This window comes from Macrotis lagotis, chromosome 1, assembly GCF_037893015.1.
Source record: "Macrotis lagotis isolate mMagLag1 chromosome 1, bilby.v1.9.chrom.fasta, whole genome shotgun sequence".
In the NCBI taxonomy this organism is placed as follows: Eukaryota; Metazoa; Chordata; class Mammalia; order Peramelemorphia; family Peramelidae; genus Macrotis; species Macrotis lagotis.
In genome coordinates this window covers 365,912,284-366,200,641 of record NC_133658.1, presented here as the reverse complement: position 1 = coordinate 366,200,641, position 288,358 = coordinate 365,912,284, and the positions used below count along the sequence as shown (strand labels likewise).

The following is a 288,358-nucleotide window of genomic DNA, read 5'->3' as shown; positions in this document are numbered from 1 at the left end:
AAGGCTGAAGAGAAGGAACCCCAAAGGGAAATAACCTAGGTCTTACAGAATGTTACACTTTGCATCTTAATGGTTCACATTTATTATGTTTCTAGTTAATGAAACATACACAATCCTATGAAGTAGGTTGTCTAAATATTATCTCCATTTTCCTGATGAGTAAACTGAGGCCCAAGGCATAAACCCAGGATTTTGTGTTGCTCAGACTTGAACACCTCACTCTTGCCAGAAAAAAGTGTAGTGGGGTTCAATGGTGGAAGAGAATATAAACATACATAGCAAAGTTTTTCTCGATATGCCTCTGTTTTGCTGGAACTATTGGTAGCAACTCAGACAAAGTGAAAGATTGTTGCATTTGTTTTAGGATTATAGGCAGTTAGATATATATTACCAGGGAGCCTGATGACTCCACAGTACAGATGTTAGAATGGTTGACCTCTGGTGTTAATATAGCTCTTGGGAGAGAGTGGCAATGAGCCTGGAGGGGTGGGACTGCTACATCTGGAGCTTTTTGCATTTTCCTGGCCTAGCTGTCAAACCTATGGAGGAACCCAGAAAGGATGTCTGGTGCATTTCCCACTCCCTCACCACCACCACCACCACCACCTAGAGATATTTGCATTAGAATCTTCATTGGGGTCTGTAACACATCAGAACCGGGACACAGACCTCCTCTAAGGATGAGACCAATGATCAGACTGTAAGTGCTATATACCCTAGGCTGCGGCATTCAGAGACAGCTGAGAGTGACTGTGCCAAAGAGCCTGGGGCCTGGAATCTAACCTGAGGTCCTGAATCCAAACTTTGGTTCTGGTATTTACAGTATGACCTTGGACAAGTCTTTGCAAATCCCTGAAACTATTTCAACTGTAAAATGGGAATTACAGTCTTTGTTCTACTCACTTCAGTGTGATAGAAGAAAAGACGAAACTTTGCAAATATAAATCAACATGTAAATTAAAGATGCTATTACTTCCCTGTGGAGAAACACTTTTTTGGGGGAAAAAGCTATATAGTATATGTTAGAGTATTTTTAGGGGTGGGAGGAGAGGCTGAATAATGAACAGAGGCTTGTTATGTCTCAAGTCAAATAAAACTAGAATGATGGAAACTAAAGACCTAGGTTCGGTCTTGTCTGATATTAGCTATATGACCTTGGTCAAATGAATTCACACCTCTGATCCTCAAAATGTGTCATTATTGGAAGGACTGGAAGAAAGGAAGGAAGGAAGGAAGGAAGGAAGGAAGGAAGGAAGGAAGGAAGGAAGGAAGGAAGGAAGGAAGGAAGGAAGGAAGGTAAGAAGGGAGGGAGGGAGTTAGTATCATTTGATATTTCACAGAAGCCTCATGAGGCAAGTGGAATTGGAGGTTATTATCCAAATTTTTAAAATGAGAGAACTGAGGTTCTGAAAGTAGAAATTATTTGTCCCAGGTCACACAACTGGGTGAATTAAGCCAACTGGATTTGGAGTCAAATTCTGGGTTCAAATTTTAGCTCTATTTAGTCAATTGTATTAAATTGAGCAATCATTTGGTCTCTCTGTGTCTCAATTTTGTCTTCTGTAAAATGAGTACTTATTCTAAGGCACCTTGCATCTCTGAAGTCTATGTTTCTATAATTCCAAGGCCTTTCTATCACACCCCTCTGCCATCTTAAAAGTATCCCTGTGTTTGGAAGCCCCTAAGGGGTCAAGGACTGATAATAAAAACCATGAGGAAGCAAGAGAAAGATATGGTTCCAATAACAGTCATGCCAACTGCTCTCCCCACTTGCAAACTGGGCAAGTGGAATAAGTAAGTGTAGGTGTTGATAGAGGCCTTGCTAATCTTCCAAGTAAGGAAGTCTTTAGGCTTTCAGAGAATGTCTTCAACTCAAACTTTTAGAGCCTAGAATTGTTTATTAGTGTTCCTCCCAGGTTCATGGAACAGAAGACCTTCCTCCTCCAAGAAGCAAGAAGGAGAACCCTAAGATCTGCTCTTCAATACTACTTGTCTGACTTCAAAGGCATCATTAAGAGACCATATCCTTCTCCCGCTGCTAGATCCCTACACAGCCTACTCAGAAAGTGTAAACAGTAATTAGTTACATAAAATAGTGACAAAGAAGTTACACACACAAATTAGCAAAGGAGGTTGCAGCCACAAGAGCAAGCAGCCTACCTACAAACTTAAACATTGGGAGAGAAGTCAAAAGGCCAATCACTATAAGGAGAGAGATTGTGCTGCAAGCTGACACAGCAATAGCCCTAGTATATAATGATGGAGTGGCCTTGTAGTCAACCTGCATCTTTCCATCTTGGAAAGGAAAATCAGATTCCTTGCTGAAATCTAGATGGTCTATGTTTTTGGTATTCCCCTGAACTCCACCCCCCCCAACTCCCAGTCCACCATCTTGACTAAGAAGGAAGGAAATGAGTTTGTTCTAAGATGATTTATTCTTGTCAAGTGATCCCATCTTGGTTCCTGATGTTCACTGCTTCTTTTTCTATTCTGACCACAGAGTTACAGGAATCACAGAATTGTGGCTGTAAAAAGGATCTCAAATTGCATTTAGTGCAATTTTCATGGGAGTAAATGATTTAAACAGAGTCACACAATTAACTAAAAGCAGAGTTGAAAGCTTGACTTCAAGGCCAGTTATTTGTCCATAATACCAGGACAACTCTTGGAACAAAAGACACTATAAAGAAATGTAAAGTGGGGGAATAAATTTCCCCATCCCAAAGGTGTTTTTAACAGAATCCATATGATCACATATGAGGAATACTGGAGAGGAGAATCCCGCCAAGGAATAAGCTGGACTAGTTGCCAAGACCCTATTTGTCTTCCAGGTATCATGAGTCTAAGAAATATGTGATAGTCTCAAGATTCTGGTCTAAGTTGTACTGAGAATAGAAGCCACTACCTTCTCCCCCTACCAGCTCCTGCCTTGAATTTTTTGAGAAATGGAAACTTTTCCTGTTTTCTAGACTGTTCTTTATTGGCAAAGAAGGAGGAGGAGGAGGATAAAGATGTCATCACTTGAGTAGCCATTAGGCAGGTTCTGATTTTTTAAAAGCCCGGGCTCTATATAAACGGAGGGTAGAGCCCAGACTCTACATAAATGGAGGGTAGACAGAATCTGTACTCAACCCCAAGTATTGAGTACATTTAGCTATGCAGGCAGAGGAAAACAAATGATGATGATAATGATAATAATAATAGGATATATTTTATATATACATATGCATATATATGTATATATAAAACATTTTTTGTCGTATTCAATGGCGTCTCTAATCTGCTGCCTTTCCAATCACCTTTCATGTTGAATTGAGTTGACCCAGTCTTGAATCCATGGTCAGTCTTCTGCTCCAAGTCCTTATATGGCTCCCTATTGTCTAATAAGTAAAGTTCAAACTCTTTTATCCGCAACTCTAAGTCCTATTATCTACAATTCAAAATCCTATAGCATCTGGTGTCAGTCTGACTCTTCAGTCTTATATCACTCACCTTCACATACTCTATATTGAAGGGGAAAAAAAAGACAATTTCATCTTTGCCCCCTGATCATTCCCTGGGATTTTCTACCTCTGAGTCTTTGATCCCATTGTTCCTTGTACCTGGAATTCCCTCTTGGAATTCCCTGGAAATTCTAGTGCTTTCAATTCGTCCTTTTTTGTTTGTTTGTTTTTTTATTTTTGCAAGGCAATGGGGGTTAAGTGACTTGCCCGAGGTCACACAGCTAGGTAATTATTATGTGTCTGAGGTTAGATTTGAACTCAGGGTTAGGGTTAGGGCCATTGCTCTATCCACTGTGCCACTTAGCTGTCCCTCAATCCACCCTTTAACTTTCCACTCAGATTCTACCATCTCTAGGTAACTCCTGATAACCCCTCTCTCGGGACCTCATACAGCTCTTTACACCACTCCAATGCACTAAACATTATATGCTGCATATTGTGTTTGTCACATGTCAAACTCAGTGAGAATGGGCACTATGTCTCCTCCAAACTTTGCACCTCTCTCAGTCTCTAGCATACGATTAATGAATATGGACTGAATGATTGAATAAAGATAATACTTTTAGGTGTATTCTATTATACAGTTTTAGGACCAGGGAACTATCTATTTAAAGCTCAAAGGACCTTAGAGGTCATCTAGTAAAGCCCCCTTCATTTTGAAGATGAGGGGGGTGGAGTGATTTGTTTAACATCAACAGGTAGCAATGCTTCCAAGATCTCACACATACTGTGCTCATACTGAATGATCGCCTGCATCACTGTCACAAGGACCCAGTTTTCTAACCCTGATCCTTGTTTTAAGCATTGTTTTTATTTCATCCCAAGTCTCTGAGTCTTTGATCACTACATCCTTGCTCTCTCCAGCTGCTTTTAAGGCTATTATGTGGCAAGCAGGCATATCCATTGTTTGCCTTTGAAGTTTTATTTTGGGTTCCATTTCTCTAGTTCATGTCTTTCCCTTCATTCTATTGCCTTCTGTTGCTGTGTTATACTTCTAAAAAGCACAAAGCATATTTTAGTTACCAAGTCTTTTCTTATCTTCCAAAAACTTTTGCTTACTTAGCTATACAACTGTTGGGCAGTAGAATTGCATAGGTCTCTATGGTATCTGATTCGGGGGGTGGGGGTGGGCAATACTTTCTCCCTTTGGTCCTCAACTTCGAGGGGTTTGAACTCTAAGGTTCCTTTTCATATCTCATATTCCATGTTCAATTTACCAGAGACTCTTCCAACTCTGGCATTCAATCACTCTGAGCATACCCTTCCCCTTCTCAAAAAACTCATGGCTCCCTATTGCTTAATATATCTTCTTAGTCTCACCGCCATCTGGTCTCACTCCAGCTTTCCAATCTTAGCATACCCCAGTTTGGTTTACTATGAAAGTTTTTCACTTTTTGAAAAAAATCATTTATTTATTTTGAATGATACAATTTTCCCCCTAATCTCGCTTCCCTTCCCCACCCCCCACCCCCCACAGAAGGCAGTCTGTTAGTCTTTACATTGTTTCAGTGGTATACATTGAGCTAAGTTGAATGTGATGAGAGAGAAATCATATCCTTAAGGAAAAAAAAATAAAGTATCAGAGACAGCAAAATCACTTAATAAGATAACTTTTTTTAAAAAATTAAAGGTAATAGTCTTTGGTTTTTGTTCAAACTCCACAATTCTTTCTCTTGATACAGATGGTATTCTCCATTGCAAATATCCCAAAATTGTGGCTGATTGTTACACTGATGGAATGAGCAAGTCCATTAAGGTTGATCATCACCCCCATGTTGCTGTTAGGATGTATAATGTTCTTCTGTTTCTGCTCATCTCACTTAGCATCAGTTCATGCAACTCCTAACAGGCTTCCTTGAATTCCCATCCCTCCTGGTTTCTAATAGAACAATAGTGTTCCATCACATACATATACCACAGTATATTAAGCCATTCCCCAATTGATGGACATTCACTCAATTTCCAGTTCTTTGCCACCACAAACAGGGCTGCTATGAATAAGTTTTTCACTTTTTGTCAAATACATCTCCCCTTTGTATTCTTCAAAAGTGAAGAATGTTATATAAACTCAGTATCCTGCGCATTTGCTGTGCACATTTTATTTGTATCTCTGTCTCATTGACTTTAATAGATTATAAATTCTAAACTTCCTGAAGGGACTCTGTCATTTTTCATTTTCGTTTCCCTCTTTTCCAGTGTAGTATACTGGGCCTGACATAATCTCTTGAATGAAGGTAATTGATTTGCCAGTGTCAGTTATAACACACCTCTGACTTTTCAATCTTTTAAATTCTGAAGCATACCATTCCACAACTTCTCCATAGAGCATCAACCCAATTTACCAAAAGCCTTCCTATCAGTCTTTAAATATTTCATGGATGCCAGGGAAATGTTTGACAAGATCAGCCCATACTCTTCTCTAATCATTTATGCTCTCAAGTAATGACTTTTAAACCACTTATTCCTTGCAAGATGTTGTGGTAATTGTTGCAGACTAGCTATACCCATCATGAGACTTTTCATTACTCTCTAAGGTCATTTGCAATTTAGATTCTTCAGAGACCACAGTGACCCATGATTTTTAGCCATATAGATAGCATCATCAGGAAAATATGGATATTAAAAAGATAATTTTTTGCAGCATGGAGAAACTTGTGATTATTGAAAACACCATGCATTCCTCAAGTGTAATAGAATTCTCTCTACATTTCTGAGATTTGTTCATTATCAACAGGGCTCAAACAATTTGTAGTTACTGATAGACTAACCCATCTAACTACTGGTCATAATCTGGACAATACCAACTCTTCATCTATTTGGATTTTCCATTGTAGATTTCTAAGCTGCTTTTCTTTCAATAACTGTGGAATTTATCAAGAATACTCATAAAAATTCCAGGATGGACATAGTTAGCACCAAGACATATGCAAATAGGAATGTCTGGAGAACTTTTCCAAAATGTATTCTCCATATCAGAAGTAATCATCTTTGGAAAACATATGCCCCTTTCACTTGATAGTGACAATCAGAAGATTGTTGAACAAAATTCTGGTTGTATCTATCAAGAAACATTATATATTCTTAATATATGCATGGGAATACTTTGAGAAGATCTTTTAGGGATATATTTTGCTCTATCATGTGGAATACTTTTTGGGAAGAAAGGTTAATCAAGGGACAATAAATATAGTAAGATTTTCTATTCCCTACACTTCTTTTTTTTTTCCAAAATTCAAGAAATCTTTTATTGGTTATTTTTTAAGTCATTTATGCCATGAATTCATAGGGGATTGGTTCCAACAGGTCAGGTTCCTTGCCATTGGTTCTCACAAAGTGTGCTTCTCTGGTGGAGCAGGCTGATGTTTTAGTTGAACCCAAGTGCCTTTTTCTTTGGCTTCTTTCTTCTGATCATTTTCCTTTACTTGCTTCAGGAAGCTATCTCTGCTCTTAGAATGCTTAATATGCTCAATACGCACATGAATTCTCTTGGCTAGAATCTTGCCCTTAACCTGTTTGTTTACAACAATGCCTGCAGCATGCTGTGTAACATTATAAACTTATCCAGTCTTGCCATGGTAGCATTTGTGGGGCATTCCTTGCTGAACTGTGCCCATACCCTTGATATCTACAATATCACCTTTCTTGTATATGAGCATATATGTAGCCAGAAGGACAACACCATGTTTTCAAAAGGGCCTAGAAAACATGTATCGAGTCCCTCTCCTTTTTCCTTTTGTGTTTGTCATTTTGGCAACTCACTGGAATATGGCGGAGCCAGTGGGAAAGCTATTCCCTACACTTCTTAGACAATTTTATGCCGTAAACAAAAATTAGTAAAAAAACAAAACAAAAAACTTGCCCATTCTCTTTTCATATTTTCATCAAGGTTGCCCTTAGACATGTGTATAGACCATTTTTATTAAAATTTTATAAAGATGAGAATGAGACATGGCTTGGTAAACTGTTAATATCTTGCCATTTTTATTTTTTGGTAATAATACCATCTGTGATCTTCTTTATTCTTTTGATATCACCTTGCTTTTAAAAAAGGACCTATATGTACAAAACTATTTATAGCAACTTTTTATTATAGCAAAGGTCCACAGGGAAAAAGAATGCCCATCATTTGAGGAATACAGAACAAGTTATGATATATTGTTGTAAAGTTTATTGTATAATATAAATATGTCATAAGAAGTAATGAAAGGGATAGTTCCAGAGAAACTTCATCAGCATGAGCTAATATAGAGTGAAGGTAGCAGAATAATGAAAGCAATTAAGAATACTGATCAATGCAAAGACCAAACTTGACTCCAGAAGACCAAAGATAGAACATACTGCCCACCTACTGACAGAGAGGTAATCAAAGTGAAATACAGAAAGACAAACAGATGGATAGAATGTATATAAGGAAATATATACAATATATACAATATGTAAAATTTGGTTTTTTTATTAGGCTTAAAAGTTACAAAGATTAGGTTTTTCTTTTTTACAAGGGGGACTTAGTAAGAAAGGGAAGTTAGTGATAGAAAAGAATAGCATTGAGGCATTTTTAAAAAATGAACAGAAGGAAATATAGACAAACAGCAATTTTGAAATTGTTGAATTTAAAATGTTGAATTCCTTTTATATTTTTTAGAAAGAAAGCTATATATTTAATAATTACATATAATAATCTTTTTATCCTATTTTGTGTATGGGAAAATGTTTGTGTTTGGGGCATTTGTAAAATTCATAGTAAAATAAATAACATAGATGAAATCTCCCTCTTTTAGATTATTTGAAAATTGATCCCTTACTGTCCCTAAAATTGTATCGCCTCCAATATGGATTTCTTCCATGTGCATTTGATCAGATAGAACCAGCTGCTCTTCCCAACTTCATCTTCTTAAATGCCAATTCCATGTACTCATATAGCACATTAGATACTGAGCTATTTAGAATCCAAATGTGGTATATCTACTGTTTCTTTTATCATAAGAATACATCACTATCTAAACACTGGTCAATCTGTTCCATTTCATATCTATACACAGTCCTCATCCTAGAATCATCCATAAATGATTTGGATGCTGTGACTTAGCAGATTCTCAGACAAACTTTCTGAGGATACATTTTTCTCTCTACTGCTTTTCATTGCATAATCTGTCATTCTCCATTGTAATATTTTGCAAAAGAGCACCTATATTCTTGTCAATAACTGTAATGTCTTTCCACTTTGCAAGGAGATCAAGTGTCATCTGACTTAGAAAGCTTCTGGATTTTTTTGGCCTCCTTATTGGGACAGTTACTTATCCTAATAGAATATGAGCTTGCTGAAGGAAAGGACTATTTCATTTTTTCTTTGTATTTTAAATATCTAGCATGGTATCTTGAGTTAATGACTTTTTTAATTAAGTTAAATTAAAATAGTTCAAGTTGGAGTTTATGGAATTTCATGTAATCTCATGTCTCATCTTCATGTCTCATTTTTATCATCTTTTTTTCCTACATTAATGTTTATTACTCTAAAAAGGCAGTAATCTGACCTCCCATGCACTCAGAACTGCATATCATGTTGATAGCCATTCATTTCTTATCTGTTTGAAAATAATCACTTTCTCTTCCTTTTTTTGCTTTAATGTCTTAAATTTTGTGTAAACCTTATCGATCAGTTTTACCTCTCCTGTTGAAGAAACTATTCATGACTATGAATAGTCTATTCAATTTACCTCCTTTACTTCATTCTGAAGAGTATTTTCCAGGCTACCCTATACCTCTTTGCAGATTGAGATCATTGAAGTTCAGAATATATTTTGCCATTATTTCAAAGGTCTTATTAAAATTTAATTTTCTGTAACAGATGCAAGCACATAAGCTGCATTTTTTTCATCATAACAGTCTTTTTACTTATGTTTATAATGAGCCTGGCAAGGAAAGATAGCCAAGTGATACATCAAATGATGTTTCTATTTGTCATTGGACACCTGGATGAAGCTGTCTCCACTTACTTTATTTTTCTCTTTAAGGAAAACCTGTGAGCCATACTTTCATTTAGTTGCAATCTGTATTCAATCTAATTTTATTTATAGTCAGAATGTCCATATGGATGTTCAGTTCCACCAGTAGTTTATTAACTCATTGTTTGTTGGGCAAATATAGCCTATCTATAGTACTAAAATTTTAAATAATGTTTGCATATTATATAAAAACTTGTTTTTAATACCTTATGTTTCGTTTTTATCTATCCCATACCATTGCTATGGAATCCAAAGTAGACTACACAGGACCATGGGCTAGTTTGCATTTTAACCTGTTTCAATGCTAGTGATAGTTGAATCTCCAAAAAGAAAAGGTAGAAAAGAGTAACCCTGAAGTGTTTTTAACAAACAGAAGAAAAATCAGAAGAAAATGAAGACAAGCTGGGTAGTTTTGAAAGCACAATATTGTTCTTTAAAAAGGGTCATAATCTAAAGCTGAGCCTCTGAGCATTTAGCTAGACTGGTCCTTGGACTGTAGACCAACATGTTCACTGGAATCTTAGCTGAGGGTTTTTTCAGTGGTGAAATGGTTAGAATTCTGAACCTTGGGTCAGGAAAACGTTAATTCAAATCCAGCCTCAAATAATAGCAGAATGTCCCTGAGCAAGTCACTTAATCTCCTTTTGTTACAGTTTCCTCATCTATAAAATGGATATAATAACAGCCCCCATCTCCTAGTGTTATTGTGAAGATCAAATAAGGCTGTAAAGCACAGTGACTATCACATAATAGTTTCTATATAAACACTATGAGTATTATTAATTAGGATTATTGATATAATAATAATTATTAATATAATTATTATTATAAGGAGAATTTTTATGGTCTTTGAAAATCCATACCTGCCTCCATGTTGTAAACAATAAAAGAATTTTGAATTAAATTGAATTTGCCGGTTATTCTTAGAAAACAAGTGTTCTCTGTTGAAGGTTATTGCCCCTTTCTCCTTACATGAAATTTTGATATTAAGAAGTGCTGACTAGGTATGAGATTATAATTGGACCTTCTCCTTTTGTTGTTAGTGATAAGAGGAGTTCTAAAAGGAGGTCCAAAATATGAGAAGTCATTTGAGGAGTATAGCAAACATGTTACCTCAACATTTCAATAGGAAAAACAGAGGGATTGCAGAGAATACGATGAGGTTTAATAGAGATAAAGGTAAAGTCTAACACTTTGGTTAAAAAGATCAACAGCACAAGTCCAAGATAGGAGAGATGTGCCTAGATGTGCTACCCTAAGTAGACCATATGTGATATCTAGTGTATCATGTGCTGTTCTAGGTGCTGCATCTTATGAAAGATATTGACAACTTGTAACAAACACAAAAGAAAGAAATCTATATGAGAAAAAGACTAGAAACTAAGACCTCTGAGATTCACCCAAGCTGGGACTAGTTTTTTTTAATTGATATTTTATTTTTACAAATACATGTTATGAAAATTTTTCAACCTTCATCCATATCCATATGTATATATATTTAAGTTACAAAATTTCCTTCCACCCTCCCTTCCCATCCCCTCTCCTCAGCGGCGAGCAGTCAGGTTAATATTGTGTATACACATTTGTGATAAACATGTTTACAGAGTAGTCATTTTTTGGTATGAGGAATTGGGATTGGGGAAAGAGACATATAACAGATATTTGTTAGAAAGTGTTCTTCATATTATGAATGGGACTTTTATTTTTTATTTTTTGGTTTTGTTTTGTTTTTCTTCCTCTGGATGGGATAGCAGTGTCCATAACTGGTCTAATATGGCTGTCCTAGCTCTCTGAACTGCTGAAAGGAGCTGCTTCCATCAAGGTTGATCATCTCACGATGTTGTTGTTAAATGTGTACATTGTTCTCTTGGTTCTGCTCCCTTCACTCAGCATCAGATCCTATAACTCATTCCATGCTTCTCTAGAGTCCAACCATTTATGGTTTCTTATAGAACTATAATATTCCACCATATTCATGTACCATAACTTGTTTAGCTATTCCCTAATTGATAGGTAACCTCCCAATTTCCAATCTTAGCCACTACAAAAAGAGCTTCTATGAATATTTTGGAACATGTGGGACTTTTCTCACCTTTTTATGATTTCTTCTGGAGTTGCTGGGTCAAAGGGAAGGAACAGCTATGCTCTTTGGGCATAACGCCATATTGCTCTCCAGAATGGTTGGATCACTTTACAATTCCTCCAGCAATGCATTAATGTTCCAATCCTCCTACAACCTCTCCAGCATTGATCATTTCCTCCTCTTTTTCTCATCTTAACCAATCTGATAGGTATGAGGTGATACCTCAGAGTTGTTTTAATTTGCATTTCTCTAATCAATAATGATTTGGAGCATTTTTTAATATGATTGTATTTAGCTTAAATTTCTTTATTTTAAAACTGTCTATTCATATTCTTTGCCTACTTATCAATTAGGGAATGACTTGTAACCTTATAAATTTGATGCAATTCTCTATATATTTTAGAAATGAGATCTTTATCAGAACTCCTAGCTGTAAAGATTGTTTCCCAGCTTTCTGTTTTCCTTCTGATTTTGGCAGCATTGATTTTATTAGTGTAAAACCTTTTTAATTTAATATACTCAAAATAATTCATTTTGCAATTTATAATGTACTCTGATCATAAATCTGTCCCCTTTTCATGTATCTGATAGACTATTTCTTGGTCTATTAATTTATCTTTGGTGTCCTAAATCCTTTATGTTTAAATCTTGTACCCATTTTGACCTTATTTTGGTAGAAGGTGTGAGATGTGGGTCTATGCCTAGTTTTTTCCATACTATTTTCCAGTTTTCCCCAACAATTTTTGTCAAATACTGAGTTCTTATTCCAGAAGCTGATATCTTTGGATTTGTCAAACAGTAGATTACTGTAGTAATTTACTACTGTTTCTTTTGAACCTGTCCTGATCCATTATTCTATTTCTTAGTCCCAGGAAGCTTTGAAGACTGCTGCTTTATAATATAGTTTTAGATCTGGTAGAGCTAGGGCACCTTCCTTTACATTTTTTTCATCAGTTCCCTTGTTATTCTAGACCTTTTGTTGCTCCCAATGAATTTTGTTACTATTTTTTTTTCTAGCTTGATGAAATAGCTATTTGATAGTTTGATTGGTAGGGTGCTGAATAAGTAATTTAATTTAGGAAGAATTATTTTTATTATATTAACTTGACCTAACCACAAGCAATTGACATTTTCCCAATTATTTAGACCCGAATTTATTTAGGTGAAACTCGCTTTATGATTGTGTTCACATAGTTTCTGGGTTTGTCTTGGGAGGTAGATTGCCAAATATTTAATGTTGTCTATAATTATTTTAAATGGAATTTCTCTATCTCTTGCTCTTGGACTTTGTTGCAGAATTGCTGATAATTTATATGGGTTTATTTTATATCCTGCTACTTTGCTGAATTATTTCATTGTAAAGAGTTTTTAAAGATAATTTTCTCAGGTTCTCTAAGTATACCATCACATCATCTGCAAGGAGTGAAAGCTTTGCTTCCTCATTGCCAAGTCTTATTCCTTCAATTTCTTTTTCTTCTCTTATTGCTAAAGGTAGCCTTTCTAATACTATATTGAAGGGTAATGGTGATAATGGGCATCCTTATTTCACCCCTGATTTTATTGGAAATGCTCTGAGTTTATCCCCATTACATATAATATGTGTCAATGGTTTAGTTATATACTATTTATTATTTTATGGAAAACTCCATTTATTCCTAAATTTTCTAGTTTTTTTTAAAGGAATGAATGTTGTAATTGATCAAAGATTTTCTAGTATTTATTGACTTAATCATATTATTTCTGTTGGTTTTGTTATTGATATGTTCAATTAAATCGAGTGTTTTCCTCATATTGAATCATCCCTGCCTGCCTGGTATAAATCCTACCTGATCATGGTATATTATCCTAGTAATAATTTGTTGTAGTCTTATTGCTAAAATTTTATTTAAAATTTATTTAAAATTTTATTTAAAATTTTTGCATCAATATTCATTAGGGAGATTGGTCTATAATTTTCTTTGTCTGTTTTGGTTTTTCCTGGTTTAGACATCAGCACCATGTTGGTGTCATAAAAGGAATTTGACAAAACTCCTCCTATATTTTAAAATTGTTTATGTAGAATAGGAATTAATTGTTCCTTAAATGTTTGGTAGAATTCAATTGTAAATCCATCTGGACCTGGAGACTTTTTAAGGGAGTTTATGATGGTTTCTTCAGTTTCTTTTTCTGAAATGGGGTTATTTAAGTTTTTTATTTCCTCTTCTGTTAATCTGGGCAGTTTGTATTTTTGTAAATATTCATTCATTTCAATCAGGTTATACAATTTATTGGTATACAATTTGGCAAAGTAGCTCTGCATTATCTCTTTAATTTCCTCCTCATTGGTGATTAGTTCACCTTTTTTTGTTTTTGATACTGGTAGGAACTAGTTTTCTCAAAGAAACCAATAAAAATGTTGGACTTGATCTGTGTTCAAGTCCTCAGAAGATTGGTCATACTTTTTCTATTTGACTCTGGGAGGGCAGAATGTGCAATATTAGCAAAAATTGACAAAAGCCAGATTTTTACTTGCCTTTTAAAAGCAATAACGTCCACCTTTACATGTAGGGAACTCTGTCATTGAAAGTATTTCAGGTATATTATGGATAGGTATTTTGGTAGAATCTTGTCAAATATTAACACTCAGGATTAGGCTTCTGGACCCCTAGTAGTCCCATCCAAATCTAATGTCCTCCAAGTCCATTTCTGCCTGGGATGTTCTGAAAAAAAGCTCTGAATTTGGAATCAGTCCAGTCCTGTCTTTCCTCTGGGACTCTCATTTTATGCAGTTAGTGTTCTAGACTTGGAGTCAGGAAGACCTGGGTTCAAATTTCACTGTAGACATTTACCAGTTATGTGACTTTATACACATCATTTAACTTCTCTGAACCTAGATTCCTCATCTAAGGAGGTGGATCCAATGACTTCTAAGGTGCTTCCCCTCCTTCCACTTCTAAATCTATTATTCTATGACTTCTAAATGATTTAATCCACAACAATAAAAAAATTCAGCTAAGGAAGAAATTCCAAGGAAAGCAAAGCTCTTTAACTAAAGGAAAAGTCTAATATAGCAATTGACAACATTCCCCAAGAGGCCAGGAGGTTTGCCAAAGGGCTTTGCTTTGTTTCTGGATGCACAGTTGCTCTTCTGCCTTAATTATCTCCGTTGCACTTGTGTTCAGTTCGATAGACAGATCTGCTTAATTAATGAGTTCTTCCTATGAGGAAATTTTACCAGTCTCTCAGGGTTCTGAGTTTTGCTATTTCTAGCTCCTAATTGACGTCTCCCAAATGAACCTTGAAATTGAACTCTGACCCCCTGTATTTGAAATAAGCACATTCAAGCATTGAAGACATTATTGCCTAAAAGAGTCCAAGGCAGTTCTCTCCTTATTTTGAAGACAGCGAGAAAATAAGTCTGTTCATACATAAGGTGCTGCTGAAGATGTCTGAGATTCCCACTGAGAATTATAGGAGTCTCCTCCTCCAGGCCTCCTTTAGTATGTCAATGTGCACCTTGAAAGTCTTGCCAAAATCAGGGAAGAAGAGAAGCAGAAATGGAGGTGTAGAGAGGGAGCAGCTGCTGCCAGAAGTCCTGATGAGGCTCTCTCCCACATTAGGGCTATCAAAGGTCAATAAATAAAACTAATGAGTAGCGGGGTTTTTTGGTTGGTATTCTAGGTTGGTCTTATTCTATGGTGACTGCAAACCTAATTACCTTGATAGGAAGAAGTGTTAGAAATACAGGTGAGACTTTCACCACTGAGGAAATGTGGCCCCAAATCTGCTGCCTATTCCTGGGTTGTTTCCCCTGTGTGTCTCTTCCATTTCATTATTATTAGTGATAATGGCACATTGATGTAGTGGTTTATTGATAACAAATCTTTTTCATTATCCCATTTGACTCTTACAACCCTTTATAGGATGAAAAAATAAGAAATGCTTGTGTCTAGTAGATGCAAATGTTGTAACTTAATTAAGATCATTAACTTTTTATTAAGTTCATCTTATGGAACTTCACAACTGGAATATAAGTCCACTACTCTTATCATTACATCTATCAATTTAGGAACTTAGGAGAGAGTGTTTACTGTTGAACAAAACAGGACCAAGGACCAATATCCTTGTCCAATCCAGGACATAAGAAAGTTAACTCCATCTGTGTCTTCCTTTCCATGCCTGGGAATATTTACAATCATAGAACATAGAATATCAAAGCCAAACAGTACCACAGAATATAGGATATCAGAGTATAGAACATATTGGAGTAAAAAATACAGAATGCTAGATCTAGAATGGAGCTCAGAATGAAAAACTGAAAATGTCTGAAAGGTCCTTAAGAAAATAAAAAGGTTCTTAGGATTGAGAAGTTTAGAATATAGAGCACTGGACTTGGAATGGGCCTGAGAACATGTAATATAGAATGTGACAACTAGAAGAATCCTTAGAACATAAAACTTAGATGGCTGGTTTTAAAGATCATTTGGTCTCAATCCTTCCTTTTTGAGAGGGAAAAACCTGAAAATCATAGAGGGTGAATGGTTTGCCCCCCAAGTCTTACTGCAAGTTGGAGCCAGGACCAGAACTAGAGGAAGGGGAAGGGAATAAGCATTTATAGAGTACTACTTGTATCAGAGGAGTCTAACCTTTTAGCACTTCTGGGGCTGACCTATACCATTTGCCAGGTCAGCAAGGTGGTGTGGTAGAGAGAACACTGAGTATGAAGTCCAGAAGACCTGAGTTCAAATTTGGGCAACTCAATCTTTTTTGTCTCACTTTGTAAAAAGAGCTGAAGAAGGAAATTACTTGAATCAATCATTACTGTATCTTTGCCAAGAAAACCCCAAATGGGGTCACAAAAATCAGGCATGACTAAACAACAACCACTATCTCATTTGATACTCACAACATTCTTTCAATCATCATTATTATTATTATTATTTATTAATATTAAAATATTGGCATTAATAAATCATCTCACTTTATAGTTGAAGAAACTAAGACAAATTGAGGTTAAATGACTTGCCCAGGGTCACAAAGCTAATTAATGTCTAAGGCTGAATTTGAACAATTGGAGTTGTTTCTGCCTCCGGGTCCAGTGCTCTCTCCACTGCCCCTAACTACCACCTTAGAGATAGCACTCAGTTCTTCTGGTTCTAATTCAGGTCTGTTAGTGTTGTTCCATAAGTATTCCTTGAGACAAATCCTCCATTTCCTCATACTTGGGCTACTGGAACAGCCTTCTTAGCTGTATCCTTCTTTCCAGTCTCTCCCCTTGCTTTCCCTGTAAATCATATTCTTAATGAACAGCTCTGATCATGTCAATCCCCTGCTCAAAAACCTTTACCAGCTCTGATATTCTACCATAGTACAGATTCCTTGTTTTGTTGTTCAAGGCCCTCTGCAGTCTAGTGCTAAGCCTGTGCCACCTTTTCTCCCATTATATCTCTCCATAAATGACTCTCTTCCAAGAAAATGTGTTTATGCAGTCTCATGAGAAACCACAAACTTTCCCACCTTCAATCTTTATTCACTCATTCCTTCCTCCCCACTAGAAAACTTTATACACTACAACAAGGCCTGCCTCATCTTAGAAATTTTCCTGGGAATATCATCTCTATCCCAGTTCACAGAACTTGCTTTCTCCTTACCTATTGTACTTTTCATCTAGTCCTTTGCAAAGACTTTCTGGTAATGCAAATATTTTCTTTATGTGTGTAGCTTATCTGACCAATAGACTATAAGTTCCTTAAGGGCAAATACCTTGCTTTTACCTCTTTATTATCCCTAGTACATATCCTGAGAACTGACATACTGTGGCTTTATGTTAAGTATATATTGGAAATGATTATGAAATAACAGATCTCAAGGTGGAAAGGAAACTTGGTGGAGTCCATCAAATCCACCCCATGGCTAAAGCAGATCTTTCTCTCCATACCTGAAAATTGGTCATCCAGCCTATCCTTTCTTGTGGGTGATATGGAGGGTACTGAGGAACTTGTTACCTCCTGAGCCAGCCTATTACAATTTGGAATAGATTTCATTCTTAGGGTTTTCTCTCTCATGCTGAGTGACTACGTACCTTTTCAAGACTCTGGGTTCAGCTTTTTATAGCCAGTCAGAACAAATTTAATCATTTTTCCACCTGGTAGCTGTTCAGATACCTAGCCCCATTGGTCTTCTCTTCCACAGCCTAAATATCCCCAATTCCTTAACCAATCCTATAGTGAAATTTTCCATGTTACTAGGACAATATGGTTCTGAATTTACTATAAGAACATTGACCTCTAAAAAATCGGATGATAATATGGATTACTCTCTATAAATAATGTCTACTGAATGGTTTTGGTAACATGTTATGATTCAGAACTCAATGAGTTATCAGGAAGGTTATCTCTGACCTTCAAAATGGTGCATAGTTTGAATCTTGCAAAACTTAAACTTTATAAATGACCAAGTCTCAAACTGAAAATTTTAAATTTCAGATACCTTGACTTTTTAAAAAGCAGTGTTATGCACAAAGCTTTAATTACCCAGTTTTGAAACCAATGACTTGTAAACACACTAACATCAACAAGAAAAAAGAGACCCCTGCTGCAGAACAGACATAAAAGTTTTTTAAGTAGATAAAATTGTGATATTTTACAGTCATAGGAAATTCTAAGATATTTTAAAATACCATTGTTGTTTTCAAAAAAATAACCCAACACGTAAATAAAATATACATGTATAATTTATACATATGTAAGAAAGGATTATTACCACCAGAATTTTAAAGATATTATGATGAAGAAAATGATGATGATAGTGATAATGGTAATAATGTTAGCAATAATGATGTCAATGGTTATAGTCATGATTATGATATTAATGGAAATGATCTTGATGACCAATGAGAGTAATAATGATGGTAATGATGGTGGTGGTGGCGGTTGAAAATAGGGGTGATGGTAATGGTTATGGTGCCAGTAGTGAAGATGATAATGAAGGTAATTTCACACAAATTGAAAATGAAGATATATGGTCAATATCCCCTTTCTCCTTTCTCTGGTCTGCAGTTCTGGGGAGGGTTTCAGGTATGCAGAGAAGATTGGACTGCTCATCTTTCTTTCTGCAGTCATACTAATGGCCATACTGGGGAATCTACTGGTGATGGTGGCTGTGTGCAGGGACAGACAACTCAGGTGAGTTTTCTTAGGTATTTTGTTTCAAATAATCTTCTGTTAAGGAGGTAATGACTTTGGTTTGAAGTTCAGAGACCATGTTTTTATAGAACCATTGATTCATAGGATGATTGAAATAGAAGGTACATTGAAATATAGATTATCAAAGTAAAGTTCATGAACTATCAGACATGGAAGGAATCTTAAAACATAGAACATGGATTTTAGAACTAGAAAAGAATTTTAGAATGCAAAATGTCAGAATATACCTTGCAGTAGATTTGATTTTTCCCCCCTACTTGAAATCAAAACTGGAAGTACTATAGATCGAAATCAGGAATACAGCCTATTCCAAGTTGGGATAGATTTATATAAAATATAAAAACTTTAGGGAAATTTCTAGCATAATGAGTTAAAGTCTTAGCATATGCTAACTCTCCTCTTCCAATTCTTTGACTTTGGTATCCTTCAACTCAGTACCCCATGTCAAATTCAGTAAATGGAGAAAAGAAACTGTTAGAATTAGATGGACCTCTAAGACGTCAAACATAAAACCTTAAAGCTGAAAGAGACCTTTGTTATTACATAGCCAAGTACCTCATTTCACAGATGAGAAAAGTGAATGTCACAGTGATTCAGTGACAGAATTGTGTTCTCCTGTTTCCAGGGATTTTCCATCTACTCTTTTCTTCTGCTGTCTCCAGCAGAATTTAAATATGGAGCGGGTCCCTGTGGCTCTGCCAGCTCCCAAATTTTGTCTTATCTTCTTATCAGATTGTTACCTCCCATGAAGAAAAGCAATATGTTCTTTTCATTTCTGTATCTCTTTATGCCTAGAAGGCATTAAATACTTGTTGAAATGAATTGGATTGAATTGAATTGGATTGAATTGATGGAAAACTCATTTTCTTTTCTGGAAGTTGGATAGATAGTCTCAGCAAAGTCTCTCCCAGCTCTGACATACTGTGAGCCTATGAATTGACAGGAATACAGGAATTCCCTTGAACCTGTAACAACTTTATTGGTGCCTTGGTTTCTAAATTGAATCATAAAACATAGTATTCTTCCTTTTGTTCCCCATTACAGGAAAATCAAAACAAATTATTTCATTGTCTCCCTGGCCTTTGCGGATTTGCTTGTTTCTGTGCTGGTCATGCCTTTCGGTGCCATTGACCTGGTCGAAGATGTCTGGATTTATGGTGAGATGTTTTGCCTTGTCCGAACATCTCTAGATGTTCTGCTCACGACAGCTTCAATTTTCCACCTGTGCTGCATTTCACTAGACAGGTAAGAATAGAACTGTGCACCAAGATACCTTCTGAGCCTGTATCTGCTCTAAGGATTCAATTAGAATTCCTTGATTCCTTTAATTCAGATGTCTTGACTCTTAAGATATCAGTATGCATACCTCGAGCAATATTTTGACATTGTGTGGAGAAGACACTAGGATCTCAGAAGTCATATCACTGTACCTACCAAATTCTGGCAAATCTTCCTGGACTCAGAAAGCTTGGAGTTGGTACCCATTGACCCACTATGGCTCTGTCCATCCTACAAGTTAGTTAAGTTTAGATGTTCATCTCCAGAGGACTCATCAATAAGTGATACTATTTTTTTTGGTCATAAAAACTCACCAAAAGCCCTCTACTCATACTTGATATGACTATCATTTGTACTGCAAAAGACATATAAAATTGTCATACTATTAAATGTAATAGCATAATCAAAAATAAAATTCTGAAATCTTGTTCCTTTAGCTGTTGCCTGGCTCCTCCCTAAATAAGAAGGAGGCATTCAGGTATAGTGGAAAGAGCAATGGAGTAAGGTCAGAGAAACTGTTCGAATCCTGTATCTGTCATTCATTTATTTATTGAGTAAACATGAAAAAAGTGATTTCTCCCTTTCTGAAACTCAGTTTTCTTATCTGTAAATTTAATGGGCTGGAATAGCTCTCTAAAATCTAGTTATACAAACAAGGAATGCTTAAGATCCTAGTAGGGAGAATCTCTAAAGTCTATGATCGTATCTTATGCATTTTAATGTTGGGAGAGGAATGACACTGTTAATTTGGACAATGTATTTTAGGAAAAAATGTTGAAAAGCTACAATGGTGACTATGATGAGAAAGGATCAAGATGGTGAAGAATAAAAATCATGAAGGAGATGGAGATATTTAATTTGTAGAAAAGTAGGCATAGAGATGAAAATATTGACATGTTGAAGGAAAAACACCAATATGATCTTTGCAAAGTGTCCAGTGATGATGGCAAGTGATAGGTGGCTAGGATGTAACGAAGATAGAGTACTTGACTTAGAATTAGGAGGACATAGGGTTCAAACCCTGTCTCAAACACTTAACTATGTGACCTGGGATAAGTTAATATCTCTGTGCCTCAGGTTCCTCATTTGTAAAATAAGAGGGTTGAACTCAGTGACTCTTAAGATCTCTTTTAGACCATGTTCTTATAAGACCTAAATTCAATCCCTGCTTCAGTCACTTACTAGCTGTATGACCTAAAATGAATCACTTAACATCTCTGAACCTTAGTGCTTACCTCAATGTATTATTGAGGGAACCAGCAAAATTATAGATTCAAATTACAGATTTAAAGCTATACATAAATATTAACTATTATTATAGTTCTGTTATCCTCTGTCCTTTCACAGGGAGGAAATTGAGGCATAGAGGGGGAAGAGAGCTTGTCTCTAGTTATGCAGAGAATGAGAAAATAGTTTTGAATTGGTGTTTTTAGTTTTTAATTTTTAATTTTATTATTATTTTTAAGTTTTTGCAAGGCAAATGGGGTTAAATGGCTTGCCCAAGGCCACACAGCTAGGTAATTATTAAATGTCTGAAGTCGGATTTGAACTCAGGTACTCCTGACTCCAGGGACGGTGCTCTATCCACTGCACCACCTAGCCGCCCCAAATTGGTGTGTTTTTAAATATGATTTTGAACAGGATAGTCAGAAGTAGTTAATGTCAAAGTGAATATATCATGGGATCTGGAGAAAGAAATCCTGAGTTCATTTACTAGCTATATAATCCAAAATAAGCCACTTAATCTCTGCCTCAATTTCCTTGATTATAAAACAGGGATGATAATTGGACATTTTAGGTTAATGTAAAGATCAAGCAAGAAATATTTATTTAAAATTACTTAGCAGTGTCTGAGAGCATGTAGCAGACATAGAAACGCTTCATCATTTCTCCATTTAAGTTTAACCTCCAAGTGGGTATTGTATACAGTTTTGTACACACATTTCAAGAGGGATGTTGACAAGTTGAACAGTATCCAGAGGGGGTGACCACAAGGGAAAGGAATTTAATATCATGCCTTATAAGGATTAGCTGAAGAAGCAGGGTAATTCTCATGATCAGAACATTAATACACAGATATATCACATTAGCTTATTTTTAACCTGCAATATCATAACACTGATGCATATTAACCTTGTGGTCAACTAAGAACCCCAGGTTCTTTCCACCTGACATTGTCTAACATGTCTCCCTTTTTATACTTGAAAGGCTGACTTTTTAAGATCCATCCTTTATTACTTCCCACATTAGAAGAGAGTGTATGGAAAATAGATACTAATAATAGTTTTCACTTAAGAATGCTTTGAAATTATCTAATTTTCTCCCCATAAAACCCCTATGAGAAAGAAGTAGAACAAGTGATGTCACCCTGGGATTGCAGATGTAGAGACTGAAATTCTGAGAGTCTTAAAGGCTCCCCCAATTTAGCACATTTAGTATATAACAGAACCAGGACTTTAGAACATCAGACTTAGGGACAGAAGAACTCCAAGATGAACATCACCTTCTAACCTGTCAAGTCAGGTGTCTCAGAAAACTAATGCTTTTCCATTGCAGCATGTCAACTTCTCAGATCCTCTAAATCCAGAGTATCTTGGTTCAAGGACAAAGTACACTGGGAGTGCCTCATACCAAGAAGCAGACATTCGATTTTTCTATGCAGTTCTTCAGTGTCTGGCACAGAGTTGGATCTTTATTAAACGTTTGTTGACTGACTGAAGAACTGACTATCCTGATGATTCACTTCTCTTTGGAAATGTAATGGCTAAGAAGTCAAATTGAATGGAGTTAAGACCAGATGTCCTAGACAAGATGAATAGTAGCTGGCATTTCTCTAGCACTACTATTACAGCATTTCTGAGTTGGAAGGGACCTTAGTTCTCGTGCCTAAAAAGAACACTGAATTTAGAGTCAGAATGCTATGATGCATATAGAACTTTCCTCCCAGTGTTTCTGTGAGAGAAGTGTAGGCACTATTATCCACATTTTACAGATGGGGAGACTGAGGATCCTGAGGCAAAGGGTAGTAGAGTCAGAGTTAGTCACAGAACATCCTGAGCTGGAAGGGACCTCCAGGGCCATCTAGCTCAACCCATACCTAAGCATGAATTCCCTCTAAAGTATCCTGGACAAGTGGTCATCAAGCATTCAGTGAAAGCTCTCTATAAAGGGAAATTAAAATAGCAGTAAGCAGCATTCTATGTGAATGCTAAATGGGACCAACCCTATTCTACCATTTTTCTCTCACTGACTATACCATTATTTACCCATCCTACCCCCTGACATATACGCAAGTCAAAATCATCCCTTTAGGCTTTGAGCTTCCTTGAATCCCCTTTGAGGTTATTCTGATCAGACTCACACATAAATAAATCTTTTTTTTTACTTATTGCAGATCAAGGGATAAGTCTCTTCCAATTTCTGGAACTTAATTTTCTTCCCTGTAAGATTAAAGGATTTCATTAGATGATTTCTAAGGTCGCTTTCAACTCAGACATTTTATTCTGTATGTACTAAAATCACTTTCAGTTCTAATGGCATAGATTTACAAGATTCCATGCATCATAATAATAGAACAAATCTCCTGCCTTCATCAACTGATGCTAGAAACAGAAATCTCATGGAGGTTAGATGATCCCCTCCAGGCGATCATATAGAAAGGGTTCCTAGTCAGGAAAGGGTTGGGTTATGCATAAATGATCAATGTAAAGCACTTCACAAACCATAAAAAACTTCATAATTCTTATTATAATCTTGTTCTTCTCATCATTGATGATAAAATCCTTAAAGGTCCTTCATTCCCAATTCTGAACATTTATGATTTTGATTCTAAGTACACTGAAATATTATACAATAGCACTTACTTAAAATGAAGAGTTGTAGAGATGTAGTACAGTGTAGAAGAAATAACACCAAATTTAGAGTCACAATGCTAGAAGTCTACTACCAGATCTGCTATTCTTTTCCACTCCAACAATTCAATAAATATTTATTAAGCATCTACTATATGCTAGGCACCGTGTCAAGAGTTGGGATTACAATAAGTAAAAAAGACAATTCCTGTTCTCAAGGAGCTTAAAATCTAAAGGTATACTTGGTAGTAGTAGAATCTTACACTCTTTCATGAAAATCTGCCCCCCTAAGACTCCCATCATTGCTTTTAGGCATGATCTCTGGGGCAAACAAAACAAATCCAACTTATCTGCCATCTGTTATCCTTTCAAAGACTTAAAAACAATGATTGTCAGTTTCCTTCTTTTCTTTTCTCCCAAACTCAAAATCTGCAATTCATTGATCTAGTCCTTTCATGCCAAGGTTACAAATCCCCTTGCTGTCCTAAATACCTTCCTCTGGACCCATGCCAGCTTTTCAATGTTTGTTTTAAAAGAGATAAATCTAAAATGTCATCCAGCCTTCAGATGTGGCTTGTTGAGGGCAGAGGTAGAGAGAATTATCACTTCCCTTATTCTGCCCACTGCACTCTCATTTATGCCTTTGAAGGTTTTTTGAATACCTTGCTTCATTTCTGATTTAATTGAACTTGCAGTTACTGAAACCTCCATTTTTAGGTCAATATTCTCCTCTCTCAGTTTTATAGACAGGGAGGATGGATGTTGTCCACTGAGCTGAAAGAGTATTATTACCAAACCCATACAGATAGACATCACAGGGTTAGTTTCACCTAGCTATTTATTGAGCTCTGACATCCTGCATTCTAATTTTTTCCAATTCTAATTTTTTTTTCATGTTCTAAGATTTCTTTCCTGCCCTGGTATTCTACTTTCTTAAGGTTTATCACTCCAGATCTGACATTACATGGTCTATATTATATAATTCTTCCTATCATCGATGGTCTGTATTCTATGTACAGTCACAAAAACCTTGAAATATACCATCTCTAAAGCTAAATGTGATTATTTGGTCAAGGTCTTCCATTCAGGCATGTCCAGCACAATGGACATGCCTCTAGAAAAGGTGTAGGAGATTGAGTTGAACAAAGGGCAGAAGGAAATCTATAAGGAGGGATTTAAAATCTACCTGTCTTTCCCTGAATTTGAACATATGACCCAGCTAGTTACCTAAGAGACTTAGCCTTTACTTAACTGGGATAATTATACCCCTGCTCCCCTGACCTGATCTCAGCCTCTTTTTTTTCCTAATTAAGGACAGAAATTAAAATTGTGGTTCTCTAAGATGCCAGTTCTCTCCCTTTCCTTGTACTGAATGGTTGAAACACCTTTTCTATACCCAGCTAATGAAGAATACATGCCAAGTGAACCCTGTTCTTCTTTCTTCCAGATCATCCTTTTCCTTGAGCAGTTTTCAAAGATTAATTTATCCCATCAGAAATTCACCTCAATGGGGCAGTTAGGTTGTGCAGTGGATAGAGCACCGGCCCTGGAATCAGGAGGAACTGAGTTCAAATTCGGCCTCAAGACACTTAGTAATTACCTAGCTGTGTGACCTTGGGCAAGTCACTTAACTCCATTGCCTTGCCAAAAAAAAACTCACCTCGAAGGTTGACTGTAGTTTTTATTCCTTCTGTCCCCCACAAAAGAGAATGTTGACTTTGTAATGTTAGATTCTGAGAAAAGGGAAAAAGGAAGAGTTGGCAAAAAAAACTGAGGTGAGTCACTAAAGGTGAAAATTTTTACATGACATGAGATAATAAAGAATAGGATCATTTAATATTTCCTTGCATCCATTTCTAAAATTTTCATAGAAAACTACTTGATCGGGCAGGATATTTATTACCTGTTAGAGAAAAAGAATAAACTAGCTAGTTGCAATGAGCTGTTGGACCAAGTTCATTGTCTATTCCAGAGTGAGAAAGATGATTGCTCTCAATGTCCTCAACCCAACCATAGTCCAAACCACATTGGGAGGACTGAGTTCAGTTCAGGTCACTGTATTTTAAGAAGAAACAGACTAGACAATACAGTAGAGTGGTCTATGGATTTGGCTCAGTTACTGTTATCTATGTGACCTTGACTTTGAGAGTCACTTGTTTGGGCCTTGTTTTTTTCATATATATAAAATGAGGAGTTCTTAAGAACAGGAGTTCTTAGCCTTTTTTGTGCCTGGATCCCTGATAAAGTCTATGGACTCCTCAGAATAATGTTGTTAAATGGATAACTCAAGATATATAGATTTGAAAAGAAAAAACAATTAAATTGCAACATGGTTATCAAAATATTTTTAAAAGTCAAGAATCTTGAACCAGTTGATCTCTAAAGGCTTTAGATTTTCTCCCCAAATTGGAGCTCATTCCAAGAAGTATGACCAGAAAACTGAGAAGTTGAAAGTTGAAAGTTGAAAGAAGTAGGGATGTTTTGCTTAAAGAATAAGGAGACACAATGACTGATTTTCAGTAATTGAAGGACTGCTGAGTGAAGAGGGATTAAATAAAACTTGCTTCCACTTGACCTCAAAGGATTGAATTAAGGGTAATGGAGGTGGGGAGATATAGAAGGAAATATCCCAATTCAAGACAAAAAGGAACTTCCTAATAGTCAGTTGTACAGAAATAGAATGAGATGTGCCATTAGGAATGTCCTCATTGTTGGAGGACTTCAAGCAAAGACTGGTTGCCCAGTTCCTAAGGATACTGTACAAGAAATTCTCATTTAGGTGCTGATTAAATCAGAGATCCTTTAAGTTCCAGTTCTAAGATTTCGTGAGACTTTGAATAAACATTCCATGTCCCTCAGTTCCCATTTTTCATTTTTTAAATGTATTTAGCATTTTATTTTCCATCAATTACATGTAAAAGGGATTTTTAACACTAGTTTCTAAGATATTGAGTTCCAAATTCTCTCCCTTCCTCCCTTCCCACTCTTCTCATTGAAAAAGCAAACAACCCTAATAAATTATACATATAGTCATGCAAAACATATTACCATATTAATAATGTTGTGAAAGAAAATGTAGATTAAAAGAAACTTCAAGAAAAATAAAGTAAAAAATGCTTCCATCTGTAATTCAGGAATCATCACTTCTTTTTCAGGGGATATATAATATTCATTGTCATAAGTCCTTCAGAGTTGTCTTGCATCAAAATTTTGCTGAAAATAGCTAAGTCATTCACAGATGATCATCTGACAATACTGCTACTACTTTGTACACAGTACATTTCACTTTGCATCAGCTCATCTGAGTCTTTTTAGGTTTTTCTGAGAGCATCCTGCTCATCATTTTTAGAGTACATTCATATTCCATCATAGTCACATAGCATAATTTTTTCAACCATTTTTTTATCTCTTTTTGGATACAGATCTAGTGGCACTGCTAGGTCAAAGGATATGTCTGGTTTTATAACTCTTGGGGCATAGTTCCTAATTTCTCTAAAGAATAGTTGAATCAGTTCAAAACTCCAATAGTAAGGCATTAATGTCTCATTTTTACCATATCCCCTGCAACGTTTGTCATTCTTCTTTTCTATCTTAATAACCATTATAATGGGTATGAGGTTGTGCCTCAGAATTGTTTCAATTTACATTCCTCCAATCAAAAGCAATTTGGAGTACCTTCTCATATATCTAAAGATAGTTTTGATTACTTCATTTAAAAATGTTCATATCTCTTGATAATTTATCAGTTGGGGAATGGCTCCTATTTTTCTAAATTTGACAGTTCTCTATATATCAGTTTTCATTTTTAATAAAATAATGGAATTAGACTCAGTGATTTCTAGTGTCCTTCCTGACTTTCAAGTACTTTCCAAAGTACCTTCTTTCTCTAAAATCCTACAACTATGATCCTTTTCAAGAACAAAGGACAAACAACAACAATGATTATCCTAAGATAATCTCTCTGTTTTCTTTTTTCCTTCTTTTTTATCTTTTCATCTCTTTTATTTATATTTCCCTGTCTTTTCTTTTCTTTACCTCCCATTGTGCCAATCCCTTTCCCCTACCTTCATTACCTCCCTCCAGGTACTATGCCATCTGCTGCCAGCCTTTGGTCTATAGGAACAAGATGACTCCACTACGCATCACCCTGATGCTCGGAGGCTGTTGGGTAATCCCCATGTTTATTTCTTTCCTCCCCATAATGCAACGCTGGAATAACATTGGCATAATAGACTTGGTGAGTACCATTCAGTCTCTAGCAGCTTGATGTGCAATGAACTTTGTGCCAGACTATGATTGAAAGCCAATTAGTTGAAATGATCTATGAGACATTCTCAGGTTTGTGCTAATGTAAATTCAGAAAATCTGATGCGTATTTCTGAGTTGGTTTCATCATTATCCATAAACATTCATTTACTTGAAGTATTATTATAAATCCAATGTATCCAGGAATTCAGTGTTATTTGCCCTATAAGATCTTTGCATATTTTACCTTATCTGTCCACATTCCCTGACATGAATCAATCAAAGAATCCTGAATTCAGAACTAGAAGGGAATATGAAGGCCATCTGGTTGAATCTCTTCATTTAACAAATGAAGAAATAGAGGCCTCGAAGGTCTGATTTTGCCCAAATGTCTGTGAATAATTGGTAGATATGGGAGGAAACATAAGAATCAGGAGTTTGGGGTTCTAGAACTGTTGTCACTTTCCCAATTCCCATGTTTTGTTTTTCAGTTGTGTCTGGCTCTTTGTGATCCTGTGGACCATAGTACATTAGGTCCTTTTATGCTCCACTATCTCTTGAAGTCTGTCCAAATTCATTTTCATTGTTGCCATGATACTGTCTATCCATCTCCTCCTTTGCCATTATTTTTTTCTTCAATCTTTTCCAACATCAGGATCTTTTTTCAATGAGTCCCATCTTTTCATTATATGACTTTCCCAGAGTCACATAACTAGGGCTGGATTTGAACTCAGGTCCTTTTTATTCCAGAGTTAGACTCTATCCACTGTTCCCTCTAGCTTCCCTCCCAATCTTCATCCTTGATCTATGACTACTAAGATCATTTTCTTCTCTAATTTTTTTTATTAAATGCTTTAAAAATCCATTTCAGTTTTGGTTTGATCTATTTGAAAATCTCGTCCAGCTTTGACATTCTGCATTCTATATTCTAGGATCATAAAAGTCTGATGTTTTAGGGATTTTGAGATATACTGATTTTGGTGCTCAGAATCCATGAATACAGTCCCTTTGGTTAAGACAAATGATCACATATCAGTTGTAGATTGGTAGCGTTGAGCTCATTCCAAAGAAGACTTTTCAAGTCAAGTCAGAAAACATTTATTTAGTGCCCACTATGTTCCAAGTACTAAACAAAGTATTGGAGCTATGAGGAAAGGCAAACAAACAAAAACAGGATAACAAACCCATCACCTATTAACCCCCCCAAATGATGCTTAGACTCTAATCCTTTCATCTCCATACTCTCACCTCTACCTCTTGAGGCATCCAAAAAAAGCCCAAAATAAATCATAGGGATTCAGAACATTGAGTCCAACTCATTATCCAACAAGAATACTCAGTGACATCCTTCATAAGGGGTAATCTTACAAAATTTATTAAATCTAGAGGCAGCCTGTTCTATTGTTCAAATGTTCAATTTGTTCAAATGATAAGGTTTACTTAATATGAAGTGAAAAATCTGTTTTTAATCCTAGTTCTTCCCTCTAAGGCCAAATAGAATGAGTCTAATTCCTCTTTTATATGACACCCCTTTATATATTGAAAGACAGTGATCAAATGCCATCAAAATGTTCCCTTCTCTAGATTAAATATCCTTGGTTCTTTCAAATGATGCACATATGGCTGAGTTGTCCAGTGTTTCCTTCTACTGGTCCTTCATAAAAAAAAGAGTATCAATAAGTGGAACTCAGGGCTCCATACCTATGACAATCACTTCCTTCATTCTGGTCATCAATTCATTGCAGCTGGAGATTACTTAAACACTTATGGTTGCCATATCATGCTAGTGACTCATTTTTATATTGTGTAGTCTACAAAGACTTTCAAGTTCTTTTTCACAGAAATTGGTGTCTAGTCATATTGTTCCCCAATCCTGTCCTAGTGATAATTAATTGGTTTTTTAAATCAATAGGCATGGTTTCATACTCATATGTATTAAATTTAATCTTAATGAATTTGACTCATAGCCTATCACCATCTATTTGCATCTTGACTCTTTTCTACATGGAAGTTAAAATGAAAAGAAAGAAAATGACTTCCCTACATGTGACTTATTATATAGGTGCTTAATGGCCATTTCTCAATTACAAGATTTTAACCTTTTGTCTTGGGAGACACTCATATAGGACCACCCAATATGGCATGCCCACATTGGAGAGGGTGCTGAGTAAGGGACCAGCCCAGATATTCACATGGACAATTTGTGCCAGACCTTGGTAGAGCATTCCAACTTTGTATTGGTCTAATAATTCAATCAGACACACCATAACTCTTCTCTGATATACTAATGTCATTTTGGTTTTCTTCAATAATATAGGAAAAGAACCAACCAACCAACCAACCAACACAATTTTGACCTCATTGCACAATTTTGACTTCATTACACAAAATGACCTCATTCCATAATTTTGAAGAAAATATTAATGCTTTAATACTTTCAAGGAGCTCTGATTTCACTAGTGTGAGCACTCCTACAAATGCACATTCCAGTCCCTCCTACCTTATACATTTTTCATGAATTATTGTGTATTTGTCACTGGTAACCAACTTTCTATTTTTAAGTCTTTCTATACTCTGGTTAGTCTTCAAATGATCATCATTCATCCCTTTGTCAGGCCTAAGTTTAAAATCTTCTAGAGCAAGGCATTCCAGGGATTGTGCTCTACTGACTAGGACTTCAAGAGCCAAAGGTTACTGCCATGCCAATATGAGGCCTCTGAGGAAAATAGTGGACATCTGACAATAATGGCATCAATAATAACAACTCACATTTACCAAGTTGTTTATGGTTAGCCAACAATTTTCATCCATTTTCTTATTTGATTTTCATACTCCTTTGAGTATGTGTCAGGCACAAAATATTATCTTATTTGATCCTCGCAACAATTCTGTTAGGTGCTATTATTAACCCCATTTTTATAATTGAGGAACCTGAGGCAAACAGCAGTTAAGTGACTTGCCCAGGAACACACAGATAGTAAGTATCTGAGGCCATATTTAACCTCAGGTCTTCTTAATTCCAGGCTCACTATTCTAGGTACTGTGTCACCAGTTACCTTTGAAGTAAGAATTCTAATGCATTTTTATTCCCATTTTATGCACTGGAAAACAGATTTAGAGGGGGAAACCAGCTGCTCAAGGTCACAGAGAAATGATGGTCTAGCAGAAAAAGAGTCTCTTGGTTCTTAACCCAGGGCTCTTTCTGAGATACCTTGAAGCTTTCTTCAGTGTTGTGATGATATCAAATAGAAGCCTAAGTCTCCATGAAATCTCTTGGGACACTCATTGCCTCTTCCAACCATAGAAGCCAAGGAATAGCAATCACAAGATCATAGAATTTAGAGGTATAGAGGACTTGAAATGTCCCCTAGTCCAAACTGCTCATTGTATGGATGAGGCCCAGGGAGATGGAATTTCTAACCCTGGTCAAATATCTGTTAAGTGTCAGAGCTAGGAGTTAAACCAAGTATGCTGACTCAAAATTCAATGTTACCATTCTCCATTCTGAATCTATAATCAAATTCCCAGGCAGAAAATGTTATTCTCTTCCCAAAGTTGTAAAGACAAACTCTTCTTTTCTTTTCCCTTCTTCCAGATAGAGAAGAGACAGTTTGACCAAGACTCAAATTCCACTTACTGTATCTTCATGGTCAACAAGCCCTACGCTATTACATGCTCTGTGGTGGCCTTCTATATTCCTTTTATTCTGATGGTCTTGGCTTACTACCGCATCTACATCACTGCCAAGGAGCATGCCCGTCAGATCCGGCTCTTACAGAGGGCTGGAGCTCCTGCAGAAGGTCGTCGGGAACCCCCCGATCAACACAACACCCATCATCGCATGAAGACAGAGACTAAGGCTGCCAAGACCCTCTGTATCATCATGGGCTGCTTCTGCCTCTGCTGGGCCCCATTCTTTGTCACAAACATCATTGACCCATTTGTGGGCTATAGCGTCCCTACCCAGCTTTGGACTACCTTCCTCTGGCTTGGCTACATTAACTCAGGCCTCAACCCTTTTCTCTATGCTTTCCTGAATAAGGCATTTCGTCGAGCTTTCCTTATCATTCTGTGCTGTGATGAGGAACGTTATCGGAGACCTTCTATCCTAGGTCAGACAGTCCCATGTTCTACCACTACTGTCAATGGGTCCACACATGTGCTAAGGTGAGTGATGGAGGGACAGTTTACTCAGAAAATCAGCTTGATACAGTAGAGAAATCATAGAATTTGGAATCAAAACATCTAGGTTTGACTACTGGCTCGCTACTTTTGCCTGTGTGATTGTGTGATCTTGGGTAAGATACTTCCTTTCTATAGGTTTCAGTTTTCTCATTACACACACACACACACACACACACACACACATATATATATATATACACAAATATAAATATATGGAGAGTTGAACCATATGAACTATAATGTTTCTTTGAGCCTGCAAGTTTTCATAGGATCATAGAATCATAGAATTAAATATTAAAGGGACCTAAGACATGATCAAGTCCCAGCTCCCATTATTTACAGATGAGAAAATTGAGGTTTAGAGAGGTTGTGATTTGTGCTAGACCATACAACTATTGACTCTAGAAAGAGGAACTTGAATCCAGGTCTTTCTGACTCAAATCTAACACCCTATCCACTAAACCACAGAATCCTATGAAAGGGAGGAATATCTCACAACTTTTTCCACAAAGGAACATTTCTGATAATGAAATATAGAGTTCCTGGATGGAATTGTGGTAGGAAGTTGAAAATATCATTTCTTCCTTCCCAGAGACAGAAGGGTCACAACTTCATTCTAGGATAAATCCATCAGACCACAGTATAATGGCTGTGAACCTGTAAGGTATAATGAACATCTCCCTTGAAGCCATTTTGACTAACTTACCTCTTCCCAACTAAATTTGACTCGGTTATATTTTTCTAATGCCAATTTTTCATCAACTTCATTTAGCAATCCAAGCTTAAAGGGCTATCTCAGGGGTGAGAAGAAAGAAAAACAAACAGAAAAGGGATTACAAGACAGACACTGTCTCTAGAAGTCAGGGGAGCTGAACTTGAGTTTCAATTCTATCATTAATATGCTATATAAACTTGGATAATTTACTTTCCATCTGGACCTTGGTTTCCCCATGTGAACACTAAGGGGGGTTAGATTTGCTAGATTTTAAGGTCAATAATCTATGGTTTTATGAATGACTAGTGTTCTCTAGGAATGAGGTAGTATCTTCCAGTGTTTTGTAAGACATCTTTTTCTAGGTTCTGGACTTCATCTGGGAGGTTTCAGGAAAGATTTCATGAATTGAACCTCTCTCTCTCCTTATTGGACTGAAAGTCAAAAGACTTGAATTCTTGTTCTAGTTCTGTGCCAGATTGCACACAGATGTAACTTTCTTCTTCACCATCTATAAAATGCAGGGGCTGGGGTAGATGTTCTCAAAGTTCCTTACTAGGTCTGACTTCAAATACCACCTACTGTGTCTAAATCTAAAGTAGTCACTAAGGTGGTGGTGGTGGTGTTAGAGACAGGAGGAAAATGGACACAAGAGAAGTACAAAGCTCAGCCTCTCCCCTGGAGAATATAGTATTATTAGGAACCTACACCTATGAAACAAATATGTGGTTCCACAGTATACATTCTTGGTGCCAAAAGAATTCATAAAGGGAAGTAATCACATTGGAGGATTCTTAGAGAAGACAGAATCAAGATAGTCCAAAAGTTACAAAATCATCAAATCAAAACTGGCAGGACCTCAGGGGGCAGCTGGGACATCCAATCCAGCCTGTACCTGAATAGAATTCTCTCAATAATATTCTGGACAGGAAGTAATCCAACCTTGTGATGAGAAGCATTCTGATTATTAGAGAGGAGGAGGAACTGCATCCCAGCTAGCCAAAAGCAGCATGAACTGAGGCTAAGTAAAAGCAGGAAAAGCAAGGGAAGGCAGGAGTCAGGCATATTAAAGAAGAATGGTTTAAAGAATTCTCACTAGGAAGTCCTAAGCAATAAATTCAAATAATTTAAGCAGGAGTAGATTAGGAAGGATTTGAATGATAGACAGGAATGAAAGCATGACATAGTAACTGATACAAGGGCCATTATGTGTTCTTGTTTAAAGGTATAAGAGAAAAATATTAAAGGAAGCTTGGTCCAGAGAAGTCATATGCAGGATGGATTTGAGAGGGGGAAAGACTAAAGGCAGGGAGATGACTTGAGCAGGAGTTTTTAACCCAGGGTCTGTGATCTTTTGTTAAAAAAAATAATAGTAATAACTATATTTTAACAAATAATTTCTTTAGTAATATCAAATTGTTTACTTTATGCAATTAGACATTATCCTGAGAAATCATTCAGAGGCTTCACCAGACTGGAACTCAAGCCACCTAAAAAGTTAATTACCTCTGGACCAGAGGTTATTACAGTTGTCTAGTCAGGAGGTGTTGAGAAGTGGCTTAGGTTATTTACAAGATTAGAAGGGGTGAATCCTCAAAGCATTTCAAAGGAAATATAGAAGCTGACTTGGGAGAGAAAATTTTTAGATTTTTCCCTAATAATAATTCAATATATTGAATTAGTAATGATGGCAAGATATCCAAATGGAGATGTAGACAGATGGAATTGAAGGGTTAGAGTTTGGCTAGATTGTTTTGTTCAATTGTTTTCAATCATATCTAAATCTTCATGAACCATTTTGGGATTTTCTTGGCAAAGATACTAGAGTGATTTGACATTTCCTATTCTAGAATATTTTATAGATGAGGAAACTGAGACAAACATGATTAAATGGCTTGTCCAAGGTCACACAGCTAGAATGTGTTGGAGGCCAGATTTGTACACATGTCTTCCTGACTCCAGGCCCAGAATTCTATCCACTGTGCCACCTTGCTGTCCTTTACGTTACCTAGTTGCACCTTTGGCTAGATGCCTAGGCAGTTTAGCATATTGGCTAATTCAAATCATGCCTCTGAAACTTATTCACTTAATGGTCTGGACAAGTATCAAATTCTTTAGTTCCAGTTTTTCGGTTGTAAAATGGAGATAATAATCATATATATGTATATATATATATATATATTTATATATGTATTTATATATAAATATATGTATCTATATAAATGTTACAAACATTAACATATTAAGTAAATGCAAATTATTATAATTATTATGGTGGCTTGGAACCATGAGTTATTGGCAACTGAAGTCACAAGAGTGGAAGAACATGCCAAAAAGAATAGTGGAAGAACCATGATCCCAAGAGGTGATAGCCATATTTAGTCTATTATGTCCAATTCTAGATACCACATTCCAGGAGAGAATGTGACAAAATGGAGCTTGTCAGGACAACTGGGATGGAAGTGAAAAGAATCAGGTTATTGGGGCTTTTTATTTGGAGGATAACACGACAACAACTACAGTTTTTCAAGAAGTTTCTGTGAGCAAAGGGTTTGTTTTGTTTGATCTCAAAGAATAAAGGAGAGAAACTCCAAAGAAGCAGAGTTCAGTTTTAATGAGAAAACTCTTCAAAATGATCAATCTGAGCTGTCCAAAAATGGAATGAGCAGCTTCTTGTAGAAAGTCATTTTCTTATCATTGAGCATCTTAAAGAAAAGACTGGATGACCATATGAAGGGAAGTACAACTTAAAGATAATTTGGCATAGTATAAAGCAGAATGAGAAGTTCTAAACTTGAATCCTGTCTCCAATACCTGTGTGACCCTGAACAAATTGTTTTGTTTCTCTGATGCAAAGACAAAGATGACCTAGTCATTCTTTGTCCATTGTGTTGCTCCTTGTCATTCTTTGTTCACAGTTGAGTCTTCATTTTTAGGGAGACCATGTGGTTGCTGAGGTTTAGAATCCTCCAAGTCTTACCAGGATCCTGTGTCCCATGATATCTCTATCAGTTGGCCAGTCTCCAGTATTACATGGTAGTTCTTGCTTGTTTTAATTTTCAGACATAATATTTAATTGAATCTAGTTCCAAGTGGGCCGTGGCATAACAAAAACCTAGATTTCAAATTCTGATCTTGACACATACTGACATTCTCTAGGCCATTTGTGTCAAACTCAAATCAGAATTAATCCCTGATGACTACATGTTGACTTAGAAAACCACAAGTTTATATTATCCATATATTATTATATTTTTATTTCTTTCATAAACTATTTACCAATTACATTTTAATCTTCTTTAAGCTGCATGCTGCCCACCTTGTGTTTGAAATTTCTTCCTCTTAGCAACTCTCTAAGAATATAAGTTACACAAAAGGTGATAACCTGCAAGGGCAAAGATATTTCCCTCATCAGGGAGTTCTCTATATCAATAAAATCATATGACCAAAAAAAAGTCACTCTCTTACTTTGGTCCTCAGTTTCCTCATTTGAAAGATCCAAATCATAATATCTATAGTACCTACCTCACAGGGAGTAATGCCAAGACCCCATAATATTCTTGGGTGTCCAGTCTTTTAGCTCTTTTGGGTCATATTTCCCAACAAAAACTTGTCAAGGGCTACATATAGAATTGAATATCTATTTATGATTATACTGTAACCCATATTACTGATGAGTATAATAATAAAATGTAAAAATTCCACTTGAATGGATTTTGAGGTTGCATGTAGCCCATGCTACAATAGATGAAGTACTTTGTAGCCATATAGTGCCATATCCAAAAGAACTTTCCAAAAGTAGATGGGCTGCCTTAAGAAATGGCAAGGTCTCCTCCATCCACAAAGAGTTTTCTATAGAATTAGGATGACTACTTGTTGGGAATGTTTTAAAGAGGTTTCCTGTTCAGGTGTAAATTGTCAAAGACCACTACTCCTTTATTCCACCTAACCAGTTTAAAATGTCATTGGGAAATATTTGACAAAATAAATACAAATACAATAAAACATAGATAATAATTCATTTTAAAACTAAGCCATTGCACAGTCTTTATGGATTCTTATGTACAGATTAATGACCACTACTTCTGTTTGAGCTTGACACCATTATCAAGACCTATCCTTCAAGGTCTAAGATTCTGTGACTCCCATTTAGCTTAAAGATTGTAAGATACAATGGAAGCTATTTTACATATGAATTCAATCTTCAAAATCCCCTTAATAGACATTGGGATATAGGCATGTCCCAATACATGAGCTAAAGGCCCTTCTGATTAAATTAGGAACCTAAAGATATAAGATCTGAGTAGTGATAGACTAGACAGAATAGCTTTGGAAAGAATCATTAATTCATTCCACAATTGACCACTCTTCTTTGATCCCACTCTCTCCATTAATTATGAGCAATTGACCCAAGGGAGGAGAACAGGAATGTTGGATGATGCATTTGAATATCTGGCTTTTTCTTTCCTAGTTCATGCCTGAGGGACAGGGGATCATAGGAAGAGGAGAAAAACATTAAAGAAGAGGGGGTACCAGCCCCAGGTGTGGTGGAGTTAGGTTCCACTTCCAAGAATGAGTTAGTAAGAGTGAACAATTAATAGGAGAAGTCTATGTATAGTCCACTTTAGAAAATTGGACTAGATGATCTAAAAGATCACTTCCAGGCCTAATATCTATGCCTAAGGTCTTTTCCAACTCTACAATTCTGATTCCAGGAAGTAGATACCATTTTGTGTGCTTTATACAAAAGTCAAACAACATTTCAAAAAGCCTCAAAGGTGGGTATTTATTCTTCATCAGTCTCAATATGGGTACATGCAAAAAATGCTGGATCAGTCATGGTCTGAGCCATGACCCCACCCCTTTGGTAGTGGTGCAGTGTGACCTTCAACTAGTCACCTCCCTTCCTAGTGTGTCCTCATTTAGCAAAGAAGAGATAAGAATCCCTATACTATCTCTGTACAGCACTAGCAGGCTTTTGATGAGCTATAGAAATCCTTGGTTAACTAATTGTAAGGTGCCATGTGACCTAGGTCAAGACTCTCTGAGTCTTAGTTTACTGTTTTGAATAATGCAGATAATACTTGTACTAGCTACCTTAAAGGGCTATGAAAATGAGAATTATTAGAACTGGGAATGCTTGCATAATCATCATGAAGCTTTCATTATTATACAAATGGGATGGGATTGTTATTATGCTTGTAATAGCTTTTCTTTTTCTGGTAGAAAGAGAGAGCCCTTTACTTTCCTTAAAAATTGTTTTTGACATTTTTTAAGGGAAGAGAGAGAGAGAGAACATCATCGCTCTAGTGAAACAATGCATCTGGCAACCAGCCATCCCCCAGAGTCAATCAAGGCTCCCCACTGTTCTGAGAGTCATAGCCGATGACCAAGAAGCAGGAGCCCCCAAAACTGTTGGGGGAATCCTGGGGGTTGGACACTTGCCTATTGAAGAGGCGACGTGGCATGAATGCACAGGCAGCCCAGGACATCGGAAAGGAATCTAAACTCCCTGTGGTCTCATAGATACCAGGAAAGGGCTCTGTTCTTTCTTTGCTTCCTGCGGCAAAAAGCACCTGCTGACTAAACATCCCCTTGAGGCCTCATTTGTTTGTGTGTGAGGCCAGCAAAACCAAAGGATGGTTCGGGTTGCTGGTTACTTCTTCAGAGGAAGATATGATCAGAGTCCATTTCACAAGAATGGCATGCACTAGTTCTTCCTTCAGAGAATGATTTGGGCTGGGTCCATCTTCAGTGACTGCTTATTTCATTTGAGAAAGACTTAGGCTGACTCCATCTCCAAGGAAAAAATTCTGAGAAGCAGTTCTGGCTAGAACTGTGAATAGACAAAGTGAACTCAGTTTTGAAGAGCAGCCACAGGAGAACATGAGAGACCAACCAAATGTTATGCATGATTTTTGGCTCTGTGATGTTCTGTGATGTCCATGCAAGTGACCTATTGTCTCTCTTCTCTCAGGTCTTCTACATTAGTGTTTTCTGGCTTTTAGATTTGGGGGGATTTGTTGTTGTTGTTTTTTGCTTCTCTGGTTCTTGTGACTGTTTTAAATATGTCTCTCTCCTGTAGCTCTAAAAGGCAAAAATAAAGCAACTAGGAGAGAGTGTCTCTCTTTCAGCTTACTTTTGCTATGGGTAGGGAATTGATATGCCTCAGATCTCCTTATCCTGAGACTTTGGGTTGGGAAGTCCATGACTTTTCTGGTCTTTGATCTTAAAATGTTCAATGTTATGGACACGGTTTCTTTTTCTGACCAGAGAGGGAGAAAGAGTATGCCAAATGCATATGGGGGCTACCCTTCAAAGGACTATAAACCTAAAACTGGAAAGATCCTCAGAGACTATCTAATCCAACAGAGGAGAAAAATGAGGCCTAGGTACATCATCTAAAGTTGCACAGATAGGAAGTGTCACAGGTGACCTCTGACTCTAGAGCCAGGACTCTTTACACTGTACCATGATTCCCCCTTCTTTTACTTATTATTGTATTTGATTGTAGAGGCAGAAAGTGGGAAGTGGAGGTGGGTGGGTGAGAGAACCAAAGCTTGGTTAGTGTAAGACAAGTGAGATGGTGAGAAGAACCAAATCAGGTCAAATGAGAATCAGGGGAAGGAACTGGAGATTTCTCTCCAGGAAAAGAGAAGATATAAGGAGGAAACACCTCAAAAAAATTCCCTAAATAATGAAACACTGAAGCTGGAAGGGATCACAAGGATTAAGTCTAACCCCTTTCTTTCCCTCCTTTTCTTCTTCATCTTTTTTCTTTCTTTCCCTGTTCTCTGTCTCTGTGTCTTTCTTTCTCTGTTTCTCTCTCTCTCTGCCTCTCCCTTTCTCTGTATCTGTGTCTATATATATCTGTCTCTCTCTATTTCTCTCTCTCTCTCTCTCTCTCTCTCTCTCTCTCTCTCTCTCTCTTTCAGCTTCTCTCTCTCTGTCTTTGCAGCTAAATAAAATGAAGCTCGGGAGGCCAAGGACCAAGGACCTTGGCAAAGGGTCACTCCGCTACTAAGATTTTGAAGGCCAATTTGTTGGCCTTCAAGTTCAGAGCTCTTTCTTCTGCCTCTGAAGGATGGTCTTATGAAAGGTATTTTAGATTTGTGATTTGTTTGAAGGCAGAACTAGAAGTCAAATTTTGGCTTAATGTAAAGAAAACCTTCCCATCAGAAAAGTTAATTAATTTCAAAAGATTTCCTGCTATGTAATAGACTCTGAGAAAAATAAAACAACTTGACTTCAAAAAAGCTTTCATACAACTGGGGAGAAAAAGGGTTTTCATAGAAAACTATTTATATACATATATACACACATACACACAAATATATATATACAAATATATCTATAAATGTGTACATATATACATAAATGTATATGTCTATATACACATGTTTATATGTGTGCATGTGACACAAAGGAAGAGGTTACATGTAGTGGTTGATGAAGAGATGACTTCAAAATAAGAAGACCCGGAGTAAAGTCCTTTCTTTGTTGAATATAGGCTATTATCCTTTTCATCTTGGTCCTATAGACAAATCTGTAAGATTCCAAGTTGCAGAGAAAATCCTAATTTTCATTAGTAGAAGGAATTTCCTCACTTTCTATATAGTATTATGATCACAGGTCTGCTTAGTACACACACACACACACACACACACACACACACACACACATAGTAATTTCTAGGTGAATAATAATAACTAATATTTTTAAAGTGTGTAAGGTTTGCAAAGCACTTTACAATTTTCATCTCATTTAATCATCACAATAGCCCAGAGAGGTAGATGTAAAAATGAGCTTCATTTTACAGAGGAGGAAAATTAGCCAAAACAGGCTAGGGGACTTGTTCCAAATCACACAACTAGTAAATATGTGAATTCAGGTCAAGTCCAGCTGTTTATCCACTGAGCTAACTGACTGACTCTCTTTGTGTTAAGGTATGGGACACTTAAAGGAAATTATAGCATGTGCTGAGCTTAAAGGAACTTAGGGATTCCATGAGGTGGAGATAAGAAAAGACCCATTCTAGGCATGGTGGTTAGCATGTAAAAAATACAGGAGATGAAACACCATGTATGAAGATCAGCACACAGTTCAGTGTGGCATCCATGAAAAAGAATATGTAGCATTACTTGGAAGGTAGCCTGGTACCATATGGTAAAGGACTTTAAAAGTCAGAGAAGACTTGGTATTTTATCCCATAAGTAAGAGAGGACATAGTCAGATAAATGCTTTAAGAGTCAGTTTGGCAAACTTGTCAAGGAGAAAGAAAAGGTAAATTAGGAGGCCAAATAGAAAGCTATCAGAACAGTCTGACAGAGAGATAATAAGTGAATTAGGGTGTTGACCTTGTGAAAAGAGAGAAAGAGATGGATGAGAGATATACTGTAGAGATAGAATTGACAAACCTTGGCAACTAGTTGGATGTGGGAGGTAGGGGAGAAAGAAGAGTCAGGAATGACTCCAAGTTTATGAAACTGAGTGAGACTGGTGGTATCCTTAATGGAAAAGGAAAAATTAAGATAAGAGATAAGTTTAGGGAAAAGACAATGAATTCTATAGAAATATGGTGGCATCCTTATCTGAAAAAGAAAAATTAGGAAGAGGGATAAAATTGGAGGGGAAAAATAATGAACTCTATTTTGGACACACTGAGATTAAGAAATCTCTGGGAAGTCCAGATTATGTAGGATTGATGTTTAAGAGAAAGATTGGATATATATATATATATATATGTATATACATGTTGTAAGTCATATGTATAGAAGAGATCATTGAACCTGTGCAAATTGATGGAACTATCAAAAAAAGAGTATATAGGGTATGTGTGTATGGATATACATATGTAGATATAGATATAGATATAGATGAAGAAAGACAGAGAGAGACAAAGAGACATGTACAGGGGCAGAGAAATAGAAACAGAATGAGAATGAAAGAGAGATATACAGAGACACAGATGCAGAGACAGACTGAGACAAAGGCAAAAGGAGATAGAGAGGCAGAGAGACAGAGACAGATTGATAGAGGGACACAGCAAAAGAGAGGCAGACACAGACAGAGAGAGGCAGAGAGACAGAGACTGAGAGAAAAAAGAAGATGGAGAAATAGAAACAGAGACAGAAACAGAGAGAGCCAAAGAGAGAGAGCTAAACAGAAGAGACAGAGACAGAAAAAGACAAAGAGAGACAAAGACTGAGAATGAAAGAGAGACAGAAAGAGAGACAAACATAGGTACAGAGAAAGAAACAGAGGAAAACAGAGACAGAGACTGAGAGAGAGACAGAAACAGAGAAAGATAGCCAGAGACTGAGAAAGACAAAAACAAAGAAAGAGAGACAGAGAGAGAGACACACACACACAGAAACAGAGTCAGAAACAGAGAAAGAGACAGGCACAAGGACAGTAAGATAGACACAGAGGGACAGAGAGAGAGAGAGAGAGAGAGAGAGAGACAGACAGACAGACAGACAGACAGAGAGACAGAGAGACAGAGAGACAGAGAGACAGACAGACAGACAGACAGAGAGACAGAGAGACAGAGAGAGACAGAGAAAGGCAGACAGAAGAGAGAACATTCATGTAAAGAAGGTGGGGCAAGGATCATGATCCTAGAAAAAGAACTGAGAAGAAGCATCAAAAGTCAAGAATGGAACCAAAGACCATGAAAACCAAGGGAGTTTAGGAGGAGGATATGGGCAATAGTATTAAATGCTGCAGAGGTCAGGATGAATGACAATTGAGAAAAGGTCACAGGATTTGGCTATTTAGAGCTCATTGGTAGTCTTGGAGAGAGAAATTTCAATAGACTGATGAAGTCATAAGGTAGGTTGCAATGGTTTAAGAAGAGACTGAGTTGCGAAAAGTTAAGGCAGGTAGTGTTGATAAATGTGAAAGGAAGAAGAAATACAGTATTATAATTTCAGGGACCAATAGAATCAAGTGAAGGTGTTTTTAAGAGTGGAAAAATATGGGTGTGTCTATAAGTAGTAGGTAAGGAGTTAATAGAAAAGGAGAGATTGAATATAGAGAGAGAGGGAATGATAGTCACAAGGTGAAAGATCACCTCTTCATAAGATTGCAATAGAGGAGGTAATGATGAGGTGATCTGAAAAATGAAGTTGGGGAGAAGAGGAACCTCATAACAAATTATCTTTTATTTTTTCAGTGAAGTATTTGGTAAGGTCATCTGCTGAGAGGAAGGAGGGTGGTGTCTTTAAAGATAAAAGCTATGGAGGAAGCATTAAAGGAAAGAGTCTTGCTGGTCCAAACCTGGGTCTCTGGGCATGCTAGGAAGGCAACTGGAGGAAGCAACAAATGCCATAATACTCAAATGCTTCTCCTTTGAAGGTGATTGTCAATTTGCCTCCTGGAAAGGTAGTTGGCATCTCCCCAGAGGGCTGCACTAAGAATTGTAATAGACTTTTAAATACTTTGAGCCCCTTAGGAGCCCTTACCTGCCAAGTGATTCAAGTAGGATGAATAGAAGAAAAAGTATTAATTATGTACTTCCCATGGGTCAAGAACTGTGCTAAGCACTGGGGATACAAATGAAAAATCAACATAGTTTTTCCGTCTCAAGGAGATCACACACTAATTAGGGAAGACAGCACAAATTACAAGAGTTAGCAACATGGGCTTTGGTTTTCCCTGTTCTATGATTCTTCCAAGTGATATTTCAGGAAGTTGGCATAGAGAAGGCCCTGGGAACCCCTGTGATGTAGTTACCAAGGAACAGGTAATAGAGGGTCATAGTCAACTTCTCCTCTGTCAAGCACCCTGACAAAGTGCTTGTTTTTCTGTCTGCATGGGCGTGTCTTTTTTATTTGGGGGAGGGAAAGTGGTACTGGTATGAAGGCTTTTGATTTCATCAGAATGGATGAACTTCCCTGTGTGGAAACTTTCCATACTAATGCCAAAGAATAGCTCATATTTAACTTCTTGTCTCAGAAAAGCTAAATTGTTATCTAAATTCATATAACTGGCATATTTCAGAGGCAGGACTTGGGTCCATGACTCTCTGACTTCAAGGCTGGACATCTCTGGAGGGTTAGCTTAGTTAACTAGATATCCAACAGGACTAAATATGGGCTAAATATGACACTCATCAGAATACCAGATGGGCATCTATAACTTCTCCAAAAAGATTAGTCACAAGTGAATAAGGAAATGCTGGGATTAGAAAGGATCTTAGAACAAAGAACTTTAGGCAACCAGGGCTTAGAATATGAACCATCACAGGTAGAGAGGACCTTAGAAAATATGAATTGGAAGAGACTCCAAAATATAGAATATATTTTATCAAATTAGGAAGGGACCTTGGAACTTAGAATGTCAGAGCGAGAAGGGAACTCTAGAAAAGCTAGGATGACCAAGACCAATAACTTTATTTTACAGAGAAAAGTGAGTATGAGATAAGGGAAAGAATTTGCCAAACTGAATTGCTTTCTGAGATCATTTATGAAACTTTCCTAAGAAATTGTCCTATAGTCATCTCTTATTCATCTCTCTGGTTCCTGTTGTCCCTGTCTCTCTATCAGGAATATAAAGCCCCCCCCCCCCGAGGAACTGCTGAGATTAAATGAACTGCTGTAAATTAATTACAGTTTATAAATAATTCTTTAATTAATATGAGGCCATTTATGTTTCCTGAGCATGCCATGTTAGATAATTAAGATGAATATTTTGAATGGGTCTTATAGTTTTTAAAATGTGTATGGGCAGTTCTCACATTGAAACTCTTCAGTTGCTGTCAATTCCAATATTACTAAGAATTTTTTATGATTATTACTAAGAATTTTAAAGAGAATAAGTTGAAAAATGTCTTTCTAGCTTTGGGAGCCATTTGATTCCAGAGAAGCATCTATTTATTTATTTGTTTGTTTGTTTGTTTATATTCCTGCATTTGTTTATTTATTTGTTCATCCAACTAGCTATTAATTAATTAATATTTTTAGTGGTTCCCCTATCTCTTTCTTGTCAGCCTGCAGGCCAGTCTTTCCTGATGTCTAAGCAATAATCCATCAAACACCTCTAAAAAAACTTAGTTTGGGAACTTACGAGTAAGAGAGAGAAGCTATAGAATAGTGAAAAGAATCTATGTTTGAGACTCAAGAGAACCAAGTTCCAGTTTAATCTCTGCTGCTGATTCTCTGGGTGACCTTGGATAAATTACTGAACTTTTCTGTGCCTCAGTTTTTCACAATAACAAAATAAATTAGACACTGAATTCTAAAGTCATTAAAGAAAAGACGTAGAAGAACCTGACCAATGTCTCCTAATATTTGAAGGGTTGCCCTATAGATGGTGAAATATACCTGCATGGTTCCAGGAAAAACCCAGTAACAGTGAAGGGAGAAGAATTACAGGGATATAGATTTTGTACCCAATACACACAATTACAACAGAATTAGCAATTAGAAGACCTGACACTTCTTGTGTAAATGTGGCCAAGTCTTTTCTTTTCATTCAGCCTCAAATTCCATAACTCTCAGTTTGAGAAAGTATTACTTATTCTCTTCCTCCAACCCCCCATTATTCAGAAAATACTTTGCAAAGTCTAAAGTACTATTGAAATGTGGCCTATTAATCCAGAGATTTATTGGTAAATATTTAACAACTGGTTCTCTGAAAAAAAACCAAAAAAGTATTCAGGTCACATTGTAGTAACATTTCCTTTATCATTTTCTTAAGTATAGACAGTCAACAAAATAATAAATCAAGTCTCAATTTGTAGCATTTGTCAATTTCCAGGGTGTAAATGCTCAGAAAGAAATTTTAACAATTGGCTCTTTGGAGTCTGTTCAAATTGGCATACCTCTAGTCATAATCCACATTTTCAGAATAATTTATTAAAGTTGGTTTTCTATTTGTGTAAGTGAATGAGTGAGTATGTGTGTGTGTGTATGCATGTTTGTATATGTGTGTGCGTGTATGTGTATATCTTCACCTGGATCAATGAGTATTTCTGGCACTGGTTCAAAGGCGGTAGTTCCTACTTTGGAATCTGTAAGAGAGCAAGGATTTGCACTGGAGTCCCATTAATTTGCACTGATTTGCTAGTGACAGGAGAAAAACATGGTAGACATGGGTAATATAAGATGCTCACTGTATCAATTACTAATAAAAATTGTCTGCTTAGACTGAAAGGAATACTCTTCCTCATTCAAAGACATTTGAGGTTCCATCTTCTTCTAATAGGACTAATCTGGAGGAAAGAAAATTGGATTTTCAGTCAAAATTTTGTTAAATTTTGTCTCCATTATGTGAATAACTTTGGGAAGTCATTGTTCTTTTTAGAACCTTAACTTCTTCATGTATCCACTCTAAGGGTTAGATTGAACAATCTCTGGAGTTCCTTCCAGCTTGAAATTCTATGAATTTCCCTGAGTCCACATATGAAATCATCTCCCTCTTCCAGATATTTCTCTCTAGTGATATTGACAGGCCTCCATTGACTCCCAACTAGTATGCCTTGTGGCTGTGGAAGACTGTGCCTATGAAGGAGTATTTGGGCCTTCTGAGCTGGGAAAACTTCAAGATGAGTGGCAGACTCATTGCTCAAGTAGTCGTAGTCTAACTTAAGTGTGGAGTTGCTCAACACCAAAGGATGACTACCCTTTAATTATCTTATTGACTTAACTTAAAGAGACTGTCCCCTAAGACCTAGAGGGAGTTACAATAATACATCAGTGAATGGAGTGCTACCACTGATATGGTTCCAAGATCTGTAGCATGTACAGTTGCCACACTCTGGTAAAACTATCTTGGCAGGCAGGCTAAACCAGATTAAGGATAACTGACAGATCTCAAATGTATAGGTGAGCTAGGTGGGTTATGTCCCTCAAACATGTGAAGATCTCCTGGAAGAATGGGTGGATGAAAAACAAATTGTTTCAATGGTCCTGAAGGTGAAGCTTAGAGCTTGGTTAGGCATTGAAGATGATACGGTCATCTGCTGCATCCTAGGCCATTGTCAGTCATCTTGACTTTTGTCCTTCCACTGGACTTCAATGACTCAAGAAGAGAGAACTAATGACTTTGTACAACTCTGCCTCACTTATATCCAATTCATGCTCAAGTCAAGGTATCACCAATGACATCATTAGTCCTCTTCAAAAATGAAGGACAAACAACACCCACTGATGAAATCATTCTTGAAATTTTGAAATAAAATTCACCTCCCAGCAAAGAAGGCACAGCCTGTAAGTAGAACAAGTGGAAATAGAGACTTTCTAATAGAAGATCTCACTCAACATTAAACCTGGGATGAGGAAAACCATAGATACTTACTACCTGTGTGATCGTGGGTAAGTCACTTAATATAAAATGAAGATAATGATAGTACCTCCCAGGGTTATGACAAAAAAATAGAATAATAATAGTAAAGTACTTAGCACAGTGCCTTGTACCTGGAAGCTCTATTAAATATTAACTACTTTTATTATTTATTATTATTGTTAGTATAAATATGAAAATTTTATTTCTTATTCTCTCTTTGACATTTATAAGTTCATTTTTAAGATGTTCTGAAGGAATTGTTTACTGATAAATTTGTTCTAAAGAAGGTTTTTATGCTTTCAGGCATTCATTCTACCTTGGAATAAATATAGTACTACAGAGGATAACAAGGACGCTACCCTTAACTTCTAGTCAAAAGTTCAATTCATAACTCTGGCACTTTCTAAGTTTGACCATATTGGGCCTCTGAGCATATTTTCCACTTGAAATGAAGATAGATGATGTTAAAAGTTCCTTATAATTCCAATACGTTCTAAGGTCCCTTCTGGATCTCTCATCCTAGGTTCTGTATTTTAAGGATCCTTCCAAGTCAATTATTTTCTATACTAAAACTAATAATCTTTGTTCTAAGACTTTTTCCAGTTCTCTGTCTCTCTCAATTTTACATCACTTTTCTAACTCTACTATATTAATCCTTCATCTCTCTTAGAGGTAAGATATTTTTATTTGAATAAAATAACTTCTTGATCCTCTCTTTCCTTCACTAAAAAGAATCTCTGTTTAAATAATAGCTGGGGGTCACATGCTCCTAATCTGATTTTTATAAGAAGTCATGTTCTAACATCATTTCTCTCCATAACTAGTGCATGGAGAAAATAATGTTTCTTATCTGATTTTCTTTCCTGTAATTGTGAATTCTCATTTTCATGATTTATCACCAAGTCTTCTCACATTTTCTCTTCTATAGGTACTTATGAACCAACCTGTTTCTTAGGGAATAAACCTTTCAGAACTCATTTGAATATGTGAAGCAAAACAACAGGCTATGGTAAAAATAGCATTGAACTAGGAGCAAGAAGACCCTCTTTTTAAGCCCTAGTTCTGTCACTCACTTGCTGTGCGACCTTAAGTAAGTCTCTTCCTTGCCTCAAAAGCCTCCTTACTACAAAAGGGATGATATATTCAATCAGTCAATCAGTTTATTAAGGGCCTTCAATGTCCACTTATATGTCCAAAAGCTATTCTAAAGAACTAATGAGATGAGTGGGAAAGCACTATCAGATTAAAAGGTATTCCTATCTCTGTAAAGAAGTAGTAATTAAAAAAAAGAATAAAAATAAAAAACTCAGTTTAAGAAATAGAGAATTTTTCATCCACTATTTCCATAATCTGATGGAACCACAAAAATCATAATCCAACCTCTTCATTTTACAGATGAGGAAACTCTGACCTAGAGACATTACCACAAGCAAGTAGAGTCTAATTTTGAATCCACATCTTCTGACTCCAAACCCATTGCTCTTTCATTATCAACCCACTGCTTTCTAAACGATTCTGCCTGTCAGTTTCTTGGAGTGGCTGTGCCAATATTTGTGATCAAGCATATGTTCTCGAAAAGACAGTTGTGATCTCACTGCATTTTAAGTTTTGGCATCTCCACCCCCTTTATCTCCCACCCCACCCCCACCCAAGTATAATTAACAGCTTTGCGATGTGATTTCACAGATATGGAAATCCTTAAAGTTTTCTAATATGCATCTACAATGCAAAAGTGTTTTCAACCAAAAAACAAAAAAAGCTATAACATCTTAGAATGGGAAGAGAATTAGAATTCCAATCATTAGACACCTGTGCTCTAGTTTGAGCTCAGAGACAACGAAGTTATATGACTTTAAGTAAGTCAGTCATGTCTTTTCTAAGAGCTTCATCAGGGTTGGAGGCTAGAAAAATCTTCAAGAGCTAGAAATAGTTTAAGTTTTATGTTCTCAAATTTCTACTGTGGTTTTCTGTATTCTAAGGACTCTTCCAGGCCTGATTTTCTTCTTCCAGCTCCTGCATTCAAGATTCATTGTTTTAAAGTCCTCTATGGTCTTATATTCTACAATTTTCTGATCCTTATGAAATGTAATTTCAAAATTCCTTTACGTTTTTGGAAAATCTTTTCCCTTACTGTTTGTGTAGGCTGAGTCCCAGCTGATGAGAGAAGCAGGTCTGATGGGGGACTCTTTGCATCTATTCTTGTGGAACACTATGATGACTTATCCGCCTCCACACTGGCTGGAGCAGGTGCTATCTCTTTGGCTATTGAAAATCCTATCTTCCTATTATATTGAAGCAGCAAGTTCATCTGCCTTTAGCTTTGCCCTGTAATTCACAAACAACTTCTTTTGGTTATGAGGAAGGGAGGAGAAGCAATGGTTGGAGGAAGTAAATTTTCCACCCATTACAAGATCACTGGGAATGAATGCTGAACCAGGTGATATTAGTGGCACTTGTTTTGGACGTTATAGGATCAGAGAATGTCAGAGTTGGGTGGCACCTTAGAATACAGACTATAGAAACTGGAAGGGAATATATATATATATATATATATATATATATATATATATATATACATAATATATGCATATATATGCATATGTGTGTTTATAATTTATCTATTTTTAAAAAGTTTTCTTGATGCTTTTTTTTTTGTTTTACAACACGTTTCTTTCCAATGCCTTACATGTAAATAAATACTTATTGGTATATTGTCTGGCACTGTATCTATATCATATAACTGTATCATATATATCATAATATATCTATATCGTAATCTGTATCATATATCATATAACTCCTTACTAAGGCTAAACCTTCTAACTTCAAATGAATCCATTCCATCCTATCACCTCCAACAGATTGCCCTGTCAACCCTATGCTATTGCTTATTTTCAATTTCTCCCTCTCTGCTAGCTCATTCCTTACTGTCTACAACCATGCTCAAGTTTATGGCTCCTTTTGGCTTTGAGGGAAGAAGTAACAATGATTGGAGGAACTGATTTTCTACCTTTTGCTGAATAGTCTAAGGTTACTGGGAATGAATGTTGAATCAAGTAATATTAGTAATATGTGTTTCATAGGTAATAGGATCAGAGAATTTCAGATTTGGATAGGATCTTAGAATGCAGAATGAAAAAACTGTTTTTCCCATCTTGAGAAAAACACTCACATGATCCTTCTTTTCCCAATTACTATTGTCCACTATTCCTTGTGCTTAGTGAGGACTAAAACTCCTTGAAAATAGTGCCTCTTCTTTCTCTCTCCTTTCACTCTCTTTTTAACCTTGTTACTATCTAGCTTCTGACTTTTTATTTTAGTCTTAGCTGCCAAATTCAATGACCTTTTCCTATACTCTTTCACTTTGACCTCTCTGTAGCCTTTGACACTAGTAATCATTCTCTCCTCCTTGATACTCTCTTCTCTCTAGGTTTTTTAGGACAACACTCTCTTTTGATTCTCATCCTACCTATCTAACCATTCTTTCTATGGGTCCTTTGCTGAATCCTCATCCAGACCACACCTTCTAACCATAAGATGTGTGCCAATAGGGTCCTGGATCTTCTATATTGCTTCACTTGATGATCTCAGTAGCTTCCATGGCTTTAGTTATTATCTCTATTCTGATGGCTCTCAGATCTACCTAGCCTGCCTCAACTTTTCTGTTGACCTACAGTCCCATTTAAAAATCCCATCTTTTACCAGAAAACTTTCCCAACCCCTCTTAATTCTAGTGTTTTCTTTTATTTAATTATTTCCTATTTATCCTGTGCATAAGCTTGTTTGTTTATATTTGTTTGTTGTCTTTGTCATTAGATTGTGAACTCCTTGAGAGCAGGAACTGATTTTGGTCTCTTTTGGAATTTTCAGAGCATAATGCAGCCAAGGAGTGCTGACGCATAATAGGTGTTTAATAAATTTTTACTGGTTGATTGTTTGGAACATAGTAATTGACTAATTGATTGAATTGGTTTAAATTGTAGCCCCCTCCTCCTCCCTTTGGATCCTCCCTTAAAAAAAGAATCAAGGAAAACCACCAACAAATCAACCACATCTGAGAGTATATATGTAGCACTGATCATGTGTTGTCTCCCATCTCTCTATTAATTGGAAGGATTTTCCCTCTACTATTCTTCTAGTCCAAGATTCAATAGTCTCATTTATAATAGTGGTGCTAACTAGAATTTTATAGCACTCTATGGTTTGAAAGACTTCATTTATCAAAGGAGGAAACCAAGGTCCAGGTGGAAAAGTAGTACTTCTTTTGTTTATGTATCTATCTGGATCAGCCTCTACAGTACTAATGGAGAGGCACGTCCTGTTCTGGTGTCCCAGGAGAACCAGTTCAGTGCCACTTCTCTGGATAAATCCTGCCTAAGAAATGGAAGAAACTAGAGAAGTGGATTCCAAGTTAGATAAACAACTCTGTTGTCTGAATGTTGCCCTTGAGGCTACTTGTCTGTTTACTCTACAGGGAGGACACCTAAGGAAAAAAAAAAACCTGCTCTCTCCTTCAGTGTCAGTTTTCATGCACAAAGTCCTAAAGAGGATGGTGTTACTATTATTATTGCCAATAGACCAGAGATGGGATTTCATCAGGAAATAGCATTACCTGTAAGAAATTTACTCTCCCTATGTATATCTATACTTTTTCTGTGACTTAGGAGTCTTAGGCAGTTGTCTGCTTTACTGAGACATTAAATAACTTGCTCAGGGGCACTCAGACCATATATGTTAAAAGAAAGTTTTGAAGTGGGGTCAACCTGACTCCAAGCCCAGTTCACTATTTGCTATGTCACCTGATCTCTCATTGACAACAATAACAATACAATACTTCTAAAGATACATTATTTCATTGGTGTAGATACTTTTTCCATTCCTATCATTATAACCCCTTCATGCGTTGGTTTTGCTTTGGGATTTTGTTTTCTGAGTTGCTGGGGTCATTTATCAACCACTAGCCAGCGTCTTGGGATGAAGCTTTCAGTAATTTTCCAGGCTGATTCTCAGTCTTCATGTGTATGCACTGTTCGACTGAACCCATATTCAATCTTTCCAACTTTAGTAGAACATGCCAGCTTGTGTTCATTTGACTTAGTCTTTAAGCATCCAGGGACATGCAATATTAGCATTATAAAGAGTAATATAGTTGATGTTAATACATTATTTAAATTGCCTTTAGAGTGCTTAAATTCCATTATGTCATTCATAACAATAATCTTGCAAAGCTGGTAGTACAGGTGTTATTATCCCCATTTCACTCTTAAGAAAACAAAGTCTTAAAGAAGGGAAATGATTTGCCCATGGTCACACAGTGGTAAAGGCAGGACTCAAAATTGGGTGTCTGGATTCTAAAGCCCACTGGTTCTCTATGAAGAACCCAACAGAGCCTCAGGACACCAGTCTGCAGAGAAAAGCCTGCTAGAATGGAGAGGATATTCCCCAAACCACGTGTATGTTCTTGAAAGACAGCCTAGAAAAGCAGATTAAGAGAGATCCTTTTCATTGATCTGGAATCTTGGGATAAAAAAGCAGACACAATCAGGATAGCTTCCTTGGGATGCTATAATCCAATCTGAGTGAGCCTTAACTCATGGTGAATGTATTAGTGGGGCTGACTAATTGCATTCTAACCCCTGGCCCCTGGATTAGTCTAGGAATCATTAAAGCATATTGTCTTTTATCAAAAATGCCCATTGGATGGTTGCTGAGGAGAGAATACCAGCCAAAACTCACATACTCACTTAGACTTCTCCTTGCCTCATTGCCTTCATTTCCTTGAGTAGAACAGAAACTCACAGCTGTCCTTCCCTCACATGTTTTAGGGGGAGTGTGAATCATTCCCTCCTAATGCTGTTGAAAGAGCTTTCTGGTTCCCAGTAAAAGAACTACTACAGGAAGACCAAAATTCCCCACAGCAGCTGTGGAAAGAGCAATAAAAGACCCCTATGGGGTCTAAAACCATAATTTTAAGATGTGGTTCCATCACTTGCTTTGTTATGCCATCTCTTTAAGACACAGCTTTCCACCATCCAGGAAAGAATGTAATTAACCTATCTCATTGCACAGCTATTGTATCAAAATAGGTCATATAGGCAAAATGCATAAAATAATTCGTTTCCTCTTTGTTAAATGAGGTTAAAATATAAAGAACCACTAAAACCCTGAAACTGAACTCTAATTGTAATGACCAAGCATTATAAAATGGCCTTGATGAAGAAAGGAGAAAACGTACTTTCCTACCTTTTTTGAAGATATAGAGGACTATGGGCACGAAATATTGTATATCAGTCTAAATTATGTTCATGTTTGAATTTTTTTCTCTTTCTTTCTTACAAGGATGAATCACTTGAGGAAGAAGGGGAAAGATACATTTGGAAATAAAGATGTAAAAAAGCAAAAAATGTCAATAATCAAAAATGAATAAATAAATGATGAAGTTGGAGTAAATGATATCAAAAGTCCCTTCCGGCGCTAATGGTGTATGCTTCTAGTATGCTCTTGCTAAATATTTGTTGAATGAATTATAGGACCACAGGATATCAAAGTCATAGTTTGCCTTAGAGATCACTGATCTGTAAAGATGAAGAAATTAGTGCACAGAGAAGTGATTTGCCCAAGGACATACAATGAGTTGTACAACTCTTTTCTGGGTTTCTATAGATTTTCTAGAATGATATTATTGGGCCAGATGTTTTCTTAGATCTTCTAGTACTAAAATTCAGTCTTCTATATTCTGAAGAATCTCTGGTATCCCTGATATGTTATGACCTGAGGTCCTTCCCAATGATAATATTCTGCTTTCTATGTTCTAATTCCTCTGCTAAATCTAGCATTCAATCTTTTGTGTTTTAAAGTCCCTTCCAAGTATGACATTCTATATTATAAGATCCCATGTCTCTCCTCTGCCACCCTTCTCACCTCCAAAACCCTGAGACATCTGAGGCCCTCCACGGAGACTGGTACTTTACTTCTGAATTAAAGATAACAGAAAGAGAACTTCACTGGAGAATTCTGCCACCACCTGGGCCCTGGCAGATGGTGAAGAAGGCAGCTTGGCTGACCAGAAGATGGATGAGTCCCCTAACTGAGGTCACAGCCAGAAGCATAAATGGTTCATTGTGCCACTATGGTAAGGTGCCAAGTGGGCATCTGGTCAATGGCATAGGAAACTGGATCAGCAGTCACATCTGGAGAATTTGAAATAAGTACAGGCAGCCTAGATACTTTCATCTTAGGCCCATTCCTTCACACTGGTTGTGATATGAATATCAAAACTTTAACACTTCTAGGTGGAACAGTGTCTTGGGACAAAGTCAATGTTTATCTATTATGAAATCATAATATCTCTTTGACCACCTTGACTGGTGGGTGGATCATCATTGTGAAAGTCATAAATGAAGGCCCCAGGACTTTTGGTAAAAAGGCTGAATCATAAGAAAAATAATAAAAGGTTCATATTTCCATAATATTTGACAATGACAAAGATCTTCTCTCGCATTACCTCATTTGAACCCTATAACCACCCTATGAGATAGGTAGTGCAGGTATGATTTTTTTCAGAGGAGGAAACTGAGGATCTGAGAAGCAAAAGGACTTAATCACAGTCATATAGGCAGCAGGTGTCAGAGCTAAAAAACAAACCCATCCCTTCTGACTCCCAAGTCCAAGACTTTTTTTCAACTCTTAACTTTCACCATCCTTCCTTTCTATAGTTGTAATAGAAATTAACTCAACATAGTTTCATAGCCTCAGAGAACATAAAGACCAAGTACACCACCAAATACACCACCACCCTCATTTTAACAGGTGAGGAAATTGAGACCCAGGAAGATTGGGCAGTTTGTTCAAGGTCACTGAAGAGGTGGAGACAGGATTTAATCCAAACTATACATGAATGAATAAATGAATAAATAACCCACTATGTAGGTGATAGAGATACAAACATTTTCAATTGCTTCAATACAACTCACATTTCTTTTGTTTTTTATAATAGACAAAGCATCCTCTTCAAAACAAGTAAGGCAAGTATTAGGATCATATCCATTTTACAACTGAGAAGAAAACTGAAGCTCAAGAAGGTAATAGAGTAGATCAGAAAGATCTCTGAATTGGGAGTCAGAGAGCCTCAGTGTAAATTCTGGTTCAACTATTCACTGCCTTCAGCCCTTCCTGACTCAGTTTCCTCATTCTAAAATGGGGATTATAGTAGTGACAATTCACAGAATTTTTTTAAGGAACAAAGGAAAAATATATGTGTTTATATATTTATGTATATATTTATATGCATGTATATGTACATATATACATATATAGCTTTATAAACTTCAGAGAGCTATGTAAATGATATTATTTTTAATATCACAGTTAAATATGTTGTTGGTTGGTATTCGAGTGTTTCAGTGATGTCTGACTCTTCACGACCCCATTGTGGGTTTTCTTGGCAAAGATACTGGAGTTTTGTTGTCATTTTCTTCTCCAACTCATTTTACAGATGATGAAATTGAGATAAACAAGATTAAGTGACTCTCCCAGAGTCACACAGCTAGAAAATGTCTAAGGCCAGATTCAAACTCAAATCTTCCTGATTTTAAGACTGTTGCTCTATCCATTGTGTGTCCTAACTGCTCTATTATTTCTAATGTTATTTTATTACCTGGGGGAAGTTAATTCCCTTCTCCAGATCTAAATTTCCTCATCAGTAATATTAGGGATTTGAATTTATTGATTTTTAAAGTTCCTTCCTACTTTCAATAGTATGATTATAGAGTAACTTATTCAGGATTATGTAGTAGGAGACAAAGATGAAATTGAAACCCAAGCCCTTAGCCTCAAATCTGTGGTCATGCCATTTATACCTTTGTTTATCTCTCCCTGTGTGATCCTAAATCCCTTTCCAGTTCTGAAAGGTTTGTATAACATCATTTCTAAATGTAATGCTCCAGATGTACTAACATCTGTGTGTGTATTTTTCTCCCTTTCTTCCTTTCATCCCTCTGGGACTGTTCCTGCTCCTCCTTGGCTGTTTTTCTGTTCTTCTTGCTAACCTCTAAGTGGTTGCCCCTCTGTCTCAACATTCTTCTTGCTCCTCTGCAGCAGACCTACTCCTGTTTAATTCACATCCTTCTCTGTAAGTGTTTCTTTAATTACCTGTTGCTTCCTGTGTCTGTCCATGTGCCAACTGTCTTTCTGTGTACCTTTGGCTTCTGAGATCTGTGCTGCTCATCCTCATTGAGCTTAAAAGTATAAGGGAGAAATGTCAGAAATATTTGAGGAAGAGCTTCTTACTCTTTTGAGTAAGGGTAGGGACCTTAGAAATCATTTAGTCTAACCACTTTTATTTTACATATGAGAGATGCAAAGCCCAGAGAATTCAAATGATTTTAGAGCAGGTTATAGAACATTGGACCTGGAGATAGGAAGGCCTGAGTTCAAATCCAGCTTCAGACATTTATTAGCTTTGTGATCCTGGAGATGTCACTTAACCTCTGTTGTTTCCTAATTGGTAAAATGGGGATAATAATAGTACTTCCCTTCCAGAACTGTTGTGAAGATCAAAGACAAAGATAATATATTTTCTTAAAAGTGTCACTTCCTAACATATCATATTTGAGGAGGGGAGTGTCAATTAGTCATGTCTAATTCTTTGTGACCCCATTTGGGATTTTCTTAGCAAAGACACTGCAGTGGTTTGCCATTTTCTTCTCCAGTTCATTTTACAGGTGAGGAAACTGAGGTAAACAGGGTTAAATGATTTAATCAGTCACATAGCTAATCAGAAAGGTCACATTTGAACTCAGGTCTTCCTGACTCCTGTATCTGCTGTGCCATCCAGCTGCGCTGACACAAAGTAAATTCTATATAAATGTTTATTCCTTCTCTTCCTTCTCTCCTTTCTCCTTTCCTGAGGTCACATAGCTAGTTAGTAGAAGAACTGGGACATGAATTGGGTTAGGAACTCTTAGGATTCAAAATTTTGTATTTTTCCTATTATAACATAGCGTAGGCAATCATAAGGGCAGCAGGTTGGTACCATGGGTCTGGAGTCAGAAAAACTCATCTTCTGTGTTCAAATCTGGCCTAAGACACTTATTAGATGTGTGAGCCTGGGCAAGTCATATGGGTAATGAGTTATAGACTTGGGATTTGACTTGAGTTATAGACTTGGGATTTCTGATTCCCAATTCATTGTTCTTTTCCCCACCAAATTATTTCAGTTTTGTATAGTTTATGTAGGGAGTGTCAAGATGGGGGGAGGAAAGGGAAGGGGAATAGTGGGAATATGGAGCCCTCCTTACCCTGCTTGCCACCTAATTGATGTGATCAATTAATCAATAAAAAATGTTTAAATACATTTATTTATTTTTCCAACTACATATAAAGGTAGTTTCCAACAATCATTTTTTGGTGAGGATTTGAGTTCCACATTTTTAGCCCTCCCTACTTTTCCGTCTCTCTCTCTCCCCTAGACAGAGAGTAATCCAATATAGGTTATACCTGTATAACAGTAGGTGTCCATCAACAGTAAATCCAGTAGTCATTCAGAAAGCAGAGATTGAGCAACTCAGGCCAGGGACTATGGACCCATGCCCTACAGATGGACCCAGAGAAGCAGTGTACTTCAAGGCAACAAACTGCTGTAAGGAGCAAGGTCTCTGGTAGCAAAGAAGCAAGCTAAATTTTTATTTAAAAGAGAATTTGTCTTGGAAGTTGATTTGAATTGCAAAGAAGGGCAGACCCAAGGAACACAGCTGAGTGACCTGTATAATGAGTCCCTGAGGGGCATAGCATGAGGACACCATGAGATGGGAAAGAACATTCAAACCTTGCAATACTGGAGACATGAGATGCCTTGGTCCCAAGTGCTAGGCAGCCCATGTGACTGAACAAGTCACTTAACTCTCAGTCTCAGTTTTCTCATCTGTAAAATGGAATTAATAATGGCACCTCCCTCTCAGGGTTATTGTAGGTTAATATGGGATAACATTCGTATAATATAGATAAAATAATAAGATAAATGAGATATTTGTGAAGTGCTTTGCAAATATTAAAGCACCATATAATTTTTTTATTATTATTGCTAGTTATCTTTTCAAGTATGGCAATACTGGTATACTGTATGCAACTAATTTTCTCATAAATGTTAGAAATATTTGCATGCAAAGATACTCCTATTCTATAAGAAAGAATGTTTTGTAGCTATTGACCTTATATTGTCATCTTTGTAAAAGTCTTGGACTTTGAGCCAAGAAAGAAATGTTAATAGCTATAGTTTTAGGAGTGCAAATCCTCAGAGAACCTTTGGAATCTGTGAGCAGTTGTCCCCCAGGGCCCAAACATGCACACCTGTGAGTGCCAAGTTGGAAAGGTAGGCCAGAGATGGTGCTCAATTAACTATATTAATTAGACTGAAAAAAAATCAATTTATACTACTACTCCTGCTGCTGTTACAAGCTTCCATTTGTTTAGATCTGCAAAATCTACAAATAGCACTGCAAAATAAGATAAATATTTTATTTCATTTTCAACACTCCAAAGATCTATAATTCAATTGAAACTACTTATCCTTCCACCAACACAGGTGATGGCTCCTCTACTCTTCAGTAAATGTTCCCATGAAGTGGTTTGGCTTAAAATGTTCATCCTTGATGGTTGACTATCAGGTGATGAGCCTCTCCATTCCTGGTTTTATATTGGGCAATATTTGCCTGGGTTAATATTTGCTTTTATGATATGGTAGGACTTGATAGTGTTTACATTCTTTTGGCACAGTCTTTGAGAGTTCAGGGTCATCCCTATTAGATATGGAGGAATTGGAGGAAGACTTCAATGGAAATATGCAGGGACTTAAAGTAAAAGAAGACATACAAATGTTAGTTACTTTATTCTCCTGACCTTTGAAGTCTATCAGTGACAAACATCCTTATTTAAGAGGATTTGGCTTTAGATTTGCGGTGAAACTAGATAGGCTTGGAGATCCTTCCCTTCTCTGAGCATCTACAATTCATACTGAAAAGATAGGAGATCCTAGAGTAATGCGAAGTTTACTTCTCTTCATTTTGACTTCCTTGGCATATGGCAAAAACCCTGTGTAGACATCAAAGAAAAATGTGCACAGAGAGTCTTTCAATTCAAACATAAATAAATGCATCAAGAAAGCACATCAATGTGCAAGCATCACAGAAAGAATTTCCATATCATTTTCTCTTTAGAAAGCTTCCATACTGTTTAATTAATGAACTAATAAATATAGAAAAAAACTTATACTTTATAAAATGAGTAGAGGAAAAATGGGAAAGAGCCCTAACAAAGCCTAACAAAGAATATCAGAAAAGAATTGGCATTCATTCATTCAATCATTCATTCATTCATGCATGCATTCACTTATTCATTCTTATTTATTTGCTCAATTAATAAACCTGTATGAGTACCTATCCTAATTGCTCTGGGGATACAAAGAGACAAAAACAGTCATTACTCTCATAAATTTTAAGTCTAATGAAGAAGACAACAGGCAAACAAATATATGCAAAAATGCTATATATGTAGGATAAATAAGAAACATACACATATCCTCATTTATTTGTTCTCATTCTTTTACTCCTCTCATTCAGGAAAGTCTGAAAAATCATTATCAAAGATCCATAACTTTAATAGCTAAATTCAATAATGTTTTTTCAGAGCTCCTCTCATTCTCTGCATATTTCAATATTATTGGCTGCCCTACCTCTTTCTGAATTCTCTTTCCCTTCCTTGGCTTCTCTGACATTTCTTTCTTCTGGTTCTCTCCTAACTTCTGATTGTTCCTTTTTTTTTTTTTCATTTTTTATCTTCTCCTCTTCTTGCTATCTTCTCCTAAAATGTCCTCCACTTTTCTGTCCATTCTGGATTCTTAGAGATCCCAACAACTCTTGCAACTTCATCTATCTGCAACCAAGAAAAATGCCTATTCTAAAGCAACAGCATGTACATTTCTTTTCTAGGTTCAGCCTTACATTTTCAACTGGTCAAAACTAACTAATTCTCTGCATGACTGAGAACACATTATTTTACCTTTATTGGTTTCATTTTCTTTATTAATTCAAAAATATAAATATTTATACTGTTCTCACTTCTCAATAATCCCATCTTCCTTAACCCCTGTAAAAACTCCCATAAATGCAAATCATTACTAAGTAAAATAAACTGAGACAATAGGTATATTTGATAACATAAATTTTTCTCTGCTTCTGTAGCACCTCTGTGTCAGGAGGAAGGGGACATACCTCATTGAACATCCTCTGAAATCAAAACTGGTGTGGCATCTTTTATTCAAATGATTGTGGTTATTAAGCAATATTATTTTGCTTCATACTATTTGTTGGTGCTGTTTACTTCATTCTGCATTAATTTATATTCAAGTCTTCCTAATTCACTGAATTTTTCATAGTCATCAGTTAATTTTTCTCATCTAAAAATTAGAGAATTAAGCTAGATGCCTTCTAATAATCTAAAGTAAGTCCTGTTCAGGTCTAATATTCTATATTGTGTGAGCCCTGAGTGATATATGTATATGTAAATTGTATACTGCTGTGAAAATAATTCTGAGAACCAAAGTTCTGAGCATGATCCATTTATTAGCAAGGCTAGTAATTGTCAACAAATGGAATCAATGACCTCTCAATGACCAAGGACCCTGAGTGACAGCTGACAGTGCCATTTATAGGGATCAGCAAAGTTATAGAATAAAGTTTTGAGCAGCATAGGCATGTCTTCTGATTGACTAGAACAAATATCTCTCACGTTAAATTGATATTACAATAGCTGAACCACCCTTTCTGAAACCTCTTTAACGGTAAACAAAACATTTCATCCGAATCTCAGATAAAGCTACTAGGGTAGAGGTACAAATCAAAAGATAAGGGAGGGAGATACAAATCCCTAGACTAGACTCATGATCCAAGTAGCCTGCAGTTACCTGAGTAAATCTAGAAGGATAAGAAACAGCAAGGGGGGGATATTAAATCTAGCTTGATTAAATCTTAACCAAGATAGAATTAAAAATCAATTTCACAATAATATATATATACACATATGTACAGTGTCCATATATGTACACACAAATATGTGCATAAGTGTTTACAAAAACATTCCTCTATGTGCTTGTATGAATATCCATATAAATGCATCTGTATTCATGGAGCTATGAAATATGTGTGTACCCCTGTGCATATGTGTGTTTGTACATAGGTATACATAGAAACATATTTATATGTGTGAAAATATATATACATATTCACATAATTGTGTGTGGAGAGAGAGGGGGAAGGGAGAGAGAGAGAGAGAGAGAGAGAGAGAGGTGTTATTCTCTGATTATTAAAGTTATGGTCATCACCTGGGTGATAAGTCATGGGAGAGGTTAAAAGTCATAGTTTTAGAAGTATGACTCCATAGAGAATCTTTATATGAATGCATACATGTGTACGTAGACACATGCATACTTAGACATACATACACACATCCCTGCTAAACTCACTCTTCTAATTCCCACTAGCAGTGGCATACTGGACCCCCAAAGGGCTCCTGAATATTTATCCTCTGTTCTAAGGACTGAGACATTCGAATTGGTTTTGTAACACCCATCCTGAGTGCTCCCCCAAATTGGCCAACCAGTTAATATCAATTAGCTTTTACAAAGTTATATTTACTAGGGTATAGTAAGAACATTATTACAAAACCTTTCTTTAAAAAAGTCTGTCCTCTGATTCGGGGTGAGGAGAAAGAGGGGGGGGAAGGTGAATTTAACAGTCCCTCTAAGTTCACTCCCAAGCCTTCTGGTACAAGTACAAGAGATCTGCCTTCTCAAGATGCTCCTGAAACTTGAATCCTGCTTGAATCCCTTTTTTGATTTACATAGACCTTATGGTGTGTCCAATTCTTCCTGTAGTCAAATCAAAGAAGCATTTTCATCTGACCAGGGTGTTAGGGCATAGAGCATCATGTTAATTAATTAGAGTTGGGAGTTGTGGGGCAACCCCCATTTTCACTCTATACTTTGCATCCCATTTTCTGTCCTCAACAAATCGACTGAAGTGCTTCCTGAAAAGTCTATAGTCCCTAATCCTGTCTAGTTTCCTAATGAGCTAGTATCTTATGACTTCAGTGCCTTGTACTAAAGATTCTTGGGAAAATTTTGTGGCACAATTCATAATTATATATAAAAAATAACATTCTTCCCTATTCCCAAATATGTAGCAAAACAACTTAACAAGTTTTATTTTACAAAATTCTCAAAGGTGACAGAGAACTTTTATGAACTATTAATATGTGCTGAAGGCAATCATCAGCATTTTAAGGATGTAAAAATATATGATTCAAAATTCTTTCAAATCTTAGTAGCTGCAATGAATGTGTGACTGAGCAGTTGGATAGTCTTGATATAAATGATTAAAGCTATACCATTGATATTAGTACTTGACCTTTAAAATAAGTAAAACTTCATGAAGAAACTCATCTGAGTCATAAACAAACTTGTTGGAAAGCTGACCATACAACTATAATCTTAAACAGAAAAGAAAAAATTGTTAATTTTTCTTTAGTGTATTCCAAATTCTTGGGAAGTCTTGGAGAGAATATCTCTCCAGTGGGTTTTCTAACAAGAAAGGGACCCAAAATTTCTCTTAGATAAAGTCCCCAAAGTGACTCTGACATCTAGGTTTACTGTCCAAATCCCTATTGCCATTGGCAATTGGGGTGTAGGATATGTTCAAGTAAGATTAGTACCTTGGTGTGAGGGCTGCCAGGCCCTCTTCAAGGCTGTTTTCCACCTTTGATGTCCACCTGAGCCACCTAATTCTCACCCACAGCTCCAAGAATCTATATCATGCACAATGACCTCACCCTAGAGGGAGTCTCAAACTCATTGGTGAGTAGTGAGGGTTGTCTACCCCAAGTATGTGAAACCTTCCACTGGTGGAAGGGGCGGAGGAGAACAATTGGTTCCAAGGACCATGAAAACAGCTGAAGCAGGTGTTGTGGAGTCTACTCAGATTTCCAGACATGGTAGGGAGTCCTTGGGAGGAATGGAGTTGGAAACAGCAACAGCAGTGGTAACCTTCTACTGAAGACTTGTGCATCTCATGCCCTTCTCATTACAAACACTGTCTTCCATTTACCTAAATGCAATTAAATTTCCTGGATGCACCCTCATAGCAAACACTGGCATCTCTTAGACTATGTGATTGTTAGGAGAAAAGAAAGACAGGATGTGAGAATAACAAAGGGAATATGTGGTGCAGAGTGTTGGACTGATCACAGACTCATTCTCTCTAAGCTAAATACTCATATTCAACCAAAGCAGTAGCCCCAAGGCAAAATGAATATTAGAAGAATTAATATCAAGAGATAGTGTCTCTCTGAGCAGGAACAATTTGTTGTTAACTTGGAGGGAAACTTAGCCAACACACATTTGGCAACAGTGGAACAGAAAAGGAGTGGTCAGCTTTCAGAGATCTGGCACATCTGGGCCAGAACACTTGCAAACATTAAGACTGGTTTGATAGGGGGCAACTAGGTGGTGCAGTGGATAGAGCACTGGCTCTTGGAGTCAGGAGGACCTGGGTTCAAATGTGACCTCATACTTAATAATAATTGCTTAGCTATATGACCTTGGGCAAGTCACTCAACCATTGGCTTAAACAAAAAAATTTTTTTTTAAAATTATGGGGACATACAGAAACTACTAAATGAAAAACAAGAACTCCACAGAGTTTACCAGCAGAATAGTTCATCCATTTCTAAGAAGGCAGCATTAATTCCATTAAAAGTGAAGTCCAAGCAAAGTTTAGAGAGATGCAGGATTCTTGACTCAGTAAGAAGGCAAATGAAATTCTATTTTATGCAGACAGTAACACACTAAAATGCTTTTATGATGCCCTGAAAGCTATTTATGGGTTAATACAATTTGGTGCATCTCAACTACTCAGTGCTGATGGATCCACATTGATTAATTATAGGGACTTGATCCTGGAGGGATGGACTGAACACTTTCATAATGTTCTTAACAGACCATCATCAATCAATGCAGAAGTCATTGACCATTTACCTCAAGTTGAAGTCAATCAGTCCCTAGTTGAAGTTCCAGCTGAAGAACAGATTGTGAATGCCATTAGCCTCCTTTCAAGTGGCAAAGTACCTGGTGCTGATTCTGTTCCAGCCAAGCTTATCCAAAAACTGACTGAAATTATCCAGGTTATATGGCATGAAGTGGTTATCCCTCCAAAATTCAAGGATGCCTCAACCATCCAGCTCTATAAAGGTAAAGGGAATAGATTGTCCTGTGACAATCACAGGGGTATGTCTCTTTTAGTCATGGCTGGTAAGATTCTTGCCAGAATCCTTCCCAATAGACTGATCCTTCACCTGGAGAACTTCCTGAAAGCTAGTCTGGTTTCAGACTAGAAGAAGAGTCAATATAGTGTTTGTTGCCCAAAATCTCCAGGAAAAAATGTCAGGAACAGAACAGAGGTCTGCATAAAACATTTATAGATCTGACCAAGACCTTTGATAGTGTCAGTCAAGAGGGTTTATGAAAAATAATGTCAAATTTGGTTGCCCAGAAAAGTTCATCAGTCAATTTCATAATGGAGTGTTTGCCTGGGTTCTGGAGAGAGGACAATGCTCACGAGATTTCTCAAGATTTTTCGAGATGGAGTGAAACAAGGTTGTGTCCTTGCTCCCATACTTTTTAGTATGATTTTTTTCAGCCATGTTATTCAGTGCGTTCACTGAGAATGAACATGGCCTCAAGGTCAGCTACTGCACTGATGGTAATTCGTTCATTTGAAAAGGCTACAAACCAAGACCAAAGTGGAGGGAGAATTGGTGCATGATCTTCTGTTTGCAGATGATTGTGTACTCAATGCAGCCTGTGAGGCTGAGATGCAACAAAGTATGGATCGATGTTCTGCTGCTTGTGCTAATTTTGATCTAACAATTAGCACCAAGAAAACACAGGTGCTCCATCAGCCAGCATCACACCTTCCATATGTGGAACCATCAATTACAGCAAATGGAGAAATTCTGAGTACTGTGGACAAGTTCACTTACCTTGGCAGTGTCCTTTCCAAGGAGGTACACATTGACAGTTAGGTTGACATTTGCATTGCCAGAGCTAGCTCAGTATTTGGGAGGCTCCAAAAGAAAGTGTGGGAGAGAAGAGGTTTTGGATTGACTACCATGCTGAAGGTCTACAGAGCCATTGTGCCAACCCCATTGCTTTATGCCTGTGAAACCTGGACAGTCTACCAGTGCCATGTTAGGAAACTGAATTGCTTCCATTTAAATTGTCTCAGGAAGATTCTAAAGATCACCTGGCAGGAGAATATACCAGACATTGAGGTTCTTTCTCTAGCTAAACTGCCTAGCATTCCAACTTTACTACAGAGGGCACAGCTACGGCTGGACATGTTGTTAGAATGTAAAACATTTGCTTGCCAAAAAGAGTATTCTATGGAGAACTTACACATGACAAGCATTCACAAGGGGGTCAGAAGAAGTGATACCGAGACACCCTAAAGGTCTCATTAAAGAACTTGAGAATTGACTATACAGCTTGGGAAACACAGGCACAAGTCTACCCAGCATGGCATGCCTTCATCAGTGAGAATGCTGCCGTCTATGAGGAAGGCAGAATTGAAGCAGCTCAAAGGAAACATGACATACATTCATTTAGAGTACCCACCCCAGGTGTTCATATGGACTATTTGTGCCCAACTCGTGGTAGAGCATTCCGAGATCTTATTGTTCTGATCTGTCACAGTCAGACACACTGTAATTTTTCTCAAACAAATAGTGATGTCTTTTTGTCTTCTTTGAAAACAAAGGACAAGAACCAATGGCAGGTTGAGTCTCTAGAGAGCAATTACTATCTCTCCTCTCCAGATTTTAAGGATAACTCGATGTACATTCAGGTGTTGTAAGTGTAACTAACAAGCCTCCAATCAGTGCCAATGGATTATCAATTTTTGTTGTTGTTAAGCTGTGTTCAACTCTACCTCATTTTCCATGAAGTTTTCTTAGCAAAGAAAGTGGTTTGCCATTTCCTTCTCCAACATGTCCCTATTTTGTTGATGAAAACTTGAGGCGATAAGGGTTAAACTTACTCAGGGTCACACAGGTAGGAAGTATCTGAGATCATATTTGGAACTCAGATCTTCTTGACTTGAGGTCTGGTGCTTGAACCACTGCACCACCTGGCAGACTATGATTGGTTAACTTTAAGATGGATATTTACAAAGTCCAATTGCAAGGAAAAGTTGTTTCTAACAAATACCATTCTTCCTGTCAATTGTACATCCAAGAGATTTTGGCCTCTGCTGGGTACAGCAGTTGTAAGGCAGGAACTCTGGAAGTTTTTTTCCTCCTCATCTGCTTTGCAGATTCTTTACATTCAGAAAGATCAAAGAAATATTGTGGAGTCTTGGAGAGAAGATTTATTGTACAGCTTTGGCAGCAGAAGGCTGCAGGGTCAGCTCCACACATACATCAATCTGCATATCCTAAGTTTGCTTATAAGTCCCCCAAGTTCCTGTTCACTTCTACTTTTCCTGTTTGTCCACTCATATAGCAAGTTCATTTACCTTCACTTCCCCCTGATGCCTAATTCATGTCTGCCAGGTCTGTTCTCTAGACTGAATCTTTATAGGGATATAGATCAAAGCCAACATCATGCCAAATCTGAGACTTAGATAAGTATATTAAGTGTAAACAAGGTATGTAACTGGCTTTATCCAAATTCCATATAAGGAATTGACCTCTGGTCAAGCTGGACAAATGTGATTAAGGGAAATTCAACCTGGGTCAAATATTATTTGCTTTGCAGGTAGTATAATAAGAACAGGTGACTAATAATAATTGCCCCAAAGTGGGGATGCACCTTCCCACAAATGCATACAGACTAGGGGGAAGTGGGATCAAGCTTAGTGAGCTCATGTGGCCAAAGACTAAATTCACAGCTTTGAATTATTAAACAGAAGTTCTTTAGTCCCTTTATGAAGCCCTTATGAAGTTCCCTTAAAATAGAGCTCTCTGCTAAGCTAGGATAAATGCTTTTTAAGAATACTGAAGCTGCCTTTCCCCATGTATCTAGTTTGCCCTTGGCATGTCCTTTAGCTCACAATACTAATAATGGCATGAATTATTGCTGCACAGGGAACACTCCTACCAATATAGATGAAAGTCCAAATCTCTTGACCTTTAGAAGTTCAAAAGGGAGTGCTATGATCCAAGGGAAAAAGAGGTAAATGTAACAGTATTTCTAGGCTAAATGTCCCTCCCTACCAATACATTTGATGCAAGGGTCTGCCTCCTCAAACTACTTCCAAAGCTTGATTACTTGATTTCTGCTCAAATCCTTTCTCTGATATAAATGAATGTCTATATGTATTTTCATATACATGCATACATATACATACACACACATACACATACACATTACCCTGACACATGTCTAATTCTTTCAGTCAATCCCCTGACATTTCTTGTGAAACATCACTTGATTTCATTTGATATCTTAAACACTTCACTCTTCCTAATTTAAGAACTTATTAACACCTACTTTACAGCTTTAATTAATTGGTATAATGCAAACAAAGCAGTATTCTCACTCAACAGAGTATCAGAGCATAAAATATCTTGTTATTTATATTACTTGGGATTATGGGGGGATATTCCTCATACATATAATAAAGTCATTTACAAGTTTTACAATCTATGACTTTGCGGCTCTTTGTTTTAATATACTTTTCACTTCTAAAATTCCATGTCCTATGTCCCTTCCAAACCTGAGATTCTATCTACTGTTTACTATGGTTCTTTTTATTTATTTGTTTGTTTTGTTTTGAGACAGGGTCTCTCTGCCTTGCCCAGACTGAAAGTACATTTATCACTTCTGCACAGAAACTTTGACTGGATCTCCACAGAAGCTTTGAACAGCTCCATTTCTGACTAGTTCAGTTCACTCCTCCTTAGGCTGCCTAACCTGGTGGCCCATGCTATCATATTGGTGCAAGACTTACCATGGATAGCAAAACAGTTTTAGCTTTACTACAGCTCAAACTTCCAGTAGCTGAGATTATAGGTATGTACCACCAAGTTCAGCTACTAAGGCCATTTTTTAGCTTTAGTATTTGATGTTCAACATTCTAAGTTCCCTTTTAGCAATAAGATCACATGATATACAGTTCCATCCAATGCTGAGGCTAAAGTTCTTTCCAGCACCAAATTCTAAAATTAATTCCACGTCTGACAGTCTATTTTCTATCTTCCATTCATTACCATGAGTGTCCTATATTCTAAAGCATGAAATTTTACATATAAACTAAAGTTAGAAAGGACCACTAAAATAATATCATCTAATCCCTTCATTGTACAAAGAAGATAATTGAGGTCCAGATGGGAAGTGACCTGCCTTATGTTATAGCTGTAATAAGAAGAAAAACTGGAATTGGAACCTGTGTCATCTGTGCTTCTTCCACTCTCACATAGCTCCTTTTCTAAAGTCCCTTCCAGCTTTGACATTCTAAGGTCTCTTTCAGTTCTAACATTCTATTATACTAATTGATCCAGCTTATATTTTAATAATTAAAACATCTTATGATACTAAGCATCCTATTGTGATCACTCCTTGTGGGGGGTGATGAGGAGGGGATGAATTTTAGGAAGAGGGAATGAGGGCAGGGTCATGTGTAATAAATTCTAATTATTTCTTCTTAATAGCCTTACTGTATATTTGCACAGCAAGCTGAGCAACTCCAAGAGATTATTATAATGCATCTAATTATCAGCATCAGGCTGCTCTAAGTGCTATGCTAATGACTCAGTGAATGAATTGTAGACTCAGGTAATTACAGAACTTAATGTAACTCTAAACTCCCTGTTAATACCAGGAAAATGGAAACAGAGCAAGCTGAGAATTAGAGAAGCTTACTGCAATGCAACAGGGAGACAAGGACTAGATTTTGAAAACTCTATGGCTCACCTGTTGGTTCAACCACCTACTGGTCTTTGTTCTCCAACAATTTGAGGGTGGGATCCTCCAAGCCAGAAAGTGGGAACAGTCTATGAGAAAGAGCCTCTGGTCTTGAAATCAACAGTATTAGTTTCTAGACCCCCTCTTCCACTGACCACTCTTCCACTGACTTGTCTTGTGACTTTGAGTGTGTTACTGCCTCCTCTGAGTCTCCAGTTCCCCATCTGTAAAAAAAGGGGGGGGGATTTGTTTAGATTCCTTCCAGCTCCAAGTCTATGTTCTAGAACAGAAGGGATCCAATAACAGAAAATGATAGAAGCTAGATCATAGAATCCTCAAGCTAAGAGAAAGCTCAGGTATTCTTCAGATCAGTGCCTAACTGAGGTAATAATTTCCCTTTATACAAATATCCCTCATAAATGACCACGATACCATGACCCTCTGAAACAAACAGAAACAAACAGAACATCTCAGAGACTCGAAACAAATCACAGATCTTTTTTGCTCATCTACTAATAGGGGTTCTTAATCTATAATCTAATCCATAAACTTATTTTAATAATATAATTATATGATTAATATAATGACTTTCCTTTATATGCCTGTCTATATATTTTATTTTGTGCATTTAAAAACACTATTCTGAGAAAGGATCCATAGGCTTAACCAGAATGCCAGAGATGTCCATGATACATTATTAAAAAGGTTAAGAATTAATGACTGAGTCCTACTTCCTCATTTTTCAGAGAAGGAAACAGGTCCAGAGAGAGGGACTAGAATCCAAAGTTACACAGAAAGTTAGATGTGAAGATAATGACAAGACCCTACTTAAACTTAAAAATGCAGAGACAGTACATTTCCTGAAACCAAAATTGTTAGATACCTGGCCAAAAACAAAAGGAATCTTGAAGAGATATTTATTTCTTGGTTATTTGTACTCAAATACAATCACAAAACACAATTTTGTGATTGTTGAAGGTCTGTTACTGCCTATCTTTTGCCACCTCTGTTCTTTTCAGGATGCATTTGAGCAATCAAGTCCTATGTGCCAACCATTCCTATTCCCAGTCCCAGAAGGATACTAGACACTCCAACAAACTCAGATGAGCAAAGAGAGTAGCAAATACACACACACACACACACACACACACACACACACACAGACACACAGACACGCACACACACACACACGCACACACACACACACACACACACACACAAACGCACGCACGCACAATCTCCCTACCATTCTCCTTATTCCTTAACAGCTCTCCCATTAACACATGGAATATAAACAGTCAGACATGTGGAACGAAGTGTGAACAGGAGCTTTTGAAGATAGGCTTGCCACCATAGCAACGACTTTTCTAAGAGAAATCAAAACAGAAACTCTCATCCTTAATGTGAATTCCTTGGTAGTGGAAACTCAGTGTTGATAAGTGTGGCCATCCTTAGCATGACCAGGAAGGAGGAAAGAACAGAGACTGATACAAGGGACAGCCTGGAAACTCTTCTGACAATAGCTCGCCTCTCTATAGCCTAGCTTTAATTATTAAGTTTTTCCTTATATTTTGCTGAAATCTGTCTCTTTGGCTTTTACCTATTGCTTCTAATTCTGCTACCTAGGATCAGACAGGGCAAGTCTATTCCCCTTTTCCCACTGGCTGTTTTTCGGATACACATATAATCAAGGTCTCTCAGAGTTAGAGGTCATCTAGTATAAACCATATAGGACTAAAAATCCCCTCTATGACTTACCAGGAGGCAGTTATTAGTCTTTTCTTACAAACCCTCAGATGGGGGAACTTAACACCATCCATAGAAACCCAACTCCCTTTAAGGCAGTTTTAACTGCTAGGGAAAGGCAGCATGACTTAATAGATATAGAGACAGTCATAAAGTCACAAAGATCTGGATTTAAACTCTAAATTACGTACTAGCTATGGGACCATAGGTAAATCACTTAACCTTTAGTATCTTATTCCACTCCCTAGAGTTTTCAATTTGTCAGATTACTTCTCACTTTTCCTTTGTTGGTTCTTCATTCATGTTATGTCCTTAAATCATAAGATTCCATCCTGGACCATCTCTTTTTCCTTTATGTTATCTTTTTTAGATCCTCCAAGCCAGAAATTGGGAACAGTCTATGAGAAAGAGCCTCTGGTCTTGAAATCAGCAGTATTAGTTTCTAGACCTCCTCTTCCACTGACCACTCTTCCACTGACTTGTCTTGTGACTTTGAGTGTGTTACTGCCTCCTCTGAGTCTCCAGTTCCCCATCTGTAAAAAAAGGGGGGGGGATTTGTTTAGATTCCTTCCAGCTCCAAGGGTTCAGTTATTCAGGTGATCCATAAATCAGTATAACCAGTCCTAATCTCTTTGCTGAGAGATTCATCTGTCTCTTGGACATTTCTAGTTGAATGTCTCCTAGGCATATCAAACTCATCAAGTCCCAGAGAGAATACAGTATCTTTCCATTCAAGTCCACTTCCAAACTCTTCTATTAATATCAAGGCCCCCATCATCCTTCTAGCACCTCAGGTCTGCAAACTTGATGTCATACTTGACTCCTTTCACTAAGCCTTTATTGCCCAATCTTGCTGTTTCTACCTTCTAAACATCTCTTGTATATCTCTCCTCTCCATTTAAAAAGCTACAATTACAATCTAGGCCCTCATTAACTCTCTCTCTCTCTCTCTCTCTCTCTCTCTCTCTCTCTTTTTCTTTTTTCTTTTTTAGTTTTTGCAAGGCAATGGGTTTAAGTGGCTTGCCCAAGGCCACACAGCTAAGTAATTATTAAGTATCTGAGGCCGGATTTGAATTCAGGTACTCCTGATTCCAGGGGCCGGTGCTCTATCTATCCTCTGCACCACCTAGCTGCCCCCTCATCAACTCTTGTGTGGACTTTTGCAAAAGCCTTCTAACTAGTCTCTCAGACCCTATCACTCCACATACACAATCAACTCAATGAGCTCTAGTGACTCCCTGTTACTACATTCAATATAAAATAGAAACTCCTTTGACTGGTATTTGAAGTTCTTTATAACTTGGCCCCCTTCCTACCTTGCTAGTCTTCTTATATCTCCTCTCCACCCTCTTTACAGTCCAGTATCAGAGACCTACCTGAAGTTCCTTGAACAACACTCTTGATTTGCCATTTCCTTTTCTTGGACTCACTATTCTACATGGCTAGAATGCTTACCCTTCTCTCTTTCACCTTTTAGTTTCCCTAGTTTCCTTCATGACTCAGCTCAAGTATCACCTTCTATAAGTTTCTTCCATTTTCTTTGCTGCTCATGTCTATCCCTTTTCAATTGCCATCATCTGCTCTGCATATATATCTTCCATGTACCAAGTTATTTACAAACTGTCTTTCCCATTAGAATGAATGCTTCTTAAAGTCAGGGGCTGGTTCTGATTTTTTTGCTTTTCTTTGTATTCCCAGCACCTGATTTGTTGACTGACTGACTGACTAAATTAGTGGAGGGAATTTCCATATACATATATTCCCATATGGATGAAATCACAGGTCTAGAACAACCTAAAAATTACTTGGAAGACTTTCCTTTCATTAAGCCTAAATATGCTTCTGTGCAATATTAATCCATTGTTCTTAGTTGTGCCTTTCAAGCCAAGCAGAGCAAATCTAAAGCTTTCTACTTGGAAGCCCTTTAAATACTTGAAGACAGTTATATCACTCCTGAGTTTTATCTCTTTCAGGATAAACATTCCCAGTTGCTTCAAATGATCTCCACTGGTATGATTCTAAGACTCTCCAAAATTCTGGTTGTTCTCCTGTGGATTCTATCTTGCCAATACTTTAATGAAATCATGATACTCAGAATGAACACAGCCCTCTGGATGAGGTTTGACCAGAGTAGGGTACAGTAGGACTCTCCACTCCTTCATTCTGGATATTAATCTCTCTTAATGAAGCCTGGGGTCACATTTGATTTTTTTGGCTGCTATATGACATTGTTGACCCATATGGGGCTAGCTGTCCACAGAAATTCTCAAATCCTTTACTAACTCATGTTTTCTCCTCTTAAACTTGAGAAATGATTTTTTGATGCCAATTATAGGGCTTTCTATCTATTCCTCATAAATTTAATCATTAGATTTGGACAACTAGTTTAATCTCTATGGTTTTTGTTCATATTATAGCCCATTTATTGAGATTCTTCCCTCCCTTTAAGGCCACACTCAGATGCCATATTTTTGTTTTAATTGATATCAGTTTGTTTTTGTGAGGCAATGGGTTAAAGGACTTGCCCAAGGTCACATTGCTAATAAATATTAAGTGTCGAAGTCTGAATTTGAGTTTAGACCTCCTCACTCCAGGATCAGTGCTCTATCTACTGCCCTACCGAGCTGGCCCTAGATATTACCTTTTAATGAAAAACTGACATCCTCTCTTCCCCCCATTCAACAAGGGAAAGAAATCCCCCCCCTCAGATTTCTCTTGATAGTTTGTCTGGATATCTCCTTTATACTTATACACTTTTCAGTTATGGTGAGTTGTCACAATCCCATAAAATTATAAACTACTTGAGAGCAAGGTCTATGTCAAAACTAGCTTTATTTATCTCTGTCACAATAGTTTAGCAAAAAGGAGGGGAGGGAAGAGGAAAAAAAAAACAGGCATCACTCTTGCCAAGCCCCATGCTAAGCACTTTACAAATTTTATTGTATTTAATGTAATTTAATTTAAGCACAAAACCTTATATAGAGAGAGTTACTTCTTCAGTATTGTATTTAGCTGAACCTCAATGTTGGGAGGAATTGGAAGTCATCTATTCAACCTCTGTGTCAGGTATGATTTCTACTATGGCAGCCTGGGCAAGAGGTGAACCAATCTCTTTTTGGTAAGCAACAAAAATGGAAAACTCATTGTCTATTTAGATAAATCATTCTGATTTTAAAAGGTTCAAATATTAGGAAATTCCTCCTTATATTAAACTGGAAGCTGACTCTATTCAACTTCCATCCAGTGCTCTAAATTCTATTAACTAAGCAGGGCAAGTCTAATCCCTAACCCCAGTGATAGCTCTTCAAATATCTGAAGACAGGGAACATTTGCCCTCTAAGTCTCAAGAAGTTAGTGATAGCCCCAAGAACTGGGTTTCTATAGTGTTTCAAATATGGTTCTTTTCACCACCCCAGGTTCAGAAGATCAGCCCCTTTAGCAGAGGCCATCTTTAATCAATGCAAAAGAATAATAGAAATGTATAAATTCAACCAAACAATTATTTTTCTACACAGGTCAAACAATAGGTTTGATTGATATGTTCACTGAATTCACTACAAGCTTTGGTTCCATGAAGACACTGATTGAAGCCAAATTTGTGTGTATAGGGAGCGGGAGGGGGGAGTTGAGTTCTAAGCTCTAAGGAAAGCTCATCAAAGTGATGAGTAAGATGCAGCCAAAGAGATAAGTGATAACAAAATGTACATGAAATTGAGCTTGATTTAAAGGCAATTAACTTATTGAGTGCACCTGGGCTAGAAGGAGAAGAATCCGTGGCTGTCAAAATCTGAAAAGTTTTATTGAAATTTCACTATGGGTTTTAAAGTGAACAAGATTGTTGAATTGTCTGTGTCATTTGTGGTTGTTCATACAGGGATGGTAATAAATAATGGGAGAGAACACAGAACAAGGTATGTCAGAAATGGAAGAAATTTTAGAGCCATCGTGTCCCCTCCATGTTTCCCTTTTTCCAGACTAAATTTTGCCATTTCCTTCAATCAAAGACAAAGCCTCAAATTCTTACTACATTGGTTGTCCTTTACAGAATGTTACAATCAGAATCATAGACTTTCAAAAATGAGAGAGGCCACAAGAGCTAGAAAAACAACATGCTATGATACTTGTTAGTCTTGGATTCTGAGACAGAAGGATTTGGGATCACATTGCAACCCAGACATTACTAGCTCTGTGACCCTTGGCAAGTCACAAACTCTCTGGGTCTCAGATATCTCATCTGTTTGATAAAAGGGTTGGATTCAGTGACCTCAAAGACCCTTCCAGCTCTAAATGGATGCTCCACTGACTGAAGGAGGTAGGTCCCCTTGGTCCTCTCAGCAGGAGTCTGTACTTTGTGTCAAAGATAAGAGGTGAGACTGAAAGCAAAGGAATTTATTGGCTTGCTAAGAAATACTTTTCTTAATTATTCCTATGGCACAGATTTAGTTTTTATTATCTTTCAGACCAGCTTAGGAAATACAGAAATTTGTGGCAATTTGGAATAGTTAAGTAAGATTTTCCACAGGAAAAGGAAGGGTAGAGAAAGAAGGGGAATCTACCAAGGGGGAAAAGAGGAGTATTTGAAATGCAACTTTTAGGATTTACAGTTATGATGATGATGATGATGATAATAATCGATAAGGTTTATATAGGGTTTTATCATTTGCAGAGAAATTTATGAATATTTCATTATATCCTCACAATAACTTTTTGAAGAAGTGCAATTAATATTCTCATTTTGGGGGTGGCTAGGTGGTGCAGTGGAAAAGAGCACCAGCCGTGGAGTCAAGACTACCTGAGTTCAAATCCTACCTCAGACACTTAATAATTACCTGTGTGGCCTTAGGCAAGCCACTTAACCCCATTTGCCTTTCAAAAAAACCCTAAAAATAATTCTCATTTTACAGATGAGAAAGGCTGACAAATTAAGTCATTTTTTCTGGATCAAATAGTTACGAAGTATCTGAGACAAGATTTGAACTTAGATATTGTTGACTCAAGGTCCAATGCTTTCTTCACTGTACCTCCTAGCTGTCTGTAAGTATAGGAGACAAAGGAAAATAAATATTTTTTTACAATTGTGAAAGACGTTCTAGACAAAACTGCAGAATCTCTTATCTATTAAAGTAGGAGATCATCTACTTTACTGCATCCTTATATAGTTTAATATATTTTATTTCTCCTCCAATACTAATTTCTAATTTTAGCTTATATGATTGTTTGGATTAATATATCCAGTTCAGAAACATGGTTCCCATATCATGCCTTTAGTAAAACAGAGCAAAGTAGAGTGGCTGGAAAAGGAAATTTTCATCACAGTGTGTTCTAATTAATAATAATGTTTGTTCTTCATTCTTGAAGAAGACTGTAGCATCAGGAAAGTGATACCATACAAGCACTTGAATTGGAGTTGAGTGAGTGGTTATAAAATTAGTCCATCAAGATGTTGCAAAATATTGGCTCCTGAATTTTTCCCACACTGTCCTGGAACTCTCCAAATGGAACTCACTCAAATGAGTCAAGTGAATAAGAGCACATCACTTTACCTACCACAATAGCTCATTCCACTTTGAAACAACTTGAATTTTTAGATAGTTTTTCATTACAATGAATGTGAACCTACTTTGCCTTAATTTCTTTTAATTATTCTGATTTTACCTTCTTTAACCAAGTAGAATCAAATCTTAATTCATTTTCCACTGAATAACCTTTCAGATACTTGAAGATAACCATCACATATATCTAAGTTTTCCTTTCTTCAAATTAAAATTACATTTTCTTCCACCATTGACAAAATGTTGGGGCTGTTGTTTTCCTCAGACAATCTTCAATTTATCAGTGCCTTTCCAGAGTCAAATACAATACTTCAGATGTATTTTGACTAAGACAGAGGACTGAGTGTCAACTCTCTTGATCTGGATGGTTCTCCAAAGGCAAACTAAGATCACTCACACAGGATCATGGGAACCTTGAACATAATCAGGGCTGGAAGAGAACACAAAGGTTTCAAATCTAACTCTTTTATTTTAAAGAGGAAGGAAAGTAAGGAATGAGAAGGATATGTATGGTATGTCTTCCTTATTAGAAGGCAAGCTCCAGGGCAGCTAGGTGGCGCAGTGGATAGAGCACTGGCCCTGGAGTCAGGAGTACCTGAGTTCAAATCTGGTCTCAGACACTTAATAATTACCTAGCTGTATGGCCTTGGGCAAGTGACTTAACTCCATTGCCTTGCAAAATCCTTAAAAAAAAGGCAAGCTCCTTGAGGAACTGCCTTTATGCTTGAATTTGTGTTTCTAGGATTAAACGTAGCCTGAGACTGGAGAGATGTTGGTTGACTGACTACAACAACATACAGTCTTAAAAAGCTGTCTAGAATACAGAAAGGTCTGAACTCCATTGTTCCTGCCTCTAGCTCTCTGTCGACTTCCCATATACTGCTATGATTAGTTGACCTTATCTAGATAAAGTTATTGGAATTTCTGCCTGGTCTTGGTATGAGTCAGTGTGGCAGCTGTTTCAGCCTCAGCTGTCTCTGGCCCTACTGAGCAGTCTGTGGGCAAGAGAGAGAATTTTTCTCTTCTCTAAGGGGCAGGGGATGTGCTTTTCACTCCAAACTTCTTTGAGAAGGCAGAAAAGGAAAGAGACTTAGGAGGTCTGAGACTTCCCAGAGTGGAACCATTGAAGTGATGCTGCTTGGCCAGAGAAGAGAAGATGGAAAGGGTTTGTAATTAGTTATTTGGCCCCAAGTATCTATCCTCCCAAGTATAATTTCCTGCTCTGTAAAATGAGGAAGTTAATTTAGATCAACAATCTCAAAGTCATAGAGATTGTCCCAGGAATTACCTGACTTCCTTGTATGTGTATGATCAATCAATTAGAAAATGGGAAATCAAGTTGCCAATGGCCATGTTCCTACCCACATTGCACAATCTGCTGTACAGTCTCTTGACCTTCCTTCTGAGCCACATGTTGACCCAGTCAGGGAAGTTTTAATCTAAACTTACTGCTATTCCTAGCGCCTGCACTAGTGCCACTGAGAAAATTCTCAATCTACCCTCTGCTTCTACTCCATTGATTCAGGACTGAGGTTGGAGCAGACTTTATGACTGGGGACAATGACTGATGGAAAAGAATCTTGCCCTTCCTCTATTTTATTTTTGTCAGGACAAAAAAAAAATCTTCCCTTCTTCAAAACACCATCATTCTGGTCTTCCAGTTTATACAGTTTATATAGTTTATATAGCTCCTAAATATCCACATCAGTTGCCAAATCTTGCTGTTGGCAACATTTACATCTTTTTTTCTCTGTCCCCTTCTCTCTACTCACAAAGTCACCACCCTAATTCAGGTCTCATCACCCCTTTCACCTGTACTACAGTGAGACCTCTCAATATGTTTTCCTGTCTCTCATCTTGACCTCAATCTATCCTCCCAGTAGCTATCAAAATGATATCCTAAATATCTAATTCTATATTTCCTGAAGTGCAGATTTAACCATTCTATCCCTCTCTTTTCCTCCCCTCTGCAAAATACACACACACACACACACACACACACACACACACACACACACACACACACACCTTCTAGAGGCTATCTATTAACTTTAATATCAAACATGATTTCACTTCTATCTTGATCTTTTTAAATGTCTATTTTGTGTTCTATAATAACTTTTATTAGTATATTAGTACAAGAATGTAATTTATAAGCCAATAAACATGCACATATTAGGAGTGAATCTTCAAAAAAGTTTTACTGGAAGGGCTATACAATTTTAAAAGCTGCAAACTCATTGCTTCAGATGATCTCCACACTTCTTTCTAGTTCTAGATCAAATGAGCTTCAAATTTACTTCAAATATTTGAAGAGTTATTAATTTTGCTTTGGCACAGAGAGCAAAACTGGTAACAATGAGGGGATTCACAGAGAGACAGCAGATTTTGGCCTTATAAAAAGAAAACCTTCCTTACAATTAGAGATGATCAGAAGTACAGTGAGTTGTCTAAGGAGAGAGTAAGTTCTCTGTCATCTTTTGGTGTCTGTATGACTGCTTGACAGGGATTTTATAAAGCAAATTACTGGAATTTCCTTTAATACTAAAATTTTATGAAAAGTTTGTTGTTTATTCCATTTAATTTTGTTCTTTAAAAACTACACTTGAGAAAAATAGAATGGTTAGGGTCTCTGCTTGGGATGGATAGAATGATTGACAATAATAATAATAATAATAATAATAGCTAAGATTTATATAGCATTAACAATATTCCATAGCACTGGCCTTGGAGTCAGGGGTACCTGCGTTCAAATCCTGTCTCAGACACTTAATAATTACCTAGCTGTGTGGCCTTGGACAAGCCACTTAACCCCATTTGCCTTGCAAAAACCTAAAAAAAACCAATATTCCAGGTACTATGCTAAGCACTTTACAAATATAATCTCAAAATAACCCTGCAAGATAGGGAGCTATAATTATTCCTATTTTACCAATGAGTAAATCGAGGCAAACAGAAGTTGAATGACTTGCCCAGAGTCACAGCTCATAAATATCTGAGGCTACATTATAACTCTCAGATCTTTGTGATTCCAGTTCAATATTTTTTTCACCTAGCTGCCCATAACTATTTGTGATTTATTTTTTTTTGTTACCAGAGACACTCATCTTTGGCCTGGGAAGGACAGAATAAAAATAACTAATAAGAAGTGAAACATATATTTGGAGAAAAACACAAAGAAAGCCATTTTCCTTTGTTGAGTTCACATAGTTAAACCCAAACATTTTCTATCCCAGCATCCTAAAAAACAAACAAAAATCTGGTATATATAATTGCTGAGCTACTTTTAGTGATATTTGAAAGATCACAGAGAACAAGAGAAATATGGCAGTTCTGGAAGACCAATGTTGTCCTGATTTTGAGAGAAAATAGAATAGAACCTTAAAACTGGTTTGAAAGAAGCTCAAAGAGCTTGACTTCAATTCCTTGCACTATGTTAGAACATATTAGTAATTATTCATATTCTTTTTGATTGAAATGATTAGTGAATGTCTAGAAAAGGAAGCAGGGTCCATAAAGAGCCAGTGTGACTTCAGCAAGAACAGGTTCAGGATAACCCATTTCCTTTTTTGATTTACAAGACTAAGATTATGTGGGGGGGGGGGGAGAAGAAATGTAGATAGTGTTTGACCAAGAATTTAGCAAACTATTTGACAAAGTATCTCAAAGTTATGGATCAGACATTGAATAATTATATTGACTGAGAAATAGCTAAATGGCCCGAACCCAAGAATAGTCAATAGATTGATGCTAACTAGAAGGATTTAGCTAGTAGAGAATCCAAGGAACCTTGGTCTTATGTTATTTAATATGTATATCAATAACTTTAAAAAAGGAATAGTCAAGACTCATACTGGAAGATTCCTGAGGGTAAGAACCCTGTTGTTGTCCATCTTTACAGCTCAACATAGGGTCCTTCAAATTCAGTTCTTAAATAAAGAGTGAATTCATGCTTCAAAACCATCCATATCTGAAAACACATATCAGTTCAAAACTAAGCCATTTAGCCCCAACATGTTCCAGGACCCACTTAGCAAACTTATCTGAATCTCAGCAGACTAAACTGATAATACATTTGTTGATGATAACACTGGGAAGATAGTTAACATGACAAATGTTAGGGTCAGAATTTTTAAAAGATTCTTTATGGTCTAGAATGATGAGCTGAATCTAATAAGCTGAAATGTCAGAGGGGCAAGAGTAAAATCTTATATTGGTATTCAAAAACTAATTCCACAAATGCAGGATGGGAAAGGCCATGGTTAGACAATAAATAGTTCATATGCAAAAGATTTGGAAGCTTAACCAGATAGTCAATGAATCAGCAATGTAACTTGGCAGCCAAAAAATGCTAATTCATTCTTAGTCTGCATTAGCAAAGCATCCAGAGAAGTGGTGATCATACCATATGAGGACTGCTTGAGTAGATCAGGGATATTTATTCTAAAAAAAAAAAAAGAATAGTTAGGGAAGACATGACCTCCATCTTCAAGAATCTGGAGATCTTGTACATAGAAGAGGGTTTCGATTTGCTTTATTTGGTAGTCAACAGTTTAATTAAGAGCAAAGAATGGAAGTTAGAGGGAGGATGATTTAGGCTTGAAATGAGAAACATTTTTCAACCCAGAGCTATTCAAGAGTGAAGTGGACTGCATCAGGAGATAGTAGATTTCTCTTCACCAGAGGTGTTCATGAAAAAAAAAAAAAACTAAATAATTTGTTAGAAATAAAGTGGAATAGGGGACAGGAAAAAAAAATAGAAGTTCAGAGAGGTGAAAATCATATAGCTAATGAGGGATTTGTGAGTACTAGATTGTGAATCCTAGTTTTCTAGCTACAGGGCTTTTCCAATACTGAGATTCTGTAATTATATAACAGCTGCTTGATTCTTTCCTTCACTTTTCTCCTTCCTCAGATATACAGTTTTGCTCAGTGGGCATCATCAGGAACTTGAGAAATTACCCATACACAATGACCCTGAATCCCAGGAATCCTGTTTCTAACCAAAGACATGGTTGACAGACAGACATAGGGAAGCATTCTGGCTGCAAGATTTCCAATTATGCTATCATTTCCATGGAAGAAACATTTCCCACATTGTTCTAGTTCCCCATTCATACAGAGGTCTACAGAGGACAGAGTCTATAAGAAGGTAAGGCTGTTGGAAAACAGCATCACAATAAACATTACCTTTAGCTGGTGAATTGGGATATCATAGAATCTCAACAATAGAAGGGACTTCAAAGAATATCTCCTCCAGCTTTTCATCAAGCTCATCCCTGCCTTCCAAGCCATTCTCAATATAGGGCCATTCAGTCTCTACTTGGACAACTACAGTAGAGACAGCTCATTACCTTACAGGTTAGTGCATTTCTGTTGTTGGCACTTCTGGTTGTTTGGAAATTTCAATATTTATTCAAATCTGCCTCCCTTTGACTTCCTCCGATCAATCCTAATTCTGCCCTTTGAAGAAAACTAACAAGGCTAATCTCTCTTCCTGTTACAGCTCTCTAGATAACAGAAGACAGCATGAAATCTCCTCTCCCCTCAGTCAGTCCTCTCCCCAGGATATCTCTTCCATACTTTTTTTTTACATTTTTTCAGGGCAATAGGGTTAAGTGGCTTGCCCAAGGCCACACAGCTAGGCTAGGTAATTATTAAGTGTCTGAGGCTGGATTTGAACTCAGGTACTCCTGACTCCAAGGCCAGTGCTCTGTCCACTATGCCACCTAGCCGCTCCTCTTCCATACATTTTTAAGAGAATAAGAAAAAGGGGGAAATGGAGCCAAGATGGCAGAGTAAAGGAAGGAATTTCTACAAACACACCACCACCACCACCACCTTTAAATACCTTTAAATAATGACTAACCAAATTCTAGAGTGGCAGAATCCACAAAAAGATTGAGTGAAACAAATTTCCAGTCCAAGACAACTTGGAAGATCTGTGGGAGAGGTCTGTTACATCAGGGTTAGAAAGGGCCCAGAGGGTGGCCCAACTGTATCCCAGTGAACTGACTCCTAGTGAACTGCTAGGAAAGGTATAGTCAAATTTCAGAACTCCCAAGTCAAGGAGAAAATATTACAAGCAGTCAGAAAGAAAATTCAAATATCTTGGAGCTACAGTCTGGATGACACATGATTTAGCAGCCTCTACAATAAGGACTCATAGGACTTGTAGTATGATATTCTGGAAGGCAAAAGAGCTTGGATCATAACCAATCTCTTTCAGGGGAAAAGATGAACATTCAGTGAAATAGGGGATTTGAAAATTTTCCTGATAAAATGATCAGAGCTGAACAGGAAGTTTGAACTTCAAGTGCAGGTCTCAGGTGAAGCAAAGAAAGTGTAGGAAAGCATAGGAAGGACAAATTAATGATGTTGAACTGCTTGTGTTCCTTCATGGGAAGATGATACTGATAACTCCTATGAACCTTTTCATTTATTAAAGGGCAGTTAGAAAAAGCATACATAGATAAGGCCCAGAAGGGAATTAAACTAAAGATATAATATATTAAAAAGATGAAGTTGTTGGATGAGAAGGAAATGTACTGGGAGAAAGGGAAAGGAGAGATAGAATGGGGTAAGTTATTTCACCTAAAAGAGACAAGGAAAAATTTTTGCAATAGAGTGGAAGAGAGGAAAGGTGAGGGGGGGTGAGTGAGCCTTTACTTTCCTCAGAAGTGGTTTAGACAGGAAATAACATACACACTCAATTGAGTATAGAAATTTAACTTTCCCTAGAAGAAAAGTAGAAGACAAAGGGGAGGAGAAAAGAAAAAAAGGGGAGGGGGTGCAGGTAATAGGAGAGGGAAAATACAAAACACTTTTGAGGAGGAACAGAAAGAAAGGAGAGAGAGAATAAAATAAATTGGAGTGGGGGGAATAGGATGCTAGCAATAGCAACTGTGGGAAAAAGATATTGAAGCAATTTCTCTGATGGACTTATAATTAAAGAATGCTATCCATCCCAAAGAAAGAACAGATGATATATGAATACATACTGAAACATTTTTTTCTCACTTTATTTTTCTTGAGCTTTTTTCCTTTCTTTGTGGGGGTGGGGAGATTATGTTTTTCTTTTACATCATGACTATTGTAGCAATGTGTTTTTTGGCTACAAATTTTTAACCTACTCCAAGTAACTTGCTTTCCCAATGGAATGGGGAAGAAGGGAGAGAATTTGAATCTCAAGACTTTGGAAATAAATGTTGAAACTTGCTTTTGCATGTAATTGGGGTAAAAATTTAAAATTAAAATAAAATAAAGAATGAGAAAAAGGAATTGTGAGCAATTGATGAGCAATTCCATTTGGGTTACTATGATCCTTTGAGCCAACTGATCTTCAGAGAATAATATTTTGAATCATCTTAGCATCCCAATAATACTTCCTTAAACATTCTCCAGTTCATCAACTCACAGAAATTCTATAAATGAAGCTTGATAAATGTCAGGGCTAACTAAGGCTAATTTCCTTAACTACAGATAAGTGTGTTAAAGATAGAATCCTAACATCTCAGAGGTTGGAAAGAACCTTTGGGCTCTCTCTATTAGAAATTCACAGTATGGTATCTCCAATGAATTGTCATTCAGTCTCCACAGGAAGACCTAGAAAGATGGGGAGTTCACTACCTCCCACAGTTCCCTGTTTTGCTTTGAGACAAATGTGTTTGCTAAATTTTTTTCTTGATCCATTTTCAATGTAGTTTCAGTTTTTAGCTATACCTTTGTTTTTTCCCATTCAAGCTTGGAGATATCTCAAGATGAATTTGGGGCTGAAAGAAATTGCTTGATTTGATTTTGAGCTTATGCATGGATATGTTTTTGAAGCATAAAATTATTTTTTAGGTGATAAGAGTTTGGAAGGCTCTTACCTAGAAATTTGCTTTTTCCATAGTAATAGGAAACAAATAGATTTTTCTTAGGATAGTCTTTGGTGATCTCTCTCTCTCTGGAGAAGCAGCATTGAAAGAGGCAGTTTCTACCTTGTACTACATGTACCAGGGTTCCATGTAACAGACAATGTAGCATTTAAGACAGTAATTAGTTGCTTTTTTGTGCAAAGTTTCATGGTGAGCACTAGTGTTATGAAGATGGACAATGATATGTTTCCTTAAAATAACAGGGAACTTGAAATTTCAGTTCTAGTCTTCTTCTGGGTCTACTTCTACTTCTCTGGATCTGTTTTCCTCCCTTGTAAAATGATGCAACTAAACCAAATGGTCTTGAAGTCCCTTTTAAATCTAATATTCTGCTTATTTCAGGTCTAATATATAATAAATCTAACATGTATATATGTAATATAAAAACTAAGTTATGAAATAGGGCAGAATGTAATGAGGATGAAGTAGGGACTCTAGACTTCAGAAAAAAATTGAAGAGAATAACTTTAGATTGGGGAGGGGAGGAATCTGGGGAAAGTTCATAAAGAAGGTAGCACTTAAGTTGAGCCTTGAAGGGAGAAACTTCTGAGAGATTGAGATGAGTAGAGAGTGCAATCTAGGCATGCTGGGTAGCTTGTGAGAATGCATGGAGACTAGAGAGGGTAGACCAAGATCAGAGTAAGATTATTAGTTCAGTTTTTCCTGGAATATAGGAGGAAAAAGGAGTAGTATGAAATTAGACTGAAAGGAAAGTCAGTCTCGAAAATGTCAGGCTAAAGGATTTATAGTTTGTTTTATATGCATTAGGGAGTGGCAAGGTCAGATTGTCCTTTAGGAAGATTATTTGGGCAGCTGGTGAAAGAGAGATTGGAAATATAAAAGAATATATACATAGAGACTCATTAGGAGGTAAGAAAAATAGAGAGGGAAGAGGCCAGCATTATGGGTCCTGAATGCCTCCTACATAAAGAGCCCCTGCTTTGGCCAGTTAAATGAATGACATGGTTGAACTCTAAATGTTGAGAGAAAGCATGCTATAGTGTAAAGATTTTCCAAATGGGAAGCAGGAGAACTGGACTAGGAGGAATGACATGTCACCTCCCTAGTCAGTCAGGTAAAAGGCAAATAATTATTAAGTACATATTATTATTACATATCTAGTATACTGTACTAGACTCGGAAATACACACAAAAAAGGTAAAAACAACCCTAATGCTAGACCTCAAGGAATGTCTGACCTTGGATGAGTCACCTGATTTCTCTATATCTCAGATTCCTCATTTACCATATGCTCTAAGACATAATGTGGTCTAAGTGTGATCTGGCGACCCCTGGCCTCTGAGACCCTTTCAGGGGGTCCAGGAAGTCAAAACCGTTCAGAGTAATACTGTTTTAATTTTTAATATGGTAAATAAATACATATAACCAACCATGCGCGCGCACACACACACACACACACACACACACACACACACGTGTGGGCATGTTTACACTGAGATGACATCAACAATCGGTATCATAGATTTTCATCCCACTACTTCAGGTTCCCCATCAAGGACCAGAACTGCTTAAGATATTGCCCTGAGATAATGTTTGGGTCCAGGGACATGAGCTTATTGTTGTATCTTCTATATACTTTCTTTTTTCCCCTTTTTTTGTTTATTTAAGGCAATGGGGTTAAGTGACTTGCCCAAGGTCATACAACTAGGTAATCATTAAGTGTCTCAGGCTAAATTTGAACTCAGATACTACTGACTCCAGGGCCAGTGCTCTTTCCACTGCACCACCTAGCTGCCCCTGATCTATTCTTTTTTTTAAAAAAAAAAATCCATGGTTAAGATTGGCTTTTTTTCACTTAGGGAATTATTACACTTAGTAGAAGTGTATTTCTGTAAAATGAGTCCATTTTGCATTGCTACGTGACAGGTCTTCCTTGTGTTTTTTTTTTAATCTTGGATTGTACAGTGATGCAAAGATTCCAATGTGGGTGGGAAAGAGCCAATTGCTCTATTGCTCATGACAAATGCTTATGGCTGCCAACCCAAGTCCTTGTCATTTAGAAAGGTCATGGCTATCCAAGGCCAGTAGTAATGCCAATAATTAGATGAAAATGGCAGAGGAAGAGAGCTAGGGGCTGGGTGTAGATGTTGCTTCCTTCTGAATAGCTAGCTGCTTTTGCCATAGACAAGTAAGGAAAACAAGAGACTAGGCCAGATGCTGAAAGGTGCTGAGGATCGGTTTTCCAGATTAGACTCAATGGTCTAGATATGGATTAGTAAACAGCAGTCTCCCTTTCCCTCCTCATGATATACCACATGCAAACCTCATTCCCCCCCCCATCTCCAACATAAATATCCAATTCTTCAGAGGGTGATTGGAATAGATGTGATATCTATAAAGCTGACTAGAAAATTGTTTTTGGATCCAGACTTGTCCTACCTATGCTGATACCTGGTTTTGTCCTAGCTGGGACACTAACTAGCTGTGTGAACTTGGCTTTCCAGCTGTCTCAGTTTCCTTCTCTATACTATGAGGCTAGTCCAGATGATACATAAGGTAACTCTAACCCCAATTCTAATCCATTGTGACTAATACTATTTTAGAATCATATGAAGTGAAGTGTTGGCAAGGTGAAGGTTTTAGTAGGTTCACAGACAATTCTGTTAGGAGCTGGCATTAAGACTACAAGAAATAACTGAATTGAGTAAAAGATAATGGTACTAGCAATTTCACTAGAATATTTAAGAGCAGGTTAGCAGGGCAGTTATATCAGACTTATCAATGAAAGTGGAGGGAAAGGACAAGTCAAGCTTGGAAGGCACAGTGCAGTACCTCAACTGGAACCTGTGTCTCATCACTGATCTAGTCTCAACCAGTGTGGTCATGATAGACAGAAGAATTCCCTGGAGGTCTGTGCTAAATGAGTGCCAAGAGCTGCTAGTTGTAACAGTCCCCACACATCAGGGACCAAAGTTTGAGGACAGTAACAGAAACCCCGGTCAGAACTATCCTAGAGCTCTCTGAATTGAACCAGCTGGCTTCTTACCTGGTTTTCTATTTCTAGAGAAGGAGTAAACAGTATGGACTAAGGAGACATGACAAACCAGCCCCATTTGTATTCACACAGCCCATGCACTAGCTCAAAACTTAAGATGTTTGCACTTCCCTCATTGTCTTCCTTGTGTTGTGGTATTCACACATCCATTCTGTTCCATCAAATTTAAATTAAGCGTTGGGAATTAGGGGAGGGGGGGAGGGGGAAGAAGAAATTGTCTATCTGTTAATTTGATAAAACTGGAATTCATATTGTCCACATAAAAAAAAAGCTCACTGTACTTTTGGACACTGGACAGTGTGAAAGATACATTGTGTCTGGACCAGGATCTGTGGCTCTTTTACTAACATGGTTTTAAAGATTGGAATGTGTAATTTTCTGTTTATTTCTTATTTCTGCTTCATTTGTTATTCTAGATAAAAACTCTTTATGCTATGACCACAAAAAGATGTGTCTGGAGTAACTGGATGCATAGGGCTTCAGCTCTGGAATCAAGAGGACCTGAGTTCCAATCCAGTCTCCCACACTTACTAGCTATGTGACCCTTAAGCAAGTCACAACTCTGATAGTTCTCCCTACCCCCAAAAAGAGGTGAACCTGTGTTATCGTTCCCATTTCTCCAGTGCTTTATTAAAGTTTACAAAATGCAATTTCCTCCCAAGCCTGTAAGATGTGTAGAGTATCATGATCACCTGTTTTTCAGATGAGGCAAATAGATCTCTTTAAGTCATACAGTTAGTAGAAGCTGAAACTGGTGCCCACCTCTTCTGGTGAAAAGAAAGTCATTGCTCCTTTCTTTTAATGTCCTATCAGGAGGACAAACATGGTCTATAATTCTAAAATAAAGCTTACATGGAAAGTCTGTGTAAACTGAGTTTTGATTCCTTGAATTATACCTTGAATTATTCTGCCCACTCCCTAACTCCCTCTAAATGAGGAAAAGGAAGGTGGTCACTGGGGAAGATATCATTCTTTTGCATTTGTGATACATACAATTGTCTGGGGGAAAGATACCTTAACAGGGAAAAGATGTTCTAGTTCCAAGTAAAATATTGATGTGCTGTGTGATCTTTGGCAAGTAACTTCCCATTTCTGGATTTTCCCCCTTTTTAAATAGAGCACATTAGGGGTAGACATTAATACACAGATTAGATGCTCCTATTTATCTAGGGCTTAGAGTTCACAAAGCCCTTGACGCTCTCATTTGATTGTAAGGTGAATGGCATCATCCCTATTTATTTTTAGAGTATAATAATAGGGCTCAGTGATTTCCTGTCATTCTAAAACACAAGCAGGATTTGAATCCAGAACCTCCTCTGGATTTCAAGCATGAAACTTGATCAGGTAGCCCCAGGCTGTCACTGAAATTCCTTCCTTCCTTGATACTGTGTTCAATGTCCTAAACTTCTGTGAGTTTTGTGAAGAGATTGCTGGACAATACCAGAGGCTCAATGTCTTTAAAAATGAGAAAGCAGTGCCCTCCAGTGTTCAAAAGGGGCACTGCCTACTCAATGGGCAAGCTGGCCTGGACTGTAAAGTTAACACAAAAAGTTGACTGGTTTCAGAGGCTTAAGACTTAAGCCCAGTTGACCTACTTAATTTTGTGACTATGGCAAATCATTCCATCTCCCAAGGAGGTAGGTCATTCCTGTACTGTTTACCTCATAAGACCATTCCAACTTGACAAACTTTCAACAGCTATAGAAATGGGAGTTATTTCAGTTTCACCTGCATATTCTGTGCTCCAGTCAAACTAAACTGCAAGCAGTCCCCTATCCCTTCAAAGCTTTCCAATGGCTTTGATTTTGTTGACTTCTCTAGGCCTAGAAGAGTCACCTTCGCACCTAGGTCCATTGAAATCTCAGCCCTCTTGAAAACTTCAATTCAAGGTTACCTCTTTCAAGCTTTCTCTGAGTCTTCTCATAAACACTCTTCTTCCTGAATGCTCATAACCATATTAATTTTGTCTTATTTTCCCCAGAAGACTGAATCCTTGGGAGTAGAAACTTTGTCCTAAGGTTTTTATCACCTTTTATTCCCAATGTCACTAATAGGTTTGTTAATAATTCCCACAGAACTGTCTCATTCCTTTCCAAACAACACTATGAGGTGGGTGGTACAAGTATTAGCCATCCTTATTTTCCAGATAGGGAAACTGAGGCTCAGAGAAATGAGTTACTTATGCCATTGATACATGGACCAAGACTTAAGGCTAGGTCTCTTCAGTCTCAACACTATTCCTTCCATAGCATAATGCCTTTTATTGTTACTAAAATAAGCCAAAATCTATCTCCTTGTCACTTCTCCCAGTTTGTTCTTTTTCTTAGTTTGATCTCTCAGAAAAGTCCTTAAGGTATCTGAAGATATTAATCATCTGTCTCTCCCATAGGCATAATTTGCAGTCCCCTTACTTGCATGCTCATGAAAAAAATGATAGCTCAGGCTTTTGTTATTCTTTGTCCCTTTACACATGAGGTTGACAGACATTAAGAACTTTCTGTATAAGTAAATGACTTCCACCCTAGGCTTATTTTCCTCACCTGTAAAATGAGTTTGGATTAGATGATGTCTGAATCCTTTTGAGTTTTAAATCCTATAATTCTAAATAACTGTAGAGGGAGGTAGTATTTGGTGTGGTGGGAAAAGCACTGTCTTGGTAGCAGAGCATTTTATATTCAGTCCTGGCTGCCACTGGCAGGAGTGGTCTTGGGAAGGTCACTTGAATTTTCTGAATATGTTTCCCCCATCTATGAGATGGCAATATCAACATTCACACTCTACTATAAGGCTGCTATGGAAAAAAGTATTCGCCAACAATTGAAATGGAAAAAGTGAAATTTTGTTAGAATAAATCCACCATGGCCACACCTCAGTAGCCATCTCATCAAACCTAAACCTGAAAAAAACCAAATCCTAAACCTGTTGAGTAATTCCTTCTATAGCAGCCCCAATAAGTGACCCTCTTGCTTCTACTCAAAGTCTTACAGTGACCAGAAAGCCCCTTGTCTCCTGAGGCAGCCACTTCCACTTTGAAAGAGCTCTACCTGTTAAGAAGTGGTTTTCTTAGAATGTGACAAAATGTGTCTCTGTATCTTCTACCCATTACAACTCATTCTGGTCTCTGGAATCCAGCCATGCAAGTCCTGATTCTTATTTCACTGGGAGGTCACTCAATTAATGTGAAGATGGCGAACATGTCTTGGCCTAAATCTTCTCTTTTCCAGAATAAATATATCCAGTTACGTTAACTGATTTACTGGGGGATGCCACAAACCTGATGATAAAAACATTTACTTTCCCCTTCCCCTAGTTTTACAGGAAGTTTAAATATCCAACTAAACAAAAGTTCAGAAATCATCTCAGTCTTCATTCCGTCATTCTGTCTCCATGTAATGTCATCTGTTGCTCTCTGGAAACAATGTTCTGGGTTCAAGGCAAAAATCAAAAATCCCAAATTAAACAAAAATCCCAGTTTGTAATAAATTTTTATTTTCATATTCCAAGATAAAACAAATACACAATCGAATGTGGAAATAAATAACTAGAAAATGCTTTGGAATTCAGGTTTTCAAACTCAGGGAATTTCAGTCCATAAGCCTTTTTTATTTACTTGATTTTAAGAAATGTGGAAACTGTAATGCTTTTAAAAAAAATAGAAAGTACAGTCTTGTACAGAAAATCTTATTCCACCCTCTCCAATCGTGTTCTCCTATGCTACAGCACTCAGATTTTTTTTTTAAATGCACTCGAGACACACAAACGGCTCAACAGATTTACTCAAACAGACTCGCTCAGGAAGAAAAAGGCACAGATTAAAGGAGACGCCAATGATTTTTCTGAATGTAGCAACTGAGGTCTTGGCTTGGCAAATGAAGAGACACTTAGGAACTGAAAGAGCCAAGGAAAAACCAAACAACTGTGTCAACTCTTCTGTATTACCTGCCTTCATTTAAATGAATTTTTAAATTAAATTGTATAAACATATGTTATAAAGTCTGAGCTCCAAGAAGCTCCCCCCCATATTTCCGCTATGTACAAATCTTTGTACACACTGTTAATGTTCCTTATACATTTACTAGATACTCTACACCAAATCAAGCCAGGATCCCCCACCCCCTTTGAGGACCTGGCCCTGAGACATTGCAGTGCACTAAGGCAGCCCAACACATCCTCCTGTTTTCTGCCAGAGGAATAGCTGGAAAATGGGAGTGACCAGTGGCTGGTGGGGCACACTCAACCCAATCATATGTAGTCATCCTCTACTGGCTCTCCATTGACATCACAATAGTGGATGAAAATGGCAACCACTCGCTGAAAAACTCCCTTCTTCATCTGACGCAACTCTGAGATTTCCTCCCCTATTGTTTCCATACAAATGTCAGCAGACAGCTGTCCTTTCCTCCGGGGAGCATAAATGGTAGCTAGAAGAGAGAGAAGGGGGAGAGTGACATGATTATTGGGATGAATTTAAGACCCAGTATCTGATTTCTGCATATGGCTTTTTGGAAGCAACCTTATTACATAAACATAACACTTTGTTGAAAATAACAGCAAAGGATTAAACAAACAAATCTCAAGATCAGTATGTCTCAGATAACATCATTAACTGGTTCTATGAAATAGCAAGCAACATTACATGGTCAAGAGAAATGTATTTAGAATTAGAAGACTCAAGTACTCCCTGAGCTTGCTTCCTTGCTTTGCTATTTGCAAGCTGCATTTGCAAAGTCTCATCATTTATTTGGGTCTTAGCTTTGTAAGTTAAAAAATTGAGGGGGCCTGGACTAGATGACTGACCTCTAAAGTCCCTTCTAGATCTGAGTCTAGAATTCTGAGTCTCAGACTAACTTCTCTTCAAGGGATATTTATTATGACTTGTCTGGATATGAAAGTTCATATTAAGAAAATATCCAACAAAACAGTCTATCCAATCAAAAGATATTTGATTCAACTCAAGTTTATCAGTATTATCCATAAACTTCTTGTAACTTGAATGAATTTAATGAAACCAATTTCTCTTTAAGAACAAATTTCAAGGAAAATGTTAAAATTAGTATAAGCAAATATGACACATATCTATTTTACCTTTTCACAACAGTTAATATGACATTCTAGGCAAAAAACTTAGTTGAAGAAATCAAAATCACAACACTTTAGAATTAACTAAAAATGATGAAAGGTTCAAAATTCAAGCCCTACTTGAATAGAAATCCTCTCCACAAGGAGCCCTTCAGAGGTATAGAACCCACTACTTTCTGAAGTCATCTATTCCATTTTTGGATGCCTTGTGGGTTAGGAAGATCCCTCTGTAGTGAACCAAAATCTCTTCCTTGATTTTTTTTTCCTACAGCTCTCAATTCTGCCCCCTGGACCAAGCAATTATTTTTGAAAGTGAGGAGGAAAAACCTTCAATATCTGAGAAAATTTCAAAAGGTTACATTCCTGAAGAACATTCAATTAAAATATCAGAGGTCTCTAAGAAATCAAGTACAACAAAACCAGAGAGTACAGCAAGCAGTAATTACTTCTTTCATCGTCTTCAAAGTCATATCTTGCATAGCTATTAGGCTCTGCTGTCCGTAGTGACCTCAGCCATGGAAAGTCTGTAATCATGGAATATGGGGCTCCGTCCACAACACCTGAAACAAGGATACATCCTGGAGATCAATTTTTCTGTAGTCAATAACAAGAATATCAGTTAAAGAGAATTTGAGGTGTTCTCCCTCCTAACCTGCCAACTAAGAAGCACTGTAGTTGAAAGATGGGATCACTGAGCTTGATATCCAGGAGATAAGGGTTCTGCTCCTATTCATGAAATAGGTTAAGTATATGATTATTTTTTTCCCCTACATCTTAGTTTCTTCTCTTATAAAATGAGTGCATTTGAATGTCCTCTAAGGTCTTTTCTAGGTCTTAACATTCTATATTCTACAATATCTTCCTGATTCTAGCATTCTCACTTTTTTCCAATTCTTAAACTTTTAAAAATATACCAAAGTACTACATAAGCAGACCAACATCATTCCTCATGTACTGCAATTGATAGGGATATGGAATCAACCTAAATTTCTGATTTTTTTGCTAAGCTTACTTTAATCGTTAGCATAAGGCCCATGTAATCCCAAACAAGCATTTATGCTTGCACAGTCTTAGCATATGGAAACAACTCTTCAGTCACCATCACTTCACGCTCACCTTCTAAAGTATAAATCTCTCTTCCCCAAGGGTACTTGGTGTACTTCTTCAGGTCTCCTTCACTTCGTGTGGCTTCAGGAAAAAACTCATACTTAATAAGTTCTCTGCAGGCAAAGGGGAAAACACAATATAAAATACAGAAATAAGAATATTTCAGGGGACAAAATATTGCCTATAATTGAAGGTTGATTCTATTGTACCTATTTACACACACACACACACACACACACACACACACACACACCAAGAACATTCAAAATGTTATAAAGTGAAGAGACTGATACATTTTAAGTTGGGAGACTTGAGTTCAAATCCTGAATCTCCCATACACTAATATAATCTTGGCCAAATCACTTCACTTCTCAGAAAATCAGTTTCTACCTTTTTTTAAGTGAAGGTATTGATGTATTAAAGGAAAGTGCTTTATAGGCCTTAAAGCACATTAGAAATAGGAGCTGTTATTAAGGGTTAAGAAGAAGAGAAATTAGCAAGGAAATGGCTCACTCCATATCCTGGGTGTTTTTAAGAATAACATTACAATGTTAAGGGTTTCCCATCTAAATGAGCTCATTTCTCTATGCATTTATTGATAAAGATAAAGTGAAGTATTCAGAAAAGTTAGCTTATATTTTCAAAGATAAAGATTCTCCTGAAGAGTAAGAGCTATTTTGGAAGGAATTATATATGGTGGTCATGGTGTGAGGCCCTTCCTTAGCCTGAGGTACTGAGCACAGGTTAGGAGCATCAGGGTCATACAGGTACCAATACTTCCTGCTGATTAGCTGAGGAACATGGTATTTACTGTAGCCCAAAAGCTGCAGACAATTTAGAGATTATGATCCTGTCCTGGGAAAAATATTCCATCCTGAGTCTGGGATCAGAGTGAGTGAGTTTTTGGTTTCTGGTCCAGGGTATTGTGAAGCTAAAATAAGAAAACAGATATAATGCATTTGGCAAACTTTAAAGCACTATATAAATACTAGTTGTTGTTGTTGTTGTTGTTGTTAAAGCTTTAAGACATTAGACTTGTAGCCTGGTAACAACTTTATTCTCTTAGCCTTCTGCTGAGCTCAAGCAATGTTCATAGAGCAATAAATGTGGTATACTGGTAAACATTTTAATATTAAGAATAAAAAATTATATACACACACACACTTTTATGCTTAAACTATATTAGGAATGCTTTCTCAGATCTAGATAATACAAAAACTAGATTAATGCTGATTTGTAATGAAGTGCTAGTGCTTACTGATTTCTAGTGTAAATACTCAAGCTGAAAACAATCAGTTTGTTAGAGCCAGCTTGAGCATACTCTTACTTATGGTGGTTCTTGATTTAAACATGGTGGAAGTCACAGGCCCAGAAGGGTCACATTTGAATTCCTAATGGGGATAGGGGTGGGAAACGAGTTTAAATTAAGAAGCTTAGCATAATTCAGTTGCTACTGTTTACTTCTCACATAACTGCAAATTATTCTTTTCCTAAATGTAAACACCTCTTTTAAAAATCTCAATCTGGAGTGAAATGTGAAAGAAGACTGGGCCCTAAATTGCAGGGTGAAACAAAGTGGTAGTGAAGATCTGTGGTCACATGGCAAAGGGTGAGGGCTCAATCACATCACTCAACCTCTCTAGGCTAAGGCCTGTTTCATGGATTAGATGATCTATCTATAAGGTCCCTCTTAATCCTAACATCCTATGATCTTAAGAATGTGGTTATGGCCTTCAAGCAGTAGTTAGATATAGGCAGAATTCAAGAGGCAATATGGTATATCATGGAAAAAGAATTGATTTTCTAGTCAAAAGACCTAGTCCAAGTCCTGGCACTAATACTTATTAGCTAGGAGTGATGGGGATAATAACACCCAAAAAACCTACCCCACAGAGTTGTAAGGAAAGTGTTTTGTGAATCTTACAAGTACTACAGAAATGTGAATTATTAATTCAAGAAAGAAGGAAAGCAGGATAGAATTCCTTAGGTACAGACTGAATCTAGCTTATGACTGGTTCAGTGACAGCTATGAAACTAAGATGGTTGCCTGCAGGTTTCATTACTTTTCATTCAAAGTTGAAAAAAATAATTCCCTCTCACTTATCTTAAGAGGCTTCAGGTGATTGTGATCCTCCAGAAACACAGAGACAGAGTGATTCTGGGAAAAGAAGGTTGGCTTTGGAGTCATAGGATTTAAGTTTAAATTCTGGCTTTGACACTAACTACTTTGTGCAGCTCTGAGCAACCCTTTCTGAACCTCAGTTTTCACAGGTTTGTTAAATCAGGGGATAGATTAAATGACTACTGAGGATCTTGAACCTAACTGGACTAACTTAATGAACTATGGCAGACTCAGCACCTGAGAATAACCTGGGAGCACTGCTTCTCAAAAGTAGGAAGATCTTCGGGCCTCTCTAGGCCTCTCTGCAGATGGATACTTACTGATTGATGTTTGCTATTGTGTCCATCCAACTGCGAATGCGAACTTTGTTCCGCACATTGGGAGGGTTACTGAATTCGTGAATGATACAGATGTGATAGGGATAAGGGCCGCTGAATATCTTCTGTTCCAAAGTCAGTGTGTCGACCTAAGGGGAAGGACACAGATGGAAGGCTCAGAGCCAAGATGGGTCAGGAAAGGAGAGCCAAAGGAACAGCAGAACTACCCCTCAGAGATGGGTTGTGAATACAGGACAGCTCTTGGGTTATAGCCTGGGCACTGTCAGTTAACTAGCTGTATGGGTTTAAAATACCACCTGCTTCCTTTGAGCTTTATAGCTAACTCAGCTAAAAAGTGGGAATGTTATCACTTACCATCTGTACTTCATAGAGTTGCTGTGAGAAAGGCACTTTGTTCAGCTAGAGAATTTCAGGCTCTTATTAGGAGGTAACACGATATAGTGAAAAGAGCCCTGGACTAGAAGAGTTGGTTAGAATCTCAGTTCTACCACTTAGTTACCCTTAGGATCTGATGCAAAGGGCATCTCTTTGAGCCTCACTCAATATGTTAATCTATAAAATTATAGGATTGTCGACTACCACTAAGGTCTCTTCCAGTCCTAAATTCTATGACACCTATACTTTTACCTTTAGATTGTAAGCTTGTTAGAGGCAGAGATCATGTCTTTAATTTATTTCCCCCTTAATAACAAGCACAGTATTTGACACAAAATGTTTCTAAAAAATCAATGTCTATTATTCACTGTCATTCAAATAAATAGTTCTTTATTATGGACCTACTATGTGTAAATACATTGGCTTAAGGGATAGGGAATTTAAAAAAAAGAAAATGAAAGACAGTCTCAGTCTTTAAGAAGCTACAAAATATAATATGGAGACTATATATCTCATATTCTCAAATATGCTAAAATATGTGACAAGCATGAATAGGTTGCATCAGATTACCAAAAGAATTGTGCAGAGGCAGCATAAAGGTCATCATCAGTTGAGAGATAAAGGACTGGAAAAGGAGGTGGGCTAGACATGGTAAGAATGAGGGATAAAAGATAGACAGCCCACATGCTCTATGAGTATCCACAAAATGTCAAGAAATTTAGGGGAAGTCCCCAATATGTTGCAGGTAGGAAATTTATGGAGGGATGGCATGGGTAAGAGCTGAATAAGATGAGAAGGCATGGGTGGACTGTAATTTGCACCATGGGAGGTAATACCTGCATCAATGAAATCACAGATCCATTGAAGTATGAAAAAAGTATAAGAGAAGTAAAAGGTGCTATGAGATGGAGAAATCACTTTCAAATGGGGGGGCAGGGAAACACTTTCTGGAAGAGGTAGCAGTTGAGCTGGACTTGAAGGATGGGTACAAAGTCTACAGATTAAGATTTAAAAGGCAATGTATGAGGGTGAAGTGATCAAAATGCAATATGACTGATCTAAAGCAGAGCTAATTACCCATGTCATGGGGTAATAGATGAAGAAGGCATTATAGGCAGAAGGCAGAGTATGAGTAAAGATACAGAGATGGGAAATTTATGAAATGGGTGCAAGGATGGAAGTACTTCACTTCATTTGCTAGGATGTAGAAAGGTGAGGAGTAGGAGACAAGACAGGTTAAAGCCAGATACTGAAGGACCCTTGATTTTAGTCCCTGTGTGCCGATCTGACCTCTACCACTTACTATAATATGACTTGGGAAAGCCACATAATCTTTTTGGGGCCTGGTGTCCTCATCTGAAAAATGAAAGGACTAAAAGGCCTCTAAGACCCATTCCAGTTCTAATTCTAAACCAAAAGGGATCCTTTAGAAAGCCTCTGAGCAGTGAAGTGATGTGCCCACATACATACTCTCTCTTTTTCCTCTCTTGAGTAACCAAAATACCATTTGGAAAAAGTACAAGATAAATTAGAAGAAAGAAAATGAAGAAAGAGAGACAAGTTAGATCATTGTTATAGGCTATTGACAGGGAAAGAGGGTGAGCAACAAAGCCAATCTTCATCTGCCTGGTTGAACTTGAGAAAAAATTCACTATGTAGTTTTGATGAAGAAGAAACCTGTAGGGTTTATTCTTAAGTGGTGTAAATACAAAGATATAAAAAGTGAATATATAGGAGTTAACTCTACCTGCTGCATTGGGCGGAGGTATATGATCCGATTTCTCTCTGCAGGCATCCTTAGGATTTGATCTAGTACCTGATCCATGTTCAGTTTCTTGCACTGAGCATAGTCAAATCTATTCACAATTGGTGCATTTTCAACTTTCAAGTGCTTCAGGACTCGACATCTTGTAGCTAAAAAGAAAACATAGAAGATCTAAAGTCCCAGTGATAAGACCATAGTAAGAGAAACATGGCTTATTCTTACACAATCTTTCTAGACTAAGTTGAAATAGAATTCAAAGGCAGTATGTTGCAGTAGAAAGTAGGCTGAATTTGGAGCCAGAGAACATGGGCTCAAATGTAGGCTCTGCTACTTACATTACCTTTTAACCTTATATGTCTTATATACCCTAAGGTAAATCACTTAGTGCCAGGGCTTCAGTTGCCTCATTTGTAACATGACTGACTAGATGGCCACTATGGTTCCTTCCAGCTCCATTTCTATGATCCCCAATTATCACGCTTATGTGTGAAATATTTTAAGATTGTAAAATAGTTTATCCTCTCAACTTAATCTCACAACATTGTGAGATGAGATAGGGGGCCTAAGGCTAAATGAGATGACTTACCAAAAGTCATAAAACTTGTCACAGAGTTAGGGTCAGAGCATAGGTTTTTTTGACTCCAGGGTTCACCAGTCTTTTCCATCTTACCAAATTACCTCTTTAGACCAATCACATAGTCCAAAAAACTGAACAAAAACTTAACTGACATATACCAATGATATAGAAATGATATAACAATGAAACAGAAATCAAGACAGGCTAGACCTCAAAAAGGGATGTCAGAACTTTAGATCAGGCAGGGGTGGGGGGAGGGAAGGTCAACCACAGTCCCAGAGGTGCTGAGAAAACCATGAGAATCCCTTAAGCCAGTGAGCCTCAGAGCTGGAAGGAATCTCAGAAGCTGTCAAGATCAATCTGAACAGGAATCTCTTCAACAACATTCTAAATAGCTAATCAGTCTCTGCCAGAAGGACTCCACTGACAGGGAAAATCACTATGTAGTTTAGTTTTTTAAAAAGTAAGTCCTGGCAGAACTCTCAATTCATTGTCCAACTTTTCCCACAGGTTCAAGTAAATTCAGCATTTAACACAGGTCTCACATAATTCATGCTCAATCAGTGTTTGCTGAATGAATGAATGAAAATATTAGTACTCAAAGTATTTTTTTTTGGATTTTTTTGCAAGACAGTAGGGTTAACTGACTTGCCCAAGGTCACACAGCTAGGTAATTATTAAGTGTCTGAGGCTGAATTTGAACTCAGGTCCTCCTGACTCCAGGGCCAGTGTTCCATCCACTGAGCCACCCAGCTACACCCTGAAAGTCTTAATCTATAAAATTTCACGGGCAAGAACTACTGGTTTTGTCCAGGCCAAAAGAAATTACATGTTAACAGAACAAGAAAGGCAAAACTAGTATACTACCACTATCTTAAAAGAATGCTGAGTTGAGTGGAAAGTTGTATGAGATAAACAGCACCTTGCCACTTGTTCTACAAACTACAGATTCCTCCTGACCTGAACTAGATTTACTTGGCATGAAATAATAATACTACTGCATAGAATGATTAACATTAGTTATCAGGAGCCAATGTACAAGGCCCATGGGAAAGAACTCTTTTGGGGAAGATAGGCTATTCACCAATTGTGAAACAAGAGCATAAACAAAATGTTAATGCTGAATAGTCTTGAGTTCTTGGAGTACTGTATTTCCTCACATATAAGACACATCGTTTTTCTAAAAATTTGGGGTCTAAAAACTGAGACCATCTTATAGAATGGTTCTAGATTTTTTACTTGTATTTCCCACTTTTTTGCTGTTGTCTTTGCACACATTGTTCTACATTTATTACTGGTATATTAAGATTACATTTTGTCTCATTCTGCCCAAAAGTGGCTCAGAAAAGATTTTCATACAGAGCTGAATTCAAGTTCAAAGTGATCCAATTTGCAAAACAAAGGGAAATCGTGCTGCTGAACCTAAGTTGGTCCTCCTTCAACTGAGACTGGCTATGGGAAGAAGAAACTATTGAAAACACCACAGCAGGGCAGCTATGTGGCACAGTGGATAGAGCACCGGCCCTGGAGTCAGGAGTATCTGAGTTCAAATCCAGCCTCAGACCCTTAATAATTACCTAGCTGTGTGGCCTTGGGCAAGCCACTTAACCCCATTGCCTTACAAAAAAAAAAAAACCTAAAAACAAAAAAAGAAACCTGAAAACACCACAGCATAAGAACATGAGAGGCAAGTTAGTCAATGGCCTAATTTAGAGAAAGAATTGAAGAGATAGATGGAGAGCAAAGGGCCATTAGAATTCCTATGTCCACAAAGATGGTTCAGCATGAGGCAAGAATTACTGATGAAATAGAAGTGACTGATTTCAGAGGAGGACACAACTGGTGCTTCAGGTTCATTAAACAGAATGGACTAAGCATGTATCCATGCATCAGACTTGCCCAGAGAGTGCTTGTGGTCAACCACAGACCAGAGCACAGGCAGGAGAGTAATCAGAGCCTCTCCTAAGACAGTGATTCATCATAAAACACAGATGAGGACAAGCTAATGGATGGGAGTTTTGACAGTGATAAGGAGTTGCATGAATTTTATGATGAATAAAACTTGAGTTCAATAATTGTAGGTAATACATTTTTTTTTCCAAATTTCAGGTCCCCAAATTAAGGTGCTTCTTATACATGGGGAAATACAGTAATTGAATCCAAGGAACTAGGCAGGAAGACACAAAGAAATTTAAGAGCATAGCTGGGGAAGACAGAATAGTCAGGAAGCATATTCTCCAAAGGGTGGAGGTAGGCAAGAGTGAGAAGACATCCATCTCATATAACTTCTTTGCCTAAGACCACATTTTTGTTCTACATGGAACCTATAGTTTTTTTTTCCCCATTCCCAAAAGAACTGGACCAAGAGATCAAGAGAGAACAATAAAAACTCTTGGTGCAAATTTGAAGCAAACTCTTGGTGCAAATTATCCCTTTTTTGAAGAAGGGCAAAAAGCTAAGGAACCACCAAAAGCTGCAATCCTACATAAGGCACCTTTGAGAAAGAGGAGATGTTACTACCCCAGCCAATCCTCAAAGGGAACTGATAATATCTCATTGTGTTAAAAGGAATCTAATATATTTATCAAAGGTCTAAAATTCAAGGCAGGGCTAGTATTACAATTTCCCTAAGTACATTATGTAACCCTTTTTGTCACTCTGTTCAAACAGATTAGATTAAAAAGTGTTTGGGAAGAGAAACAGAATCTTCAAATTTGAAAGAGAATTCTGTGGTCATCTATTCCTATCTGAAGAATTGTCTCAACAGTGTTAAAAAAAATTTCACCCAAATCTTCTATCTCATTTTGCTTTAGTATAGTTCTAATGGTTGGGAAGTTCACCATATTGATCTGATATCTGTCTAAATGCAATCCCCCAACTTTTCTTACTCCTTTATATTGCTCTTTGTTCTCTCTTGTACCAAGCAGAACAAGTTCAAAGCTCCTTTCTCACATCAGCCCTTTAAATATTTGCCTTAGTTACCCATAATTTGGTAATAGCTTAAATATCTAAGCCCAATTCTTTGCACACTTCTGGGAGGTCAGAGCCTATGATTTAATCAGTTAGGGAGTCCCTTCTATTATGCAATTATAGAAATTGACTTATTTAGGAACTGAAAGGTTAAGCAACTTGTGTAGACTCACATGGTCAATATATGAGAGAGACAGTATCTAAATCCTGGTTTTCCCATTTCCAAAGCTGGCCCTCTATGAAATATAACATGGAACCTCATAATATGCACAGTTGGCATTTAATAAATGATGTTGAATCCCTACTTCATAGAGAGACCTGTTATTATACAGTAAGAGAACAAGGAAGAGGAGAGTTGATTTCTAACCCAAACTAGCTGAAGTATTCAGCAAAAAGATCAGATAACAGAAGTAACAGTACTGGTGGGTTAAATTAAGTACAAAAAGAACATCTATACTGTTATTTCTTTGTAAAGTATACATTTTTCTATGAATGACCTAAATTTGGTACTGGTTCACATAATCTTGGTAATCTTTAAAGAAAGCTAAGCCAGTGTGGTGCCAGTCAGGAGAAAGAAGAGCATCATGAATATAACACAAAAACAAGGATATTATGGCTCTCAAGAATTGGAATCATGAATTACTATGGCCAAAGAACTCCCTGAAAGTTTGCTTCAGACTCAGTGTACTCTAGATGTCTGTCAACTTTTTCTACAAATGCTCTTATCTGGAAGATTGCTCTTCCAGTTTTATATAAGAAAATATGTCATTTTAGTAAATGTCTTTGTTTTGGACTATATCTACTAGCTAACTATTAAAAGTAAGGGGGCTTTTAAGCTACAGTTTTAAAAGTAAAGACTCAAAGAACATCTGTGGAATCTATGAAAATAGTAACACCCTCCTACCTCCCAACATGCAAAAACTCATTAAGTGCCAATTTAGAGAAGTAGCCCTGTGTCAGCATAGCTAATATGAATCAGAGACAGTACTTGACCACAGGTCTCCCTGACTCCAGAGATGGTCCTCTATGCACTACACTTATGTTGTCTTACACTATGCATATTAGAGGTATTTAATAAAGGCTGCTGAGCCTCTGTGTAGAAGCATTTGTGCTTATGGTCACCTACTACTTAATCTTAGATACACATGGGTGAAGTAGTGCTAAGAGAGATTATTTTATATAGTTCTAAGGTAGAATTAAGACAATGGTTGGAAATTATGGGGAAATGGGGAGAATAATGTAAGGAATGATTATAAATCAGAGCTGTATTAAACAGGACTGTGTTGCCTCTGAAGATCATGCCTGCCTAATCAATGAAGTTGTCAAAAGTAATCTCTGGTCAAAGGTGTAATTAAAAGGATTCTAGAGCATGATTGAGAGACTGAACTAGATTACCTCCAATAATACTTATAACTTTTATAGTATTATGATCTCATCTCTGGTCTTGTTAAAGGTTTATTTAAATTCTTACACAAAAAAAGATGATACTAATAGAAGACAAGGAGATGCCCATGTCGCCATCCTGATTTCCATTTAGGTTAGTGCAGAAGTACATCCAAACGTGGTCATAGGAGAAAAAACCACTCTACTTGGGATCACAGGATCAGAAGACTAGAAGAAACATTAAAGATCACCATATACAATCTACTGCCAAGCCCACACATGAAGACTTTTTATTTGTTAAGCCCTAATGGAGATGCCACTCAGTTGTTTCAATCTTTGAGAAATAGGATCATTTTTTTTAACCACATGATCAAGAGATGGTGGAAGATTTCAAAATAGTAATTTATTATCATGATTACCTTCCAATGACATAGGCTATTTTGTTTATTTTGCTTGAGGTAGTTATAAGAAGTCCTTATGATTCTCCATAGGCATGGACAAGCAAATTTCTGCACATGAGCATCCACATAATCACTAAGAAACAACCATTTAAGGCACAAAGATTTGATAACAATGATGAGAAGTCATGATTACTCTTTGGTGGTTTGGAAAGATATTTCTCAGACATGGAATCATCTTGATCTAAAAGTAATAGAAGTTTTTTTCCCTTATGACAAAATCCAGAATCTAATCAATTAGCAATGCCTATAACTGTATAGTCTCTCTGTCACTATGCTGAAATATGATGCTGACTACTTAATTAATCATGAACATGTGAATTTATTTATTTGTTTGTTTGTTTGTTTTTTTGTTTTTGGCTAGGCAAATGGGGTTAAGTGGCTTGCCCAAGGCCACACAGCTAGGTAATTATTAAGTGTCTGAGGCTGGTTTTGAACTCAGGTACTCCTGACTCCAGGGTCGATGCTCTATCCACTGCACCACCTAGCCACCCCATGAATTTATTTTTTAAAGATGTTCATGTTTATAACACGATGAACTAATAATATAATATATATTAGCTCTTGGCACTAATAGAGCAAATATTGTAGACCTAGAATATAAATACCTACCATGAATGAACATCATCTTAGGACAATCTTTTAGTACTAGATCTGTGATTCCACAGTTGGTCAATGTGATTCCAACAAGATTTTTGGATTTCAAGACAAGAACCTGTTGATAATGAAAAAGAAATGATACAAAACAAATTTAAATTCCAATTTATTATTAGCAATATTTTAAAAAACGCTTTATTTCCTCATAATCTCAGAATCCCTTTTGTTTCTTCCCTTTCTCACCATATCCAAGAACCTAGTTTTGTTGATTTACCTATCAAAATGGCTAACCTATGTTCCTCCTTTTCAACATCATTGTCACAACTCTAGTCTAGACCTTTATCTTTTACCAACTAGACTTTATCCTGAAAGACTCCTAAATGGTCTTCCTATTACCAGACACTCCCATCTCTGATCATATTTTTTCAGAAATCTTTCAAAATAATTATTTCTAATGCACTCCCTGATCACTGTCACTCTGAAAACCTACAGTAGTTTGCCATTTCCCAATAGATAAAGAATAAACTGAAGCTGGAATTCAATCAATTCTCCACTATTTGACTTTAAACTATTTCCTTTTAAGTGTTTTCTCATATTATTCTTTTTTTCCCTGTATTTAAAGCTTCAAACCAGAGATGGTTCTCCATTCCTTATTCTTGCTTACATTAGTCTATTTTCATTATATAAACCAAGCTCTTAACATCCATCTACAGCTGCTAAAGGTCTTCCGTTCCTTCTTCAGGTGCTACCTGTACTACAAATCTTAACCTAAACTTCCTCTTATTAACCACATTTTTTTACCTCCAATTGGAGGGATTCAATAACCCTCTAATACAGACTATGCTATATGAGAAAGTTTAATAAATACTTCAAAGCCCCATGGCTTCATTAGTTTGACATGTTTAACCCTCTCCATGCCTTTGAATAAGGTCTTTGTGAGCTGTGATTGAAAAAAAAATCACCACCCAATAGTCATCCTTCTGGTAATTACTTTCTATGAACTGAGATAGGCTGGTTCTAAGTACACAATCCATCATTGTGCCTGTATTTTCAGTACCTTCCAGCTTGGTAGGAGACAGATTTTGCTTTCTGCTAACAGAAGCCTTTGAGTCCAGAGTCACCTTTAAGTCAAAAGAGGTACTAGAAGAATAATTACTTATAGGATAAATTATATTTATTGAGCATTCAAGTCCTCTACAATTGCTGATCCTCTGATTACAAATTTATTTTTCTAGGGGCAGCTGGGCAGCACAGTGGATAGAGCACTCGCTTTGGAATCAGGAGGACCTGAATTCAAATCCGACCTCAGACACTTAATAATTGCCTAGCTGTGTGACCTTAGGCAAGTCACTTAACCCCATTGCTTTGCAAAAATCAAAAAAATTAAAAAACAAAAACAAAAAACAAATTTACTTTTCTTTCTACTATTTATGCTTATACTTTCTCTGTTCAACAAAGAAATGATATAGCTATGTTTTCATTAGTGTTCAATGTAACTAAAGCTACTCTGTAAAAGAAAAAAAAATGATTGCTTTGATTGCAAAAAAACAAAGGGATGTCACCTGCACATGATCATCCTCAATAACAGGATCGCTGGTGCTTGTGGACTTATCAGCTGTCCTTTTCCTCTTCATTGCTTGACGAGGCTTTGGTTTAGCCACCTCTGGAAGGGGAGGAAAAAAAAATCATATATTTCAGTGTCTTTTTTTAAGATTCTCTCCCACTTGCTGACCTCATCCACTGCAGTGTCTTCAATGATACATCCAAAAAAGTAATTCTCAATTAGATAGATTCATACCTAACCAGACTTCTGGACCTGCAAATTACTTACACCTTAAATTCAACATTTCCAAAACCGAACTTAGGGACTTTCTCCCCATCAATCTATTTTCTCCTCCTGATTAATACCACCACTATTATTCTAGTCATTTATATTCAAAACTTTGGAACCACTGTAATCCTTTTCCTCAATTTTCAATATTTTCAAAGAACCTTAGAGTGATAGGGACTTTAAAGATTACTGAATTCAAACACTCATCTGATGCCAGGAATACCTTCTCTAAGACTTCAGAGATGAGAAATATAGAATGAGAAAGAAGGTGGGAGCTATTAGATAAAATACTAAAAATGGAAAAAACATTCAAATTGATAAAAGAATCAGGAAAAAGTACTATTTGTGGCAGTTGAATGAAGAGAGTTTTAAGAAGGGAGTGGTTAACAATATCAAAAACTGCTTTAGGATTCAAGGATGAGAACTGATAAATAAGTCAAATGAATTTAAAAATTAAAAGATTGTTTTTGTTTCAAAGGAGAAGTAGGATTGGAAACCAAACTGCAAGGGACTGAGGAATAGGAGATGAGGTGAGGCACAAAGGACAACCGATTCTTTCAAGGAATTCAGCTATAAAAAGAACTATAGGATGACAGTCTAGTGAAGGTTCTTTTAAGGATGGGGAGGCCTGGACATATCTTTAATGGAGCAAAGAAGAAATCAGAAAATAATGGCAATGTGGAGAGGACACAGAGGAAAAGCTCACAGAGGAGACTGAAAAGGTCAGAATCAAGAACATCAATAGAAGGGCCAGTTTGGGCAAGACAAGCTATCTCTTAAACCAGACTTAAACAGGGCAGAAGATGGCATGGTAGATGATCTCTATATTTACAATTCTAACTTTCTTTGCCTTCAGTTTCACTCTCCCTTTCTCTAACCCTCACTTTTCACCTTGGCTAACAGAGTGACATTCAAATATTTATCAACCTCTATGGATTTTTATTTTGCAAAACTTTCATTTCTGCTTGGATTAGCTTAAGTCACAAACAACAATCCTTCCAGAAACTGCTAGACCTGTCTGCCCTGCTACTGAACTTTAAAGACCTCCAAGCCTTTCTTTCTGTTCTATCTCTACAATCACTAGACCAGTCACTAGCCACTACCATCCAACCCTACTTAGGTACCTTAAGAACCTGGGCCTCAATATGAATAGAAAGGAAAACGATTAATGTTGGAGGGGATATGGGGAAAACTGGGACAAAAATGCATTGTTGGTAGAGCTGTGAACTGATCTAACTTTTCTGGAGATCAATTTGGAATTATTCCTAAAGGGCAATAAAAATGTGCATACCCTTTGATCCAGCAACACCACTACTGTATTTGTATCCTGAAGAGATCATGAAAAAGGGTAAAAATCCTACATGTACAAAAATATTTATAGTTGAGGGAATGTCCATCAATTGGGGAATTGCTGAACAAATTGTGGTATATGTATGTGATGGAACATATTGTTCTATAGGAAATCATGAGGGACAGGATTTCAAAAAAGCCTGAAAAGACCTGCATGAATTAATGCTGAATGAAAGGAACAGAACCAAAAGAATATTAACAACATCATTGTGTGATGATCAACCATGACAGACTTGTTCGTTTTGGCAGTATAATAATCAAGGACAATTTTAAAAGACTTGTGATAGAGAATACCATCCATATCCAGAAAAGGAACTGTGGAGTTTGTCTTCAATTTTTAAAAGCTGTCTTTTTTCCCCTAATGTTTTCTTTCTTCCATTTGAATCTGATTCTTCTCTCACAAATAATCAATATTGATCTATGTCTAGCATGGTTATAAATATAGAGCTTATATCAGATAGTTTTCTGTCAGGGGATGGAAGGGGAGAAAGAGAGGGAAAAATTGTAAAACTCAAAACCTTGCAAAAAAAATGACTGGTAAAAGCTACCATTGTATGCAGTTGGAAAAACAAATAAATATTTTTTTAAAAAAAAGGAAGAAAATCAGCAAAACCAATTGAAAAGAACAAAAAAAGTATGATATCACATGCAATGTTAGACACTCAAAAATCTCTGTGACAAAAAAAAAAATTAATCTGGGGCCTTGCCACTCACCCCAATGCTGAACATTTAGGTAACCTAGGCCTTGCCAATTGACCAGCTGTTGTACATTAAGAATCCAGGTCTTTGCTAGCCATTCTGATGCTGAATCTCTAGGATCCCTGGATTAAGCCATCTCTTGCACCATAGCACTCTTATGACTTCAGACCTTTTCTATTTCATTCCTGCAAGTCTTTTTATGTGCCATCTTTTGCACATGGAGCATGACTTTGAGAGTAGTGGGTGTCCTGCTTTTTTCTAATGCTAAAAAATTGTTTACCTAGTTCTAAATCACAGAATTTGACAGTTAAGAGCTTAATAAACGTATTTTATTCCTTCACCTCTATTATGCCATTCGTAATCATAACATCCAAACAGTAAAACTAGTTTTTTTACCTCTAGTTTCTTTCCCTTCCATTTAAGTTAGTAACTGTTTCCATATTGGATTCAATACCTTCTATAATATAGCCTGTACCTTTCCAACTCTAATTCCTTCTATTGCTTACAACATCATATTATGTCCCAGCCAGAGTAAGATCACCTAGGTTCAAGTCTTGCATTTTTCTCAAATCACTTAACATCTCTGGATATTTTTCTCCTTTGGAAAATAAAGAGATAGATGACCTCCTTTCAGCTCTAAATTTATAATCCTATGAGATATTTGTCACTTGAATATATTTTTGTACTTTCTTACATCTAAGCTTCAGTTCCTGCAATTCCCTATCCCTTTATTCCTTAAATTCCTTCTTTACAAAATAAAGAGGCTGGACAAAGTGATTTTAATTTCTCCCAGAAACAATGCCTACTTGTGACTCCCTATCAAGAAAAGAACAGAGCAGGGCAAAATAGCGGTTTCAATTGCTATCAGGTCTAGAGAACTACCAAGTTCTCTATAGTACACCTGGTGAAAGTAGGTAAATTAAATGTTACCCCTAAGAATAGAGGTAAAGTGACTTGCCCAGTTCACCTTTTTCCTTACATGCCAGAATAGGAACTCTGATTCAAGTCTTTTGACTCCGAATATTCCATTTTACTCTGATCATAGGCTTTAATTCTCCAGCATAAAAAGATGACATTGTTAAATAATACCTTTGAAAAGTAAAGACAAGAAAGGCCATTGCTCATTCTGAACAGCACTGTGATCAAGTTTTTTTTTTTTTTTTAAGTAACTAATACTCTTAAGGAGTTTAATCACTGAGCTGAATTCTCTTAAGAAAACCCTGTACCTACAGAGAAACACTTTATAAATGGATATAATTAAAATGAAAAGAAAATTGGACTGGAACCTGGGTTTCAATTCTCCCTCTACTACTTAATGCCAGTATGAACATGGCTTCTTTTGGCTGGTTTCCTTACCTGCAAAACGAAAAGGATGGATTGGTTGATACTTAAGATCTATTCAAGTTCTAAATCATACATTCCTATGAAAGAGGCTGCTATCACCAAAGTTATCCCATTCCAATCCCAAGAAGTTTTATTCAATTAAATGTTAAAGTTAAGTTTAATTATCAATACTCTAAGCAGTAAAGCTGGAATCTCAGAAAACTGGAATGAGAAAGAAGTGACTTTCCTAAAGTCATAAGAGTTGGTAAATCTTATTCATGTTCTTGCTATTTAGTCATTTTCCTAGCAAAATGTAATAAAATTCCAGGTTTGATTCTTGCATGTTAGATTGTCAGCTTCCCACTCTCTTGACTGAAATAATCAGAAATCTTCCAGTGACTGTTTCCAAGGTGGTAAAGTTCAAACTCCTTAACTTTATATTCCAGGTTTTGCACAATTTGGTGTGACTTCTTTATAGTCTTTATTTCACATTATTCTCTTTTTTGCATTCTTTGATCTTGCCTAATTGGTCTGCTGGCAACTCCCTTATATACTTTACTTTTATCCACCTCCATATACTTTTGTTCATGCTACACTTATAGTCTTATGAGCTCTGTGAGAGCAGGGATGGGTTTTTTTTTTTTTTGCCCTTTTTTGTATCCTCAGTGCATAGCAGAGTATCTGGCACATAGTAGGCAATTAAGAAATGTGTGCTGACTTGGCTGGTGCCTTGATTCCCCATCCCTTCTGCATGTCTTTTAAATTGCAATGTGAATGCAATTTCCTCCTTGGAACTTTCCCTGACTCTCCCAGTTAGTTATAAGCCTTTCAAATCCATTAGAATAATTTAGTTTTATCTCACTTATGCAACATAAAACATGTAAGATTTCATATTTTTAGTTATGTATGTGTCAAATCCCCGAGCAGACTGTAAGTTCTATTTTAGGGAATTTTGTACTCAGTGCTAAGCACGGTAGATAGTTAATAAATGTCTATTGATAAAATATAATACAAAATAATTTAATCCTGAAATTTGTTCTTTCCAACTTCACACACCTGAAATTTCTCTTTCTCAAGTAATCAATAATCTTTTAGTTATCAGATTTGGTGATCTTTTCTCCATCTTCATTCTTCTTGACCTTTTTGCAATATATGACATTACTGACAAATTACTCTCTCCTTTATGGGTTTTTCTAAGACAGCATTCTCTTGATTTCCTTCCTGCTAGTCCAACAGCCTAGTCTGTTTGTTTTGCTAGTTTATCAGCCATTATCTTGCTTCCTATTAGTGGGACTAATTTCTGTGGCAAGATAGTGCTCACATAAGAATGTGAGTACCTTGAGGGTAGGAACAGTTTTTATTTTTCTTAAATCCTTAGCTTAACACAGTACACAGAAATTTCTTAATAGCTGCTTTTTTTTTTTAGACTTTTGTTAAGGCAATCAGGTTAAGTGGCTTGCCCAAGGCCACACAGCTAGGTAATTATTAAGTGTCTGAGACTGGCATTGAACTCAGGTCCTCCTGACTCCAGGGCCAGTGCTCTATCCACTGTGCCACCTAGCTGCCCCCAATAACTGCTTTTTAATTAGTGACCTCATCAGATCCTACAGGTTCAATGATGTCTATTGTCAGATTTATATTTGGCCCCAGTTTCTCTCTTGAGTTCCAGTCCCATACCAACCAGAAACTTGCAACTGTATGTTGCATGGGTATCTCAAACTTAGCATGTTTAAAACAGAACTCATCTTGTTTTCTACAAAACTCACTCCCCTTTTAAACTTCTCTTTTTTTCTGTAAAGGAAACCAATTTCTTCTAGTTACTAAGCTGTAACAGTTGAGTCAGTATCTATATTTCCAATCAGTTGAAAAATCTTCAGATTTCTACTTCCATTAATATCTCACATCCATTTTTTCCCCTCTCTACCCACAACCACCACTCTAATTCAGGCCTTCTAAAACTGTCACCCAGATCACTGAATTCATTGTTCTCTTGTCACAATTCTCTTTAAAAATGATATTCCTAGGGGTGGCTAGGTGGCGTAGTGGATAAAGCACAGGCCGTGGAGTCAGGAGTACCAGGGTTCAAATCCGGTCTCAGACACTTAATAATTACCTAGCTGTGTGGCCTTGGGCAAGCCACTTAACCCCGTTTGCCTTGTAAAAACCTAAAAAAAAAATGATATTCCTAAAGCACAGATCTGATCATTGTCATTTCAGTGGCTTCCTATCACCTTTAGGATCAATTCCCAATTCATTTGTTTTGATATTTTCAAGTCCTTTCCAATAGAACTCAAACCAACATTTTATAGACTATCTCCCTTCACACATCTTATGGCCTGGTTAAATTAGAGAAAAGGAACACACCACTATACACAAGGAACCCAAGAAAAAGACAGAACTTAAGTTTTAAATTATCATTTAGTTTGATGCGAATGTGCCCTATGATAAAATTAATATATAACTAGAGTTCATAGAATGTGAGAGAGTTGGAATTAAGAGTTCTTTATGGTCATCTAGTCCTACTTCCTTTGCATACAAGATTACAATTATGTACATTGGTCCAGGATTGGATGGTATTTGAGAGATGAATAAAATATCATTTCTTGACTCCAGAATCCACAGGCCTGGATTAATCAAGATAAACAATATAATTTTATATGTTGTAATAACTTTGCATTTTTCAAGTTAGCCTAGTTAAAGTTATTTGTCTCTCCTCCAATTTCTTCTTGAACTCTGTCTAATCCTCATTTGAATCTTTCCCTTGCATGGGCTATGAGTCTATATTTTTCTTCCCCAATTAAAGTAAACTTTTTGAGAACAAGACCTATTTCTTTTTTTTTTAAATAACATTTGGTTTACAATTTATTTTTTTATTTTTTTGCAAGGGAAACGGGGTTAAGTGGCTTGCCCAAGGCCACACAGCTAGGTAATTATTAAGTGTCAGAGACTGGATTTGAACCCACGTACTCCTGACTCCAGGGCCGGTGCTCTATCCAATGCACCACCTAGCCACCCCAAACAAGACCTATTTCTAATAGCAACAAAAACAATTATAGATAATTTACACAGAGCTTTAAAGAAATGTTAGTTTTAGTAGTAAGAGATGAAAAAAATTTAAAACTTTAGAATAGGTTTTCTTAATCAAAACAATTGTAGACAACATATAATATATAGGAGGCTATATGCCGAGATAACTCAGGTATTACATAAAGATAATTACAACATTTTCCACACAATTAAAGTCAGATCTAAACAATTGGGAAAATATTGAATGCTCATGCATAGGTTGAACTAATATAATAAACATTTTACCTAAATTAATCTACTTATTCAATGCCATACTAATCAAGCTACCCAAAAATTATTCTATAGAGCTAGAAAAAACAAAATTATCTGAAGGAATAAAAAAGAAATCAAGAATATCAAGGAAATTAATGAAAAAATGCAAAGGAAGGTGATTTAGCCATACCAGATCTAAAATTACATTATAAAAATAATACTTATTTGGTATAGGCTAAGAAAGAGAATGGTAGATCAGTAGAATAGGTTAGATTCACAAAGCACAATAGTAAATAACTATATTAATCTACTTTGATAATCCCAAAGACTCCAGCTTCTGGGTAAGGATTCATTATTTGACAAAAACTGCTAAGAAAATTGGAAAATAATATTTGAGAAACTAGGCATAGGCCAATATCTCATACTCTATATAAACAAAAATAATATCAAAATGGGTATATGACTTAGGGTAAAGAAAGGTGATACCATATGTCAATTAGAGGAGCAAGGAATCATTTATTTGTTGGATCTATAGAAAGAAAGAATTTACGATTAAGGAAGAAATAGCTACTAAAAAATACAAAATGGATAATTCTGATTTACATAAAATTGAAAAATTTTTGTACAAACAAAACCAATATAATCAAAATCAGAAGGAAAACAAATCTAGGAAACAATTTTTTAGAATTAGTGTTTTTGACAAAGTCCTCATTTCTAAAACATAGAGAACTGAGTCAAATTTACAATAGTACAAATCATTCCCCAATTGATAAATGCTCAAAGGATATGAACAGTCTTTGTTCAGAGGAAGAAACTAAAGTTATCTATAGTTATATGAAAAAAATGTTCTAAGTCACTAATAATTAGAGAAATGCAAATTAAAACCACCCTGAAGTACAACTTCACACTTGTCAGATTGTCTAATATGACCGAGAAGGGAAATATTCAATGTTGAAGGGGATGTGGTAAAATTGTGATTCTAATGTATTGTTGGTGGAACTGTGAACTGATTCAACCACTCTGGAGAACAATTTGGAACTATACCCAAAGGACAATCAAACAGGGCTTACCCTTTGATCCAGCAATACCATTACTAGGTCTGAATTCCAAAGAGATAATAAAAAAAAGAGAAAAAGACCCACCTATACACGAATTTTCAAGGCAACTCTTTTTTTGTGATGGCAAAGAATTGGAAATTTGGGGTATGCCCATCAACTAGGGAATGGATGAACATGTTGTGGTATATATGAATATAATGGAACATTACTGCTCCATAAGAAATCATGAGCAGGCAGATTTCAGAAAAACCTGGAAAGATTTACATGAATCAATACTGAGTGAAGCAAGCAGAATCAGGAGAACATTGTGTACCTTAACAGGAAAACTGTGTGATGATCAACTAAAACACACTTAGGTCCAATTGGCAATACAGAAATCATAGACAATTAATTCTAAAAGATTTACTACAGAAAATGCTGACCACATCCAGAGGAAAAAATATGAAAATCTGAATGAAAATCAAAGCATGTGATTTTCACTTTTAAAAATTCTTTTGCTTTTTTCCTTTGATTTTTATTTCACAGCATGACTAATATAGAAATATATACAACACTATTGTATATGTATAACCTCTATCAGATTTCTTGCCTCTAAGGGTTACAATGTCACTGTGCCTCAATTACCTTTAAAATGAAAAAGTTGGATAGATGACATCTTAAGATCCCTTTCTGAACTACTTCTCTAATCCTATGACACAACAAAACTGAAATAAATTTCATTTATATTATATTTCACACATGAAGAAATGGGTTTAAAAGATTTTAAGTAATTTGCCCATGGCCATACAGTTCCTAAGTGTCAGATTTGAATTTATGTCTTTCAGACCGTGCAAGGAATTTTTCTACTATACAATGCTGCCTTCCCAAGTGTCTTACACTATAGATAATTCATAAATGTTTAAATAAATGGAATAGTCTAGTAGAGAACAAATGGATTATTTCCTTCTGAAAGCAATAAGTGAAGAGCAATCCCTTTCCCTCCTCTTAACATTTGGATAATAACATTTCTCAATTCATGAGCAATGAGGAATCTTTATAGTATTAGGAAGGGAGAGGTGATGTTTACTTTTGACATTAAGGGAACCAAACAATGATCTGACTGACTTCTATGATACTACTTAGAAATCTATGGTTGAAAGGCTTCTTGGGGAGTAGTAAAAAGGATTCCAGAATGAGATTGAAGAGATCAGCTTGGATTAAAGATGCATGTAAGTCATCAACCAACCTAAGGTCTAGATATTCCTGCAAGAGAATCTAGATAAAATTCCCTGAAATTATTTAGTAATACTGCTTTTTTCCCCCTTTTTTTGGAGGGGGAAAGGAGAAAGGAAAAAAGGGGGAAAAAACCATAGTGCTCAATATAGACATTAGTGGGTTTGGAGTAGATAGAGAACTGGTCTCTAAGACAAGAAGATCTGGGCTCAAATCCTACTGTGAAATATCCTGAGACTGGGCACCTTGGGCAAGTGAAGTGAAGCTCCCAGTGGCCCAGGAAGCAACCTTTCTAAAAGATTCTAAGTTGTACAGAAGGTGTCAAACTGCAGTGATAGAGGAACTTTCTCACTAAAAGAAGCTGGTGAAAAAAAAAAGTTAGTGGAAGGGTTTCCTTATAAATTAGTATAAATTGTGAGAAACTCTATACAATAAATTGATGTTCATCAATTTTATCTAAAAATCTAATTTCTAGAATGTATATGAAAAATGTCTTTAGAAATGTACATGTACTTCTGAAATATTCCATTTTTCTTGTTAAAAAAACTTTTATCTTCCATTTTAAAAACTGGAAATTGGAATATATCTCAGACCAAATGAATGTACTTTGGTGGAGTTAAGAGTTTCATCTTGTGGCTGTTTAAGAAATCACTCCTGAAGACCATGAAATCCTGGGACATTTGATGGATTCCTCCAAGTTTGCTGACATAAATATAATGTTTGAGGATCAAAAAGAATTAAAGAGAAGCAAAAACCAGTTTATCTTAGACTTGATAAATTACAAAGGGCCTAAAAGATCAAGTGCTCCAGCTTCCCACCTAGCATATGAACTGTGTCTATCAATATCCCTTCAAGAGGCACATGGCAGAAGAGCTTGCCTTTTGTGTATCATGAATCCCTCTGGATTCTGGGGAAATCGATGGGTCCCTTCTTGGAATACCATTTTTAAGTTACCAAAATAGGCTACAGAGGAAGCCTATTCTATAAAATAGAAATATAGCTATCAAACTAGATAAAAAAAATCAAAAACAAGGGGCAGTCAGGTAGTGCAGTGGATAGAGCACTGGTCTTGGAGTCTGGAGTACTTGAGTTCAAATCCAGACTCAGACACTTAATAATTACCTTCTGTATGACCTTGGGCAAGCCACTTAACCCCACTCCACTGCCTTGCAAAAAAAAAGAAAAAAGAAAAATCAAAAACAAGTTCATGCATTCTAGGTTAAGAACTCCTGGCCCAGGGGGGAAACCCTAAACTCTACATCAGGAGAACTGAGTCTAAGTGCTTGCTCTAACACATCCTTGGTGCAAGTTGCTCACTTCTTTGAATTTCAGAATCCTCATGGAGACAATAATAACTGGAATACCTCCCCTTCAAAGTCCATGAAGGAAAATCATGTGGTTAAGTGATATAGGCATGGGAATTATTTTATAAACTTCAATTTTTAGCTGACAAGGGAACACAACCCATCTTGAGACCTATCATTCTGCTGTAGCATTTCTTTGGTTATTAAGACACTTATTTCTTGTATTTGAAGATAGGTTTATGGTTCTTTTAGAATTCATGTCCTTAGTCCAATTACCCACAGCAATGTTAGCTGTTCTTCTTATGAATTGGTTTCTAGATGTCTCATTCTCATTATCTTTCTATTTCTCTCCATAACCCTAAAAAAGAATATTTCAATTCTATATTATAGACAACTAAGCTCTAATATAGAACTGAATTTTTACATTTTCTGTTCTTAATTTCCAAAGCTTCATGTTAATATTTTATATTTCACTAAATACAAACTGGATTGTTGTGTGTGTATATGTATGTGTGCATATATATATTCACATATATACATACATATATATGTAAGTATATATTACCTTCAATTGAAACACTGTTCCCTGTTCTTGATTTAAAGGAAAAACATGGCATGCTTAAATTTTATCAATGGAAGGGACCTTAGAGGTCCCTACTCCAGCAATCACTTCAGGATTAGAAAAAGTTGGCACAAAAAAACTTTTATATACTAATTTTCCAAGTTAGTACTATAACAAAGAGATCAACAAAATCAATGAGTTTGGGTCTTTAGAGACCAAAAACAAAATTCTTCAGATGATAAAGTAACTCCTCAATACGTTTGGTAAGCATTTTTAGGATTTCTGTTCGAACTGAGGCCTCTTACCAGAAATTCATCTATGTTTCCCCTGGGGAATCATGCTTTTCTTATATGAAGGAGTAGGAGTCTGGGATGTTCTTGGCTTTTACGAGGTAGCTGGGTCACTGATAGCACTACCAGACGACTTTGTTTTTATTCCAGAATTTAAGTGGCCCTCATTTCTTATTGGTGCTCCATGACCAAGCTCCATTTGAAAAAAAAGAAATCACATTCATCAGTCCAAACTGATACAATGAGTATTTCTCAAGACAGAAGACAAAAATAAAATATATTATTAATCCTTATTTTTTTCCTACTTCAAGCAGCTGAATTAATCTTTTATGGGAGCAATTTTTATGGTCTCATGTTGCATTTAATGATGATGAGGGGTAATTGCCATTTAAATAGTATTTTAATCTCATTTGAGCCTCACAACTTTGTGAGATAGATATTATTACCCTTATTTTACAGATTGGGAAGGAAACAGTGGCTGAGAGGTTAGATGACTTGTCAAGGAGAACACAGCTTGTCAGCAATCTGAGGTCAAATTTGAATTCAAGTATTCCTGGCTACAAGTCCAACACTATATACTGGCCACCAAGCTATCTCAATGTGACTTCCCACTAGCCTGTGAATAATAAGAAGCTTCTGAACTATTAATGGCATGTCTTTGCTAATCTTTTCATTTCAAGGAGAGAACTGGCTTTTCAGAAAACATGACACAGTGGAACAAATGACCCTGTCATGGATAAGAATCCTTTAATTTTTCACAAATCAAAACCACCACAAGATTAGAACAAATAGTTTTAACATTTTAGAATGCCTAAAACAACTACAAATATTTCTGCTTTTCACTGGGGAATCAAGTGCAATAAGGAACACAGAAGTTCAATCTGCATTATTGTAGGGCATGTGTAGACATAAATGAAATCAAATCTAAAAGGGGAATATCCCCTCAGGTATAAGAAAGCACCATCCCCCATTGCCTTCCCAAATAAGTCTACTGATTCCAATCCTGAGAACTCTTTCCATTACAACATATTTGTCCCAAGTAATAAAAATAAATGACCCCTAATTTAAAAATGAAGAAACAAGTTCATAAGTTTAAATGACTTAGCCAAGATTATCAAAGGCTGGGACTCTAATCCATATCTTCTGACCAAATCCAATGCTCTCTCCCTTTAGAGTTATTCATAAATTTAGTGCTCTGCTGCCTTTTGTAGTCATGGGTGCAAATAATTTTAAAGCATTAAGAATGTTTTAGAAACTGCTTTCCCTTAAAAACAAGAGCCAATACCTATAAACTACTCTAAAAACTTTAAAATATATTTGACCCCCCCAAAATACTTTAATCTTTACTTTGACTTAGTGAAAGAGGAGACATGGGACAGGTCAAACCACAAAAGCAGGTTTGTCTTTTTCCAGTAATTATTTACTTGAAAATGCAGGCAAGCATAGAGGAGGTAAGTTTTATTAACATTACTACATATCAGAAACAAATTAAATACACCATCTGTCAATGAAGGCATATTAAGAATATTGGATTTACAGCCAGGAAAATCTGGTGTTTGAGGTCTGTCATCATATGCTGTGGGGAAAAATCATTAAATCTCTTTAAACTCATCTCTTCACATGTAAAATATGCACAATAGTTTAGTATCTGTATTATAGGTCTTCTACAATAATAGTACTTTTAAAATGTGAAAATTTATTAATAATAATAGAAATAATATATAAAAAATAATTTATTCTCAAAGCAATGATATATGGTAAATTTATGTTTGTGAGGAATTTCAAGGTTCCTAGATGAAAGGCAATAGACTTTTAACAAGCATATTAAAAAGTATATACACTACAGACAAGAATAATTAGCATGCTCATTATTCAATTAGGGATCTGTTTATAAATCTACTGTAAAGGATCATGATATATAGGATCACTTGATTAGAACTATTTATAAAAAATACTGACAAGGTAGATATTGGTGTTTAACAAAACTAACACATATTTGCAGAAATTCAAACGTTCTTTCATTTAGTGACAGGCATTAGTGATTCTAAAGATCATGGCTCATTCAAAGTAAATTTTAACAACAGAAATATAAACAGTCTTGAATGTGTATGTATGTATGTATGTGTGTGTGTATTAGTCTCCCTCATGGTTAACACTATACTGTATTCTTTCCTTCAGGAAAACAGTACAGTAGAAAAAGTTCTAGACTTTAGTCCTGGATTCCAGTCCTTAGCTTTGCTATTTAGTCATTTAAACTACTCCCCTGCAAAATAGGAATAAAAATTCCTCATCTGTTTCCCTCAGGTTTTTATTTTTAATTAGGATTAAATGAGATAATATATAAAAAAACACTTTCTTGTTATGAAAATATGAGACACAATATAGAAAAATTTAACCACTAGGCCAGGTATTTCATTACTTGCCATAGCACCTCTAACTTAGCAAATCAGAAAATACTAACATCTACAAACATACAATATACTTGGAGAAAAGTACTGACATGCAGATACCCTAGTCTTTTTTAGGCCCCCAAAAAGGGAGTATGTGCTGCAGGGGATAAGGAAGGATATTAAGTACTAGTAGGGACGAATGAAAGGTCACATACAATTTCTCTAGTTTTCAAAACGTCCTGAATACCACTGAAAACAATCATTTCTTTAATGAATAGATCTATTTTGTCCAATCTCTACTCCCCGTCCTTTCTTCAATGACTCTCCAGTTTGAACTATGTAATGCTTCCTCTCAGTAGCCAGGTGTTCAAAAATCTTTTGTGATCTAATCCTCCCCTTCTCTGACCCTCCTTCTTTATACTATAATATCTACTCCACATCCTCTCTGCTTCTGCCTAACAGGAACTTGACCTTGCTTATATCATTTGCTGTTATTTTAAAGATCTTTCTTTTCTTCATCTAAATTCCTATCAAGTCTTTAAAGGCACCTGAACTTTAGGACACCCTTCATGTTGGTAATAACCACTCCTCTTTTCCAGCATCTTTTCCTCTCCTCCCCTCCTCTCGATCCAGCTCTATCATTTCCCATCCCCAATCTTTGCCATGATCCCTGAATTTCATGCAGCAGCTTAGAGTTCTCTAACAAAATTATTATTGACTAAGCCAAACTTATTATAGCTATTTGTGTATTTGTTAAAGTCTCCTTAGTAAACTATGAACTCCATAAAGTCAGACTATGTGACAGTTCAACTTTGTACTTCCATTGGCATTTAGGTCAGTAGATGTTTAAAATGTTTTAGAATTAGAAGATGTGGAGGTCAGGGCTCCATAGCCATTAAGCACTTCATAAATATATGTTGAAGAGCTCGAGTTAGATCTTTCTTCAAAGTTTAACTTTTAATTATTTAAGTTCTTTAGGTCAACAAAGTTGTAAATACTTTCAGAGAATCATTATCTACTTTATCAAGATATTCAAGGCATCCTGAATTAGGAAGGATGATCAGAAATAATTTTTCCCAATTCATTCATTTTAAAGAGAAGAAAACTAAGAACCAGGGAAGAAAAGTGACTTATCAAAGGTCCCAGAGGTAGTAACAGAGCTGGCATTTTCACTCAGGTTCACCATAATCCCAGTATAATCCCAGATCCTTAAACTTCAAAATATAAGAGAATCAGGTTTAATTTGCTAGAAGGTCTTTTGCCAGATGCCAGAAAACTTACAAAACCAATTAATGAAATAATAACTTTGATCAAGTCTGCAGCAGATGCTGAGAATAGAATCATACCTGATTCAGATACCAGTGGTACGTGGGAAAGTTTGCTTCTGGCTCTTGTTAGAGGTCTTCGAGGGTAGTCTTCATTATACTCCATTTCAAAATTCTCAGACTGGGAGCTTCCTCTCCTGTCATCCCCCATGGCCCCATAGACATTCCCATTAGTCCTCTCATCATTGGCTGGGCTTCGAGACCCACCATGTGGGAGAGTCCTAAAGGAGAATTCTGATCCTATGCCATTGGGACCATTTACAACACAGGCTCTGCTGGTGGAAGGTCGTTCTTCATCACAACATCTGCTAGTTCTGTTTTGTGGCTCCTGAGACCTACTGCAAGAGCACCTAGAGGGAACTGAGTTTTCTCTATCAACAGCCCCAGAACCTTCAGTCTTACAAGGAGAGCAGACACATGGCTGGGTTGAGGCTGGGGCGCTAGGTTCATCAGAATTACCAGTCACGGTCCTTACAAAGTCAGGGCTTTGAGGAGCAGCATTGCATGAGGGGGAGTTGCCCACAGAGCCTGGGCTATTGCCACAACTGGGATAAACATCTTTGCTTTTCTTCTTCTCAGGCATGTCATTGGCTGCTTTCATATCTGCTTTGATTTGTTCACTAGTGACCTGGCAGCCTTTCTCACAGCTATTTTCCTCAATGGAGGATGACTTTAAATGACCCATTTGATGAGAAGAGCTGCATCTCTTTCGAAGTGGTGTCTTGCCTTTTCCACTTACTGATTACAGGAAAAAAAAGAAATGTTCAGTTAGGATTTTGAGCATCTCTCATAACAAAAACAAACTACTTTTTAAAGCATATTCTTTCTACTTTAGCATATTCTTTCTACTTTAGTTCCCTCCTCCCTATTCATACTGATGCGATTCTAGTTCAATCTCTCATGAGGAGACAGGTGGCACCACAGTGCACAGAGCTCTGAGTCTGGGTTCAAACATGACTTCAAGCACTTAACCTATCTGCATTAGTTTCTTTAACTGCAAACTGGGGATAATAAAAGCACCTACCTTGCAGAGCTATTAGAAGGTTTAAATGAGATAAATGCTAATTCACTTTCCTTTCATTATAGTTGCTGCCTAACAGATCTTTTTGCCTCCCCTATCCCCATCTCATTCACCCTTCTCCCCCAGTTCATCCATCGTATCAGAATGTCTTTTTTATGCAGACATCTACTCATGATATTTCCCCACTGAAAAAAATCACCAATGGTTCCTTGCCATCTATTGAGTAAGGTGCAGATTCCTCTGTCTGACATTAACATGACCCTTCACAATCTAGGAGTGGTCTCTTTCCAGACCTATCTGAAGTCAGTTGTTACCCAAGCTGATCATATTAGACACCCTGTTCCCCAAATGTGCCAAGCACTGGTACTTCTGTCTCCATGCTTTTATTCACATATTCCTAGAGTATACTCCCCACCTCTGCCATCTGCTGAAATAGTCAATTCAAAAAACCTCCCTTGGGAAGTCTTTTGATTTCTTTGGTCAGAAATAAGTTTAGTCCTCCAACCTGACAAAGTACTTTGTTATCAACCAATGCAGCTGATCCTCCTTTTAGATCATAAGATCCATGAAGGCAGGAATCATGTTTTATTTAAACTTGATATCTCTCCTGGTGTCTTACACACAAAATAAACAAGAAGCATTTTAGTCTAACATGGACAGGAAGGTTAATATATGAGGAGGTGGAAGGGTGTCAGGCAATCTGATTTTTAATCTTGGTTTTATTAATTGGCTGGAGGAGTGTGTTCTAGTTACCTAAATTTTATAAACCATAGGTTTAGTTTGAAGGACCTGTCACAGCTTTTGGTATGCTAATACAGCTTTAATCCATAGGATCAGAACAAGATTTTAGCAGAAGAACACAAACATTAGCTAGGGATTAATTCAGGTCAAATTTCCTAAAAAAAGACAAAAGTCCAAATAGAGGTCTGCTAGTCATTCACCTGGAAGTTGCCTGGATTCTACTGGTTCTCTGATTTTGTCTTCTTTGTCAGAATAGTTCTGAGAACTGTTTTTAGCAATGCAATTTCCAGGGGCTCCCATACTCTCTTCCTCATCTTCACTGTCTGAATCGTGAACAGTAATTGGTGTTGCTTTTGCAGCAGACTGAAGACCACTAGGTCCTAAAAGAAAAAGCAAAGGTCAAGAAATTAACCAAGGTACTAGGGGAGATAATCTGAGAAAGTTACAGATTTAGTGTAAAGAATTAGAACTGCTTGGCATCTCTGTCAATTTTTAGCCCAAAGGTCTAACAGACAGCATGGTGTAAGGTAAAGACTGCTAAACTTATACAGGCTCCAATAATTGGAAAAAGAATAAAACCATTATCATTATTAACAAAAGCACATTTATATAGAGTTCTGTGATCTATAAATAATATTTTCCCTTACAACAATTCTTCAGTATAGATAGGGTAAGATTATGTTTCTGTTTCATAAATGAGAAGGCTGAGGATCAGAGAGGTTAAGATACTTGCCTAAGATACCATATCTAGTAGGTGAAAAAAATAACTATTTAAACTGAAGCTTCCTAGTTCCAAAACCAAAGCTCTTTCCACTATACCAGTCACCAAAAATATTTCAACACATTCCAAACATTTAATCAAATTTAGCAATATATTTGAAGACACATTATATATTATGACCATAGTCAGAATAAAGAGGGAAGAGTGATAGAAGCCATTCATTCTAAAGTAGACATATAAACTTGGAAAAACCCAATAGGAAGGCAGCAATAAATTTCAGTTTGAAGTGACCACAGTAATTAAACATCTGTGACAACAGGCCAACAGACTGAGTGGTCATTCATAGATAGCAACAATGGGGGGGGGGGGCAGGGAAGAGAAGAACCACTTGAGATTACCCGCTTGTTCTTCATCAACTTCCATGGGAAAAACAGCCTGGTTGTGATTTGAGTCCTCATTTCTATTCTCTCCATCTTCCTGAGGTACTTCTTCCATCTCATTCAATGCTAAAAAGAGGGACAAAGTCAGAATGGGATCAAGGGAATAAAAAAAGAAGAGGGGCAAATATTCAAGTACTATATCAAATCATACTATCAATCCTGAAAAGTTCTGCATTTAGAATTCTGAATTTAGACATTCATTATAGGAAGAGGGATTAGATTTGTTTGGTTTATCACCCAGAGAGCAAAATGAAGAACAAAGGCAGAAAAGTTATAGAGGAGCAGATTTCTGGCTTGTTATAAGGGAAAAAAAAATTCCTAATAATTAGGGCTATCCCAAAGAGAAATGGAATGACTTTGGATATGGTGAGACATCCTGGTCTTACAGATCTTCAAAGCAGAGGTTAGATTACAACTTGTTCAGAATACTGAAGTTTTAAATGAGAGAAATGGACTCCTACTAGGGGCTAGATTCAAGTGATTTCGAAGATCCTTTCAACTTAGATTCTATGATTCTGGTAAGGAATAATGTTTGTATCTCATGTGATGTGGTCAAATGACACTAGTACCAGAACGCTTCCTCTAGGTGAAAGATTGGGACAAGGATGAATTCACTGTTATCCAGAAACTAATTTCAGCATAGGTGGATGAATGAAAGAGCACTTGGTAACAAAGTCAGGGACCAGTGACTAAAGAAAGTTGGCTGGCTGAAGAAATAATTTTAGGCACCACCTGTACAAATCACATCCCCTTCTAAACTTGACCTATATATCCTACTTCTCCCTTAACCTTTCTCCAAATCATCACTGAATAGCACTATGGAATGATCCTAATGATATTTTAAGATCTGAAGATTAAGAATGCTTTAGAAATACTCTAGCCTAATATTTTCATTTTAAAGATTAAAAAGAGAATCAGAGATGTTACATGCCTAAGGCCCCATGGGTAGTAACTAAGCCTGCATTTGAACAGAGGACTTATAAGTGTAAATCTATTTATTAAATCTATTATTTCAGATGTCTCTTAATAATCATGGATCTAGGGAAGGTTTCAAGAATTTGGAGAGTGAGGAAGGGATAAAGATATGCATTCAAGCTCAACCAGAAAAGAATATAGGCTAAATTGGACTATTATGCTTTATCAATACTGCCTATCTAGAGTTGAGAATCAAAAATGGCATAATTACAGGATGTTTCAAGTCTTAAGAGTTTTAGGGGGTATCCTGTACATGGTTGACAAAACTAACAAATTAATGAAAATCTCATTAAATTTCTTATCTCAATTCAAATCATCTATTTTAATTTAAATTTTCAATTTAAGTAATTAGTACATGTAGGAATAACAACATACCTGTCTTACACTTCTGAAAAAGACAAATTGTCAGGAATTTCATATATCGTTAAACATGCAATCCAAGTAGAGGGTCTTTCCCAAAATAATGATATCTAAAATAAGATTTGAATTTCTTAGCCTTTAATCAGACTCAAATTCTTAAACCTAGTAATCAAACATCTTCATTATTTAGCACTATTTTATCTGCCAGCTTTTCTTTACTATTGAACATGGGCTCTTAGATCATTTATGTTAATTCTACAACAATCAATGAATCCATTCAATCAATTTTTATTCATTCATATTCTTCTGTTGATACTATATGGCTCTTTGTCATGAAATACCATGGACCCAGAATAAGCAAAATTAGAAGACAAAAGGAAATTGAAACAAGCATTGTAGAATTAAATAAGCAATTATGTAGTAAGTTGGAAAGGTTAAGTCATGCATAAGAAATGGTACAAATAATATCAAGATGAGTATGGTTAGAAGAGAAGTTAGGTGAAGCAAGTTGTAGGAAATGGGAAGTCATTTTAAAAATTAACTTTTTAAAAATTCTGTGTTTAAATACCAAAAAACATCATTTCCAAATAAATGGGAAACAATTCTATATAAATAATATAAATATATTAAATAATATATATTATATATATTAAAAATTCTACATAAAAGCATGAATCCATTTTTTAAAAATGAAAAAAAATTTTAGACATTACTTTCCAAACTATACTGCTTATCTATACTTTTACCTGAATTTCTATTCTTTTTTGCTCACTTTCAAAAAATGGTTAAGGTGTCCTATTTATTTTGGGGGGGTTGAGGGGGGAAGGCAAGCAAAAAGAATCTTTTCTTTTTCTTCACTCTGTATCCATTATCTCTATCAGTAAGTGAATAACAAGTTTCTTCTTCAAAGATCTTCTGGAAACAGTTAATGACCTAAGTGAATAACAAGTTTCTTCTTCAAAGATCTTCTGGAAACAGTTACTTATTGCAATGACAGAGGTTCTTAAGTCTTTCAAAATAGTTTTTCTTTGCTCTTTTTTTTTACATCATTTGTTCTGGTTCTTGTTCACTTTACTCTGCATCAGATCATATTTACTTAGATTTCTATATCATTTCTAACTTCCTTAATACAATAATATTCTATTAATTCATATACCATAATTTTTTCAGTCATTTCCTATTTGGCAAAAAGTTAATCTGGCTAACCCCATTAGATTCTAGATCTTTGCTTTTCTTTTTTATCCCTCATTCCTTCTTCTTTAAATCTTCCCTTCAGGATCAGAATTCTTATTTTATTTGTAACTATTTCTTCTCAGGTATTATCCTCAACCGTTAATATGTCCCTGCCTACCTCCCTGTTTTCCTTTTGAGTCCAACTCTCCTTTGTTTCAGATAAGACGGGCTCATCTAATGCTAACTCTTCACCCCTTTTCCATGTTTCTTTTTTTTTTGTACCTCATTTAGGAGAAATATCAAGTTTCCTCTTTCCTACATTAGGATATTCCTCTTTCCTACACTAGGATATCCCTCTTACCTTTTCTTCTTTTTCCTGTCTTCAAATCCTCAGAAGAAATAATTTAACCACCTCCAATCATTACTTCTTAAAATTTCACTCACTATCCAACAAAGATGCTAACATTCTAAATAAACATGTTATCTCTTCTCCCTTATTACAACATGAACACTATATAATTATATATCTCATACCAACTGCTAAAATAAATTTACCTTTATGAGTTTCTCTAGACTCTTGTGTTTATATTTAAGTTTGTACTTAAGTCTAGTCTTTCATCAGAAAAGCTTTAAAATCCTCTATTTCATTAAAGATTCATTTTTTTCTCCTAGGACATTCAGCTTTGCAAATTAAATTATTCTTGTTAATAAGTCTATTTCTTTTGCCTTTTGGAATACTGTATTCTAAGACCTCTCACTTTTAGAAGAAGCTGCTACTGTACTGTGGGAACCTGATTGGAGTTCATGGAATTTGATTTTCAGGATGAATGCATTTTTCCCCATCATATGAAAGCTTTGGATTTTGGCTATGATACACCTGGGATTTTTCCTTTTAGAGTTCATTCTGGGAGGTAATAGTTTACCCTCTGGGTCTACTAACAATTTTCATTCATAATTTCTTGAAACGCTATCCAGACTTTTTTTTTAACTGCAGTTTATAGGGCATGCAATGATGAAATCATTTCTCTTTAAAGTTTATTGTTCAGTTGTGTCAGTTGTTTTCAACTCTTCAGGACCCCTTCTTGGCCAAAGATACTAGAGTGGATTTCCATTTCCTTTTCCATCTTAGTTTATGCTTGAGGAAATGGAAGTAAAGGTTAAGTGATTTGCTCAGGGTCACAGAATGAACAAGTGTCTGAGGCCAATCTGAACTCAGGTCTTCCTGAGTCCAGGTAGAGTACTCTATCCACTGTGCCATCTAGCTGCCCCTACATTTTAGATACAAAATCCTTATTAAAGAACTGCATTATGAAGATTCCCCCCACCATCACCCGAGCCCCCTTTAACCACTTGCTTTCTCCTATGTTTTCATTTGATTGTGTAGAAGCTTTCTAGTTGGTGCTCTATCCAGTGCCATCTAGCTGCCCCTACATTTTAGATACAAAACCCTTGTTAAAGAACTGTAATACAAAGATTCCCCCCAACTGAGCCCCCTTTAACCACTTGTTTTGTCCTATATGTTTTCATTTGATTGTATAGAAGCTTTTTAGTTCCTTGTAATAAGTTATTTATTTTATTTAATGAAATTGCCTCTATTTCTTGTTTGATTAAGAATACATTACTTTCCCATACTTGGGAGAAGTAGATTATATTTCTCTTCAGATTTTTCTATAATATACTATTAAAGGTCACATATCTACTTACAATTTATGGTGGAATACTGTATAAAGTGTTAGTCTAAGCCTAATGTCTGACAATTTTCCAGTTTTCTCAAAAATATATTTTTTTCAAATCATAGAATGTTAGAAAACACCAAGATGTTTAATTCTCTTGTTTTTGAATCTATATTGCCCAGTCTTCCACTGATCTAGTCTCTCTCTCTGCTTTATAATATAGTTTGTGGTCTGGAAGTAACATTCTCCTTTTGTTCCTACTTCTTCATTTTCCTTGATATACTAGTCTTTTTGTTTTTCCAAATAGATTTTATTTTCTCAAGTTATATCTTTAAAATATCTCTTTAGTAATTTTGATTGTTATAGCATTAAATATGTAAATTAGTTCTATTTGGTAGTGTCATTTTTATTATACTGTTAAACCCACTTATGAACACTGGATATTCTTCCAACTATTTAGATTTTTATTAATGACTTTAAGGAGTGTTTTATAACTGAATCTATACAAGGGTTTTGTGTGTTTTAGGGAGGTTAATGTCCAGATGTTTTATGCTTTTTGTAGTTATTTAAAATGAGATTTCCCTATTGTTACATGTCTTTGTGTTTTATTATATATATATATATATATATATATATATATGTACATATATATATGAATATTGGGTTTTGTGTCTTTATTTTGTTGACTATAATTTTGCTGAAGCTACTGTCTCAACTAGTATCTTTACTGATTTTCTAGGATTTTCCAAGTAAATCATATCAGTAAACCAAGATTTTTAATCTCCTATTTATCTATTTTTATTCCTTTAATTTCTGTCTCTTGTCTTTTTGCTGTTGTATTTCAAAAATTATATGAGGTCATACTTGTTTCACTCTTACTTTTATTGGAAAAGATTCTAATATATTCACTGTATGTGACTTTTGACTTTAGATAACATTTTTAAAACGATCTCTCTATATCCATACTTTGTAGTACATTTAGCATAAAAGAATGTTGTACCTTTTCAAAAGTATTTTCTGCAATTATTAAGAACTGATCACGTGGTTTAGGTTATTTTGATTTTTAAAGTGACTATGTTGATTGTTTTCCTAAGACTGAACTGTCCTTGCTTGCATCACTAGCGAAAATTCCACTTTGTCATAAGATTTCTTGGATAAATCACTATAGTCTGTTTGATAGGTTTCTACTGAAAATTTTTGACTCCAATTGATATTGGTCTACTGTTTTCTGGGTTTTATCTTTCCACAGTTTAGACATTAGGATTATATTTGTCTCATAAACGATTCTGGTAGGGAGCATTTTTTTCTCAATTTTTGAGAATACTGAATCCTAATTGTTCTTTAAAAGTTTGATAGAATTCTCCTATGAATTCATCAATATAAGGATATCCTTCCAACCTCCTCCCCTTCTCCTTTCTAGTAATTCCTTTACAGTTTAATATATCTCCCCCACCTCATCCCCTTCTTAATTGGATTATTCATGATCTCCATCTAGTCTTCTGATAAGTCTGAGTATTTTATATTTTTGAAGGTATTCCTCTATTTCATGTGCTCATTTTTGATAAGCAAAAGGATGTAATATTTTTTCTGATGACCTTTTATCTTCTTATTTTGTTGTGATTTCATCTGTCCATTTCTTTTGTTATTTTTGCAAGGCAGTGGGATTAAATGACTTGCCCAAGGTCACACAGCTAATTAATTACTAAGTGTCTAAGGCCAAATTTGAAGTCAGGTCCTCTTGACTCCAGGGCTCGAGCTCTATCCACTGCATCACCTAACTGCCCCAATACCTATCCATTTCTATTTTATAGATTTGATATTCTGCTCTCTTCTTTTTAATAAAATTAGCTGAGGCTTTATCAATTTTATTGATTTATCATTTCTAAGGCTGTTTCTAATTTATCTATTTCCTTTCTAATTTTTAGTATCTCCTCTTATATTTAAGGTTTTTAATTTGCTGACTAATTAAAAATCCATATTCAAATCATTAATCCATTCTTTTCCTATTGTGTAAATGTACATATATATATATATATATATAAAAAAAGATATGATATTCTCTCTGAAGCCTGCTTCATCTACATCCCAGAAATCTAGTATATTGTTTCATCATTACCGGTTTTCTGCAGTTATTATTTCTATGATTTGTTTTACCCCCTCATTATTTAAGATTTCTCTGAAGTTCTATTATTGTAATTGGTTTTTTGTGACCACAGAATCAATTTCTATGCTTAATGGACTGTAAAGGATATATTAACTATTTTTGCCTTATTTGAAATATCTCTGCCCTAATACATAGTTAATTTTTATACAAGTTCTATGAGGTTCTAAGAAATATGTATATTCTAATATGGAACTGTGTTTAGCATGGTTGTGGATGGAGAGCCTATGTCACATTGCCTTCTTTTGGGGGGAGGGGAGGAAGGAAAAAAATGTAAAGAAATGTCTGTTGCATGTACTGTCACATGTAGTTGCAAAAATTAATAAAATCAAAAAAACAATTATGTACATTCTTGTGCTGTTCCATCAGGGCACTGTAAGTTTTTAAATTCTAGTTTCTCCAGAAATTTTAGTTCCATTATTTTCCATTGTTTCTTTCTGTTAGACTTTTCCAAATTGATATTTAAATGTCTTCATTGACCCTCTTCACACCCTGATTCCTCTATTTCCTATAGCATTTTCCCATTTTTCTTATTCCTTTTTATCTCCTGCTTTTACCTAGTTATATAATTCTTATCACTTTTTAAAAAATCTTAGTCAAATATTCTCCTTTCTTCTCCCTTCAACTAGTCCTGTTCATGTTAAAATTTCATTTTATAAGCCTTTCCAAAAAATAAAAAAGATTTCACTCACTCTTCATTACCTTTTTTTTCTACCTACTCTAGACTTTTATGCTCTAAATTATGATGCCAAAGTTATCTAGTCATCTAGTCTCTCTCTTTTCTCAATATTCTTCTTGTAATTAAAGGATCCAAGAAAACCATTCTTTCTGTCATTGCTTTAGAGAGCTTGTCTCATGTATTCCACTTTATCCTTTTGCCTAACCCCACAAAAATGCTTTTGTAGATATCAAAGCAGACCCTATCCTATACATGGACCTCTTCACACATCCCTGGTAATGTAGTCCATAACTAATCTATGGTTCCTGCTGGTCACTTTTTTAAAATTTGCCTCAAAATGTCCTTCAATTTATGCTCACCCACTTACCAGGTGTCAGTTGCACTAGAGATTCCAACATCCCCCTCCCTTTAGCCAGTGTAGGACAAGCAGACTTTTCAAGTACCACATGCCACAGGCTACACCCAGCATAAGGTCCCCATTTCCCTTCATATACTTTCTTACAGGAGCATACATCAGTGGAATCCTGCTACCACCAAAGAAAGGCCTCCTCTTTTTCCTACCCCTTTTCAAACTTTCATCATATTTGCCTACTATCTTAGTTTCTTCTTTGAAACCACAGTTGTCACCTTTTCAACATTGCTAGCCCTTGATCTAACCCTAGCACATCAATGTTTTCTCTATTCCTCAGCTACCCACCTTCCATTTCATGTACCTTCCATGTTTTAATATATCACATGCAAAAAAATACTGATTTACCTGCAAGAAGGACTGTAATTGATTCTGCCCATATTCACCTATCTGCTTCTTCATTATTACTTCTTCCACATTTCCTTATGTATATTAAGGAAAAAATTCTCTTATTGGTCTTTCTGTTATCACTCTGTTGCTGTTCCCATCTTTGCCTGCTTCATCTATTCACTCCTTCCCTATTTCTGTTTTTTGAGGTGCTTGAAAAGCAAAAATCTCTTCAATTCTCATTTCTTTCTTACAATATTTCAAATGCTTCTGAATGTGTATTTTTTTTCTTGTATAGTTAAACAAATTTGCAGGCTAGTCACCATACTGAATTGAATCCTGAGTTCCACTGCTGCCTGGTTCACATTATGCTATTCCCTCCTATATTATGGACGATTATCTTTCATTATTCGGATTTCCTTTTCTTCGTGTGTGAAGTTCTTTCTCCCGATCATTTGTAGAACTTGTTTCTAAACTCAATTGCTAAATTGAATCACTATATGTCCTAGGTATTGGCTACCTTAGGGTTTTTTTCCTGGAGATCTGTGAATTCTTTCTATTCAAATTCTATTTTCTTACATTCAGACATTCTGAGCAGTTCTCTTCTATTTCTTTCATTATCATATTATGGTTTTTGGTCCTGTTGTGTTCTTCTGGGAGACCCAGGATCCTTAATGTGATCTCTATGTATCCAGTAACCAAAATCAGTGTTTTGCTTGCATTTCTGTTTTGCTTAACTAGATTGTCCTTCACTTCTAATCATTTGCATTCTCAATCTGGTTTTCTCTCTTTTTCTCATCTTTGTTTTGAAATATTTGTTCATAGATGTCTGAGATAGTTTACTATATCTAGAGGCTACATTTCTGCTGTTGTTGTTTTCCCTGTGGATTTATTTGCTTAAGGGCAAGGTCTCTGAGTTTTCTTCTCCATAAAATCTTTAGTAATTTCAGCCTTTTCTCACCCCCTTGTTTTCCCCTAACACTCACTTTCTGACTTTCTCTCCTCAGATAAGTTTCCATGACAATTGGATCTTAAAGCTTACCAAGTAATCTCCCATGGTGGGCACTTCAAAGTTAACCAATCTAGTTTTCTTCCCCAAGTGCCTTTTGGGTAGTCAGCACTAGTGTCAGCTGAAGACTGCTCCCCAATGCTACATAGCTCCCCATACATGTTTTGCACCTTCTGTTCCTCAGTTCTTTGGCCTGACATTGACAGTTTGGAGGTTTAACATTGATGCCATGGGGTTGTCTACTCTAGTACCAGCTCTGCTGGTGTTATGGGTTGTCTACCTCAACACTATTTGTTTAGAACTTTGCAGCATTAATGCTATTGGACTGTTAGCATCTTTTGTTCCTGAAGGGCTACAGCTGCATGGCCAGGGCAAATTTCTGTAGCCCTGGAGGTGGGAATTTCCCATAGGAGTGGAAAGTGGGAAGAGGTGTGAATTTTTTTTGGAAGTCTATGTTATATCCTTTATTTCTTTCAGTATATAGTCTCACTACTGGGAAGTGAGCAAAGAAGAGAAATGCTGAATGAGTTCAAGATCAATGAATATTAGAACACAGGTTATTGGTTGTTGTGTTTTTTTTTATAAAACCTTCTTTTGCATTATGTATCTAGACCATTGAGGAAAACTGAAGTTGCTTCAAACTTTGAAGCATATTTTCTATTTTGGAGAGGTCTCAGAGGTTGCGAGAATATGAGACCATGTCCAGGCTTCTATCATATCACCTAGAAATTTCCAATGATTCTAGAATTATTTTCCTAGGTTTGTTATCTCATGGAATCACTAATCTATTCACTGACTTTGTTTTCTCTTCTAAGCTATTTATTCTCCTTTCATTTTTTTTTTGTCTAGAGTCTTCATTTATTTCATTTCTAGTTTAATATCCATTAGTTCTTGTAAAAAAGATTTTTTTTCTTTGTAGTCTTGACTTGTAGTTATTATGAAATTACTCTCTCCTTTTGGAGTAACTCTAGATTTGCAGTAATTTTATACTAATTAGTGTTTTCTTTGATCTACTTATCTTACTAGCATTAATTCACGAATTGGGGCCTTGTACTAGAGACAGGCTCTGCTACACTTTTGAGTGTACTGGTCAAACTCAATTGGTTCCTTGGGGATTTAAAGTTATGAATTTTCTATGCCCTCTCTGATAACTAAGGATAATATTAGGGACACTGGAGCCCTTGTATTTAAACCATCCTGATCTGAGATTATAGTATTGTTGCTATTTTCTGTGATTCCAAGGAACTTACTTTAGGGCTTTCTCAGAAGAGCCCTTTGCTTTTACTGTTTCTGAGCAGAGAATCTTGCAAATTATACAGTTTTATCACTGCTCGAACTAGTAGAGTACCCTGCATTACATTGGCTTTACTTATCCTCAGGTTTCTATAAATATTACACATTTCTAAAATAAAGGGAATCACTTAATGAACACAAAGCTATTTTTATTATTATTTGGCCTAAATAAATAATAATTATTATTATTCAGGGTTTTTCTAGAGTAGGTTTATGGGAGTTAGCAGGACTGACTCTCAATATGGCAACCAACTTGGTAAGAAATTTTGTTTTCTTGAGATTTCAAGATGACAAATGCTTTGGGTGGAACCTCTATGGAAGACTTACAGAAAAATAGAAAAGGATAGAATAGTATAAGAAGCCAATCTGGATCTATATCAGAGGTGAGAGTAGTCAGATGGATCTGATATATATATATATATATATATATATATATATATATATCCATCAAAATATTTAAATTAATTCACTAACCAAATATTTGAGTAAAATAAGTACATGTGTGAAAGATGCAAATAAGCAGAAGAAACAAACATTGCTCTTACTTGGGGGAATGAGAACTATGAGGGGAAAAAATGAATCTTGTTTGTTTTATTAACAAAATGAGTACAGCAGACATTCCAAAGAGGCAGAGTTCACGGAAGAATTCTAGTGGCTGGAGAAGACATGATAGAACAAGAAGTGGAGACCATATCATATCAATATTTCCTTGGCTCATATTATTTCATGTCCTTTCCTTTTGGATTTATAGATTGTATGAAATAGAAGAGATTTTCGTCTAACCCTCAAGATTGAGACACTGCCAGAGAGGAGCAGTGCAGAGAAGTTTAGAGTTTCTCAAGGATACAGTTACAGAACCAAAGCTTAACAGCAAGAGAGCATTTGGAGGGTCTAGAAACTTAGATTCAATCCTCAGAATTCACACCATCAAGTCATCCATAAGAGATTGTGAAGTTCCTTTTCCAGGACATGTTGACCCTCCAAGAAAGGAAACAACTCCAATCCTATGCCCTCCCAGCTAAACAGATTGCTATAAAACAAATCAAGATTAAAAAACAAATAAATAAAAATGGAGAAAGAGCTCTTATGAGGTTAGGGATCTTCAAGGTAATACCCAGAAAAAAAAGCATAATTCTAAAACATTTAAAAGCAAGGTCTCAAATAAAAGCAATTTGCCCACAAGATGAATTAGAATTCAAAGAAGAAATGATGAAAAAGTTCAAAATTGTTTTAAAATGATACTATAAATTAAATGACAGTTAAGAGGGGAACAAATTGGAAAAGAAATGATCATTAAGAAAGAGAAACTTGGAAAAAATAGTTTGTAACAAGAACTACAAAATCTTATTCAAGTAATAGACTTTTTTGAAAAGTAGAATAAAAAAAAGAAAATTAGAATGGGCCAAATAAAGGTCAATGAATCCCTGAGAAAACAAGAAATACTAAAATGAGATTAAAAGAAGAGGAAAAAAATGTAAGGTGTCACATATCAAAAATAAAGGACCTAGAAAACAAATTAAGAGATAATTTTATAACCACTGAACTTCCTGAAAGCCATGATTTCAAGAAATAATGAAAGACAATTGCCCAGATTTTTCATAACCAGAGGTAAAATGAAAACAGGAAGAATTCAATGGTCATCTCCTCAAAGAGTTCCCAAAATGAAAACTAGGAATGTCATAGTTAAAATCACGAGCTTACATGTCAAAGACAAATTGGTCAAACTGCCAAAAAGAAAGAGTTTAAGCAGTGACGAAGTACAGTAAAGATCACCAAAGATACTACTATTAAAAAAAAAAAAAGCAAAGTTGGGGCAGCTAGGTGGCGCAGTGGATAGAGCACTGGACTTGGAGTCAGGAGTACCTGAGTTCAAATCCAACCTCAGACACTTAATAATTACCTAGCTGTGTGGCCTTGGGCAAGCCACTTAACCCCATTGTCTTGCAAAAAACTTAAAAAAAAAAAAGGCAAAGAACATGGCATAATATATTCTAAAAGGCAAATTACAAGTAAGAATAACACTTCTAGTTCAAAAGTAAATGTAATAACACAAGGAAAAAAATGAATTTTTAACAAAACAGGACACTTTCAAACATTACTGATGAAAAGACCAAAGTTGGATTGAAAGTTTAAAATACAGTCAAGGAAATAAAGAGAAACATAAAAAGGTAAACAGATTTTTGAAAGCTATGCTTGAATTGGGAGTAAAGAGGGTACAGATGTAAGCATCTAGAAAGAACTTTTTCAACAGGATTACAAAAGTCAATTAAGATGGAATACTTGGGAATATTTTGCTATGTTTTAATTCCAGGTGATCAATGATTTAGAACAATGCTGAATGAGACAGACATTTTTGCAAATGACTAATGAGGGAATGTGTTTTTATCTTAACAATACTTATGTGTTAAAGGGATTTTATTTGTGTGTAGGGGGTTGTTTATGTGTATTTGTTTATGGGGAAGCAAGGAATGGGAAGGAGAAAGCAAATGACTAGTAATCAAAAAATTAACTTTAAAATTTAAATTACTAACATTAATTTTTTAAAAAGATGTTTCTGAGATAAAAAATGAAGCATACTTTAGAATAGAACACAGACATTAAGTCTGTGAAAACTGATAAGGACAAAAATTCAAATTTCTTTTATGACTCAAAGTATAAAGGGTCAAACTGATCTAGTCTAAAAGCAGGCAAACCAGTCTATATTTTATTGTCTTATTTAAATGATCACAAATAATCTGTGCAAATGTTTAACTACAAAGACTAAGCAAATTTATCTTTTGGTTTATTCAAGAGGTAGACTGAATCAGGCACTAGACAATAAAAGAATATTATCATGAAAGAAGTCTACCTAACAGTAGGGTATTCTCTTCTCATTAGACTGTAAGATGAAGAAAGCTCCTGCAGGTAAAAAGCACATAGCCTGGTGGGGGGGGGGGGGGTCTCTCTTCAAAGTTCAAAAGGTCAGGATGGGAAAAAAAGGTCAAGAGAATAAACTTACTGCACATTATTTATGGGAAAACAGGGAAGGAAAAGAAGTAAGGACAAGATGGTTTGCATGTGCTCAGTTCTTAAATCACTAGTGAAAGGTCCCTCTTTGTTCTATGCTACCTCCACAACTGCTATTCAGTTGTCCACAGAAAATATTGCTAGTCTTCCCTTCAGTGAGAGGATGTAAAAGATAGCATCATGCTTAATTTTTATGATGTAGCACTAAGCTAAATTAGGTCAAATACTTGCTCAGTTTCTATATTGTCATCTTTTGCCTTTACACTTCAACCCCAACCCTGAAATCCCTTCTCAATAATAGTAAATTTCATTTGTGACCTATACTTCATCCCTTTCTTATATTACTGCATCTACACAGATTTACCAAACACTATGAGAATAACTAATGAATAATAATTTTTATCCTTCATTGTCAAAGAAGACTACAACATCAGGGAAGTGATACCATGACAAGTACATGAATTGGATTTGAGTGAGGAGGTGCTGTGCTAAGTCACCGGCCTCACTTTCTTCTCCAAAGCTAAATGGATCCAGTAGCCAGATATGAATGAGGACAAGTGGAGATGGCACTGGATATGAGGCAATCAGGATTGAGTGACTTGTCCAAGGTCATATGGCTAGTAAATGCCTGAGGCTACATTCGCACTCCCATCCTCCTGACTCCTAGGCCAATTCTCTATCCACTGCACCAGAGATTTGGAAGAGAACATCAAGATTGTAGGTAATCTCTACTGTCACAAATAAAGCATTGTCTCTACAACCTCACCAAAATGTAACACTACCCAGCCTCTGTTTAAATATCAAAAGTAAAACAGAGGGGCAGCAAGGTGGCACAGTAGATAGAGCACCAGCCCTGGAGTCAGGAGTACCTGAGTTCAAATCTAATCTCAGATACTTAATAATTGCCGAGCTGTGTGACCTCGGGCAAGTCACTTAATCCCATTCCTTTAAATTTTAAAAAAAAAGTGAAAGAGAAAGCTAATTTCTAAGGCTATCCATTATATTTCAGAACAGTTCTATCAGAAAGTTTTCCATACACACACACACACACACACACACATATATATATTTCAAGTTTTTGCTAAGTGGCTTGCCTAAGGCCACACAGCTCGGTAATTATTAAGTGTCTGAGACCAGATATGAACCGAGGTACTCCTGACTCCAGGGCAGGTGCTTTATCCACTATGCCACCTAGCCACCCCAGTTTTCCATTATATTAAGGCAAAATATACCTCTCTCTAATCTTCCTGCAATGTCTTAGTTTTAGCCTACTGGACCAAGTTGAACAAATTCTACCCTTCTTACATATTACAATCCTTCAAACATTCAAAGGTACAAAAGCATGCTCCCTCTTCTTCCCTTATCTCTTAATTTTAAATGATTTCTTTTATTCATTTTAATAGAATCTTTCCTGTCCACTCTTTTCATGGATGCCATCTATATTGTCACTAACATGCTGCATTACAACTGTCACAATACTCCTGAAATAGTATGACCATGGTAAAGCAGTGGGATTATTTTCTCTTTTTGTCTAGATACTCAACTGAGCATATCTAGATCAATGATCTAGAGCTAGAAGGCTCTTCCATCTTCATTTTTATAGATGAGGAAATTGAGATTCAGGAAGAAGGTTGATTCCCAAGGTCAAACTCCCATAACACATTAGATTTTTCTCTTAACTAATAGAGTCCTAATATTTACTACTAGACAGCCTACAGTCAACTAGGATGCAAAAGTCCTTTTCAAATGCACTGCTATCAAGCCTTTGTTGTTTTGCAAGGCAAACAAAATGAGAACTGTTCATTCTCCATATCTTCTCAGCCAGCCAACCTAGAAATTAAGAGTGATGATTTCATTTGTGAATAAGAAAGAAAGATGGGGTGAGACTTGGGAGAAAGAAAGAGAATGCAAAGTAAAAACCATTTCTGTCTGGAGCTCACAAAAGGTCAGGGTTACCCTCAGCAGCAATCTGCTGTTCTTCAGCCTGTCCATCCTGGCGCATCTCATTCTCCTCATTCTGGTCATTGGCCTGTTGGGGATTATTGTTGGGTACATTGGGGTTGTTGTTTTGATGATTGTCATTTTCATTGTTGGAATTCTGGTTGCTCACAAGGGCTGATGAAACACCAATCCCCGTACCTGCACTCAGACCAACACGTGCACAACCCTAAGGAAACAGATAGCCAGACATCAATGACAAGGGGATGATTCCCTTAAAGTGAAAATTCAAAACATTTGCACCTCCTAATTTTTTCTGGAAACTGGGCCACTCTAAATGTTTCATATCTTTAAGGAAAGGGGCTTAATGATTTGTCTTTTTTTTTAAGGTTTTTGCAAGGCAATGGCGTTAAGTGGCTTGCCCAAGGCCACACAGCTAGGTAATTATTAAGTGTCTGAGGCGGGATTTGAACTCAAGTACTCCTAACTCCAGGGCCAGTGCTCTATCTACTGCACCACCTAGCCACCCCGAGGGGCTTAATGATTTGAGGAAGAAAGTGATTTATGAACTGCAGGTTTCTTTATATTGAAGTCATAAAAGATCCTATTGGCTGGAATCCTTTTACATATTTTGTCTGACTGGATTTGTTTGATTTTCTAGGACATGGCAATATGATACAGTGGGAAAAACACTGGACTTTGAACAGGAGAACTGTATTCAAGACCTGGGTTCAAAACTAATTTAGCTGTGTGAATATGGGAAAGGTAATTGGCCTTTCTGAGCCAGAAATGTAAACTATCACTATTATTATGGCCATCATGGCAAAAAATAAAATCCCCACAACACATTCTTAGACCCTAAATCTTTTTCCAGGATGTTTCTATCAAACCCAATTCCACATTCATTACTGAGAGCAATTTTTGACTTATTCTAAGTCTTTGCCCCTTATCCAGCAAGTCAAACTCCAAAGCAGAATCATTCAGGCTACATTGACTCACAGAATTGCAGAACTGGAAGGACCTTTGAGATCATCTAGGCCAGGGACTTTTAATCTTTTTTCTGTCACAGACTCATTTCTGACACTCTGGTGAAGCCTATACACCTCTTCTCATGACAATTTTTTGTTTAATTCACACTTGAAGGTAATAGTAACTTTCAACTGTAAGTTAGTGAAAATAATCTGAATTCTACTCTTACCCTCAACCCCCAATCCAAGTTCATGGACCTACTGAAATCTTAAACCTAGGTTATGAACCCTGGCTCTAGTCCAACCTATACATTTTATATATAAGGAAACTCAGGACTAGAAAAAAGAAATGACTTTCCCAATGGCACAAAGGTAAGAAGGCTCAGAGTTTTAATATAAACATTGCTCATCTAGTTTCAAATACAATGCTCTTTAAACTACATTATACTGTAGCTTGGTTTGGCCAGAGTGCTCACGGGAATAGTAGCAGTTCAGACCACGTGAGCAAAGCATCACCACCTACAGTCTACATACCTCAACTGCAGGCTTAATTTTTTCTAGGGGTAAACAAAACTTATGAAGCAGGCATGTCCACAAACCACATGTAAACCTCAAAGAACATTCAAGTAACCCATTCATGTGTTATGGTTACACCGTGTCATCATGTAACTGGAAAATAAAAGAATGGTCAAACCCATGTACTAAGGTTACAACATCACAGACCAGCTTAATCTTCAATATAGCTCTACTTTTTCGTGTAACTAACATTGTCTCATAGAATTCCTATGCATATAGGAATTAGGATCTTTATTTTAAAACATTATATCACTCAGTGTAATTGCAACAACTTTATTGTTGTTATTTTTTCTTCCACAGAATGAAAAATTTTTCCTCACAGTGAAAAATTAACATTTGCTTAAAAAGTAAATTTTTATTTTTTATAAAAACATATATTTCATAAACATTATTTTTTATTCTTTTACATTATTACATTTTATTCTTATACTCACTGGATTATAGTAATAAATATTAAATTCTATATGCTGCCCTTGACAGTTTTGGTTGGGCAATGTGACCCAGAACAGCTAAAAGGTTGGACACCTATGCTTTAAAGGATGAATTTCCTGCTACAGAATTTTGGAACTGGAAAGAACACATGATGTATGCCAAACTCTTTGTTTACAAAGGAGACCAAAGACTAATTAGGGAAAATTTTCAAGTCCTAGTATAATTGGGTATCTTAGGCCCCAATTTTTGAGTAGTTAAGAATAGGGTTTACAGAATGAGTCAAGTAAGCAAAGTTGACAGGCAGATCACCATCTGAGTTTTGACCTTAACTTGAAAGGGAAGTGCCTTTTTATGTTGTTTTCTACAATCAAAATGAATGAGAGGCCAGAGTCTTAACCTGTTCCTAACTTCTCCAAGTATACCTTCTCTCTTCTCTTTTTTTTTTGTAAATTACTGCAAACTGTAAATAATATATCTATCTGCTAAGAATTGAGAAATAATTTAGTCCAACATTTTATTTTTACAGATGAGGAAACTGAGAACAAAAAAAAGGAAATTGGCTTAGTATGCTACTGGAGATAAGACCCAGGTTACTGATTTCCAGTATACAGTTTTTTTCCCATTACATTATGCTACCTAAACAATTAACTGTCTAATTTTTCACAGACTTTTCAGTTCATTCAAAAATTATTCCTTGAACATAACTTTCAAAAAGTGGATCTATTTTCAGAATACTTGTTTCAAATCATGTTTGTTTCATTCCTGAGCTCCAAAATAAGCCAAAAACTCCCAGAGTGATCTACCTTGGGTGGTTCTCGAAACATCTGGTCCAGAGAGATAAACTCCAGACTTGGCAATAACTCAATGAATTGACTGAAAGATTCAAGTTTAACTGCATGACATCTCACCAAGGTGAGATCAACCAGCCGTGTCCATCTTGAATGATCTGTAAAAGGAAAAGTGAATAATTTCAAGTCTTAAACATCTATAGTGTAGCTTCCTATTCTAGGCTGCTAAACCATTCTACTAACATAATAAGGATTGTCACAAAAGGTCATCAACTCAACTCAGACAAATTTTAGAATGAGTAAGAACCACAGAGGTCATCTATTCTAACATCTTCAGCAGATGAAAAAACAGTGGATAAAAGATGTTAAATGATTTGCCAAAAGCCAGATGGTTATAATCTTCAAATTATATAAATGTATTGTAATCAGCAGAGTTAGGATTCATACTTAGATCTTTTGACTCTAAATACGGTGCTCTTTCTACTACACTACGATGCTTCATTCCTACTGTTTCCCTTTTTTTTTGCCTTCTCACCTATCTATATCAAAGAGATCAAACTGAAGGTCTAAATCTATTTTATTTTATTTTTTTTAGGTTTTTGCAAGGCAAATGGGGTTAAGTGGCTTGACCAAGGCCACACAGCTAGGTAATTATTAAGTGTCTGAGACCGGATTTGAACCCAGGTACTCCTGACTCCAAGGCCAGTGCTTTATCCACTGCACCACCTAGCCACCCCAAAGGTCTAACTCTAAATGTAATATTATTCTATTACACTATAATGCTTCTGCAGCTGTTACCTCTGACACTTCTCTAAACTACCACTATAATAAAATAGGTGAAAGCTAGTCCTTTTAAAAACATTTTCCTAGCAATATCAATTTAAACATGTTCCACTGTTAGAAACCAAATGTCAATGTGACCCGAAATACTCATGATTCACAAAGGATATGTGACAGCTACAATCTAATTTTTGATATATAAAATCAGGGTAATAAATACTATTCTAAGGGTTTCTTCTCTGTGAATTTTAATCACAGAACCGAAAAATAAAAGAGACCTGGAGTTTGACTCCCATAGAAGGGGAACATACTTATTGCTGGTTGGGGCCTCCTCCAAACCTGTAATGACTTAAAATAAGCATAACTGGGGTAAGTGAATTAAATTAAAAGTTTTAGATATAGGATTGTGTTTGGAATTGTAAAGGACCTTAAATTTGTCCAATCTCCTTACACTTTAGCTAAATTTAAAAAAATGGAGGACTAGAAAACAATATGGCATTGTAGAAAAAGCACTGAATTTGAAGTCAAAACACATGAATTTGAAGACTAGGTGACTTTGGTACATCACTTAACCTCATGGAACTCAGTTTCCTCATCTCTACAGTAAGCTGTTAAGAAAAATCAGGTCTCTTCCTCTTCTAAATCCTATTAAGTAATTTGACCAAGATAACACATGTAGTAGGTAGCAGTAATGATTTATAGCCACATAATAAGATTTGTAGGTTTTAAAGAACTGTATAAATATCAGCTACTATTACTTACTTCATGAGATTATTGCAAGGAAATGCTTTATCAAGTTCATTTTATGGCAATGTGAGGAGCTAAATTTGCACAACTTTGGAGGGCTTAATGTGAAGAAAGTATAACAGAAATGAAAATTGCTGTGAGTTCCTGATAAGAGATATTAATAAATCTGTAGTTCCAGGATAAAGCAAGACAATATGGACCATGCTCTTGAACCAGTAGGGAATGGCTTCTAGAAGCTTTATCTACAAAATGGTGTCATTTTATTTTGACTGCACAATGTTTATAGTACCTGTAATCCAATTATTTGGGTTATGCAGATGAGGACAATTATATATGAGCAGGTATTTGATGCAGGAAAAAACCTCATTGACAGCCTTCATCCCAATATCTGTGATAATGCCAGGATTTTCCACAACATCAGCCAAGCCATACTTCACCAAATCAGCATTGGTCATTTTGCCTGAAATAAGAAACCAATGTCAGAAAGTAAAACTCCTAGGAGGCAAATAGCTCTGCTCATTTCCCTACATGAAGAACAAGGTTCAACTGTATGATTACAAAGTCCTTCAAAAGCCCTTTTTGCCAATTTTTTTAATGAGTGACTATAAATAAATTCATCATTTACTAGCGAATGCCCAGTGAAAACCTTTCCACATTTAACTAAGCTAATCCTCACACAAAAGATACACCTTCAACACCATAATAAGGAATGGGACAAAGATTCTTAATATTGAGAAATATGAGTAAGAAAAATTTTATTTCTAATCATAAAAGCAATAAAATTGAAGACAGAAAGGGATTGTGACATCTGACAGTCCTCAAAGAACAAATTAAAAAATATACCGTATTGGCCAAAATATAAGGTGAGATTTTTTAATTCTGACTTAAAAAATGTAAAATAAAAATTCTAATAATAACATAATTGAGCTCCCCTATAAGAGTTATGCTCTTGTGAATATAACATTTAGATTATAAAAACACAAGGCTTAGAATAATTCTTAAGATCCTCACCAGGGATAGCTATTGAGCTCCAACTATTTCCCCTGTAAGAAAACAAGTATCTAGAAAAGTCCCTGCTTAACAGAAAGTTGTTGCCTCACTTGCTTTAGGTAACTTTCTACCATCAGGACCCAGTAAAGTGAAACCTGGGTCACTGCAAGCTTCTGAGAATTACTGCAGAGTAGTATATAACTAGCTGAAGTTATTAAGATAATCTAATTAAGAGTATATGAGAAATGGACGGAACTTTCCTTAGATTACATGTTGGTTTAATCCTTTCATTTTAAAGTTGAGGAAACTAAGGCTCAGAGTGGATAACTGATTCACCCTTTACTTTTAGGGAGAAACTATAATTTTTCTGCTCCTTCAATTCTTACTTGTCCCAAATTCCTATAAGCCCTCTCCTTCATTTTGGACAAACCTTGCTTTCTCCTCTCCACAATAAATTTCAATCTTTCTGTATTCAAGTATCTCCCTAAGCTACAATTGTCAATGTTTTCCTTGAGTACTTGATGCTTCAATTCTGTAGCACATGCTCTTTTTCTAGAAGAGTATGATTTAGCAGAGAGACTAGACTAATGGTTGTGAAAATAGAAGCTCACGACTTGGCTCCTGATTATCCTATTTATCACCTACAGGTGATATTGCTGTCTTTTCTTGGATTTAGCTTCCTCATATGTAAAATGAGGAGATTACATAAAATGAATGCCATGCCCCTTTCCAATTCTAATGATATGAGAAGGCATGTGATGTAGAAAGAAGATCACTGGATTCAATCAGAGAATCTAATTATAATCCTAGCTCTGCTACTCTCTCTCTGAGATCTTAATCAAGTCACTCTATTTCCCAAACTTTAGTTACCTTACTATAAAATATTAACATCTGACTAGTTCTAGAAATTATGATCTTTTCTCTTATTTAACCCACTGGTCCCCTGGGGGGGGGGGAGAAAATTTGATACCTTCTTTCCGAGATCTTTTTTCCTGAAAAAGGAAAGTTAAAGTGGGAATTTAGAAGGAAAGTCTACATGGAGAATTTTTAAGGAACAGGGAGAGTAGCAAAATAATCCAATAGAACAAACACTGAACTTGGTATCAAAAGATGAATTCAAACCCCAGCTTTGATTCTAATGAGTTTTATAAACTTGGGTGTTTTCGGTTCTTCTTTCTGGGTCTTAATTTCCTTATCAAAAAATTATTAATAATTTTATAAGGCTATTTTTAAGGCATTTTGTAAAACTTAAAACCCCCACAGAGTTGTTATTATTGTAAGATTTAGGGCCATAAGAAACCTTAAATATTATCTTAAACAAGTTCCCCTTTTGTAGAGAACTAAATCAAGGTGCCAGGGTGGTAAGTGACTTGTCTATGAGGCTCATTCATGAGTTTAGTAATTGGCAGAGCTGGAAGTCCAAAATTCTCTTTCAAATACAGTATCATGCATATTCTAGAGGAGTGAACTCAGATGCCCTTTACAGGCCATATGGTTTCCAGGGTTGCCCTAGAACCTATCTTGGGAAAGAGACTTTTGGAAAATGACTTAAGGGATGGAGAAGGGGAGAAAGGTAAGAAACTGAGAGATGTGAGTGCAAAGGAAGTTCAGCTTCCAAACCAGACAAATTTGTCTGCAGTGATTATGCAGAAAAGAAAGAAATTATAACAAAGTCAAAATATTAAAGAAATTACAAAGCCAATTTTAAGATCAAGAGTGCCAAAGAAGCAAACATTTATCTAACTGCTTTAGAAAATAGTTTTGGGGTTATAAAAAGGCACAAAGTTTCTAAAGAGATATTTACAGATACAGTCAAAATTCTAATTCAGAACCAATCTAGAAAGGTATAAAAAGGAAGAACAGTTAAAATGGATTTGCTTTTAAAAAAGACTAGCTTTGAGCAACATCTTCCATAATATTTAGAAGATCAGTATTTCTACCTAATGCTACCTTCCCATTTTAAATAAAAGACATAATTATATTCTGAATGGTGACCAAATAGTATGCTTTCTGCTAACAGCATTGTATAATTGTGAATAAAAAAAGGCAAAAAGTAATTGTAAAATCTACTAGAAATTAAGGACACACAACAGTTGTGTTAACTTTCAAACAAGGGAACTAAAACTAAACTCTGTCTTTGGTATCAATAACATAAAACTTATCACATCACTTTATCTATTTATAACTCTCAAGTCTTTCCTAACTTTCTACCAGGTAAAATTCAATCTTATTTGCTTCACATTCAAAGTCCTTGAGAATGTAGTATTATTGTATGTTCTCTAATAATATACAAATGTTCAGTCTTACTGCCCATTTTGTGTTTTTCCTGATTCTGTTCATGCTTTTCATTTTCCAAGGATGTCCCCCACTTTATCTGTTGAATTATCACCATTCTATCTCCTCTCTTAATCAATAATGACTTTTTACTCCTCAAAACTCATAAAGAACATTGCTTGCACCTCGTTTCTATACTCAATATGCAATATGGGATGTAATTTGCTTATTTGTGTCATATTTCTTAAATTACGCTGAGAACAACATAAGGGCAACAAAGGCATCTAATCTGAATTTTGTTAACCCCAGTATCCAAATGGCGCTTTGCACACATTTGCTTGGTTTTTTATTATGGAAGAAGAAAATGACATAACTATGTTAGAGACAAGTTACATTGTATCTGATCAAACCAATACAAACTCAAAGTGCTCTACCACAGGTTCAGCACAAATAGTCCATCTGAATACCAGGAATGGTTCCTCTAAACTTACTTATCTTAATTTCCTTTGAGCTGCTTCAATTCTGCCTTGCTCAAAGAGCACAACACCCTCTCTGATGAGGGCATGCCATGCTGGGTGGACTTATAACTGTGTCTCCCATGTCACACAATCAATTTTAAAGTTCTTAAGAGAGACCTTTGGGGTATCTATGTGTTTGTACATAGTAATCAATCAGTGGAATTACAGAATTCGAGAATTGGAAGGTTCAAAAGTACCTACATGAACAAAACAGGAATTACAAAGAAAAAAAACAACTGCTCAAGGAGCTTAAATTCTCAAGGTTAACATCTCTGATTCCTTCCAAAAATCCTCACAAAGTTACTACAGGCAAAGTCAATAATCTCATTATCAACCTCCTCAGGACCCATTTAAGACTTTCTTAAAATATGAACTGAATTGCTTCGCAGTAAAGTGCTAGATGTGAATTTCAAGAAAAACAATGAATTAACCCTGGATTTTTTTTTAAGGTTTGTTAAAAATATGGGGCGAGAAGGTACAGAGTTCTTGCAAAATAAAAATTATGTTTTTCCTGAGCATTTAACCAATGTGGTGAGAAAATAAGTTCGTGCAATGTATAATGACTTTGATGAGTATACCTGAAGGGATGACTTCCCAACTGCAGGTTCTAGGTTGTTGCTGTGAACAAGCCTTTCAAAGACAACCTGCAGAAAGAGCGTATGGACTGGTTGCTCACTGAAGATCATACTCTAACACCATCTGGAAAAGTCAAGAAACCCTCAGTGGGCTTACTGTGTGAATGGCTTCTGCAGGCATGGAATGGATGCTTATTTGAGAGTACTTTTAAAGGCTTCAAGAAATGCAGCATAATAAACTCAAATGAAAGACACATCGTAGAGAAATGAAGCTTTGGGGCAAAAGGGTTTAGGCAGTGAAAGAGAATAAGAAAATTGTGCAGGCAAAATTTGCAAACAATTCTTCTGCTTATCTGTTGTTTGTTGATGTTGTATTGATTAATATTTAGAAGTTTAATAAGATAGGTCCACAGCTAATACAGAAACCCACCAAAGGCTCTAATTTTACAATGTTTTCCTAGGATAAGACTTAGAGCTAGAAGAGACCTTAAAGATCAATCAGTCTAACTCCTTCATTTTACAGATAAGGAAAGCTCTTCTTTGAAAAGCAAAATAGTATTAGGTTTGAGATCACCTTATATATGGGACAATACGGTATATCAAAACTTTGGGTTTCAACTGGTTAGGTTCAAGAGAAGCAATCTTAGGGAGAAAACAAAAGTACAATAGTCTTACACTGCAGTAAAAACTCATCCACATATCCCAGGTGTAGGGTTTCAAACTGTGGAAACTCCAATTCTGCCATCTTGAGCGCAGAAAAAACACCATCTTTGGTTAGAGAAGGCTGGATTCTAACTTCATGTAACCTAAGAACAAAGCGAAACAAAGAAAATTAAGTAAAGTTTCACCAACCTAAGACTTCTTTTGTAGGTCAGTTAAGAAAATATTTCTTTCCAAGGATCATCACTCTATCACAATAACCAACCAAAGTAATGAACTTAATTGCATGGATATCAAAGACAAATTCCCAAGAGTGATCACTAGACTTCTCATAAATCATGATGAGTGTCACCACAATTTTAATTGGTTTGGGTCTCCTAAAATAAAGTTGTCATATTTCTGTGAAGAGTGGTATTTGGATTTCTCCTTCCTTCTAATGCAGCAAGAAGATGCTTTAGTTAAGAAGCCTGAAATAAGTTTAGCTAGTCACCCTTCACAGCTAAATCACTGGGGACTAGTTTGTTTTTTTCCTCAATAACTTTAAACAGTAACTTTTTAGAACCTTGTGATCAAGTCCTACTTGTAAAATTGTTCCATTTGTAACCTAAGAAGAAAAACAGTGTGTAATTTTTGCATAGGGAAACAGAAGAGGAAAAGAGAAGATATACCTTCGAGCAGCAGTGATGATGAGGTAGCCAAGATCTACTTCAAGAGCATTCTTGCAAGCTCCCAAAACAATAGTGTGCAAATTTCTAAAACCACCTGGATAAGGCAAGGGAAAAAATAGAATTAAAAAATACTTTTCTTTTAACCAATCAGTCATTACTTTAAACTTTACATTTTTTGGAAAACATAAATACAAAATCATTATAGCCATGGAAATCCAACAATTATTCCTGTTCAAGCTGATCAATTGCAAAAGATGAGTTATATAAAAAAGGTTACTTCCTAAAAAATGTTGGAAATGGACACTGATGCAATGATTTCTAAAGAATGGTAGTGAATTTCAAGATATCTTGAAATTTTAATAGTAATTTCAGGAAATTGTAAACTTCTGGGTAATATATGAATTGCAAGTCAAGAAACATTTAAAGAGTCAAAAAACTAACTATACTAAAGACTGGGGGGAAACCAATCCCAATAAAATTAATTAAAATAAGACAAATTCAGGTTAAATTAGAGATAATCTCAGAGTAAAGAGATTAAGGTTATAGAGGCCTAGGAAAAGCTTCTTGTAAAAGGTGAGATTAGTGATATTAATAAAACAGAGATGAGTGTTAAGTATGGGGAACAGTCAGTGATAGAATGCTATACCTAACGAACAGAAAAGGGGCCAGGGTCATTGGCTTGCAAAGTATATTGGAAGGAGAAAGGTGTAAGAAGACTTGAAAGATAGGAGGGAATTTGGCTATGAAGGACTTTTAATATTAAACACAGGATTTTATCCTATGATACTAGAGGTAATAGAAAATCACAGAAATTTAATAAATGGGGGCAGAGGGTGATATGGTCAAACCTCTACTTTAGGAAGATCAATCTGACAGTGAATGGAAGATGCATGGGAATAAGGAGTGAATTGAGGCAAGAAGACTAACAGAAGGTTACTGCAACAGTCCAGGCATGGAGTGATAAGGGTCTCCATATCAGACCCTGACACTTGTCAGGAGAAAAGGGAACTTAAACAAGAGATATGAAGGTAACACTAATAGGACATGGTAAGAGATTAGATAATGGGAATGTAAGAGAATGAGGAATTGAAGATAATTACTTTTGAGTCAAAACTTGACCACTGTTGCAATAAGATAATAATACTTGGGGTGGCTAGGTGGCACTGGTTTTGGAGTCAGGAGGACCTAAGTTCAAATCTGGCTTCAGACACTTAATAATTACCTAGCTGTGTGGCCCTGGGCAAGCCACTTAACCCAATTGCCTTGCAAAAAAACAAAACTAAAAAAAAAGATAATAATAATAATAATAATAATAATAATACTTATGGGCTCTCCATTCTCTTACCTGAAATTTGTCTCATTCATTCAATAGACATTTATCAAATCTTATGCTCAGAGCAAGACAAAAATAAACAGTTCTTACCCTCGAGGAAATTTTACCTATCTGGAAGATTCCCTTTATTGGGTATGCTTTAACTTCAATATTCTTGACATAGACAACAACTTTCTCATATACTCTTAGTAATTGGTCTTCATGAGTTACTGTGACCAAAAGTTTTATTTTAGCTCAAAAATTTTTTAACAAAAAGTCTTATAGGATAACCTTCTAGTTTTCTACATTTAGCTAAGCAAGTTATCAAATCATAGTAACAAGTTCATCCCTAGGCCCATAACATGAAGCCCTTTTCTCATGGTAACGGTCATCTATCATTTGCATATTCTGAATGTATGATCCCTGTGGTGCACCTTTGGAGGATCTGAACAGACCTCTAATGATTTAAAGGTATTAATCAAGGAATAACTAGGATTAAATAGTCTCTGACTGTCTTATGAAATCCTCATGTGGAATCTCAGCTCTCTGAGCTTACTCTAGTAATCAACTTGATTAAATCACAATATTGTAGAAAAAAATCCTAGACTTAGAGTCAGTAGACCTGGGTGTGAATCACAACTCACATCTACTAGCCATGTTAGAAAAATCAAGCCACTAAATCTTAGTTTCATCTTTAAGAGAAAGAAAACAATACTTGCACCAATTACAAGACGGAGTTGTGTAAAAAGTTTATAAAACTTAAAACAACAAATGTGAGCTGTTACTATCAATTTTATAGTATTTGTTTGAATAGCTACGAATCTCTAAACATCCCACTGAGTCTAGGAAGCCCACTTCCTTTTCCTCACCTCCTATAACCAACACAACTTCTGTGCGATGTCTGAAAATTAAACCTGCTTACACTTTAGCTTATACACTATCGATAAGAAAGGTGTTTTTAAGTCTATTTTATTTTGCATGGTCACTGAAAATTGAGTAGGTTAGGATTTCCTAGTTTTTTTACTTGCTTATTTGGTTGATGGTAATTTTATTTCCCAGTTCATTGGATGGACCACTTAGGAAGAATTGATGAGAGAATATATAAGTTAAACAAAGTAAAACAGTCATTGGAAAGATTACTAACATCAATGAGAACAAAAAGCTTTTTAATGCCCCTGTTCTTTTCCCCAAATTGATGAAATCAAAAGTTCTTGGCATATTGACAAAATTATAACCAAAAAAAATCCTAGACAGAGTCAGTAGACCTGGGTGTGAATCACAACTCACATCTACTAGCCATGTTAGAAAAATCAAGCCACTAAATCTTAGTTTCATCTTTAAGAGAAAGAAAACAATACTTGCACCAATTACAAGATGGAGTTGTGTAAAAAGTTTATAAAACTTAAAACAACAAATGTGAGCTGTTACTATCAATTTTATAGTATTGGTTTGAATAGCTACGAATCTCTAAACATCTCACTGAGTCGAGGAAGCCCACTTCCTTTTCCTCATCTCCTATAACCAAACACTTTTTTTTTTGGTCAGTACTTATAATTTCTTCAGTGACGAGGGATTCTGGTGAGAAAACTTCTTCCCCAAAGCAGACTAGAAACTTTTTTGCAACATATAGCATCAGAAGTTTGTCTGAAACACTGAGAAGTTATGTGCCTTGCCCAGAGTCATATAGTTAGCATGAGTCAGAGATGAGTCTTAAAAAACACAAGTTTTCCTGACTTGAAAGCCACTGCCCCATGCTGCCTTTCAACTATGAATACTATACCAGAATTACCTAACTCATAACATATTCTTCAGAGACTTATGTTCATCCTAGTATTTTAATGAAAATTATTCTAAATTTTCTTTTACATTTTAGTACTATGGTTTATGCTGTGATACCTTCTCTTTATTCACAACCATCCTTACTCTTGAACTTTAATTTCTAGCTTTAAGCATAAAACTTAAAATTATATACAACAACCAATATTATTTTATAATAATTTCCTTTGTTATAAATTTTATTATTTTACTACAGATACTTGCTAAGTGGGTCAAAATGTTAATGTTTTAACATCTATGAAAATTTTTAATCCTTTAACATATTTCATTAATAATTATTACAATTGTTATAATAATCCTAATCAGATCAATAAAAACTTTATAATTATTTTAAAATAATAATAATATATTTTAATAAACATATTTGATATGCAAAGCCCAGGTCATGACTTTTCCATCTGAGCTCTAAATGGCACAAAAATATCTCAAATAGAATTTCTATTTGAGCAGCCCCAATTCATGATTTGATGTACTAGTAACTAAGCAATAAGCAAGAAGAAAAGGTCTTTACTCCACATTTCTTTTCAGAGACAAGAAAAGTATGATTATTAACAACTGATTTCTATTGATTTTAAAAGGACTTTTATGAAAAAAATGAAGCCACAAAAAGAAATTAATTTTTCATTGTTCTTCAAAGATTGCACAGTACTAAAGAATAAATGAGAGAGATATACCTGATCTCCAACTGTCTTCAACTACATGTTGGATGAGACCTCCAAGGAAAGGAACTCGAACCAATTCTAATTGTTCCAGGTTTCGAGCAGAAGCTAATCCAGTTACCAATGGGACATACTTCAAAGAGTTTGTAGGCCCTGGGGGAAAAAACCCAACATAATGATAAGACACTGGTGGTAATGATGGTGATAAGCTAGCATTTATATAATGATTTAAGTTTTGCAAAGTACTTTCTTACTTTATGCTCACAACCCTGGGGAGTAAATACTGTTATTATCTCTGAACAGCTGAAGAACCTGAAGATGACAGACACTAAGTGACAAACACAGGATCACACAGCTGAGTAATCAACTAAGGATAGAGTTGAATTCGGATCTTTCCAAAGATAAGTCTAGCTTTCTAACTACTGAATCACTTACCTGCATCTCCATAACCTTAAAATGAACACTGAAAACTATTCTTTTAGGATTTATTTTCAATTTTTTTCTTTTTCAGAACATGGATGATAAAAAACAAATTTGTCTCACTATTTATAAATGGTTTCACATTTTAGAGGGAGGGAAAGAATTTGGAATTGTAAATAAAATAAATTTCAATAAAGAAAATAGGGGAAAAGGAGAATGTTAAGCAGCAGAAGTAAGTACAGAAGAGTGGAACTTAAATAAGTAGAGTTGTTTTACCTGATACTACAGCTAGAGGAGTCACTGAAGATCTCTGAGCAGAGAAGTGACATGATAAAAGTACTATTTAAAGAAAACTAGTTTGGAAAATGCATAAGTGATAGACTGGATAATAGCACAACAGAGTCAAGGAGCTTAGGTAGAAAACTCCTTCAGGATGAAATGAAAAAGCTTGGATCAGAATGGTAGAAGCTGGAATGTAATGTAAAGAAGAGACATGAAAAATGTTTGATATTTTTCCTCCTAAAAAAATAAGTTTGATATTGTACTAGAAATACTAGCTATAGAAATAAGACCCCCCAAAAAAGAAATTGAAGGAATTAGAGAACAGACAATGAAGAAACAATCACTGTAGATGATGTGACGGAATATTTGGAGAATCCTAGAGAAGAACTATAAGACTAGCTGAAATAATCAAAAACTTTAGCAAAATTGCAGGATATAAAATAAACCCAAGTAAAACATCAGCATTTCTATAACAAAATCCAGAGTTAGAAAGAGAAATTCCATTTAAAATAACTCTAGATAATATAAAATTCTTGCGAGTCTGCCAAGAAAAATCCAAGAACCATATGAACACAATTACAAAACACTTTTCTGACAAAGTCAGATCTAAAGAACTGAAAAAAATGCTAACTGCTCATGGGTAGGCTGAGTCAATATAATAAAAATGACAATTCTACCTAAATGAATTTACTTATTCAGTGTCAGACCAAAAATTTATTTTATAGATATAGAAAAAATATTAACAAAATTCATCTGAAAAATAATATTTAAGAATATCATGGGAATTAATGAAAAAAAAAGGGAAGGAAGGTGGCCATACCAGACCTCAAATTGTATTACAAAGTGTTATTCATCATAGCAATCTGAAACTATCTAATGAAACAGGGAGGTACTGGGTACATAATACATAGTGAATCATGATCATAGTACTATGGTGCTTAATAAACCCAAAGACTCTACTTTCTGGAAAATGTCTGACAAAAATTCCTGGGAAACCTGGAAAGCAGTCTGACAGAAACTAGGTATAAAAACCAACATCTAACAACATATACAAAGATAATGTCAAAATGGGTAAATGAATTTAAACATAAAGAATGATAGAATAATTAAATTAGGTAGATCTATGGATTTGGGAAGAATTTATAACCAACCAAACAAGAGATAGGGCCTAACAGGATATAAATTTAATAATTTTGATTATATTAAATTAAAATGGTTTTACACAAACAAAATCAATGCAGCCAAGATTAGAAGGAAAGCAGAAAACTGAGAAAAAATTTTAAAACAAGTTTCTCTGATAAAGACCTGATTTCTCAAAAATAAAGAGAACTAATCATATTATAATATACATCATTCTCCAATTGAAAAATGGCCAAAAGTTAGGTATAGAAAATTTTTAGATAAAGAAATCAAAGCTATCTATAGTCATATGAAAAAATACTCTTAATCACTATGATTACAGAAACGTATATTGAAACAACTCTGAGAGGCGGCTAGGTGGCGTAGTAGATAAAGCACCAGCCTTGGAGTCAGGAGTACCTGGGTTCAAATCTGGTCTCAGACACTTAATAATTACCTAGCTGTGTGGCCTTGGGCAAGCCACTTAACCCCATTTGCCTTGCAAAAACCTAAAAAAAAAACCAACTATTATTACCTTAAATCTATAAGATTGGATAATATGGCAGAAAAGAAAAATGGAGGGAATGTGTGAAAACTGGGTCACTAATGCACTGTTGGTGGAGTTGTGAACTTCTCCAACTATTTTGGAGATTAATTTGCAACTATTTCCAAAGGGCTGTAAAACTGTATATACCATACCATTTGACCCAGAAATATTACTATTAAGTTTGTTTACCAAAGAGAATTTAAAAAAGAAAATAGACCTATAGCTCTTTTTGGTGGTGGCAAAGAATTGGGAATTGATGAGATGTCCATCAATCAGGGAATGGCTAAAAAAGTTGTAGTATATGATTGTAATGGAATATTATTTTGCTATAATAAATGGCAGGTCGGATGCTTTCCAAAAACCTGGAAAAGAATTACGTAAAATGATGCAAAGTGAAGTAAGCTCAACAAGGAAAGCATTAAATATCACAACAGCAGTAAATCAACTGTGAATAGCTCTTCTCAGCAAAGCATTCTATTTATTTATTCATTCATTTATTTTTGTGCATATCTTTTTTGTTTCACAACATAATTTATATGGGAATATTTTGCATGATTATATATATCTAACATGTCAAACTACTTGCCCTCTCAATGACAGAGGACAGGAGTAGGGAGGAAGAGAATGTCGAACTAAAAATTTTTTAAATTGTTCATACATGTAATTGGAAAATCAAAATATTTAGAGACTGAAAAAAAAGACTAAGTATACTTTTCATGATTTCTCCTAACTTCTTTGAAATGAAAAAAAAAGGGAAGATTGATGGAATACAAAAACGTTAAAATGAAATAAGAGAACCTGGTTCAAACCTCAATCCCACTTATTATATGTGTGACTTTGGAAAACTATTTCACATCTCTGGGCCTCAATTTCCCTCACCAAGTTAAAAAAGACAAAAGAAATGGCTGAATTAGATGATCTCTAACATTCCTACTAACTCTAAAACTATGAATGTCTTTATCTTCAAGAAGTAATATCCAATAATGCACAATAATGTTTTATTTATTTCAATATATGAGTATAACAATTAATTTTATTCTAGGAGTCTTTAAATATGTGTAACTTACTATAATTCTGTTATTCAATCATATGATTACCTGCACAGTTCCTCATGACAAAAGTGCGTAAGCTGATACAAAGGAAATCTTTAAAAGGCTGGGGCTTGGTGAGTCTCACCCACTTCAAATAAAGGTGCCTTAGCATTGGGATACAAGGAATTTCAGGAACATTCACCCCTAGGAAAAAAAGGAGTTAAGAATTCATTAAAATCAAATGCCTTATTCCACAAGGAAGTTCAAGAATGTTTTATCTAAGTGAACTTCATTCTGAAAGACTTCAACATCTGCAGTTCATAACCAATGCATATTAAGCATGGTCTATTTAAAACAATTCTCAACAACATGGATATATTTACTTTAAGAGAGACATCTGTTAAGATGTTCATTTTTTGGTTCTTTTCTGAAACTAATCTGCATATTAATTTTTAAAATTTTTTTAAAATAATTTAGCAATGTAGAAAGCACTGAAGATGTAGATGAAAAATGGCCTAGTCCTTACTTTCAAAGGGCACACAGCCTTATATGGCATAGGGGAAAGGACATATAATACATATATAAATAAGTACAAACGGTAGAATGTGAGAGACAAATCATTGTAAGAATTCTGAGGAGGAGGGGCAGCTAGGTGGCACAGTGGATAGAGCACTGGTCCTGGAGTCAGGAGGACCTGAATTCAAATCCAACCTCAGACCCTTAATAATTATCTAGCTGCGTGTCCTTGGGCAAGCTATTTAATCCCACTGCCTTGCAAAAAAAAAAAAAGAAATCTGAGGAGGAGAAATTATTTCATCAGATAGAAGGTAGGAATATTTAAGGAAGGATTCATCTTTTACAAAAGGGTATTAAATTTCTATAGTGTGAATCCTTAAGTTTGAGAACCTCAGGGTTCCCTTGAATACCAACCCCCCTTTCTTTATGGAAATCAAAATAGAAAAGCAAATCATTGTGCTTGGGGACAGGAAGGAAGAAGTGAATGAAGAAAGAGGGCTGTTCTGATATGAAAGGACTGAAAGCAAAGATTTGAGTTAGGACTGACTCAAGTCCAAATATTTCTACTAAAGTTAGTAATTGGGATAAATGTCATTAATGTTGCCCCTTGAAAGTTACACTAAAAATAACTATTATAGAAATGGCTGAAAGATACTCTGTGAATATTTCATTATATTTCCAGCACTGTCTGGTATAAGGCAAAACAGCTTAACATAAAAATATTACCAGATTGTAAAAGGCCAATTCATGAACCTACTCTAGTTTAGTAAAAAATGTCCCAGAAGAACTTACTCCTTTTGTTTCATGTGAAAAAGCAGAAAAAAATTAGCCATAAAAGTAATAAGATATGCATTTGGATCCCCATCCCAAGTAATTTAATTTCTAAGTTTCAGTTTCCTCATCTATAAAACAATGACATTATCTGTTCTATGTAAGGCTAAGAAACCTGCTATGAGAATCAAATTTATGAAATGAAAATAAAAAAAATCAGATTTATGAAACCATATAGTACCACACAAACATGAGGTATTACCTGTGAAACGGATTTATTATGAGATATATATATATATATATATAATATTATAGATATATATATATATCTGTAAAACATATATATAGGGTCAAGAGGAAACCATAGGATGGTTTAATTAATAACATGCTCTTTAAGCTACTTTCTGATTTAGCAATTTAGTCTTCCATTAAGAAAGTAATCTCTGAAGAGACCACTTCCACCATCTTTCACGTCAATGAAAACTTGGCATTCTGGTTTACAAAAGTGTTATCTTTTAAATTTCTATAGTATGAATCCTTAAGAATTTGAGAACCTCAGGGTAAACTAAATAAAAGCAAATTTCTGAGCCTGCAGAACTCAAGAAGCTCAGAGACCTGTGGCTGCTCCCACCAAGGTACTAACATGAGATGCCCAGCTAGAAAGTTGACTTTTCTTGCAAATAAACACTTAAAAGACTCCTGAATCCTGAAGGCTTAACCTCTTGAATACAACCATTTCTAGAACAGAGTTACCAGTTATTGATGTACTCTACAGAAACTTAAAACTCTATTTAAACTTATCAGTTGATTACAGATTACAACTCTTCTCTCTTACTATGATCTTCAGGAATTGTTATGAAAAAAAATCATTCACAATCTCAAGTTCAACTTTCTGGTGGTCCCAGTTCTCTATACTAAGCTAGACTAGACCTTAAATGATCAACAGTCCAGTTTCTAGTCTATACTTAAAGCCTTTCTAATTTGAAAGAATCTGCCAGAGCTTGCCCTCTTCTCTACTGGCATAGTCTTTGAGAAACTGGGGTCAGCTCCTTACTGAGACAATGGAGGAGGACTTCAGAAGAACAGAAAACTATCAGTTCCTAGGTATGTGATATTTAAATTTTACAAAGCATTTTCCTCACCCTAGAGTAGTACAGTTTACCTAAATGTCTATAACTGGTCAATGGATAAAACTAAGGAAAAAGAATCTTGGCCACAAAAAAGAAGAGAAGAAAGCAAGCTTTTAAAGAGTATTATTGTTTGAATGTTTCAATGACAATGTCAAAACTTCTAGTGAATCATTCTGTGAAATTATAGTGTTTGGAGTAAAGTCTGGAAGGATAGCAATAGTTTCAAAGTAACTGATGGAAACTTTCCCCAAAATTATATGTCCCAAAGAGACCATTTCATTAATCTCAAATACAGCTGTCTTTAGGGTCTCAAGAAAACAGAGACTGGGATCAGACTACTCAATTTTTTCAAATAACTCCTGAAGCAGATGTGGACATGTATGAAATAAAGACTAACTGTAATGGCCTGATATAAGACTAAAAAAAAGTAAGAAGTGTATTTAGCAAGCTGGTAAATAAGAAAACTAAACTTCTATTCATCTTCCTCAAGAAATCTTCTGAAAACTATAGAAACTGGCAGGTGTCTTCTTCATACGGAATGCAAATTTTATGGCCCTGGCAAAGGAGGATCCCAAGTGAAAGCAGAATTATCCACTCACCCACTAGATGCAAGATTTGGATTTTGGCTCCTATGGGAATTTTCAATTTATTTTCAGGAGGGATGGGAAAAGCTCCATTACGATTACGAAACTTCCCCAAAATGTGAACTTGAGGCATATATGTCCAGATGGCTTCCACCAACTCCAAATGTGAAGTTTCCACACCCTGTATTGTAACACAAATAAAGAGGAGAATAACTTATAATTAGCATCTGAAAGCACACATTCTCTTTTCATAGTAAAACATCAAAGCAAATGAACTCAGAGCATATACCTCCTTTCTTCCTTGAAATTTGCTGAAATGCAACAAATAACAAAATGCTTTAAGTTCCAAATGGAGATTGTACCACTAGAGAGATGAATGAAATGGGAAACAGCCTCTCTCATCTCAGTTATCTGAAATAAATAACACCCATATTTCTGAAGAAAAGGCAACTTACTCATCCAACTAATAAGCATTAGAGCCAGGTTTTCCTAGTCCAAGAGTGCACTAAAATATGGGACTTGATGAGAATATCATTCTCCAATCTAAGTTAATCAAAGATATTTTCTGATCTGGAAATATGACAGACTGTACGTGCATGGGCCAAGGAGGTCAAATGGTTTATAAAATGCTTCTACAATAGAGAGATGTAGGGAAAATATCAGAACAAAATTGAGGATGTTAAGTTTATGTAGAATAAATGCTACCTATTAATAAGTATTTTTGATAAATACATCTAAGAATCAGAGGAAGGTCTTTAATACAACAGGTGGAGATTTTATGAAGGATTTGAAAAAAGAAGCACACATGAGAAGGTGGTATGGAGGAACTATAGTCTGAACAAAAGAAGAGTATGCCATCACTGATTATATCATAGTTGTTAAATACAAAGTACAAGGGCTATTTAATAACTGAATATTCATTACACAGGTTCCTATAATTATGAGGCTGCACTTTGGTTTAGTCTGAACCTGGCTTTGAGAACTCCTGATTATGAAACTCCCTCTACCAAAGTAAATAAGCAGCTATTTTACAACTTAAGATTGCAAGGTTCAGTAGGCCACTGAGAAGTAAAATTGTTTGTCCCTATGTATCAGAAGTGAACTTAAATCCATTATTCCTGACTCTGAGATTAGCTTTCTAATATCTATGTCATGATGCCTTCCTATGGTACTATGAAGAATAGCAAAAGTTGTAAAAAATATCATTAATGTACTGATCACTTAATATCAGAAAAATAACTTGAGGATAAAGCTATGAAAAGAAAATATGAAGTGAATGATATATTGTGCTACCTAACACTTTCATCATAAAAATTTTCCCTCACTTGATTCTTTGTTGACTCTAATTAGTATACAGTTGATATTATGAATCTGAATTTTATTAATATATAGTTCTCCAAATTTCTTCAAAAAAAAAAAAACATCGCCTCAAAGGAAATGGAGAACAGCAAAAATGAACAAATGTTGGGGTAAAGCAGTTGTTCTCCTAAACAACTTGAAAAAACCTCAGGAAAGACCAGAGAGAAATGCAAACACTTCCAGGCAGATAGGGAATAATCAACAAACAACGAGCCCCAGTGACATTGGGTTTAGGAAGCAGTCTCAGCCTAGGAGTCTTAAGGCTATGTAGAAGACTGAAGAACCTTCCACTGCTAAGGGACACCAAAAAAATCTGTGCTGACCAAAGGCATTTAGATTATGGCTGCACCGAGAAAGAAATAGCATAAGCCTGGTCAGTGCAGGAGCAGAGAGGTGGGGACTCTGCTGGCCACAGACACTTGTAGGAGAGCAAAGTCCTTGTTTTCAATTCAAGGGTAGAGAAGACAGTCATCAGAGGGACCATAGAAAGCAGGATCATTTATGGATCACTGAAGCTAGGAGCCCTACCCATGGCTTAGAAGTAGAAAGGAGAACTTGAGGTTGGATACTCCTACAGATCTCAGAAGACAACAATAAAATCCTTTGAAGGTTGGGGCATCATTCCCCATACCTTGGGATTATAAGAAAAATAAGGAAAAAGTATCCAACCATTGAGAGGTACTATGGAGATAGAGAAGAACTGGGTTCATATTCATAAGATAATAAAGCTTAAAAAAAGTCACTCCTTTTTCAATGAGAAATGTCAAAATGTCACAAAAACCAAAAGTATTATTGGAAAAATTTTTTAAAAGACTTTAAAAATCAAATAAGAGAAGATTGAGGAAAAATCTTTTTCAAAATTAGGATTCGGGGCAGCTAGGTGGCACAGTGGATAGAGCACTGGCCCTGGACTCATGAGTACCTGAGTTCAGACACTTAATAATTACCTAGCTGGGTGGCCTTGGGCAAGCCACTTAACCCCATTGCCTTGTAAAAACTAAAAATTAACATCCAAGAAAATAAAGAAATTATGAAAAGAAAGTCAAGAAACTTAAAAGAGAATAAAAAAACTTAATTTGAAATAATAAAACAAAATCAAAAGATTGAAAAAATAGGAGAAAATATGAAACATCTCATCCAAAAAACAAGTGATCTGGAGAATTGATTGAAGAGAAATAATATAAGAATAGTCCAACTACCTGAAAGATATGCTGAAAAAAGAATATTTGATATATTACAATAAATTATTAAATAAAATTGTCCCTAAAAAGTTCTAGAACAAGAAGGCAAGGCAGAAATAGGGAAAAAAGTCTACTGATCACTACCTGAAAATGATTCCATGAGGAAAACTTATAAGAATATCACAGTCAAGTTTCAAAACTCAAAGGTTCTTATTGCAAACAAGGAAAAAAATCAAATATCATGGAGCTACAATAAGGATTACACAAAATCTAATAGCTATTATGTTTAAATACCTTAAGTCTTGTAATTCTATATTTTGTAGAGCAAAAGGACTGGGGTTATGACCAAGGGTAACTTGCCCAGAAAAATTAAATAAAATTCAGGTATTGGTGTCAAAAACAGCAAAGCTCAATGGAAAATTCAACATGTAAAATTTAGGAGAAATATAAGGTAAATAATAAAGACTAGTTTTAAGGGATTCAATAAAGTCAAACTGTTTACTCTTATATGTGAAAATGTTTACGACTATCATCATTATGATAGTTTGAAAGAAAGTCTTGGGCTGAGCTGGACGTGATAAAGTGAATCTAAAAAAATAAAACTGTAAGGAGAGATGAAAAGGAGAAATTATCTCATACAAAAGAGGCATAAAAGGAAAAAAACTGATACAAAAGAAACTAGTTGAGAGAAGGCAGAGCAGAAAACTTTATGTCATTAAGAATGGATTAAAAGGGGCAGCTAGGTAGTGCAGGGGATAGAGCACAGGCCCTGGAGTCAGGAGTACCAGAGTTCAAATCCGGCCTCAGACACTTAATTACCCAGCTATGTGGCCTTGGGTAAGCCACTTAACCGCCATTGCCTTGCAAAAATTAAAAAAAAAAAAAAAAAAGAATGGATTAAAGAGCAGGTAGAGCCAAGATGGTAGAGTATTAAGAATGACTCTAATCAAATTCTAGAGTGGCAGAACCCACAAAACGACAGAGTGAAACAATTTTCTAGTCCAAGACAACTTGGAAGTTCTTCAGGTCTTCTACAGTGGGGTTAAAAAGGGCCCAAAGCACAATCTGGGTTGCACTGGAGCAAACCAGCTCAGGAACAGACTACAGGGCACTTGGGTCCCTGTGGATGCCTGGATTCATAGTGGTAGTTTCCAGCTCTCTCAGCCCAGGGACTGCCAAGGAGAACTTAGAGGCTCAGCAGGAAAACTCTGTCACACCAGAATAAGAGTGGAGCCTCTGCACAGACCTGGCACCAGAGGACCAGGAAAAGGCCTGGGGAATCACCTAGCATGGAGCCACCCAGCAGCTTCTTCCAGAATACTCAATCCACCAATAATACTAAGGGAGTTGGGGGAGATTGCAGAGATCTCTTTGCTATCCCTGAGGCAGAACTCTGTTGCTTTGCCCATTCTTAAGTTAAAGTCACAGTCTGGGGCCCCAGTATCAGGAAAAGGAGAAAAAACACTTCAGAGATTACTGCCTGCAGCGAAGCAGGGACCTTCCTCACAATTCCAGGACAGAAAGGAGTACTTTTGGTCATCCACAGACCAGAGGAACCCATAAGACCTAGGAAGACTTAGAAACTTGCAGGTTCCCAGAGGGGGACCCTGAAAACAGTTGCAAAAACTCTCAAAATCTTGGGACAATGTGTCCTCTACCCTGGAAGCAAAGTCCCACCTTGACAGAGTTAAAATGAAGTCATGGGCTGAAGAAGTAATCAAGCAAAAAAAAATCCGACCAAAGACAATTACTTTGGTCCTAAGGAAGATTAAAATACACACTCTCAAAACATAACTAAGTCAAAGCTCTTACATCCAAAGCCTCCAAGAAATATATGAATTGGTCTCAGGCTACGGAAGAGCACAAAAAAGATTTTGAAAATCAAGTAAGGGAGGTGGAGGAAAAATTGGGAAGAGAAATGAGAGTGATGCAGTAAGATCATGAAAACTAAGTCAGCAGCTTGGTAAAGGAGATATAAAAAAATTGAAGAAAATAACATCTTAAAAACCAGTTCAAGTCAAATGGAAAAAGCAGTCCAAAAGGCTAATGAGAAGAATGTCTCAGAAAGTAAAATTGGACAGATGGAAAAGGAGATACAAAAGCTCACTGAAGAAAATAATTTCTTCAAATGTAGAATGGAGCTAAGAGAAGCAGAAAACTTTGTGAGAAAGCAAGAAACAATAAAACTAAAAGAATAAAAAACTAGAAGAAATTGTGAACTATTTCATTGGAAAAACAAATGACCTAGAAAATGTCTAGGAGAGATAATTTAAAAAACTGCCCTGATATTCTAGAAGCAGAGGGCAATTTAGAAACTGAAAGAAACCGCCTATCACCTCCTAAAAAGTTCCCAAAATGAAAACTGCCAGGAATATTATAGCCAAATTTCAGAACTCCAAAGTCAAGGGGGGAAAATATTACAAGCAGCCAGAAACAATTCAAATATCAGTTATACAAGATTTGACAGCTTCTACATTGAGGGCTTAATAGGTTTGTAATATGACATTCCAGAAGGCAAAAGAGCTTTGTTTATAATTAAGAATCAACTACCCAGAAAAAGTGAACATACTCTTTCAGGGGAAAAAATGGAAATTCAATGAAATAGGAGACTTTCAAACTTTCCTAATGAAATAATCAGAGCTGAACAGGAAGTCTGACCTTCAAGTACAGGACTCAGGTGAAGCAAAGACAGGAAGGGCAAATCAAGAGGAACTTAATGATATTAAACTGCTTATATTCCTACATGCGAAGATGATAATGATATTTCATACGAATGTTCTCATTTATTAGGGCAGTTAGAAGAAGCATATATAAACAAGATACAGGAGGGAATTGAATTTGAAGGTATACTATATTAAAAAGATGGAATTATTGATAAACCCAGAGTCCAGCTTTTGGAATAAAAACTTCCATAAAACTGTTGGGAAAATTGGAAGTTAGTATGGCAGAAATTTGGATTAGACCAACACCTCACGCTCTATACCAAGATAAGATCAAAATGGATACAGGATTTAGTCATAAAAAACAACATTATAAACAAACTTGAAGATCAAGCAGTAGTTTACCTGTCAGATCTATAGAAAAGGAAGCAGTTTATGACCAAGGAAGAGGTAGAGAACATAATTAAAAACAAACTAGATAATTCCAATTACATTAAATTTAAAAGCTTTTGCAGAAACAAAACCACTGTAACCAAGATCAAAAGAAACATAGTAAACTGGGAAACAATCTTTACAACTAGTATTTCTGACAAAGGACTCATTTCTAAAATATACAAAGAACTGAGTCAAATTAAAAAAAAAAAGTCATTTGCCAACTGACAAATGGTCGAAGGATATTTACAGCTGAGGAAATCAAAGTGATCCACAGTCATGAAAAATTGCTCTAAATCACTACTTAGAGAAATGCAAATTAAAGCATCTCTGAGGTACCACTTCACTCCTCTCAGATTGGCCAATATGACCAGAAAGGACAAAGATCAATGTTGGAAGGGATGTGGGAAATCTGGGACACGAATGCATTGTTGGTGGAGCTGTGAACTCATCCAACCTTTCTGGAGAGCAATTTGGGGTTATGACCAAAGGGCATATGTAATTTTTCTATCTCTTACACTTTATTTTTTTTCCTTAAGGATATGATTTCTCTCTCATTACATTCATTTTAGATCAATGTATACCATGGAAACAACATAAAGACTATCAGACTGGCTTCTGTGGGGGGTGGGGGGAGTGAGATTAGGGAAAAAATTGTAAAATTCAAAATAAATACATTTATTAAAAAAAGATGGAAGTTAATGGAGGAGAAAGGAATGTAATGGGAGAAAGAGAAAGGAGAGATAGAATGAGTTAAGTTATTTCACATAAAAGAGGCAAGGAAAGTATCTGCAGTAGAGTGGAAGAGGAAAAAAAGTGAGGGGAACTAAGTGAGCCTTATTACTCTCATTAGAAGTGGCTCAGAGAGGGAATAGCACATATATTCAGTTTGGTATTGAAATCTTTCTTACATAGAGGAAAATAGGAAAGAAAATGGATGTGAGAAAGGGGACAGAGGAACAGGAGGGAAGCTATAGGTAATGAAGAAAAGGAAGATCTTGAGAGAGGGTAGTCAGCTGCAACATAATTTGGGGGACAGACAGGTTAAAAAGAGAGAGAAAAGAAAATAAATGGCGTGAGGGGATAAGGATGGAAAGAAATAATAGCCAGCAATAGCAACTGTGGGAAAAAAATATTGAAGCAATTTCTGTCAGACTCTTGATAAAGAATGCTATTCATCCCAAAGACAGAGTTGATGGTGTCTGAATACAGACTGAAGCATACTTCCCCCCCCCCCCATTTTATTTTTCTTGAAGTTTTTCTTTCTTTGGGGTGGGGGGAATGGGAGTGGGGGGTTATGTTTATTTTAATATCATGACTATTGAAGTAATGTTTTTCTATACATTTTTAACCTACACCAAGTAACTGGCTTTCTTAAAGGGGGAAGAGGGGTGGAGAGGAAAGGAGAGAATTTGAAACCTCAAAGTAAATGTTGAAATTTGCTTTTGCATGTAGTGGGGAGGTATTTAAAAATAAAAAAAGTAATTTAGAAAATTAGAGACTCAAAGAAAGGACCAATTAGAAAGACATTCTATATTCCATGTAAGGAGCTATTAAGATGGCAAGGTAAGAAAATTCAACACACACACACACACACACACACACACACACACACACACCTGACCAAATAGAGATAAAGGAGGTTCATACTTTCCATATATCATACTCTAATTTGTACTGCACCCATCTATGGGAACTTTCTTGCTGTTAGATATAAGCTCAATGAGGACAGCAACTATGTCTTATTTCACCTTTACATTCCAAGGGCCTTCAGGAAAACTTGGATCATCATAGGTAATTGATAAATTTTGATTATTTAAATTATTTCTTATTTGACCTCTCACTTGGTACTCATTTAATGCTTTTGTTCCAGTACTTATTTGTTCATACATACAGCAAGAGACTAGTAAACTTAACTAGGCTTTAAGTGGCATGAGGACAAGTTTTGTTTTTACAACCTTCACAGTATCTTATACACTTAGTACTCAGTAAAAACCGTGAATAATAAATTTTGAAAATCCTTAAAAAAAAAAGAATGAATTAAAGAATGACAACATAGATATAGAAGGGTATAAAAGTCTTCTAAAATCAGAAAAAAAAATAAGGGAACAAGGAGATGGGGAGGAGGTGGGGAGAGAGGATAAGGAACTGACTCTTGGAGGAGTGGGTAGGTTAAGGAATAAGAGGGCAAGGGAACGGGTGACAGTGAATTAGAGGATGGAGGAGAGAGGACCAATAAAGTGAGAAAGATAATGAGGAAAGGAGGAAAATATACAGTAAGCAATTATGAATGTGACTGGATATGTGAATGGATAAAAAGGAAATAGATAAAACAGAATATGAATGGATAAAATAGAAATATAGTAGATTAAAATTTTGAATTAAAAAATATGCTGCTTTTAGCAAACTATAAAAATGAGAGATACAAAGGTCAAGTAAAGGGCAAGAACCAGAATTAATTATGTAAAAAAAGCAGGATTAATAATCATGACCTTAGACAAAGTTAAAGCTAAAATATACAAAAAAAAGAAATAATGGAGAAACTACATAATGTCAATAATATTACTTTAGACCATCTAAAATATAACTAGACAGTATAAAATACCTGAGAGTACATCTGCCAAAACAGAAACAAGAACTACAGGAATATTAACATAAACACTTTTTATATGAAGTCAGATCTAAATAATTGAGACTATTTATTGTTTATGGGTGGACAAAGTCAACATAATTTTTCAAAATGACAATTTTTATCTAGCTAATTTATTTATCCAATGCTATAACAAATAAATTACTAAAAAATTATTTAGTAAGAGAAAATTATCTGAGTGAGAGAAAATAACAACATTCATTTGGAAGAAGAAAAGGTATTTCAAATAAGTCACAGAAAAAAGATGTAATAAAAGAAGATTCAGAAGTAACAGACTTTCAACTATATTATAAGGAGAAACTACTGTTAAAGTGAAAAATTGATGATTTCTATTATTTTAAATTAAAATTTTCTGGTATAAATAATACCAATATAGCCAAGAGTATAAGGAAAGTAGAAAATTGGGGGAAAAACTTTCATAGATAACGTCTCAGATTGGATGTGATTGGATTAGCATACTGTGGTGTAGAAAATGATGAGCGGTAACAGGATTAGAAAAATATGTAGACTTGGACTTATGAAGGAAGAAATAATCCACCTTTGGAGAAAGAGAAGACAAGGAGAAATATGCAGAGTATGATTTTACAAATATATGAATATATTTATATATGCATGCTTATAAACATACATGTACATGTGTATATATATATATACATGTATGTGTATATATGTTTAATAATAGCCTTCATCAGGGTGGGGGAAAGGGGAAAAATAAAGTAAAAAGTGCACAGCAGAGAATAAAAGAAAACTTACATGGCAGCAAAGTTGGGCAGTTTTAAAAACAATATGCAGTATTTAGTTTGTTTTTTTGCAAGGCAATCGGGTTAAGTGACTTGCCCAAGGTCACACAGCTAGGTCATTATTGTGTGAGGCCACATTTGAACTCAGGTTCTCCTGACTCCAGCACTGGTGCTCTATCCACAGTGCCACCTATCTGCCCCATGTAGCATTTATTAAATAGATTTTCTTGAGATGGAAATGGATTATTTCATATTGAATCCTCTCTTATGTTCTGCTGTAGACATGGAATTTATTCTTTTTTCTCATTTTGTATTTAATCTAAAATGAATAAAAAAATTAAATATTCCATAATTTCAAGATAATATCAAATCATTATTCAATTATTACTATGAAATGCTATTTCCCATTTTAAATGGATTTTATTCTTATTTTAAGTGGTCCTTTTCTGATATTGTTAATTCTCAGATAATAAAATCCTTTGTACCTGATTTTATGAGCTTGGACAGATGTCAGGAGATAGTAGAGGATAGAAGGGTCTGGCATTCTATGGTCCATGAGTTAAAAAGGGTTGGATATGAAGAAACAATCGAACAACAAGACCTAATTGCATATTTATAGAGAAAATTCAATTATATCCACTGTCTTATTAAGAGATTCGCCTACCAACCCTGAAGGGTAACAAGTAGTTTAGATATTATTTCCATAGGAATAATGAAGCTTGTTAGTTCCTTTTGAAAAGATACACAGAGATGTATTAGGGATGATCTACTCACCAACAAGTTTGGGCAAGCCTGCAAGGCTTCCAGCACACCAGGAATGCTAAAGGCCTCATGACCACGAACCCGTCGCCTCTCAAGGTATCTAGGGTGAAGGCCATAAAGCTGCTCAATATCTGGCATCTTCTTGAGCAGTGTTAGAAAACTGGAATCAGTGAAGCCTGAGAAGTTTATGAGAATTTAGAAATAAGTCACCAATGTTGTTAGCTTCTAAAATTTATTTCTTGTCTATATGCGGAAGACAGGAAGAATCCCTGGAGAGATGAAATACGCAGGAAAAATAGGTATATCCATCAACCTCCTATGGGTCTCTATGCTCACATTCTCTATCCTAAAATAGATTCCATTTTCTGATAAAAAAAAAATATTCCCATTTCATAGTCATATTCTGCCTTCTCAATGCTATAAAGTCTAAAATATTGAAAACTGTCACCAGGATCAGTCTACACTTTTACCCTTTCCCAACCCTGGCCTCCATTTTCTAATTAGGTCTCACCCAGTTTGAACACTTGAAGTTTATATAGGATACCTAATACTATATTACTATCTAAGGAAACTTTACAAAATGGAGAATCTTCATACAAGCATGATTTTAGGGTTAGAGGGTGATTTAAAAAGTTATGAAGTTCAGGACAGTTAAGTGGTGCAGAGGATAGTGTACCAGTCCCAGAGACAGGAGGACCAGCTCAAATTCAGCTTTGATAAGTACTAGCTGTGTGACCTTGGACAAGTCACTTAACCCTACTACCCCACCAAAAAAAAAAAACAAAAAAGAAGTCATGAAATTCAAATTTTACAGATGAGGAAAGTGAGGCTAAGTGATATTAAAAGACTCTCTCAAAGTCACAGTATCAAGAAGTAGTCAAATTTGAATCCAGGTACTTTGGTTCCAAATTCAATAATCTTTCCATACCCCATGATTGGTGGGGTTTTTTTGGTTATAATAAAAAAATAACTATACAAGGGGACTAGAAACAAAGGGCAGAGATCCTGTCCTTTCCATACCCCATGATTGGTGGGGGGGGTTTGGTTATAATAAAAAGAATTAACTATACAAGGTGACTAGAAACAGAGGGCAGAGATCTTGTCTTCACAGAACATAGAAATTTTCACATAGCAAGCAATGAATGCTCGTTGAATAATGAGTGAATAAATGGCAAAAAGCATTACAAAGAAATGTATGTACATTTCCATCTCCCATTACCATAAGGTTGTTTACCAGGTAAGAAAAACATATTAGAACTTATCAATGTGATAACATATTTCTTCATAGTTTTCAAGTCAAATCCATATTAATTTTCTTAATTGATCCTCACAACAACCCTGTATTGTTGGCAGGGCAGGGATTATCATCCCCATTATACCAATGAGGTAGAGAGGTATAGAGAAGGGAAGTATAATTCACCCAATGTTACAGAGTTAAGTAACCATAGTAGGAACTTTTTACCTCTGAAATCAGTTCTCCTTTATTCTTAGCCTCATTCGTTGTTTGTCCTTCATTATCAAATAGGACCAGAAAATCAGGAAGAGGATCTCATGACTTGAATATAAACTGGATTTAAGTGAGGGAGGGCTGTGCAAGGCTAACAGTCTCACTCTCTTCTCCCAGAGCTATCTGGATCCAGTGGCACGATACAGAGCAGAACAATTGTTAGATGGTCCCAATACAGTGGGAGACCTTGTCCTTTTTTAAGCTAAGGTATTTTCCAGATCTCAGTCTGACCAAAGCAAACCCCATTAAGTGAATAAGACTAGGTAAGAAATGAGGTGAAGAATGGCCTCTTTTACTTAGTTAAAAAAAAATCAATCTGGGAGGGGAAGACCTTCAGGGTTTGTGGTCAAATCAGAAATAATTGCTATTTACACTCATTCTTAATCATCAGAGCCCAAACAATAACCAAACAAGGCTTGGAATAAGACCTGTTTGCTGGTCAATCAATGAAAGAATGATTTGGGTTAAAGGCATGATTCTTAAAAAAGAAACCTAGTCTGCAAGCCCCAAGAAATCTTGGGAGATTTCAGCAAACAAAATTTATATTCCATTGGGCAGAGCACTCAGAGGTAAAGGCACATCCTATGTGGAGAGATGGAGAGGAGAAATGGGAAAGAGGAAGGGAAGGGGAAAAGGAAGAAAGGAGGGAGGAAGGAAGATAGTCATTTGTCCTTTATTCTTGAAGAGAACCAAGACATCAGGAAGGGGGTGCCATGACTTGGATTAAAGTGAAGGAAGGCTATGTAAAGTCACCAGCCTCACCCTCTCCTTTGGAACCATCTGGGCCCAATAAAGTCAACTAGGAATGGTCCCACTCTTCTTAAACTGCTATCTTTGAAATATTAAGTTCTAAAGTCACAGAAGTGAAGTTTATAACATGGATAATGAGATGGACCACATTGAGAGAAAATTTCTCTTAACCATAACCATTTCTTCTGAGGTATACTACAATCTGTCTCAACTCCCTACCTTGTCACTTTCTACTCTTCTATACATTTTCTAGTTCTGTGTTTCAGCACTTTAGACAAATTATTCTTTAGACAGTAATATACTGCCTTTGAAAGTTCACCCTGTGAGGTCAGAAGTTCAGATATTACCATTCCTATGTGGTAGATGAGAAAACTAATATTTGGAGGGGTCTCAATGACCTCATGGTCTCATGACCACGAACCTGTCACCTCTCAAGGTATCTAGGACTACTGAGAGGGATGGGAACTGAAACCTAGATTCTACTGATTCCATGCCCAGTACTGATGTCAATGAAACAGGTAAACTAAAAGGATACGAAGATGCTACTTAATTAAGTTAGTGAAGTTCTAGGTAGAGTCTTCTAAAATTGCAGAGTCAAGTATTCACAAAGTCAGTACTATTCAGAAAACACAAGAAAGGGAAAGGCAGAGTCAGGTCATTTATACAGCAAAAGCTGTATACTTGGCAGACAGAGAGATGCTAAGACTTTATCAGCCCGCATAGCTTAAATGAAGACTAGAAGAATACCATCGCTTCCTCACCAAGTGAAAATTTAGTTTCAATGCATTTTAAATGAATGAATTTATGACTAAATCTTACATTACCAGAACCTATTTCCATGGAAAACAATCTTGTGGTCTAAATAAGCATGATAATGTAGTCAAAGGAAGGTTGGATTTGGGACTCAAAGACCTAGACTCCATTCCCAGTTCTGAAACTAACTCAGGAACTGTGAAGGGTAGGAAACATACTGAAGCGTTGGATTTGAAGCAAGAGGTCCAAGGATCAAATCTGGGTCCTGCCAGAATTATTACCTGCATTGCCTTGAATCAATCTTTTCTCTTCACTGAATCTCAGTTTCCTCAATTGAAAGATCATTTAGTTAAATGTTTCCACTAGTGAGTTTACCACTTCACAGCATTTACTATTTAACCGGTCTTAGTGAATATATTCTCACATTTGAATTTTTTTATTTAAAATAGCTATTTCTACAGTGTTTCTAGGATTCTGCTTTGGTTCAATCCAACTTATACCTTCTGAAAATCACAAGTGTTCTTCTGTTCTTAAATTAACAGGAACAGAGGATTATATGACCTTACTGACCACAATATCCACACCTCTCACTTTATAGATATGGAATGAGATTTGGAGAGTTTAGGTGACAGGGTCACACAAATATTAAGAAGCAAAGTCAGGATTTGTAATCAAATATGTTTATTTCAAATCTAATGCTTGCTTCTCTGACTAACATTTAAAAAAAGACATCTTATTATCTTCTACATCATAACTATCAGTCCTGTTCACTCCATAGGTCTTTCTGTCTCTAGACATTGCCAGTTCCTTCATTATCATGGCCAATCTCCTCTGGATGCTTTCTGGATTATCTATTTCCTTTCTAAAATATGGCACCCAGTCATGAATATAATATTCCAGATATAATTTAACCAATACAGAACAAAACTTAGTCTAGTATACTACACCTTTCTTCATGTAGCTTAAAAGTGTATTAGTTTCATTGTTTTATCACTCTTGTTGATTCACTGAGTTTAAAGTCCAATAAACCCATTTAGATTTTTCAAAAATTACTGTATACTCTCATATAACTATCCTGCCCTTACATTTATTGCTAATAAAATATATCCAAATTTTTGGGTGACCCTGGCAAATCATTTATTTATTTCTCTTCTCTTGATCTTAGTTTCCTCTTCTGAAAAATGTGATCAATAATATTTATTCTACTGACTTTAAAGTAGAAAAAGCAGGAAAGAGTTTTGTAAATGACTTTGAAAGAGATCTAACAGTGTGAGGATTTAGTTGGTATGGTTCATGATGTCAAAAAATCAGACTACTATAAATTCACTTAGCAATTCATTCACTCAAAAATTTATTATTTTTTTGTTTTTGTCTTTGCAAGGCAATAGGGTTAAGTGAATTGCCCATGTTACACAGCTAGGTAATTATTAAATGTCTAAGGTCAAATTTGAACTCAGGTCCTCCTGACTCCAGGGCCAATGCTCTATCCACTGCACCACTTAGCTGCCCTCACCCAAAAAATATTTATGGAGTGCCTTTGGAAGACAACAAAGATAAATCAGACCAGGTTCCTGTCCTTTCCCAAAATATGAACTGGGATAAGAGAATGCAGGTACAAATATATATGTGTGTGTATATGTATAAACACACACACACACACACATATATACATGCATGTGTATACATACACACACACATATATGATCATATTCAAAATTCTGTAAGTGCATGAGTGAAGTTTTTGGTCAGTCATTTTTCAGTCGTGTAAGACTTTTCATGACCCTATTTGGGGTTTTCTTGGCAAAGATACTGGAGTGGTTGTAATTTCTTTCTCCAGTTCACTTTACAGAAAACGAAACTGAGGCAAACAGAGTAAAGGGGCCTGCCTAGAGTCATTTATTAAGTATCTGAAGCTAGATTTCAACTCAGAAAGATGAGCATTCCTGATTTCAAGCCTGGCACTCTATTTGTTATTCCACCTCCCTGCCCTGAATAGTTTTTGTTGTCGTCCAACTGTGTCCCATTCTTTGCAAACCACTTAGGGTCTCTTGGCAAAGATACTAAAGCAGTTTGCCATTTCCTACTCTTGCTCATTTTACAGATGACAAAACTAAGATAAACAAGGTTAAGTGACTAGCAATGGCTAGTAAGTATCTGAAGTCAAATTTGAATTAAGATGAGTCTTCCTGACTTCAGGTGTGGCACTTTATCCAGTGAGCCACCTAGCTGCCATAAGTGAAGTACATATTAGATGAAGTAAACATTACTACAGTGAGGAAATAAAAAAAGGCTTTACTGAGGAAAGAATTTTTAGGAAGTGTCAGATTTTTAAAGTAAAGAATAAGAATACAGAATAAGAAAATATATTGAAAGCAACACTAAAATGGGAAAGGATAGGATCAAAGACAAAAAAAAGGAGTTTTATACATTAACAGTAATATGAAGAACAATAATTAACTTTATACAGCATTTTATAGTTTGCTAAGAATTTTTATAATCACTAAATAAGTTATTGTGATATCTATTTTACAGGGACAGAAATTGAGGGTTAGAGAGAAGAATTATAACATCTCTGACAATTGGTCATTCAGTCTTTTTCTGAAGAACTCAAAGCTGAATTTGCAACATTCCAATGAAGTTCATTCCAATCTGGGAGCAGTTCACTGTTATGAAACTTTTTCTAACAAAAAACCTATCTCTGACTCTGCAATTTCTACTTCCTGCAACAAATTCTGAGTTTGTTTGCCTATAAAATTATCTCTTTCTGGCATAATCAGATAGACCTGCTTACCTGGGAAGAGATTAAAGATTCCATTAAAACTACAGAATTATTTCAAATATCTTATAATATTACTGAATAAAAAGAAAGTCAAATCATGTCCCCAGTATACTTTTACTAAAACAAGGAAGTTTTTCTAACAAATGTCTTTATTATTTTCCCTCAATATGCAAACATCATATAAAAAGATTCAATTATATTTTAGCTAATAAATTCATCACTCACCAGTTGGCATATATTCCCACCAGCGGCCTGCACAGAGATCTACAATCTTCACTACTCTCAGATACAGGGTCACTGCCTCCTTCAGCTTCCGGGAGAGGCATTCCATACACATGATATCCTGCAGAGGGAGGTACCTTTGTGAGAGAAAGAAACTCACATTTATCAAGTGAATAAGTATTTCCCATTGATTAATGGGTTACATTTTTATCCTTTTCTCCCTTCTTTAATTAAACAAAAACATATAGTACCTGTACCAAACATAGATGTCTTATGCCTGCTGTTCACATTATAGATCTGGATTTATATGCCTAACACATGGATTTGTTTATTTCTTCCTATGTACTATGTATAAAATTTGAGGAACTACCACCAGGTAACTAACAATGCCTAAATTATGGTCCCGGAGTCAATAACAGGGTCATAAATGCAATAGTTTTAGATAACAGCACAGATTTTATATGTTTCATACCAAAACACGAATATATAAAAATGACAATAAAACTAATCTGTGCTTACTTAAGAATTCAAATAAAGATTTAAAGTAAAATTTTAGGTACAATTTTGTAAGATCTAATCAGAAACTATCTAATCTTTTTCTTGTATTCTCATTCACTGTTTCTCTCTAAATTTTATTCCATAATGATACATGAAGTTTTCAGACTTTAAATTTTAACTCTATTTACATAGGATTTCTGTGTTGGTAGTAGTGGTAGTTTTACAAAAAAAAGTACTTTAATGATAAAAATTGAAACTATATTTTTAAATTCAATTTAACAAATACTTATTAAGCATCTACTAAATCTAAGGTACTGTGCTAGTTACTGGGAATACAAAATATACTCTCAAAAAGTTCACAATATACAAATAAAAAAAAGCTTATAAAGCAAAGGTATGTAAGATAATTAAAAATAAAAAGATTCAAGTAAAGTACTCTGAAATATGTGAAATACTCTGAAATATATAGTCAAGTATGCTTACATCAAGGAAAATCCATTAAGGGACTTGGGGGGAAAAAGTGGGAAGGAAGGATTCTAAGTTGGAGGAGGAATGAAGAATGAGTGGTTAGGGGAAGGGGAAGGGGAAGGAGGAGGAGGAGGAGGGGAGGACTTTGGTAAGATGAAAGCAAAAGAAAAAGTTTAGAGATACACGAGGTTAGAGAGCTAAAACAAGGGAGCTTAATTTTTTAAAATAAAATCTGGGAGATTACAAATTTATTTTTCCCACTCTGTGTCTAGAAATAATATTTAATTCCCTGGTATTACACGCTAGTCTAGTGCCTTAAAAAATAAAATATTTTTTTTATATTTATATTTGCAATCAAATTATCTAAGAAAAAGCACTATCTTTTTTCCCCCTCAAAGACACAATTTGATGTGTATTTGATCCAGCAATACCACTACTGGGTCTATATCCTAAAGAGATCATGAAAAAGGGTAACAACATCACTTGTACAAAAATATTCATAGCAGCTCTGATTGTGGTGGCAAAGAATGGGAAATCAAGGGGATATCCATCAATTGGGGTATATGTATGTTATGGAACACTACTGTTCTATTAGAAATCTGGAGGGATAGGATTTCAAAGAAGCCTGGAAAGACTTGCATGAACTGATGCTGAGTGAGAAGAGGAGAAACAGAAGAACATTGTACACCCTAGCAGCAACATGAGGGTGATGATCAATCAGGGACAATTTTAGGGTATCTGTGATGGAGAATATCATCTGTATCCAGAGAAAGAACTGTGGAGTTTAAAAAAAATCAAAGATTATTACTTTCAATTTTTTTAAAAAAAAAAAGTCTTATATACTATATAATTTTCTTACTTCTAATATTTTATTTCTTCCTCAAGTTTATGTTTTTTTCTCTCAACACATTCAATTCTGATCAATGCATTGCATGGAATGTAAAGATTATCAGATTGCCTTCTGTGGGGGGGGGAAGGAGGAAGGAAGGGAAGGTACAGGAAAAATTGTATAATTCAAAACTTTACAAAAAATGATAGGTGGCAACTACTATTGTATAATTGGAAAACAAAATATTTATTTAAAAAAGACACAATCTGAAGGAATAGGAATTAAGTCCATCAGTTTAAAAGGAAGATCAAACACATTAAATGCAATTATCAGAAATGCAGTATAGATTTGATACAGTTTGATGAAAGGAGGCCAAAAGCTCCCATACAGTAAAAATTTAAGACTTGAATACTAAACTTTGAAAAAATAAAATAAAACTGAACTGAAGCAGTTGAACATGCTGGATTACAAATGCTGTCCAGTCATGGGTCTTCTTTACTTCTAACAATGTGCCTTCCCTTCTATAAGGGAACTATCTATTACCACTTTCTAGAGAATCATTCAGAGATAGAGAAGTGTAGAGACAAACTAACAGTGCAGTGATGAATCTGGAGGCCAGCCCTGAATTAAGATGTAGATTTATGAGTGGCCTTAGTAGTGTCATGTCACTTCTCTATCCTCTGATAACTGAACAGACTGGATTAAATGATCTCAAGGGTCCATTATCAACACACTCAAGATCAGGAAGTAACTCATCTATATAGTCAAGTACAGGGAATCATTAAATCCTAGAATTAATGAGACCATAGAGATCACTGTCTAACTTAAAAATAAGCAAAAATCTTAATGTTCACAAAACTTCCTGTAGACTTCTAGTATACAAGGAAGTCACTATTTCCTGAGGAAAGTTCATTCCACTTTTAGGTATCTCTAAATGCAAGGAAGATCTACCTCACAATCAGATGAAAACTACTTTGTAACTGCCCTCTGAGGTCAAAGAAAACAATTCTTTTCACTCTAACACAGTAACTTTTCAAATCCTGTGTTTTCCAGTTTAAATCACTAGTTCTTTCAAAATAATCTTCATATGATGTCTCCACACTATGGCAGTTGTCCTCCTCTGAATACTCTGTATTTTGTCACTAGTTTCTAATATGTGCATCAATAAACATAATATGAACACAAACTGAAAATGCTTTTTTTAAAGTTACCAGTGATCACTTATCAAATGATTAACCTTCATCTTTTTGTTGATCTCTCTGTAGCACTAGATAATTCTGATTTCCTTTCTCCTGGAAAATCTCTTCCCTTTGGATTATCCTGACACTGCTCTCTGCTGATTCTCCTTCCACCTTTTTAGCTATTCTTTGGTCTTACTTGGTGATTCTTCATACATTCATATCAACTAAATGTTGTTTCTTGTCCTTTGTTCTAGAAGAGGACTATGTCAAGCAGCAAGTTGATGCCATGACATACAAGTGAATTAGACTTAAGTGAATTAGACTTAAGTGAAATAGATTTAAGACTAAGCTCACTAGCTTCATTTTCATCTCCAGAGCAAACAACTAACAGTGGGTATTCACCAAGGCTCTGTTATGGGGCCTTTTTTAAATTCCTTCACTCTATTTTAGTTGGTCATCTCATCAGTTTCCATGTATTAAATTATCAGTCCTGTGGAGATAACTCAGAGCTACATATCTAGCCCTAGTCTCTCTTATGAGTTACAGTACTGTACCATTAATTGCATTTTAGACATCTCAAACTAAATATTCTGTAGACAACTCAAAATTAATTTTTTCAGCCCTCTCTCCCATATTCTGAACTTCCCTAATACTGTTAAGTATATACCATCTTCCCAGTAATCCAGGCTAACAGCCTCAGTGTCATACATCTCAAATACATCCCCTTCTCTCCACTCACAGAGCTAGGACCATACTAGAAGCCCTCACATCTTCACCAACAATTTGGTTTCCCAGTTATTGCCCTATGGAAAAATGTCTGGTTTATCAATATCCTTACTAAAAGATGGTACAAATCCTACAAATGAAGAAAGAGGAAGGAAATAAGCATTTATTAAGCACTTACTATACCAGGCACTATGCTAAATATTTAACAAATCTTTTCTCATTTCAAGAAGGAAGAACAGAAGGGTCTTTCCTATCCTGCACTACCATTCCTTTCTGAATTCAGACTAAGATCACACAAATATTAAATACAAAGCAATTAGGGATGAGGAGATTTCCTACATCTTTATCAGGTGACCTGCTCTTATAATTGTGAATTTGACATTTGGAACCTAAGTGTAATATTTTGTACTGATCCCTATTAAATTCCATGTTATTCTAAACCCAGAGTCTGAGCTCTGGCTTTCCCACTCACTAGACTTATCTCTTTCATGACTGGAATGCTCTCTTTCCTCACTTTCCTGAATTTCTTCTTGAAATTCCCAGCTCTAGTCAAAGCTCAATTGTGTTATTTCCTAAAACAAGCCTGTCCTGAGTCTTACAAATGTTAGCAACACATGAGTCCCAATTACTTTGGCCATACTCTTTATTTATTTAGTTAGTTAGTTAAGTATTGCTTCCTACTAGTAGAATGTAAACTCTTTGAAAGTAGGACATGTTTCATTCTTTGTCTTTGTATTTTCAGCTCCTGGAACCACTCAGGTCTTCCCTTCTTTTTGCCCAGACTATTATACTGGTTTCTTAACTAGTCTTCCTCTCTCCTATTTCTCTTTAACAATAGCATCTCAGCACTTTTCTTAATATACTATTCAGATCATGAGAGACACTACTCAAAAGTATTCAGAAGCTGCCTTATATCCACATAATGTACAAATTCTTGTTTTGGGCATCCTCAGCACTCCACAATGTGGCTCTAACTTGATTTTCTGCCTCATATGACTTCTCTTCATGTATTCTGTCTCAAAGTACACTGCTCTCTAGTTTCATTTGTATCCTACTTTATCCAGTCTTTATGTTTTTATTTATACCATGCCCTGTGAATGGAAGGGATAAGGGAAATGATACCTTCTGTTGAAGTTCCTCCATTTTTTTTTTTTAGGTTTATTTTGCAAGGCAAATGGGGTTAAGTGGCTTGCCCAAGGCCACATAGCTAGGTAATTATTAAGACCGGATTTGAACCCAGGTACTCCTGACTCCAAGGCCAGTGCTTTATCCACTATGCCACCTAGCTGCCCTCCCTTTTTCTTCAAGACCTATTTTTTTCCATTTTTCCTGTTCTCTCCCTCACCAAAAACACACTCTTCATTCCCACAAGCACACATGAATATGCAAAAATACACACACACACACACACACACACACACACACAAAAACAATGCTGACAATGAAGTCTCACTCTTGCTTTCAGATTTCTCCTACCATTTTGCCTGGAGCTCATCTTTGACAGTAACATATTATGCCTTCCATCATCCTGCAATCCTTAACTCCTTCCCCTCAAAAGCAGGACTTGTACTACATTTATCTTTGAATCCTCTAGCACAGGGGATTTGAAGCTTCTTTATTCCCATCTTAATCTTATTCTCTTACACCTGCCTTAAGTTTCTCTTTTCTATCAAATTGCAGGATCCTACCACATAAGCGTTCTTGCTCCAAGGTACCTGCTTTCATCATTCTCATTCTACCCTTTGCTTTTTCAATCTTTCTCTATTATAGTCTTCCTCTACCAACTTCAAATATACATTGACTTCCCTTATTTACTACCTTTGTAGTAACTACTATCCTTTTTCTCAAAGAAAGCAATTCCTTTAAGGTCCTTTATTTCTAATTTAAACTAATGTGAATGCTTCCAACTACTGTTCCTTTTCAGAAAGCAATTCCTTTAAGGTCCTTTATTTCTAATTTAAACTAATGTCAATGCTTCCAACTACTGTTGCTTTTCCCAAAATTAGTACGCTGGTACCTTGGAAACAAGGTAGTGACAAGTACCCAAATATAGATTCTAGGAAGTGTTAGGTGTTGATCCAAAGATGTGAAACAACCCCAGGAAATTTAAGGACAGGCTGTGGGATTCTAGAAACAGTACTCAAGTGCTGTTATCCAGACCTGAAACCAATTCTATCAGCAGGATGAAAAATATTACAATTATGAAAAAATGGAAGCAAGAGGCAAATTGGTCTGGTGGCTCCAAGTTACCTACTTTTATATATTTTGTGACTAGTTCACCAGAATGTCCAAGGGTAATAATCTTTGTGTATAAGCACCTCAATCACTGGTCACAGCAGAACCCCTTTTGTATAGGGGGCAGCAAAAATAAACAAGTCACTGTCAGCAAACAAATATGCCAGAGTCAAACAATGACAAGATAAATGACTATATAGACTCAAGTTTTACTCTACATGTTTCAAGTGCATTCCCCCTTTGCCCGCTTCAGAGATTTTTTAGACTCACAATTTGGAAAACAAAGTTAAAGAATAAATCACTGTTATAATTTATTTTTGAAGGGAAAGGGCACCATTCTATCAAATTTCCAGCCTGATCTTCTGTCTTAGGGTAAGAAGACCATTCCCATTCTTTCGCCAAATTCTTGCTCTTTTGTCTAAACTGTCCAAAACTCTGAAAGGACACTATTCTGAGGTAATAATGCTACTGATACTGATAATTTTTTCTAAAATTTTCCTTACATGATTAACTCCCTACTAGAGATACCCTCTCCATCCCAATAATTTTAAATCATCACTCAAAGCCTATACCCCATCCCCCACCTCACTCATTTTTGACTCTCTTCAACTTTTGCCTCCACAAAACATCCCAAAGCTACCCAACTCTTTCACTATGCCCTCTGGAATGCTTGTTCCATAAGGCAACAAACTTGCTTACATTTTAAATCTTTTCCTTTCTCACTCCTTCCACTTTCTGGCTCTTAAATAAGATTTAACTCCCTTTACATAGCCAATTTGACCACCCTTCAGTGTTGGCTCTTCTTTTCCTCCATTCCCTCTGTTTCACTGGTCAAGGTTGGAGAGCTGGAATACTCTTTTCTTCCCATTACCACTTCTGGGTTCTCCCTCTACTATTTTCATTCAGTTCTTTTGAAATTCATTCAATCTGTGCAGCTAGGTAGTACAGTGGACAGAGCCCTGGAGTCAGGAGGAACTGAGTTCAAATCCAGTCTCAGACACTTAATAATGTCCTAGCCGTGTGACGTTGGGCATGTCACTTAACCCCACTGCCTTGCAAAAAACAGAAATTCATTCAATCATATCTACCATTCAAATAAAATCCTGGGAGCTATTAGCTGAAGATCTCCAGAACATTCCCCCTTTCTCCTTATACTAAGGGACTTCAAAACACAGAGAGACAGAGATAGATAAGAGATAGATGAATGGATACTTATTTCTTTAAATACTTTAACTTCCCAGTTATTCAACTTTCTCATTTCCCATAATATATTCCTCTACCCACCTCAGATGTCTGCCAAAACTGTCATATCTTTGATTATGCCATCATCTACAAATGTACCACTTTACATGTTCATGAATTCTGAAATTTCCATTATCTGATTACATTCCATAAGCATCTTTCTCTGGCTTCACATACTAAAATCTGCTCTTTGTTCACACTGTGACCTCTAATTCTGATTGCCCTCACTTCTGTTCCCGGTCATCTCTACTGCACTGTTCTTTCTTTCTTTTTTTTTTCTTTTTTTTTTTAGTTTTTGCAAGGCAATGGGGTTAAGTGGCTTGCCCAAGGCCACACGGCTAGGTCATTATTAAGTGTATAAGAATGGATTTGAACTCAGGTCCTCCTGACTCCAGGCCCAGTGCTCTATCTACTGCGCCACCTAGCCACTCCCTGCACTGTTCTTTCAACCCACTTTACACTCTTACTAATCTGGTTCAATTCTATATTGTCCTCTTCTTAAGTTCCTTGCCCTCTTTTCATAATGCCAACTGTGCTTTGCTATGTTTCAGTTTTGGAGCACTCCTATTATCCACTACCTTTGCTTCCACAAATGTGTTGAACAAAAAGTAGAGAAAAATCACAGAACTTTTCTGACTGAATCCACCACAAATTTATATTTCATAACTTCAAATAAGCTCTCACTGCTGCTAGGAAATCCTTTTATACTTCACAAGTTAACTTACTATCCCATTCATCATAGCAGCTCTTTCAAATCTTTTCATCTTTCCTGATACTTCCATTAGTTCCCCTCTGCCAATCTCTCAGATTGCCTCATATTTTATAGAAAATACAGAAGCCATTCTCCCTGAGAGTTCCATTTTCTCTCTTCCTCATCTCACATCAACCAAATGTCTTCTGCCACTAATTTCTGTCAGTCCTTAAAAAAGGGTTTTTCTTGGGGTAGCTAGGTGGTGCAGTAGATAGAGCACTGGCCCAGGAGTCAGGAGTACCTGAGTTCAAATCTAGCCTCAGACACTTAATAATTACCTAGCCGTGCGACCTTGGGCAATTCATTTAACCCCATTACCTTGCTAAAAAAGGGGGGAGGGGTCTTTCTTGCCAAGTCAAAGTCCTACAGGCATAAATGAAACCATTCCATCCCGTCTTCTACAGCAGATTGTTCTCAGTCTCACTCATCTTCAATCTCTGCTTCTCTACTGCCTATAAACTTGTCCATATCTCCCATATCCTCAAAACCCCTCACTTAATCTTCCATTCCCATGAATTATCATCTCATGTCTTTTGAACTTACTGATCAATCTGTAAGAAAAGGTAATTTACAGTAAGCAAACTTTCTCTTCTCTCACTCTCTTAATGCTCTATAATCTGGCTTCTGATCTCATCATTCAACCAAAAATGCTATCTTCAGATTTCAGTGATCTTATAATTGTCAAATCTAAAATCCTAAAATTCTTAATTCTCATGTTTCTTGACAATTCTGTAGCCTCTGATACTGTAGATCATCTTTTCCTTGATAATCTCTACTCTCTAGATTTTCAAAGCACTACTTTCTTCTGGCTCTCCTCCTCCTCCTCCTCTTCTCCTCTCTCTCTCTCTCTCTCTCTCTCTCTCTCTCTCTCTCTCTCTCTCTCTCTCTCTCTCTCATATCTTCATCCAGATCACACCCACTATTCTTAGATGTTCCACAGGACTCTGATCAAGATGCCCTTTTTCCCTTCTTTACTACTTCTTAGTAATCTCATCGGCTCCCATAGATTTAATTATCATCTCTCATCTGATCATTTTCAAATCTACTTATCCAGCCCTAATCTCTTTCTTGACATCCAACCTCCTATTAGATATTTCAAAAAGGATGCATTTAAATACATCCAACCATATCACCCCACCATTAGCTCCCCAAAGAATTGCAGTGGCTCCTTATCTCCCCCATGATCAATCAAAAAATCCTTTGTTTAGTTTTCAAAACACTTCATAACCTATTCCCTATCTACACTTCCCACTTTTTCCATTCCTACATGTCATGTTACTCCCCACTCTATGCTCTTTGATCCAGTTTAACTAGCCTCCTTGCTGACAATAAAATACTTCTCTCAGCTCCAGGCATTTTCACCATCAGTCTTCCACACCTAGAATGCTTTCCCTCCACTGACACCCAGCTCCTGTTTTCTTTGGCTTTCTTCAAGTCTCAAATAAAATCCCACCCTCTACAGAAAGCCCTTTTCAATCCCTCTTAATTCTAGTGCCTCTCTTCTGATGTATCTAGTTTATTTGTACATATTCATTTGCTTGTTGTATCCTCCATCATGTTATAAGCCCAGAAAGGAGAGGGATTGTCTTTTGCCCTTTTATGTATCCCTTCATATAGCACAGTGCCTGGCACATAGTAGGTGCTTAATAAATGCTTAATGATTGACTAATCTTAAACTCAGTATGTTCCAAACTATATTCATTATCTTTTCCCTAAACTCTCTCCTCTTCCCCATTTCTATATTATAACTAAGAGCATCATTATCCTCTGCTTATTCTCAAATCTATAGTTTTTAACTTTGTACCACTCTCATATTTGTTCCCTTCTCTCCTCTGATAACTGCCACCAGTCCAGTGATAGTCTTCATCTCCCCAGTCTGCTATCTGGTCAGCCCATCTACCCCAAATCTCTCCCCACTCCAATTCATCATTCTCCCCTCTGCTGTCAAAAGAGATTTTCCTAGAGTACAAGTCTGACCATGTGAAACCCTGCTACCCTCCTCATCCCACCAAACTCAAATAGCTCCGCATTGCCTCCAAACCTTCATGAGCTATCACCTCCTCAACTGAAACCCCAGAACTTATATTACTTGAAAATCAACAACAACTCTGGTGAGACAGATTGTCTAAAAATATTTTTATTACTTTAACTATGCCATATATCCACTATATAACTTTTTATAATATAGGTCCTTCTTTGGAATCTTCTCTTATTTATATATACCCAAGGAAAAGAAAGATAAAAACCAGAATTTCTTACCTAAAGATATGGCAGAGTACTTCATGTGACAGCTGGTTCATGTAATCTTTTGTTTCATCTGAATTTGTCACCTCAGGGCTTTCTTTACTTGGGAGACATGGTTTCACAGTTTTCCTTCGTGGGCCCATCCTTATGATGACTTCAGGAGAAAATGATCAATTGCAACTTAGTTACCTTGAGTTCAAAGTTGCTAAAAAGCAGAAATGAGAGAATTGAAAAGTTAGGACTTAAAATCTAGCCTCAAAAAAAGAATTCTTTTCATGAAGACATTCAAATAAAGTGATTGGAAATTAGCTAGCAAAAAATCTTGATATTTTAGGGAGCAAAAATCAATGAATAGTTTGTTTCACATAGAAAGGAGAAGGATTTAGACTACACTGGGAGTCAAGAGGGCCTTGATTCTTATTCACAGTCTTCTGCTAATTAGCTATGCATCTTTGGATAAGTCACAGCCTCAAGTTCTCATCAATAAAATAAGGGGAGAAGAGTAAATTAGTTTCCTTCCAGATCTACCATTTGATGGCTTGAATCCTCCTAGCTGAAGACTAAAAAACTGAAAACAGCAGCTGCTCTGTCTGATGCAAAGAGGGGAAAAAATAACAGCATAATAAAGATACACAGAATCAGATAGGAATACATTTCCAGGGCATTTCAGATGTGCAGGGTGTTTATAAGTGTTCTAAAGTAAGGTATCATTGAATTTCAGTATTAAAATTCCAAAGGTTCTTACAGAAAAACTTCTAGTATCAATTCAGGAGAGGAGAATACAGATGCTCAGGGAAATTAAGATGGAGTAGATATCAGAAAATAATGCAGACATTTAAAAAATCAATTATTTTAATTATTCTACATAAAATGCAAGCTACTAAGGAGACAGAATGGACTTGGAAAACAGACACTTAGGACTGAATTCTGATTCTACAATTTAATAGTTTGGTGACTTGGGATAAACTACTAAAGCCCAGCAGAACCTCAATGGTTATCTGTTTAAAAAAAAAAAAAAAGATGAGATTATTAGACTACAATTTTGAAGCTAGTGCCATACAAATAGGTGTAATTCCAATTATTTCCAAAATCTTTAGCTAGGGATGGTAGAGAAATAGAAAGCAGTGCAAGACAGTTTCTGGTTCAAGGATATTAAAATCTAAGATTAGAGACAAGACAAAAACAAGCTAAAATTTAACTGGCAGTTCAAGAAAACCAACACAGCTGCCTAGACAGTGATATGTAAATACTTAAGAGACTGAGACTGAGGGAAAGTCTCTCCCTTCAACATTTCTTTTATCCATTCCCTCCCTGGAATGCCATTTCTACTTTCTTTTCTTTAAAAAACCTTTTTTTATTTCAATTAAAAAATTTATTTTCAAGGGGTAGTGCCAAGATGGCAGAATAAAAGCAGGAACTTGCTCAAATTATCTCCCTAACTTCTCCAAATACCTATTAAATAATGACTCTAAACAAATTCTAGAGTGGCAGAACCCACAAAAAGACAAAATGAAATAATTTTACAGCCCAAGACAACTTGGAAGATCAGCAGGAAAGGTCTGTTGCGCCAGGATGAAAGAGGAGTGAGAGAGGAGTTTAATGCAGTATGGACCACAAGGAGAGGTCCCATCAATCTAGGAACAGACTGGACAATCCCAGCATAGGCAGGTCTCAGAAGCACAGATCTGGTCCCAGCAAACCAGAAACAGTCCTTGGGAGCCACTGACTCAGTGGTCTGTGGGGAAGATTACAAGCATCTCTATGCTATCTCTGAAGCAAGACTGTTGCTTTGCCCATACTCTGATCTGGACAAAGAGCTGGGTCGCAGTGCCAGGAAGAGGAAGAGCAGTAGCACAACAGAACTTGATGTCTCAGGGAGACTGGGGCTCCCATCACAGTTCCAGGACAGAAAGGAATGCTTCACAGACCAGGGTACGTGACAGGAAAGTACCAAAAATCCCTCCTTAGATCATATCACCTTGGCAGAACTGAAAACTTTCAGGTCCCTAAAAGTATCTCTGCAAATAGCTGCCTAAAACCCAAAAGGTTGGGACAATTTACCCCTTCACATTGGAAGGAGTCAAAATGAAGTCAGAGACTGGGGAAATCAGGAAACAGCATAAGGGAAAAAAAATTGACCACAGAAAGTTACTAAGATGATAAGATTATAACACACACTTGGTAGAAGATAACAAAGTCAAAGATCTTATGTCCAAAGCCACCAAGAAAAATATGAATTGGTCTCAGATCATTAAAAAGCTCAAACAAGATTTTGAAAATTAAGTAAGAGAGTAGAGGAAAAATTGGAAGAGAAATAAGAGTGGTGCAGGAAAATGATGAAAACCAAGTTAGCAGCTTGGTAAAGGAGACATACACTAAAAAATACTGAAGAAAATAACATCCTGGAAATCAGACTGGCCAAATGGGAAAAAAGGTACAAAAATCCAAGGAAAAGGAATGTCTTAAAAAGCAGAATTGATTGAAAGGAAAAGAAAACACAAAAGCTGACTGAAGGAAATAATTCCTTCAAATAAAGAAGTGAACAAAGGGAAGCTAATGACTTTGTGAGAAATCAAGAAACAATAAAACAAAACAATTAAAAATTAGAAGATAATGTGAAATATCTCACTGAAAAACAACAGACCTGGAAAATGAATACAGGAGAGATAGTTTTAAAATCATCTAAAACCCATAATCAAAAAAGAACCTAGGGGGCAGCAGCTAGGTGGCATAGTGGATAGACCACCAGCCCTGGAGTCAGGAGGACCTGAGTTCGAATCCAGTCTCAGATACTTAATAATTACCTAGCTGTGTGGCCTTGGGCAAGCCACTTAACCTCACTGCCTTGCAACAAACAAACAAAAAAAAACCTAGCCAGCAAAGAATCCATAAATCACCTCCTAAAAGAGTCAAAAATGAAAACTCCCAGAAATATTCTATCCAAATTTCAGAGAACCAAATCAAGGAGAAAATGTTGCAGGCAGTCAGAAAGAAACAATTCAATTATTGTGGATCCACAAGCACAAGATACAGCAATTCTACATTAAAGGATTATAGGGCTTGGAATGTAATATTCTGGAAGGCAAAGGAACTTGGATTACAAACAAAAATCAACCACCCAGCAAAACTGAGCACACTTTTTTTTTGTTTTGTTTTGTGAGCACACTTTTAAGGGGAAAAGTTGGACATTCAGTGAAATAGGAGACTTTCAAGCTTTGCTGATGAAAAGATCAGAGCTAAACAGAAAATCTGATTTTCAAATACTAGACTCAAGTGAAGCATAAAAAGGTAAATAGTAAAGAAAAATCAAAAGGGATTTAATGATGTGAAACTGTTTATATTCCTGCATGGGAAGACGATTCTGATAGCTCATATAACTTTTTCAATTATTAGGGCATTAGAAGAAGCATATAAAGACAGAACACTCGTGGGAGCTGACTGAAGGGATAATAAATTAAATAGATGGAGCTCCGTGGTGAGAGAGGAATGTAATGAGAGAAAGGGAAATGGAGAGGTAGGATGGGTTAAGTCTTTTCATATAAAATAAGCAAGAAAAAGCTTTTGCAGTACAGTGGGGGGGGGGGGGTAATGACTGAGTCTTACCCTCATCACAACAGATTCAGGGAGGAAATAACATATATGCTCAGTTGGGTATAGATATCTATCTTACCCTCTAGGAAAGGAGGGAAAGAAGATGAGAGAAAGGAGGGTGATGAAAGGGAAGGTAGGTTGTTCTCCCTTGAAGAGGGAGAGGGTACAAGAGAGAATAGAATAAATAGGGGTGGAGAGAATAATATGGAAGTAAATACAGTTAGCAATAGTAACTATAAGAAAAATATTGAAACAAGATTCTCTAATAAAGGCCTCATTTCTCAAATATAGAGGACCAAGCCAAATTTATAAAAAAATAAGTTATTCCTCAACTGATAAATAATCAAAAGATATAAATAGGTTTTGGATGAGGGTATCAATGCAAATTATGATCATTTTACAAAAATGTTCTAACTCACTACTGATTGGAGAAATACAAATTGGAACAATTCTAAGGTACTACCTTATACCCACTGAACTGACTAATAGGACAGAAAGAGAAAATGATAAGTGCCGGAGGGGATGTAGGGAAAATGAAAAATTAATGCACTTTTGGAGGAGGTGTGAAAAGAATCAACAAAACTGTAGAGCAATTTGGAAGTATGCCCATAGGGCTATAAAACCATGCCTACCCTTTGACCTAGTAAAGATGCTACTATATTCCAGAGGAGATGAAAAAGGGGGGGGGGGGAGAACTTATATGCACAAGGATATTTAAAGCAGCTCTTTTCCAGTTGCAAGGAATTGGAAATTGAGGAGATATTCATCAGTTAGGAAATGGCTAAACCAATTGTGGTATGTGATCATGATGGAATGCTATTCTGCATTAAGAAATGATAAGCAGGACGCTTTCAGTAAAACTTGGAAAGACTTACATAAACTGATACAAAGTGAAATGTACTGTAGACAAAGTAATAGCAATATAATAGGATGATCAGCTGTGAATGACTTAGCTTTTCTCAGCAATGCTATGGCCCAAGATAATGCTGAAGGACTTTCAATAAGGAATGCTAACCATCCATCCTAAGAAAGAGAGCTGATGATGTCCAAATATAGGCTGAAGCACATTTTTTTAAATTTTTCTTGAGGTTTCTTTTTTATGGGGGTGGGGGAGGTTTGTGTTTTCTTGCCTAACATGACAATGATGGAAATGTTTTGCATGACTATACATTTTTAAACTCTATCAAATTAAATTGTAATCATTCCTTCACTTTAACTCTTACTACTTTGTTTATATTCTATATATAAATGCTTATATAATGTTAATATGTTTATATGATAAGTACAGGAATTTATCTGGCAATACAGTGGATAGATCCTGAACCTAGAGTCAGAAAGAAAAAGGTTTAAATCTGGACTCAGATACGTCATAGCTGTGAGACCCTAGGCAAGTCATTTAACCACTTCCAACCTCACTTTGCTGAACTATAAAATGGGGATAATATTAACATCCACTTGCAAGGCTGTTGTCAGCATGAGATAAGATATTTTTATAAATACTTAACACATCTTTCACACAGAGTAGATAATATATAATTATTTATTCCGTTCTTCAATTAGCATTTATTAAGCACCAAGTATATTTGCAGTACTACATTAAGTAGTGATAAAAGAAACACAAAATCATAGTCTCTGCCCCAAATTCAATTAAGAAGCTAATGTCCATAACAAAATAGATCCAGTGTAAAAGGAGGGAATCTCAGAGGAAGGCATTAGAATTGGGGAAGGAGAGAAGGTAGAGCTTGAACTGAGTCTAAAAGAAAGTTAGGGAAATCAAAAGGCAAATGAGGAGTGAAGAATATATTTCAGGCAAGGGAGAAAGTCAAAGAGATAAGACTATGTTGGGTGAGAAACAGCAACAAGGCCAGTGTTAGGAGAAGCAATAAGATCCCAAAACAAAGGATTTTATATTTAATTCTGGAGGTTAACAGAGCCACTGGAGTTTATTGGACAGGGGATGACATTGTCAGACCTAGTACACTTTAGAAAGATTATTTAAATAATTAAGTGGATGATAGACTGTGGAGTGGAGAGAAATTTCAAACAGGAAGACCAATCAGCAGACTATTACAATAGTCTAAGTGTGATGTGATGAGAGCCTATGTCAATATGATGACTATGATAAGTGGAGAGAAGGGAGCTCCATGTCAGAAATGTGATGATAGAAATGACAGGATATGGTAAGAAATTGGATATGTAGTGTGAATGCAAGTGAGAAATCAAAGACAACACCAAGTTTGTGAACTTGGGGAACTAAGAGGAGAGTGATGTCTTCAACAAAACTGGAAATTTCAGAAGAGGGGAGGATTTAGGGAAAAGATAATGAACTATATTTTGAACACAATTTAAATTGTCTAAAGAAGATTCATTTTGAGATTTTTTAACAGATATTAATTAGTGATATGAGTGAAGGTAGAGAATTTAGAGTTCAATAAAATATGTTCAAAAATGTTTTAAAGAGATAAAAATAGAATCCATAGAAGCTGAGAGAGAGAGAGAGAGGAAGAGGAAGAGCAAGAGACAAAGAAACATGACAAAGAAAGCACACAAGCCAACCCCTTGGGCAACAGGACAGTTATAGGTGTGAGCTGGATGAAAATGGAAAAAAAAAAGTCAGATAGATATGAGAACCAAGGGAGAGCAGTATTATTAAGAAGAGACAGACTATTAAGGAAAAGGTGGCTATCAAGTGTTAAAATTTGAAGCCTGGGGCAGCTAGGTGGGGTAGTGGATAAAGTACCAGCCCTGGAGTCAGGAGTACCTGGGTTCAAATCTGGTCTCAGACACTTAATAATTACCTAGCTGTGTAGCCTTGGGCAAGCCACTTAATCCCATTTGCCTTGCAAAAAAAACCTAAAAGAAAAAATTTTGAAGGCTGCTGTCAAGAAGAATGAAGATTGAGAAAAGGACATTAGATATGGCAACTCTGCCATTGCTAGTGATTTGGGAGAGAATAGTTTCAAATTGAATAATTAAATCAGTCAAGAACAAAAATAGTGGCTCATTTATCTTTTTTTTAATTTCCTCCAATGATTCACAGCACATGTTTTACATATGTCATAAGGTCACAAAATCCTGATTTGGGCACTTACTACCTTGTATAACTTTGGGGTAAATCACATCCCCTTTCCTGGAACTCTGGTTCAAGACATATAAACTGAATGGGTGGAGAAATGATCTCCAATACACATTCCAGATCTAAAATATACGATTCTATGAGCCATTCCATCAATGTAAGTACTCTTGATATTATTAGGACAATCTCTACCTTAATTTGCTAGATTAATTCTTTCATGAAATACTAGCTTGCCACAAACTACACCCCCTCCCCCCCCAAAAAAAAACCCACCAACATCCACCACCTGGCAATGAGCCTCTCTGAATATTGCTAGGATAGGCACAAAGTTCATTGCTAGGTCTATAGTCTAACAATGTTTGTAAAGACCTGTCAGAACTAGGCTTCATTAGCATATTCTTCAAGATTCCAGGTACACTTAGAATGGCAAATATACTGCACATAGTAGTCTTAATGTTTTCTAAAAGTTTAGATTTTATTTGGGGCTGGGGAAGGGAAAAATAGTAACCAAATAGGTTAAAAGAATCCAGTGTACATTAACTAAAGCAACTAGAAATTACAATCTTCTTATTAATTAGTCCACCAATAAAAAGGCATCACTGGGGTCCTCTCCTGACTATTTAATAATCAAAAACAAAATAATACTTCTTACACAAAGAGTGTCAAACAATATAAAATATGAGGTAGAAGTTACAGCTTCCTGAAAAATAAAGAGACTCACTTCTCTAATATGTTGTTCTTCTTGTCAAACCATCTTGTTAATTTTTCTGTTGTGATAAAGTCAAGTATTAACACAAAGGAGTACATAGGGTAGTAAAGTTCATGACCACAAAGGGATTTTGTAACTTATATCCATAGCCATTTTCTATTTAGGTAATATAAACTAACTATTTGGTTATTTCTTTTCCATCAAAGTCACTTGGGAGTCTGCGCTGTGACAAGTTCAAGTGATAATTTTTAATCAATGCAAAACATATTTCCTGAATAAGCAAAATTTTGTTTCTAAGTTATTATTAACTGCTAGCACACTGCCTACTTAACAGCTAACATTTCTATATAGGGTTTTAATGTTTACAAAACACTTTCTTCACAACATTGTAAGACATGAATTCAGATGAATAAACTGAGGTTCACTGAGGTAAAGTGATCTGCTCAAGGTTACATGAAATCACTTAAAACTCAAGTCTTTTTTTCCCTCTGTTCAGAGCTCTTTTCATTGCACATAAAAGTATTTTTTAGCTTAGAATTCAAAGTTGTCTCACTATTGGACTCTTCCAACTGTATTTCAAAATAATTCTATCTACACTCTAAAATGAACTGTCATGTCCTTTCCTGTCTCAATACCTTGCTCACTCTATTTTCTATGCTTAGAATGTCCATCCTTTCCCTGATGAAATTCTACCCATCCTTTAAACCAAAGTTTTCCACAGACTTCTCTGGCAAATTTACAATGTCCAAAACTTTTAATCCCCAAAGGTCCTTATTTTCTTAGACCCACATATTTTTAAAATATGTTCATACGATCAAAGGTTTTAAAGATGATCTAGTCAAACTCCTCATGCAGATGAGGAAACCAAGAACCAGGCAGATCAAAGCTTGTATGAGTAGTTGGAAGAAGGGCTGAAAATCAAACCAAGGACAGCTAACTCTAACTTCAATGTTCTTTCTCCTAAAACCTGATTCCAAATCTCATTAATAATCCCTTCCCCTGCTCCACCTTCTACATGCATCTTTTAATTCTAAAAGCCAGGTTCTAGTCACCAATCTCAGATCCAGAAAGCCATTATGCTAAGGTCACAGAGGGGAGTCTGGTCAGTTTGGCATTTAGAGTCCTTTATAACCTGTCCCACCCTCTACAGTCTTCTTAGATCTGATATTCCTCACCTAATTCACATATTCTGCAATTCAGTATCACTGACCTCTCTGCTATTCCTCATTCCATCTCCCAAGTCTAGGCATTTTCAATAGTTGTTCCTCATGCATGGCATTATCCCTCATCTCCTCCAGATTTCCTTTAAACTCTAGCTAAGATTCTACTTTTTACAGGAAGCCTTTTCTGGTTCCCATTAATTATAGTCTTTCCTCCACTATTATTTCCATTTTATATAGTTTGGTTGTGTATAGTAGTTTGCATGATGTCTCCCCGCCTCAGACCTGAGCAGGAACTGTCTCTGATCTTTCTTTGTATCCTCAGGGCTACACATTTTTTAAAAAATAAAATGCTATAAAAAAGAAGGCCAACAGCAACTATCCTTTTGAGCATGGGGGCATAGACTTTTGTCTAACATACTGAAATTACAACTTTCAAAGATACACTTGCAGATTTTAAAAAATGTTTTGTGTAATATTACAATTGCAATAAAGTTTAAGTAACATAAAATATTGTAGGTGGCTTCAGTTTTTCCTATTAAATACAACCTAGTATTAAGTCTACTTCCAACTGCAATGACTTAATAGGAGTGACTCCTCTCCTGTAGCAGCCTGGGGACTGACTGACACACAAAATAGCTTAAATGGTTACTTCTCAGGAGGTGATTCATAAAGTCAACTGTAAGCCAGAGATAGTTATAATGTTCTTAGCCAAGAATCCTGAAAGCTCACATAAACAGAAACAAGAGGCAGATAAACAGCTACAGAATGTATTCCAAAAAAAGGTACAATAAATTTTTATGACTGGTAGACAAGTCAATATTTCTCGATATTTTTTGCTAGTGAAGAAGAGTTGGGATTGGAAATACTGCTTTGAAACCAGTTCAAATGTCATCTCTTCCAGTCTTCCCTAATCCCCCCAATTAGTAATGATAGGTTTAAGTCTTATTGTGTATTATCATCTCACCCAGACTATTTTAAAGGAATTTTTATTTTTAGCTTCTCTCCCCTCTCCAAACTATCCCAAAGCAGTCAAGAGAATATTCCTAAAGCAGAAACAGAAACATATTATTTTCCTAACAAAATTTATCAAAATGGTTCCATATCAAACCAAATGGTCCATAAAGTCTTTCAAGCTCTCATATTCTATGCTCAGATTCATTTTAGGGGCAGCTAGTGGTATAATAGAAGAAGCACCAGTTCTGGAGTCAGGAGTTAAAATCCAGTATCAGGTACATACAAGCTATGTAACCTAGGGAAACTCACTTAATTCCAACTGCTTTTATAATGGTTTTCAGAGCTATGACATGGCTACAATCGTTTTGTACATAAATACAAAATTGGTAAAGTCTAACATATAAAGATATAAAGAAAGCAAACCAATTCTTCACTACTAAAACACACTGAAACCACATCTAATTTATACATTTGGAATTATACCCTTTACTTAAAAATCAGCAGATAATTATGGAATTAGTATTTTATCCTTATCCTCCCCTCCTCTTTCTATGTACCATTTACCTATCGGCCATTTCACCAGAGTGAAATCACAAATGATGAAACAAAAGAGAAAAAGCACTATCCTTAGGAAGCAAGAAAAACAATTCTGACAATGACAGGTCTTGTGATCCTAAATAAATTATTTCAAATCATAGAATCTCTTTTTTATCCCAATGACACAGTGAGACTTTCTGAGGAGCAGCCTACCCAAATATGAAGTGGTTCATCACCAGTAAGCAGACCACTTGGCAATCTGTAAAATCATGAAAAAGCCAAAGGGGAAAAAACTGCCCTCAGTTCTGTGGGGCTCTCTTCTGATAGAAAACAGAGTAGAATTTGCTTAGCATCAGTTTTTAGACTATCTAAATTTTAATCTGGCTTTTAAGATTGTGAATACAAAAATCTTTCTCTAATGAACAATGAGAAAACTTACTCAGCAATAGCAGAAGGCAAATCATTTTAATTTTGACATGCTAACTATAAATGACACTTGAAGAAGGAAGGGAGATGTGACCAAGCAGAAGGATGGCTCATGGATTATTCTTGGAGAAGCCAAGAAAGGAAGTAGTGGAGTTGGTTTATTTTAAACTCCTCAAAGCAACAAGAATTACTTTGTGAAATTTCTGGTCATCTTAAATTGAAGTGCTCATGAGACATATTTGCCAAAAAATCTTCTTGAAAATAACTGCAACTTATGTACCAACATTGAAAGCAGAGGAAATTCTATGAAGAACTCTTTAAGATCCTGTAAGTTAATTTAAGATACACTTTGTGAAATCAGATGAGGAAGGTGAAAAATACAGTAGAAAGCACAGGTCAACAGTAAGGAATCAGAGAAGCCAAAGACTGATGACAAACAGAAGCTTCAAGCTTCTACATCATGAATACTTCTTCCAAAAAAAATTCCAGTAGGTACCAGATATGATGGACTTCAATTAACAAGAGAGAAAATGAAATTCATTATATTTTGACAGGAAGAGTCTCTTTGCTGACATGTAGTCCCTGAACAATCTATTTAAATACAGTCAGAACACTGACTTATTATAGAAAATATCATAACTGGTTAAAAAAATAGCTGAAATAGAGCATGCAAGTGAAACAATTCACTTCTGACAGATTTAAGCCAAGTTATTTGTAATTAAAAAATAGGTAATTCAGAGCAGAAATAGCATCAACACCTATTATAATTATCTTATAAAGAATTTTAACTAGTGTAAATCAATTTCCTTAAGGAGGTCAAACAAATCTAAAAAGCACATCAGTCAGCAAATACCTGACTTGCTTGCTAAGGAGCAATAGTATCCAAAGGCAACACCGATTTAAAATAGAAGTTCATAAAATCAAAATGAAAAGGATGACAAAAGATTATGAGCAATACTACCACATGAAACAGAGATGCTACAGAAGGAAAAACCAGTTTAACTAGAGCTTGGAAAGAATGAAAAGTAAGGTGACTCCAAAGATATAGCTAAATGAAAATGTTAGAAGGAAAACAAAAACAAAAGTGGCAAAGGTTTTTATAACAATCTTCATCCTCAAAGGAAGCCAAAATTACAATCCGAAATGTGCTTATAGAGGAAACAGAAATAGTATTAAAGAAAGCAAATATGGAAACAGTATTCTTATGGACCAAGTGTAACAAGAAAGAGAGAACATAATGGTGAGGATTTTAAATGGAAGAAATAGGAAGGAAGAAAAGATATGAGAGACATTGGGGAAAAAAATCTACAATCTTACAAAAACAAAAAAGGAGTTCATTAAAAGATTATCAGGAGCAGCTAAGTGGTGTAGTGTTTAATAAAGCACCAGCCCTGGAGTCAGAAATAAAAAAATATAATAAATAAACATATATAAATAAAATTTTTTTTTTACAAAAAGATTATCAATGACTGGCCTGTAATCCTACTTTTCCATCCATACAAAAAATTTTATGAGAATCATCTATATATTCAACAGGAAGGCTTTCACAAGTTCTAGTGCACCAGAACTATTACCATCATAAAATTTCCTTACAGATTAAGAGAATTCAAGATCTTATTGTGCTTACTATTGATTAATTATGAAAAAAGCATCTGAATCAACACAGAAAAACAGTGCCTTGAAGGCTCACTTCATTTATTAAAATATAAATATTTTGTTTTCCAATTATATACAACAGCAGTTTCTTCCTATCATTTTTTGATAAAATTTTGAATTTTACACATTTTTCCCCACCCTCCCTTCCCTCCCCCCTTCCCCTCCAAAGAAGACAGACTGATAATTAAAGTCTCACTTCTAACAATGTCTCCCTTTCCTAAATCAAAATTGCTCAAGATTGCTTGAAAGATATATCAGATTCAACAACCACAAACCATAAAATCAGGGAAGGTATAATATCAAGTGCCAAAAGAGGTATAATTCTATGATGGGAGCAAAATCTGTGGAGAAAAGGAATTCCTCGCAAACAACTTATAAGATTCTATAATGTTACTCTTTGTGTGATTGTGCTATTTGTTTTTTTTTTAATTTTTATTTAAGGCAATGGGGTTAAGTGACTTGTCCAAGGTCACACAGCTAGGCAATTATTAGGTGTCTAAGGCTGGATTTGAACTCAGGTCCTCCTGACTCCAAGGTCCATGCTCTATTCATTGCATCACCTAAGCTGTCACTCACTGCATCACCTAGCTGCCCCATCATTGTGCTATTTGCATCAAAACTCTGAAACACTACCATCTCCTAAAAACAGTCTGTAACTACTCCAAAAAGTTGTTCTCCTTCATGCCTGAAAATGATTCAAATGACATCACTTTGTTGAGGTTCTGATACAGACTATGGCTGATCAGACTAAAATGAGGTCAGAAGCTCCCACAGAAAGAGAACAAATAGTCTGTATAAACATTTGGAAAGGAGGGTTCTCTAAATGTGCACATCTCATGTTTCTTTGAAACTACTACAATTCTGGCTTTGCCTTTAAAGCACAGTGTCTTTTTTTAATATGGGGATGTCATGTTTGGTGTTTCTGTGCCATTGTCCCTCACATCTCACAATTAATTCCAAAAGCTCTTGAGTGATATCTTGAGCACATCCTTGTAGAAACATAGACAGAGGGTGTGACAATAAATTGATCATATTTTGATGATTTATTTTATGATTACTTTATGATTTAGTTCATGAGAGTTGCATTTCTATTGTGACAGCTGGAGGAAGTATACTTGAACAGAGGGTATAGGTACAAATTAATTATGATGGTGATAAAAGAAAGAAAGAAAATCTACCAAAATATTTCTGTCTTGAAACTTCTGAGAAATAAGAACAATAATGAAGAATTTGGGGGTCCAGAGGGAGCCAACTTACTAAGTATTCAAGTATTATTTTGAATTTAAATATTATTTATTAGTATTTTCTACATAAAGTTTGAGCAAATAGATGATCAAAAATAATAGCTGGGGCCGGCTAGGTGGTGCAGTAGATAGAGTACTGGCCCTGGAGTCAGGAGCATCTGAGTTCAAATACGGCCTCAGACACTTAATAATTACCTAGTTGTGTGGTCTTGGGCAATCCACTTAACTCCATTTGCCTTGCAAAAACCGAATAATAATAATAATAATAATAATAATAATAATAATAATAATAATAACTAAAATAAGGATTAGTAGATCATATGTGAATTTAGTTTATCTAAAGTCCACCACTTGCTAAAAGAATTTGAAGTTATCTATAAGTCACAAATGAATGGAAAAACTCAAGTCACAGAATTTCAAAGCTAGAGGCACTTCTGAAACAGGGTCAATATGTAGGTTTCCTGAAATTAAATTCAGTGCATTTTCACTAGTCAAATGCCTCTAGCTATATTTTAAGGGGCATCTAGAATATAATTTGAGCCTATACATCTAAAAATACTGCCACAGACTTAACATTTTGTCAGTTTATGTATCATGCAAAAGATGAAAATTCATGTTACAGTAAATGCACACAAAGAAAACTATAAAGAAACCCTGTTAAAATAAGCAGATTAATGAAATGAACCAGGATAGTCCAAGACAAATAAGCTTAAATTTTGAAAAAGGATATAACACACAGCTAGTTAATACTTTTACCCCTAAGGCATAATATGTCCTCAAATGAGAAACTGCATTAGACAAATATTTATCAATTGTTTATAATGTGTAGAGCACACTTTTCTAATCTCTGATACCTCTGGTGACCAGACTTTGGAAAGTGTCCAAAATAAGCTTAGGCATTACAAAATGTAGAGGTAAGCAAAACAAGGAAGTGTAGGCTAGATGATCATTTGTCAGATTATCGGACAAAAACAGATAGAATTCATGCTTCAAGTTGGCACAGAGTTAAATAATCTGTCAAGTCCCTTCTGACTATAAGATTCTTGATTTTAAGGCCACTCACATACTTTTACCTTCCATAACCATAGCTCCTCAACTCTATATTCCCAGTCATAACATCTTTCCTAAGTGCCAAATTCCTATTTCCAACTGAATATTATATGATAAATCCAAATATATGTCCTATCAGTACTTCAATATCCATATAACTAAACAGAACTCAATTCCTCCCTCTACTAGCTTCTCATACTCAACCAATATTTCTAAAATCAAATATGTCAAATGTGTAAAATATGTAATCTGTAACACTCCCAAAGCTGATCCATACAAGACTAAAATGTGAGTCAATAGAATAAAAGCAAAACAAAGATAATGTTAATATGTGGTTTCCTGTATCAATTCATGCCTGCAGTTTCTTATATACAGTTCAGCAGCCTGTTTTGACGCAAACCTCAAATTTAAACTTGACCCCACTTTTACACCTACCATAAAATTCCCTCAACTACCACTTCATACAACCTAAAACAAGAGGCTACTGGTCTCCCCTCTTCCAGACAAAAAACTGAAAGATGCTTAAATTATACATATCGGTGTATGATAATTGTGATATTGTAACCTTTTCAGTTTGATATAAAAATTATGATGACAGATTATATGGGTGTTACAGTGAGGCAAAAGTTCATGTGAAAAAGATCAATGTGTTTTAGGTCTAAAAACTCATTGTAGGAGGCCAACAAGATCTTATGCAAAGTCAACACAAGCATACTACAAAATCATGATGACTATGAGCAGGTTTATCTCAAAGAAAAAAAATTCAGCACTAAGTAATAGAGGAAAAACATATAAAAACTTTAGGGATACCCAGTTCAACTAGATCATCCTTATAGCAATTATAAATGAAACAAGGACAAGTAGATATGCTGTGGAAAAAATTTACACCATTCCTAAAGTGATCTATTCTTATCATCAATGACAATGAAATCATCAAAGTTGGAGTCTATTATATTAATAATCAATATTTTACATAATAAAGAAGAAATATTACTTCAAAAGAAGCAATCAGGATCAACAGCTGGACCTCACAAGAGATGAAATCATTGCTGTTATACAATTTGAAAGGAAGACAGGGATTAATTTTCAAGATTTCTAATAGACATTTCCAAAGGGATGGGATTTGGGTTTTTGGGGGAGACTTCTGAGAAGATATGTAACAGCTCTAATCTGCTCACTTTATCAATACTCATATCAAGGATATACCTGATGAAAACATGAGACAGGTACAATCAGATTTCAGATAACTTTCTACCAAAAAACAAGTCTTCATTTACACAAATGCCTACAGAAAATGATTTTCTGATAACGATTTTGTGTGTGTGTATGTGTGTGTGTGTGTGTACACCCACACCCTCACAAACACACACACGTAACATATATAAATAAAATGTGGCCTTGAAGTTTCTTTTCTAACAAACTTTCTCATATATATATAGTCAGTTCTGGGGTGGCCAGGTGGCACAGTGGATAGAACACTGGCCTTGGAGTCAGGAGTACCTGAGTTCAAATCCAGCCTCAGATACTTAATAATTACCTAGCTCTGTGGCCTTGGGCAAGCCACTTAACTCCATTGCCTTGCAAAAAAAAAAAAAAAAAAAAACACAAACCTGAATATAGGCAGTTCTGTTATAATGTCTGTTTTGAAAATGAAAATTTGTTCCAATCTAATTTATACATTAGGAAACAATTTGAGAACTTGAATTCTGAGTTTACATTAAGATTTCATCTTAGGGGCGGAGCCAAGATGGCAACAAGAAGGGATCAAGGCTTAGGAGCTCTCTGATAAAACTCATAAGCTAAGAACTCTAACTATCGAGAGACAGAAGCCACAAAGGGACCCATTGAGGCAGTTCTCCTACTCAAGGTAACCTGGAAAAGAGCACAAAGGCTCTGCTCCCCAGGGTCGGAGGGGCGGCCCGCCAGAGGGGTAGCCTGCCAGAGCCAAAGAACTTCAGCCTCCCGGAGGCAGCACCAAGGCGCTGGGAGTCACAGCTCACAGCGGCGGGGGAGTCTCCTGAGCTGCACCCCGAGGAGCACCGGGCGCAAAGTTGGGGAACAGCAGGAGAGCAGCACCTGGAGCCCAGCCCTCAGGGCACACAGCAAGCAGCTTGGTCTTTCTGCAGCCCAGATAGGGAAACAGAAGCAGGTGGAGCCAGTAAGCAGGAGTCCCCAGGGCATGAGCCCATTGAGCTGAGGTAGGGGAGTGAAGAGAGACTGCAGAGTTCTGTCCTCTGCCTCTGGAACAGGACTTTGGGGCTCTGACCACATTCAGATCCTGATCGCAGTCTAGGCCCCCCCCATAGAACAGCAGGGCCCCCCCCCCCACCTCAGCCCCATGGCAGAGGGGGACGCTTATGGTCATTCACAGACCAGGAGGGAGGACAGAGCCTCACACACTGAGACCCTTGTGGGAGTGTCCCAAAAGCTCAGGAATCACCCCAAAACCAGGCCCAGACTGGGAAAATGAGCAAGCAGAGAAACAAGAGGAAGACCATTGAGAAATATTTGGCATATGAGCCCAAGAAGGATCAAAATACTCAGTCTGAAGATGAGGAAGCACAAGCTCCTGCATCTAGAGACTCCAAGAAAAACAGAAATTGGGTTCAGGCTATGACAGAGCTCAAAAAAGACTTTGAAAATCAAATGAGGGAGTTGGAAGAAAAACTGGGAAAAGAAAGGAGAGAGATGCAGGAAAAACATGAAAATGAAGTCAGCAGCTTAGTCAAGGAAATCCAAAAAAATGCTGAAGAAAATAGCATGCTAAAAACCAGCTTAGGTCAAATGGATAAAACAGTTCAAAAAGTTATTGAGGAGAAGAATGCTTTAAAAAGCAAAATTGGCCAGATGGAAAAAGAGATAAGAAAACTCTGAGGAGAACAAATCCTTCAGACAAAGAATAGAATTCAGGGAGATTGATGAATTTACCAGAAATCAGGAATCAATACTTGAAAACCAAAAAAATGAAAAATTAGAAGAAAATGTGAAATATCTCATTGAAAAAACAACTGATATGGAAAACAGACTTAGGAAAGATAATTTGAAAATTATAGGAATACCTGAAACTCATGATCAGGAAAAGAGCCTTGCCAGCATTTTCAAAGAATTACTACAGGAAAATTGCCCTGATATTCTAGAAGGAGAGGGCAAAATAGAAATGGAGAGAATCCACCGATCCCCCCGAGAAAGAGATCCCAAAAAACCAACCCCCAGGAATATTATAGCCAAGTTCCAGAACTCCCAAGTCAAAGAGAAAATATTACAAGCAGCCAGAAGGAAACAGTTCAAATATCGTGGATCACACAGGACTTAGCAGCAACTACATTGGAAGCTTGTAGGGCTTGGAATACAATATACCGGAAGGTAAAAGAGCTTAGAATGCAGCCAAGAATGAACTACCCAGCAAGGCTGAATGTCCTCTTCCAGGGAAAAAGATGGACTTTCAATGAACCAGGGGAATTTCAAATGTTCCTTCTGGAATGGCCAGAACTGAACAGAAGGTTTGATCTTCAGATACAGGACTCAGGTGAAGCATGGAGATTGGAGGAGAGGAGGGAAATATGAGGGACTTAATGAGGATGAACTGCATGTATTCCTGCATAGAAAAATGACACTGATAATACTCATATGAAACTTCTCAGTTAATAGAGCAGGTAGAGGGAGCTTTTATAGTTGAAGCACAGGAGAAAGCTGAATTCGAAGATAAAATATGGTGTAAAAATGGAGTCAATAGAAAAAAGGGAAATGAAATGGGAAAAAGAAAAAGGAGAGGGGGAATATTCCAAGATATTTCACATAATAAGATTTTTTTTATTACAATGAGCTATTGCAATGATATGGAAGGGGGGAGGCAAGGGGGAATGAGGGAACCTTTGCTCTCATCAGAGATGGCTCAGAGAGGAAACAGCATATATACTCAATGGGGTATAGACATCTGGAGTAAGAAGGAGGGGCGAGCAGGCGGAAGGGGTGGGGATGTGAATAAAGGAGGAGATGATGGACCATGGGGGGAGAGTGGTCACATATAACACATTTTCTTTTTTACTTCTTGCAAGGGGCTGGGATTCGAAGGCCTGTTCAGGACAATAGGGCCAGGTGGATTCTGGGCCTAAGGGGTGGTATGAGGGCTCAGGGCTTCTTGGCCCCAGGACCAGGGATCTGTCTGCTGCACCACTCAGCAACCCTACAGCAGAGTCAGAGTGAAAGGAGAGAAAAAATATAGTACATGGTAGTGGAGAAATAAGAAAAGAGGGAGTTGCCATCAGCAATGGCAACATTGGAAAAATATGGAACTTTTGTGATGGACTTATCATAAAGAATGTGATCCACCCATGTGACAGAGTTGTTGGTGTTGGAACAAAGACTGAAGCACAGGAGGGGCGGAGCCAAGATGGCAACATGAAGGGATCTGAGTCTTAGGAGCTCTCTGATAAAAACTCATAAACTAAGGACTCTAAACTTTCGAGAGATAGAACCCACAAAGGGACCCAGTGAGGCAGTTCTACTACTCAAGGTAACCTGGAAAAGAGCAGAAAGGCTCTGCTTCCCCGGGGCGGAGGGACAGCCCGCCAGAGGGGTGGCCCGCCAGAGCCAAAGAACTTCAGCCTCCCAGAGGCAGCCCCAGGGCACTGGGAACCTCAGCTCACAGCAGTGGGGGAGTCTCCTGAACTGTACCCCGGGGAGCACCTGCACAAAGTGGGGGAACAGCAGGTGACCAAGGCCAGAGCAAGCACATGGAGCCCAGCCCTCAGGGCACACAGCCAGCAGCCTGGTCTTTTCACAGCCTAGACCAGGAAACAGAAGCAGGTGGAGCAGGTAAGCAGGAGCCCCCAGGGCATGAGCCCATTGAGTTGAGGGAGGGGAGTGAAGAGAGACTGCAGAGCTCTGTCCTCTGCCCCTGGAACAGGACTCTGGGGCTCTGACCACATTCAGATCCTGATCACAGTCTAGGCCCCCCCCATAGAACAGCAGCCCCCCCCCCCACCTCAGCCCCGTGGCAGAGGGGGGGGCGCTTATGGTCATTCACAGACCAGGAGGGAGGACAGAACCTCACACACTGAGACCCTTGTGGGAGTGTCCCAAAAGCTCAGGAAGCACCCCAAAAAACAGGCTTAGGCTGGGAAAATGAACAAAGAAACAAGAGGAAGACCATTGAGAAATATTTTGCAACTGAGCCCAAGAAGGATCAAAACACTCAGTCTGAAGATGAGGAAGCACAAGCTCCTGCATCTAAAGACTCCAAGAAAAACAGAAATTGGGCTCAGGCTATGATAGAGCTCAAAAAAAGACTTTGAAAATCAAATGAGGGAGTTGGAAGAAAAACTGAGAAAAGAAAGGAGAGAGATGCAGGAAAAACATGAAAATGAAGTCAGCAGCTTAGTCAAGGAAATCCAAAAAAATGCTGAAGAAAATAGCAGGCTAAAAACCAGCTTAGGTCAAATGGATAAAACAGTTCAAAAAGTTATTGAGGAGAAGAATGCTTTAAAAAGCAAAATTGGCCAGATGGAAAAAGAGGTAAGAAAACTCTCTGAGGAGAACAAATCCTTCAGACAAAGAATAGAATTCAGGGAGATTGATGAATTTACCAGAAATCAGGAATCAATACTTCAAAACCAAAAAAAATGAAAAATTAGAAGAAAATGTGAAATATCTCATTGAAAAAACAACTGATATGGAAAACAGACTTAGGAAAGATAATTTGAAAATTATTGGAATACCTGAAAGTCATGATCAGGAAAAGAGCCTTGACATCATTTTCAAAGAATTACTACAGGAAAATTGCCCTGATATTCTAGAAGCAAAGGGCAAAATAGAAAGGGAGAAAATCCACCGATCCCCCCGAGAAAGAGATCCCAAAAAACCAACCCCCAGGAATATTATAGCCAAGTTCCAGAACTCCCAAGTCAAAGAGAAAATATTACAAACAGCCAGAAGGACACCATTCAAATATCATGGAGCTGCAGTCAGGATCACACAGGACTTAGCAGCAATTACATTGGAAGCTCGTAGGGCTTGGAATACAATATACCGGAAGGCAAAAGAGCTTAGAATGCAGCCAAGAATGAACTACCCAGCAAGGCTGAATGTCCTCTTCCAGGGAAAAAGATGGACTTTCAATGAACCAGGGGAATTTCAAATGTTCCTTTTGGAATGGCCAGAGCTGAACAGAAGGTTTGATCTTCAGATACAGGACTCAGGTGAAGCATGAAGATTGGAGGAGAGGGGGGAAATATGAGGGACTTTATGAGGATGAACTGCATGTATAGAAAAAATGATACTGATAATATTCATATGAACGATCTCAGTTAATAGAGCAAGTAGAGGGAGCTTTTATAGTTGAAGCACAGGAGAAAGCTGAAGTTGACGATAAAAATATGGTGTAAAAATGGAGTCAATAAGATAAAAAGGGAAATGGAATGGGAGAAAGAAAAAGGAGAGGGGGAATAGTCCAAGCTATTTAACATAATAAGATTTTTTTTTTATTACAATGAGCTATTGCAATGATATGGAAGGTGGGAGGCAAGGGGCAATGAGGGAACCTTTGCTCTCATCAGAGATGGCTAGGAGAGGAAACAGCAAATATACTCAATGGGGTATAGACAACTGGAGTAAGAAGGAGGGGGGGAGCAGGGGGAAGGGGTGGGGATGTGAATAAAGAAGAAGAGGATGGACCATGGGGAGACAGTGGTCAGATATAACATTTTCTTTTTTTTACTTCTTGCAAGGGGCTGGGATTGGATGGCCTGCTCAGGACCATGGGGCCAGGTGGATTCTGGGCCTAAGGGGTGGTATGGGGGCTCAGGGCTTCTTGGCCCCAGGACCAGGGATCTGTCTGCTGCAGCACTCAGTGACCCTACAGCAGAGTCAGAGTGAAAGGAGAGAGAAAATATAGTACATGGTAGTGGAGAAATAAGAAAGGAGGGAGTTGCGATCAGCAATAGCAACGTTGGAAAAATATGGAAGTAACTTTTTTGATGGACTTATCATAAAGAATGTGATCCACTCACGACAGAGTTGATGGTGTTGGAACAAAGACTGAAACACATTTTTTGTTATTATTATTTGGGGGAGGGTGCAGGGCAAGTGGGGCTGGGTGGCCTGCCTGGGGCCACATAGCAGGGTGATCATTGGGTGTCTGGGGCCGGATTCGGACCCAGGTGCTCCTGGCTCAAGGGCCAATGCTCTGTCTGCCACCCAGCCACCCCTACTATTATTACTATTTTATTTTATTTTGGGTCTTTATTTTTTCTTCTTTTTGGTTTTTGCAGGGCAGTGGGGATCGGTTGGCTTGCATGTCACATGGCTGGGTGATTATTGGGTTTACGAGGCTGGATATGGACTTGGGTGCTCGTGGCTCCAGGGCTGGTGCTTCGTCCATTGCACCACCTGGCCATACCTACAATTATTATTATTTTTTTTAATTTTAATTTTTTTCTCCCCCCTTTACTTTTTTGCCCAAGCAAGTCTATCTATATTCATGGGGGGAGGGGTATTTTGTTTACTTGTAAACAAGTATATTTTATTAATGTAAAGAAAAACATTTGTACAAAATGAGAATAAAAAATAAATTAAAAAAAAATAAGGATGACCAAAAAATAGGAAATCAGTATTGAAAAGGACCGTGAGGGGGCAGCTAGGTGGCATAGTGGATAAAGCACCAGCCCTGGAGTCAGGAGTATCTGGGTTCAAATCTGGTCTCAGACACTTAATAATTATCTAGCTGTGTGGCCTTGGGGAAGCCACTTAACCCCGTTTGCCTTGCAAAAACCTAAAAATAAAAAAGGACCGTGGAAAGACAGGAATACTGAAAATTTTTTTGGTATTGTGAAATGATCTAACCTTTCTGGATCTTGGCATGGTTACATAAATAAAGGAACTAAATTATCAAAAAAAAAAAAAAGACTGAAGCACATTTTTTGTTATTATATTTGGGGGAGGGTGCAGGGCAAGTGGGGCTCGGTGGCCTGCCTGGGGCCACATAGCAGGGTGATCTTTGGGTGTCTGGGGCTGGATTTGGACCCAGGTGCTCCTGGCTCAAGGACCAATGCTCTGTCTGCCACCCAGCCACCCCTACTATTATTACTATTTTATTTTATTTTGGGTCTTTTTTTTTTCTTCTTTTTGGTTTTTGTAGAGCAGTGGGGATCGGGTGGCTTGCATGTCACACGGCTGGGTGATTGTTGGGTTTACGAGGTTGGATATGGGCTCTGGTACTCAGGGCTCCAAGGCTGGTGCTTCGTTCATTGCGCCACCTGGCCATACCTACAATTATTACTATTTTTTTTTAATTTTAATTTTTTTTCTCTCCCCTTTACTTTTTTCACCCAAGCAAGTCTATCTATATTCATGGGGGGGAGGGGTATTTTGTTTACTTGTAAACAAGAATATTTTATTAATGTAAAAAAAATTTGTACAAAATGAGAATAAAAAAAATTTTTTTAAAAGACCTACTAATTGTTTCCATTAAGTAAAGTATTTGTGAACTAAAAAAATGTTTAAAACAGAAAGAGTTGCAATGAAAAAAAAAAAGATTTCATCTTAGAAGAACAATAAGAACATTATAAAAACGGTATTAATTCACAAACTGCAATCCTGCCAAAGTACACTTCCAAAAAACAAACTTCTGGTATTTTTCATAATAAAATGCTTATTTATAACATATCTTTTGGTACAATAGGAGCTGTGGGCATCATGAATTTAGGTAGGCCTCTCAGCTTGGTAGAATTGGGTGCTGGACACGTAGCAGCCTGAGACACCACCACTATTTGCTATAGTATGTCTATTATTTCTTACCAATTACACATGCATAAAACTGTGCTACTATTTACTTTGAGTGCTTTACTTTTTTTTCTTAATGTTATTAATGAAATTTTTGAGAGGTGCTTCTCTATCCCCATTTTCCCATAAGTTCTGTATTTTTATTGCATGATTTGACCTAGTATAGGCATATAAGCTATGTTGTTCTGTATTGCTGTAGCAGAACTGACTATTAAAATTATCAAATTATTCACACAAGTCAACAAGAAGGGTAATTTCTATAACTTCTGATTATGAGCACAAAGTAAAAATAAAAAGGTGATAGTGATGATCAGTATCATGGAGATAAAGTCAAAACTGACATGAAATTCTCTAAGTTTCTTTCTGTAGATGACATTGTACAGACTACAAAAAGTATTAAAACACTTAAGAATTGCTTCAATGGGATACTCATTCAAAAAACATCAGTTAATATACATTGAAAAAATTTAAGCTTATAAAGAATATATATTAACCACATTATAACACCTAGAGGGCTAGGCATCTGCCTAAATTAGTTAAATTAGTCCATTAGTACACATGTTAAAAGACACAAGGGATGGACAAGAGTAGAAAATGAAGAGGGTAGGTTAGACTGGATTTGGATAAATTGTATAGTTCAATAATCCTAAATTTTCCCATGATGTGAGAACATCTAAATTACAGATGATTGCAAGGGCAATGGAAACAACTGATGTTTAGAGTGTTTAAAGTGTATTATCCAGTCTCATAAACAACCATGAAGTAGAGATTACCGTCATTATCTCTACTTTACAGATGAAGAAACAGGCTCAGAAGTAAAAATGCCCAGGACTATACAACTAAATGACAAGAGATTCCATTCCAGACCTAGACCCCCAGTGTGGTCTTCAAGTACCCTAATCATGCTGCTTCTCTGAAAGACCAATGGTATTATTTAAGGATGATGATGTTTTGTCATTCATTCTCAAAGAAGATCAAGACATCAGGAAGTGATATCATAACAAGCACATGAATTGGATTTGAGCGAAAGGGTGTTATGCCAAGTCACCAGCATCCCTTTCTCCTCCAGAGCATCTGGATCCAGTGGTCAGATATAAATCAGGACAACTGGAGATGGCTCTGCATATGAGGCAGTTAGGGTTAAGTATCTTGCCCAAAGTCACACAACTAGTAAGGCTAAGGCTAGATTCAAACTCCCCCATCTACCTGACTCCAAGGTCAGTGCTATTCCTTGCAATACCTAGCTGCCCATGTTTAAGGAAGTGACATTACCAAGGACTTGTAAATAGTAAGTGACATGAAGACCAAGCATACAGGAAAACAAGAGAAATTTAAAGAGAAAAATGGATAGCCTGAATGATACCCTGGAATCCACAAAATAGAAAAAGATGTAGAGAATAACAAGGCAAGCTGATGTGGTACATGGAAAACCCACACTGATGTGATGATCCATTAAAGAATGATTCAAAAGAAGAAAGGGACTAATCCCAACACAGCATGTACTGCTCAGAACCCTCTCTGCAGTCATCTGCACAATTCTGGGGAACTGTTTCAAGAGTAATCTTGGGGGCGGCTAGGTGGTGTAGTGGATAAAGCACCGGCCTTGGAGTCAGGAGTACCTGGGTTCAAATCCGGTCTCAGACACTTAATAATTACCTAGCTGTGTGGCCTTGGGCAAGCCACTTAACTCCATTTGCCTTGCTAAAAAAAAAAAAAAAAAAAGTAATCTTGAGAAACTGACATGCATCCAGAAGAAGGGACCAAGGATGATAGAGAAACTGGAAACTGCTATATGAGATCAACTGGATAAACTGAGAAACCTTAGAGGCGAGGTAAGAAGCTGTGCTGTGGAAGGGAGATTAGGCTAGTTCTACCTGGCCTCAGGAGGCATAATCAGAAGCAATGGGTGCAAGTTACAGGGATGCAGATTTTATTGATATGAGGGAAAAAACCTTATCAAATATACCTATCCAAAAGTGAAATGCCCTCCCCAAGAAGTGGTGGTTTTCCTAATATGAGATATCTTCAAGTAGAATAGAAAAAGATGGGCAAACACCTTTCAGGGATATTTTAAAAGGGACTGAAGTTAGAACTAGATTACCACAGAAATCACTTCCAACAGAGAATCTTCAGCATCTTCTATGTTACAACACATTAAAGATCTCCCTCAGGAGCTTTTTGGGTATCTTTGTCCCTGAAATAAATAGTCCCACACTGTGTGTCCTGAGTTTGTACAGCTTTTTATTGCAGTCTACCAGCAGCTTCCATTTGCTATTTGTAAGCATTAATCAAAGCTGTCAGCATGCTTACTTCTAGCAACAGTCTTCATTCTCCCCCTTATTTCTTACCCTCCAACTTTCAGTACTTTTCCCTTCTAATCTTCTGCTTCTAATATGCTATACCCTATGAAAGCAGGTAACTGAGCTTACAAGAACACTGTCTACCATAATATTAAGTGCTGAGTAAGGACTATATGGTGATTACTTCAGAGGAAAAGTGGTATGTCTGGGGACCCTTTTCTAATTTCTCTCTGGTGTTTAGCCAGATCCCAGACTAGTGAGAGACTGCTAAGCTTATTTTGCTGATTAAAATAATTTTATTCTCTAAAACAAAGATTGTACGCCTTGTCACAAGTCATTTGGTAAATCACTTCTTTCAGTTTGATCACTAATCCTAATTAATTATCCTTTGTCTTCATTGAGTCATTTTAGTGTCCTCTTTTCTTCCCACCCGCATCTGATTATAAATAAAGCCTTCTGCCCTCCAACTACTGCATAAAGACTATCCATTGGCTTATGTAAAAGGTTTTCCTCATTATGTAATCATAGCGCAAACCTAATACTGCAAAAAAGGGCACAACTTGAATTCAAAAGTCCTGGATTCAAATTCTGAGCCTATGAATTTCCCAGTATGATGTGAAGAAAATCAACTGCCTTATCTGAATCTGTTTCCTCTATTAAAATAGAAATTGGACTAAATGAAAGCTAATAATCCTTCCAACTTTCAAATGGTATGATTAGGCTCCTATCAACCAAAATGGAAAAAAGGCCTTCACCAAAAGAAAATCAATAGAAAGCAATGTACTTATGAAATGCCCACAAATTGTTCCCTTTGAGCTAGCATCAGAAGCACAAACCTTATCAGTCCAACTCCAGCCCAAATTTTCTCCCCACATCTAATTTCTTCAAAATCTAATTCTATGGTTTGGGGGGCAGGGTGTTATGTGTATTTTTCCTTGCACAGATCCATCATTTCAGATATACGACCCATATTCAAGGAAAGATTAGATTGAGAAAAAAATAGAATTATAATTTGTTCAGATACTTGTCACTGCAGACCTTCAAAAGATATAGTTTAAACTTTCTTAAGGACTGAAATTATAATATTCTCTACTACAAACTCTGCCTTTTTTTATAACTAAACATAAATCTGTGATAGTCTCTTCTGAAGACCTCCATCAACTTGAAGAGATCGACATTCGTACATATACTGCTTCTAATATCCCAACTGCTGTTGTTCATTCATACCCTATCTCCCTCTTTTCATCCTCAGCATGACCTCTAAATCTTTCAAGTCCTTAAGAAAGGGAATCAAAATCCAAATGAGATGTTAAGTTTGTATCTAGCTTTCCTCAACATTAAAGTACCAGGGCTAGATAAATTCTAGTCCTACATACTGAAAAAAATCAGGCTTGGAGATGGACAAGTGGTTTCTCAATTTAACAAAAGGGGAAAATTTGTTGTTCAAGAAAACTGGGTTTAGAAGTACTATTTCTGTGATAATGGAATGCTCACATTTTAGGTTCTAATGGGAACATGTCTTACTCTTCACTTGACTATAAAACAAGTCTCTTCCACAACATAATTTTTCTTCCTACTTTCTTTGGAAACTGAAATTATCCTCCTATTGAGTTGAAAAAAACCTTTTTCATTCTGCTATTTCAAATTTTTTTTCCTTCTTTCAAGGATCATATCAACTATCCATAGACTCATATCCTGCTAACTTATAAACTGTAAAATTAATATTCTATTGTAAAATTAATAATGAGTGCTCATATTTATAGAGCTCTTATATTTTACAAAGCACTTTTCCCCACAACCATGTCAAGATGCTCTACTGCCATTTCTCCTAATTCTCTTTCATTCTTAAAATGGCTCATAAGGTAATAGGATTTAGAGCCAAAGGATTAACAAGTATAACATCCTTATTTTACAAATAAGGACTATGAATTCCAGAAAAGACAAATGACTTACCTGTGCTTATTGTATTAGAGCTAGGAATTCAAGTCTAGGTCCTCTTAAAATGCATTCCCTCTTCTACAATATCAGTTCAACCTAAAACTTCTGTGGAGAGAACACCTCCTCCTTCCTTAATGTTTTTGAGCATCTTGAGATCTTGAGGTACACTCTTACCTTAATATCATCCATTCTCAACTTCCTCAATTCAATACTCCCTATTTCACATGACAATTCCTCAGGTTTGCCTATCTTATATCAGTATGAACACTTCAAAATTTAGAAGCAACCAAATATATAGTTCAACTAGTGAATTTGGAAATTCCAGATACTTGACAATCCAACTCTTTGTCTTTTCCTGTACTAAAAAGGACTGAGCTTATTCCTATATCCTAGCAGTACTCTCCAATTGAAAAAGGGTTTAGAAAATGATTACCTGTATAAAAGAATAAAACTGGAACCAATGAGTAGAAATTACATAAAAAAAGTTAAAGCCCAATACAAGAATCTCCTAAAATTAGAATAATATAAAAATGCAATGAGCTGTCTTGAAGGCACTTGGGCTCATCATCTCTGTAAGCTTCCAAGTTGAGGGTATATGAGCAACCATTTGTCACAGAGGTTGTTATTGGGGTGAATAACATTTAGTTCCACTTAGATCCCTGATCTCTTCAATAAATTCTCTTTAAAAATGAACCAACTAAATCTTATTGTCTACTGGCTATTAAATTTTTGCCTTTTTTTCCAGTTTATTAGAACACCACCAAGTCCAAAATCAGCACCACTAGACTTATTCTTTAGCACTCATCAACACAGGCGTTCCTTCAGTTTACAATTTTATAATGGAGAAGGATAACTAAGGGCCCTTGAAGTTGTAAGCTTCCAGAGCTTGTTTATAACAGCTGTTAATGGGCAAGCATTATACGAATAGTGCCCATTATTAATATTAGTATCTGTAAATAAGGATTTCTAAGGTATTTAATATAAACCCTGTCTAGTAAGACAGAAATAACTACAAAATAATAGACTGTAGTGACTAAATTATCATAGGAATTTAAAGGATAAAAATATGACTTCTTTCTCACGATTACCAGGAGATGGTATTTGAACTAGACCTTAAGGAAAGGTTAAAATTTCAACGAATGAAATTGTCAGTCAACGAAGAAGTTCATTGAACATCAATCGTTGAAGAGACCTCCGAGACCATCGAGCTTAGTATTTAGTAATCTGTTCCATGCAAGGCAGAGGAAAGTTCTTGGCAAAAGTTTCAAGGCTTGGTTTGTTTTTAATCAAGATGAAATGACGTATTTTTTTTTAAATCTCAGGTATGACACGTTTTCGTAATCCTGCTGCCAGTGATCCTCAATCCATTGATCCTAGGGCTCGGTCTCATTCCTCAGCCACCTTTTCTGTCCTCTTCATCTTTGCAAGCCGTAGGCCCCCCTCGGTGTCCCAGCCACCCGAGTCTCCGCCCTTCTCCCATCTGTGTCTCCTACTCTCCAAGACCCCTCCCGGCCACGCAGGAGTCCTGGTGCCTCTGCCCGCTGGTGCCACTGCCCGCTGGTGCCACTGCCCGCTGCCGCCACCCGCCTGTTCCTCGGCTGTCAGCGCCCTTTCCCCACCTGGGTCCCCGAGGCCGCCCTCTGTCTTCTGCCCCCCCCCCGCAACCCCGCTTCCGTCCGCCGAGTGTCTCGGACACTCAGGCCAAGGGAGACCCCGGCGCGCCCTCTCCCCACCCGTGACAGCTGGGCTCCCCTCCCCCATTACCGGGAGCCCGGAGGCCGAGGCTGCGGCGGAGGCTGCGCGGCGCTGGGCCCGCGGGAGAACCATGTTCCGGCTCCGGGGCTGCGGCTGCTTCTGTGGGGGAGACACAAGAAGAGACGCGGGCTCAGCAGGGGCGCCACCGCCCTGCCACGCCCGGACCCGGGGTCTCCGGCGGCTCGGCCGGTGCCTCACCTGCCCGGCGGCCTCCTGTCTGTTATTGTGGCTCGGGAAGGGGGAGGGAGAGAGAACCCCCCGGCAAACACTTCCGGCTCCCCTGCCGCGCCGCTTCCTTTTCCGCCCCTGCCCAAGACTACTTCCGGGGCGGGGTAACCTGGGCTGCCATGTCAGGAGTGGCTTGGCGAGGTGAAGGCGAAGACTCCATGTTGAGTGTGGTGGATAGCCTGGGGAAGGATGTTAGTCCATAGGAGCCGCGGGCTTCGGTTTTGTACATCTGTAAAACGGAGAAGTCCACCCGAGGAGATGGGGGGGCCTGACCCACCCTATCATTCTTCTCCTAAAGCGAGGGCTTGGGCCACAGGGGCGCCCAGGCCCCTCCAGCTGTGCCGCCCAGGCCCCTCCAGCTGTGCCGCCCAGGCCCCTCCAGCTGTGCCGCCCAGGCCCCTCCAGCTGTGCCGCCCAGGCCCCTCCAGCTGTGCCGCCCAGGCCCCTCCAGCTGTGCCCTGTGATCGCTTCACTCAGGCCACAGTTTGTAAGTGCCTGCTCTCTGCCAGGCACTGAGGGAAGCGCTGGGGTTTGTCGTTGCTACAAAGATCCCCATGGAAGCCTCAGCACTTGAATCCCAGGTGGAGGAAGGACCTCAGAGGACCCTCTGGCTAGCTCGGAGGAGCCTCTTCCCTCTCCTGGGCCTCAATTTCCCCATCTGAAAACGAGAGCTTTGGACTTCATGGATACCAAGGCCCCCATTCCTCCCAAATGAATCTCTTTTATAAAGCTGGAGGTAGCTTGTTGCATTGTTTAAAAGGTTTTCTTTTTACTGCCTCTCAACAATCTTCACTCTTGACCTTTGCTCCCAAATAGCACAAATTTCAAGCTCAAACCCTTGTCTCACTAGGCAAGCCTTTAAGTACCTGACATCAATTCCCATGTTCCCACCTTTAAAACCTTCCTTTTCTATATATTTCCATTTTCTGGCTTGTGATCCCTTCATCATCCTTGTGTGCTAAAACTTTCTATATGCTTTATAAAATGTGGCGATCTGAATTTTTTCCCCACAATTCTGTGAAATTTTCATAGAATCTATACTGAGAAAAGAAGCCTTAGATTTTATGTAGTTTACCCCTCAGAGAGTAAACCTATGAGTATAAATTGTTTCATTCTTTATACTTATATTCTAAGTGTCTGGTGTATAATAGATGATTAATAAATCCTCATTGGTTAGTTTGTTAAAGCGTTACTTGCCTAGTCAGACTAGTAAATAGCAGGACTGGGATTCCAACCTAGATCCATTGATTTCAATTCTACTGCTTTTTCATTCAGTATAAAATGCTCATTGATTTATTGACCACCCTGCTCTTATTTCTCTGAATTACTCCAGTATTCTATGGCAACTCCCAGCTCTGAATTCATAAATGATTTGATTTTAGGTGCCCCAATTCTTATGCAGAGGATCCCCATCCTCCTCCTGGTTACAATGTGAATGATCTTGAGAAAAGAGAACTTGACAGAAAACTGGAAACTAGGGAAAAGGTTTTGCAGCATAAAAGTCAAATAAGAGCCATTCTCTAGTTGATAAATGATCAAAGAACATGAGCAGATAGTTTTCAGAAAAATAAATCAAAGCTACCAATGTTCACATAAAAATGCTCTATATCACTATTGATAAGAAAAATGCAAATTAAAATAACTCTGTGATAACACCTCATACCTGTCAGATTAGTCAACAAGATAGAAAAGGGAAATGACACTTGTCATTTGGAGAGGATATGGAAAAATTGAGACTCTAATGCACTATTGGTGAAGTTGTGAATTCAAATATTCTGGAGAATAATTTAGAACTATGTTCAAAGTGTATAAAACTGTGCATATCCTTGGATCCAGCTATAATTCTACCAAGTTTATATACCAAAGAGATCCAAAGGGGCGGGGGGTCTATTTGTACAAAAATATTTATAGTAGCTCTTTTTAAGGAAGAAAAGAATAAAAAATCAAGGGGGTGCCCAGCAGATGGGGAATGGTCAAACAAATTATGATACATAATTGTAATGAAATACTACTTTGCTATTAGAAATGACAAGCAGGGGGCAGCTAGGTGGCACAGTGGATAGAGCACCAGCCCTGGAGTCAGGAGTACCTGAGTTCAAATCTGGCCTCAGACACTTAATAATTACTTAGCTGTGTGGTCTTGGGCAAGCCACTTTACCCCATTACCTTGCAAATACTTAAAAAAAAAAAAAAAAAAAAAGCTTAGATTCAGGTCCATGTCTTCTAAAATCAAATCTGTTATTCTTTTGGGCAGCTAGGTGACACAGTGGATAAAGCACCGGCCCTGGAGTCAGGAGTACCTGGGTTCAAATCTGGTCTCAGACACTTAATAATTACCTACCTGTGTGGCCTTGGGCAAGCCACTTAACCCCATTTGCCTTGCAAAAACCTAAAAAAAAAAAAATGACAAGCAGGTTGGTTTCAGAAAAATCTGGGAAGATGTATATTAACTGAAGCAAAATGAAGTGAGCAGAACCAGAACATCATGCAAAGTAAAAGCAATACTGGAGGGATGAGCATCTGAGAAAAACTTAGCTACTTTGATCAAGACATTGATCCAAGACAATTATCATGAAAATTGCTACCCACCTCCAGAGAGAGAACTGATGATTCATTTTTCCTTGTTTTATTTTGTTTTCCTTTACAACTCAGCTAATATGAGCTTTCTTTTTTTTTTCATGACCTCATATATACAATCAAAATCAAATTATTTGCCTTCTTAAGGATGGAGTAGAGGCAGAAAAGAGACAGTTTGGAATTCCAGAAACTTTTATATGTATTTGGCAAATTTCAGTAATTAAAAAAACAAGAGACTAGAGGTCTTGAACCTCAAAAGGTAGAGTACCAAGGTAACATATTGCACTAAAGATAGATACAATTGAGAAATAACATCTATGGCTCATTATTTACCAAGACTTAGCTAGTTCTTTCCAACAGAAAATATGATTTTCTATTCACCCAGTATACCTACCAAATAATAGCTCCTATTGGCATTGTGCTTTAATGATTCCAAAGAATTTCATGTACCATTAAGTCAACTAATACTCTCTCAATATCCTTGTAATAGATATATAAGTATCCACAATGAGTGAGTTAAATATATGTTGTATCTACAGTGAGTGAGTTAGACACATAGGTATCTACAATGAGTATGTGAGTATATGTGTAAGTGCCTCACAAGGAGGCAAGAATAGATGTCTCTTTCATCTCCTTTCCCCGCTCCCAAGGGAGACTTTAATTTATGCCAGGAGGTGAAGTACTCTCCTATACTCAGAGAAAGGGGATACTGAGATAAAATTCTATCTATCCAATTCCTGAAATACAATTTTCTAGGGCAGGGCTGTCCAACCTTACTTTTAAAATTTATTTATTTTTTTATTATATTTTGATTGGCCATTATGGTGAGAGATCTGTGGTACCTCACTTTACTAAATCATTTTGTAACCCTCCAGGGGGCTGCACAAAATCACACTGCAGGCATGGATCCCACAGGCCGCATTTTGGACAGCTCTGTTGTAGGTATATAAGTTTTAGGTTCAAGTAAACATCTGATTGCAATTTCTTAAGGGGACCAGGAGGCTCCAAGCTTCATATCCAAGAGTGAATCCTCTTCCCACCAAATACCAATTTCACAATGAACATATAACAAATAGCAAAGAAATCTGCCAAGTCAATAGAATTTATTCATCTACACCTACTTTTACGACAAATTAAAAGTTCAAGACACTTGGTTTATGGGTAATTTATTAATTTTAGAAAGTTATAATTAACAAAGGAATGGTTATTTGATCTCATAAGCCAAAAAAAATTGGGGCCTCTAATGCTAGAAAAGGGGATATATCTGAGGGTGGAAATCAACTCTGATTGGTTAACAATTATTGAAAGGCTAGACTTCATAATGAGGAGGTAGGCAAAAAAATCTTCAGCTCCTCCTGCAGAGAGTGTGACCTAATCATGAGACTCAGCTGTTTCTAGCAAGCTGGGGGAAAAAATCCATCTCTACCCAAACCCTGATGGTCATAAGTTAGATTGCCCTAAATTCTAATGGAAAGTACCATGGATGTATAGGGGCTTATTTCCTAAGAACACAATCTCATTTAGACTGGATTCTGTTTGTAAGGTCTCCTAGTTGGGTAGAGTTCTATCAAAAATGAAAAAAACTTGTACCTGAAAGATTTGGACAATCTCATCAGATAACTGAATAATTTACAAGAAGGTGATTTCTACATGAGGAAAGAGAAATGGGAAAAAAAATCTTAATCTGAATAATTGGTTATTAGAGAAATATTCATTTTACTTTCTCTGATTTCTCTTTTGCTATTGACATAGATAAATGGGTTTCTTTGCTAGATTTATGCTTAGTCCTCTATTTCTAAACTCAGCACTCTTTCCATTTACATTTCCAAACCCAGCACTTAGAGATCTATCCATATTTATTTAATTAATGAATGAACTCCCAGCTTTGTCACTGAGCATTCATATGACCTTGGACAAGTCATTTCAACTCTAGCTCTCAGTCTTCTTATCTATAACTTGTAATCTCTAAGGTCTGTAATAGATTCAAATTCTATAGGAACAAATTTCCTTTAATTCTGTATCTATTCTCCCATTCCTTCCATTTAATTGGCTTGGTTTCCCCCAAATGTCACTGCATCTCACATACAATCACCTCTCAAATTACTCAGTCTTCTCAAAGCCCATATTCTTCCACCATGTATAGGAAATGGCTTCACCATGGATTTCAACACTATCCACAAGTACTCTGCTTCCATGATCAAAACTATTATAAAAAAAATAAAAACTTATAAAAGTCACTGATAATATATCATTACAATGTTCCCTGGGCCTTACTCTTACTATAGCCATTCACTCATTTCAAATCAATGAGTATTATATGCCAAGCACTGGGGATACAACAAAAAAGAAATAAACCCTCTCACAATGAGATTACATACTAATGAGAAGAATATATACAATCAAAAATACATACAGCACTGATATGAGATACATCCTTACATATGTATACATACATACAAACAAATAGTTAAATGCAAGGTTTGATCTGGGAGAAATCAGTGATTGGCAGATCAGGAAAGGCTTCATGCAGAAGGTGGTTATCTGAGTTGTATCTCACAATGATGAGGATGTTCATTCCAGATATACAAGATGACAGTGCAATGGCACAGAAATAGAAGACTGAGTATCATGAGTGAGAAACAGAGATGTCTGGATCTCCACTCCAGAAGGGAGAATAATTTCTAATGAAGTTGGAAAAGTAGATTGGGACCAGGTTGGGTAGACCTTTAAAAACTGAAAAATTAGTTTATGTTTTATTCTAGAGGAAAGTCCTATCTGTACCTAAATTAAATTACTAGGGCAACAGTGTACAGATTGATCTAGAGTGGGGAGATATTTGGGACTGAAGGAGAAAGAAGTTTCAGAATAGCTTCTGTGGAAGGTAAGATAGTTAGAAACCTCTAAGCTCTCTACATTCTTGTTTTTCTCAAATTTATACTAACTTACTTTCCTTCCTGCCTAATCTTCATCTTGTAATTTACCAGCTAAACTCTACCCTTCCTCTTCAGTTATTTCAGTCTTTGTCCTATTTCTTCTTATCCCTGTCCAAATTCCAAATTTTTGGATTACTCCTACCATCTACTATATCTGTTCCTACATATTTATTGTTGAATAAGACTGGAAAAAAATTAAGCAAAACAGCTCATTGATTGCACTACAAATCTGTGGTTTTAAATGTCAATTAGACACTCATCTCACCAAGGCAATCTTTTTACTTCTCCCTAATTGTCTATCCTGTTCCCAAGAATAGTAGCTATTATAAACATTCTCTTCTCTACTCAAATCTTCCAAATATGCTTCTTCTTAAACCCTCTCAACTGAGATTATTACCTTTTACTTTATTGATATTACTTTATTACCATGAACTCCTTTCTCTTTTTCATCTCAAAATCTAATTCATCATCCTATTTTCTATTGCCCTTTCTTCCATTTATTAGAGTTATAAGATGACTATTCTTTCCCTAGTTAATTTCTTGAACTCATGATTTCTCACTTACCTAACCCACCATATTAACTTCAGTTTCTCCCTTTCTCTTGTTTTTTCCCCACTGCCTTCAAAAATCATATCATCCTTGAAAAACTTTCTCTAGACTTTACCATCTCCTCTAACTTGCATCCTATATCTCGCTTTTCTCAGGTCAACTCCTAAAAAAGTTGTCAATAGTCATTGATTTTCCTTATTCATTTTTCATTAGTTGCTTTACTTTATTGATACAGGCTTATGAGCTCAATATTAAACTGAAAAGATTCTCTCTGAAAATACCAGAGTTCTTAATTGTCTCATCTGATTTCCCCCATCAGTTCTTGTCCCTGACATCTCCATAGCATTTGGCACGATTGATGAACTTTTCCTCCTAGATCTTTCTTCTTTGGGATTTTGTGGCACTATTACCTGAGTTCTTCCCCTAGCTCTCAGTTAGGTGATCCCTAGTCTTTTGGTAAATTATCATAAGATACCTCCAAATTCCTGGAGCACACAAGGTCTATCTGTATTCTCTCTCTCTTTTTCCTTTTCTACATTTTTCATGAGTTCCCATGGACTTTATATGAAGATACCTCACAGATTTATATATTCTACCTGTCTTTCTCCTGAGAACTAGTCCTACATCATGAACTGCCTGATGGAAATTTCAATTTGCATGACATCTTAAACTCAAATATGTTCTGAAGAGAAATAATTACCTTTTCCCCAAAACCCATTCCACTTACAAACTTCTGTTTCTATAGAAGGTATCACCATTCTTACTGTCTTTTACATTTGTAATCTTAGCATTATTCCCAACTCCTCATTCTCTTTTATCTAACATATCTAATTATTTGCCAAATTCTGCAATTACTGCCTCTATGACATCTATTTCATTGTACCCATTCTTTTTTCTAACATAATTGCCATCTTTGTTCAAGCCCTTGTTTACTCTTGTAGCAAAGTGATTTTGAAACCTCTCTCTTCATTCTTGGGGCTAGAGCTGTTAGCCACCTAAAGAGTTTTATTTTTTTTTCTTTTGTTATTGTGAACTATTTTTGTTAATGTCTTATTCTTATATTATATTCAGGGCAGGTATTTTCTCTTATATAAGCTTATTTGCCACAAATACTTTGCATAGTATTCTGTACACAATAGGTATTTAATAAAAATTTGTTGAATAATTAAATAGATAAATTTATTATTAAGTATTCTTGTCCCCTTCCATGATTCAATTTCAGGACTTACAATATTTAAACTAGACACCAGGTGGTAGATTATGTCAAGATATGCCAAAGATATATCAACATTAGTTTCTTGAGGAAGATGACAAATTTTTTAACCCTATTTCTAGTTGAAATAGGTTAAATGGGACAATCATAGCACAGAAATGAAAGGCATGGGAACTGGAAGACCATTTAATTGAATCCATTAACTTTGCAGATAAACTGAAACTTATAGAGGTGACATGATTTGCCCAAGATCCCTTAGTAATTAAACAGCAGAACCAAGTTTTGAATCTCCTTCCTTAAAGTCCAAATCCAGTTTTCTTTCTATAGTACCTCCCTGTGACTGGAGGGTAGAGAGCTCTTCTCAGAACCTCCATTTGAGAAGGGTACCCAGATCTGCTCTCCCTTTATTTCCCACCATGCTGAACTATCCTGAGCCTCTCTATCATGGCCTCATACTGACTCCCTTCCCCTCCTTTTCTTTCAACTTTCCATTGTGTATGATCTTTCCCATTAGATTATATGTCTCTTAGGGAAACGAATTGTTTTCCTTTTTGCTTATATTTGTATTCCTAGCCCTTAGCACAGTGGCTGAGAGGTAGTGCTTAATAAATGCTTATTAACTGACTGATTTAGCTAATGTATGTAGATGAGTGCCCAGACTCCTTTCACTTGATCATTTGCATCTAACAGTAATAGTAACTTCAATTTCTAAATCATTTTAATAGCTAAAAGTACTCTTCTCACAACCAACATAGAATTTAAAAAATGAATTATTCTCATTTTCAAGAAAAGAAAAACGAGTTTCATGAATTAGAATAAGTTGCCCATCTCGCTAAGTGACAGGGCAGAAAGTTAAGTATATATGCTCTGCCTCAGAGCTCTTTCTATTAAACACTGAAGGAAGATGGTTATTCTTCTTCAAGAGGCAATGTTTACATGTATGTATGTATATGTGCATAAACACATTTGTCAAATCTAAATGATTGTTAGTATAATTTCTCTTCTCTAAAATAAGTGGAGTAAATATTTCCCCACAAACTAAAAATGTTACATTGTCATCATTAAGGATAAAAGAAATATTATATTTCTTATCTTATATATCTTATATTCATCATTTGGGCTACTACAATAGCCTTCTAACTGTTCTCCCAGCCTCCAGGCTCTATCTCTCATCTCTGTTCTATTTTGCACAGCCCTGTCAAAATAATCTAACCATTCTACTTCCTTGGTGCTCAAAACCCTTCTCTTTGACTATAGAATTTCCCAGTTTATCCACTCAATTGGGAAATAATCTGACAGTAATTAGTCTTAGGTCAATACATTATATCATATTCTACAATACATTCTAAATAGATATATGACTTTAATATTAAAAATCACTATTAAAAAAAGAAAACAGATTATATACATCAAGGCCATAAGTGAAAGAGATATTTTTATCCAAAAAAAAAAGGGATGAAGGCAATCATAAAAGATAAAACAGATAACTTTGATTACATGGAAGTGAAAAGCTTCTGAACAAACAAAAATTAATGTATCTAGGATAAAAGGGAAAGATATTAAATGGGAAAAAATTGTATCAAATTTCTCTAAGGATTTGGTATCCAAGGTAAAGAAATAGTTAGATAAATCTGTAAAACCAAAAAGCCATTTCCCAGTAGATAAGTAGTCAAAGGATATAAACAGTCTTTAAAAATTATAGACTACAAATAATCATAGGAATGTAGTTTCACATCTCTTATAATAGAAATGCAAATCTAAACCTTAAAATTTTACTTCACAATCTACAAATTGACAAAGGTGAGAAAAATCAATTTTGGAAGGACTTTGGAAAGATTCTTCCACTAGTGTTTTGTTGGTGGTGGTGTAAATAAGTATAACAATTCTGGAAAATAATCTGAATTTATGCAAATAAAATTACTAAAACATCAATGCCCTTTGATTCATAGAATCCTCTACTAAGTTTTTACCCCAAGAAGTATATGATAGGAAAGTACCTATTTATGTATATATATGTACATATATATATGATAAAATATTTGTGCTGTCATTTTTTGTAGCAAAGAGAATTGTAGACAAAGTAAAAGCTCATCAAATGCTGGTACATAGATATAATGGAATATTACTGTGCAGTAAGAAATAATGAGTATGATGAATACAAAGAAACATGGCAAGATATATATGATATGATGCAGTAAACCCAATCAAGAAAACAAAATATATGATGACTACATCAATGGAAATTTAAAAAAACCCCATAAAACATTAACAAGTGAATATTGCAAACAAAGAACAAACATGGTTCAAAGAAGACATATGAGTGAAATTCATCCACTCCACTCTTTTGCAGATAAGGATGTTTGTGACTGTAGTTTGTGTATTTTATTTTCAGACTTTTTCAATGTGTTGATCAATTTTGCTGATTTTTTCTTTTTTCTTTAAAAACATTATGTGTTGAATCTTCCTTCCACATTTACTTTGTCCCATGTTCACATCCTGGTTCCCTACCACCAAGTTACAGTTTTTCACTGCTAACTAGAAAAGCAACTCAAAGTCCTCCCTGCTCAGGGAAGAGCTAGTGTCCAAAGTGGATAATTATGACAAATAGCTCTTGCTGCTGAGTGAAGATAAATAAAAAGAATCTAAAAGTGGATTGTAAGACATGCCAAATGACAAAAGATTTGAAGAGCTAACCAACATTTTCCAGACCATCTGTAATGCCATGAAAATTTGAGATGTCACTAAATATCTTAAGAAATTTGAGCTACTGGGAAAGATCAGATGCATTAAGGGGCAAAGAGGGTGTCACCCAATTCCACATCCATATCCTGGATGATCTGGAGGACTATCCCAATGACCTTTGGCAGGACAAAGAGGGAAAGAATAAATGAACAATAACAAGGCTCTAAGCACCATGAAGATCCATAAATATAATGATGGTTATGAATCCCAGATCACCAACCATAAGCAGAGTTCTGAACATTCCGCCATTCAGGACACTGAGAAAAAAGAGGATACAAAATGTTCTTCCTCTTCAGATAAGGATAAGGATAGTCTTGGTGCCACATGTTTCTTGAAGAAATCTAAAGCACCATCAAGGGAAAGTTCCTCACGAATATGGAAGATGGCCTTTTGATCCCAAGCTGTAGGAAATGACTGTGCTGGCAGTTAGTTCCCCAACTTTCAGTCTTCTCTCACTGACTTTCTTCCTCCAACTTCCAATATCTTCTCCCTTTATAACCATGACATTATAGGCTATCTTCTTTGCAAGGACTTCTTGACTGGTGGTATTGCCACTGCTATCTTCAAAATTTCAGTGATCCCAACAAGAGAGTCAAACTACTATTGCAGGTGAAGCTTGCAAGTAAGTAGATTGCTGCAAATAAGCAGTACAAAGGCATAATGGATTGTATAGTCTGAATTCAAAAGGAATAAGGGATGCTTTCTTTCTGGCAGGCCAACTTAGTAAATGTCAGTTGATATTTTCCCATCCAGGCCCTTAACTTTTTCTTTAAGGATAAATTTAAGGTTTTTTTTGTGAGGAATGGACAAGCACACCCAGTTTTTGGAGATATTTTGCTGGCAATCTTGTCTCTGGTAGTATAGTTGGAGCTACTTCTCTCTGCTTTGTCTATCCCTTGGATTTTGTGAGAGCCTGTTTGGCAGCTGATGTTGGGAAATCTGGCACTGAGAGAGAGAATTCAAAGGCCTGGGAGACTGCCTTATAAAAATCACCAAGTGTGACGGAATTCATGATTTGTCTCAAAGTTGCAATGTCTCAGTGGAGGGTATCATTACCTATTGCCTACTTTGGAATTTATAATACAGCAAAAGGTATGCTCCCAGATCTGAAGAACACTCTGTTGTGGTAAACTGGATGATTACACAAATAGTGACTGTTGTAAGCAGGTATAGTTTTCTATCTCTTTGATATAGTAAGGAGGTGAATGACAATGCTGTCTGATTGCAAAGCGCTGATAATCATGTGCATTGGGACACTTGACTGCTGGAGGAAGATTGATAAAGATGAGGGTGACAAAACTGTTTTTCAAGGGAGTCTGGTCCAATACTCTAAGAGGCATGGGTGGAACTTTTGTGCTTGTCCTGTATAATGAATTAAAGAAAGTAATCTAAGTATATCCTATCTAAAAAATGGAATCAATAAAGATAAATCTTGTAGAATATTTAACCTTACTTAGCATTTTTGAACCATTGACCTACAAGAAATTCCTATTGTCTTTTTATTCAGACCAGATCATGTTTGTAAAGGAGCCAAGAACAGCTCTTAGAAAAAGGAACTTATTTATTGTGATCCATTATTCACACAGTGGAACTGATAATGGTTCCATATATTGATTCTATTAGTTTTTGAAAATAAGTTACTATGGGTCCAAAGAGGAAGATCAACTTACACCATCTGGTTTAAAGGCTCTTTTGTAGGAACATAAATTTATGTTTTAAGTATTTATTTTAAAAAATCATATCTCCCACTTGTACTTAAACACTATATATATATATATATATATATATATATATATATATATGTATACATATATATACATACTATTTTGCATAGTTTGCTATTTAACAGTTATGATGATCTATGTTGGGCATTCTGCTGTAAAACAGTAATTACACAGAATATTCTAAAAAAATAAGAAGATGGAGGATGAAGATGAGAACTCTAAGGATTCAGCCAATGATGAAGACTGGAGTTCATATTCCACTTCCTCAGATTCTAAGTTAGAATAATAGAAAATATACTTTGTTGGCTTCCAAATTCCTTAAAAAGAGAGTGCCTTAGTCAAAAGAGGTTGTGGAGAATAAGTGAAAAGACAAAGGCAAAAAAAAGCATGGCTTAAAATTCAAGTTCTTAGATAAGGAAGAGAAGGAGTATAATGAAGGAGACTGAGTGTAGGAGAAGGTTTAAATTAGAGTTCCACTTATGTCTAGGATGTTTGCCAATGGAACAGAGATTATCCATGCAATTGCAATAAAGAAGTTAAATGAGATACTGCTGGTTCATGTCAAAAAACAACTAATCATGGAACCCAAATTGAACTGCTGTAACTACTTGATGAGAGTACACCAGAAAATAATCTCCTGGGTGAGGAGTGATTATTAAGATAAAATTCAACAACATTGCTTCTCTCTATGACTACATCCCTAATCTGGTCATATACATAAAGCTAGAGATATGGCAGAAACACTTAGAGCAATGAATTGATAAACATTTTATTTACAAAATTCAACATCTTTATTAGAGAGAATATCCTGGAAGATATTCCAGGATACTGTGAGCAGCCATTTTATGTTTCTGGTTGTATCCTGATTCTTATGGAAAGGATGGATGAATCATTTACAAAACACAAATACTCATCCCCAGCATCTCAAGATGAGACCCAGAATCTGTGCCTTTATTGAATACTTTCAGCCATATCTGCTATATCTACCTTTGTCATGTGCTCTATACCTACTATAAGTTTGATTATAAGGTCCAGAAGTAGCATCTTGCTTCCCCTAAAAGATCCTAGACTATGTTTCTTTGCATTTTTCTTTAATTTCCTGAATATTTCTTTAATTTTGCTCTTTCAGATGAATTTTGTTATGTTTTTCTCTCTATAAAATTATTTTGATAATGTTATTGGTATGGTATTGAATATGTAAATTAATTTAGGTATAATTATAATTTTTATTACATTAGATCCTCCTACCCATGAACAATTAATATTTTTCCAATTATTTAGATATGACTTTATTTTTATGAAAAGTATTTTGTAATTGTGTTCATATAATTCCTAGATTTGTCTTGGCAGGTAGAGACCCAAATATTTTATATTTTCTAAAGTTAATATAAATGGAATTTCTCTATCTCTTGCTATTGGATTTTGTTGGTAATATATAGAAATGCTGATGAATTTTATAAATTTATTTTATAACCTCTAACTTTGCTAAAGTTGTTAAGGAATTTCTTAGTTGATTTTCTAAGGTTCTCTAAGTAAATCATTAGATCATCTTCAAAGAATAATAGTTTTGCTTTCTCATTGCCTTTTCTAATTCCGTCAATTATTTTTCTTCTTTTATTTCTAAAGCTAACTTTCTAGTATGATTTTAAATAATAGTAGCGATAATAGACATACTTATTTCAACCCTGACTACCTGTAACTTTCAAAACAGACAACAAATTACTGATCAATTGAGTCTACAGATTGCTACCAGAGGAAAAAACAACCTTGTACTTAAAACTCCAAGTTTTGTAGTGCTTAACCTTTGCAATGTAATAACAATCACAATTTGATAGTTTCCAAAGTATTTCATAGATTATAAAATTTTATTTAAAAAAGCTTTTACAAAAGCCTTACTAGATTACAAAATTGTTAAGTTTATAAGAAAAGACCTTCAGTTATGAAGTGATGCCAGTACAATTAATCTAGGATTATTTCATAGTCAAAAAGCAATTGGAAGGAAGAGCAGTTTATAATAGTACAATGGACTTGGATTCAAAAATACCTGAGTTAAAATGATATATCTGAAATATGGCTATATGATAAACTGCATGATCAGTAGCAGTTACTTAACTTTTCAATCTTATAAAGGTTATAATTGAGAAATTGTAAATCCAATGACAATTTGGGAACTATGGAAAAATTACAGAAAGATTCTTGGGTCATACCTAACATCAAAGTGGAATTGTTGAGTTTTGCATCATAATTTATAGATATGTCTCAGCCAATTAAAAGGCACAAATCTGAGGCAAAAAAAATACAGGAAGAAGTTATAAGAAGAGCAGAAGAAGAAAAGAAATAGTACAGGAGACCATGGGGAGAGAAATGAGAAAAGGCTATAAAAAAGCTTCAGAGTAGATAAGCTGATAGGAGCTGAACTGTCAGATTTTGCAAATGCTTTGATGGGAGCAGTGATGCTTGGAATATAAATTGTAGTTTGCTGAGAATTAATTGGCAAACTGGAGAGCTGAATTCTGATTGGAGAGCTAGCAGAGTTTATTCCTCTCTATTACCCTCTGCAGCCTGTGAAAAAATAAAAATTATTATTGCCTTGGATTTCTACTGTATTGATTTTACAATGTAATTGATTTTATGCTGTATTGATTTTCATAATTGAATTAGTATCTGCCTGATGTTACCTTGCTCTGAAAAAAGTTTTCTTTCTTAGTTTCAAAGAAATGATATCACTCATGCAATGTTCCTGAGACATCTACTTCTTGTCTGTAGGACAGATTAACCTTTTGCCATCCACCTCAAAACAAGTTGTCTATTCTTGCCTATCCTGGCACAATTATGGGATACTTGATCTCCCCCAGGGGCAGAACCTGGTGGTTCTGGTTTTCTAGTCAGGATTATAAAAGACAGATGAGTTCAATAAAAGGATGAACATTCCTTAATTGTTAGAAATGGGCACGATTAACCTCACCTGCATGCTATTTTTCCTAGTATAACCAATTGTAATGTTCTAAAATTACCCAGAGCCCTCTTCACTTCCTAGATGTCAATAAAGGGATTCCCCTCTTCATTGAGATTGCTAGCTTTACTGAAGTGGCCAGTCTGACCCACTTAGTTAACATTTATGCACATCAATGTTAATAAACTGATGATGCTCAGAGTATGTATCTCAGTTAACCTTTATTGAGTTCACTCATGACAAGCCTAAAAGAAGGGAAATATCTCCAGGATGCCCTTGATGCTCTTTTCTGTCCTCTTTGGTTTTGAAAGAGGCCTGATTTTTCTGAGAGTTGATTAAGCAAAGCAAAAACCTCAGCTATTAAAAAAAAAGCTAATAAAAAGCTTCATTGCCATATCACTATGTAGAACTTTGGATCAAAGCCCCAGAGCTTGGAAATTCTTGGTTTTAAGGAAGCAGTTTAGAACTGAACCAAGGTAATAAATTTAATTCCCCTAATTTAATTTTCTCAATACAAATGATTCTGAGCTGTGTATTTATTCATTTATTTATTTTAGAGGCAATAGGGGATAAGCGACTTTCCCCAAGGTCATTCAACTAATGCCTGAGATTGGATTTATATTCAAGTTCTCTTAAATCCAGGGTATTATACCCACCATACCACCTAGCTGCCCCTGAAATATATTGATACAGTCTTAACCTTATCTGACCTACAGTCTCCCATTTCAAACTATTCAACATCTTGAACTGAATGTATGGACATCTTAAAACTTAAGGTGTCTAAAACTGAATTTACTATCTTCTCTCCTCAAATCCTACCCTCCTTGAAAGTCCCCATTACTGTCTTAGAGACCACTATCTTCCCAATCATTTAGGCTTGCTAGACAGGTAGATAATAACCTCAATGCCTCATTTGCTCTCATCCTACTCCATATCAAATCTATTGTCAAGACCTCTTTTATTTCTTTCTTTTTTAATATTAAATATATTAACTTATTCCAATTATATGTAAATACAATTTTAGAGTTAAGTTTTATAAAGATTCTGCCCTCTCACTCATCCTTCCCACATCCTAGATAGCAAGTAATATGATATAAGTTTTACATATACAATCATGTTACGTATATTTCCATATTGTTCATATTGTGAAAGAAGAATCAAAACAAAAGGGAAAAATGTGAGGAATTTTCCATTGTTTTTTAGAATTGTCTTTGATCACTGTCTTGCTGAGGAGAACTAAGTCTGTCAGAGTTGATCACCACACAGTGTTGCTGTTAAAGTGCATAATGTTCCTCTGGTTCTGCTCGCTTCACCCAGCATCATTTCATGTAGGTCCTTAAAGGTTTTTCTGATATCAGCCTGCTCATAATTCCTTACAGAACAATATATTCCATTAAATTCATACATCACAATTTGTTCAGTCATTCGCCAATTGATGGGCATCCCCTCAACTTCCAATTCTTTGCCACCACAAAAAGAACTGCTGTGAATATTCTTATACATGTGATCTCTTTGGAATACAGACCTAGTAGTGGTATTACTGGATCAAACGGTATGCACAGTTTAATTGCCCTTTGAGTATAGTTTCAAATTGTTGTCCAGAATGGTTTTAGATCAATTCACAATTCCACCAATGTGCATTAGTGTCCCAGTTTTCCCACATCTCCTCCAAGATTTATCATTTTCCCTTTTTGTCACATTAGCCAATCTGATTCATGTGAGGTATTACTTCAGAGTTGTTTTAATTTCCATTTCTCTAATTTATAGTGACAGAGCATTTTTTTATATGCCTACAGATAGCTTTAATTTCTTCCCCTGAAAACTGCTTATTAATATCCTTTGAGCATTTATCAACTGAGGAATGACTTGTATTCTTATAAATTTAATTCAATTCTCTAAATTTTAGAAATGAATTCTTTATCAGAAACACTGGCTGTAAAAAATTGTTTCCCAGCTTTCTGCTTTCCTTCTAATCTTGACTGTATTAGTTTTGTTTTTGCAAGAACTTTCCAATTTAATATAATCAAAATTATCCATTTTTCATTTCCTTATGTTCTCCATCTCTTCTTTGATCATAAATTCTTCTCTCCATAAATTTGACCATCCTTTAAAAACCTGTCTTTTCTATCTTTTCAATATATTTCATATATACTACCTTCTCTCTTCTGACATTTCCTTCATCCTGATGCAAGTTCTTATCACTTCATGCCTAGAATATTACAATAACCTTTGTTATGGTGTTAAAAAGAAATTGAGTAATTATATCCAGACAACAATTTATCTAACAATTCCTGTAGCTGCAAAGAAACTTAGTCCAAGGCTGTTTAGTAACCCAGGATACTGACCATTGTTTTCTACACAATTAAAATACAATTTGAATAAACAGGAAAAACAGGATTATAGGGATTGAGATACCTGATAAAGTTTCTGATTAGTGGTGGGAGACAATCAGATGGGGGGGGTATTTTTGTGACATTTCTTAAATTGGATGGCCTTTGAGAAAGGGAGTAATCTTCAAAATGAGATAACTTGCAAGCAGCTAACATGGAGTCACTAATGCTATTTTTAAATTTTAATATCTTTTGGTATCAATTCTCTCCCCATTCTGTTCCATACTCTACTCAGCTACCAAAGGGATCTTCCTAAAGCACAGATCTGGTCCCCTGCCTCCTCTTCTTACACTCAATAAACCTGCCTTTTATCTCCAGGATAAAGTTTAATATCCTCTAATTTAGCTTTTGAATTCTTTCATATTCTGATCCTTTGCTACTTTTCCAATCTTATTATACTTTCCCCTCTGTTATAAATGAATGAAAAGAAAAACCTGCTAGAGTGAGAGAAAATTGTACATTTTATTCACGAACCTTGCAAGATACACCTTGCAAGGTATGGGTACCTCACCTAGGCGTGAAGCACGGATTAGTCTTGGAAGTCAGGTAATTTATGGTCCTCAGAAACTCTTTCCCCTCCCTCTTGGATTTTCATAGGCTCTCAGAGTTTGAGTTACAATCTAAAAAGTCCACCCATTCCATGTTATGCCCCTAATATGATCCCCCGACATCATACGATGCATGATATGCTAATGAACCCCAATCGTGGCGGGGGGGGGGTAATATTCAATTGCCTAATTGTGCAAACTCAGTAGCATTAGGTCAAGATCTCTAGGTCACTCTTTTTTTTAGGGTTTTTTTTTTTTTTGCAAGGCAAATGGAGTTATGTGGCTTGCCCAAGGCCACACAGCTAGGTAATTATTAAGTGTCTGAGACCGGATTTGAACTCAGGTACTCCTGACTCCAGGGCTGGTGCTTTATCCACTACACCACTAGCCGCCCCTCTCTAGGTCACTCTTGATGGGTTGAGAACCGGTTTGGGGTTTGCTATCACTCGAATGGAATAGTCTTGTGACTGGCTGGGCCATTCCCCCTTTGTAATGGATTCCTTAAGGGCTCCCCTCCACACCCTGTGAAGACCAACACCCTACATTCCCATACCTCTATATACCTATGTTCCAGTGGCACTGATCTCTTTGTTATTCCTCATAGAACACTATTTCTTGACTCCATATGTTTTCACCAGCTCTCTTCTATTTAACTCTATCTCCTTAACTAATCCTTCTAGCTTCTTTCAAGTTCAGCTAAAATCTCAACTTCTGTAAGAAACCTTTCCTAATCCCCTTCAGTGATAGCGTATTTCCTCTGAGATTATCTTCAATTCTACCTGTATGTATAAAGTTATTTATATGTTAGGTTCCCAATTAGAATGTGAGTTTCTTGAGGGAAGGAATTGTTTTTGCCTTTCTGTGTATCCACATTATATAGCAAGCATTTAATAAATGCTTATTGAATTTATTTGACACTTCCCTAATACCCTGTCAAGGATGACTTGTGTGCTAAAAGAATTTGTCATTGCTTCAGTGGTTTGTGAATGGGAAAAAAAAGGTGATTCTAATAGGAGAGTTATGAAAATCAAAAGGGTAGTAGATAACAGAGAAGTAGTTAGGCCCAGAAGGTGAACAATATTTCTACTTGTCTTTTACAGACACAGGTAATATCAAAGCCTACTATCCAGAGTCAAGAGTTGCTCATAGTTTTTTCTACTCATGGACCTCCCTGCATTGTTTCTTGGTTTACCTAAAAATGCTGGGTACAATAATCAGACCTAGGTTTGCTATTCTTGCCTTTACCTTATTGTATAATAAATACCTTGTGTTTAAGAGTCAGTGAAGACAGATCAACTGATTTTGTATATACATACATATAAATATATATATATATATATATATATATATATATATATATATATATTCAAATCACACTTGCAGGGGTGGGGGAGGCTTGAAAGCTTTAGGAGCAAGTAGAAGGAATGTATCCTACTCATATCAGAATTAGTCTTAGAATTCGGGGGGGGGGAGAAAAATTGTAAAATTCAAAACCTTACAAAAAAAGATTGGTAGATAGTACTATTGTATATAATTGGAAAACAAATAAAATGTTCAATTACTAAAAAAAATAAGAATTGAGAGAGTTCTGAGTTATCCTCACATTACTGAAGATATTTCCACCTCTCTTTGTAGTCTGAGAAAACCTTAGACCTGTTGGAATAAGTAAAGATTGGAGCTGTCAGTCTCAAAAAGAGAAAGGGAGCTGTGGGAACTGCATTCAATGTAATAATGCCCTTGTTAATATGTCTTCGCACCAGCTATATGCTTATGAAGAGATGAGGTTGAAAAGTACCCTTACTAATCCATAGGAGAATAGAGAAGTATCAGTAATTTCTTTTATCTCTGATCAAAAATATGGACTGGGAAAACAGGATAAAAGAGCTGAAGGCAAGGGACAAGTTTGGGAGAAGTAGAGTGAGACCTCTTCCCTGAGAAGGAAAGGGAAGAGCTCCATTCCATTAAAGCAAATTACCATGTAGGTGAGTATGCGTTTATCTGTGTTAAAAGACAACAGCCTTATAATAGGGGTTCAAAAACAGAATTGTACATTAAGAGACAAACCTTCTCCTAGAAAAGTTTTTACATCATAAGAATGTATTCCACCTCAGGAGAGGGGGTATATAAATTTTCAAGGATTATTAGCACTCAGAATGGTGGTTAGAAGAAAGAATCAGACATAGATGACTTGACTTTACAAATACTAAGTGTCCTTAGTAAAGGCAAATCATCAATCCAGATCTTATGACTTGAGAAAGTCTCTTACATATTATTGCCTCCATGCAACATTTTGCCCCCACCATGAATTTACATTTCTAAGTATGAGGAATAAAAGAAAACTTAAAAAGGACAGGGAAAGAAAATATAAGATTTACCCATGTAATAATACTATAATATAACAGAAGGGAGAATTCAAATTGTATTTTCCAGAAACCATTCTGGTATCTTTGCCAAGAAAATCCCAAACTGTATCACAACAAATTGGACACAACTGAAATAAACTGAAGTACAATAATATCAACATGTCAAGTATTATGCCTCTCATGAGGGAGATATTCAAATAATTTTGTACAAGATATGCAGTATAAGGATAAAGCAATCTCAGAGGGGAGGGATTGGGAAGAAGAATTACTGCTAAAAGTCTTTAAGAAGATGGATAGTAGAGATATTCAGGAGATATGGATATTCCAGTATTGGAGATATAAGAAGTGTAACTGGAAGCCAAAAGGACAAATTGCAAGGGACTCTCTCCTCATTGGCAGAGATCAGTGCCTCAGGTCTGCTTGAGGAGGTTTGAATGGAATTGGTAAATGAGAAAGGACAGATCATTCAGATTTCTCATTAGGCTCTTGAGTTTCTTTAGACTTTTTCTGGCTTTCACCTTTGAGAAAGAAGACATATAATGCCAATCCTATTTCAGGTTGTTAAAAGGAGCGGGGGGAAGCCTTTGGGAATAAACCAACATGAGAGAAGCTGGCAATCTCCATCATAACCTTATGGCCAACTTTCTACACAGGAGACTTGAAGAATTTCCCTTTGGGTAAGATCTAGAACTCACTCATGGTTGAGCTGTTACCTTACTTCCAGTGGGAGAGTTCCTGTACTCTGTATTGCCTGGGATATATAGGGGTTTCTTTGCTATTTGCTCTTTTCCACTCTTTGCTATTTGTTCTTTTTCCCTACAGAGGAACTGGTATTTGATGGGAAGGAAGACACTCCATGGATATAGAGTTTAAGGTCCTCCTTTCCCTATTTAAAAGCAGTCACTAACGGTTTGACTTGAACCTGAAAACTATACCTCTTAGATTAACAATATTTAAAGAAGTTTATGTATATATCTATACACAACATGTATATAATTTATGTACCTTTATATGTATATATAAATACTAGCTCTGGGGTACAGGGGTCTATCCCTAAATGCCCTGCTTTCCCTCTTGGTAGGAATTACACTCTCCCTTAGAGAATGGTGGAAATGAAAAACTAGAGAAGAATCCATTTTGATCTACCTCCAAACAATACAAGATACCCTACACTATGTGTGAGGGACAATCTTTACTACAGACTAAAAAGTTGTGGGGGACAACCTTTATTACAGGCTAAAAAGTTGTGGGTCAGAAATTTAAAAACCTGACAGAAAAGGAAACATTTTGCAGCAAAAGAAAAGCAGCTTTATGGGGGATATTTGAAAAAAACCAACAGGCAGAGCAGTCAACTGACAATAAGACTTCTTTTGCTTGTTACTGGACTTAGAGCTCTTTCCCTTCAGAACTTCCTACTGGTTGCAGCAGTTTAAGGCTCTCAGAAACATCTATTGCACCCCTCTAGTTTGAGAGGGACAAGTAAAAGGAAGTAAGACAAATTCTATAGTTGCTTTGCCAAAATCTTTACCAAAATCTAATTGGATGATGAAGAATTTTGTTGATTAAAGAATTGACTAAGTTCGTTTGCTTTGCTTGACTTGTTTTGCTAATAAGCTCTATGCTGTTCAGATAATACAGTGAAGAGTGTCCTGGTTGAAATGTGAAGCAGTAGCCAGAAAAATAACCAGTTTTATATTCCTCTGACTTAAATAAAACTACAGGCAATTTAATAATGCAACACTTTTCCAATCGCCTTTAAAAAATGAAAAAGCATGTAAAATGCTAAATTAGTTCAAAAATAAAAGAGAAGAATATTTGGTCAACTAGAAAGCAATACCAGTAGACAAACAGCATAGAAATAGCTTTTTATGGTTCATATGTTCCTGAATAACCCAATGACATCAAAGTCTATGGTCCAAAGTAATGAGTCATATTAAGCACATAGGTTTTGCTCCCTTATATGCTTCCTTGTGCCTATTCTCCTCTATAGACAGTACATTGGTAGAAGAGTATACCCCTGGTTTATGTTAAATTTTAGTGTCTTTATTATGCCTGAATTTGCTTTCATGTCAGTGCCTCTGATGTTATGATTTCTTTTGCCTCATTTCTTCTTTTTTTTTGCAAGGCAAATGGGGTTAAGTGACTTGTCCAAGGTCACACAGCTAGGTAATTATTAAGTGTCTGAGGCTGGATTTGAACTCAGGTCCTCCTGACTCCAGGGCCAGTGCTCTATCCACTGCACCACCTAGCTGCCCCTTTTGCCTCATTTCTAAGTCAGTAGTTATTTTTAAGATCTAAATGTCATAATTATAAATGACTGATTCAAATAAATGAAAGGGCATCAGTGCCACTCAGGAGTTAGAAGAATGAATCAAGTCTGTTCCCCTTCATCATGGGGGGACTGAGAGAATTTAGGTATATCTTGGCATTCCTTTTTGGAAACTTAAACCTACCAATTTGAGAGTAGTTTGGATCAAGCAAGAAAGCAGAGAAAATAAATACTGTCAACCCAGTCATATGAAAGGTGTGAGGTTCTGCTCTGTGTGTGTATATATATATAATATATACATTATATATATATATATATATATTATATATATATATATAAACACTTTCCCTCCCAGATTGATTTTTTTTCCAGATTGATTTTTTTTTTGTGAAAGCAAACTAGGCCATCTTTTGCCTTAATTTTTACCCAGTCTTTAATTACCGAATGGATGATGGTTCAAACAGAGACCTAGGAAAAACCTTAGGTTAAAAAGGTCAAGACCTTCCACTGAATCCCAGACTATCTTCACTCATTTATCCTGTCTTACTGCTGGATTCCTATGACTCTAGAGAAGAGAGACTGCTGACTTTTCACAATTCTGCCTCATTGAAATCCAATTCACTTGCAAGTCAAAACATCACCCTTCTGATGTCATTGATTGTCTTCAAGAATGAAGGATGAACAACAGCAACAGCTGGGATACTACACGTCTGTCCTGACCTGCTCATTCCTGCCTCTGTTTCTTCCCCACCTCCACAGGTAAATTCACATCACATAAAATCATTAAGTAGAGATCTGCAGAATGGTGCCCTAACAAAGAGAGAACATACTTTAAACATATATTACACTGAGAGGAAACTAATTTGAGATTTTCCTCTTTATGTTCTACATTTGTGGAGGCTTCTAGTCTGGGAAGTGTTTTTAAGTGACTTTTGTGGTGTCAAGGACTCCTTGAAGAAATTCTCCATCTGGAGAAATAACTGAACTGCTGCCACCCAGCAATCTTCTCCTTGATCTCCCTCACTTCTCAGTGCTCTTTCTTCTCAACAAGCTCTACATCTTGTTAAAAGGAATTGTGGCATAAACTGATTTTTCGGACCCTCTATTGGTTTGACCTTTTTGCTAATTCAAGTTAAGGGTGATGACTTATTTTCTCCTGGGACTGAGGATTATATCAATATAAAAATTCAGCAATTGGGGGGCGGGGAACGGCTAGGTGGCGCAGTGGATAGAGCACCGGCCCTGGAGTCAGGATTACCTGAGTTCAAATCTGGTCTCAGACATTTAATAATTACCTAGCTGTGTGGCCTTGGGTAAGCCACTTAACCCCATTTGCCTTGAAAAAAACTAAAAAAAATTCAATAATTGAATAGGAGTATCTTCTTATTCCAAGGAATCAATGATGACTGCAGTCTTTAAAAAATTGTGAAAGCATTTAAGAAAAAAATATTATAATGGTACTATGATTGGGCATTCAGAATATGGAGAAGTAATGCAACTATAAGGTAAAGAACATATGCTAGTTTCTTTTTAAGGTTGGACTATCTAAAGATGATGAGCTGAAAGAGAATGGGTTTTAAGTCCCTGTGGCTCACTAAAACTTAAGTCAAGATTTCCTGTAATAAGTAGAAAAATCCTCCCTTTTCCATGTAACATTAAAAAAAAACAACCCTCCTAGCTTGTATAATGTAACAATTTGACACCTATCTTTTAAAAAATAAACTTATCCCTGGAACAAACTTAAAAAAATCAGAAAAAAAGTACAAAGTAGGTACAAAATTATTTCAATGAGAAGGTTCCAGCAACTGGAGGTATGGAACTTGATCTGAGTTATGATGAAAGGTGGGGCTTCTAAGAAGTGGAGATTTGAAAAAAGTTCTTTCTAGATAAAATAGAAAGCATGAGAATGGAAAATAGAATGTCATCATTGAGGAACTATAAGAAAGTCAGTTGGGCTGGATTGATGTGACTCAATAGAGATTAATTGAGATTACTTCCTGAGCAGGTACTTTCTTCTCCAATTCATCCTCTGCCAAAGTTGCTAAATTCATATTAGAGAAAGTTTTGACTGTGTCACTCCTCTATTCAAAAATCTGCAATGGTTCCCTAGAGCATGTAAGAGAAAATTTAAAACTCCTCTTGACATTTCAAGCCTCCACTGTCCCAATTGATTCCTGCCACCAAAAATCTGTAGTTTCCTTTAAAGTATGGTGACAGGTGACACCTACAGGAGGTTTTTGTCAAATTTCACTTCTACTAAAGGTTGTTAGCATACTCTTTCTCTTAAAATTGCTTCATAGACAGTTTGTTGTGTACATGTTGTATACTCCCAACAGACTGTAAGCTCCTTGAAGGAAGGGGCTCTTTTATTTTCATCTTTGTATGCCAGATGGGTAGCACAGAACTGTATATTGGTAAGGTGCTCAATAAATGTTTATTGAATTGAATTGAATTCCCTTTAAAGAAGTACTCCCAGTAATGAAATTTTATATACTTGAAGTGTTATTCAGTCATTTCAATTGTATATGACTTTTTTATGATCACATTTGGGATTTTCTTATCAAAGACACTGAAGTAGTTTGCCATTTCCTCTTTTTACATATAAGTACATTGAGGCAAATAGGGTTAATTAATTTGCCCAAGGTCACATAGTTAATGTCTTTTTTGAAGTCAGGAAAATAAGTCTTCCTAACTCTAGGCCTAACACTCTATCCACTGTGCCATCTTGTTGCCCTATCCTAAAATTACTAACATATTATTTAATGTCCATATATTTTGAAATAGATGATATTTGATTATCTATCAAGTCATTAAACATAATATACAATGTTACTGTTTATCTTTCTTAATGTATTCTTATTTAAGTTAATCTTTTTTAGATGACATACAGGAAATTCTAGATATCCTTGAGTCTTGTATATTATGATAAATTTTTATATAATCTTTTCATTTAAATCTATAATCATCTTTACACATTTGATGTTTCCTATAAAACATATTTTGATCCTATTTTTAGCAATTATGATAAAATTATAAACAAATTCTATAATTCTTTTTTCTTTTATGGGAAAATATAATCCATTTACTTGAATATTAAGGTTGTTAAATTTGATTTATCATTTAAATTCTAAGATTATTCTAATTTTACCAGAAGGAAATACAAACTTTAATGATGTCATTTCTTTAATAAAAATATCTTTATAAAATGTTTACAGCATACTTTTCTCATATAACTTTTAAGATAGCCAGTATAATTATTATTATTTTCATTTTACAAACAAGGAAACAAGTTCAGAGAAGTAACTATGACTTAGACAAAGAGGGAACTTAGTGTTGAACTCTATTGTCTCCTCCCCTCTCTATCTTTTACTTGTCTTTCATTTTTTCCTAGTTTTTCTGAAACAATTTTCTAATTATAATCTACTACACACATAACAAACCACTGTAATAAGTTTGTGATTCAGAACAAGTTAGAAAACTGTCTTTGATAATGTCTTCTGAATCTTTCCTTCAAGATGCTTGACTTTTTATATTTCTTCTCTGTTCCTTTTTCATCTGAAACCATTTTGAGCCTTATAACTGAATAATAAAAAAAATGTATTTGTTTAAAGTTGATGTTAATTAGATTGAGCTAAATTTTGAGACAGAGGAACTGACTTTCTCTGATAGCTTAATACCATGTGGCCTTGGTTAAGTCAATGAGCCTTCCTTTCTAACCAGGGGATTCAGGGTAATGCAATCTAACTCTTTTTCTAAATCCAAATTCTTCTAAGTGTTAAAGAATTTCCAGTTACACTACCTTTATATACAGTAACAGCTGTGTTAAATTCTTTATTGTACTATTGTGTTACCATCATGTTCTGTCCAATTAAGTACTTTACAAGTATCTATAGGTATCTATGTCTGAATAAAAAGTAAGGATTCTCACAAAAAATAGTTTATTGAACAAGAATGTTAAAATGAGATTCTGTAGTGAATTCTTACATAAAGTTGACAAAGATGATTCCTTCTTTTAAAGCAGTTGAATAGTGGGAAATTGAAGTAAAACTAGTTCAGCTGAACAGATCACAATTCCCGGTTTTTTTCAGTTGAATTTTGCCTTGTGATACACTAAAGAAAATTGGAATAGATATTAGGAACAGTAAATCCATATACACAAAGTTAAAACACCTCTATTCTAAATGTCATATGCTTTGAACAATTAGATCAATGGTCATTTAATTTCTAACTCCATCTTTGATAATAGAAAGCACTTTATAAAGTCTAAAGTCCAATACAAATACATTCTATTATTTCTCTATTCATAGATTTAAATAGAATTGTCAGACAATGGGCAGTAGTGGACAAGAAAGTGGTATAAGAGGCCAGAAGGCCTTGATTCAAGTCTTATCTTGGACATATACCTGATGTACATCTCTGAACAAGTCATTTATTCTCTCAGGGACACAGGCAACTTTTGAAGACTATATGTGGCAGCAAAGATATCAATCTGCATTCATACAGAAATTCATTGAGAGCTCCCTACACTGATGAACTTGCAGGTGTATTTTTTATAAGTATACATAATTGGCATCCTCCACTAACAGAATCCTCTTTAGTTGAGGTAACCTATTCCCACTCAAGTTTAGAATGATTTTTGCTTAGGGACAACCCCTGTAAAGCTGTTTGTTTCATATGTGAGTGAGACATGACTCCTGATTGACTGAGAGGCATTAGACCTCATAATAATAATAAGAAGATAGATAGATAGATAGACAAATAGATCTGCATATAAGATTACTGGAGAAGTAGTGAAAGGGAGTTTGAGAACTAGAGGCAAGTGATTGTAGACTTTTGAAGAGTAGACAGGAAATCCCTGGAGCAATAGGCATGTGGACTGACTGGTGCCCAAAATGTCCTTTGACTTCTTCTAATGCCTGCATCCTTAGAGAATACTAAGAGTAGATTCCTACCAACCCACAGTGAGATAATTCTCTCTCTCTCTCTCTCATGAGAAGTCATGCAATCTTATATATTCACTTATTTAATCTATATAATACCTTCTATTTCTGTTTACTAATTATTTTTAATAAAAAGGTATACTGACTATTTGTGATGATCTTTTCTGTACTAAAAATTAGGTGGAAAGGAGCTATCTACTATTTGAGCAATGAGGAACAGTAGTATTTATCCTGAACCCCCTTATTGTACACTACAGATATGTAATGTATAATAGACATAATTATTGCCTAATACTCCTCTTAGAGATAAAAGAGTGAATATAACATTGTTCAGACATAGTGACTTTAGACCTACCTGCCCCTCCCAAACAACCTCACTAGCCTTTTAGTGTGCCTTACTCCTATTCTCTGCCAAAGGTGGAAATTTTCACTTCTTTTGGATATGGAGTAGATCAAATTTCATATCAGATATCTTATCTATTCATATCACATGTGGATAAGCTATTTGAATATTAGATGGAAGCATCTACAGATTTACATCACATAGATAAGTAGCAAAACTCAATATAAAATCATTCTACCTTCAAATCTTTCCCTACAGCAGAAAAATTATGTAATAGTGTGTCAGAACAGGAGGGAATATTAGAATATGAACTATCAGTACAGGCAAAGGATTGTTAGTGCTATAATTGAAACCTGGTGGAATTCAGGTAGGCAATTACCCTGCTAATAAGGTAGTGTTTAGGGGCAATATTACCTAAGCACTTGGAGATAGTTTCAGCCTAACAAGAACCTCATAGCCTCTAAGCAGATAGGATTACTTGCTGAGGAAGAATTTTAGGATTATAGAGACAAAAGAGAACTTAGAGTTCTCAGATTCATTCCTCTTATTTTACAGATGAGGAGATTGAAGTTAATGTATTTGCCTAAGGTGATTTAGTTAATAAATGATACAGCTGGAATTCAGATTGGCATCTTCCAAATCCAGTACTATATCCACTGCACCTCCAAAGAATGGTTCAGTATCTTGAGAAGGGAAAATGCCATTTCTTTTTGTGTCTTTTCCTCAGTGTACTAACAGACTGAGAAGTAGATGGAAAAACAGTGTTGTGTTCCCCTTTCCTGGATGTCTTTCTTCTATGCCATGGAAGCTGGTTTGTACTAACCTTGGGATATTTCAGTCTTCTGAAAACATTTGAGTTCAAGTGCAAGCTTGGATGCATTTTAAATACATCTGTTATTCAAGATTCTGTCCCTATTATCCTTAATTTGTGTTTGAGATTTCCTCATGTTAAAGTACCTTAGCTCATAAAACAGAATGTCAACATTGAAAGAAAGACCATAACTTAGAAAAAAAGATAGAAAGTGCCTTATAAATAGAAGTAGGTACATCTGTTTTACACACGGGGCTATCCAGGTTCAAAGTTGTCTACTAAAAGCTACAGAAAGCATTCACCCAGTAACCTTACTTTTTTTTCTCCATTCCCAGAATAATCATAAGCCCTTTACAATTATTATTACATTTGATCTTCACAGCATTCCAGCTAAGTCAGTGCTATTGTTTCCCCCATATATAGATGAAGAAATTGAGGTAGAAGTAAAGTGAGTTACACAGAACTAATGGGTATCTGAGGTCGCATTTGAACTCAGGTCTTACTGATTCTCAGCATTCTATTCTATCCACTATGCAACCTAATTCCCTTAGAGGGAATAAGCATTTATATAGTGCCTACCATATTTCTGGTGCTGTGCTTTATAATTATCTCATTTACTCCCCACAGCAATCCTGGGAGGTGGTTACTATCATTATTCCCATTTTGCAGCTGAGAATCACCCTGAGGTAAAAAGAGTTTAAGTTACTTGCTTGGAGTCACACAGCTAGTATTATGAGTATAGATAGACATGAACCCAAGTTTTCCTGAATCCAGACTCAGAACTCTATCCACTGTGCTACCTAGCTGCCTAAAAGAACCATAAATTCAAAGTTGAAGCATATAATGAATAGCATGAACTATTCCTCCTATGAACCCAGAGAATCCTATCCCACAAATAATACTATATCTGGCATGCAAGATCATGAAGTGCCCATATGTGTAGAGGGGGAACTCTCTCCACCCCCGAAAGATCCTGGCTATCTCCTGGTGAGGTCATTAAGGTGTTCTTGCTGCAACTGCACCAGGCCCAACTATAATTAGCAGTATTGCTTCCCGCTGGCCTCACTAGATCTACTCCTTGATAGGTTCATTGTCTCTATTGGACATGCTGCTACATTGAGTTTGGTTAGTTCTTGTTGATTTTTGCTACATAGTCTCTTCTGGTCTCTTGGTGACTTGCTACACTTATAGTTTCACTGCAGGGACTCCCTGGTTTTAAGTGAGTAGTGTTCTGATAGATGCTGGCAATGAAGGTTTTCCTGGGTATTACTTCCAGCTATTATCTTTTGGCCCCAGAAGGGCTGCTCAGGTTATCTCAGCTTCAGCCTCCTATGGTAATGGTTTCCAAGATAAAGCTGTGGCTTGGTTCCAAGGGGTGGCAATCAACAAATCAGAATGTGGGAAGATGGTTTATATCCATGTTTTCCCCCCATAGTCAATGTTGTTATCTTCAACACACTTATACCTTGCCCTTCAATTCTCCCTCACTCCAATCCTTCCCATATTGACCAGTTGCTGCAATGTGTTTAACCTCTCAAGATCATTAACCACCTCTAATTGATGTACGTAAAGCAACTGTGCCATCAGATTTATAACCTTATCACCATTTCTAACCTCTTCCAACCCCCATTGCCCTTAAATACCTTCTTCCTGAAAAATTGGAGTAGGTTCTGAGTGCCAAAGTAGTGAGCAGGGAATACTGTCTCCCCAATTCCATCACATATAGTTTTCAAGAATGACTAGCATATAGGGGTGGCTAGGTGGTTCAGTGAATAAAGCACTGGCCTTAGAATCAGGAGGACCTGAGTTCAAATTTGACCTCAGACACTTAATAATTACCTAGTTGTGTGACCCTAAGGTCACTTAATTCCATTGCCTTGTCAGAGCCAAAAAAAAAAAATGACTAGCATAGGATGAGCAAGCATAAATGTGTTACATTTATATTATCTTTTCTTCTCAAAACCAGTTCATCCTTCACATAAGGAGCTAAAATGATTTTCAGAAAAATGCAGATCTAAACATGTTACTTGTCTACTCAAAACCCCATGGATTCATTATTGATTCTAGGATTACTGAATTCAGTCATCAGAAGGGACCCCCATTGTTGGAACAGGTCCAAACTTGTTGGAGCAGGTCTTATGTTAGTTGCTATATAAGAAACCTGATGTCCTGATATCTGGTCAAGTCGCCCCAGCTTTCTCTGTGGACTTCCTGTTGTTATGCAAAACAACTTATATAACAGTTTGGTGAGGCTGTGCACTCCTGTAGAAGCTGTTTAGATCCTACTCTCTGTGCCTCTCTGAGTACTACAGTACTCAGGAGTTATGTCTATCCCATATTGCAATTCTCTTGCCTCCATTAATCCTAGTTTTTGCTATTTTGGAAGTCTTCTTTATTTCAGCTTGATAGGATCAAATATTATTTCATCTGTATCTCATTCCTTTTTTAGTTTTTTGTGTAAGTCTTGTGTATATAATTTTGGTACTACTCTATTGTTTATATTTTATATAAGTAAATACATAATTGTTATGTATATTGTGTTCCTCACTCCTGGACCATCCTGTCAGCCCCTTCAATACAAAAGCCAGAAACAAGGATCTAGAAGATGACTTTTATCATGGATCACCACTGCTCTTTTTAGTGGTAGTATCAGTTGTCTTCTACATCTAGACCTAGCTCTAGATGTACCTTACTTCACCTTGACCAGCAATCAAATCAATTCCCTCATTACTTTTGGGGTTTTTTTAGGTTTTTTATTTTGCAAGGCAAGTGGCTTGCCCAAGGCCACACAGCTAGGTAATTATTAAGTGTCTAAGGCTGGATTTGAATTCAGGTACTCCTGACTCCAGAACCAGTGCTCTATCCACTGTGACACCTAGCTGCCCCTCCCTCATTACTTTTGTTTGTTTGTTTTTGCAAGGCAGTGAGGTTAAGTGACTTGCCCAAGGCCACAAAGCTAGCTAATTACTAAGTGTCTGAGGTTATATTTGAGCTCAGGTTCTCCTACTCAAAGGCTGGTGCTCTATCCACTAGGCCACCTAGCTGCCCTCCTCATTACTTTTTTTTTAGGAATTCAAGGTTAAATTGTTGAAGGAGGAATAATAAGAGAAATATTTATCTAGCCTTTTCTGTAATATTAAAGTACTATTATCTATGCTTGTCTGATATTTTTATGGGCCTCTGACTCCTCCATTGTTCAGTTTAACCCTTTTCTCAAATGTAAATTCACCAAGATAATAGAAAAAGCAACCTCAGCCCCTTCCCCCTATCCCCCTCCACCAGTTGCTCCTAGCCTTCCAAGGTGATTGCCTGACTCTACTCATATACAGGTGGGTGACTCCTTGATCCCTTTCCCCTGAGTCCTCCCAGCACAGGAAGTGGGCTAGGCTCCCTTCTCCATGCTGGATCCATGTGAAGCCAACTCCATGCTACTGGATTCATGTGGTTTTAGTTCCATGTGGCTGGGTTCATGTTGATCTAAGACCAGGCTACTTCCTTGCCGCCTTCCTTTTCCCCTTTCTTAACTATCTTTGCTATTAATTTGTAGACATTTTTTAAAACTTGTGAACTTTTTCTAGTAACCCGTGAATTAAAATCTAAGCTTTTTCTTACCCTTCTGTGTCAGATTCTGGTGATTTATTCCCCTAGAATGAATCCATATCAATCCTTAGAGCCCACTTCCCTGAATCTAGTTTCTAAGCATCATAATTGGTGACTCTGGTGAGACCTGATCACTTCTCTGACCTCTAATGGTAAGAAATGATGTCCTCTTTAAGCCTCTCCATTTCTACCTGACCTGCAGTTGCTGCTGAAGTCTTTGAGTTGTTTTCTTCTGTCTCGCACTGGGTATGAGTGAAGAGGATAAGTCATGTTTAAGAATCCCCAAGTGCTGAATAGAGCACTGGTCCTGGAGTCAGGAGGACCTGACCTCAAATTTGACCTCATACACTTAATAATTGCCTAGCTGTGTGACCTTGGGAAAGTCACTTAACCCTTTTGCCTTAAATAAATAAAATTTTAAAAAAAGAATCCCAGAATCTCTCTCTCTCTCCCCTCTCTCTCTCTCTCTCAATTTGGGGGATCAAACAAGCAATACTGGGGGGGACACCCCTCCTGTGGCTTTTTCTCATTTCCTTTCCTTCAGGATACCATATGAAAGCATGTGGCTTGAGGCAGGGTAGCCTTAGGTGGGCCTCCCTTACCTAGAGCATAGGGAACCCCACACTTTGCGCTACAGGTTATTATAAGTTTATTTCTGTTCCCTCAGTTGCTGCAAAAGAGGAAGCAAGTCAAGTTCAGTTGTTTATTGTCTCTGATTGTCCCTCAGGGGTCTTTCTCTTTCTCTGGCTTCCTCTTCCCCGCTTCCCCAGCTGCTACAGGTTCCCAATTAGTGGAAGGCAAAAGAACATGTAAGTGCATGTGTCTGAAGTCCCTTTCCCCTTTCTAGCTGGGAGAATTGAGTCTCCCAGTCAAGTGGTTCTTCAAAGCCAACCCCTAGGCTCAGCAGGTGGTTACCTCTACCCCCCTGCCCCCCTGCTCGATTTAACCACACTTTGTCAGAAAAAAAAATTGTATCTACTGTCTCTTTTTCTCACTTTCTCTTAGAGTGGGGATATGTAGTTTCTTCTTCAAAACTCCCGGTAAATTCTTTCTTTCCCCTCCTGCTTTTCCTGTTCCTCTTGTGCACTACCCTGCCCCATAATGGTCAGGGGAAAGGGAAGGGCTCATGCCCCCAGAGCCCCAGAAACTACTGGTCCTCCTCCCAGACAATCAAGATGATATCCTGATTCCTGCAGGCTCACTCCTCCAGTGGCTACCAATAGTTTTTCAAGTTGGCCTGTAAGTCTGGACCTGTAACTCTCAGCCCCACTGGCTCACTTATGCCCTACCTTGTCCCCTGCTCTGGGTTGACACACTTCTGACCCAGGCATTCATGCCATCTCTGGCCTCTCCATCCCTTGCCAGCTCCCTGGACAGAGCATCCATTTGTGCCTACCTTTTTCTGTCTCTGTCTCTGCTGTATGAATAGGTTTGAACTCAAACCCCTTTAGTTTGAACTTAAATTTTACAGTTTGACTATAAGGGTAAATTCTGTTAATGAAAGTTTTTTAATGACTTTTAAAATAGATTTTTAAAAAACCACTAAACAGGCAACTAGGTGGCACAGTGGATAGAGCACTGGCCCTGGAGTCAGGAGTACCTGAGTTCAAATTGGCCTCAGTCACTTAATAATTACCTAGCTGTGTAGCCTTGGGCAAGCCACTTAATTCCATTGCCTTGCAAAAAAATACCCCTCTAAATGGAAAATGATAATCAAAAAGTTAACTTCTACACTCTTTCTAAGATTGAGGAATCCAGATGTGCACTGATTTAAGTTGTGTTCAAAGGTGATAATTGGGGTAAAACTAAATCCCATCACCAGACTGCTACTTTTGCAAATTCTAGCAGTGAATTGATTTACTGAAATAAATGTTTTAAAATGAGAAACATAAAAATATTTGCTAAATGAACATTAGTACATTAGAATATTAGAGATTTCATTATCTCTGCAATTAGATAACTTTATGGATTGATTTTCTGTGCAAGTTAATTGAGAATGTATTTAATTATATCAAGATTTTTAAATTACTGGTTGAGTTTCTAAGATCTTAAAAGTTGATATGGGGTGGGGGGGGGGCAGCTAGGTGGTACAGTGGATAGAGCTCCAGCCCTGAAGTCAGGAGGACCTGAACTAAAATCTGGCCTCAAATACTTAATAATGACTTAGTTTTGTGAACTTGGGCAAGTCACCTAAGTCCATTGCCTTTCCAAAAACAACACAAAAGACAATATCGGGTACTCCTAAACAACTAAATTGACTCTAAAATTATTTTCTGACCAATATAAATTAGCATGATCCCAAAGAAATTTAAATCAGAGGTCTATGTGTGTTGTATCCCACTCAGCAGCTCTTCTCATGTCTCTTCTGGCCTGGAAAACTGAGAATAGGCTACTGGTCTTTTTTGGGTTGGGAACTGGTTAGAGCTCCCAACTCATCACATGGTGTAACAATGTACAATCTTTGCCTTACTGACAGTGAGATTTGTCTCTGAAATATAGTACCTTGGGACTAATCCTCTGCATTTGAAAGTATTGGAGTGAATTTTTTTTTGCATTTAATTTCATTTTAATTCTGTGCAACATAATAGGGGTGTTTGATCTTTTTTGGTTTCACTCATGGTATTTAAAATACTTTATGCTACTTTAGGCTTGATAATTTTCAATAGGGAAAAAATTATCATTTTTGCTTTTAGGTTGGATAAGAGAAAGATAGCTATCATTTATAAGTGCTTATTTAGTTGTTTTAGTCTTTTACCATCAGGCTATAAAAGTTTACTATGCATAGTGTAGAAGGCCTAAGATGATTTGTGGGAGTTTTTTTAACCTGGGGTGCTAACTACATTCTGTCAACAATTTCCCTAGGTCTTTTTGACTCAGAAAAACAGTTTGTGAAACTTTGTCTTCCTCCCACTACATGTTTATAAAAGAAAAAATATATATATATATGTATATATATTTTAGAATAACTTTATATTTGTTATTTGACAAGATAAAGTGAGGGAAATGTATCTATTTGGACTTTTGTTATCTGGATGAAAAGGAAATTATCTCATCTCTATTTACTTCAGATGACTGTAAAGTGCCTGATATAAGCCAATTAATTGTTATATTTTTAAAATAATTCTCTAAATGTGTACAGTGTGTTATGATGCTAATAGTGTCAAGAAACCTGCTTTTACATGTATTTAACTATTGAAATCACCATATATAATGGTTTGTTTCAAGTAATATTAATTTTCTTGGTTATAATGTACAAATTTTTTAACTGTTGTACGTTATGGGTTGAAAGTGTCAAAGTCTAAACTACATTCCTAGTAATAAAGACTGATGTCTTTTGACAATATTCAGCCTTTATATCTCAGTCACTTTTATCAGTAGGTGAGAAGTCAAGACCTGTGGGTATCTTCCCCTATGTTAATTATAAACTTAGGAAGACAGTGTTCAGGATGCTGGAAAATCTGACCTGTCCTCACCATGCTTAAAGTTTAGGAAGAGCTAACATTTCATCAGATGGTATTGTATAAGCAATTGGGCACCTTAATATTATGCAACCCTCATAGTCAGATCATTAAGGAGGTTAATGATTTCTTCTGTCCTTTGTTTTTGTACTCTTGAAACTGCCTTTGCCAAATATTCAGAAGTATTGCATCTACAAATATTTGGTTATCATTTATGAAAATGTAAGTTATTTGAAGTTATTGTAATAAAATTGAAACCTGAAATTGGTCATTGATTACCCTGTGGGAACAAGGAGGGAAGAGTATTAAAGATCAGGGCCCCTCTTTAGGATCCCTGAAATGTCTAAACAATGAACTGAGGTTGCTGTAGATGTAGGTTTATATATAATAACGATTTCTAAGGATTTGATGTTTTTATCAGGACAAATTTTAAATTGAAAAGAAAGATGAGAAAAATGTATTTTTTTCCTGTGAAATCTCTATAAATAGGACATAAAATAAGATTCAATTCCTAAAGAATCTTTTATTTTACTAGGTTAAAGAACCTTTTTTTTTTGTTTTATTTGTGTTCTAAGAATTAAGAATTGTATAGAAACGTTAATATGCCACTCTACTAGGAAATCTGATTTTTCTGACTGTTTTGTTATATTTGAAAGAAATTTTAGTCACCTAAGTGTTCTTATTTTTTTTAAAAAGATTCTAAAAGCAAGAATTTATATTTATGTCTATTTTTAAACATGGTTAATAACTGAACATATTCCACTACAAAAATTTTTGTTTTTATAAAGCCTAGTTCTAGAGACAATTGAGATTATATTTTTAAAATCCTAAATTAATATTTCATTGTTGAGCACAGTCATTATCTGCAATAAAAGAAACATTTGGATCCTTTAAAACTGAATCCACCTGAAGTTCTGATTATAGGAAATTATATATATATATATATATATATATATATATATATATATATATATATATATATATATATATATATATATCACTACTGATTTGGTCCATGTCCAGCAATCAAAGGGATATCATTGTACCAATGATACCACTAGCCCTATGGGGTATGACATGCATAACTATAGGCAGAGTACTCATAAAAAATTCCACTAAGGAAACTACCATCAGCACAACTGAGGTAGGTCTCTTTTAATTGGACATGGCCCACCTGGCAAACCTGAAGCCTGATTCATTACAATGGACTGACATATAAATACATAAGAGAATATTTCCTTTTAATTCCCTGCTTGTGCTTTATAGCAAATTACTATAATCATGTCAGGTGAACCAATTGACCTATAATTTTCTACATTTTAACAATTAGCTAGGCTGGTATATAGCTTTGGCATCTGATGTCACCTATATGTTCCTGTAGGAATTAAGATTCTTTAGCTTTTCAAAATAACAAGAGGATATTTAGGCATATCATAAAGATTTTGTGACATCAGGATGATTCTCTATTATGACTATCTCAAGCATTTTTTATTTTAAGAAAAAGAATGTTAGTTCACTAAGTATATCAGAGGGATGATTTGTGATCTACTTAAATTTTTTAAGAGAAATCTATTTTTTCAGGCAGGCTGAAAAAAATTTGATTCCTTATAAGGCAAAAGGTTAAGACTTTTATTTGTGAATCACTTATTGGATACACACTGTTCTAAAATGATTATACAAGCCTGCATTAATCTGGCAATCCGAAATCATTTCTGTATTAGAATCATATCCTAGCTATTGCTTATTAATGGAAACTCAGTCTCCAAATATAAACTGAGTTTAAATTGAATACCAAGTTTTAAAGAACTGAGTTTTCTTGTATGTAAGGGTTTTGGATTCCCTGGTCTAGGAGATTCCAATTTCTTTTTCTAATAATGAGCCTAATTATTTCTCAAAAAAAATTTGTGTTGACAGAACTAATAATCTCTCCAACTATCTTGAATTGGAGGAAACTTAAATTCGATAGGTTATGTATCTTTATTGGGATCATGGAATATTATTTTTATTCCTTACATTTCCCTACATTGCTCTTGTTCCCCAAATATCTCTTCCTGGGACTCTTGACTTTTCTCCTTAGTGGCTTCTATAAGGCCCTGTTAATTAGTCCTCTTTGTGTTTTATTTGCTTAATTTTTTTTCTGAGTTTTGTTTTCCCCAGGCTACCAGCAGGGCATCTCTAATAGTGGCCTCACTGCTTCCTTTCATCCTTTTTTTCCCCTGTCTTAACTATCTTTGGATACTTCCGAGTTCCTTCTACTTCCCTATTCCCCCTCAAATTGACCTTGATATGTAGGACCAGTTTGATGCCCACTTCCAACTCTGAAGCAGTTTCAGAAGAGAACTATGTCCAAATCCCCAAAGGAATTTTGGCCCAAATTATCTTAGGGGGGGAAATGTTAAAGGAGAAATATTAGAGAAATAATTCTTTAACCTTTCCTGTATAATATTAAAGATGTATTATCTGTGCTTGTCTGATATTTTCTGTGGGTCTTTGACTCATTCTCCATTGTTCAGTTTAACACTTTTCTCAAATGTAAATTCACTAATTTATTAGAACAGTAACCTCAGGTCCTTCCCCCTACCCCTCCTCCATCAGTTTGGCACCTAACCTTCCAAAATGAATGCCTGACTCTAGTCATGTTCAGGTGGGTCACTCCTTGACCCCTCTCTGACTCTTCTCTCTGCACAGGAAGTGGTCTAGGTACCCTATAAAGGTTTGGACAACTCCTTCTCCATGCTGGATCCATGCTGGATCCATGTGATCCCATGTGGTCCCAGTTCCATAAGACTGGACCCATGTTGATCTTAGCCCAGTTTCCATTATGTGACTGCTTCCTTTCATCCTTTCTTTTTCCCCTATCTTAACTATCTTTTTTTCGCAAGGAAATAGGGTTAAGTGGCTTGCCCAAGACCACACAACTAGGTAATTATTAAGTGTCTGAGGCCAATTTGAACTCAGGTACTCCTGACTCCAGAGCTGGTGCTCCATTCACTGTGCCACCTAGCTGCCTCTGCACCACCTAGCCTCCCCTTTAACTATCTTTGATATTAACTTGTGAACCTTTTTAGTAACTTGTGAATTTTTTATAGTAACCTGTGAATTAAAATCTAAGCCTTTTCTTACCCTCCTGAGTCAGATATTCTAGTGATTTTTCCACCCAGAATGAACCCACATATATCCTTAGGGACCCCTTCCCTGAGCCTTTTTTCCTGGTATCAAAATGACTGCCCTGGGGTCACACAGATAATGTCTGAGGTCATATTTAAATTCAGGCCCTCCTTACTCCAGGGCCAGTACTCTATCCACTTTGTCACCTAGTTGTCCCCTCTCTCCTTACTCTTTAAGAGTATTTCCCCTTGAGGCAGAAGTAGATAGAGTAAGGCCTGGAATCAGGAGGACCTGAGTTCAAATCTGTTCTCATACACTTAATAATTACCTAAGTTACTTAACCCAATTTCCTTGAAAAAAAAGCTAAATATATATATATATATATATATACCCTGTGGCTCTACAAATGCTCATTTCTCTGGCTACACTTTCTTAAATATGTTGTTTACTTTTCCACTTGTTTCTAGTTTGATTCTAATGCCCCCATTTCCTAAAGAAAGATACATAATTACCTAGAGCTTGAAGAACTTAGCTCATATTTAACTCAAACTTTAGTTCTGCTAATTAGTGATTAAAAGAGTTTTTGGCTTAGCTTTATTACCTCTTCTTACTTAAGATGAAGATTTTCACTAACTAGTGTTTATGAATGATTAAAAACTCTAGTTTTAATGAATGGCTACTGTGAAAATTCCAGCTATACCCTAGTATTTACAGATGAGTTTATTATTTTACTTGATATATATCTTTCCTTTCTGCCATCTGTAAAATTTTATTGTATTCATCCCCCTATGTAACTTAGAACTATGTAAGATTGCTCAAACAGGTGATTGGGCCTCACTGATTTTGTATATTAAGAATGAATGGCGAGCATATAAAAACTGGTCTTTAAAATGTTTCTGAATGTTGATAATAAGTATGATTGGCAGTAGTACATGTCAAAGAATTCCTGGACATCAAAATAGGTGAGCACTAAGAGGAAGGAGTAGGCCAGATGAAGATTAAACAGCACTCCAGTGTTCACAAGGTAAAATTTGCTTCTAGAAAATTGCAGCCAGATTAATGTCCTACTTTTTAGTCTGCATGGTCTTCAATTTGTTTATCTTTTGTTCCTGAATAACCAATTAAATATTGTGGGAAAAAACTTTGTGGCATTGTTTGAACCTAACCCTCTGTAGACCAGATTTGTTTAATGCTTAACTCAGAACCTAGGTTATACTGACCTGAAATCTAGTCAGATCTGAAGATTAATGTCTACTGCAACATATCTCTAGCAACCTGTGTTATCTTATCTGGAAATGCCTGTCTGAAGTTCAATCAGCTACTGTTTCCCTGTTATTTTAACTTTATATAATGTGTGACTTGTGGACACAATATGTGAGTTTTGTTTTCAGCCTAATAACATAAATCGTTAAATCCTGTAATGCATCAATGTCTCTGATGAGCATGACTGTGAACCTGGAGTCAAAAGCCAAAGTCTGGTGGCTTAAAAACCTCTGGAGTTTTAACAATAGGGCCTCTTCTCCATCTCCTTGGTCCTGGTGAATACTCTGAACTAGAAATTTTAGATCCTTCATGCCCTTTCACCTCATCTTCCCACAGGTAAATAAGTAAGATTTTTCTAAATGTCATTTGTCATTACTGTGCTATAAATGGCTAAATTCAGAGAGTCCTGATCTGGTTAAAGCATCTGATATAAATCCCAACTCTGCCTTGAGTAATGAAATCATCTTTTGGAGTTCTCTCTGGTTCTATTATATCTGGTACTTGTTAAAGTTTGGTCTTATAATGTTGGTTGTACATTCAAACCTATTCTGAATATGGGAACTCTGGCTTGGAGGGAAAAAAATGTATATTCTAGAAGCTGTCTAAAAACATTATCTTTTTGTATATGTGTAATTAAAGTTAGTGATTGTAGTTTCAAACTCAAATTACCTCTACATCTATGGCCATTGCGATTCTAATGCTTGTTATAAATGGCTTGTGAATGCTTAGTCCAGAGTGATTAAAATGTTTTTTTATTAAGACATCTTAACAAATGGCACATGTCTCTCAAGGTCTCTCAAGGAGAGAGGGATACCAAAATCCCAAAATGCTAGATGTTATATGCATTTTGAAAGGCTTTGTCCTTGACCCTTCACACCAATCATTGACTGGGGTCACAAATCTAATTGATATATTCACCTCCATAGGTTTTTCCCCACCCTTTATATTAATGAGCAAGAATAGCTACCTCCTTGAGGACACAGACCCTAGGTTAATCTCAGAACTATGTGACACAGACCTGACTTAATCCGTTTTGGATCAGGTTGAGGCTAAGTCTTGTGTCTTAACTTACATACCCACCCATAGGCAACAATACAGGTAGACCCCTGTATTCATAATTTTAATTGTAAACTAACAATTATCCCTTCACATTCTTATGGAACCCAAACACCCCCATATTCCTCACATGCTGATTTCACCTTTTGGCAAAAGAGGAACTTCTACTGAGCCTTTTCTTAAATATTTAGTTGGAAATACCTTATTTCCCCATGGATAAGACATACCTTAATTTTGGGGCCCAAAATTTGAAAAAAAAATGAATTACATAAAGTTATTGAACTCAAGTTTAATTCATCATGAAATTCAAGGACCTTCTACTCATAGCTTCCAGTCATCTTTTGGGCAAGTCTAGTATGTGGATGAATGTTTAGTCCATTCTGTTACATGAATCTGAAGCACCAATTGTGTCCTCCTTTGAAATTAGTCATTTCTTTTTCATCAGCAATTCTTCTTGCCTCATGCTGAGCCATCTTTGTGGACCCAGGAATTCCAAAGGCCCTTTGCTCTTCAATTCATTTCTTCAATTCTCTAACTCAGGCCATTAGGCTGACTTGCCTCTCATGGCCTTCTACCTTAGCATTTTCAGTAGGTTTCTTCTTCCCCTAGCCAGTCTCAGATTTTCTCAGTTGGAGGAGGACCAAACTGATGTTTAGTTGCACAATTTCCATTCACTTTTGCAAACTGGATCACTTTGAACTTGAATTTGGCACTATATGAAAATCTTTTCTGAGTCATTTCCAGGCAGAATGTGGTAAAATGTTACCTAATATACCAGTAACAAATGTGCAACAATGAGCACAAATACACCAAGAGAGAAAAAGCAGGAAATGCAAGTAAAAAAAATCTACAACCACTGAATAAGATGCTCCCAGTTTTTAGACCCCAAATATTTCGAAAAGGTATGTGACTTGTATGTATATACATGGGGAAATACGTGTAAATTTTAAGACCCAAGAGGAAAAGACAGGGGGCTTTTTCTAGTCTTTATTCCTCTCATTCTGGCCAAGTTGGGAGGACAAATGTTGAAGGAGAAATATAGAATATCTGTCCAGTAAGAAAATGTTATCTGTACCTGTCTGACCTTAATTAGATGTAAATTGACTCCTATTGTTCCTTTGTTAAATGTAATTTTACAACCTCATCCCCCCACCACCCCCACCCCTTACAGTGTTTTCCTTGATTTTAGTCAGGGGGAGAGATTTTCCCCTTTGCCCATAATCTCCTGATGCTTCTATGCCCAGGGAGTGCCCCCCCCATGGCCACAGATTCACTTGAGTCTCAGCCCAGTCAACTCTCTTGACTGTCTCCCTATTTCCTCCTCTCTCCCCTTCTTTCTCCTTCTCTCTCCCTCTCTATTTCCTTCTATATCTGTTCCCCTCTCTCCTCTCTGTCCCCCCTCTCTTTTCTCTCTCCCCTCCCCCCTCTCTCTCCCCCTCTCTCCCCTCTCCCCTTCCCTCAAATCTTGCCTACCCTTCATTATTTCCCCTGCTCTCAAGCCTCTTACAAGCTTTCTAGGAGAAGAAAATGTTTTAATTTGTAAATTTTGCAGACTTGTGAAAATAAAACCTAGAGCTTCAAATCCAGGGCTAAAATGTGAATTCTTTCACTTGTGGGAACACTCAAATCTTAATTGGCGACACCTAATCTCCAGCATCACAAAGAGAAAGAAAATAAAATAAGGAAAGATTTCCCATTTTGCAGAAATAGCTGTTTACCATGCATGGAATATTTATAAAGTATGGTCTGATAATGCTGAAATGTCCTAGTTGGTTTTGGGGATAAGGAAACTTTTTTAAATGCAAAGTACCCCTTCTTCCCCCTCTTTATTCTCTAGAGAGTAATAGATAATGCTCAATTCTTAAACAAAACTGAAACTAGTATTTAGAGAACTTAAGAGATATACTCATAAAATTATTCAGAGAAAAAGGGGGGCAGTTATCTGGTGCTTAATATCTCAGATTACTTTTTTTTCCTGTCTTGTAAAGAAAGAGATTTGTTTTAAAAAAAGAGACTTTGTTTAAGCAAGAGACTTTCTGAAACTAGTTTACCTTGCCACTATGTTTCTTTTGGGAATGATTTGACAAAACTATATTGTCTTGATAAATTAGAAACGAAGTTACCTTTTTGGTGGCATTGGAATGGTTTTAGTTTGTATGGGAAACTTTCTAAGGAGTTGTGAGAAGTTGGTTCCTGAGACTGGAGATTTCTAGTTAATTCTATTAAAATAGCAAGGTAGGTAGGAAATATCTTAAAATAGTGACTATCTCTTTCTCTGTATTAGTAGGCTTTCCATACAATCAAGTACAATGCAAACTGAGGGAAATATCTGTTTGCACAACTTTGCTACTACTCTTTTGAACTCTGAGGTCTCCAAATTCATTAGAATTTCAATTCTGATGTGGGAAAGGAATTGAAAGTTTCAGTTTAATTGGTATGGTTCTGATTTACTAAGGAAAGATTTATTCAGTGAAATCAAGGAAAGTAATTCTGAGGTTTGAGATTTGATTGGGAAAAATACAGATGTGAGAAATAGAGTAAGTTTTGAGTAAGTATTTTGAAGAAATTGTTAGGGTTTTGGCCAGAGATCATAGCAAAAAAAGGGATAGGAAGGTTCTGGAAATTTGGAATTTCATCGTGATGAGAAAAGAATGGAAAAATGCCTATTCCTGTAAATTTGTTAACACTTTTTAGAGATATGATTTTTATAATTGAGATTTTTCATAATATTATGGCTAACTGGATATTCTTTTTGATATAGGATGTCAAAGCTGAATAAATTTTGCAACCTTTATTTCTGGTCAGAGTCTGATTTCTCAGCCTGTAATTAAGAATTCTAAGTCTGGAATGTCATCTCTGAAGCAGGCAAACTCAGGGCAGAGAGAAATATTGTAATCCCCTCCTTTTTTATAGAGACAAATGTAATTCTTTTCTCTGTATTGTTTCTTTTTGTGGGGTTATTTATTTTATATTATTACAACAATCTTGTTGTGAGAGTATACAGAAACCCCCTTGCCCCCCACCCCCCAAAATGAGAAACCTCAAGAATAGTGGGAGAGAGAAAAAAAAGCAGTATACTTCAGTCTGTGTTCAGATTCCAATGGTTCTGTCTCTGGGGGTGAGTTGCCTTCTTTATCATAAGTCCAACAGGGAAGTTGCTTCAATATTTTTCCCACAGATGCTATTACTAGCTGTATTTCCCTCCACTCTATTACTCCTCACTCTCATTTATTCCATTCTCTCTCTCTCCTTTGATCCTGTCCCTGTTCATAAGTATGTTGTATTTGAGTACCCTATCTAACAATCTTCCCTCTCTTCTATCACCTACTCCCCCCTTCCCTCCCCCAACCCCCCATTCACATCCCTTTCCTCATTTTTCTCTTGGGTAAGATAGATTTTTATACCCTATTAAGTGTGTATGTTATTTCCTCTCTGAGCCAGTTCTGGTGAGAATGAAGGCTCATTCATTCTCCTTCACCTTCCCCCATTCCATTCCATTGTAAAAGCTTTTTCTTGATTCTTATGTGAAATATCTTAGCCCCTTCTTCCTCTCCTTTCTCTTCCTCCCATTACTTTCTGTTATCACTCAAGAACTCCATGTTTTTTTTAAAATTTCTTTTTATTTGAGACAACAAGGTTAAGTGACTTGCCCAAGGTCACACAGCTAGGTCTTCTGAGGCTGGATTTGAACTGAGGTCCTCCTGACTCCAGAGGCAGTGCTCTACCCACTTCATCACCTAGCTGCCCCTAAGAACTTCATCTTTTTTACTATATTATACCATTATCTTCATTTCCTTCCTGTGCCTTGTCTATATATGCTCCTTATAGATGAGAAAGTTCATATGAGTTATGAGTATCTTCTTCCCATGCAGAAATACAAACAGTTCAACATCATTAAGTTCCTCATAGTTAATCCTTCTAGTCCACCCCCTCTATGGTTCACTAGAGTCCTGTACTTGATGATCAAACTTTCTGTTCATTTCAATAGGAACATTTGAAAGTGAGATTAAATCAGGAAGCTCTGACTGCTCTCTTGCCTCTGCTCTGGCATGTGGATGACCACAGGCTCTCCCCTCTGCCCTGGAGCTGTGAGGAGAGCTCCTGTTCAGCTATGGTAGTAGGGGAGCCCAAACTGCAACCTGGATCTGAGTGGCAAATAGCAGAGTCCTGCTCCAGGGAGAGCAGAGAGACCTCTGCAGTCTCCCCTGACCCCTTTAGTATCTGTGGACTGAAAATTCTGGAAGTGCTGAGTGATTTCGCTGATTCATGCTGCAGGTTCTCACCACAGGGCTGCCCTGAGGCTGGCCTCCACTCTGGTACAGCAGAGTTCTCTCACCACCCCTTCCATCTATCTCCAGTGATCCCTGGGCCAAGACATCTGGAAACTGCCCCCTCTCCAGTGCCCAGATGTAGTGCTCCTGGCCTAGCTACACTGTGGCTCTTTCCAACTCCCTGTCCTGGTAAAACATACCTTTCCTATGGAACTTCTACATTGTCTTGGACTGGGAAATTGTATCACTCAGTTTTTCTGTAGGTCTGCCCCTCTAAATTTTGTCTAGAGTCATAATATGATAGCTTTTGGAGTTTTGGGGGGAATGAGTTTCCGGGAATTCCTGCCTTTATACCACCATCTTGGCTATGCCTGCCCCCATATTATTTCTTACAAGCAAACCCCCATAAGCAAGGAATGTGTCAAACAAATAGACATAATAGTTAATTTTTTAGTACTGCACTATTCTGCTATATAATCCTATCTAAACTAGAGTCTCTAAGTTATCTCTCCAGTCTCTGCTAGCTATGCATCATAAATTCCTTAAGGCTACCTTGTGTTAACAAAGACACTCAGCTAAGGTATTATAAATTTGAAACGTTAATTTAAGAATTTAAGGTTAATCTATAATCTCTAGCTCTTGCAGACATGCACAGGAACACAACCTTATGTCATTCACTACTCCTTAGACTCTTCTAGTGCCACCCTAATCCTTTCCCTAACTCCTCTCTGCACAGGAGGTGGGCTTCATTTCCTATGAGAGTTTTGCACACCCTCTCCAAATTGAAGATTTGATCTTACTTTTTGCTAATTAGCCCAGTTGTGAATTTCAGTTTATTTCTCTCTCCTCTCCCTTCCCCCACATTTAGCTTTCTTTCATGTCCTCACCAGCCCAGTTTGTGGCTGTTTTTTTTTCTTTGCTTAAATTATCTTCTTAAGAACTCACCTTCTTTACCTTGCTAAAGAACTTGTCAACTATTTGCAGTAGCCTGTGAACCTTTTGCAGTAATTTGTGAATTAAAATTTAAGCCTTTTCTTACCCTCCTAAACAGGGGATTTCCTCACTTAAAAGAACCACAGCTATCTCTGGGATCTCCCCATTCCTCAGCTGCATCTCTATCTATGTAAAAGTGTGTTATCTCTTCATTTTTCTGTCAGTTATCCTGATCATCCCAGGAAGACAGATGTTAGGAATCAGAAAGCTTCCTTTTTGTCTCTGTAAGAGCCCAAATACTCATGAGATTAAATCAGGAAGGAAATAACTGGTCCTTTCTTTTTTCTTTTGTTTTAAGCAAAATTTACAACTCTATGTGAAACTAACAATGTATAAAGATGCCATTTTTGTGATCTATTGTGTAACCTGATTGCCTGAACATCAAAAGGTTTGGGAGTTTTTGTTATGTATTTATACACATATTTCTCTCTTGGTAGACATTTCTATAATGATTACTACCTATAGGTTTTGTAAATCTTAGAGAATAAACATAAATTTTGTTTAACATGAATTTCTATTGATTTATTTTAGTCAAAACAATTATATTTTCACAGATTGTGCCACAACCTTGATATGGACTTTGAAGAGGTCCTCCTCCCAACAATGTTACACAAAGTAAACTGTTGTGAGAAGAAAATCATAGCCTTATGAAGAGGTTTATATCTTTTCAACTGCCTGCTCTATTTCAAACTCTTATTTTGACTGAAGTTGAAATTTCTCTAAGATTTATTTCTAGGTTTTACAGAAATTCTTGCCTAAAAGTAGAATTTTTGCCTTTAAATTTCCTCTATTTTTAGTCTTTTGGTTTCTGGCACCCTCTTGTGTGAGAAGTTGTTATGGCACCCTCTATTGCATGTATAGTGCATATGCAAATAGATCCTCTATTGCATATGTATAGTGCGTCTCTGGTACCTTCTAGTGTGAGAATTGGTTCAGATACCCCCTATTATACGTTTGTTGCTTTGCTATTGAGCTTTTGACACCCTCTAGTGGTGAAAGAGGAGAGTCGAACAGAATAGGACTTAGGAAAAAAACAGGTCCAAAAAATAAAACTTGGTAGAATAGATATCTCACACACACACACACACACACACACACACACACACACACACACACACACTCACATACTCCTCCTCCTCAGGGATTTTTTTTCATCTTTTTCTCTTTTCTCCTTTGCTCACTCTCCCTCTACATGACCTAAGGCAGCAGGAATCAACTCAGCTGCCTAGATTTTATATACCAGAAGAAAGGAACATTTAAATAAAAAGAATGAATTATCAGAGTTTTGTTAACTTGATTTTGAAAAGTTAATGTTAGGAAATATATGAGAACTATAAATCAAAAGATACGTTATGTTTGCTTCTGAGACTATGATCAGATTTTGAATTGAATTAAGTTGTACACAAATGTGATAATTGGGGAAAAATTAAATCCTAATATAATTTGTGATTTTTAGCAGTGAATTGGCTGGGAATAATGAACCCCATGAGTATTAAATGCTTAGGGAAAAGCTTAATTAAGAATGCTAAATAATTGAAATTAAAATTTTGAGACTCTATAAGATAATAGTAAGGAAAAATAGATCTAGTATCAGCCTAGTCCTAGTCTAACTGAAAAAGTGTTCTAAAGTATGAGTCCTTTTTATTCTTTTGGATTTGGTTTTAATCATTAAAGAAATAATAAAAATTATAATTAGTAGCAGACTATCATCTAATTAGAGTATCATTATTTTAAGATTTCAGATTCTAGTCCCATTTTAGATCATTTTAAAAGGTTAATAATTTGTTTTCTGTCAGAAACTACAAAAAATAAGCTTTCTTTTTATAAATCAGTCAATAATTATTCCTAGCTAGGAGTAAATAGGATAAAAATCTGCAAGAAGCTCTTTGGCTACATTTTGCCAGTAGAGCAAACTTACTAAACTTTCCATATGAAGGCTACAAGTGGCTTGGAAAAATTGTATTTGCTTTAAGTTGTTATAAGTCTAGATTTGGTTTGGATACAAGTTAAAATTTATTTCTGAAGGGAAAATGAATTGGCTATCTAATATTTGCTAGCTGACATTAAAAAATTTATTAATCTATACAACACAAAGGAAGTTCTCTCTGCTTTAACTTATTGTTCTGTGAGGAGAAAACAAAGAACCCATATCTTCAGGTCATATGTCTATAAAGTGTTTGGCATGAAAGTAAATGTTAACTTTTTTATTATCTCTTAAATTAGATGCGATTGCTTAATTACTTTATGTGTGCTTATCTGTGTAAGGAAATCTTCCAAGTTTTTTTTTAAAGTGCTGCACACACACCACCACCACCACCAACCACCACCACCACCACCACCACCACCACTACCACCACCACCACTACCACCACCACCACCACCACCACCACCACCACACCACACACTCTTCCTCATCAGGGATTTTTCATCTGTGTAAGGAAATCTGAAAATTAACTAAATTAAGTGTTTCAAGGTTTTCTAAAGTATGATTTTGGTTTATTTATTTTATATTATTACAATAATTTTGTTAAAAGAGTAAACATAGGGGCAGCTAGGTGGCGCAGTGCATAGAGCACCGGCCCTGGAGTCAGGAGTACTTGAGTTCAAATCCAGCCTCAGACACTTATTTGCCCTGCAAAAACCTAAAAAAAAAAGAGTAAACATAACCCCCTCCAAGAAGATGAGAAACCTCAAGAATTAGTGAGAGAGAAAAAAAATGTACTTCAGTCTGTGTTCAGATTCCAATGGCTGTCTCTGGGGTAAGTTGCCTTCTTTATCTTAAGTCCAACAAAGGAGTTGCTTCAATGTTTTCCCACAATTGCTATTACTAGCTGTATTTCCCTCCACTCTATTCCTCCTCACTCTCACTTATTCTGTTCTCTCTCTCTCCTTTCATCCTGGCCCTGTCCAAAAGTGTGTTGTATCTGAGTATTCTCTCCCACAATCTTCCCTATCTTCTATCACCTGTTCTCCCTTTCCCTCCCTTTTCTTATCTGAATTTGCTGCTATTCCATGAAATACAAGTTTTATTAATAGTTTGAACTTAAAACTCTTATATAAGATTCAATTCCTGAAGAATCTCATTTTTTTGGAAATGATGAGTATATTTATACTATATATATATGAAAGTTAACAAGCCTATGAAAGAAAGATGTAAAATCCATTAATTTATAAGTTTAACAGAAGTGGATAGAAGAATGAATTAATTACCCGAATCCTACAATATGTTATTTACAAGAAATACATTTGAAGCAAAGAGATACACACAGGGCAAAGGTAAAAGGATGGAGCAAAATATATTATGCTTCAACTACAGGAAAAGATCAGGGATGGCAATCCTGATCTCAGATAAAGCAAAATCTATCTCACTAAAAGGGATATGGAAGGAAACTACATCTTCTTAAAAGGTACCATAGTGGGGCTAGGTGGTGTGGGGCGGCTAGGTGGCGCAGTGAATAGAGCACTAGCTCTGGAGTCAGGAGTACCTGAGTTCAAATCCAGCCTCAGATACTTAATAATTACCTAGCTGTGTGGCCTTGAGCAAGCCACTTAACCCCATTTGCCTTGCAAAAACCTAAAAAAAAAGGCACCGTAGGAAATGAAGCTATATCATTATTAAACATGTATTCACCTAGTGGTATAGCATCGAAATTCTTAGAGAAAAAGCCAAGTAAATTACAAGGAGACATAGACAGCAAAACTTTAATAATGGGGGACCTCAACCTCTCTCTCTCTCTCTCTCAAAACTAGATAAATCTAACCACAAAATAAACAAGAAGGAAGTTAAGAAGGTGAATAAAATCTTAGAAAACTTAGATATGATAGACCTCTAGAAAAAACTTAATGGGAATAGAAAAGGATATTCCTTTTTCTCTGCAGTACATGGTACTTACCAAAATTGATCATGTATTAGGCATAAAAACCTTACAATCAAATGCAGAAAGGCAGAAATAATAAATGCACATTTTTCAGACACGATGCAATAAAAATTACATGTGATAAAGGATCATGGAAAGATAAACCAAAATTATTTGGAAACTAAGTAACAACTATAAATTAGGAGTGGATCAAACAGCAAATCATAGAAATAATCAATATTTATAGCCAAGAAAATGATAGCAATAGATATCATACTAAAATTTATGTGATGCAGTCAAGGCAGTTTTGAGGGGAAATTTTATATCCCTAAATGCTTATATGAATAAAATAGAGATAGAAGAGATCAATGAATTGGGTATGCAACTAAAAAAAAGGCTAGAAAAAACAAATTAAAGATCTAATAAATAAAACTAAGAGATGGTTTTATCAAAAAAACCAATATAGATAAATCTTTGCTTAATCTGATTTAAAAAAAGAGAAAGAAGGTAACCCAATTGCCCAAATCAAAAATGAAAAGGATGAATTAACTACTAAAGAGGAGGAAATTTTTAAAGAGATAATTCAGAACTATTTTGTTACACTGTATGACAATAAATTTGATAACGAGTGAAATGGATGAATATTTGCAAAAAGACAAACTGTTCAGATTAACAGAAAAAATCAAATATTTAAATAACCCCATTTCAGAAAAATAAATTGAAGAAATTATCAATAAACTCACTAATGAAATAGTTTTAAGTTTAAAGTTAAGAAATCTTTGTTGTTTTTGCTTTTGTCCTGAGAAATAAGCTTTCAGTAAGAAAACATTGTGTTTTGTGAAGAGTAATAATTCATGTGCCCCCTTATTTGTAAATATAATATATCTTATGTTTGTTTAATCTGAAATTATAACACCTGTAAAAATATGTGTGAAGTATTTAAGAGTCACCTAAAGATGTTCTCATTGTTTAGAAGAATTTTGAGAGCAATAGTTGTTATTTATATCCATTTGAGCATGGATAGTAACTGAACATGTTATACTCTAGACAATATTTTATGAAATGTTTTACGTGCAAATTGGTATTGTATTGATACATTCTCAATATTTTGTTTTTGAAACAAAATCTTATGTGCATTATTGATAAAATAATTTGTGATTTTTCTGTGATAATTTCTTGCTGTGGCCAATTTGAGATTAAAATCAGTAGTTGATCCTTGTAAACTGAATTCCCCTGAAGCACTGATTAGTGGAACCTGCTATTTAAGACCTATGGGACTATTAGCTGATATTGCTCTGAATCTGACACCAGGTATGATCATCTGTTGGACCAAAACATCCAACCTTCTGGGGTTTTGACATATATAAAATCCAGGGGAAGTTCTCATGAGAAAGGTTGTGAGAATGACTATCATGCTCTGAGGTTTGAATCTTCTGACTTAGTTTCCCTAACAATGTATCACTTGGCAAACTTTAAATCTGGCTCATTACACATTGGCTACCTATATAACCTTGACTAGAAACTAACATCCAAATAAATAAGGGAGCTTCTCCCATATGTCCCAGGTCTTTATGGCAAATTGCTGTTAATTAACTCAGGTGATCAGTATAAAACTGCATTAAATCGGGTATAAAATTTGAGTAGTTTGGCCTTCAATTATCTAAAATCTAAAAGACAGCTAAATGAGTGTTTAGTTTTGGCATTTGTTACCAGCCACATGTTCTTGTGTTATATAAGATCCTCTAACTTCTCAAAATGCTAAGGGGATATTGTGACATCAGGTCATGATTCTCAATCATAACAGTCTCTTTTATTTTAAGGAATGGAATATTAGCACAGCTAGTTGTTTCAAAAGAAGGATGAGGGGGCAGCTAGGTGGCATAGTGGATAAAGCACTGACCTTGGAGTCAGGAGTATCTGGGTTCAAATCCGGTCTCAAACACTTAATAATTACCTAGCTGTGTGGCCTTGGGCAAACCACTTAACCCCATTTGCCTTGCAAAAAACCTTAAAAAAAAAGGATGACCTGTGGTCTGTTTTTAAAATGTTTTAAAGAGAAATCCATTTTCACCTAAGGGTTTTGATTCATGTTAAAACATAGTAAAAATGTTAAAATGTTTTATTTATAAGTCACTTACTGAATATACACTGTTCTGAAATGATTATCCAATGCATATGTTTCACTTCAAGTTAATTTGGCCACTTTTAATGAATTCACTTTTTTATTAGAATCTATATTCTTATAAAAGTTTTTTTTAGTGGAATCTCATCCTCCAAATAGGGGAAATAAAAATAATGCCAAACATAAAGTTGGGTTTTAATTTTCTATATTAAACTGTTTTAAATTTTTTTATTTGTAACTGAAGTTTCTGTGTATATCAGCATGACAATTGGCAAAGCAAAATTATAATTTTTATGGTCTAAGAGGTTACACATTTTTCTTTCTAATAATGGAAATAAAAGTTTTGACCTGATAAAAATTTGTGTTATGAGGTTCTTTCACCAGCGACAAAGATCTCTACAAGTAATCTGAATTTTACTAGGAAGAGCTTGGTCCATGATATTGTCTAGAACTACAGAACTTCACCAGATGTCTTCACCAGAAAAAAAGAATGGACTTGAATTTTACTCTATTTACCTTTTCCCTTTTGTACTTCTTATCTGTGGTATATTTAATCAAAGAGGTCTGCTGCCCCTTTTTTGACACTTTCTTATATAACAAATTTAAGCTCTTTCTTTTCATGTAATACCTATCTTTTCTCACCTCTATGTCCTCTTTGGTCTAAGTGAATACCTGCTTTGTAAGCAAGTATCCTTGCTCTTTCTAACTCAGGCAGCTCCATAGGAAATAATATAGGCATGTCATCTGTGAATCTGATAGATAAGTCATGTCCATTATCTACTGTTTGATGTATCACATTCTTGACTGAATAAACTTTACTTTCCCTATCTGTATTCTGTTTAAACTTCTAGAAAGAACACCGGAAACAATACTGTAATGAAGACTCATTTAAAGTGAGTTTTTTTCCCCTCTTAGAATAGTTGTGATGTTAGAGTATCTATAAATTCAAAAGATCTTGATGAAAAATGCATTTGAAATATGGCATTAAGATTGAAAAAAGTTTATAGATTGCAAAAATAAAACAGATTGCACTTTATGACTGTAAATGCAAATGGATTTTGATTACTCTATATTGATCTTTGAATTCATTTGATATAGACTATATAATCTATTAGACTGATGAATTGATTTCTTTTTTCTTAAAAGAATTCAGAAATACATTCAACTAGATTAATGTCATTTCCTGGCAACATTTTGTTTTGAGTCTATTTTACCAATTTGTGATGCTGTGTTATTATATTTTAATCTCTTCCATTGTACTTTGGGGTACCATCATATCAGGAATGCTGTTTATTTAAGATAAAGATACCTAGAGAATAATGCATTTGTTGGTGGTAATTAATTTGATTGGAATGTTATGATTAAATTATGGTAATTAAAGATTGCCCTTAATGTTTAAGGGTGAGTGATTTGAATTACCTGGGTGACAGAGTGCCCTTCTGGTTAAAGATTATAATTTTTAGACTGGAATTTTCTGGTTTACCTGGAAATTCAATTGTCTGTGAGATGGTTAGCCTAAAATCCTGAAATCTTATGTAAATGGCATGAAAATAAGGGCTTTTCTAAATTCTACTATGAGACTAGAAGTACTTCAAGAAATTGTTTATAATAAGTCCTTACCCCAAAACACTCACAACCTAAAGTGGGTAATAACTTGTTTATTATTTATGTGATGAACTGTCTAGCCACTGATTTAGAAAATTATGAAAATACATCTGAAAGAGTATACATTAAAGTTTCATCCTTGAACCTACTTAGTTTTACATAAATACTTTATTACATCCAGGCTAACAGAAACCATTGTTTTTGTTCTTGGTTATAAATAAATTATTATATGTTTATTTTATGTTTGGTCCCCCAAATTTGAATATTCTCTTCATTACTTATTGATTTTTTTATCTCAAAATGTATAAAAATTAGAAAAGTAAAATGATAAAGGAATACTTTTGGAAAAGTTTTATAAATAGTAAATAAGTACAATCTATTCATTTTCTGAATGATATTGTTAACCAACTATTATTGCTACATGAACAACAATTGTAGCTTGCTCTAAACTGTAAGCAGTGGAACTTGCTATGTGGTATTGAATTGTGATTTCATTTGAGTTTTGAATTTGGTTACAATTGTTTTTGTTGTGCTAATTCTCCACCATTCAAGAGGAAAAGAAAGCTAGTCAGAAAAAAATGCCTTCTGGAAACTATTGAAAGATAAGGATTTTTATGAATGTTAGTGACTGGAAAGCTTGGTAAGATGGCCTTACATAGATAATGGAAGTATCCTTTTGACTCAGTTTCACCATGCACTATTTCCTTTCTCAAAAGGAATGTTTTCCACCTGGTTGATTCTGAGCCTGGATATGACACATATAATATGGAACTTTGTTGAGTGAATGGCTTATGTGTCTGACTTTCACCTGAAATGGTAGGTCAGTCAATCTGGAATTTCAGGATTAGAACTATTGATTTTTAATTGATTTTGTTGTAGTAGTATCCTTCATCTTTTCACAGAAACTTTCTCTGACTGTCTCAGAAGAACTACAACTATTTTATAATGGATTTTTTTGTTACTATCAGTAAGCATCTCTTAATTTCTGTAATGAGGTACAATATGAAATACCATATTGCTTTCCTTTTACTATTTTGAATTTATATGCTACTTGACACAATATTCTCTCTATATGGGGGGATGTTTATGTGTATAAATTTGTAAAATGGGTTTTAATATTAAATCTAATTTAACTGAAATTTTGAGTTAATTTTAAAAATTCATTTTATTCTTAGAGATATTATAACTATAATTGTATCAATGGACTTAAAATGCTTTCTAGTGTGTCAGTCAAAAAAAAAGGGAAAAAGTTATGTAATGATGATTATCCTAAAAGATATAATTTAAATTTTGTCCTGGAAATAACAGGGAACTTCAAATATATTTGGATATTCATAATGATGCCAAAATATACAGGTTTTAAATATATTTAAATAACAGAATTTGTATATATTTATATAACAAACTTTTAATTATATTTTAATAACACTCTTTGGACATATTTAAGCAATTATTAATAAAATTTTAAATTGAATAGAAGCTCTCACATACAGATTTATTTTAATTAATTGTCCAAAACACTTTCAAACCACCTACTTGGATTTAAGTGCATTATATTCATTTGAATTTGAAAAAAAGAAGGAAATACTTGTGGTTTTCAGCCTAACCATGAAGATAGTATACAGCAGCATTACCCCTAGTCGGTTCTAGAGTTTATATAATGATGATAGATGGCATCTAAAGGCTTTAAGTATTCTTATTTTTTGTCCAGATGGTAAATTTTATTTACAGTGTTCATTCAATTATATATAATGTAGAATAATGTAGTAAAATTCCATTACATATCTACAAGCAAAATGCTGCACATTTTTCTCATATAGAACAATTTAATAGTATTATTATACTAATACTTATTTCAGACCTTGATCCTTTGTTTTCAAAGTGCAAATACTTTGAATATAATGATAATAAAGGTTCTTTTTGAAAAGTAAGCAAAATTACTAATTGGCAATGTAAATTATTCATAATCTAGAAGGGTTGAAGGCTCCTCTTTTTGGAATGAAGAGTTAGAATCAGTTATTCCCAATTATTTTGATAGACTTCTACAGGAGGGGTCATACTCAAATGTTTAAACAGTACTTAGCATGCTTTCAAGTATTTTTTTTAAAAAAATTTGTAGTTAGTTATCAGGCTTGATTTTTGATGTAGTGTTCACCTATAGTATATACTAAGTTTTTATATGAAGTAAAATATTCTATAAACAATGTATATTGTACCTGCTTATAAAAGGAAAATGGAGTGCACAAAGACTTTTTATTACTCTGGGAAATGGACTGGAAAGTATATGAGAATATGTGAAATTGCACCTAAAATTAACTGACAATTATAAAATCAAAAAGCTAAATCTTGTACTTGAATGGTCTTAGTTACTTTGATTTAAATGTCTAAATTATGTCTCCTGAAAAATGTTTAACTGTAATTTATGCTGTTGGATTTTAGGGGCCATCACTGGACTGCAGGGGTTATTTATGTGATTTGTGCTCATTATTTTATAGAATCATATGCTAATTTTATAATTTAAGTGATATTCAGATAATTCTAATAACTGTAATATTTGGCAAACTATTAAAATTTTCAGTGATCCTCTTTTGCCCTCCCCCCAAAAGAATAATCGTGAAGATCGCCTTGTAAAACAAAATAATGAGTTTTTATAAGCACACAATCTTAAAGTGCTTAATTTTGGAGGAGAGGATGGGGGAAAATTTGTTTCAATTTGCTGAAACTTTGTCCATAGCATTTCAATATGTACAGATGATTAAATGTGTATGAAATTTTTGAAAAAGAAAAAATTGTACAGCATGGTTTAATTGCTTGATTGCTCACTTTTCAAATTAGGGCATTAGAAAGTAACTAATATCACAACTAATATATTATTATTTGCTAAATCCTTAAGTCAATTTTTAAAACCCATTTTTTTTATCTTTCTTTGTGAGCTTATATTAAATGAGATGTTTTTTCCTGTTTGATGTCTCTTTCTGGTTAGGAATAAACAGAATGATTTATTTTACAAAGCCTGACTTTTCCTCTAGTCTGTGAATAGTATTATCTACATCATATAAAGAGTTCAGATGAAAATGAAAAAAGCAAATGGAATGTGAAGGCTGAAACGATAAACTTTCAGATGGGTTATAGATGTTCTTCCTATAGCTCTGATGTTTATAAATTTAAATCCTTAAGATTTTAACTTTTTTTTTATCACATGCACTCATTACAATGGAATGCCAACCTGAAAGATATACAAAATTTATTAAATTGTATTAAATTTTAGCATTACCAAGGGCACCTTTGAAAATGACTTGGAACTTGGGAAGGAGGAATGTATCCAAAAGTGCCCAGGAAACAAGGCTTATTCTAGGTACAATTAAAACCTGATGCCACAATTAAGAACAACAGGATGTTAATTCTCTGAAGTTGAATGAATTGAATTTGAAACTGTGAATAGTGATCAAGAGCAGACCCTTTTTTCAGTTTTAAAAATTATTTTCCTCCTTTTCTGTTCTATTTTTTACTTTTAGTTCCTAATTCTTTCTCTTCCTCCATCCCTTCCTCCACCCATTGAGAAGGCATGAAATACAATACCCATTATATGTAGTCATTATATGAAGTCATTTCATATCTATTTCTGCATTAACATTGTTAAAATATGCTTTGATACAACATTTCCAAAGCAAAATATTTCCTAGGAACAAAGAAGATTTCATGAAATATACAGCTAATCCCTAGATAACAAGATAAAACATTTCTTGTTTAAATGGATCTTAACTGAATGTTGTACATAAGTTTCTCCAAATAATTAGCATTTTTTTGAGAATCTGAATTACTTTAAGAGTTAGGGAAGGGACTAGAAGACCTTAAATATGTATGGATATCCGATTAGAACATTCAGAGCTAGTTGCCAGGACTGGGCTGAATAAAGGAAATTATGAAAACTCTGTGTTATATAACACTAATAATTGTTATTGTATTGAATTTACTTTGCTGTCCTTTTCAGTGCTTTCAAATACTTATGTCTGCCTGTAGAAAGGCTTGTCAGAAAACTTCTGAAATAGGTTTGATAGAATATACAAGAATATGGTCAGAGATAAATAGATTATGTATGTTATGTCCCAAACAAATTCTATCATAGGAGAATTTTTTGGTTTCTTTTGCTGTCATTTCCTTCAGTCAGCAAATAACATGACTAACTAGAGCTTACAGAACTTAAGTGACCAGATTTTAACTTGATGATATACTGGTTAATAATAATAATAGAATTCCTGGCTCAGCTTTTTTACCTCTGGTTAGTATGAAACCTCAGCTATGGTCCTGGTGTTTGTTGTCAGTTTATTATTTTACTTGATAGACATACTCTCCTTCTTTCCTTTATAAAATTCCACTATATTCCTCCCTATGAAACTAAAGTTGCTCAACCAGATACTTGGGCCCCACTGGGTTTTACATATCATAAATTTATGGTAATCATTTAATAAGCTAGTTAATAAGACATTTCTTCATACTGACAAGTATGACTACTGCCAGGTCCTATCAGTAAATCCTTGGACAATTTTTCTGTCGATTTCTTGAGGGGAGAACTATTTTCTACATTTGAATTTTTAGCACTTAGCATAGTGGTTGGTATTTGTAGTTATAACATGCAATAGATTAGGATAATAAACAATAACTGGCTTCCGTTATGCACTTTTCTTACTAGATCTTCTAAGCTAGTTGGTACAAATATTACTATTCCCACATCATTGGTGTGGAAGATAAGGCTCAGAAAGAATAAGGGATTTCTTGAGGGTAGGACTGTTTCCTACAGTTGAATTTTTAGCACTTAGAACTATAATTGGTTGGCACTTATAGCTATAATATCCAATAGATTAGGATAATAACAATAACTGGCTTCAGTTATTCAATTTTCTTACTAGATTTTTGTGAGGGAGGTTGTAGAAATCCCTACATCATAGGTGTAGAAGATGAGGCTCAGAGAGATTAAAGAATTTACATAGGATCATACAGCTACAAAATACCAGAAACTAGATTAGAAACAAGTTCTCAAGGATTTAAGCCTAATTTTTTTTCCATTACCCAGCATTACTTCTCTAGATCTTAAGAGGTAATTCTCCAAACTGGTTGCTGCTATTCAAACTTCCCAGCTTACTAGAACTCCTAACAAGAATTCTGATGCTCTCAGAATCTTCTTCTCAGCATTTTGCTTAAACTTTACTTTTCCTCCCACTGCTTAACATCATATTCTCCATCATCTGGCATTTAATAAAGGTTTGTTCCTTGTATTATTTTTGGACTAGATGTATGAGTTAGAGAGTGTCTAGTCTGGACAAAGGACAGTAAATAAAGGTATAGAAAGAACTTGGGAGCTACAGAGTAACAATACTAACAATACTAATATGCAGGTCAATGTTTAATGACAGACACTGTGGGTGGAATGTACACATTTAAGTATATAGTTTCAAGTTTGAACTGCATTATTAAAATTTCTCCTTTGCTTTCTTAAGTCTAGATAATCAATAATATAAGAAATTAAGCTCTAATTTGTACACATGATGGAAATACTCACACAGAAAAGTCTTGTAGTTTGAGTAGATTCATGCATATCCCTGCTAATAGCTTACCTTTTTTAGAGGACTTAATATTTCCCAAAGTACTTATATTCAGTATGTGAGATAAATGCAAGCATGACTGTATTCATTTCATAGGTGAATACACTGTGGCTCAGAGAAGAAAATTAATTTGCCTAAGGTTCACATGATACTTCAGTGTGGGAAATAGAAAATGAATGCAAGTGGCAACTTTCAGACCTCTTTATTAGTAGGTATATGGGACATTGAGTAAGTGATTTTCCTCTTTGAGCTTTAATCCCCCCTCATACACCTCACCCCACTCCGAATAAAATAAGTAGATTGTCTCTTAAGACTTCTAGCTCTAAACTTTACTGATACTAAAAACATGTATATGAAGTAGGTTGGCCAAGGAAGAGAAGAGTTATTCTCATAAATGAGTTCTTATAAATGAGAAAATTGAGGCTTAGACCTCATTAAATCATTAATTTATTGTGGCAAATGGCAGAATAAATACTCGTCTCAAGGCTTTTGGCTTCAAGACCAAAACAAGACTATAACAGTCTGTCACTTAAATCAATAGAATGTTGTTTTAGGCCAGAAAGAATTTGATGATGTTCTCAAATTCCTTACTCTCATGTTGATATGAAGACAATCCATAAATTCTGTAAGTGCAGTCTTTGGGGGACAACCTCCAAACTCCAATATGGGTACCTCAGAGGGCAAGGTTAAAGTTGCATTATCTTCTTAACTAGGGCTCCTCTTTTTTTTACCTTTAGGCTTTTGCAAGGCAAATGGGGTTAAGTAACTTGCCCAAGGCCACACAGCTAGGTAATTATTAAGTGTCTGAGGTCAGATTTGAACTCAGATGCTACTGACTCCAGGGCCAGTGCTCTATCCACTATGCCACCTAGCTGACCCCATGGTTGATCTTCTTGACGAATTATTGAAAGTTTCTTATGTCTTTATTCAATTGCCAATACCCTATAATTTCTCAAGGTGACTGAGAAAGTTCTTCCATTTGGTCAGTGATTAACAATGGTTCACAACTTGTTATCTTTTCAGGTTATTTAGGAAAGGTTCCCAATCAATTTCCTTTACACCAATAAACTATCCAGATAATACTTAAAGAGAAAACATTCTCATATATTACAGAAACCATTATCAGTTAAATAAATATTCTAATCAGAGAATCATTTGTTTTGTTTTACTTACATATTCACATAGCAGAACACACAGAGGCTAGGATAGGTGACATTATTAGAAGCACACAGTAGATGGATCTTTAGGGAGCAAAATCGATATTTTTTCCTTCTTCTTGATTGGAAAATATCACATGAATACTCCTTTAAAAAATTAACATGTCAAATTTCAATTCTCATAAAGGATTATTTTATTATTGTTGTTTTTTAATAGTTAAATCTCAATTATCAGGAGTTTTCATTCTTTGTTTGAGAAAATTTAACCAAAATGGAAAATAGAGCAGCTCAGCCATGGGGAGGGGAAGGCAGAAACTGCTTCTAATTACTATGATGAGACAACAGATGCTTTCCCTTTATGGTTGATTGCAGATAAAAGCAGAGAGAGGTTGGCATTTAAAATGGCTCATTTTACTGTCATGATAGAACTTTCTATGATGGAAAGGATCAAGAGAGTCAGATCAGACCTCTTCATGACAACAGTGCAGCTTGGTTGCCAGGGTACCTTCCTCTTTGAGTATAGTTTTGAGTTCTACTGTGCTGTAGGAAAAATATTATGCAAAAATATTATGTGCTATGACTGAGATCTTGGGCATAGATTACATCATAAACTCATTAAAAGGCTCAACAATGATGGTTTTATCACAAGGTAAGCAATAACAATATCTCTGACAGCACCTTTTGAACTTTGCCTGTTCTCTTGGGTAGACATATATTAGAGGGAACCTGGGTGGTTAGAGTTTGAAATAATACTGAAATGAGAGCAACAGCATAAGACCATTTCTGTTTGAAGCATGTCCAGAAAATAGGTGTCAGAAGACAAAAGTTCTGGAAAATATGGTTTATCAGGGCCAGCTGAAGAAACTAAGTGCCTTGGGGAAGAATCTGCAAGTTATAATCATCTATTTGAAGCATAACCATAAGGAAAAAGTAATCAGACATTTTTCTGCTTAGATTCAATTAATTACTAAGAATGAATGAATATTGAAACTTTACAGTAATATCTGCATTTTTCTTAATGTGAGAAAAAATTTGGGAAATAAATCTTTCACTGGCTTACTCTGAATCTCAGCTAAAACAAGGAAAAACTTGGAAAACAACTAAATATTTTCCTGGGTAATTCCAAATCTCAGCTAAAATCTCAATGTTTGCCAAAAAAAATGAAACCACTACCCACCCCCATTTATTTGGCTTTTCCTTCCCCTTCCATGTGAGTAATTTCCCTTCAAGATTACCTCTAAGTTATTCTTTAAATATATTTTTCTTTGTACATAGTTACTTGTAGGTTTTCTCCCCTATTAGATTGTGAGCTCCTTGAAGGCAGAGAAATGCACCACCATTTCTGCCCTTCTTTGTATCCTAACATTTAGCACATTGCCTAGAATAGAGTAGCCCTTGATTAGTGTTTTTTTATTTTACTAACTCTAAATATGATGGGCTGCCTTAGGAAGTAATGGATTTTTCTCATTTAAGGTCTTCAAACTGAGGCTGGATGACAATTTGTTGAGGATGTTGTAGCAAAGATTATTGGTCAGGTTTAGACTGGATTGTGATTTTGTGACTTTAATTTTGTAGTAATGACTTTCCCCAGTTGTTACTGTTTAAACCACACCATTTTTAAGTCTCCAAGCACAGTTTTGGGGTTCTCTTAAGAATGGAGGCTGCTCAAATCCCCTTTTCCCACACATAACACACAGAATCAATTGTCAAGTACTAGCAGACCTCTCACTATAATTTTGGACATACCCTCCCTTACCTTTATCATTTGTGCCTGGATTATTGCATTAGTATCTTAAGAGAGTAGTGTCTCTACTCTCCCCCTTCCAGTGTATCTTTCACATAACTATTAGACTAATCTAAAAAATTTGATCTTCAATGGTTTTTCTTTTGACTATTGGGTAAAGAAGCTACAAGTAGAATGTTTTTCCTGTTTTTTCCATGCCTACACACATACTGTTCACCAGTTTGTCCAGCAAGTTTTATTAGGATATGTACTCAGGAAATTAAATACTTTTTTCCAAGTAAAGAACTTTTTGAATCCACAGCCATATGGCATTTTTATTTATTAATGAGGCCAAAATTTAAGTAAACATAATTGTTTTTAAACTAATAATTTTAAAAATACAAACTTATCAAAAGACTGCTTTCTATTAAATCTCTCCCCCTTCACCTAAAATAAAGAATAATGTTTTCAGTTTGACTCTTCAAAATTTTTCCTTTATTGTTTTAATTCTATATGCTGCTATGAAGAACTTTCATGTGGAGTTTAAGAACTGGTAACTAAAGATGAATCATTTTAAAATTTAAAATGTGATCTTTTCTCTGTAAAAAGAAAACTGTACATGGCGCTGTTCATTGCCTTGTTTGTGCAAATAAAGTTTTATTTTTCTTAAAAAAATAAAATTTGACCTTTTCCACCTTTCTTGCTTATTTCAACCAAAGTCACAGCACCACAAAGTATGGGTCTGATTCATGGAAAAAAATGGCCAGAGGAGCCAACAGAGCACAAAACTATAATTACCTTTCCTCACCCTGATTAAGTTGTAGCTGGCTTGTGTCCTCCTGATAATGGGAAACCTGACTCATTAGGATTTTAGTGTCCTTAAAACAGTAAGATCACCAAGGGACCCCAAAAGGAGTTTCTTGAAGATTGTTGTTATAGGGCCTCAGTAGGACAACCAGATCACTAAACATTCCTCCTTCTGTTCCAGTCTCATGGAAACAAAGGGGGAGACAGTGGAAAGCCTGAGAAGCAAGGAATGACATACTAGTGATAGTGCCTGTACTATCTGGAGCCTGCCAAGGGGAGTCTAGGAAAGTTGAGGTCAGGGCAGTAGGCTTCTGATTCCAGGCAGCCTCAGGAGAGAATCTTGGTTTTTATAGGCAGGGGAACTTAGTTTCACAAACCCCTTGGTGGTCTATGGACAGATTTCAGTATATTTTAATGAAGAAAAAAAAAACTACATCTTTTTTTCTCCTAATTTTTCTGTTATGATTTTATGTATTTAAAAACATTGAAAGAAAGGGTAAGTAGCCTTCACCAGACTGTCACAGGCCTCCATGACACAAGGAAGGTTCAAAGACCCCTTCTTAAGGTGTTCCTGAGCACCGACATATTAAAGATTGTTAATATCATTTCCCTTCCCTGCACCAAGACTTAGATTCTTCCCAAGATTTTCTGAGTGGGATTCTGGAGTAGAACTGGTTGTTAGAGACAATTGGTAAGACAATTGGTTGTCTTATTTTTGGACTTTAGTCAGAATTTTTTTCTTTTTCTTTGCATTAGAGGACACACAGAAGAACTTTGCTTGGGTCCTAATGGCTTTGTCCTAATGGTCTTTCTTCCTTCTTTTCTTAGAGAAAACTATTAAAAATAGAGAAGCTATTTTATAGTAATGTAAAAATTCAACATTGCATATTTTGAAAATTATTTTTTTCTTTTTTGTTACATCTTTTATTATATATATCTTTTATTTTTGTACAAATGATTTTTTATACATTACTAAAATATTCTTGAGAGTAAACATAATACCCTCCCCCCCAAAATATGGACCCTCATGAGCAATAAAGGAAGGAGAAAAAAATTAAAATTAAAAAATATTTTTAAAATGTGCATTAGTCTGTGTTCCACCACCACCACTTCTGTTGTGGGTGGATCACATTCTTCATGGTAAGTCCATCACAAAAGATACTTCCATATTTTTCCACTGTTGCCATTACTGATCACAACTCCCTCCATTCATACCTCCCCACTACCATATACTATATTTTCTCTCTCCTTTCACTCTGTCCCTCTTCTTAAATGTGCTGTAGGGTAGCTGAGTGGCACAGCTGACTGATCATTGGCCCTGGGGCCAAGAGGCCTCAAGCCCATATACTACCCCTTAGGCCCTGTGGTCCTGGACAGGCCATCCAATCCCAGCCCTTTGCAAGAAGTACAAAAAGAAAATGTGTTATATCTATCTGACCACTCTCCTCCATCACTCACATCCCCCCCTCCTCCTGTCCCCCCTTCTCTTTTTACTCTAGATGTCTATACCCCATTGAGTATATATATATATATATATATATATATATATATATATATATATATATACACTGTTTCCTCTCCGAGCCACCTCTGATGAAAGGTTCCCTCATTCCCCCCTTCCCCCTTCCATATCATTGCAATAGTTCATTGCAATAATAAAAAAAATCTTATATGAAATATCTTAGCCTATTCCACCTCTCCTTTCTCTTACTCTCATTACATTTCCTTTTTAGCCATTGACTCCATTTTTACAATATATTATAATCTTCAAATTCAGTCCTCTCCTGTTCCTCATCTATAAAAACTCCTTCTACCTGCTCTATTAAATGAGAAGTTTCATATGAGTATTATCAGTATCATTTTTCTATACCTGAATACATGCAGTTCATCATCAAGTCCCTCATATTTTTACCTTTCTCCTCCACTCTCTGTGCTTCACCTGATTCCTGTATTTGAAGATCAAACTTTCTTTTCAGCTCTGGTTGTTTCAACAGGAACATTTGAAATTCCCCTGGTTCACTCAAAGTCCATCTTTTTCCCTGGAAGAGGATATTCAGTTTTGCTGGGTAATTGATTCTCGGTTGCATTCCAAGCTCTTTTGCCTTCTGGACTATTATATTCCAAGCCCTACGAGCCCTTAATGTAGTTGCTGCTAAGTGCTGTATGATGCTGACTGCAGCTCCATGATATTTGAATTGTGTCCTGCTGGCTGCTTGTACTATTTTCTCTTTGACTTGGGAGTTCTGGAACTTGGCTATAATATGGGAGTTGGTTTTTTGGGGGATCTTTTTCCAGGGGAGATTGGTGGATTCTCTCAATTTCTTTCTATTTTGCCCTCTGCTTCTAGGATATCTGGGCAATTTTCCTGTAGGAATTCTTTACAAATGAAGTCAGGGATTTTTTCCTGCTCATGACTTTCAGGCATCCCAATAATTTTTAAATTATCTTTCCTAAATCTGTTTTCCAGATCAGTTGTTTTTTCAATGAGATGTTTCAGTTTCTTCTAATTTTTCATTCTTTTGGTGCTGAAGTATTGAGTCTTGACTTCTCATAGTCACCAGCTTCCTTTAGCTGCATTCTAGATCTGAAGGATTTGTTTTCCTCAGAGAGCTTTCTTATCTTTTTCCATCTGGCCAATTCTGCTTTTTGAACTGTTTTATTCATTTGACTTATAATGGTTTTTAACATATTATTTTCTTCAGTATTTTTTTGGATCTCCTTGACTAAGCTGCTAACTTCTTTTTCGTGTTTTCCTGTATCTCTCTCATTTCTTTTGTCAATTTTTCTTCTAACTCCCTTACTTGATTTTTCAAAATCTTTTTTGATCTCTGTCATAGCCTGAGCACAATTACCATTTTTCTTGGAGTCATTAGATGCAGGAACTTGTACTTCCTCATCTTCAGACTGAGCATTTTGATCCTTCTTGGGATCATAGACAATGTATTTCTCAATGTTGTTCCTCTTTTTTCTCTGTTTACTCATTTCCCCAGTCTGTGCCTGGTTTTGGGGTGCTTCCTGAGCTTTTGAGTATTATTGGCACAACCCCCCCCCCCCCAACAAGGATCTCAGTGTGTGAAGCTTTGTCTTCCCTCCTGGTCCGTGAATGACCACAAGTGCACCCCTCTGCTACAGGGCTGAGGTGGGGGGGCCCTGCTGTTCTATGGGGGGACTTACTGTGATTAGGATCTGAATGTGGTCAGAGCCCCAACATCCTGTTCCAGGTACAGAAGACAGATCTTAGAAGTCTCTCTCCACTCCCCTACCTTTAGTAGGCTGAGCTCTCAAGGCTCAGGTGCCTGGGGGTTCCTGCTAACTGGCTCCGCCTGCTTCCCTTCCCGGATCTGGGTTACCAAGGCCACCACTGCTAGCTGAGTGCCCTGAGGGCTGGGCTTCATGTGCTTGCTCTGGTAGAGGTCCCCTGCTGATCTTCCAAGTTGTTCCTGGTGCTCCCCAGAGTATAGGTCAGGAAACTGCCCCCCCCCCCCCCCCCACTGCTGTGAGCCAAGGCTCCCAGGCGCCCTGGGGCTGCCTCAGGGAGACTGAAGTTCCTTCACTCTGGCAGGCTGCCCCTCTTACCCCATGGAGCAGAGCCTTTCCACTATTTTACAGGTTACCTTGGTCTGGAGAACTGCCTCACTGGATCCCTCTGTAGGTTCTTGTCTCTCAAAAATTTAGTCATAATTTTATAATTTTTTTAAATATTATGCTAAAAGAACCTAAGAGAGGCTCTTCTCCTGTTGCCATCTCGGCTCTGCCCTCTTGAAAATTATTTTTGAAGATATTAAAGCTGCTATTGTATGATAATGGTTTTTTTCAAACATTGTAGGGCTTAACATTTTAAAAATTTATTTACTACTTTATTATGAAATTTGTGTGAATGGCTTTAACATCTCTCCCACCTGATTCCCCATCATCCAATAGAAATATGTCTAGAAAATGCAATAGTAAATTTTGTTGAAAGCATAATTGGATACAAATTACTCTATACTCAAAGAAATTATTTACCAAAGCAGTATGGTTGAGAACTAGTACAGGTGGATGTCTGTTCTTGTAAAATTTGAGAGGATGACCTAGCATAAGCAAAGGTAGGATCCTCTTGGCTCACTTTCCTCATTGTGCTATTTCCATTCTGAAAAGAAAAATTAGGGGTGGCTAGGTGGTGCAGTGGATAGAGCACCGGCCTTGGAGTCAGGAGTACCTGAGTTCAAATCCGGCCTCAGACACTTAATAATTACCTAGCTGTGTGGCCTTGGGCAAGCCATTTAACCCCATTGCCTTGTAAAAACCTTAAAAAAAATTTTCCCTCCTGTTATTTCTGAACTTGAATATGATATCCTTTGAATAATGTGGAGCTTTGCTATGTGATTGGTTGTTAAGTGTGACTCTTAACCTAGAATCAAACTGAGATAAGGGAACCCTTGTTATGGCTTAGGTCAGGTTAACATTTGCCATTGAAGACAGAGTTTTGATATTGTCATGACCCTCCTTTTTCCCTTTCACAGCAAATCTCTATAATCACAGCAGGTGAAGAGTGGAAGTTTTTGCTGTTACAATGCTAAATCTATTAATTATTAGATTAATACAAAAATTTGAGTTACTATTTTTAATCTGAATTTGTAGTTAACTTCATATCTTAAGCAGCTAAGTAAATGAGTTCTTAGACTTGCCATCCCCTTGCTAATAGTTATAGATTCATGATTAGAGATGTGAAGTATCCTATTCTTTCAGGATGATGAGAGGATAAGGATATATGTTATCTTCAAAAGAGAGGGATAGGATAAAGACATAAATTTCAGGCTTTTGAGTATGTTTTAGTTCTAAACATTGGATTAAGGATTTTGCAATGAAATTGCATTAATAATTGTAATGAAAATTTTAAAACATCGTTCTCCTATTTTGAAGTCTTGTCTGATAATATTAAGGGACAGAAGGGCTTATTTTCCAAGTCAGGCTCCTATGGATCTTTTTAAGTTCTTCCTTCAGCCTGTCAATGGACATACATAATTTTCATAAAAAATATAGAATTTGGATAAAGATAGAAAAACATTTAGGTGAATCATGGGTTCTTAATTTGGTGTTCTTTTTGCATTTTGTTTTTGTGGGACAATGGAATTAAGTGACTGGTCTAAGGTTCCACAGTTTTTTTTTTTAGGTTTTTGCAAGGCAAATGGGGTTAAGTGACTTGCCCAAGGTCACACAGCTAAGTAATTATTAAGTGTCTGAGGCCGGATTTGAACTCAGGTACTCCTGACTCCAGGGTTGGTGCTCTATCTACTGTGCCACCTAGCTGTCCCAGGTTACACAGTTATTAAGTGTCTGAGGTCAAATTTGAACTCAGGTCCTCCTGACTCCAGTGCGCTGTCAACTGCATCACCAAGCTGCTCTGGTATGCTTATAACTTTTTATTAGGATTAAATTCATAAGATCTGAACTGGCTTTCACCATATGGACAAATTACTGAAAGGCCAATCTTATAATGTTACTTAAATTATATGGCCAATCTTATAATGTTACCTAAATTATATGGTCTTATCACTAGCAGGTCTTGGCAGTATTCCCTAGAAAATCTTTTTAAGTGACTTGAGAATGACCAAGGAAATGCTATCACATACCATGTACAGCTATTTGACAGATATACAGGAGGTGTTTGTTTGTCTCTTGAAGATCTTGGATGCTGTCAAAGGCCTTGGTACCCCCTAAAGTTACAGCTATTTTGGATTTCTTTATTCACTCTTTTATACTTTTTTTGTTCTATTGATTCTGTGAGTTATGAACCTGTTACCTTTTTCTTTAAGCTGCTTTTCTTTTCTTTTCTGCTTGGACTGTTATAGATTTGGAAACTGAAGTCCTTGTGCTACATACAAGTTTGCCTGTCATGGTTTGCCCAGTATTGATGCACTCAGTTTCTAGCTGCCTTTTTTTGTTAATAGATTCTAAGTTCTTGGTGAAGAAAACTGACACAAAAGAGGAGAAAGTGTGCAATCCCACTATTTGAACAACCATTGATTGATTTTATTAAACTTCCAAACTCAATGAGCCACAGATGTTTTGTGGTGCAGCCAATTAAGACATTGGGTACAGGTTTTTTTCAGATCCTGCTGACCAGCCAAATTGACACCATTGCTACTGAGTGGATGACCTAGTTCCATCACTCCAATGTGAAGCCTGCTGTGATTGACTTCAGCCCAGTAGAGGAAGCAATCTCTGCTCAGTCCGTGAACCCAGTGATACTAAAAAAAGAGACCCAACACCAAACCATGGTCCTTGACTGCTTGTATGCTTGCACCAATTGGTACCAAGAACTGATTCTCAAGGCAACTTTCAAATTATAGGCAGCAGAAATTAGGATGATACAGCTGAGGATAGAGGAGTGATATAGGTCCAATTGTGTGCTATATCATGAAGATGATTGGCACAAAAGGGAGTGATTGTGCAAAGTCAATTCTTTGTGCTAAGTAGTCTGAGTGAATCCACTTTAAATCTTTTTAAGACTTTGAGTACATGAGCAACTAGTCTTCAGAAGATGAAATCCCATCTCCCTATGATACTATTATGAAGGAGGAACTAAGGTGGCACTAATCCCATTTCTCATAATTATGCATACCAATCAAAATACTTTTGCCATTATATAAAAATCATTTAATAAAAGTAGCCCTGTCTTACTACCACGTTTTGCCAAATAAAATCATTTTAACTTTCTTTTCCTGAGTTTTCCTCATTGACCAGGGCAAGTTCTAAACCAAGATTTATTTTAACATGATTCTACCTTGTGTTCTATGAGAGGCATACGAGGACTTTCTTCTATATTGAATTACTCCTTAGTCACCTCCAGGTCTGAAAGAATGTAATATTGTTAGCAGCATGGGCAACAGCAGTACTTAGTAGACTGGAAGGATATTGGACTTGCCACCTGGACTTTCTATCCCTCCTAGATTTTCCATATCATAAAGCTAGTGCATACCTATTTCCATCATATCTTTCAGGTTTAAGAGATGCTCTGAGAATTGTGTCCATATTCTTTTCTACTTTGACTCTCATTAGAAAACATGATCCTACATGGTCAGGTCAGTTAAAAGTATGCAAGTTGTGAAAATGCATGCATAAACAATTCCATAGCAAACTTTATTCCAATCTACCAATAAAACCTTGTGATTTTGGACTATACCTTTACAGCATCTTTGTACAGTGATGTACAGAAGGCACAATGATGCCCTCTATTGCTACTTAAGAATGACTTCCATGCCCATCAGTTGGGGAAATGACTGAACAAATTGTGGTATATGAATGTGATGGAGTAGATGGAACTTCAGAAAAGCTCAGAAAAACTTGCATGAATTGATGCTGAGTGAGTGAACAGAGCCAGAAGAACTTTGCACACCCTAACAGCAACATTGGGTGATGATCAACCATGATGGACTTGCTCATCCCAACAGTACAATAATCAAAGACGATTTTATGATGGAAAATATCATTCTCATCCAGAGAAGGAACTATGGAGTCTGTATGCAGACCAAAGCTTACTATTTTCAATTTTTAAAATTTATTTTATGTATTATGTTTCTTTTTTCCCTCTCCTTATTTTTATTTTCTCCTGTGGATTTGATTCTTTTTTTCATAATATGATTAATATGGGCATATGTTTAGCATAGATATACAGGTATAACCCATATTAGATTGCTTTCTGCCAGTGGAGAAGAAGGAAAGGAGGGAGGGAGAAAAAATGTCAAACTCAAAACTTTACAAAAATGATTGTTGAAAATTATCTTTGCAAGTAGTTGAGAAAAATAAATAAATAAAATATTTAATAAAATTTTTTTTAAAAAGACTGACCTCCTCTATATTCCATTGAAAAGAATCAAATGATGTTTTCTCTTTTATTTTATTATCATCTACAGTCATCATTGCCACTGCTGGAGTTTGATTCAGTTCATAACAGAATATATCTAGAAGAAACATAAACAAAGATCAGATAAGTTACAAATTCTAGAAAAAATGAATAAATTGTCTTAGAGAACTAGGGCATATGATTAAAAGGAGTTATAAAACTACATGTAAACTCCTCATTAAAGTTCCAAGGATCAAGTCAGTAGCTCCTTGGGATGGTGGGGTGATGGATGAGGTGAAGGTTGAAGTTTATACTCAGAGGAGATAACTGTCAGCTGAAGAAAGTTTGGGGCATTGGCCAAACAGAATAGGAGTAAAGAACTATGGTCAGTTATGAACAAGGATATTGGGAAAGAGGGTAGAGACTGTTTAGTAGAGTGGAATACCATATATATATATCTATATATATATATATATATATATATATATATATATATATAAATTCTCATACTTATAAGAAATCATAATCTGGTAAAAATAAATGATGAAAAAGATGGGTTTTACTTCACACAGTGTAGTTGGGTTATAGATTAGGTAAAAAAATTCAAATGATTTTGATACTTGTTTATCCCAATTCCTAATAAATACATTAATGATATCAGGCCTCTCTAATTTATGGTTGTTTTGAATTTCAACAACTTAAGTGTAGAGGTTATTTCCTTTTTAAAATTTTTTTTAAAAGTTTTTGAATCTCCAGCACCTAGTAAAGTGACTTGCATGTACTTAATAGACACTAAACATCTGTTGAATAGTAGCAGAGAAAGACTAAGGTTTTTGTATTACAAATATGTTAAACTGTAATATAAGCCTGTGGTCCAGTTGAAGCTCCTCCAAAGGTTGGCCATTGCTTCTATCTCTGCCCAGAAGTAATAGAGTTGACAGACTATAAACCAGTCCCAGTGTTTTTTTTTTTATTTTTGGTTGTTTTGTTTTTTTAAGATTTGTTTACTGATTTGACCCTTCCCCATTTCCCTGAAAATGGAGACTGTGCATGAATGTAGTAAATGGGGCCTTGTGCAACCACAATAGGAAAGCAGGACATTTGATCATGTGAACCTACCTCTGAAGGGTCACTAGCTTTTCTGTCTCTTGAATCTATTAATAATTGCTATTCTAATCAGACAAGCTTCTTTATCATTGCTTCTAAACTGACTCGCCCTAGGGCTGCATGCATTGCTAGGAAGAACCACAGAACCAATGAAGCTATCTATGTAGCAGATAGATTGAGTGGGAAAGCTTTGAATTATCTGCATAGTTTTCTGTGTATGTATGCCTTTCTCTGTGTACTTTTTGTGCCTAAGAAATCTCATAAGTACTTGTACAAAGGTGATAACTGATGCAGCTAGATGGTACATATAGCACTAGAAATAAAGACCTGGAATGGGCTAGTCCTGAGTTGAAATCCACTGTCTAGCTAGGTAATACAAGTCAAATTATTGAACTATTTGCCTCAGTTTCCTCATTTACAAAATTAGGGATAACTATATTATATATACTGCCAACGTCTGCTGTGTGGATAAAAAAGAGATAGCTTAACCTTAAAAAGTTATAAAAATTATTAAAATTAATATCTGTGTGGTGAATAATTACCTATCAGTATGGTAAGGTTATCCCATATCTACTGAGAGCTTTTGACTTCTGTCTTTCCTACAATGTCAAGGCTGCACCACTTTCCATGGTCTCTGCTGGAAGTAATTAGGGAGAAGAGAATGCTAACAAAATGAATCAGTGAAAGGGAAGCTGGAGAGCAAAAGATATGGAGGAATAGATGATCCCACATACTATCCCATATCCATATACAGGCCCAAACCAAATGACCCAGCATTTAGATCAAATCTTTATCTTGGACATAAGACATGGATGGGAAGATGAAGAGTAGAGGGGACATTCCATCTGAATTCTTCTAACATTCCCCTCCAAACAACTTTAAAATATTGTGTCAAATTGAATTCTGCAATAGTATGGCCATCTAAAGATAAGTGTGAAAATTTTAGCCCAGGAAAACTTAGGAGGTAAAATAAAAGGTCTGTGACACTGGGGTGGGAGAAGTGAGAGAAACATAAACTATGGAACTGGAAAGCTGCAGCTCCAAAAAAAAACCAGAAGTATCATCAGTTTGTGAGCTCTTACTACCCAGCTATTATTTTTTGATCGTAAAACCTACCCCAGCTTCATGATGCTCCCCTTCACTGTGGCCACTCCAGAAAAATAGTGTATCCAGCTCCAACCTCAGTCAAGTGGCCTTCATTTGCCAGCCTTGTTTCACTCAGGGCTGCTATTTGGATTGGATATCTGCTGAGTTCTCTCACAAGAGCTATTTGTCTTTCAGGTCTATTGGATCTTTTATTGTCTATGATGGTGCACACCTTCCATGTACGATGGTGCACACCTTCCATGTACGATGGTGAATGGAATCTTCTTTGAAGAAGTTTTGGTAGATTTTTTTTTGTCTTGACCACACAGTGGGATCCCAGCCTGCCAGAGTAATTAGGCCAGGGTTGGGTAAGCAGACAATTTTTAGGACACCTTTTGTAGCCCCTTCCTCATATCAGGAGGTGAGCAGTGCACAGATTAAAAGGACATCTCAGTCATCCAGGGGGCTGCCGAATCTCACTGCTGCTTTCAGTGGAGAAACAACCCTATGGCCTGGGTTGCCTGTGTGTAGGATTGACTACAGCTCCCAGGGTATCCACACCACTGCTTCATCACTTGCCTGTTGCCACAGGGCTTTGAGGAATGGTAAAATATGGGTGATGTCTTTTGATGTGCATGTAAATTGGATTTAAATGAAGTAGAGCTACACAAAGCCATCAGCTTCTCTCTCTCTTTCAAAGTCAATCTGATCAAGGGTGACAAGACAGAATCAAACAACTGGTGATGACTCTAGATGCAATGGATGACCTTAGCATCTTCAATTACAAACCAAGTTCTAAGTGCTTCACAGTACCTACTTCAGCTAGCTTCATGGCCATTGGAATGAAGTATTATCATCTGGCCATTCCACCAGTAAAAGTCTTCACATGCTTGGGTTAGACATCCCCTACAACT

The 288,358-nt window shown here is 36.2% G+C and overlaps 2 protein-coding genes, 2 long non-coding RNA genes and 1 pseudogene across 5 annotated transcripts; 2 read left to right on the top strand and 3 right to left on the bottom strand.

Moving 5' to 3' along the window:
* Positions 1-18,587: 18,587 nt before the first annotated feature.
* On the top strand, positions 18,588-38,432 carry HTR4 (5-hydroxytryptamine receptor 4). The gene is made up of 5 exons (XM_074203961.1): positions 18,588-18,751; positions 19,817-20,017; positions 27,985-28,138; positions 31,742-32,313; positions 38,321-38,432. The coding sequence occupies exons 1-5, from the start codon at positions 18,588-18,590 to the stop codon at positions 38,430-38,432; spliced, it is 1,203 nt and encodes a 400-aa protein (XP_074060062.1).
* A 7,449-nt stretch (positions 38,433-45,881) lies between these two features.
* LOC141517960 (uncharacterized) lies at positions 45,882-54,590 on the bottom strand. The gene is made up of 3 exons (XR_012477031.1): positions 54,254-54,590; positions 46,161-46,259; positions 45,882-46,058 (listed from the first exon to the last, which is right to left on the bottom strand). It is a non-coding gene; the product is annotated as an uncharacterized LOC141517960 (long non-coding RNA).
* Positions 54,591-91,042: 36,452 nt separating this feature from the next.
* FBXO38 (F-box protein 38) lies at positions 91,043-214,503 on the bottom strand. Of its 2 annotated transcripts, XM_074212360.1 has the most exons (23): positions 214,422-214,503; positions 214,233-214,322; positions 185,062-185,251; positions 174,876-175,009; positions 168,874-169,037; positions 159,093-159,258; positions 156,143-156,280; positions 152,693-152,830; positions 148,871-148,964; positions 148,218-148,348; positions 143,475-143,645; positions 141,674-141,816; positions 138,913-139,123; positions 123,850-123,957; positions 122,931-123,110; positions 120,990-121,706; positions 105,908-106,008; positions 104,361-104,463; positions 98,343-98,509; positions 96,203-96,348; positions 93,770-93,873; positions 93,100-93,213; positions 91,043-91,995 (listed from the first exon to the last, which is right to left on the bottom strand). In XM_074212360.1, exons 3-23 carry the CDS (start codon positions 185,187-185,189, stop codon positions 91,817-91,819), a joined length of 3,537 nt encoding a protein of 1,178 aa, XP_074068461.1. In that variant the 5' UTR covers positions 185,190-185,251; positions 214,233-214,322; positions 214,422-214,503; the 3' UTR covers positions 91,043-91,816. The 2 variants fall into 2 exon arrangements, with proteins under 2 accessions (XP_074068461.1, XP_074068462.1); XM_074212361.1 differs by lacking the exons at positions 214,233-214,322; positions 214,422-214,503 and having other exon boundaries at positions 174,876-174,993; positions 185,062-185,149.
* Positions 214,504-224,385: 9,882 nt separating this feature from the next.
* On the top strand, positions 224,386-227,147 carry LOC141500553 (eukaryotic translation initiation factor 3 subunit C-like protein; annotated as a pseudogene).
* Positions 227,148-240,633: 13,486 nt separating this feature from the next.
* Positions 240,634-285,345, bottom strand: LOC141505987 (uncharacterized). The gene is made up of 2 exons (XR_012473736.1): positions 285,257-285,345; positions 240,634-240,822 (listed from the first exon to the last, which is right to left on the bottom strand). It is a non-coding gene; the product is annotated as an uncharacterized LOC141505987 (long non-coding RNA).
* Positions 285,346-288,358: the final 3,013 nt, after the last annotated feature.

Bases quoted from the DNA above. Each gene is read 5' to 3' on its own strand.
- HTR4 (XM_074203961.1), top strand. From the start codon at position 18,588: ATGGTCAATATCCCCTTTCTCCTTTCTCTGGTCTGCAGTTCTGGGGAG. The intron at 20,018-27,984 runs GTAAGAATAGAA...ACCTCCCTCCAG, and splicing joins TGCTGCATTTCACTAGACAG to GTACTATGCCATCTGCTGCC. The intron at 32,314-38,320 runs GTGAGTGATGGA...ACATTTTTTAAG, and splicing joins GGGTCCACACATGTGCTAAG to GGAAGAGAGAGAGAGAGAAC.
- FBXO38 (XM_074212360.1), bottom strand. From the start codon at position 185,189: ATGGGCCCACGAAGGAAAACTGTGAAACCATGTCTCCCAAGTAAAGAA. The intron at 141,817-143,474 runs GTACTATAAACA...TTCCTTTTACAG, and splicing joins CCCAAATAATTGGATTACAG to ATCATTCAAGATGGACACGG. The intron at 98,510-104,360 runs GTAGGTATTTAT...TTTTCTTTTTAG, and splicing joins TAAGATGATGTTCATTCATG to CTACAAGATGTCGAGTCCTG.